Genomic DNA, 258,306 nt, shown 5'->3' on the forward strand with positions numbered 1-258,306 from the left:
CCAAGGAATTTTTAACCTTAGCAATGTACAGTTCACACAGGATGAATTACGAGTGTTGGAATTGGGACTTAAGTATGCACCAGACAAGTCGATAGACAAATTTGAGGCCTTTATCGACCTCCAAAAGTTCCTAAGAAAACTTAATATAAAAAAACACTTCGCCATTAACCCAGGAGAAGTGAGAGAGGATAACTCAGAGTTTGTGCATACTAGCCTGAAAAACAATTCCATATTCAACCCCAAAACACCAAGTAACCAATGTATGAACGCTTTTAAAAAAATGGTAGAGGAAGATATTAGAGCAATGAAAATAAACAATAAGAGAGCACGGAACATCTGGAAAACTATCAAGGATATAGGAAACAAACATGAGGTGGTAATCAGGCCAGCTGATAAAGGGGGGGGGCTGGTCATTTTAAACAAAAAGGATTACCAGGAGGAAATGAACAATCTTTTAAGCATAGAAAATACCTATAAAAAACTAACAGGGAACCCCAAGAGAAAGTATGAAAAGAAGTTGAAAACCTTTGTGGAAAAAGGAAAAACCAAGGGAATCCTGAACCCCAAGGAAGCGGAATATATGATATCGAATTCCACTAAAACACCAGTGGTGTATTACACACCCAAAATTCACAAAAGGCTGGAAAAACCACCAGGGAGACCCATCATAAGTGGGATCAATTCCATCTTCTCCAGACTTGGAGAATACCTTGACCAATTTCTTAAACCCCTAGTTAAAGAAGGTAAATCCTACTTACGAGACAGTATGCAATTGATACAGGAACTTCAGAAGATTAAGGAAGCAGAACACTGGTTGCTTGTGACAATAGACGTTAATTCTCTGTACACAAGTATTGAGCAAAAGGATGGCCTACGGGGAGTCGAAAAAGCACTACACATGAATACAAGCATGAGACAACAGCAAATCAGTTACATCCTAGAAGGGCTGAAACTGGCCATGGAATGTAACTATTTTTGGTACGACAAGAATTATTATGTACAAACAAAGGGTGTAGCAATGGGAGCTCGCTACGCTCCTAGCGTAGCTAATTTATTTATGGACATGTGGGAAGAAAAATACATTTATGGCAAAGATATACCCCAGATCAAAATGTATAAGAGGTACATAGATGACCTCATTATTCTATGGGACGGAATACCAGAAAGCCTCACCGAATTTATGAAGGGCCTCAACACAAATAAATATGGTATCACCTTCACCGGGAAGTGGAGTCATGACACGACTGAATACCTGGACCTGGAGATCTTTAAAGCAGGGAACACACTATCTACCCGCACTTTTTTTAAAGCCACCGACCGTAATGGGTATATTCCCACCTCAAGCTGCCACCATCCACGGTGGAAGTCTAACGTCCCCAAAGGACAATTATTACGTATACGTCGCAATTGTGACACATGGGAAGACTTCAGTTACCAGGCGGATATTTTAATAAAAAGATTTCAGGAAAAAGGGTATGAAAAAGATCGACTCCTGAAGCTAAAAGATGAGATTATGCACATGGACAGAGACGGTCTGTTCCAAAGCAGAAACAAAAACAAGAATAAAGAAGCAGACATTGCCTTTTTCACCGGGTTCAACAGCCAATTTAAGGATCTTGAACACATAATAAAAAAGTATTGGCCAATCCTCAAGGAGGATCTCGTCCTATCAAAAATTCTTCCTGCAAAACCAAAATTAATTTACAGAAAAGCACCCAGTTTAAGGAACTACCTTGTAAGAAACGTTATAGACCCCCCAAAACCAATTAATATTTGCCCTGATCTAAAAGGGTTCTTTAGATGCCAAAGATGCTTGCCATGCAGAGTCACAAAAAAGCAACCTAGAAAAAAGATCCTGTTTAAATCACGCACTGATCATAGAGAATATAGTATCAACAAATTAATCACATGCCGAAGTACACACGTCACATACGTTATAGAATGCCCCTGCCACCTTCAATATGTGGGCAGAACTACCCGCCCCCTGTTTGTCCGTATCAGGGAACATATTAAAAATATCAGAAAGGGGTTCCCCAGTCACAGCCTGTCCAGACATTTTGATGAGGCCCACCAAAGAGACCCTAGTGGGCTCATCTTTTATGGCATTGATTCTGTACAAGAACACTGGAGGGGGGGAAACAGGGAAACCCTTATCTCCAGAAATGAAACTAGTTGGATATACCAGTTGGGAACCCTTGCCCCCAAAGGGTTAAATTTGGACATTGATCTAAACTGTTATATAGCTAACCCTTAGGGCATGGGACACAACTGGCATATATAGGGGCAAGTATATGATGAAGGGATAGTGTACAGTAAGAAAAACTCATATTCAGGATTTAACACATCCCCACGCTTATTGGTGGGGGGGCAGAGATTCTATCTGATTTTACTGTTATTCCTACTTTTAACCTTATTTTATCTTTAAACATAGTAGGGCTTACTACTATATAACATTGCTGAAACTAATCTTTCTAGGTATTTACCATATATCGTACTAGTCTTATTGAGGCCCCCAGATATTCTTAATATCCTATATCCTAGTCCTGATAGCATAGATATACATGCCAGATAAGACCCACTCACATTTAATATTACAGAACCCTTCTATTTTTATTTTTATTTTTATTTTTATTTTCATTTTATTATTTTTTTTTTTTTTTCATTTTATTTTGGTAGTATTTTTATTTATTTTCATCTATTATTAATTTACATTTAGCTTTAGTTTACTCAATCTGGTACTTATCATGAATATCCTTTAGTATGGCTCTCTACCTTTTTAGCTATATATCTCCATTTTTGCTGGAATAATTTTTTAATTCAATTAATTTTTTTAATTTAATTATTTTTTGTTTTTATTCTTAATTTTTCTTAATTTTTCATATATATATATATATATAACTAATAAATTTTCATATATATTATAGTTTTTTCACTCTGCTATAAAAATTATTTTACCTTGCGAACAATTTTAATTAATATAATTATGGTTTTATAATTGATAGATTTTAGGTACAGTGCACTTTATGGATACTGGTTTCGTAACACCAATTATGGAGCTAGGGATATAAATAATGGTTCCAATGTAATGACTACTATGTAACCAATTATCACCCCTGTGTATATGTATATATGGACCCCAGATTTTAGGTTACTTGTTGTGTCCCCCTCATCTGTATATCTGGACGTATCCTGTTTACATTTAGGGGAGATACCACTTAGCTCGTAGGTTCCTCTGTATTATTTGGAATCTCATATACTTGGCCATAAGTTATGCATCCCAACCAAATCTAACAATCTATATATATATATTCCATTATGTACATTTTAATCGCTTATTTTTATTTTAACAAACAGTCACTTTTTAGACTGGTTTAGCGGCCCCGTACTACATAAACATCCCCTTGGTGCACTTTTTGGTTGCGTCCATTATGCAATTGGGGGAGGCACTAGGGAGCCTGCAGGCCTATAATAAGTGTGGAGCGTGAGGCGATGACACCGTCTTTGATAACGTCCTATGACGAAACGCGTAAGTCGGAGTCACGCTCACACGTCACACCCGGAAGCCGTGGTTGGAACGCAAGCTGGGACGCACGCCATCTCTGGCTTCCTGGTCTCGCGTATCGTACAGCCGCGTTGTACCGGGTCAGTTGCTTGCCATTGTAATCTGTAAACGAACGATTTCAAATAAAAGAAGACTTACTTCACTATGCAAGTCCCCTGTTTCTTCTTCTATATGGAGGAAAATACATTAATCTACTAAGAAGGTACGGAGGGGCCATCCTTGAATAAAGCCTGCTGGAGACCCCACACCGAGCCATTGGGATACACCCACGGACAACCGGAGGCAACCAGGAAACACACAGGAATCTTCATTTCAGGAACCCACTCTATGCCTGCTACCCCTGCAGGGGTGACGACTTCTGGTGAGTGGGGATCACATTGGGGGGAACACCTGGAGTCACGAATTTTACTTGTCTCTGAAGAGCACAGAAGTCACCATTGAAATATTCACTCACTGTTTGGATTGCACGCAGTTGGGACGCTTCATAATTTACTTAATATTTTTTTATTTATTTTTTTATATATATTATTTTTTTCAAATGGACTCTGTTCATAGTTGTTTCCACAGCTTTTTTGGTACAATTATAAAGTTGCACATGCAGTTTTGATATATGTATAATTTTCTAAGTAGGTCACAGCACATACGGTTTGAGATACATATAATTTGTTTCTATGCTTTAATCACAAGTAGCTCATGCTTGGCACAGGTTTCCAATATATAGGTGTATTAAGTGGTGGTACCCCACAAACTTTCCACCCTGAAATACTAGTCCTTGTACTGTATTTAATGTATGTACACATTGAGACCCGTTTGAGTTTGCACCGCTAGTGATATATTTTTTAAAGGGATTTTTTACCCCTGGGTGCTACACATTACCACACATTAAGGGCGTTTGCCCAAAGGGACATACTGTCACATTTTAGACACTGGATGCCAATATCACTCAGTATTATTACTTTTACAAACCTAATGCATTTTTCAAGTTCAGTTTGGTAGAAACATTGGGATAGTAATATCCTTGTTTACTTTATGATATATGTAACCATTATAAGACACATAGAGGGTAGCGCCAATTCCCCATCTACTATATCTTAAATCCAGAAGTGCTTTTTTTTACCACTACTATTCCTTTATACTGGCTTTTGAATTTTACAAATGCAGCAATTTAGAAATTGGATGATAAATAATGTATTTTATATACAACTATATAGATCAGACCAAAACGAGGGACAAATGAGGAGGAAAAAAGGGACAGAGGGGCTTTGTTCCAAATCAGGGATAGTTGGGAGCTATGTTGGTGAGATGGGCCTGTGCTTAACGGTGCTGAACAGGAAGGGACTGTGGTTACTGTGCAAGGAGAGACTGAACTGAACAGAGGAATACCACATGGGTTACTGGAAGGCTGTTGCTTGGGACAAAAGCCATGTGGAACCTGAGCTACACCAGCCTAAGATGAGTACTAGGATTTATACAGCACCAGGCTGCAGTGAGTGCAGGGCAGCTGAAAAACCATGCCCATATATAAGATTATTTAGTGAGCTTACATTGTAATCTTTTGAATTTCCTGGTTTTCCAACATCACAGGTGCTTTCCAGCTTTCCCCTGGGAAGGCTACCTCCCCAAAGCCTTCCACGGAGATCCCGTATCTAAAATAAAAACTCTACTGAGATCTTGGAGGACAAGACTTTTTTTGCAAGGGTGTCTCTGCTCATATAACAAATGCACAAGCTCTGATGCTGATGTCATCAGTGGCCTGTCATAGAAAATGTGAAAGAAGAAGCCAACCACTGATGACATCTACTTTTGTAGCACCCTCTAGTGTGTGCTACAAGTATTGGAAAGAGTAGGTAAAGTATATTCTGGCCATGAATAACCTAAACCACTAAATTGGGTCAGGGTTTTTAGAGGCCAGGACTGGATGACTCATCCTGGCAGCTCTTTCTTGTGCCTCCCTCTAGTCTGGAAGGTTGGAGAGCCTTCTAGAACTAGAGGGCAGGGGGTTAGGAGGGGCTGCCTGGAATATTTGTGGGGCCTCAGCCAATTCCCAGAAGTGGGCTGGCAGGGGGCAAAGATTACTCCATAAATAGACATAGGCCAGGCCAGCAGGGGCAGTCGGGTGGAAGATGGAGATGCAGTGTTGAGGAGGCTGCCAGTGGCCCTGAGGGGTACTCCCTAGTCTCAGGGGGGTGTCCTACCATGGGCCAGGGCTCAGGTGCTGGAGAGATCCTGCCAAAGACACAAGGGAGGGATCTTTCATGGAGGCACGGGAACAAAGAGGACAGACTGAGTAATTCAACACTGGTGGGGACCAACAAAGGGGGAGACTGCCACATGTAACCAGTCTCCCTTGAAGACAATGGTGGGCTTAAGTCTTCTGCCTTTCCCCTGAGAGATCTCCAGAGAGTCAGCCGGGTATCCTGGTGAAGAGTCAGTCGGGTGGACTGGTGTAGAGGCAGCTGCAGCCAGGTGGGCTGGTATTGCCTGAAGAGATGGTGCTGGGATTAGTGACCACAAAAAGGAAGCAGAAGGGAAAGTTACATGCTGTGTCACTCCATGTTTGCTACGGTTAAGGGACTGTGAGTTCCTGCCTGTAATGGGCTGCTACCGAACTGACAAGGAGTCAGTCAAGTGTCAAGTTCCCCCAGGAGTGGGCCAGCGGAGGCTGAGCAAGAGGGAGCCAAAGCATGTGCAGGAGGAAGGTTGAAAATGCATATATATATATATATATATATATATGTATGTATGTGAGTACATCCCTCACATTTTTGTAAATATTTTATTATATCTTTTCATGTGACAACACTGAATAAATGACACTTTGCTACAATGTAAAGTAGTGAGTGTACAGCTTGTATAACAGTGTAAATTTTCTGTCCCCTCAAAATAACTCAACACACAGCCATTAGTGTCTAAACCGCTGGCAACAAAAGTGAGTACACCCCTAAGTGAAAATGTCCAAATTGGGCCCAAAGTTTCAATAATTTGTGTGGCCGCCATTATTTTCCAGCACTGCCTTAACCCTCTTGGGCATGGAGTTCACCAGAGCTTCACAGGTTGCCACTGGAGTCCTCTTCCACTCCTCCATGATGACATCACTGAGCTGGTGGATGTTAGAGACCTTGTGCTCCTCCACCTTCCATTTGAGGACTCCCCACAAATGCTCAATAGGGTTTAGGTCTGGAGACATGCTTGGCCAGGCCAATCACCTTTACCTTCAGCTTCTTTAGCAAGGCAGTGGTGATCTTGGAGGTGTATTTGTGGTGGTTAACATGTTGGAATACTGCCCTGCAGCCCAGTCTCTGAAGGGAGGGGATCATGCTCTGCTTCAGTATGTCACAGTACATGTTGGTATTCATGGTTCTCTTAATGAACTGTAGTTCCTCGGTGCCGGCAGCACTCATGCAGCCCCAGAGCATGACACTCCCAACACCATGCTTGACTGTAGGTAAGACACACTTGTCTTTGTACTCCTCACCTGGTTGCCACCACACACGCTTGACACCATCTGAACCAAATATAAAGGAAAAATCTTGCGAGCCACAATAATCCAATGCCTTATGAAGAACCAACTTAAGTTAAAATACCCAGCTGCAAACACAGATCACGTATTCATGGCCGTGCACTAAATATAAATAAAAATTGCGCTGCGCTTAGGTGTGCTTCATAGGTGTCCATTCACCATAGTGATACCATAAATAATAAAAAATATATAAAAATACATATAAATAGTAATTATATTATCTTTTAAAGTGTGATGTGCAAATAATTCAGATACTCTTAATCTATAATGAGCCCTGCATACATAAATAAATACATAAATATATCAAAAAAGTGCAAAAAAATATTAACTCTACATGAGATCAATCGATAATAAATAGAGAAAAACGTGCACTAAAAACAGTATACTGCATAAAGTGATACATGCAAAAGACTCAAATATATCCATATAAGTGATGGGTGATAATTAAATCCACATGATCCTTGTTTGTGAAAAAATCCTCCAACAAAACTTCATATGCCAGTGTTCAAAGAAAAAGTTCCAAAAAAAGGTTTTTATGTGCAAAAAGTGTTCAAAAGATAAACAAACATCCAGTGGCTGAGTCAAGGTGCCATAAACATGCCGTGATGTGCCTCGGTGACCCCTTGACTCTAAGGTGAGCGCAACCACTTTGGGGGTCACCGAGGCACATCACGACATGCCTCTCGGTTTACATTTGATGCCAGACCGACGCTTGCGTTCGCCTTTGCGCGAGAGCAGGGGGGACAGGGGTGCTTTTATTTTTTTTTTCTTTATAATTTTTTTGTTTTTTAATCTTATTTTTAAACTGTTCCTTTCATTTTTTTTTATTCATTTTTATTGTTATCTCAGGGAATGTAAATATCCCCTATGATAGCAATAGGTAGTGACAGGTACTCTTTTTTTTTGAAAAAATTGGGGTCTATTAGACCCTAGATCTCTCCTCTGCCCTCAAAGCATCTGACCACACCAAGATCAGTGTGATAAAATGCTTTCCCAATTTCCCAATGGTGCTGTTTACATCTGGCGAAATCTAAGTCATGAAATGCTCGTAGCTTCCGGTTTCTTAGGCCATAGAGATGTTTGGAGCCACTCTGGTCTCTGATCAGCTCTATGGTCAGCTGGCTGAATCACCGGCTGCATTCTCAGGTTCCCTGTTGAGACAGGAGAGCCAGAGAAAAACACGGAAGACGGTGGGGGAGGGGGGGCATTCCCTCCCACTGCTTGTAAAAGCAGTCTAGAGGCTAATTAGCCGCTAGGATTGCTTTGACATGAAAGCCGACCGCTGGCTGAAAAGAATGATACCAAGATGATACCTAAACCTGCAGGGATCATTCTGGTATAACCACTCAAAGTCGTGAATGGCGTACCTGAAGACAAAAAAATGGTTAACAATAAAACACAGTAAACGGTAAAGTATAAAAAATTGCATACCTGAAAAACAAACATGGTAAAACATAATAACAATAAAACATTGCAGAATAGAATACAGTAAAAAAGAGCAGAACAATAGAGAGCGAATCGAGAGAGAGAATAGAGAGAGAGAACAATAAAATGACAACTATTTTTTTTTATATTATATATATATATATATATATATATATATATATATATATATACACTACCGTTCAAAAGTTTGGGGTCACATTGAAATGTCCTTATTTTTGAAGGAAAAGCACTGTACTTTTAAATGAAGCTAACTTTAAACTAGTCCTAACTTTAAACAAATATACTCTATACATTGCTAATGTGGTAAATGACTATTCTAACTGCAAATGTCTAGTTTTTGGTGCAATATCTACATAGGTGTATAGAGGCCCATTTCCAGCAACTATCACTCCAGTGTTCTAATGGTACAATGTGTTTGCTCATTGGCTCAGAAGGCTAATTGATGATTAGCAAACCCTTGTGCAATCATGTTCACACATCTAAAAACAGTCTAGCTCCTTCCAGAAGCTACAAAACTGACCTTCCTGTGAGCAGATTGAGTTTCTGGAGCATCACATTTGTGGGGTCAATTAAACGCTCAAAATGGCCAGAAAAAGAGAACTTTCATCTGAAACTCGACAGTCTATTCTTGTTCTTAGAAATGAAGGCTATTCCATGCGAGAAATTGCAAAGAAATTGAAGATTTCCTACAACGGTGTGTACTACTCCCTTCAGAGGACAGCACAAACAGGCTCTAACCAGAGTAGAAAAAGAAGTGGGAGGCCGCGTTGCACAACTAAGCAAGAAGATAAGCACATTAGAGTCTCTAGTTTGAGAAACAGACGCCTCACAGGTCCCCAACTGGCATCTTCATTAAATAGTACCCGCAAAACACCAGTGTCAACATCTACAGTGAAGAGGCGGCTGCGGGATTTTGGGCTTCAGGGCAGAGTGGCAAAGAAAAAGCCATATCTGAGACTGGCCAATAAAAGAAAAAGATTAAGATGGGCAAAAGAACACAGACATTGGACAGAGGAAGACTGGAAAAAAGTGTTGTGGACGGATGCCAAAGGTGTGCAATGCTGTAATTGCTGCAAAAGGAGGATTCTTTGATGAAAGCAAAGTTTGATGTAAAAACAATGTTATTTCAAATACAAATCATTATTTCTAACCTTGTCAATGTCTTGACTCTATTTTCTATTCATTTCACAACGTATGGTGGTGAATAAGTGTGACTTTTCATGGAAAACACAAAATTGTTTGGGTGACCCCAAACTTTTGAACGGTAGTGTATATATATATATATATATATATAATTTTTTTTTTTTTTTTACTTTTTTTGTAACTAACTTTTATAACTGTAACCGATTCCAGGTTCGGGTCTCTCAAAATGCGATGGCATCTTGGGAGACCCTGTGAAAGTGTGCCTAGTCTGTGCAATGCTGTACCCTACGCTAATACTCAACTAGTGAATGGTAGTGTTCAAAACATTCACCAATGCAAAGACCAGGATTGTCAGGACAGGAGGGACAATAATAGCGGGTGTCACGCCTATATCCGCGCTTGCTGCAGACACAACATCTTTTTTGGGGGGGTTCGTTGGGTAGGGGTACTCGGGAGGACATAAAGAAAATGCCTCTCATGCAGCCAACTGCATTTGGTTGGGGATGTGAATAGGGGAAGTACGGGCGCTGCAGAAGTGGTGGGTTCCCAATTAGGATTGGCGAATGCAGCAGGAAGGGCACTATGGGCACGACGGGCCTGTTTGTCTTCTTCTTGGTGTCAGCGGGACACTACTTGTGCTTGCCACCTCACCAGCTTGAACTGCACTTATGGGACTCGCCACGTCACCAAGTGTTACTGCAGTGCTGGTTTGACTACGACTGGGGTGTTCTAGGCCGCTGGCGCTTGCTAGTTCACCAAAACGCTACCAAAAAAACTGTTAACGATCGCAGGGATCAGGCCTGACTCTGCGAACGCTGCAGTTATGCGTTTAGTGTTTTGTAAGTGACAGTGATCGATCGATACTGCACTTGGGTGGGCTGGGCTGGGCGCAGGGGCAAAACACAGGTGCTAGCAGGTATCTGGGCTGATCCCACTAACACTGCGTTTTTGGGAACCCTAAACTGCTGGGGACGCTAGTATAGATCTGATCAGATATTGATCAAATACTATACCACTAAGGGAGGTGTACGGTGCGTGCGTGGGTGTTAGCGGTACTGGTGCTAACCTGACGCTGCCTGGGGCTGGTGCTTGCTAGTTCACCAAAATGCTACCAAAAAAACTGTTAGCGATCGCAGGGATCAGGCCTGACTTTGCGAACGCTGCAGTTATGTGTTTAGTGTTTTGTAAGTGACAGTGATCGATCGATACTGCATTTGGGTGGGCTGGGCTGGGCGGAGGGGCAAAACGCAGGTGCTAGCAGGTATCTGGGCTGATCCCGCTAACACTGCGTTTTTGGGAATCCTAAACTGCTGGGGACGCTAGTATAGATCTGATCAGATCAGGTATTGATCCGTACAGATACTATACCACTAAGGGAGGTGTATGCTGTGTGCGTGGGTGTTAGCGGTACTGGCGCTAATCTGACGCTGCCTGGGGCGATGCATATCACCGCCGGGCAATCAGGGGGCTAAACTTTTATTAGGTAATAAACGGCGGGTGCCCTGACGCTATAAAAAATAAACGAACTAACCAGCGTCACCCGTAACGGTTATACGGTGATCAGTGGTGAAAGGGTTAACTAGGGGGCAATCAAGGGGTTAAAGCATTTATTAGATAGTATATGGGGGTCCCTGTGGCTATAAAACGCTGACGGCGAACCTAAATATTTACGTCCCTAACTAGCGTCACCAGCGACACTAATACAGCGATCAGAAAAATGACCGCTTAGCGACACTGGCGACAGGGGGTGATCAAGGGGTTAAATCTTTATTAGGGGGGTTAGGGGGGTACCCTAGACCTAAAGGGGGCTAACACTAACTGTCCTAACACAGTAACTGTCACAAACTGACACCATGCAGTAATCAGAAAAAAAAACCAAAAAAAAAACCTGCTTGGTGTCAGTGTGACAGGGAGGGGGGAGGGGTGATCGGGGGGTGATCGGGGGGCGATCGGGGGTGTTTTGTGTTCCTGGCATGTTCTACTGTGTGTGTAGTGTTTGTGCACTCACATAGATGTCTTCTCTCCTCGGCGCCGGAGCGGAAAATACCGAGCCGAGGAGAGATGACATCATTTCCTTTGCTGCTGTTTAGCATACAGCAGCAAAGGAATGTTCTCATAGGCCGGCGGCGATCGCGAGGAGGGGGGCCACGAATGGATGGCCTCCCCCTCACCTCCGATCGCCGGGGGACAAAAGAGGACCGCCTCGGGCACCGGGGGGGGTCTGATCGGACCCCCCACCCGCGGGAGGCAGATCACGTAGATCTATGTGATTTTGCCTGCCCGTGCCGCCTTGCCGACGTATATCGGCGTGAGGCGGTCCTTAAGTGGTTAAAAGTATACCAACATGCTTCAAACACCGTTGTTAAACCAAGAATATACAAATATATCCCTATTTATACTGTGAGTACCACCTAAAATTGTGCTAATGTGATACAAACCACAATGTTGCAAAAATTGTGACCGGCAACAATGTAGCACCCACTCAACAGATCAAACTCGTGCTAGAGAAACAGTCTATCAGTGAGAACTTATCCTCACTGATTATCCTGTATAAAACTTAAACAAAAAAGTCCGCATAGAAATATATTATGCTGATGATGACTCATAAATCTTCTAATTGGAATAAAATGATGATCCTCCCGCTCAAAGATATGGTAAAAATAACGGTTTACCGGATCAGATGGATCTCAAGTCATAGAGACGCCTGTAAAACTCCGTCTGGGCGATGACTCCACCATCGGACATCCGGCCATTCTTCCCCACGTCCACATACAGGAAGTCGTAATTAGCCGACACCACCGCCAACATCACTATACTATTGAACCCCTTGTAATTATAATAGTACGACCCCGAGTTGGGTGGTGGGACGATGTGGACGTGTTTCCCATCAATTGCCCCTCCGCAGTTAGGAAAGTCCCACCGCTGGGCAAAGTGGGAGGCCACAGTCTGCCATTCCTGTGGCGTGGAAGGAAACTGTTGAGGAAAAAACAATAAACATTACTATTTTTTCACAGAAACATGGCAAGCAGATTAGACACAAACATTATGGGTCAACCTCCAGATAGCATTTATTAAGGGGAATTTAACAAGGCCAAAGTATAAGGTACACCTATCATATTCCCCCTCCCCCCCTCTCATGGGCCATTTCTAACATTATAGGGGGGGGGGGAATCTTGGACAGGTAACCCTCTTCACTTCATTGAGAGCTGAATGCCTAAATAATGTTTATGACTTGGAACAGCCCCTCCTTAGTTACACTATTGGCAGACCACTGGACAGGTAAGAAGTGTCCTAATACAAAGATATAAATACACACTGTACACATTTGAGCACATTTGGACATTCTGCTATTACCTATCAAGATAATAATATAATACAAAAACTTGAAACAGTACCATTGGAAAGTATACAGGCAGGCCCTTGCACTACATGCTTTGGGCAATTCATCCATAAATCTGACCAGTAAAGAGGTGGGTATAGTGTGTATGGGTTTGGCAAAGTCAGCAGATAGATGATTGAGGATACATAGAGAATTGGGATCAGCTGACTTAGCAGTTGGGGGAGGGAGGGTTACAAAAAATTTGGGGACACCAACAAAAAAAAGCCTCTGGCACTCTGCCAGAATTTAAATCAAAAATAACATTTCCAAACATTTTAGGGGGTGTTTGGGGTAAAGCACTATGGAGCTGATAAAATACATTTTTAAGTGACCACATGAGGTGAATATAGGGCAGGAGACACCATGCTGGGGAGGTTATTGAAGGGCAAATATGTATGAAGGACCTAAAATAATAATTACATAAAAATCCAGCATGCATGAGAACAAAGGGGACATTCACAGCATATTACAATCATGGTAATTAGGGAATGAGGAAAGAAATACAATATATTAGCAAACATTAAATACAATAAAATGTGATATAAAAGGATAAAAATCTTACCTTCATATACTCCTTTTGCAGGACCTGTATGATGGCAGAACAGGTCTCTGGGATGATGATCCCCAGAGCCTGGGGGGAGATGCCTGTCGAGAACTTCAAGTCCTGCAGACTTCTCCCTGTCGCCAAATACCGCAGGGTAGCGACGAGCCTCTGCTCCGGAGTGATGGCTTGCCTCATGCAGGTATCCTGCCTGCTGATATAGGGGGTCAGCGAAGCCAACAAACGGTGAAACACAGGGTCCGTCATCCTGAGAAAGTTCCTGAAATCATCAGGATTATTCTCACGGATCTCATGGAGCAAAGGCATATGACAGAACTGGTCACGCTGAAGCAACCAATTCTTGGTCCATGAACTCCTCCCCACCCTGTTCATGGACTGGACTTGTGTCAAGGTCAGGACCCCAACACCAAGCCCCCGCACAGCACGAATTCTACGAGGAGTACGCATACGAAACATGGCTAGAAAACGGTCGGCTGCTCAGAACGAAGTAACAGAACGCACTGAAGAACAGCAAGGCCTGTGAAGAGCGATCTGAAAAACAGCAACGAGCTGGCAAGATCACACAGAAAACTCCGATACGAACTGACTGCACGCACTGAAGAGCAGATACAAACCCACAAGCACAAACTGAACGGCAGAAAACGATCTGAAAGCCACGAGTCTGAAAAAGCGCGAATCGTCTCTCACCAAACTTTTACTAACACGAGATTAGCAAAAGGAGCCCAAAGGGTGCCGCGCTTGGTTCTGAACCGGCCTTTTCTAGTCTCGTCGTACGTGGTGTACGTGACCGTGTGGTTGGCGATCGGAAATTCCGACAACTTTGTGCGACCGTGTGTAGGCAAAAAAAGTTTGAGCCAACATCCGTCGGAAAAAATCCTAGGATTTTGTTGTCGGAATGTCCGAACAAAGTCCGACCGTGTGTACGCCCTATTACTGTACATAAAGATTATCAAAAAATATTTTTAGATCAATAAGATTTTATCAAAATACATAAAATTGAAACTATATGAGGCTGTGACCAACACACAAAATGAACCTTAATGAAAAGCGATACAAATACTGAAAAGCGATTAAATTAAAAACACAGTCCACTTTGCTGCAAAGATAGTCACTGGCTGCCTTCAGGAAGAGACATTATATATCATTGATCAGTATACTCTGTACAGCTCTGCACAGCACAGGAAAATGCATTGTTTCAGTGATGAAAAGTGGAAGAAAAGGTTGGAAATATGCAAAGAGAAGGAAGGGGAGATTGTCCCTGAATATGTGTTCCTGGAAATGAGAGCCATTCTCCCTGCAAAGGGTGATTTTCTACAAGATGTTCTGTATGCTGAGCTGGGGTTAGGAAGAGAGAAGTCGGAGGGGGTCAGTGGAAGTGCACACACTCACTTGGGTGTCCTTTTATGAAAGTGCGGTAAAATACCGCTTTTTAGTTCTCAGGCATTCTCAGAGGAGATCGCTCTCCTCTGAGTGCCTGTTTATGAAAGTGTGTAGATCGCTTCTCATGTTGAGTTGAGGAGCGATCTACAAACGCCGGGAACTCCTGAGAACGGCTCCTCTCACTGTAATCTCGCGTGATATAGCGGGATTACAGTATGAGGAACCATAAAATACAAAGTGTAACACAAATCAGCACACATTATTCCCCAACATATTAATAAAATAATAAAGATAAATTCCCCCTACACAATAAACATTAACCTAATTATAAAAAAAAACATTGTTTTTATCAATATTTAAAGATCATACATGTCCCTATTTAAATGTGAATGGTGTATAGTAAATGAATGTAATCCACATATGTAATGCAGCTATACACCATTCATATAAATGCAAAATACATTTATAATCATTAAAAAAATAATTTTAATAAAGTATACAAGTATAAATATTAATAAATTAAAATAAAATATATTTCATAATTGATAAACATAAAAATTGATAAACTGGTGCAATGCGAGAACACTGCGAATCCACTGTGGGTTCCCGCATCGCACCGACTCGCATGTCAGTTCACACTTCCGTATGCAAATCGCTGGGGAGTGTCAATACATTGTTAACGACACCCCCAGTTCAGCTTGCATATCGCACTGCGAACTGACAGTCCAGACATGAATCGGATCGCATATGTGTGAACACACATGCGATCCGATTCTGGTCCGAACAGAAAAAAGGGTCCTGTGCGTGTTTGCACCGAATGTGGTGCGATATCAGCCATACTATCTGTACAGCTGATATCGCACCGCACAGACATCACATGTAATGTGAATAGCAATGTGCTGCGAATTACATGCGATGCCTGTGCGATGTCCGGCATCGCACAAGTGTGAACTGGGCCTAAAAGTTAACACCCCCAAATCAGTTTGCATATCGCAGTGCGATCTGCAAACTCGGACAGTAATCGAATCGCATGGGTGTGAACACCCATGCGATCCGATTCTGCTGTGGACCAAAAAAAGGGTCCTGTATGAGTTTGGTCCGAGTGCAATGCAAATTCAGCAATACTATCTGTATGGCTGAAATCGCATCGCACAGATCGGTTGTGATTTTGCACTGCAGTGCGGTGCGAATCACATCTGATCTCGGACACCGCAGCAGTGGGAACTGGCCCTAAATCATATTGCATTTGCACCAAAATGGTACAGGACCCTTTATTTGGTCCGCACTGGAATCGGGATCCGATTCCTGCACCATTACATAGTTCGCACTGCGATCTGTGAAATGATCTGGGGGTGTCATTAACTTTACATTGACACCCGCAGTGGTGCGCAGATGTCAATGTAGGTGGCGGTGCGATGTGAAAACCCACACAGGAATCACGCTGGTTCACACATCGCACAAGTGTGAACCCAGCCAGAGACGTGAACATCTAAAAAAAAAAAAAAAAAAAAATATATATATATATATATATATATATATATATATATATATATATATATATATATATATATATTAGATGTATCTCTATATAGATATAGTCTATATATATATATCAATAAATATCTATCTATCTATCTATCTATCTATCTATCTATATATATATATATATATATATACACACACACACTATAAATTCCTATCCTGCTGGTTTTGGGGTGTGTAATGGTGGGGAAGATGTACTATGACTGTTTGGTGAAAGAAAGAATTCAAAAGTTTCATGCTTCTCACTCTGATTCTCCATCTCTGGAATGGTGAATCAGAAAGTGAGAATTCTGTCACAGATCTCCAGTGAGGTGCTGAGATCGCACCTTCATAAACTGTCCGTTTCTGTGACAGTCGGTTACAGATTCTCACTGTGCTGAGAGAACATGTTCTCCACTGATTATCTCAGTTTCATAAAAGGGCACCTTGGAGTCCTCACACTGTGTTCTCCATCAATCTGTTCAAAGGTATCCGCCCCCTCTCCAAGCATAGACTCCTCCCACTCAGCTCATGTTACTGGAGAGTTCTCTCATGAAAGGGACCCGCCCCCTCTACAGGTTCCTGAGGGAAGAACTGGCCATTTCCAATTTACCTCAGCCAGGAAGAAACAAGAAAATGGAACCTATCGATCGCAGAGTGGCAGGCCCAAATTTCATGTTATACATGATATTAATAATAGCCTGTATAATTATTGGCTTTATGGGAATTTATTTCCAAAAAAAAATAAACAATAAAGCTGGGCTATCTGAAGTGAGTGAGCTAAAAAGAAAAATAGCAGAACGAATGGAAGAATTGGAGCAACGTTTGAACCTCCTGGAAGACCCAGAAACATCGGAAGAAATCGACCAACGTTTGAACGTCTTAGAACACCAAGTTGATGAAATCACCTCAAAACGATCAAAAAAGTGAGTCAACAGTTTTTTTTTTAATGTTTTGCTTCCAGTGTTAATTTAGTCGATTAACCACTTCCGGTCCGCCGCACGCCGATGTACGTCCAAACTTTGCCGGTGGATATCATTGTTATGGCAGCAGCTGCCATAACCCCGGTATGCCCGTTTTCGTGTGGCGGCCGGCTTTCTGATAAAAGTGGTCCCTGCGGTGGATTCGCAGCGAGATCACTTTTATCGGTGGTGGGAGAGGGCCCTCCCACTCCCGCCGTGATCTGGTGCCCTCCGCCGCTTACCGGTAGCGGCGGAGGCGATTGCGTCTGTCCTATAGCTGTGCCTGGAGACGAGTGAGGCTAAGATGGCGCCCACTCGTCTCCATGACACTGCTGGGCGGAAGCGACCGCAAAACGTCACTTCCGTCCACGCCTCTTAAAGGTACATTTTTTTCAATGTCATTTTTTTAAATGACTTTTTTTTTTTTTTTTTGCATTTTAGTGTAAATATGAGATCTGAGGTCTTTTTGACCCCAGATCTCATATTTAAGAGGACCTGCCATGCTTTTTTCTATTACAAGGGATGTTTACCTTCCTTGTAATAGGAATAAAAGTGACACATTTTTTTTTTTTAAAACAGTGTAAAAATAAATAAAATAATATAAAATAAATAATACAAATAAATTTATTTTTTTTAAAAACCCCCGTCCCAGCGAGCTCGCGCGCAGAAGCGAACGCATACACGAGTAGTGCCCGCATATGAAAACGGTGGTCAAACCACACATGTGAGGTATCGCCACGACTGGTAGAGCAAGAGCAATAATTCTAGCCCTAGACCTCCTCTGTAACGCAAAACATACAACCTGTAGAATTTTTTAAACCTTGCCTATGGAGATTTTTAAGGGTAAAAGTTTGACGCCATTCCACGAGCGGGCGCAATTTTGAAGCGTGACATGTTGGGTATCAATTTACTTGGCGTAACATTATATTTCACAATATAAAAAAAAAATTGGGCTAACTTTACTGTTGTCTCATTTTTTTATTCAAAAAAGTGAATTTTTTCCAAAAAAAGTGAGCTTATAAGACTGCTGCGCAAATACGGTGCAAAAAAAGTATTGCAATGACTGCCATTTTATTCTCTAGCGTGTTAGAAAAAAAAACATATATAATGTTTGGGGGTCCTAAATAATTTTCTAGCAAAAAAACACGTTTAAAAAAAAAAAAAAAACATTTTAAACATGTAAACACCTAAAATCCAAAACAAGGCTGGTCCTTAACCACTTCGCGCCCGCGCTATAGCCGAAAGACAGCTGCAGCGCGGACGCTACCTGGACGTCCTGCCAGCGCACCGCTCCAGTTTGAAGGCCCTCGGGGCTCTCACACTGGAGAGACAGGAGCAGCACTTTCAGGGCATGTTGCAGGCGCTTTTTTTGCTGTAGCGCCTGCAAAGCGTCCCAGTGTGAAAGGGGTCTAAAGCACATTTGAAGAGTGTATTATATATACAGAAGACGGATATGAAAGCACATAGGGATTTATATACAGTATATATAAAAGCAAATTCTAGTTAAAAGTGGTCAATCATCAAGGGGGAAACCAGGGACTCTGGGAATGTAGGGGGGACTCTGGTGACCAGAGATCACCTTCCGCAGAAAGAATACACTAAGGTAAGGGGGTGGGGTTACTGATATAAGGGGGAAACCTTTATATCAGTGCCCCTTACATTATTGTATTCACTCCCCCCTTACATCAGTGATCCCCCTCAGACTGGCCTGGCGGAGCTGTCACTGACCTCCTCCCAGGTGCACCGTATGGGCTGGTGGAGTGAACTTGCACAGTGTTTAGTCTGGTCTGAAGTTCGCTCTCCGCTGACATCACTGCCATCAGTCGAGGCAGCGCGTCATCCCGACTTCCAAGTCTGTATCTGACAGCTGCCTTGATTGATGGCATTCTCAGCAAGCCACTGAGACATCCGCACCCCGCCCCTCCACTGCTCAGCGCTTTAATGAGCATGGAGAAGTAGAGCAGAAGCGATGCTGACCGATAGTCAGCATCGCTCTGCTCAGGGAGGAGTGAGAACCGAGCCATCGGCGGTGTTCGGTGGCTCGTTTCTCAGTGCAAAGACGCCGGGGGACAGATGCAGCATCAGTCTGATGCTCCATCCACCTAGGTAAGTAAGAATAGAAAAAAAAAAACGTTACTCCTCTTTTAACTTTTGAGGACACAGTGATAAGGCACTGGCGATATGGAAACTCTACAAGCAATCTGTATTGCATGCAAAATATGCCTGATACCAGAAATACCTCTGCTATTAAGAATGGATTAGGGCAGCCCCGGGGCCCATGTGAGTTGCACACTCTGTACACTGGTTGGTTACCAAAGCAGGAGCCACACAGATGAGTGCACCACACATGGTTTCATGGTGCAGACATTCTACTGAGTGACCATGTTTTTAATATTCCTATGGTGTGATGTAGGGATTGTATGTATTTTTGTACTGTGTGACCAAATAGATTCCCACAAATAGAGCTTTCTTTTGGTGGTATTTGATCACCTCTGCGGTTTTTATTTTTCGCGCTATAAACAAAAAAAAGCGACAATTTTGAAAAAAAAACTATATTTCTAACTTTTTGCTATAATAAATATCCCCAAAGTTTTTAAAAAACAAATTTCTTCCTAAGTTTAGGCCAATTTATATTCTTCTACAATATTTTGGTAAAAACTATAGGAAAGATATTTATGGCTTGTTTTTTTTACTAGTAATGGCGGTGATCTGATTTTTAGCGATACTGCAACATTGCGGCAGACAAATCAGACACTTTTGACATATTTTTGGGACCATTGACATTTATACAGCGATCAGTGCTATAAAAATGCACGGATTACTGTATAAATGTCACTGGCAGGGAAGGGGTTAACACTAAGGGGCGATCAGGGGGTTAAATGTGTTCCCTAGTTAGTGTTTCTAACTGTATGGGTATGTGACTGACTGGGGAGGAGACATATCAATTAGGAACAACGCTATGTCTCCTCTCCCCTGACAGAACAGGGATATGTGTGTTTACACACACAAATCCCTGTTCCTGCTCCCGTGCACGCGATCGCGGGTGGCCGGTGGCGATTGCGCCTGTTGGCCACAGGCATCGGGTTCCCTGCCTTGCAGAGTGTGTGCCCACTATCGCCCTTAAAAAGTTACAGACGTACCCAAACAGCGATTTGCGGGAACGAACCACTTTGCCGACGTATATCGGCGTGAGCTGGCCGGCAAATGGTTAATAACCGCCGGGTTGCCTATTGTGGGGGCTTTACCTCAAGGTGGTAACCACCTCTTCTTTTTTGTAGGTCAGTGTAGTGGTCAGTATAGGAATCAGGTAGGTCGGTGTAGTGGACAGGTAGGTCAGTGTAGTGGTCAGTATAGGAATCAGGTAGGTAGGTGTAGTGTACAGGTAGGTCAGTGTAGTGGTCAGTATAGGAATCAGGTAGGTCAGTGTAGTGGACAGGTAGGTCAGTGTAGTGGTCAGTATAGGAATCAAGTCGGTGTAGTGGACAGGTAGGTCAGTGTAGTGGTCAGTATAGGAATCAAGTCGGTGTAGTTGACAGGTAGGTCAGTGTAGTGGTCAGTATAGGAATCGGGTAGGTCGGTGTAGTGGACAGGTAGGTCAGTGTAGTGGTCAGTATAGGAATCAGGTAGGTCGGTGTAGTGGACAGGTAGGTCAGTGCAGTGGTCAGTATAGGAATCAGGTAGGTCGGTGTAGTGGTCAGTATAGGAATCAGGTAGGTCAGTGTAGTGGTCAGTATAGGAATCAGGTAGGTTGGTGTAGAAATCAGGTAGGTCAGTATAGGGGTCAGGTAGGTGGGTGTAGTGGTCAGTGTCGTGGACAGGTAGGTGGGTGTAGTGGACGGTTAGGTCAGTGTATGTCCAATTTTTCTCCAGATCCCTCAGGTCATTTGTATTCCTTTTGTAGTGTAAAGTACGGGGTTTTTATAGATGCAACTTTAGTGCCTTAGATATAAAGAGCTTTTGTTTAATGTATGTTAGCCCGACATTGAAAGAACAATGACACTCTCTGAATTTAAGTGGCTGTCTACAGCTGCAATGTCAGGCTAACACACAATAAACAAATGCTTTATCTATCTAAGGCACTAAGACCCCTTTCACACCGAGGGCGTTTTGCGGGCGTTATAGTGTTAAAAATAGCGCCTGCAATCCGCCCTCAAACAGCTGCTCCATTGTTTCCAGTGTGAAAGCCCGAGGGCTTTCACACCGGAGCGGTGTGCTGGCAGGACGTCAGGCAGGAGCGGTGGGGCAGCGCTGGGATACCGCCGGCAAAACGCCGCTATTGCGGCGCATTGCGGGCGATTTTAACCCTTTCTCGGCAGCTAGCGGGGGGGTAAAAGCACCCCCCCGCTAGCGGCCGAAATGCGCCGCAAATCCAACGGTAAAACGCTGTTAAAAATAGCAGTGTTTTACCGCTGACTCTATAGGCGGCTCGGTGTGAAAGGGGTCTTAAGTTGCGTATCAACCCTGCTCCACTCTCAAGCACGACCCTCCGCTGACACTGGCATTGTAAGCCGAGTGACATTTCTTAAATAGGTAAGGGGCGGGCCACTCAGTGATGACGCCCTCTTGTGACATCACCGACTGGTTTAGAGGGGTGGAGGTGCTGAAGTTTGTGTTATCAGGCTTCAGGGTAATAATAAAAAAAAAAAAAAAAACTGGAAAACGGTAAGGGTGTGTCTAGGGTTTAGAACAGATGGCATGGAGGGCGGTTCATGCGGCAAAAGGCTGGGAAGTATTGGCGATGTTCCAGTTCGTGTGGGTGTCCTGAAAATGCCGCTGGGATGCTAGGTTGGATGGTGCGCTTCACACTCCTTCTGCATCGGGGTGGCTGTGGAAGCTGCCAGATGTGGGTTGGATGAGGCGGTGGTAAGGAGGACTGGTAGTGGGAAGATAGGAGATTCCACACCTACAGATGCCTTCATGTGGTGGTGGTATAAATATATTTAAAAAAAAAAAGAGGGTGTGGTGGGCTGTACGTACAAGCCATGTGGTTTATGGAGCGGGGTACGTTGGTTTACTTTAAAGTTGGTGTCCGGATGTCTTGATTATTTGTATGTTCGTTGAGGGGCCAGATAAGCAGATGCGAGACCGATTGGCAGACAGTTTGGTTTCTAGAGGAGGGAGGCATGTGTTTACTGGCTAGGGATATACAGGTTGAGGTGGAGCAAGGTGATATCGGAAGTGGAACGTTAGGTGCAGCGGGATATTTGGGTTATGCATGCAGGGGTACTGCAGGGGTACTGTTTTAGGGTCCGGACGATCAGGGAGCTGATCTCGGACGGCGAGTCAGATATTTCATAACTAATAACTAACTATTTACTAACCCTCAGGTGTTGGGGAGGTTTGTGGCTCAGAAGGGGTAGCATGGTGATCAGGCAAATGGAGGAGGAAACTAACGTGGGCCTGTAATTGAGGGCGATGGAATACACCTCTTGGTAGTGGGAATAGTTTTCTGGGCGCTGGGGTTGCAAGATGGGATCCAGCGGGCCCTGCGGGTGTGGGGTAGCCCTTAAGGGTAAGGTGTCACCCTTGCGGGCTGTGGCGGTGTCTTGTTGGTCTTTGACGGTGGCAGTAAACATATGTGATGGAAAGGGGTGGGGGGCTAATCGGTAGTATGTGCCCCTCCGGTGTATTCCAGCGAAAGGTTAGCTGGAATACTGTAATGGTTGCACTGCGGGAAGGGGGTTATCTCCGAGCTGATTATCCGCTGGAGGCCTATCATGTGGAAATAAGGTCCCGCAGTGTATTGGTGGAATATGTGTTGGAGTTCGGGGGTGCCGTCAAAGACCAACAGACTGGAGTTAAACAAGTTGTTACGGATGTGATATTTTGGTATATATTTTATATTGGAGTTATTTATATGGTGTGAATAATAAATAGGCTGCTATGGCCATTTATACTCCAAAATGAAGGTGTGGTCTCATCATTTTAGAAGGATAAGAAATGGGGGGTGTTGGAGTACAAGTGGTATAGCAGTAAGAGGCAAGTTGGGTACCTCTTAACTACACTAGTCATGTGATATCCAGAATTACATTTCTTGTTTATATTCTGTTTGCTGACTAATAAGAATTAATGTGTTTGTTTTAGGAGGTGTGGCACTTCTTTTTTTGGCTCATGGAGTACTTAGTCAAGTATTTCTTTCAATCAGGTAAGACAAATTTACATATCAATAATCCGAGTCATGATAATTGATGCCTTTGAAAGTTTTTTTTTTTTTTTTTGGGGACAGGAGGCGGAGCCTAGCGGAGCAGACATGCATTGTTAGAGCTCCACACCGCTGAGGAGAGAAGAGAAGGACAAAGCGGAGCCTGCAGGCTCAAAAGGTATCCATTTGAACCTTTTTGCCCCAGGGAACAAACTGTGAAAGTTTGGGCAGGAAATATGGTACTGGGAGGAAGCCGTGGCAGAAATAAAAATCACCTCAAAAAGAGCTCACAGGCACTCACTGCAACTAAAGCAGCTCCAGTTACCTCACAATATACAGCATCAGGGCGCTCTCACAGACAGAAAATGTCACAGCAAGACTCTCCATTTGAGTCAGATACAGAACAAATCCTCTCACAAACTTCTCCACAAGCCTCCTCAGCATCCCCAGTAATATTATTACAATTTGAAAAGATGCTTCATAAGGCTTTAAAACAAACCTCAGACCAAATAACAAACAGCCTAACCAAAGAAATAAGAGAGCTGGGAAACCGCACCGGAGCCTTAGAAATAAAAATGGATGAAATTGAAATTACAACCCAAGAAAATATAACAGAATTGGAACAATTAAAAGAAGAGAATTTAATACTTCAAACTAAGCTCGAAGATTATGAAAATGGAGCCAGACGTTCAAACTTGCGCATAAGGGGAATACCTGAAACTGTGACAGACCTGCAATCTACTATTACTGCTCTATTACAAGAACTAAAGCCAGATATCCCTATGGAACGTTTAGAACTGGACAGAGTACACAGAGCCCTCACAGCCAAAAAGAAAGACGGACCCCCACGTGATATAATCACAAAATTTCATTATTACAGAACGAAAGAACAAATACTAATTGCTGCAAGAGAAAAAAAGGAACTTAATTTTCAAGGACACAATTATCAAATTTTTGCTGACCTATCCCAACTTACTATTACTAAAAGACGATCCATGAAACCCCAACTAATGGAACTGCAACGCCACAACATTATGTATCAATGGGGCTTCCCCTTTTCAGTCAGATTTAACTACCAAGGTACAATTTACAGAAGCAGATCAGCAGATGAACTACAACAAACCCTTTTTAAAATTAAATCTGACAGAACCCACAAGCAGCAACACCCCCACAAGCAGAAGAATGGCATCATCTTCACCTTCAGGCAGCACCCAGAAAATTTCAGAACAAAATGGGAATCATCATTCTCACAAAAGAGGCCGTTATGCCACATCATCCATGGACCAAGAAGATTCAATGGACTGACATCCTAATTCCTGATATCTCTTCATTTATTATACTAAGAGATGGTTCTCTATAAAAAACCTGTATTTATAACTGAATGTAACTGCATTCTGATAGTGACACACTGTATGGGATCAAGTTACATTCCAGTTATATTTCTTATTACTTCTGATTCATATAGCCTTAGAATTTATAAGTGAAATAAGGAAATTCTTGTTCAGTTATATATTTTCAGGTAATAACAATAGGTTTATTACTTTTTAGGACAAATATGTTCAATAATCCAGAAGTAATGGAAGCTTTTTCTTTCTTTTCTTAAAACAAATATATTAGTACCTAACTAGTTCCTAGAACTATGTTTTTGTTTATTCTAATCTGAAGCAATACAACCTCAATTTTATGAGTTAACATATCTAAACAGTTACGTATGAATAAAATATGTAATTGTTTACTCTAAAAGGGTTAAAATCCCAAAATAATTCAAACTATCTTCATCAATACCAAAGTTATTAACAGTACCTTTCTAACTGAATTATTTAGCCTAGGGCAAGACTAACCATATACAACCACCCTGGAATAAATAATTTCAACAAAAACTATATTCTGCACTCCAATTAATGAATCATCATTTTGATGTCTTTTGACATAGCACTTCTCTCCTGTAAGCGGAAGATCCGTGTACCCCCATTAGCCCTCCTCATTCTCCCAACCATATTATGTGGGAGTGTGACGAAGGCACTTATTCCCCTGAGAGAGATATTTATTCTCTTTCACGGGTAAATTGTGATTACTTGCAAAAAATAATTTATACAATGTATCATCTAATCTCATATGTTTTTTGTTTACTCTTTACTCCAGAATTCACTGGTTTCTTTTCTATCTTTTCATCTCTTCAGTCCACACAGGTTGATCTGCGCAGTCAGCTCTGCATAACAAAAAGTAAGTCAAAACTATTTGATCTGCTGCCATGGCACCACTGAATATACTTTCCCTGAATGTTCAGGGAATAAATGTCCCTCAAAAAAGGACCAAAGCCTTCCGTACTTTCCATAACAAGAAGGCTCACATAGTATGCCTCCAAGAAACACACTTCACCAAAGATTCTACTCCGAAATATATTTCTCCTTTTTATCAACACATTTACACGGCTTCTGCCTGTACCAAACAAAGGGGTACTCTAATTGCTTTTCACCGATCCACACCATTCACCTTATCATCAGAAATTAAAGACCCAGAAGGTAGATACCTGATACTCATGGGTTATATAATGGATACAGCAATCACGGTGATTTCCTACTACGCTCCTAACAAACAACCTACACCATTCCTCTCACATATATTACAAGTGATTAATACACACAAAATAGGAACAGTGATAATGTGTGGGGATTCGAACCAGGTCCTCCTCCCATTTCTAGATAAATCACCTTTTACACCATCCAAAATAACCTCTAGATTACCTTTTTCTCAACTTCTTTCCAAATACAATCTGGTAGATTCGTGGAGAGAAAGTAACCCAATGAAAAAGAAATTCACTTATTTCTCGCACCCTCATCAAACCTTCACCAGAATAGATCATATTTTTCTAACAATAGGAATGATACCAGAAATTATTGCATCAGATATAATTCCGATTCCGTGGTCTGACCATAATGCAGTATACACTACTATAGCCTCAGCCATACCAAAAGCGCATGACCCAACGTGGTACTTACCGGACATAATGCTCAAACACCCACTACATCAGATGGCCATTGAACAAGCTTTAAAGGAATACATATCAATTAATAATACAACAGACATTTCCCCAATAACACTGTGGGAAGCTCATAAGCCTGTCTTGCGTGGTACAATACAAAGACAAATGGCACTATTTAAACGGGAACGCAAAAATCTAGCAAAAAAACTAGAACTCAATTTTAATGCAGCCTACATATCATTCCAAGATAATCCATCTCAGAGTACAAAATCTCATCTGGAAAAATCTAGATTGGAATACGATCTATTTCTCACTGAGTCAGTTGATAAATCCCTCAAACGCTCCAAACACAATTTCTACATGAATACAAACAAACCAGGTACATATTTGGCTCGGGCATTAAATTCAACTAACAAATCTTTCAAACCAATACGTTTGAAATTATCAAAAAATGTTTATACTTGTAATCCAGTTAAAATAGTCCATAAATTTCACTCACATCTCGCAACTTTATACAAGACAAACAATGAATTTAATCCTACAGAGGCTGAATCCTTCTCAAAAATAACCTTACCTGAGTTGTCTCAGAATCAAAAAAGCAGTTTGGATGAGCCTATAACTATAGATGAAGTTGCTAACGCCATAAAAGACCTAAAACTTAACAAAAGACCAGGCCCAGACGGCTACTCGGCTTTATACTATAAAACATTCTCAGAAATACTCTCTCCCATTCTCACTGAAACTTTTAACAAACTTCTAGAAGGACATTCTTTTTGGCAAGAAACACTAATGGCAATTGTTTGATCCCAAAACCCCTTTCTGATGATACTTCCTGTGTGAATTATCGGCCTATCTCTCTGTTAAACCTTGATATTAAATTATTAGCAAAAATAATCGCAAAACGCCTCAATAGCATTATAGGAAAATGAATACATAGAGATCAAGTAGGCTTCATGCCAAATAGACAGGCAGGCGATAATATACGCAGGGCAGTGTTATTGGCACATATTGCTAAAAAACGGAAAATCCCTTTATGTTTTTTATCTCTCGATATTAAGAGGGCATTTGACACAGTATCCTGGCAATATATGCAATATTCATTACAAAAATGGGGTTTTGGACCCCACTTTTTAACGTGGATCAAAGCATTATATAATAAACCCAAAGCCTATATAAAATACGCTGGATACAAATCTGATGCCTTTAATATCGAAAGAGGTACCCGACAGGGTTGCCCATTATCTCCCTTATTATTTGCCCTTATACTCGAACCCATGGCCCAATACATCAGAACAAACCAAACTATAACTGGCATTGAAGTAGGAGGTATTACACACAAATTATGTATATTTGCAGACGATATATTACTTTTTCTATCATCACCACAGGTCTCTGGTCCTAACTTAATACCAGCTCTTGATGGATTTGCAGCCCTATCCGGCCTTATGATTAATCCTAAGAAATGCCTAGTGCTTAATATTTCGCTCACAAACATGGAATTGATCCCGGCTAGGGCTGCACTCCCATTCACATGGGCAGAAAAATCAATCCCATATCTTGGAATTCATTTAACAGCATCTCATTCTGACTTATTCTCAACCAATTATCCTCCTGTATTAAGACAGATCACAAATCTAATAAAACAATGGTCGCAACTTCCTTTATCCTGGATAGGGAAGATTAATGCAATCAAAATGACTATTCTACCCAAATTGCTTTATCTATTCAGATTACAAAAAAGAGCAACTTCATTTATATGGGGCTCTTCTAAACCACGTATACCTATACACACACACTACATCTTCCCAAAAATAAAGGAGGCCTGGGATACCCTAATTTTACTAACTACTACAGAGCAGCACATTTGGCCAGTCTGTCCAAATACCATGCAAAACAGGAAATCCCATTATGGGTATTTATAGAGGCTTCAGAAAATGACCCTCTATTAATATCAAACTTGTTATGGCTTGATCCTAAAGACCGCTTTAAAATTCATAATCCCATAACTAAACACTTCTTATCTCTGGGATAAACTAAAAACCAAATATCAGTTACAATCTCCACACAATCCTCTCCTTTCTTTTATCAGAAATCCGGCCTTTTATCCGGCATGGATCTACCCAAATTCTTTTAAAGCTTGGACAACATCAGGCATTCAGACACTAAATGACTTCATAGCATCTAAATCATTCCTTTCATTCCCATCGCTTAGAGAAAAATATGATCTACCAAACTCTGAGATATTTAGATATCTCCAAATCAAAAATTTCTATACACCATTCCTAAAGGGGGATACACCATTATCCCAATTATCCATTTTTGAATCAATCTGTACAAAAGATCCATTTGCTAAAGGTACAATTTCATCACTTTATAATCAATTATATGGAGTAGTAAATCTTAATAGACCCTCTTACGTTCAGAGGTGGGAGGAGGACCTGGGACGAACTTTAGAAGACACGGACTGGTCTAACATATGGCTCACATCTAAGTCATCCTCACCCAACATCTTAGCACTGGAGACAAATTATAAAGTCCTAACTCGCTGGTACCTTGTACCCGCTAGAGTGGCAAAATATTCACCTAATACCTCAGCTCTTTCTTTTCGAGGATGCCCAGAAATAGGCACACATTTACACATATGGTGGACGTGCCCAGTAATCCAAACCTTCTGGAAGGAAGTCTTCGTGATTGCATCTAAAATATTTAAAAAAATAATACAACCAGATCCATATATAACTTTACTTAATCTAAAACCGGAATGGTTAACACTCTCTCAATTCAAACTTATGATCCAACTAATAACGGCTGCAAAACAAACAGTGTCCAAAGCATGGAAATCTTCTACGTTGGTACTAGCAGAAACAATTCACAGAATGAATAATACAATGTCCCATGCTAAAATGGTAGCCATCGCTCAAAATCAAATTCCAAAATTTGAAAAACTTTGGCATCCTTGGATAAAACAGTTCCTGTCAAATTTCAATGACTCTGTCCTGTTGCCATGGTAACAGATTAAATGACTTACAGAGACACCCATTCTAAGGCTTCAAAGAGAACTAAAAAGAATAATAAACTGACGACCGGGCCAACCTTGTGGACCATACCTCTGCCTTTCTACCCTTTTTCTTCTTTCTCTTTCCTTTTCTCCACCTTACGATTAAAGCTCATTATCAGAATTTATTTGACCTATATACACTCTACTTGTAAACAATATGTATAGTAGGTATAAATCATTTAAATACCTACAAAAGTAACTAAGGAAATGATATATATCTTTAATTTAGGTTTACGTGAACCCAATGTTTAATATTTGAAATTTCATGATATTTACCTATATAATCCCTACTGTAAAACAATGAGCTTACTTTATAGATCCTTGTAAACTTACTTTATGTATCTTTATAACATTGTATACTCAATAAACTTCTTTTGACAAGGAAAGTTTTTTTTTTTTTTTTTTAAAGGGGTTGTAAACCTTCATGTTTTTTCACCTTAATGCATCCTATGCATTAAGGTGAAAAAACTTCTGACACTGACCGGCCCCCTAGCCCCCCGTTTTACTCACCTGAGCCCTTCGTTCCCTTGGCGGAGACGCTCTCTTCCTCTCTGCTCGTTGTCTCGGCTCTTGATTGGATAGATTGATAGCAGCGCAGCCATTGGCTCCCGCTGCTGTCATTCAAATCCAATGACGCGGGGGGCGGGGCCGTATCCTGCATTCTGTGTGAATGTACACAGATGCAGGACTCAGAAGCGCGCCCGCACGGGTGTCCTCCTTAGGAGAGCCTTCTGGACACCCGATGCGGGGAGGAGCTACCTATCGCCGCCGGGGGACCCCAGAAGTCGAGGATCGGGACCACTCTGCAAAACAAACTGCACAGTGGAGGTAAATATGACATGTTTGTTGTTTTAATTTTTAAAAAAGGAAGGTTTACAACCCCTTTATATTAAAGTGGACCTTCACCCTCTATATCAGGTCCTCCGCTCTCCACCCCTCCTCTACATGATTCCGACAGTTTTTTAATTTACCTTTTATTTTTGGCAAACAGCGCGACTCTGGCCTTCAATGCACGTCATGCGACTAGACGAATGACGTACGTAGTGCTCACTGCGCCTACTGGGATATACACAGCACATATTGCAGGAGGCCTTTAGTCATTCAGTGGGGGGGGGCTAGCAGCACGTCATCTCGAGGCCCCGCCAGCTTGTGGTATTTAGGAGATATTTTCAATGGATGCAGCTGGCGACATCACCGGCGCATGCCCTCAGAGCTCCGTACGTCAGCTGAGGCTCCCGCACGCATGCGCAGGAGTGACGTCGTCGCAGTTCCAGGCACTCAGACAGCCAGAGCCCGTGAACCCGGTAGGACGACCAGGTGAAGATAGAAGCCCTGTCAGTGGTGACAGCGCACACTGGAGGGCTTCATTCTAAGGTAAGTATCTCATAATGTGCTAACATGCTAGCATTTTTTTTTTTTTTTAGCCAGCTGCGGTTTACTACCACTTTAGGCATACATAAATGAAAGAGGTTTTCAGCACTTTATCATTATCTTTATGAAGGTAGCACAGCATCCGTGTGTAACCCCAAAGTCACTCATCCATGTCTTTATGGACATTTCTTTGTGCACTAGTGTGCAGCCATGGTGGAACAGGAAGGGGCCATCACCAAATTGTTCCAACAAAGTTGGGAACATGAAATTGTCTAAAATGTCTTGGTATGCTGATGCCTTATAAAGGAACTAAGGGGCCAAGCCCAAACCCTGAAAAACAACACCCCACCATAATCCCCCCTCCACCAAATGATTTGGACCAGTGCACAAAGCAAGGTCCATAAAGACATGGATGAGCGAGTTTAGGGTGGAGGAACTTGACTGGCCTGCACAGAGTCCTGACCTCAACCTGATAGATCATCTTTGGGATGAATTGGAGTGGAGACTGCGAGCCAGGCCTTCTCGTCCAACATCAGTGCCTGACCTCGCAAATGCGCTTCTGGAAGAATGGTCAAACATTCCCAGAGACACACTCCTAAACCTTGTGGACAGCCTTCCCAGAAGAGTTGAAGCTGCAAAGGGTGGGTCAACTCAATATTGAACCCTACAGACTAAGACTGAGATGACATTAAAGTTCATGCAGGCGTCCCAATACTTTTGACTATAGTGTATGTAAAATGAATTTAGGGATTTTTTAGTTTGTATGCTGAATTAAGATGTTATTTTTAGAATGAGAGTTTATCAACACTAACTTGGCAGAACCTCAGTGAAGTCTTTAGTCTGCCCATTGTCTGTGGATCTCCTGCATTACGGGAACATCTGTCACTTCTATAGGAAGAATTTTCCTGTTGATCTGAACACTCACTTCTCACATTTAACGTGGAACTTTAGTCAGACCATTTAGTGATCTGCTAGAACACTTAGTGCTGGCCCGTTTTACAGGTATCTCTATGTAAAAGATTACAAATAAGTGCCTATACGGTTTAAATTCCAGTAATACACAGTCTCACCCTTCTCTGCACATGCTCAGCTGCTCTCCATTTTTCAGTACTGCCTCAAAAACATAGCTGCCGATCTGCTGACAGCCTAAAGATTTACTGCTGTTCTGGGGCTCTGGGCTTCAGCAGAATGGCAGATTCCAGCAAGAAGCAGCAGGAACAATTCTGGAGGCAACATATAGAACACACTACTTTTGGTAGCATAATTATTAATGTGGAATGTGTGTTCCTTGCTAAAGAACTTTATTTTTTATCAAGTTGTTATAGGTGAATTTCAGCTTTAAGCCGGATCTAAATTCGTTATGTTCAGCAGGGACCGTCTGAATTTCGATCCATGTATGGGAATCGTGGCTGTACACAAGTCGATCTATCAATCGACTTGTGTACAACCAGCCTGTTGGGTTTTTCCTGAATGAATAGTGCTGCTGGCTATAGCTGGCATCATTAATCATTGTGTTCTGCTGGCAGGTAAGGCTCCCCACCGGCAGAACACCATAGCACTGCAGGAGGCATTCCCCCATCAACACTGACTGTGGTGATGAGAAATCAAGCAATTTTCTTTCCTTCTACACGTGGTGGCAGGAAAGAAAATTGCATAATCTACGGCCTGTCTTAGGCCGGCCATACACTGAGGGAATTTCTTTCCTGCAATCACGGGTTGCAGACAGTGTTGATGTGAGAATCCCTCCTGCCAAGCCGTTGTCTGCGCTCGGCGGAGCAGCCACTAGAGACAATAACAGGTAAAACTTGGCATGCTGGTTGTACCCAAGTTAATCGATCAACTTGGTACATTCAGCCTGCCCATACACAGTTTGAATCTCGGCAGTCCATCTTACTCTACAGCAAATCTATGTTTTCATAAGAGATCTCCAGTCAATTCAATGAGAATGACAGCTAATAGCATGTTATCTTCAAAGAATCCAAATGTGCCAGAACCAATACTTTCTACTGTATGTGATGTTTAGCAAATTAAACTGCAAGGTGATATCAGATGGAATACAAAGTAGGAAATTATTTGTTGTGAGTAGCCTTGAAACAAACCTCACCCATAACAACAGTAGGAGATGCAAGTGCAAGGCTACAAAAGTCACTCATGCAAGCAACAGCAAACCTGATTTGTTGCTGGTGAGTGAGAGATAACATTATGATCATTGGGTCATTCCTTTAGCTAAACTCTTAGAAAGGAGTACAGAAGCATCGCTTCCTACCCTCCACCAGGGAGGGAAATGTAAAAAGTGGGAGACAGGCTGCGGTAGGAATAGGGGGTATTCGAGGTCCACCTTCTGAGTGGTTTCATGCCACCTATGTATGGTACTTTTTTTTTTTTTTTAAATATGCAAGTCGTCCTTCAGGCGACGTTTGTACCACATCCACAGAGGATGTTTTTTTTCCCAGTGTTACTGTCGTGGTGTTAATTTGAAGAAGCACGTGGATGATTTATTCAGTTGGATGTTCCACACATTCTTTATGGACATCTGTTGTGTCTTGTAGAGTTTTATTCATTTATTTAGGATTTGTAGCCTCTTTATATATTGAAGATAAACGCTTCCAATAAATCTTTAGCTAACACAGAAGACAGTTTGTATAGAAAACTCAACAAATATCTAGTAACAGAAGCAAAACGCTTTATTTTTCTTAGTTGTCCACAAGCAGCAGGTGTGAGGAAGATGAACTGTACTTTACTGATTAAAACAATTGACCATGGCGCTTCCTGAAAGGCTGCCGGTGATGCTGGCACCGGCCAATGCCATGGTACTGGCGGTTTCGCTCAGGTTGTCCCGGATTGCACCAATCCTATCCATGTGACTTCCGCTGGCACTCAAGCTGCCGGTCATTCCTCCTACGCTTCCTTCCCCAATACTGGGATTGTGACGAGCCTTGGCTACAGATGTGGCATCTAAACAAAAAACAGACACAGCGTTACAGCAAAGCATAGGACATCTTAATGCTGCAGACTGACCCTGCCATCCCATCTGCAATGTCCACATGGAACAGAAACTGCCATCAATCATGTGGATGGGTGGCACAGCTTACATGATGTTTTCTTGCTCAACAAAGACATACTGTTAAAGCGTGACCACACAAAGGCCTAACCTTTATTTAAAGCGTATTTCCACCTTTGCATTCAATCCCCCAATAAATGTTTGTGTGTTCCTATTCATGCAGCATACCAAAAACTATTTAACCACTTCAATACCGGGCACTTATACACCTTCCTGCCCAGACCAATTTTCAGCTTTCAGCGCTGTTGCAGTTTGAATGACAATTGCGCGGTCATGCTACACTGCACCCAAACTACATTTTTATCATTTTTTTCCCACAAATAGAGCTTTCTTTTGGTGGTATTTGATCACCTCTGTGGTTTTTATTTGTTGCTAAACAAATAAAAAAAGGCCGAAAATTTTGAAAAAAATAAAAGTTTTGTTTTTGTAAAAATTTTTTGTAAATAAGTACGTTTTTTCTTTCACTGATGGGCACTGATAAGGGGGCACTGATAAGGGGGCACTGATGAGGTGGCACCAATGAGCGGGCACTGACGATGGGCACTGGTAGGCGGCATTGATGGGCACTGGTAGGCGGCACTGATATGCTGCACTGATGGGCATGGATAGGCGGCACTGATGGGCACTCATGGGTGGCACTGGTGGGCTCTTATGTGTGGCACTGATAGGCGGCACTGATATGCGACACTGATAGGCATCCCTGGTGGCACTTGCAGTGGTAGGCATTGGAGTGGGCACTGATTGGCAGCTGCCTGGGTACAGATTGGTATTTCCCTGGGGGTCTAGGGGGCATACCTGGTGGTTCAGTGTGGATGGCCATCCTGGTGGTCCTGGGCGGCTTCCCTGGTGGTCCTGGGTGGGATCCGAGGGGGGCTGTGCTGATAAAAAATCAGCACAGCCCCCCCCCCCCGTCAGGAAAGCAGCCGATCGGCTCTCCTCTACTGGCGTCTGTCAGACACGAGTGAAGAAAAGCCGATCACCGGCTCTTCCTATTTACATCGTGACCAGCCATGATTGGACACGGCTGATCACGTGGTAAAGAGCCTCCGTCAGAGACTCTTTACCTAGATCGGAGTTGCGGTGTGTCAAACTGACACACCGTAACAACGATCGCCGCAGCGGCTTAATATCCTGATCATGTCATATGACTCCCGGTCAGGATATTGAAACCACTTTGCCGCCTTCAATTTGCTATATGGCGGGTGGCAAGTGGTTAAGAAAAATATTTCTGACCTTTCTATGTGTTGTTTTGGAGCAGGTTTATACATACGACTTCAAACTATTCTGAACAATTTCAAGGTGCGATTAGAGGGATAAACTGAGGGAAAATGCATTACCATACAATACGCCACCAAAGCTAGTTTACAACTGATAGAGATCTGCCAGCACAGTACAGAAAGGATTAATTATGGTCTACATAACTCCCAAGCCCCCTACTTAACATTACATAGCAGGGGAAATATAGGCAAAACTTTTAGGCCCCTTTCACACGGGGGGTGGAATGCACTTGCTCAGCGAACCTTTTTGAGCCTGAGTGCCCAAACCGCGACGCAAAACCAACTTATTTCTTTCAAAGTGCCAACACAGAATTAAACCTGCCAGCGTCTCTGTACAGAGGATGGGACTGATCATCCCTCTGAAGGAGCCCTAAGGGACCAAAAAGAATGCACTGTGCAACATACACTGACCTACCCGACCATTGCACTTCGCCTACCTGACCCATGCACTCGCCTACCTGACCATTGCACTCGCCTACCTGACGCATGCTTCCTGCACTACTAACATCCTCCACACACAGTACAATGTAGATCGGAGGATCCATCCTCCTTACCCTTCCATGGTCTCATCGTCCAGCTGCATTTTTAAAGGGCCCTTATATTTCCCAATTTAAACACATGAGGCCATATAGTGCCTGATGGGTTCCTAATTATATTTTAACTTCTACAACTATGAACACATACAATGTCATTGCTGCCTAAAGCAGAAAAAAAAAATGGAGCACAAAAATTCTGAATAAAAAGTAGAGACTATCTGACATAGTTTGGGGGATCCCAGTCAATTTCAGCTCCCAAGCACTGCTGTAAATCAGGATGCAATGACAGGTTCTCCTACATTCTGCCTCCTGTCCACCCTGGAACGTACCTACAATTCTTTAAAAAAAATCTAGTGACCAAATGGAAGCCCTTGTTCACACGAAGGTACTATAGCATACACCCGTGCGAGGGCTGTGCTTGCCCCCAGGTATACCCCATGCAGGTAGTTCCAGTCATGTCAATTGTTATTAACTAGGGGGCAATCAAGGGGTTAAAACATTTATTAGGTAGTATATGGGGGTCCCTGTCGCTATAAAATGCTGACGGCGAACCTAAATATTTACCTCCCTAACTAGCGTCACCAGTGACACTAATACAGCGATCAGAAAAATGATTGCTTAGTGACACTGGTGACGGGGTGATCAAGGGGTTAAAACTTTATATGGGGGGGTATCCTAGACCTAAAGGGGGCTAACACTAACTGCCCTACCACTTATAACTGTCACAAACTGACACCAATGCAGTAATTAGAAAAAAAAAACTGCTTGGTGTCAGTGTGACGGGGGGGGGGGGGGGGGATCGGGGTGTTTTGTGTGCCTGGCATGTTCTACTGAGTGTGTAGTGTTGTGCACTCACAGTGAAGTCTTCTCTCCTCGGCGCCGGAACAGAAAATACCGAGCCGAGGAGAGATGACATCATTTCCTTTGCTGCTGTTTAGCAGCAGAGGAAGAACCTGATTGGCTGGGAGCGATCGCGAGGGGGGGGGGCCACGAATGGATGGTCTCCCCCTCACCTCTCATCGCTCCCAGACACAAGCCGACCGCCTCGGGCACCAGGGGGGGGGTCCAAAAGGACCCCCCGCCCGCGGGAGGCAGATCACGTGCAGGTACGCGATTCTGCCTGCCCGTGCCATTCTGCCGCAGTATATCTGCGTGAGGCGGTCGGCAAGTGGTTAAAAAGGCACCTAAAACAAATTAAGGCACTTTTGTTACCTACAAAAGGTGTGCATTTTTTTTTTTTTAAAGGTTAACTTATCCATTAAGAATTGTTTGTTATTCATACTCAGAGTTAGACCCACCTTGGAAAATGGCAGCTGCCATTTAAATTCTGATTGGCTGGAACAGAATACTACACTTTTGGCCCATACACACGATCCGAATATCGTACGAAAACGATCGTCCGAGGAAGGATTGTACGATATTCGGATCGTGTGTACACTACTTTCGACAGCCGATCACGACCGTTCATCCGATATTATTCAATTGGACATACCCGGAAATTTTCCTCGTACGATTTTCATTTAGTTAGTATAGTTGTCATCCGAAAATACAATACAAATACATTACAACACATGACATCACTTCCGATTTTTTTTTTTTTGTCTGTCGTACGAGAATTTTCATGACTTTATTTACCTATTCAATTTCTACTTGCTAATATTAAGCGAGAACGGTCCTACGATCGGTCGTACGATATTCGGATCGTGTGTATGGGCCATTTGCCTTGGCCAAAGAATCTTCTTCCTCCTACTCCGTGGCTTCTTCCCCCAAAAGGTACATCCTGAAGGGCTGAGGGACACAACAATGACAAGTGTGATTATAGCAGCCAGAAGTAGGGGACTGAAAAAGAAGTACTAGATACTTGTAATCATAATATCTTAGCATGAAAACCATTTTCACTTTAAATACATCAACAACTCTGGAACGATACATAAAATCTTTCATGCTACTGCTAGTACTTTTACACAAAGGTACCATGTTTACCACTTGTGGTCCGGAACGTTTTACCCCCTTCATGACCAGGCCATTTTTTTTCCATTTGGCACTGCACTACTTTAACTGGTAATTGCACAGTCATGCAATACTACCCAAACTAAATTTATATCTTTTTTTTTTTCACACAAATAGAGCTTGTTTTAGTGGTATTTGATCACCACTGGTTTATTTTTTTTCCATTTATAAATGAAAAAAAAATTTAAACTTTTGAAAAAAAAACAAACAAACTTTTTTTTTCTGCAATAAAACATATCCAATGAAAAAGAAAAATCTAATTTCTTCATAAATTTAGGCCAAAATGTATTCTGCTACATGTCTTTGGTAAAAAAAAATCCCAATAATTGTATATTGATTGGTTTGCGTTAAAGTTATAGCATCTACAAACTATGGTAACTATACTGGAAATTTGATAATTTTTTTAAATAATATAAATGGCTGTGATCAGCGACTTATAATGTGACTGCGATTGCCCACCGCATTGACATCATCAGTGACACAAATACAGTGATCAGTGCTAAAAATATGCACTGTTACTGTACTATTGACACTGACTGGGAAGGGGGTTAACATCTTGGGCAATGAAGGCGTTTAAATATGTGCCTATGTGTGCTGATTTTTAATACAGATCTGTTTCTTATCCCTGCTTTGCTCCGGGCTGTGACTGGACAGACTATCAGCAGGTCCCGGCCTTGAATCATTGGGGCTGGAACTGCTCATAGACTCCCATTGTGAACAATCACAGCAGCTGTCAGCAGGGGGGGGGGGGGGGGGGGGGGCAGCAGTACATCGATTTGCCTGTGCAGGACGCCCGTCCACAGTACATTGCAGGCAGGCAGTCCGCAAGTGGTTAATGTAGGTCCTTAAAGCAAATCTTGTGACATATATGGACAGCCAATGCTGATATCCTAAAATGACTAGTTGCCAGGGCTGGACTGTGACAAAAATGTGGCCCTGGACTTCATCCAGACCGGCCCAGGGCACAACACATCAGGGTACAGTGCACATCAGGGCACGGTACAGAGCCCAGCACATCAGGGCACAACACATCAGGGTACAGGGCACAGCACATCAGGGTATAGGACATCAGGGTACAGAGCCCAGCACATCAGAGTACAGGGCATGAGGGCACAGGTCACAGTACATCAGGGCACAGGACATTGAGGCACAGCACACCGGGGCACAGGACATCGGGGCACAACACATCAGGGCACAGGGCACGGGACACATCAGGGCATTGGACATCAGGGCTCGGAGCACATAGCACATTGGGGCACATCAGGGCACATAGCACATGGCACATAGCACATCAGGGCACATAGAACACCGGGGCACATCAGGGCACATAGCACATCAGGGAACGGGACACATCGGGGCAAATAGCACTTTAGGGCATGGGGCACATAGCGCATCAGGGCACAGAGCACATAGAACATCAGTGCACAGGGCACATCAGGGCACATAGCAAATCAGGGAACAGGACACATCAGCGCAAATGGCACATCAGGGAACGGGGCACATCAGGGCACGTAGCACATCAAGGCACGGGGCACATAGCACATCAGGGAACGGGGCGCATCAGGTGACATAGCACATCAGCGCACGGGGCACATCAGGGCACATCAGGGCACATAGCACATCAGGGCACATAGGGCACATTAGGGCACATTATGGGATCGTTTACTAGCCTGGCCAGCATGCAGGAAGAGTCTGTCTGTAGTAAGTTCTCTCTCTCATGTCATGCAGCGCTACTCGCTCCCCGGCGGCCCCTCCTCTCTTCTCGTCTATCCCCATTGGCTTGTGACGACATATGGGATAGAGGACAAGAGAGGGGCCGCCGGGGAGCGAGCAGCACTGCATGACATGAGAGAGAGAACTTACTACAGACAGACGCTTTCTGCGCTACTCTGCATTCTGGCTCTTGATCTACCCGTCAGGCGCCAGCTGTCGACGATTGATGCGTAGATCGCCCCGGACCTCCGAGGCAATAGGAGGCTGCTGAAACTGAGCCATCGGCCCACCGGGAAACTCCCAGTAGTCCCGATGGCCAGTCCATCCCTGCTAGTTGCCCAGCTCTCTGTATTATTATACAGCATTTATATAGCGCCAACAGTTTGCGCAGCGATTTATAACATGGGGCAAACAGTACACTTACAATACAATTCAATACAGGAGGGATCAGAGGACCCTGCTCGTTGGAACTTATATCCGTGTTTCTCAACCAGGAAGCAGTTTGGGTTCCCCTAGGGCGCCATGAGTACAGGACCCAGTTTTCCATGGATCAGCTTCATGAGTTGCCATGGTTCAGGATGCCAGTCACCAGCACCATAACCACCAATGACATTCTAAGGCAGTCATCACTGGGGTGTTGGTGGACGACCTGCCCGCACCATGACAACTCATGATGCTGATCCAGGACAGGTGACATGCAGGGACCTCTGACGTGGCGTATTCTGATGTGAAGTTTTTCAACGGGCAGGTAATTTCATCAAGGTGGCTGTGTGCATTATTGTAGGCTCAGTTTCCCAGCGATAAGTAACATTTAAGTTTCTTACTGTTTTGACCTAAAGATTTTGCATACCTGTAAAGGGTGCCACGACTGAGAAATGTTGAGAAAGACTAATCTATCTATATCTTAAATACTTTTAGTTTTACTGGTCTCAGGCAAGCATGCAGCCAGTAAGGTCAATCTCCTGATCTGAATAACCGTTTGTTGTCAGAGTACTAAAGCTACTGAATCAACATGGCAGCCAAACAACTAGCATTGTTAGGAGAGGTCAGCAATGGCTGCCCAATATTACTCTTGGCAAAAATTCACTCAAGAAGAAAACTGGATAATGGATTGTACACACAGGCCAGGCACAAGTGACTTCTGGCAGCTTTCAAACAGCAATCTGACCTTTTAAAATCTCCTTTGTTCTGCTCAATACAGACATGTTAGTACTTCTACAAATATACCACAGTGAGTACATATGGTCCTGCAACTTCTTATGCCGCGTACACACGACCGGACTTTACGTCATACTTTGCTGGCCAGTAGCTAATAGCTGCCCGAGCGTCGGTTTTTGTCCATCGGACTAGCATACAGACGAGTGGACTTTTTGACAGGACTCGAGTCCATCGGAAAGATTTGAAACATATTTCATTTCTAGGTCCGTCGAACTTTTGGGGCAAAAAAAGTCAGCCGGAGCCCACACACGATCGAATTGTCCGACAGACTCCGGTCCGCTGAACCAAGTATGCCGCAAAGTCCGCTCGTGTGTACGCAGCATTAGAGACTATAGAACTTTATCTACAGGGAGAGAGCATTCAAGCTAAACAATGGAAAACTGGCTGAAGTTTTCCATATGGACAGTCTGAATTCTAAGCATTCCCCTCTAGAATTTTTTTTTTAGATATCTAGAATTCTCAGGAGGTGGTCAGCAATGGCTGCCGACATCATCTTTTCTCAACACAGCTAATCTAAAATGTTTTTTTTTTTTTTTTCAATCTACGGCTTTAGGAAAGGGGAAAAACAAACCACTTGGCCAAAGACAACATGGAGTACCTACGTGCTATTAAAAAAAAAAAAAGGGGGGAAAGTTTTATTAGGGGACGACTGACAAAATTTAAGGATAAGATCCCCTTTGGGAATACGTTACATTTTCCACCTGTACAGACAGTCTTGGCTGCTGACGGCTTGTAGTTCCCAATGAACTAGCAGGGTGCTGGTGAGCACTCTAGATAGTTCATTGATCCTTCCTGTCATTCAGTATATGCCTGTCTGTACATCCGGCAGACAATACAGTACTTAGAAAGTCTCCAGGCTGAAATTTAAAAAAGTAATAAATGCATTGTTTTACCTGCAAAAGTGCATTTATTATTATTTTTATTAAAAAATAAATAAATAAATGTATCCTTTTGGGCCAGTTCCCACCATGCCCACATCTGAATCACACAGGAACCCGCTGTGCATTCCTGTGCGATTCAACCCGCAACCTACATTTGTGATCTGCAGTGGGTGTTAATAAAAAGTTAACGACACCCCAAACGCAGGGCGTTTGCCCACACCGGACTGCGTGGTACATTTGTATTATGCGATCCAGTTAGTGCATGCACTACTTTTGTTGCGGTGCGATTTTAGCCCATTCAAAATGAATAGCCTGAAATCACACCACACCGAACTGCACGTGTGAGATTTCGATGCGGGCGTGGCGTGAACCGGCCATAAATATTGGAACTTCATTGCTGAAATATCGCCCCAAAGAATTTCCGAATTCTTCCCCATTTCTTCAGCTCTTACATTTTAGGACACCTTCATTTCAAAAGAACAGGCAGCAAATATACAAAATTGCATTCTTGCGCTGTCTGAAGATGAAATCTTGGGTGGCTGACTTTGAACTCGTGACAAAACACACAGTCTGAAAATAGTCACCGCATTTTACAATTTCTATTCTGAGCCTCCAAAGCCGCAATTGTCTTACAGGACATAGCAGAGCAAATGCTATAAATAAGAGCTGCCAAGTGTCAGCCCATAAAAGGTGGCTGCCATTATACAGAGAGGACAAGGACTTATTAAAAGGTGACAGCATTGTGAAAAAGAAAAGAAAAAAAAAGTTTTTTCTTTTACCCTGAACAGCCTATAATCACGGTTTTATGCCTCAACTCTAAACGTAAAAGCTCTGCCACACAGCACAGTTCTGCCTAGCAGATTTTTCCTGCAGTTACAAGTCTTGTACCCCCCCCCCCTTTTTTTTTGCTGGCTAGCTTGTAAGTGTGCTGGGAAAAACTGAGCATGCTTACCAGCAGAACTTGTCTGCTCCGTATTCTAAAAGCGTGTTCTAAATCTCCTAGATTGTGATCTCTAATGAGCAGGCCCCTCTGATTCCTCCACTATTGAATTGTATTGTAACTGTACTGTCTGCTCTAACATTGTAAAGCTCTAACCAATCTGTTGGTACTATATAAATCCTGTATAATAATACAGTGGAGTGGTTGCCATTTTTGTTAAGTTTGTCCCTCCCCAGGCTATGACTAGAGAGTGAGAGAATAGGAAGCAAATGAGCTTCTCTCCACTGCTCTGCTCTCTCCTCCTATCAGAATTCAGGATCGACTGATATCGTTTTTTTGGTGCCAATACGATACTGATATTTCGGCCATCTCTCCTGCCGATAGTTGATATTTTTTGCCGATATTTTGTACATGTAAAAAAAATTTTAAACTGTCATTTTACATTTTTTTATTTTACTTATCACTGTCATTGTCGTCACCAGGATTGTAAACATCCCTTGTGACAGTAATAGGCATGTGAGAGGTACTCTTTATGAAGGGATCTGAGGTCTATAAGACCCCAAACCCCTCCACTGCACTTCAAAGTATTCAAACCGTCAAGATCTGCGTTTTTGAATAATTTATTTTTTAAAACTGCGCCTTTAAGATGCCAGTAATCTGGGAAGTGATGTCTTGGATCTAGTAATCCAGAAGCAAACAAACCATCGGCTCTCCCTGTGAGATGGAAGAGCCCGGGCGAGTGACAAAAGGCGGCGGGAGGGGGGGATGTCCCCTCCCACTGCTTGTAACAAAGCCGAGTGGCTGCTGAGCCACATCTGTTGTTGTTACAATAAAGCTGACTGTCCGCTCTAAAGAACGGTACTTGGAAAACCTTGAAGCAATATCGGTCAGTTTTTTTTGACCGATACTCCTTAAAAAGTGAATATCGGCCGCCGATAATTGGTCGATCCCTAATCAGAATTTCCCTTGTTAGCGCGTCAGTACTACGGCATATATGATTAGCACTTTATTTTTTATTCCCCAGTCTGAGCTCTACTCCACAGGACTGCAAGAGACTGATGCAAATTCACATTCTGTTACACTCCTTGGGGAAAAAATGTAATAAATGTAATGATATAATAATGAGCTGCATTACTGGGAAAAATTAAGAGATCATTTTATCGCCTTTGCCTCTCCAATATTTTATGTGGCCTTCCACTTCTGGCCTTAACAAGAACTGTGGCTGTGGTCTTCCATTTCCTCACAGTAAACACCCTACAGCTTATATCTCTGCAATAACTTTTTGTAGCCTCCCCCTAAACCATAATGTAGAACAATCTTTGTTTTCAGGTTATTTGAGAGTTTTTTTGAGGCCCCCATGTTGCCACTCTTCAGAGGAGAGTCAAAGAGAACAACAACTTGCAATTGGTCACCTTAAATACCTTTTCTCATGATTGGATGCACCTGTCTATGAAGTTCAAGGCTTAATGAGCTCACCAAACCAATTGTGTGTTCCAAATAATCAGTGCTAAGTAGTTACAGGTATTCAAATCAACAAAATGACAAGGGTGCCCAAATCTATGCACCTGTCTAATTTCATTTTGATGCATATTGAGCATTTTCTGTTACTCCAATAAACCTCATTTCACTACTGAAATATTACTGTGTCCTTCAGTTATTTGATAGATGAAAATTAAATTGCTGATCCAAACACCCAAAAATTTATAAATGACAATCTTGGAAATTGTCAGGGGTTCCTAAACTTTTGCATACAACTGTATGAGTTAAGTGGTTTGGACAGTAGTGACTAAATATGTGATGGTTATTTATGACTTTTTACTTTTGGATTTTCTTTATACTTTGTTGTAATATATTTGTCATAAATTACATGAATAATATTCTTAATGATTTTTTTTTGTGTGTATGTGCATATATGTGTACGACTGTATAGTTAGATCATTGGTAATTAGTATATTATATTTGAATTATTATTGTATGAATTTATAGCGATGGGACATTGAATAGTTTTTTTTATTAATTATGGAGAAGGGGTTGCATTAGATAAGATGGTACTTCTTCGCACTCCTTTTCGGTTATGTAAAATAAATATATATATTATAATTTTTTTGTGTTCTAGTTGTTTTGCAATTGTCTACTACTGATAAAATTACTTTTTTTTATTTTGTACGTTTTTTTTTTTTGTTTTGTTTTTTTTTTTTTACATGTTCGAAATACACTAAAACTACTTTTTCTGAGATTGGGCAACAGTAATGGTTCTATTTGTTTGTTTTGTAGAAAAGGTTCCATGCAAAAAGAAGATCCCAAGAACATCATCAAGTTTTGTTGGCTGTTGCACTAAAGTTTTAGTAAAGTTTTAAGTAATGTTTTAAGTAATGTTTTTAGTAGGTTTTAGTAATGTTTTTTGCTGACTAATAATAATTAATGTGTTTGTTTTGACTAAATATGTGATGGTTATTTATGACTTTTTACTTTTGGATTTTCTTTATACTTTGTTGTAATATATTTGTCATAAATTACATAAATAATATTCTTATTGATTTTTTTTGTGTGTATGTGCATATATGTGTACAGTTAGATCATTGGTAATTAGTATATTATATTTGAATTATTATTGTATGAATTTATAGCGATGGGACATTGAATAGTTTATTATTTATTATGGAGAAGGGATTGCATTAGATAAGATGGTACGTCTTCATACTCCTTTTCGGATATGTAAACTAAATTTATTTTTTTAGATAGATGATTTTTTTTTTGTCTTCTCTAGTTGTTTTGTGATTGTCTACTACTGAATGATTACTTTTTTTTTATTTTGTAAGTTTTTTTTTGACATGTTCGAAATACACAAACTACTTTTTCTGAGATTAGGCAATAGTAATGGTACTATTTGGCAGAAACGAAGTAGCGTGACTACAGAACCAAATGCTCAGTATCCCGGTTATTTTTCCAAGGGCATACATTTTATTTCCTGCATTGTCGCTTTTAATTGGATTTTAAAGTAGTGCATTTCCCTAAACTTTTTTGATAGCAATTTATTTGGACAAGTTACATTTTTATGCTCAGCCTGAAGACACTTGCCATGAGCATATTTTACCATTTGTCTATCGCTTCAAAATGATGGAATTTCATTTCTGCCAGCAAGGTTAAGTCTTGTCCAATTAATATAAATGCACAAGAAACTGCATTCCTGCTTTAGAATTTACTGGTCCTTTGAAGCTATGCCACACTGCAAAGAAAATCTGAGTTAAAAGTCAGTATAATATAGAATTATATAGGATGTGACACTACAGTGCAAGCATCTACCAGTGTCTAAAACATACCTGATGTCCTCCTCTACGTTCTGGTTGCATTTAATATCAGCACATCTGATAGCTTTGCTCAATCACCCATTGCCTAATGCATGTGCATTGGTTTTACTGGTTAATGGGAATGGGGAGACATGGAGTCTCTGTCTTGCCACTGCTCCCAAGGTGTCAGTATCAGCATCACAGAGACTCTCACACCTATATCTATTACATAGAGCATACAGAACACCGACTAAACTACATAAATGGGGGATTCGTGATACACCACTTTGTCCTAAATGCATGAGGGACCCCGGGGACCTCATGCGCATGTTTTGGAGATGCCCAAAACTTTTTCGATACTGGTCAGAAATTTTGGTCTTAATTTCACAAGTGTTCAATACTACAATTTCAAAAGATCCGGTTGTGTGCCTGCTGGGTGCCCTGGATGAGGAGTTGTTGACCCCTTCTGCTCATACTGCGATTATTCGGCTTCTATATGTAGCACGGAAATTGATAGCTAGATATTGGATTACCTCTAGGGTCCCTACCAGGCAACAATGGATTGACCAAGTTAACAAAATGTTAATACGTGAAAAACTGACCTACCAACACAGAGGTCAAATATAGATTGTTACAGGGATAAACTTCAAATTGTAATAGTTGGCCTTAAATCAAAGGATAATAATGTTTTGAGCAGGGTATGGGGAGAGGGAGAGGGGAAATACTTCCCAAAACTGCTGTTAATGTTGTGATGGGTAGATATACTAAATGAGTAATATTCTCAGTATATAGAAATTGGATATTTAGTAGGTCACATATTATGCAATGAGCTGTAATTACGTTGATGTTTGTTTCTTTTCTCTGTTTTTAGTTTTGTTCCGCTATGTCATCACTAATTTACATAAACATATAAGTGAAATAAGGCTTAGATATGGTACAATTTTGATGGCTTTACAAGTAGGCTAATGTTATAAGATAAATTCACAGCTATTTCATTGTTTTGCATGACTTGTATATGACTATGCAGAAATCAAAATAAAATTTGTTATCTGATTTAAAAAAAAAAAATGTCACTCTTACCAATGTCTGGTTCTTCCTTTCCCGTTCTAACCTTTCTTTGAGTGTCACCGCTGACATCCGACGCTCCATAGGGATACATGTATGTCCGTTTTTCATCCGAAAACGGAAGGATGAAAAACGGACATACGGATCCCCGTCTGAAAGAGCCCTTAAACAAAAGAAGTCTGGTACGTGTAAGCAAAGCTGCTAAGCTGTGTGGTCATCTGTCAGGACACCCAATAGAGAAAAAGAAAAGCCCAAAACAATAGGGTTTACTTAATAAAATACTTTACTTTAATAAAACTTTACTAAAACTTAGAATATGGCTTCTTTTTTTTTTTTTTTTTTTTTTCAAATAAGGTTTTCTTTATTATGTGGTCATACAAAGATGTTGGTTTCCAGTCAAATAATATCTAAAACAGTATTAAGATAACAGGTTACAAGGAAATTCTGACACATTTACTTTTCCATCCGTGAACGGATCGGGTGATGACGGACTCTACAGTCTGTCATCATCCGATCCCCCATAGGGGAGAGCGGCGCTCTGACAGGTCCGTCGCTGCACAGTATGCAGCGACGGACCTGTCATTTTCATGCTCAGCGGGGATCGGCGGAGCGATCCCTACTGAGCAAGCGGGTGTTCACGGGGCGGATCATCACTGATCCGTCCCGTGTGAAAGAGCCCTTAGTGTTGGATAGCACAGGAAAAGGTTATAAAATCTGCCTGATTTTTTACAGATGTCCAAGATTTCCCCTCCATTCCTCTCCTGGTGTCACAGAAGCTAAAGGGGTGGGGAATCTCTCCATTGGAGTCACAAACTGCAATCAAACCTTACCTAAACAAAACTTGTTTATGTTTAAAAAGGAAAAAAGAACAAAGGGCGGAACTTTGAATGAGGTACACGGAAGCAAGTACAAAAATTGGGCAAAAAACAAATTTAATATATTCTAAAAGGTAATACATTTACACATTGTTATTGCACAGAGTCGATATAAATACTTTGTATTTCATCACGATAAACATTCCAACATGGACTTGTTTGCAAATACATAATAAGTTAAATATCTGAGAAAGCACACTGATATAAAATATGACATGCAGAGGTATCAATTATAAAGGGTGTGAGAAAAAAAAAAAAGCACAGATTGAAATGGAACATCCATACATGATTATTGGTTAGGTACACCTATCGGTAGTTGTACGCTCTACGCATTTCAGGACCTTTAAGCCACTCGTCAGGAGCAAGACCTCAAGAGTCACCTATGGATATGAAAAACAGCCATGTTTTGAAAGAATTCAGAAGAAGGGGTGGGCAAATGTAAAACATGTCCCCAACATATATACACTTGACCCACCAACTTACATACATATCTGCGCAATCGTGGCATGGCTACGCAAGTCAGGCCGGCCGAGAGTGCCACGTCCTGGAGCCGAGGGGGCCCTTCCAAAAACCAGCCCAAAACAACACCCCAGGTGGGTCACAGATGGGGGTGATGGTGATGAGATGAAGGAGGGAGTGCAGATGAGACAGGATGCCCCAAAATAGAGAGGACCTGAGGATTATGAAGTGAGTCAAATACTGATGGAATAGCTGAAGTGATAGACCAAAAAAAAAGAAAAAAAAAAGAGGAAAAGGACTAGGTAAAATGGTGAAAAGAGAAATTTACCTGCTAAAAAGGGTGAATGAGGCAGGAATGCCATGTGGTGTGGTGTGTGTTTAACAAGGAGGAGAGTCAACGAGGGAAACCTAAATGTGAAGCCCAAAAACAAGGGGAGGCTCAGGCGGCGAGTGCCGCCGTTCCTAAGCCCCCAACATCATGCACCAGCGAACCATGGGGGCAAGGGGGGTGCCACGGGGAGACCGCCGGTAAAACCAAGCCGCTCACCCGATTGCATTGTGTCAAGCCCCTCGAGCGCTGGAGATGGTGGACAATTCCGCAGGCTAAAGTACGCCACGAGGACGCCAAATAGCCGGCACGGGAGGCAAACTTGTTTATGACAAGTGAAGTAGCTGACTGGAAAAGGTACTAGAGTGTAATGAGGCTGACAAACTGGTATCTGGAAAAAGGCAACACAATGGAAAATACACATTTAATTCTAACAGTATCATAAGGAACTAAAGCCGGCCATAGACAATGCGATTTTCTTTCCTGCAACCAGAGATTGCAGAAGAGAAAATCGCTTGATTTTCCCCATCAATACAGACTGCAAATCCATACCCATGGAGCTATTGTGTTCTGATGAAGGGGAGCCGTCACTGCTGGGAGAACACAGTAATTATTGCTAGCAGCTACAGCCGCTGGCAATAATCGCGTGAAAAATCCAACAGCTTGATTGTACCTGGTTGTAAGACGTACAACAGTCGAATTGGGTACAATCAGACTGCCCATTGACGGTCCCTGCTGAACTTGCCGAGATTTGTATCATCTATGGTCAGCTTGAATGCTGTAACTACTTAACAACCAACCAACTTGACATTAGAGCAGATATTGGCCTCACATCATACACACACAAAAAAATAAAACTAGGTTTCATTGTTCAGAAATTACCGATTAGATTGCAGATCTTCCTTTTACCTAATTAATTAACCCTCTATTCACTGCTATGGCAGAAAGGTGAAGCAGGCAAAGATTCCTGAACAATCCCTTATGATGCCTACTCGGTTCCCATCAACACAATAATTTATGTATTATGCAGGGAAAAATATGTGTAAATGCATGAAAATGTGCATCATTTCTGTTGTATCTACCGTATATACTCGAGTATAAGCCGAGTTTTTCAGCACATTTTTTTGTGCTGAAAATGCCCCCCTCAGCTTATACTCGAGTCAAGCACTTTTCTGCCGCAGAGAATGACATTTTCCGAACCGACTTTGGGGCCCCGTATCTTGGGGTCACTTGGTGCTAGGAACCCCAAATTTGGTGTGCAAACCCAGTGGAACTAGCACTACAACATACAGGGCCCCAAAGTTGGTTCGGAAAATGTCATTCTCTGCTGCAGAAAAGTGCTTTACATTTTCCGAACCGAAATTGGGCCCCTGTATCTTGGGGCTGCTTGATGCTAGGATATATTGTAGTGCTAGCTCCACTGGATTTGCACACCAAATTTGGGGTTCCTAGCACCAAGTGGCCCCGAGATACAGGGCCCCAAAGTCGGTTAACTGTGTCCATCTGCAGCAATGTCATTTAGGAACCCTTAACTACAGAGTTTGAAGTTCGGGGAACCTATGGCTGCAAATGGGCACAGTGAGGCATGCAAATGGGCATCGTGAGGCTGCAAATGGGCATAGTGAGGCTGCAAATGGGCATTGTTGACCTTCTTTTCCACTTACAGTAGCTGCGCATTTCTCAGCCTAGGCTTATACTCGAGTCAATAAGTTTTTCCAGTTTTTTTGTGGTAAAATTAGGTGCCTCGGATTATATTCGGGTCAGCTTATACTCGAGTATATACGGTAATTACTTATGACAATCTATCTCCTGTTGAAGATATAAAAAAAGTTTCTGTTTTTTTTTTTTAAAAATGCAGTAGGTTTTTGTGTTGCTTTGCCTTGCTTTTTTTATGCCAAGAAGCCTTTCTTGTTTCATGAAGAATGAACTGTAATTATTGTTCATCCAACCGACAGTAACACACAACACGTAATATGCAGGGTGCATCGAATGAGCTTCTGCAACCTACGAGTGTCCAAGTAAGTACCATCCAATCACAGTTATCTTATAGAAGGAAGATTGTGCTGGTATTCTGGGCTCTGTACCAGAATGATGTGCAATAACGAGATAACTTTACGCTGCCTGCCACCAACCTGATTATCAGAAACGTTTACATTCACAAGGAAAGCAAAGAATACTGACAAAGCGAGTCATTGCACGAAACTATCCTACATAAAGAACTGATCTCATTTCAGACATTCCTGGAAGAACTGCAATCTTTCAAGGCAATGACTTGGTCATGATTAAAAAAAACCTTTGAGGAGATACCTGCAGCTCCTGATTCTTGACTGTAACTGAGAGATGACGAGCGGATTGTCCTCAGGCGTAAGCTTTGAGCTCGTTCCTCGCGTGCAGCGTCACATGTCTGGTTAGGGTGCCAGATCTGTTTGCAGTGGTAGCAGAACTCTGTTCCACAGCCATCACGACCACATGTCAAATTGGGCAGCTGGCACAGCCAAAAGCGATGACGGCATACCTGGAAAAAAATAGCAGGAGCAACTACTAAAAAAGGTAAAAGTGATGCAAGAATGCATACATCTACATCAGTGGTCTCCAAACTGCAGCCCTTTGCTTACCTTTATCTGACACTTGGGACAACATTCCTCCCAGTAATACGAGACACTATTCTGTCAGCTGCCATCAACAATGGGCCACCATTTCTCCCACCAACACCAACAATGGGCCACCATTTCTTCCACTGACACCAACAAAGGGCCACCATTTCTTCCACTGACACCAACAATGGGCCACCGTTCCTCCCAATGATGGGACACTACTCCACCACTTAATACCAATGTTTACTCCCACTGATGCCAGGAAAATGTCCACTCCCACTGGCCACAGTCCAGCCCCCCTAAAGTATGAAGGACAATAAACTGACCTTTTGTTTAGAAAGTTCGAAGACCCCTGATATACATTAACATCATTACGGTCTTTGTCAATGGGCTTTTGTGTCAGAACTGCTCATCTTCACATAAAGGTCAATGGGCATGCAAATGCAGCTGAGGAGGAAGTCAAATGTAGTTCAGGTCGGGGTCAACGTCTCTTCAGGTTAAATGCACCCATCAATAAAATCTGAATGATCTTCAAAGTCTCCAACAGTTGTCACTCCCAGTGACACCAGGACATTTTCTACTCCTGCTAGCCACATTCCGCCCCCCCCCCAGAGTTTGAAGGATATTAAACTGGCCCTTTGTTTAGAAAGTTTGGAGACCCCTACCTTAAAGGAACATTTCCAACACAGAATTCATGGCAGGAAGAATGCATGGCGTTTTGAGGGCAAAAGATAATCCTACCTGGTACCTGACAGTTCTACTTACAAAAAGTGTATACGTCTATGTTATCCTAAGTTATCTGTGAGTCAAATACTACACCATGCAGGACATGAAGTCTGTCAGGAATTGGGATAAACTGTTCATTAAGCCTATGTAAAAAGATCACTTACACAAATGTGTTTACACTACAGACTAAACCAGGCATGGTCTAAGATATAGAGATTTCCCCACAGGTATGATCTCCCCTGAATGATATGATGGAGGGCCAGTTCTTGGAATGAGACTGACAGCTAATGGGTATGACCAATGCAATTATCAGCATGGATGTGCACTGCGGAGGGATTAAATCTTCCATCAGGTTTTAAATTCTGTCCCAGACTCTACCGGGGAGAGTTCACTTTTGATCTCAATAACATAGGACAAGAAATGAGGGTGATGGGGATCACCAGAACAAGAAGGCACATGGATCCCTCCGCACAACATAGTCTAAGTTAGAGCAAAGCAATGACAAGCTCAGGCTCCCAGCTTAGGACTGAGCTACAGGTGTAAATCAGCAGGGTATGCATCAAACCACTGTAGAGTGACTGCTGCTTCCACACAAAGAAGTAGTCTTTCTCTGTTGTATAGATCAGGCCACAAGATTTTCTCCTCATCCAGGGACTGATTTACAAAGAAAATGTAATGTAAGACAGGGAGAGCTTATGGTCTTGCCAAATTGAAGTGAAGCACTTCTTCTGAAACTCTAACTGGGCTTTAGAATGGCCAATGAATGTCAAACATTCTTCAGACATGGGACTTTGGTATTCACTAAAAATTATAAAATAGGTGCAGTTACTGTAATCCATGTGACAATTTGGGAGCTGCTATTAAATTAAACGACTGCAATTGCTTTATATAATCCATTGCAAGTTTCTTACACTGTGGATCTCTTGTCATGCCAACTGCAGTTGGCTCAGAGAATGTGAGATTGTGTTTTCAAAGGCCCAACTTCAGGACCACCATAAAGATTGAGGTAATGACATCTACAGCAATAGAACTAGAAGGCTTGACAGCGCACAGTTTTAGGTTACTGCATTCCAGTATTACAAATATACTGTTACAAGTTCATGTATCCCTCATCAGGAAGCAAAATGGGTGACAGATTCAGAAAAAAGGAAAGATCTAATGCTGAAATTCTGTGCTCCATTATATGTACAATTTGGTAACTTGTGAATCCATAATGCTCATTGCCCACCTTCATTTTTGGCTTCATGGCTGAAAAAATATAAAAAAATTACCATTTTTAAAAAAAATAGGTCAAATAAGCGGTAATGCAGTTTAGTTCAATATGGGGCAGAGGAATATAGGATATTCTTAAAATGTCAAGTTATACTGCCACATAGAGTTTGGGACACCAACCAAACAAGGTAAAAAAAACTTGACACCAGCCACCGTGTAACCCCTCTACCCATCAGGTCTCAGTTTTGTGAGCAAGTCCAAGAAACAGAGGGGTGGAACTTGTATCCTTTAACGGACTCCAATAAAAATATCTTACAGTAGGAACAAGAATCTTATTTTCTTTTTATTGTTCATTGAGGGACACAGGAATTTAGGATATTCTGAAATGGTTGGGCAAGTCACTGAGAGATCCACTGATCACAGGTGCAATGGTTTGCAGGCTCCTGTGAAAAAACCAAATGCAAATGTAAATATGGGTGCATCTAATATTTTAAAAGGTGAACTTAGACTTTAGAAGTAGAAGGTAGGGCAATTAAAACACCCACACAAGGAAGGGAAGGCAGGGATGATGGTTTATCGAAAACCAAACTCGTACAGACCACCACCAGAACCCCCGGAAAGGACAAGAGAACATACTGTACCCTGCTTTACCAGTTACGCGCCCTCTGTACCCTGCTTTACCAGTTACTGATAATATGATTTTAAAAGACCAAGTAAAAACTACCCCTGAAGGTAGTAACCTGCTCCTCTGGGAAATGAGTAGGAATCCGAATGGTATTATTAGGAAATTCCTTCTCTAGAAGGGAGGAGAGGAGTTCAGGAGAATTTCCTCAGAAAGTTCCAATAAGACCTGTGAATTTTCCCTCAAAGGGGAATTTTGGAACAGGGTCCCAGTGAATCCAACATGTTGACTTCCAGCAATGGATACTTCTCCCTGATAAGGAAAAGAATGGCACTCAAGTGTTTAAAACTCACTCTGTAAATGTAAAGATCATACATTGAGGAGAACTCAAAAAGTCATACCTTGGCTATAGGAAAGATAAAGTAGCCACAAACACACAAAGTGCTATCTAGAGTAGGGGGTAGTCCATCTGACCAGTAACGAGGCATTCTCAAACCTTTCCAGAGGTGAAGGTAGTGCAACACCCAAGGTGATGTCCAGCAAAAGTCAGGTCAAAATGCCATCCCACAAAAGTGTCAACTGACAACTCGGGAGCTATATGAACTGGAAGACCAGATTCAAGGACTAAATGTTTGCGCATACATGTATCAGAGGGGCCCTCCCAGGGAGGTTGGATGAAACCAATACATGTCCCACAAGAGAAAGAATAGTAATAGAAAAAAAATTATGGGTTCCAAGAGACCATCCTGGTGTCTTTCTCCATGTTAGGGATTTGGGTCTCTGGACAAAAGTCCAAAAAGGAGTTGCGAGACCATACCAGAAAGGTATTTCCTAGCAATTTCACAATGCTTGCAGGAGGAAGACTGGAAAGGGTCTGGTACACATATGGAGGAGAATGAGGGTAAACAGGGAGTGCCCTCTCTTACCACACATTAGATCTCTTGCAATTTTTCTCTAAATGACGTTTGCAAATAGGATGTTTCTTCCCTACTTCTCGGTAGGTGAGGATGTCCTGGCACTCCCATGCCCACATGCTCTTAGCTGCATATCTGCAGTGTGAGATAAAGGCACTGTGGTCTCTGATGGCTAGTCTTGTATAATTCTGTGATGTCACTACTGTGCTGCTCACTGAACCAGGCTTGGACATGAGGAAGCAAAGCCCTGCTTCTACCCGGTGCAAAATAAAGCAAGGTACGTTAATAATGAGAAAAGATCAGCTTCAGGGAGACCACAGGCAGTACTGGTGAAAAGTTCTTTGTCTGCCCTTTTTGGGCCCAGCCTGCAGAGTTCATTATCTCTAAAGCAGTGGTCTCCAAACTAGGGCTCTTTGCTTGCTTTTATTTGGCCCTTGGGGTGCCATTTTATCCACTGATACCAACAATGGGGCATAACTGATACACAATTCTTCCCACTGACACCAATGAAGGGGCACAATTCTTCCCAATGACGCCAACGATGGGGCACAATTCCTCCAAATGACACCCATGAAATGGGTGCATGTTCTGAGCTAATGACCAGGCCTCATCTCATCGCATGTGCCAAATAGGTCTTTAATTGGATATAGTGAGCCAGAGACCAAATACTGTAATGGCCGCAGACAGCCAGGATCACAGGCACTGGAATAAATTAAATTTTCTGCTGCAGGGGACGAAATTGCTGGGGTGATACTGATTTTTTTTTTTTTTTTTTTTATAGTTAACCTTCACATATCTTTTAATAAAAACGAAAGTGGAAAAAAATATTTTCCTATTGTGATTTGCATGCGTTTTCTGTCAGAACACAAACATATCAGACTATTCTTTTTTTTAAACTTTCAAGTTGTTGCTTGTTTGCATAATCTTGCTGTTGACAAAACAAGACCGGTTTACATTTAAAACGATTAGTACATCTTGCTGTAAAGTATTTCATGCTGGGAGCCTGGGCTTATCGCCAGCAGGAAGGTATAATATACATTTCTACAGCATCTCACATCAGAGCTGATTAGATCTTAAATGTAATTTATTAAAGTGGTTGTTAGAGCCCTTGCACACTGGGGCGGTTTGCAGGCGCTATTACGCTAATAATAGCGCCTGCAAACCGCCCCGAAAGTGCCGCTACTTTCATTCCAGTGTGCAAGCCCCGAGGGCTTGCACACTGGAGCGATGCGCTGGCAGGACGGTAAAAAAAGTCCTGCTAGCAGCATCTTCGGAGCGGTGAAGGAGCTGTGTGTATACCGCTCCTTTACCGCTCCTGCCCATTGAAATCAATGGGACGGCGCGGCTATACCGCCGGCAAAGCGCCTCTGCAGAGGTGCTTTGCGGTGATATTTAACCCTTTCTCGGCCGCTAGCGGGGGGTAAAACCGCCCTGCTAGCGGCCGCATACCGACGGTAAAACGCCGCTAATAATAGCGGCGTTTTACCGCCGCCGCCGCCCCCCGCCCCAGTGTGCAAGGGCTCTAAAGGTAAAAGGTTTTGTTTTTACCTTAATGCATTCTCTGTATTATGGTAAAAAACTTAATAGTAGCACACCCCCCAGCCCCCCCTAAATACTCTGAGCCTAGTCTGTATCCAGTGCTGTGCACATCTGCAGCAGCTCTTCTCCCCTCTCCCAGCTCTTACAGGCTTAACCGAGAGTAGCAGGAGCCATTGGTTCATGCTGCTGTCAGTTAAAACCTGTGAGCAGGGAGGGGGCAGGCCATGTTGGGCTGTGTGTCTGAATGGATGGGACGAGCCCTGACAGGAAGCAGGAAGAGTGGGGGAGGAGCCAGGAGTACCAGCAGGGGACCCCAGAAGAGGAGAATTGGGGCTGCTCTGTGCAAAACCATTGGTAAGTATAACACGTGTGTTATTTATTAAAAAAAAAAAAAAAAAAGGGAAGCTTTACAATCACCTTAAAGTGGTTCTAAACTGGCTCAAGGTTTTTTTACCTTCATGCATTCTATGCATGAAGGCAAAAAAACTTTTTCTGTGCAGCAGCCTCTCCCAATGTTTACCTGAGCCCAATCTCAATCCAGCGATGTGCATGAGTGCCTCGGCTCTCCGTCCTCATTGGCTGAGACAGCAGCAGGAACCACTGGCTCCTGCTGCTGTCAATCACAGCCACTGAACCAATCAGGAGAGAGAAGGGGGTGGGGCCGAGCCACGGCTGTGTATGTGAATGGACACGCAGAGCCACAGCTTGTGAGCCTGCTTAAGTGCCCCCATTGTAAGCTGCTTGCTCTGGGGGAACTCGGCAGGAGGGAGGGGCCATGTCGCCAGCGAGGGACCTGAGAAGAGGATTGGGGCTGCTCTGTGCAAAGCCACTACACAGAGCAGGTAAGTAAAACATGTGTTATTTTTTTTCTTTTTTTAAAGAGACCTTAATATCACTTTAATGTACTGTATTTCTAAAGCCAATTTTTTCCCCATTTTTATTGCAACTTCGTACCATTACAGGATATCTAAAGCCAAGAACTAAATTGTGGCTTATCAGTCCCTTAGATGTGGTGGCTGCATTAATGTTCATTTTTCAAGCAAGTACAGCAAGTACAGCAATTACAAATTGATCCTGCCAGAAACGCAGTACCTTTATCGCATGGTCAGCTCTCTAGCTGTGCTGGGAACTCAGCATGTTCTTCTCCAATGATCAGACTTGTCCTGGCTTCCCATCCCTGCACAGCCATTTACTAGGGAGACCAGTGCACTGCTGTTTCTCCACCCTCACCTCTCTATGCAGGTGATCGTTTACATATACTTAAAGCGGATTTCCACCCAAAGACAAAACTTCCGCTTTTCGGAATCCTCCCCCCCTCTGGTGTCACATTTGGCATCTTTCAGGGGGGGAGCAGATACCTGTCTAATGCAGGTATTTGCTCCCACTTCCGGGCATAGAACGTCGCAGGTAGGGATGAGCTTCATGTTCGAGTCAAACCCATGTTCGACTCGAACATCGTCTGTTCGCCGAATTGCGAACGGTATGGGCCGTTCGCGCCAAATTCGTGTGGCGCGTCACGGCCCATAATTCACTGCGGCATCGCAGTGCATTACTGGCTGATGATTGGCCAAGCATGCACTATGACCCGCATGCTTGGCCAATCACAGCGCCATCTGAACAGAGAGCCGTAATTGGCCAAAGCCAAGGAGGCTTTGGCCAATTATGGCTCAGGGGATTTAGTACACGCCCCACACTATATAAGGCCGCCTGCACGGCGGCCCTGTGTAGTGTGTTCCGGCGTTCACAGATAGAGAGAGAGAGACAGACAGTGTCGATAGATAGATAGATAGATAGATAGATAGATAGATAGATAGATAGATAGATAGATAGATAGATAGATAGACTGCCCTATACAATGCAATCAAATTCTATCATTATATAGTCGTTTGTAGATATAAAGGAGATGGTACAATCAGATTGTATAGTGTATGTGAATAATAGGTGGTGACAATGACAGATCCTCCTCACCTTGCTCCAGGTTGTGTACCTTCACCTGGATCTCTGTCTGTCCTCCTTGCAGTTTCTGGGTCAGGTACAGCCGACCAGATCCGCTCTCTATCCTCATCGGGGGCTCTGGGGGCCAGCTGATCTCAAACCATTTCCCCCGATACCTCCTATCGGGGACAGTGAAGATGGTCTCCCCTAGGGCGCCCCCTGCTGGTACCCGCACAGTGTAGGAAGAAGATATCCCCAGAGGCTGAATGGATCTGGCCGATCTATATCGGGCAATAAGTGGGGGCAGAGAAGGAAGTGATCGGGCTTTGCTGAGCTGGGATGGGACCGTAGTGGGTGATAATGCTGGTGGGAGATGGTGAGGATGAATATTAGGGAGAGGAGGGTACAGCGGGGAGGTGGTTGGCTCAGGTGTAGAAGGATGAATGGATGGAAAGAAGGATGGATAGATGGACAGAAGAAAGGATGAATGGATGGAAAGAAGGATGGATAGAAGAAAGGATGAATAGATGGAAAGAAGTATGGATGCAAGGAAAGAAGGATGGATAAATGGAAGGATGGATAAATGGATGGCCAAAGCTCTCTTATGGTTCATAGTATACAACTGACATCAAGCAGAAAACACTTTACTTGTATCTAAATACAAGTCACCAAAGGACTTCTGTTCAAAATCTTTTTTTGGGTCCCCCACAATCAACTACTGCCTGAATACAAACACATATTCATGGAAGATAGATAGATAGATAGATAGAAAGATAGATAGATAGATAGATAGATAGATAGATAGATAGATAGATAGATAGATAGATAGATAGATAGATAGATAGATAGATAGATAGATAAATAGATAGATAATGACTTGATGGGTGGTTGGTTGGTTGGTTGGTTAATTGGTTGGTTGGATTGTCAAAGCCCCCTCATGCATCATAATATGCAACTGGCATCAAGCAGAAAACACTTCACTTCCAGCCTTAATACAAGCCATCTACAAAGTGGTGGACAAAGTCCCCATAGGGCTCCCGCCCACATTTTTGGGCCCACCACACTCAACTATTGTCCAGGTAAAAACACTTATTCCTGTGGATAGACAGATGGTTACAAAAGCAACCTTTGTGAAGTTTCTCACGATTCATATTATACAATCAAAGGCAAACACACCCTTTGCTTCCAGTCCAAATGGCATCAAGTAAAAAAAAAAAAAAAAAAAAAAGGGAGATCCGTCCTACATATCTCACGCTGGCCTGACCCACATCTAGTATTAATGGGCCCCTAAGTCCCAGAGAGCCCTGTGCACAGTCTGCACAAATGCCACGCACACCCTTGCTGATACACGCTCTCCAGAATGCGCTCAAAGAGGTATTTTAAAAGTTCGCCCAACCCTACTATCTGTGCCAAACACATGGCTTGTTGCAAAATCTAAAAAAATAAAATAAAAAAAATTCCATCTATCTTCACACATATCGAAGGATTACTCTGTGTCTGTGTTTCCCCACATCTCCTGCTGCACCCAAATGCAACACTAAAATAAAATAATCAACCATATCGGTGGAGGAGAATGAAAAGAATGGATTTTGCTCCCCGGTCTGGTATCCCAGAGTGGCTCCTCTACTGCCGTATTGGTTCATTGTCTGTGCTGTGGCTCCAAAGACCCGTTTAATAGGGTTGTTTATTAACACACCACCTCTGGTAATAAAACAATATTTAGACGAGGGCTAAAGTTTTACGACCAATAGAACCCAACAGAAAAAAATAAATGCTTTCAAGACCAAGCTCCCGTCTTTTGATGTGGCCAAGGCACTACAAGCCCTAGTGTTGGCTCACTGGGGCTTGCAGTTGGCATACCGGAGATTGTAGTTGGCGTAACCGGGCTTGCAGGAGCAATACCAGAGATTGTAGTTGGCATTCCAAGGTTTACAATTGGCATACCGGGGCTTAAGGTTGCTCATCATCTTCAAGAAGATGAGCCTAAGATTAAAACAAATATTTTGCACGAGCTTGGCAGCGTACGGGAAAAATTAGGAGGCAATCGAAAAGCTCACAAAATGCTGGCGTTGAAGAGAAAGCAAACACGAGACAATCTCAAGACTCTTTAAAAAAGAGAGCAATGGAATAATAAGCCCCCCCTCAAAAAAAGAGAGGATCTCTTTTCTAGGCTTGTTCTCTGGAGCTTCTTCTGTATTGACAGGAGGAATAGGGAGAAAAATTGCAAATCACAACCATTTTTTCCCTGACATTTGCTTGCCAATGTGAGCCTTTGCAGTTCCATCTGGTTAAGACAGGGGTTTTTGAGAGCTACTTCACCTCTCCCGGCTTTCATACATTTTCTAATACAATATTATCCGTGGTACATACATCACCGTAGCCAAGAAGACAGCAATTAGATGAAGGATCTAGGCTTGGCGATAGCCGTGCACAAATCCATCTCCTCCATGCAAACCTATTCGGAGGACAGTCTACTTAATTAAGTGCTGTCACTGGGAGAAAAAAGAAGGGGGACTCTGGGATTTTTCGAAGCACGGTTCTGCACCGTGGAAAAGGGGGTTAAGCTGCCTCCTCTCGTCTTCTAGCTCCATGATCCGGTACCTGTAGCTAAACCTAAGAACCTCCACCCTATAAATATTCATTCTTTTAATAACGGTTGGCTCCAACGTGTAGCAAGTTAGCCTTTAAAAACCACTGTACTGGTGGCCTATCTCATTTCTTGTGACCCGAACAAGTCAGGAAAGTACAAATACCCCCCAAACGACCCATTTTTTGAAAGTAGACAATCAAAGGTATTTAGTAAGGTGCATTGTGAGTTTTTTGATGTTGTCATTTTTTACCACAATTCTTTGCAAAATGAAGATTTTTTTTTTCCCCACAAAATTGTCATTGGTTATTTAATGTGGCACTGATGACAGATGGCACTGATGACACTGATTTGGCACTGATGACAGATGGCACTAATATGTGGCACTGATGACAGATGGCACTAATACGTGGCACTGATGACAGATGGCACTAATACGTGGCACTGATGACAGATGGCACTAATATGTGGCACTGATGACAGATGGCACTTATACATGGCACTGATGACAGATGGCACTTATACGTGGCACTGGGGACAGATGGCAGTGGGGACAGATGGCACTGACGTCACTTTTTTTTGTTTTTGTTTTTTTTGCAGCGGTTTGCTCTCCCTCCTCACACACTGTCTCTGTGTGAGGAGGGAGAGCCAGCAATGAGAGATGATCTCATATGTTTACATATGAGACAAGGTCCATAAAGACATAAATGAGCGAGTTTGGGGGTGGAGGAACTTGACTGGCCTGCACAGAGTCCTGACCTCAACCCGATAGAACACCTTTGAGATGAATTAGTGCAGAGACTGCGAGCCAGGCCTTCTCGTCCAACATCAGTATCTGATCTCACAAATTCTAGAAGAATGGTCAAACATTCCCATAGACACACTCCTAAACCTTGTGGATGGCTCTCCCTGAAGAGTTGAAGCTGTTATAGCTGCAAAGGATGGGCCAACTCAATATTGAACCCTACAGACTAATGCCCCGTACACACGGTCGGATTTTCCGATGGACAATGTCCGATCGGAGCGTGTTGTCGGAAATTCCGACCGTGTGTGGGCGCCATCGGACATTTTCCATCGGATTTTCTGACACACAAAGTTGGACAGCAGGAGATAAAATTTTCCGACAACAAAATCCAATCGCGTCAATTCCGACCGTGTGTGGCCTGTTCCGACGCACAAAGTGCCACGCATGCTCAGAAGAAATTCCGACACGGGACAGCTCGTTCTGGTAAACTTAGCGTTCGTAATGGATAAAGCACTTTCGTCACGCTGCAATGTTCAAAATGGTTTAATACAGCGCACTCTCTTCTTCTTTATAATGTGACAAGAATTAAGTCGTTTTGATGCTCATATTCACACACACTTCTCACAAACTTTTTTCGTTACTATTTATCGGGATTCCCTCAATATATTTTGATTTCTCACATCTGACAACATATTTTTTTTTTTTTGTTTTTTTACTTTAATGTAGAATCTTTTTTTGTGTTTCTCTTTTTATTTTTTTTTTTTTGGTGATTTTGATTTGTACTCCCGAAAATGTTTGTGTGTTTTTTGTGACAAGTTTCCACAACACCATTGATATGTTGTTCTATTTATTCTGTAGGAGGAGATTGTTTGGTGTTGTTGTCCCTTGTTAATTTCACATTGTACTTTAGAAATGTACCTGAATCCTCACCAACAAACTGTCCTTTTTGGATGAAAACACACACAGGAGAGTAGAATTTACCGAAAAATATTTTATTAAGGGGTCACAACTATAAACAAAGAGGGAGGCAACGCTGGAGAAACTGCAGAAGTGGGTGAAGCCTTGGACCCCCGGGGCAGACATCAATTATTTAAAAGCAAAATTGGTGGCCTGAGGAGTCCTTATCTAAGGGAGGGCAGTCTGGTCCAGAAGTCCCAGAGATCCGGAAAGCAGCAGATGACATCTGTGTCCCCAGGCTGTGGTCATACGAGAGACTACAGCTTTTGTCAGACCAGACTGAACCCAGGGCCATCACTCTTTGGTCTTCCTTCCACGCTTCCTTACAGGCTTTGGCTGTGGTGGTGGAGTTGTGGCAGCAGGAGGAGGAGGAGGAGGAGGATCGTCCCTCTCCATGACATCCGTCTTGTGTGTCAGTTCCCCACTCTCCCCCTTACGTAGGACTTTATAAATCAGGTCCTCAGAAATCTTGCGTTGGCCCTCCTGCATGCCCTGCAATTTGGTGGCAGCCATGCAGGCAAAGGCCTCTTCAGGACTGGGGAAGGCTCTGAGGGACGCCGAAGCCTCCTGGATCAGCCTGTACGCTGAATCCTGCACAGGACTCGGAGTGGCCTTCCTGGCCCTTTTATATGGAAGGCGGAGGGGAGGGACCTGAGACTCAGTCAGGCTGCGACTGGTCCCTGGCTTCTCTTGGCTGACACTTAGCCCCGCCTCCTCCTGGCTGCCACTAATCCCCGCCTCCTCCTGGCTGACACTAATAATCCCCGCCTCCTCCTGGCTGCCACATTCCACAGCCTCCTCCTGGCTGAGGTCTTCCTGTGTATGAAAAAGGGACATAGTTTTAGTATTGTTTTCATCAATCACACACAATTTTCACCTCCTGACTGCTGCAAATTCAATGTTAACAAATATAACAGACTATCCTTCTGAGCCCAGCATTTTGCATTCTTGTCCCAATTTTGGGTGCCCACTACTGTCTATTGATATGTAAAACACTTTTTTCAAGCAGCAATTAGTGTTCAATAATAACATCTAGTAAACATCATTTATTTATTGACCAGAAATCTGTAGAAGAATGCTATACCTGACTCCAGCTGGGCTCCTCCATTTCTTCCTGGCTGGAAGGCCCAGGTTGGACATCGGAAGCCTCAGCTGGGGTGGAAGGAAGAGTGGAAGGAAGAGTGGAGAGGGATTCCCTGACTTCAGTGTGGTCTGACAGAAATCGCAGTCTCTCGTAGTACCACAGCCTGGGGACATAAATGTCATCTGCTGCAGCTCCGGACCTCTGGGAATCTGTGACCTTCTTGCGCTCCCTAAGATAAGTGCTCCTCAGGCCACCAATTTTAGCTTTCAAATAAGGGATGGTTGCTGTGGGGACCACCGGCTTCACCAACTCCAGCAGTTTCTCCAGCGCTGCCTGCCTCTTCTGTTTGTGATTATAGTGGGGGTGTCTGACCTGCCACAGACAGGGCAGCTCTCTGTACTTGTCAATAAACAGGGGCAGGAAATTGTGGTCGTTGAACCCATCCATTTTCTCTGCAAGACACAACACAAGACAAACCCTAATGTCAGGCCAAACTTCCCTAATCTTGTTACAATATAGGCTTCCATTTCGAAGCAGTATAGGCCCAAGTTTAGATCCTACCTTCGTTAGCACGATCGGCGTCTCCGATGCTCCTTCCTCCGCTCACAGATCGTACGTAAGACGCGCGCGTTACGATTTATACACACTGCGCATGCGTATAACTCCGCCCGCCCCTGACGTTCTTTCTATTCTATTCCCCGCCCCTTTTCGTTCGGCGCAGTGGAGGAAGAGCACATGGCGGATAGACAGCAGGATCGTGCTAAGTACAGCAACGAGGAGGAGGAGGAAAGGTCGGAGCCTGAAACGTCCCGATCCAGAAGGAGATTAAAGGACTCAAATATGTCCTTTGGGGAGATGTTGGAGATGGTGGACATCCTGAAGAAGGCCGACTATGATGGAAAGTATGGGCCTTACCCCAACCCCAATGTCCGAAAGGCCAAGATCATGGCGAAAGTGGTCAGGAGTCTGCACCGGAAATTCGGGGTACGACGATCGAAAGATCAGCTCAGGAAGCGGTGGTCGGACCTGAAATTACGAGAACATGAGCAGTACAGAAAGATCCGGAGAGTGCTGCAAAAAAGTAAGTAGTTGTGCTGTGTTCCTATTGTTCTTGTGTTTATTACGTTCGTGCTGCTCCATGTGCTTTTAGGAACTGTTGTACAGTTTAAAATGGCAACTTTCATGTTCATGGGCACATTATTCGTTCGGATCACACATTTTTTTTTCGGACTATAAAATACCATTGTTTAGCCCATATGCATTTGGCCACCATTTTGAGGCCCTATACTTGTCTTGAAAGAATTGGGGTGTGTAGATGGCTTTGTTACTAGAATGAAATGCAAACTAGATTGTGTGTAAGGAGAGGACACTCAGCAGCTGTTTTCACATCTGGACACTGGAGCACTAGTGTGGGACACAAGAACACCATTTTTATTAGGGGGGCCACACAGGTGCTCCAGTGTATACTATAGGGGGGTCTCCATCTGTGAAGCTTTTACCAAACAGGTAAAGTATTGCAGGTTGACAAAGGACACTAAAAAAGCTACATCTTGGAACTCGGCTAAAATAGACAATTGTACCCCACTTCCAAGCAATGTTTCATCTTTATATAGTTCTGCCATCAAATATCTGTGTGCTAATTATACCATTTTTGTTTTACATAGGGGAGAAAAGACTCGGAGGACACCCCTCATCCCAGGAGACCAGAGACCCCCCACCTCTGGAAGAAGGGGAAATCCACCCAACACAAGATGAGCAGGAGGAAGAAGACGTGGTGGAAGTAGTCACCACAACAGGTGAGTGTCTGCGACCACAGGCTCAGATAAGAGATGGATGGCGGCATTTTTTTTAGACCTAATTTATTTTGGGTTTCCTCTCTTTGTAGGTGATCGTGAGGTTGTGGATGTAGATCCTTTCACATCCGAAAGTGCCCAGATCCTGATCGGGGAGATCATGGGGTGTAATTTACAATTGGAAATCATCAAGCATAACATCAATGATGTTATTCCCAAATATGAAAACATCAATGATGTTTTGGGGCGAGTTTAAAGCCCCTCCAAATCACTTTCTTCTTTTGTCTGCTACAATGTGCGAAATGTTTTTGTGATTTTTCCCAAAGCCAAATTTGGAGGATGCACACAGTGTGCCAACATGTGCTATCTGCCATCACGGGAGATCAATGGACGCGTTTTGGGGGTGCAACCCCTTCCTCAATAATAAAGTAGCGGTGAGGAAGGGCTTTCTCCCCCAAAACATGTCCCTTCATCCCCCATGATGGCAGATAGCACATGTTGACATTGGGAAATTTGTGTGCATCTTCCAAATTTGGCTTTTCCAGGGGTGATTTCCCCCCATCTGAACGCAATATCAAACACAGTTCCTAAATTCTCATGTCTGATATTGCCTTCCAGTTCTACCAAATGTGAACTTTGTAAGATCAAGATTTGTGTCTTTCTTGTGGGTTTTACACAGGCCTGTTTTCTATAAAATGCACATTTTGATTTTGGATAATGACACCACAAAAATTGTTATACAACAAACATGGTTTGTCAGAAAAACCTTTGGTAAATGCACATGTGATTGTGCAGGTATTAAAAAGATTGCTCATCAAGAATGTGTGGATTATTGTCTCAACGCTACAACACTTTTGGGGTGATGTAATTGTTGTTTTATGCGAAAATGGGGGTAATTTCCTAAGGGCAAATCCACTTTGCACTGCAAGTGCAGTTTCAGTGCAGTTGCAAGTGCACTTGTAGTGAAAAGTGTCTTTGCATTTAGTAAATAACAGCCAACAGTGCTTTGTATAAGGTTACACAATCACGACATTTTCTGGACTCCACACATTTCTGTCAGGGTCAGCTCAAACAAACACAAGCAGTAAATGTCCACAAAGAAGAGCCTGGGGGGAGATGCCTGTCGAGAACTTGAGGTCCTGCAGGCTTCTCCCTGTGGCCAAATACCGCAGGGTAGCGACCAACCTCTGCTCCGGAGTGATGGCTTGCCTCATGCAGGTATCCTGCCTGCTGATATAGGGGGTCAGCGAAGCCAACAAACGGTGAAACACGGGGTCCGTCATCCTGAGAAAGTTCCTGAAATCATCAGGATTATTCTCACGGATCTCACGGAGCAAAGGCATGTGACAGAACTGGTCACGCTGAAGCAACCAATTCTTGGTCCATGAACTCCCCCCCACCCTGTTCATGGACTGGACTTGTGTCAAGGTCAGGACCCCAACACCAAGCCCCCGCACAGCACGAACTCTACGAGGAGTACGCATACGAAACATGGCTAGAAAACGGTCGGCTGCTCAGAACGAAGTAACAGAACGCACTGAAGAACAGCAAGGCCTGTGAAGAGCGACCTGAAAAACAGCAACGAGCGGACAAGATCGCACAGAAAACTCCGATACGAACTGACTGCACGCACTGAAGAGCAGATACAAACCCACAAGCACAAACTGAACGTCAGAAAACGATCTGAAAGCCACGAGTCTGAAAAAGCGCGAATCGTCTCTCACCAAACTTTTACTAACACGAGATTAGCAAAAGGAGCCCAAAGGGTGCCGCGCTTGGTTCTGAACCGGCCTTTTCTAGTCTCGTCGTACGTGGTGTACGTGACCGCGTGGTTGTCGATCGGAAATTCCGACAACTTTGTGCGACCGTGTGTAGGCAAAACAAGTTTGAGCCAACATCCGTCGGAAAAAATCCGAGGATTTTGTTGTCGGAATGTCCGAACAAAGTCCGACCATGTGTACGGGGCATAAGACTGGGATGTCATTAAAGTTCATGTGCGAGAAGGGATTTCAGAAGGAGATGGGGATTGGGGTTGGATGCCTTTTACGCCACTGTGGAACAACCCTAGATACCCAGAACTTCGAGAACTACAGGGGTTCTCCCCATGGAGAGAAAGTGGGATCTGGTTCTTCACGCAGCTATACGAAGGGACAGTACTGAAAACCTATGAACATATATGCAGGGAGTTTACTTGACCCCAAGGGGTTGCTACAAATACCTCCAACTTAGACATGCCCTGAGGGCACAGCAGCAGACCCAGTCCTTAACAGTGTCGTTGTCTCCTCTGCTGATGGAGGTCCTCCAGGCTAAGACCCAGAAGGGACTTATATCTAGGATATACGCGGAACTGTTGCCCTCCTTCCAGGATCATACCTCTCACAAGTGTAGGAGTAAGTGGGTAGAGGATATCGGAGACATAGATGGTGATCGGTGGGACATGGCCCTGGAGTCAATGCCCGCGGTATCTGTTTCAGCGTCTCATAAACTGTCACAACTATTTATCCTACATGGAGCCTATAGAACACCAACACAACTCCACAGCTGGGGAAGTAGAGACTCTCCCCCTGTGCCCAAAATGTACATCAGGGGGACTTTATACATTTACTCTGGAGGTGCCCGAAATTCCACCGATATTGGGCGGAGGTGTCACAATGCATATCCAGACTAGCTCAGGTTCCTGTTCCCCTCAACCCCCTGTGTACTTGCTTGGGGCAATAGATGAAGTAAAAAGTCATCAACAGATGGGGGGGGGAGAGCAAGAGAGTGACAGGAAACACAAGTTTGGATAAGTTTAAAGGTTATGCACTAGACTTCGCGTTATCCGTGAATTGAAGAAAAGTATAACATTGGTTAAACTGGTTATACCCCTATCGGATTTTTCTTCTTTGGGGATGGATAGGGCAAAAGAAATGTATTATATGCACTATCTTCTGTTATTGCTCAGAAGCTATGTATACCCACAGAGACATATACTACATGTACTGTTTTTCTTTTCATGTGCGTGTGAAGGCAGGTGTCCCAAAACTTTTGGTAATATAGTGTACATTCATCCTCAGAGATGCAGAGAATTTCTATGCAGTCACTCAAGTGATTTGTAGGAAGTGCATACACTGTACTTCCATCATCAACTGCCCCCTCTGTCCGACTAAATTCTGCGATTGTCAATCACGGTGGCATTTAAATAGGGAGATCTGACTGTAGATGGAATATGGGGGTCGTGGCCAAATCATAATGCTCCGTCATATCTGTTTATTAAAATAGTTTGCTCAGCCGGCAGGAATGTGGAGGTTTTATTTGAAGTAAATCTGTAACCATGCACAGCGATTGGAATGAGATGTGTGCAATTTCTTTAGTTCCAAATTCGTTTTTTAATGAATTTCTACAAATTCGTTCATTCGGAAATATCCGAATTAACGAAAACCCGTTTAACACTTTTTTGCGAATATTAGTAAATTAGAATATTAGAAAATTAGTAAATTCGAAGTTCGAAAATCAGAAAACCCGAAAATAACTTAACTATTACTAATTATTAAATTATAGGTATTGGAATTTCCTTTCAAATTTGGTTTGTTAGTGAGCGTAGCGAATACAAATTTATCCAAAGTTACTAATCCGAAATAACAAATGCTTTAAACGAATGGAACGTAACAAATTAATAATAAAAACTAGAAGACTCTAATATCCCTAAAATCTAGTGGAACTAATTGCCTTCAGAAGTCACCTAATTAGTAAATAGAGTCCACCTGTGTGTCATTTAATCTCAGTATAAATACAGCTGTTCTGTGAAGCCCTCAGAGGTTTGTTAGAGAACCTTAGTGAACAAACGGCATCATGAAGGCCAAGGAACACACCAGACAGGTCAGGAATAAAGTTGTGGAGAAGTTTAAAGCAGGGTTAGGTTATAAAAAAATATCCCAAGCTTTGAACATCTCACGGAGCACTGTTCAATCCATTATCCAAAAATGGAAAGAGTATGGCACAACTGCAAACCTACCAGGACAGGGCCGTCCACCTAAACTGACAGGCCGGGCAAGGAGAGCATTAAAGCGGGGTTCCACCCAAATTTTGAACAATATCTGTATGTATTCTCTTCCTTGCCTAGATGCTGACATGCCGTTTAAAAAAATTTAAATCGCCGTAATTACCTTTTATTTTTCTATTCTTCTTTGCATTTCCTGGTTCTCCTCCCATGGGAGTAGGCATGTTTCTAGCCTCTCCCAGACTCCTGGGAGCTAGTCTCAGGCTTACCAGGATGCCACTGAGCATGTGCGGGAACGAGCGGTGAATGCTGGGAGCACAGCATTCACCACATCCAGGAAATAAATGCTTGTGGGCTTCAAATGCCCACAATGAAGATGGAAACTGCCTGCAGTGAATAATATAAGTTATTCTTTCCGACAAAATCTGACACAGGTGGACATATTACACACAATATATGAGTATGTAATGCTGAGAAGAAAAGTTTGTGAATGAACTCAAAAAAAAAAAAAAACGATAGATAGGTGGACCCCCGCTTTAATCAGAGAAGCAGCCAAGAGGTCCATGGTAAATCTGGAGGAGCTGCAGAGATCCACAGCTCAGGTGGGAGAATCTGTCCACAGGACAACTATTAGTCGTGCTCTCCACAAATCTGGCCTTTATGGAAGAGTAACAAGAAGAAAGATATTGTTGAAAGAAAACCATAAGAAGTCCTGTTTGGAGTTTGTGAGAAGCCATGTGGAGGACACAGCAAACATGTGGAAGAAGATGCTCTGGTCAGCTGAGACTAAAATTGAACTTTTTGGCCTAAAAGCAAAATGCTATGTGTGGGGGAAAACAAACACTGCACATCACCCTGAACACACCATGCTTTTCTTCAACAGGGACCAGTGGCTGCAAACGCAGCCACTGTGCCATCAAACGCAGCCACTGTGCCATCAAACGCAGCCACTGTGCCATCAAACGCAGCCACTGTGCCATCAAACGCAGCCACTGTGCCTTCAAACGCAGCCACTGTGCCTTCAAACGCAGCCACTGTGTCCATCATTTGCCGCCACTGTACCATCAAACGCAGCCACTGTGCCATCAAATGCAGCCACCGTGCCCATCAATTGCCGCCACTGTATCATCAAACGCAGCCACTGTGCCCATCAATTGCCGCCACTGTGCCCATCAAACGCAGACACTGTGCCATATCAAATGCTCGTACTGTGCCATCAAATGCTGCCACTGTGCCCCATTAAATGCTCCCACTGTGCCATATCAAATGCTGCCAGTGTGCCCCCCGCCCTCCGTCTGCACTTACCCTGTCTCGGTGGGACAGCTCCTTGATGTCTTCTCCTGTCCCCTCTTCCCGTCCTCTGCTATGATTGGACGCCTGATAGGTGTCCAATTACAGCGTCTGTCGTTTCAGCCAATCAGGTGACGGGTAACAGATCTGAGCACCTGATTGGCGGAGAGACGGTTTAGTGTTAGGAAAACGAATATTCATTCGCTTTTCTAACACAGCTGAGTGACCTGTGACCCAGCTTGGCGCTTGCAAGTCAGCTTTTTAGATGCCTATTAGAGCCTATGGCTCTAATCAGGTGCTTCAAAAACACCTCCCGCCGCTGTAATTCAGGCGCCCGAGAAGGGGCCGGGCCCCTGAATAAGGGGTGGCAGCGGCAGCCTTAGATAGATTCATGCAATGCATGAATCTATCTATTGGTGCTAGAGGGGGTGGCAGGAGAGAGGGGGCAGCGCCGGTGCACCCTTATGGACGCACCGCCACTGGCAGGGACAAGGAAGCTGGTCAGAGTTGATGGGAAGATGGATGGAGCCAAAGACAGGACAATCTTAGAAGAAAACCTGTTATGCCGTGTACACACGATCGGAAATTCGGCCAGCAAAAGACCGATGAGAGCTTTTGGTCGGAAAATGTGACCGTGTGTATGCTCCTTCTGACTTTTTCAATTTTTCAGTCGGAAAAAGTTCCTATCCAAAAATGCGATCGTCTGTACAAATTCCGATGCATGCTCTGAAGCATTGAACTTCATTTTCTCGGCTCATCGTAGTGTTGTACGTCACCGCGTTCTTGATGGTCGAAAGTTCAGAGAACTTTTGTGTGACCGTGTGTATGCAAGGCAAGCTTGAGCGAATTTCCGTCGGAAAAACCATCCAAGTTTTTTCCAAAGGAAATTCCACTCATGTGTACGGGGCATTAGAGTCTGCAAAAGACTTGAGACTGGGGCGGAGGTTCACCTTCCAGCAGGACAATGACCCTAAACATACAGCCAGAGCTACAATGGAATGGTTTAGAACAAAGCATATTTATGTGTTAGAATGGACCAGTCAAAGTCCAGAACTAAATCCAATTGAGAATCTGTGGCAAGACATGAAAATTGCTGTTCACAGACACTCTCCATCCAATCTGACAGAGCTTGAGATACAGTACTTTGCAAAGAAGAATGGGCAAAAATGTCCCTCTCTAGATGTGCAAAGCTGGTAGAGACATCCCCAAAAAGACTTGCAGCTGTAATTGCAGCGAAAGGTGGTTCTACAAAGTATCTCAGGGGGGAGCCATACAAATGTACCCCACACTTTTCAAATACTTATTGGTAAAACATTTTGAAAAACATTTATCATTTTCCTTCCACTTCACAATTATGTGCCACACTTTGTGTTGGTTTATCACATAAAATCCCAATAAAATACATTTATGTTTTTGGTTGTAACCAGTGGCGGAACTACCGCCATAGCGACCCACGTGGGCGCTATGGGGCCCCGCAGCCGAGTAGGGCCCCGTGAGTCAGCGTGCAAATGAGCGGGCATCGGGTGAGCCGCCGAGCTGCCTGTCCGTTCTGCGCTCGTACAGTCACACTGACTGTGCGAGCGGACGCAGCTGGACGGCTTGGCGGGCGGGTGAGGGAACGTACGGGATGCTGCCAGCTGGGAGGCTCGGTGGGTGGACTGACCAATCAGCGGGTGGCGTAGCAGAGAGATGACATCATCTCTGACTGCCCAGGGGCCCGCCCTGCATTCCAGCAGTTCCGCCCTCACTCACTGTGCACGCAGCAGAGAGATTACATCATCTCTCTGCTGCCTGACTCAGACTGGGATAGAGGAAGTGTCAAGCCCCATTCCCCACCTTAGCAGGAAAGTGACAATCTGCAACTTGTGGCAAGTGGACAATCCGCAATGTGTGGCAGGTGACGTGGCAAGTGGACAATCCGCAATGTGTGGCAGGTGACATGGCAAGTGGATAATTTGCAACGTGTGGCAGGTGACAATCCGCAATGTGTGGCAGGTGACATGGCAAGTGGATAATTTGCAACGTGTGGCAGGTGACGTGGCAAGTGACAATCCGCAATGTGTGGCAGGTGACATGGCAAGTGGATAATTTGCAACGTGTGGCAGGTGACGTGGCAAGTGGACAATCCACAATGTGTGGCAGGTGACGTGGCAAGTGGGCAATTTGCAACGTGTGGCAGGTGACGTGGCAAGTGACAATCCGCAACTTGTGGCAAGTGGACAATCCGCAATGTGTGGCAGGTGACGTGGCAAGTGACAATCCGCAATGTGTGGCAGATGACATGGCAAGTGGACAGTTTGCAACGTGTGGCAGGTGACGTGGCAAGTGGACAACTTGCAACGTGTGGCAGGTGATGTGGCAAGTGGACAATCCGCAATGTGTGGCAGGTGACGTGGCAAGTGGACAATTTGCAACGTGTGGCAGGTGATGTGGCAAGTGACAATCCGCAATGTGTGGCAGGTGACGTGGCAAGTGGACAATCCGCAACATGTGGCAAGTGACAATCCGCCACTTGTGACAGGTGACGTTGGCAAGTGACACGCTCAGGGCTCCCACTGATTCTGCATTATGGTGAGTTGAGCTATTTCATTTTATATAACAATGTAATAATAGAAATAATGTGCAATCATCCTGACACCATACCAACCATGGTGCCGTGATGATTGAAGCGCCAGCATTCATTGTTCATTTTTTTTGTGGGGGGGGCCATACAACATTTTGCTATGGGGCCCTGTGATTTCTAGTTACGCCCCTGGTTGTAACATGACAAAATGTGGAAAATTCAAAGGGGTATAAATACTTTTTCAAGGCACTGTACTGTTGAGGGGAGGGTCTACTGTTGCTGGCTGCTGGGGATCTATTGTTGCTGGTGGAGGTATTTTGTTGCTGATGAGCTCAATTGTTCAAGGGGGTCTAGTGGGGAGGATCAACTGTTGCTGGAGGGTCTATAGTTGCTAGGGGGGGGTCTATTGTTGCTGGGGATGATGTATTGTTATTGGGGGATCTATTGTTGCTGGGGAGAGTCTTTTGTTTACGGGGGGATCTATGATTGCTGGGGAGGATCTATTGTTTCTGGGGGTCTATTGCTGCTGGCACCGCCATCACTAAATGTATGGACTGGCAAAGGGTGCTGGAGGGTCTCATTTTGGTCTAAGGGTCTTATGTTGTTGGAGGTGATCTACTGTTGAGGGGAGGGTCTATTGATGCTGGCTGCTGGGGATCTATTGTTGCTGATGCGGTTTACTGTTGCTGTGGCAGATCTGCTGTTCCTGGTGGGGGGATTTTGTTCCCGATAAGGTCTATTGTTCAAGGGGGGTCTATTGCTGCTGTGGATGATCTGTTGTTGTGGGGAGGATCTATTGTTACTGGGGGGGTCTGCTGTGGCTCAGGATGATCTATTGTTGATGGAGGGTCTATAGTTGCTGGGGAGGATCTATTGTTGCTGGGGAGTAGATATTATTGCTGGGGGGTCTACTGTGGCTGGGGATGAACTATTGTTGCTGGGGAGGTCTACTGTGGCTGGGGATGAACTATTGTTGCTGGAGGGTCTATAGTTGCTGGGGGGGATCTATTGTTGCTGGAGGATTTTCTGCGGCTGGGGAAGATCTATTGTTGCAGGAGGGTCTATAGTTGCTGGGGAGGATCTATTGTTACTGGGGGTTTATTGTTGCTGGGAAAGGTCTATTGTTTCTGGGGGATCTATGGTTGCTGGGAAGGATCTATTGTTTCTGGGGGGGGGGGGGTGTCTATTGCTGCTGGCTGCAGGGGATCTATTTTACTGCCAATCTTGTTATCATCAACAAATTCCATACAGATTGCTAAACACTACAAAATGATACTTGGTTTTGTATTCTCTAAAAAGGGGCGGTAGTGGGAGGTGAATAGGGGGTGGAGACAAGGGATGCTGCTCAGAGGTAGGTAGGGGGCGGACACAAGGGATGCTGCTCAGATGTAGGTAGGGGGCGGAGACAAGGGATGCTGCTCGGATGTAGGTAGGGGGCAGAGACAAGGGATGCTGCTCGGAGGTAGGTAGGGGGCAGAGACAAGGGATGCTGCTCAGAGGTAGGTAGGAGGCAGAGACAAGGGACGCTGCTCGGGGGTAGGTAGGGGCCGGAGACAAGGGATGCTGCTCAGAGGTAGGTACGAGGCAGAGACAAGCGATGCTGCTCTGAGGTAGGTAGGGGGCGGAGACCAGGGATGCTGCTCTGGGGTAGGTAGGGGGTGGAGACAAGGGATGCTGCTCAGAGGTAGGTAGGGGGTGGAGACAAGGGATGCTGCTCAGAGGTAGGTAGGGGGCGGAGACAAGGGATGCTGCTCGGAGGTAGGTAGGGGCGGAGACAAGAGATGCTGCTCGGAGGTAGGTAGGGGTGAAGACAAGGGATGCTGCTCGGAGGTAGGCAGGGGGTGGAAACAAGGGATGCTGCTTGAAGGTAGGTAGGGGGTGGAGACAAGTGATGCTGCTCAGAGGTAGGTAGGGGTTGGAGACAAGGGATGCTGTTCGGAGGTAGGTAGGGGGTGGAGAGAAGCAATGCTGCTTGGAGGTAGGTAAGGGGTGGAGACAAGGGATGCTGCTCGGAGGTAGGTAGGAGGCGGAGACAAGGGATGCTGCTCGGAGGTAGGTAGGGGGTGGAGACAAGGGATGCTGCTCGGAGGTAGGTAGGAGGCGGAGACAAGGGATGCTGCTCGGAGGTAGGTAGGGGGTGGAGACAAGGGATGCTGCTCGGAGGTAGATAGGAGGCGGAGACAAGAGATGCTGCTCTGAGGTAGGTAGGGGGTGGAGACAAGGGATGCTGCTCGGAGGTAGGTAGGAGGTGGAGACAAGAGATGCTGCTCGAAGGTAGGTAGGGGGTGGAGACAAGGGATGCTGCTCGGAGGTAGGTAGGAGGCGGAGACAAGGGATGCTGCTCAGAGGTAGGTAGGGGGTGAGACAAGGGGTACCTTGCAGGAGGGGGGGAGTACCTGCACCTATTCATTAAAAATAAATCCCTGTGTAAAGCACTATGGAAATTGGTAGCACTATAAATACGTGTAATAAATAAATGAATAAATCTGCTGGCGGTGGATCTATCTGTAAGGTATCGCTCGTCTTTGCTGGGGGGGGGGTTCTGTTTTACCAACATTTTATTTCTTGGTTCCCAGTGCGCACCGCTCAGAGGGAACTTTGTTCTGTAATAGTTTTCTAATATAGACAAAAATCATTTCACAGTCAGGACAAAATGATTGATTCATCATTGCTGTATGAGTTCAGCATCAAACGGCGCCCAAGCCCTGCTATTCAAATTACCTTAACCGCTTGTCCAAACACAGACTTTTTCTTTCTTGCACACAATATAAAATTCACACTTTAGGCCTGAAGATTAGTGAAAACCCCCAAACATTATATATTTTCTGAAAGCAGAGACCCTGGAGAATAAAATGGCTGTAGTCATTTTTATCTCATGTGATATTAGTGCACATACAAATTTTTTGTAAAAACAAAAAAGTAATTGAATTAAATTATGAGAAACCATAGTGGTGTGCAATGATACTGCCAACATCCTACAAAATATTAGGAAAAAATTATCTGCAACAGAGTGCGTATAGGGGACGCCCCTTTGGATTTTATAGGCAGAAAAAGTAGAGAAAGTATTAACCATAAAAGGCAACAACAGTGCCAACTTTATTGATATACAAAAGTGGAATAAAAATGTCTAAAAGACAAGACCAACGTATACAGTCAATATAAAGTAGTTTGGAAAAATAATATTAACAAAGACATATAGAGCATACATGAATATTATCACCCAGTGCCAGCAACCCCGAACCATCACCTAAGTAGGGTGGATCTGGTGGGGGTAGGTGGCTGATGCATATTTCCCAACATGTTTCGGAAAGGACCGTAGTCACACTGGTGTATTCCTTCTTCAGGGGAATTGTTTTACATACAAAAGGGTGGAGGATAAATATTTCTTGTCTCTAGAACATAAATGTAAACATCAATGAATAACATAGCAAAGAAACAGAACCATGACAGTGGTCTGTTTTATAGCCAATATTTATGTCACAGAAAATCAACAAAAAAGTAATAATAATAATTATAGTACTTACAAAATAGAGCTCATGTCATAGAAAAAGAACAAGCAGAGAAGTGTCAGCGTGCTGGTTGTAGAGGTCCACGGGTGACAGAAGGGACACCAAAAGATAACACGCAGAGTCGCCAGGGCACCTTCACAAGGTACGCCTGATCCACCCTGTAGCGAACAATGTCAGCGTTAGGGGGAAAAAATTTGCACATAGCGAGAGGCCAGAGAGAACATGTAATTAAAAAAGATCCATAGGTATATATAAGCTGACCCTGTTAGGGTGTCAGTTGGATAAAGGGCACGCAGGATTCATACCTGGATTAGGATGGTGATCAAAGACCATTACTGCTGACAGTCTGATGTCACTCAGGTAGAGAGGCTGAGCTAGGAGCGTCAGCTGCTGACAAAGGTGTTGGATCAAGAGTGTCTGCTATTGACAATCCGCTGTCTGCCACTGTGCTGGCATAGGACATCCTGATATGAGCCAAAACAGCAGCTATATATAGGGAGATGTAGCGCTGGAAGAAATTACAAAGTGCAGCTCAGCTGTGTGAGTGATCAGCTGAGGAAATTAGAAGGTGTGTGGAGACTGGCCAATCACAAGCAACCCCGGGCCGTCCCGGCCGCCGCGTAGTCACGCCTGGTGGGCGGGGACATTTCCCGAGGGGCGTACCTCAGGCACAGGGGCGCGCGGCGCAACCGCGCCCGCTCCTGGCGCGATGGCGTCATGCGTCAACGTGCCACCCGGCAGGAAGGCTTCGCCGTCGTCATGGAGACGGCGGCGGAGGCATAGGAGCGCTCCACCCCCCACAGCCAGTACAGGACGGGAAGGAAGAACCGTTACCGTCCTTGGCTGCGGCAAGGGGAGCCCACCCGCCGGGTGTCAGCGCACAAGCAGCGCCGCGGGAACCACAGGCGCCCATGCTCGCCACCCAGTGGACAGATGTAAAAGCAAACAAGCCAGCTTGTTAAATAGAGAAATAGTAAACGTACATAGTATGGGAGAAAAAAAGAAAAAGGAAGGAAGGGAGAAGAAGAAGGGCAAAAATACATACATGAAAAATGTATAGAGGTGTGGAGTGGGGGGGAAAGAAAAACAAAACAAAACAAAATGCAATAACATTGCATAACATGGGGATAGCAATAGTGCAACATCAAACTTAGATCAATAATCAGAAAAATTACATCAACACTGAATGTCAAAAGATAAAATCGTGTATAATTGGAAAGAAAAATGAAATAAGAATAAAAGTAAATATAAGATAAGATCTAGACTGAGAAGGTGGCCTACATGTTGAGTTCGCATACCCCAGACGAGAAACCTGGGAGGAAGGGCCTGAAGTTAAAGGCCTCATTCAATCCTGGTGGAAACGTGGCTCGTAAACTGTGAATCCACTTGAGTTCACATTGGAGGAGGCTTTTATTAAAAATAACCACCTCGTGAACTGAAGTGGATACGATCTAATCCCAGAAAGTAAACTTTAGGGGTCGAAATAGGGTGTACTTGGGCCATATGTCGGCCAATCGTGACATCAGGGTCACGTTTGGGAATGGTTGAGATATGCTGGTATATCCTCTTCCAGAAGGGATTAATAGTCTTTCCAATGTAATATCTTCCACATTCGCATGTAAGCATGTAAACCACCCCAGGGGTTTTGCAATTGATGAAATGTTTTGGGTGGAATATCTGTCCATTGGGTAGGTGGATGTCCCTACGCCTGTCCATATACTGGCAGTAGGGACATCCACCACACGGAAAGGTGCCCAAGGTTTTACAGATATCACCCCTGTGTGACCGAAATTCACTTTGAACTAGTCGGTCCCCGATGGAGGGGGCCCTCCTGTAAGTTACAGCTGGTGTATCTGGAACAAAGGGTGATAAAAGTGGGTCCATTTTCAATAGGTACCAGTATCTATTGAGAATTTGTTTTAATTTTCGATGTTGCGTAGTGTAAGTGGTAATGATTCTGGTAGTGTTGTCAGTGGAAGACTGTGTCGGTGTATCCAATAAATCATTTCGTGACAAGGCTAGTGTTCTTTTATAGGCCTTTTTGAGGGAAGATCGAGAGTAGCCTCGTTCAAGTAGTCGCGTTCTTAGTTTGTCAGCCTCTATTTTAAATGTGGAGTCATCAGAACAGTTTCTGCGTGTCCTGAGGTATTGTGAGTAAGGTATGGAGGATAGCAGGGGTTTAGGATGGAAGCTGGTTGCGTGTAGCAAGGAGCTTCCCGCTGTAGGCTTCCGATACAGTTGACTTGAGAGACTGCCGTCAAGTTGTTTTTTGACTGACACATCCAGAAAAGTGATCTCAGTATCACTATAAACCATAGTAAAGGCTAAATTTAATTCGTTGCAATTGATTGCAGCCAAAAATTCGTGCAAGAGTTTGTCTGGGCCCTCCCATATGAGGAAGACATCGTCTATATACCTGCGCCACGTGGAGATGTGGCACATGTAGGTAGACAGCGAGTCGTTAGTGATCAAGGAATGTTCACACTCCCCCAGGTACAGATTGGCGTACGACGGGGCACAGCAAGTCCCCATCGTGACACCCTGTACCTGGAGGTAGTGGGAACCATTGAAACAGAAGACGTTGTGAGACAAAATGAATTCGAGAGAGTTCAAAATGAATTCATCGTATTCAGGTTTGGAGTCACTAAGTTGAGAAAGTGCACGACGCACCATAGCGAGACCTAGGTTATGTGGTATACTGCAGTATAAAGACTCCACGTCAATGCTGACTAAGAGGGTACCCACAGGGATATATATATCTCGTAGAGCTTGTAGAAAATGTATGGTATCACGTATGTATGATGTTTGACATTCAACAAGAGGTTTTAAATGATTGTCAACCACCCTACTGAGGTTTTCCGTGAGGTTACCACATCCAGAAATGATTGGTCTGCCTGGTGGTTTATCTAGTTTCTTATGCAGTTTAGGCAATGCATAGAAGGTGGCTTCTTTTGGGTGATCAGTTCTGACAAATTCCCACGTGTCTTTGGTTATAACATTGTGGTAATAGGCTGTATCAACGAGATTGTAAAACTCGTGTGTGAATTTATCTAGGGAGGATCGACCAATCGGGCAGTACCATTCCCTGTTGTTGAGTAGGTCCTGACACATTTCTATGTATTGAGTGTTGTCCATGACCACGACATTGCCACCCTTGTCAGAGGGTTTGATGACATTGCCGTGGTCATGGGCTAAAGCGTCAAGTGCCACGCGTTCATCATGAGTCAAATTGCTCCGGGGCTTATGAAAGAATTTCATGTTGTCAATATCGGCCGTAACGAGCTTCAAAAAAGCAGATGTGTTTTGATTAGCACTTGGGGATGGATAAAGTGTGGATTTCTTTTTAATTATTTTCCGGTGATCAGAGGTCAATGCTGTAAGTGGCATGGCAGAGACCCCTTCAGATGTTAATAGGGTATTTTCAGCTGCATTTTCAACAGATTCAGAAAAATGATCAGAATCTGTTCGGCAAGAAGGGTCCTTGGAGTCAGAGCACTCCGTGGAGTCATTTTCATCAAGTAATGCAATTAAATTTGCCAACGCCAGGTTCTCCTGGTCAGACTGTTGAAGACCAGGGTCAGCCCTTTTGTTGAACATGCTTTTAAGTAAAATTTTGAGGATGAAAAGGTGGATGTCCTTGATGGCGTCGAATTTGTCCAGGCCACGGTCAGGGCAAAAAGTAAGACCACGGCCCAAGGACATTCAACTCTGGTTGGGTAAGGAGGTGTGAGGACAGATTGACTACATTTAGTGACGTTTTTGTTTGTTGGATTTGTGGGTTTTGGATGGGTGTGGCTGTGATTTCTTTTGGTGTGCCTGTGTATGGCTTCTGAGTTGATCTAAAAAAGTACCCGGAGGTACTGATTGTGAACGTGTAATTATTGAGGTAGTGGGTAGATGTATCGAGGATCTAGAACTACTAAGTGAAGCCGATGTATCAGATCTGTCACTGCTTGTGGCAGACCGAGATTGATCGGTGTTACCTGTCCTGGATAACGAGGTATCGGTCTGGGGAGGATCATCGCGTGATCCTGTTCCTCGTTTATGAGATTTATGTCTTCCCCGGCCTCTTTGTTGGGAAGACAGCTGTGGGGGAGAAATAACCTGTGGATATATAGAAAGATCAGAATTGTTAATATTGTGACCATTTTTGCCACGATTAGATTGGGGTCTACCATGATTGGGGTCAGAGTGCCACTTATAGGCTCTTCCCTCCTCAAAGGCCCTTTTGTCTCGTTGTAGTTTCCTGTCTTTTTTGATCAGGATATTTTTGTTGAACTGTTATAAATGAACTTTTTGTTCAGATTCAGAGTAAAGGGGATGTGATTTAAGGTTCATCATTTGCAATTGTATTTTCTCCAGTTTTTCATCAAGATCCACTGATCTTTTTTTGTATTCGTCAATTAATAAAGTCATCATGTTTTTAGAGCATAATTTTAAGTTTTCTTCCCATGCCGCTTTAAAGCTGGAATCGATATTATCGAAGGTAGGGAAGATTTGGATTCCAAGTCCAAATGGATTCAGATTTTGAGTGATATAATTTTGAAAAGATTTAATGTGCCAGTGTAGCAATGATTTTTTCTCTAGGATCTGGTTGAGTGTGGAGAAAGACATTGCAAGTTCAGAATCAAGGGACTCTTTCTGTTCAAATTCAGTATGCAGTCTAGACATAAGATTTGTCCATTGTTCTCCCTGGTAAAATGCCATGTTGAAAAAAAAAAAAAAAAAAAAATGATGTAGTGATAGTGGAAATGGAAAAAAGGGAGACACGAGATAAAGATAAGTACTAAATAATATAGAGAGAGATCGGAAGCACATCAGGTTTCTCAAAGGTTGAGGGGACTTACACGGGTATTTGCTACCGAAGATATATTATTGAATTAAATTATGAGAAACCATAGTGGTGTGCAATGATACTGCCAACATCCTACAAAATATTAGGAAAAAATTATCTGCAACAGAGTGCGTATAGGGGACGCCCCTTTGGATTTTATAGGCAGAAAAAGTAGAGAAAGTATTAACCATAAAGGGCAACAACAGTGCCAACTTTATTGATATACAAAAGTGGAATAAAAATGTCTAAAAGACAAGACCAATGTATACAGTCAATATAAAGTAGTTTGGAAAAATAATATTAACAAAGACATATAGAGCATACATGAATATTATCACCCAGTGCCAGCAACCCCGAACCATCACCTAAGTAGAGTGGATCTGGTGGGGGAAGGTGGCTGATGCATATTTCCCAACATGTTTCGGAAAGGACCGTAGTCACATTGGTGTATTCCTTCTTCAGGGGAATTGTTTTACATACAAAAGGGTGGAGGATAAATATTTCTTGTCTCTAGAACATAAATGTAAACATCAATGAATAACATAGCAAAGAAACAGAACCATGACAGTGGTCTGTTTTATAGCCAATATTTATGTCGCAGAAAATCAACAAAAAAGTAATAATAATAATTATAGTACTTACAAAATAGAGCTCATGTCATAGAAAAAGAACAAGCAGAGAAGTGTCAGCGTGCTGGTTGTAGAGGTCCACGGGTGACAGAAGGGACGCCAAAAGATAACACGCAGAGTCGCCAGGGCACCTTCACAAGGTACGCCTGATCCACCCTGTAGCAAACAATGTCAGCGTTAGGGGGAAAAAATTTGCACATAGCGAGAGGCCAGAGAGAACATGTAATTAAAAAAGATCCATAGGTATATATAAGCTGACCCTGTTAGGGTGTCAGTTGGATAAAGGGCACGCAGGATTCATACCTGGATTAGGATGGTGATCAAAGACCATTACTGCTGACAGTCTGATGTCACTCAGGTAGAGAGGCTGAGCTAGGAGCGTCAGCTGCTGACAAAGGTGTTGGATCAAGAGTGTCTGCTATTGACAATCCGCTGTCTGCCACTGTGCTGGCATAGGACATCCCGATATGAGCCAAAACAGCAGCTATATATAGGGAGATGTAGCGCTGGAAGAAATTACAAAGTGCAGCTCAGCTGTGTGAGTGATCAGCTGAGGAAATTAGAAGGTGTGTGGAGACTGGCCAATCACAAGCAACCCCGGGCCGTCCCGGCCGCCGCGTAGTCACGCCTGGTGGGCGGGGACATTTCCCGAGGGGCGTACCTCAGGCACAGGGGCGCGCGGCGCAACCGCGCCCGCTCCTGGCGCGATGGCGTCACGCGTCAACGTGCCACCGGCGGGAAGGCTTCGCCGTCGTCATGGAGACGGCGGCGGAGGCATAGGAGCGCTCCACCCCCCACAGCCAGTACAGGATGGGAACGAAGAACCGTTACCGTCCTTGGCTGCGGCAAGGGGAGCCCACCCGCCGGGTGTCAGCACACAAGCAGCGCCGCGGGAACCACAGGCGCCCATGCTCGCCACCCAGTGGACAGATGTAAAAGCAAACAAGCCAGCTTGTTAAATAGAGAAATAGTAAATGTACATAGTATGGGAAAAAAAAGAAAAAGGAAGGAAGGGAGAAGAAGAAGGGCAAAAATACATACATGAAAAATGTATAGAGGTGTGGAGTGGGGGGGAAAGAAAAGGGGGGGGGGAAGAAAAACAAAACAAAACAAAATGCAATAACATTGCATAACATGGGGATAGCAATAGTGCAACATCAAACTTAGATCAATGATCAGAAAAATTACATCAACACTGAATGTCAAAAGATAAAATCGTGTATAATTGGAAAGAAAAATGAAATAAGAATAAAAGTAAATATAAGATAAGATCTAGACTGAGAAGGTGGCCTACATGTTGAGTTCGCATACCCCAGACGAGAAACCTGGGAGGAAAGGCCTGAAGTTAAAGGCCTCATTCAATCCTGGTGGAAACGTGGCTCGTAAACTGTGAATCCACTTGAGTTCACATTGGAGGAGTAACATTACCCAATTTCTTGGTAAAATAAAAAGCTGATGAGTAAATAGATACCCAATATTTCAAGCCTGGGCATACCTGTGAAACTGCAGCATATTACTTAGAACCCCCAACCACATTTATTTTCTGATAGCAGAGCCCCTGGAGAATAAAATGGTGGCTGTTGCAATTTTTTTATGTCACACCATATTTGAGCAGTCATTTATCAAACGAAAAAAAGGTTTAGGAAAAAATACACAAAATGAATTCTAGTGCACACAAACACAACATATAAAATTTTAGTGTGTATGTGACACTGGCGCAAAAACCTCTATTCATTCAGTGTCTCTATACACCTTAACAGAATTGCTGCATTCAAAAAGAACCATTCATTAGAATGGGTTAAATTTGAAAGTTAATGCGTGTGAATGCGCTACTCGTATATCTACACCACTCACAATGTTATATTCCTATTTCTAATATTGTGTCATAAAAAATAGTTTACATCATGCGACAATATCCCCTAAATATTCCAATAGCCATCTTCTGTGTAAAAGTCACAAAAAAAATTGCAAAACAACCAAAAACCATATATCAAATTAACTAACATGTGCATTATACATTTCAAAGTCCCAAAAATTAGAATCCAAAATCTTCTATCAATTGCTGTGACTGTATTCTTATCGTGCTCCTGTGTCTCTTCTATTCATATGTGACTTTGTGACACACCGCCACCTTATAGATTGGCCACTCACCAGATACTTGTTAAATGATGCGCCATTGGTTCATTCATGGGATAACCACTCCACCTTAGTATCACTCCACCTTAGTATCACTTCTCACCGGCTATGCTTTAGTTTTCCTCATGTAAGGTATTTAGATAGACGATCATTGCGCAGTGCGTTTAAAACTTTTATCAGATAAAAACCAAAAAATTGTACACTCACATTTAAAAGTGCCTTCAAGCTGGCACTAAGCTAATCCAGCAGATGAGGACGGGTGTTGAACGGTTCCGTGGTCCACCTGTATGTGGTTGTGTGACCTCCGCGTTCGGCTTGCGCTTCACCCCTCGCTCCCGTTCGTGTTTCCACCCGCTACGGACGTTTCCGATCACCTGGTCCGAAAAAACTCCCAGCAGCCTCTGAGCCTCGTTTTTTTTTTTCTGATTACTGCATGGTGTCAGTTTGTGACAGTTAGTGTTGTAGGGCAGTTAGTAGTAGCCCCCTTTAGGTCTAGGGTACCCCCCTAACCCCCCCTAATAAAGTTTTAACCCCTTGATCACCCCCCGTCGCCAGTGTCACTAAGCGATCTTTTTTCTGATCGCTGTATTAGTGTCACTGGTGACGCTAGTTAGGAAGGTAAATATTTAGGTTCGCCGTCAGTGTTCTATAGCGACAGGGACCCCCATATACTACCTAATAAAGGTTTTAACCCCTTGATTGTCCCCTAGTTAACCCTTTCACGAGGGCGTGGCCTGACGCAGCATGTGAGCAGACAACTTTCTCAGCAGCTCTCTGATCCCTCTGCACAATCCTGTGTAATCCTGCTCACCTGCCACACAAACTCGGCTGAAATTTCTCCTGTATGCTTGGGGAAGACTTTGTAACATTCGTGGAGGATTCTGGTGGATGGGAAAACGAAGGAAACAGCCCCCGGCAAGGATGAGTATTACCACACGTTCTGGCCAAGATGGCCGCCGCTCCACCATCCCACACTCGTCCCTAGCATCCACGCCGGATCTTTTTGATGAGGAGCCAGATCCTTTGCTACCACCTTCTCCAGGGACCTCAGCTCCCCCGGTGCTATCGGTCATCCCTCCCCACAGTGATGATGGCCTTGAGGATGGTCCAGAACCGGAACCCACCCTGCTGGATGTCCTCAAACTGATCAAGGTAAATCACTCTGATATCATGGGGAAAGTGAAGGAACTTAAACTGGACATAACAATTATGCGCCAGGACATGCATAAAATGAGGGACCGGGTTTCTGAGACTGAACGCCGTATTAGCGATTTGGAGGATGCTGTCGGCCCAGTCCAAGCTACTCAAAAAACGCATGGCACTAAAATCCTCTCTCTGGAGGACAAAGTCGACGATTTGGAGAACCGTCTGCGCAGAAACAACCTGCGTCTAGTGGGCCTCCCCGAGCGGGTTGAGGGCGCTGACCTGGTCTCCTTCCTGGAAAGTTGGTTTACCCAAGAATTTGGTAAAGACTGCCTTTCCCCATGTTTTGTCCTGGAGCGTGCACATAGAGTGCCTGGCAGGCCACTTCCTGCAGGCAACCCTCCACGCACTATGGTAATCCGTCTCCTCAAATATCGTGATAGGGACGCTATCCTGCAAGCTGCCTGCATAAAAGGGAGCCTAAAGATCAACAACGCATCTGTGTCATTGTTTCCTGATTATTCCCCAGCGGTCCGTGCCTCAAGAGCCAAGTACCAACACATTAAGCTGAAATTGAGGGAGAAGACCATCCAATATTCTATGCTGTTTCCTGCCACACTGCGAGTCGTGCACCAGGGCCAGGTGCATTTTTTCCAAACCCCTGCAAATGCTCTTTCCTGGTTTGAGTCCTTGCATCAACCGGGTCGAATGTCTGGCCGGGCCCTGGACACCTGAACTGGTTACTCTCCTGGAAATTTGTTAAATTTCTCCTTCCCTTTTCTTTTTCCCCAGCCTGTGTGCCTTTATCTGTGGCAGGTGATTCAAGATACCTGTTTTCACATGAGGACAAGATCTCAATCTGGGATCTATGCTGCTAATTGTATGCATATTTGGTTGACATATGATTTTCTTTAAGTTTTGTTTGCTGATGTGCCTGTATTGGCCATGTTTCTAGTATGTACTAGCAGTTTGGGATCTAAGCCTGCTCCTGTTTTTTCTTTTTGGGGTAAGGCAGGGGTTAACTATGTGCTACTGCCAGTTTTCACTGTGTTGTTACTGATCACAGGAATGTTGTGTGAATGGATGATTGTGGTGTGTAAGTGTGTGTGTGATTTTTGTCCTGCCTTGTCCTCCCTCTGGGATTGCAGCCGTGACGATACCCTTGATCTGCTGATTTTCACTAACTTCATATGTCTTTAGTCAAATGTATCTCCTGGAATGTCCAGGGTTTAAATTCCAAATTTAAAAGGGCTTCCCTGTTTGGATTTCTCAAGGCTCATAAGCCTCATATACTGTGCCTGCAGGAGACACACCTTATGGGGTCTAAGGTGCTTGCTTTAAAAAAACACTGGGTCATGCATGGATATCATTCCACATTTTCTAATTACGCCAGGGGTGTGTCCGTCCTCATAAGGAAGGGCCTCCCCTTTTCATGTGATAGAGTGATTTTAGACCCTAATGGGCGGTATATTTTCCTCCAATGTAAGATACATGCCACCCCATTACTTCTGGTGGTTGTGTATGCTCCCCCTCCTGTCATGGCTGCACTCTTTACAGATCTGTGCACAAGGCTCTCGGATCTGCCTACATTAGCCACCCTTATTGTGGGGGATTTTAACTGTTATGGACCCTAATTTGGATAGACTGAAACCCATTCAGTATGAATCTAAGCTGTTTTGTCAGTGGTGTGCTTCTTTTGGATACATTGACCTATGGCGACAACAAAACCCATTGGCTAGGGAATACTCTTGTCAGTCCCGGTCTTATCGTACTCTTTCCAGGCTGGACTACGCCCTTGGGACTTCTGACCTGACCTCATATACCCAGACAATATACTATATATCTCAGACAATTTCTGACCACTCCGCCCTGTGTGTTGAATTAATACTCGGTCACAGACCCTCTTTTCGGTTGTGGAGGCTCAGTCCCCTCTGGGTCTCCACCCCTGAATTTGAAGAGCCAGTCCGGCAAGACATGTCCCTATATTGGGGGGACAACGCTGGATCGGCTTCTTTTGGCCCCACATGGGGCTCATATATCTCAAACATTGCTAAACATAGGAGGTCCTCCCGTGCTGCTCTTCTGGCCTTGGAGTCCTCTCTGGAGGCTGCTAGGGCCCAGTACTCTGCGCTCCCCACCCCGGATTCTCATGGAGTCTTGGTGGGGGCGCACAGGGCCCTGGATCTCCATAGGGTGGACGCAACTCGGACTCAGCAGTTATATCTGGCTGCCAGACTACATGAATATAGTGGGAAGAATAGTAAAATGTTAGCCTTTCTTTCTCACACAGAATACATTGACAGGACCATATCACAGATTCAATTGCCTGACGGCTCAATCACCTCAGACCCATTGACCATAAATCGGACATTCAAGTCCTTCTATGAGACCCTATATGAAGCCCCCCACCCCCCAGATAATTTGGAGACATTGGGGTTTTTTGACTCCCTTCAATTTCCTGTATTGGACGACTCCCACAGCTCCATCTTAGACACTCCCTTGACAATCGAAGAGATCACTGAGGCTATTTGCTCTTGCTCGGTTTGCCTGCAGAATGGTACAAAACCTATGCTGTGGAATTGGCACAGAAACTTTTATCTCTCTTTAATCGGGCAATGGAGGAGGGAGAACTTCCCCCCTCCATGAATGAAGCCCTCATTGTTGTGCTACCCAAGCCTGACAAAAACAAACGGCTGTGTGGGTCATACCGTCCAATCTCGCTACTAAACAGCGATGTTAAAGTACTAGCGAAGGTCCTAGCCTTGAGATTACAAAAGGTCATTCTTCACCTTATTCACAGGGACCAGACAGGGTTCATGCCTCGTAAGAGTACATATGACAACATTCGTCGCCTTTATATACATATTCCTCCATGTACCTGGAGGGACGGTGTGGTGGACTTCATTCCTCCGTTGAGGAATTTGGTAAATATGATGTATAACTATAACAGTTGGCCCCCGCTGGGCTATTGTACTTTCTTTTATATTTTGTAAAAGAGATTTGTTTATGGATGCATTTGTACTATCTGAACCTGTAAACTACTTTCTATCAAAACAAATAAAAAAACAATTTTGTAAAAAAAAAAAAAAAAAAAAACCCTTTCACCACTGATCACCGTATAACTGTTACGGGTGACGCTGGTTAGTTCGTTTATTTTTTATAGTGTCAGGGCACCCGCCGTTTATTACCGAATAAAGGTTTAGCCCCCTGATCGCCCGGCGGTGATATGCGTCGCCCCAGGCAGCGTCAGATTAGCGCCAGTACCGCTAACACCCACGCACGCAGCATACGCCTCCCTTAGTGGTATAGTATCTGAACGGATCAATATCTGATCTGATCAGATCTATACTAGCGTCCCCAGCAGTTTAGGGTTCCCAAAAACGCAGTGTTAGCGGGATCAGCCCAGATACCTGCTAGCACCTGCGTTTTGTCCCTCCGCCCAGCCCAGCCCACCCAAGTGCAGTATCGATCGATCACTGTCACTTACAAAACACTAAACGCATAACTGCAGCGTTCGCAGAGTCAGGCCTGATCCCTGCGATCGCTAACAGTTTTTTTGGTAGCATTTTGGTGAACTGGCAAGCACCAGCCCCAGGCAGCGTCAGGTTAGTGCCAGTAGCGCTAACACCCACGCACGCACCGTACACCTCCCTTAGTGGTATAGTATCTGAACAGATTAATATCTGATCTGATCAGATCTATACTAGCATCCCAAGCAGTTTAGGGTTCCCAAAAACGCAGTGTTAGCGGGATCAGCCCAGATACCTGCTAGCACCTGCGTTTTGCTCCTCCGCCTGGCCCAGCCCAGCCCAGCCCACCCAAATGCAGTATCGATCGATCACTGTCACTTACAAAACACTAAACGCATAACTGCAGCGTTCGCAGAGTCAGGCCTGATACCTGCGATCGCTAACAGTTTTTTTGGTAGCGTTTTGGTGAACTGGCAAGCACCAGCGGCCTAGTACACCCGGGTCGTAGTCAAACCAGCACTGCAGTAACACTTGGTGACGTGGTGAGTCCCATAAGTGCAGTTCAAGCTGGCGAGGTGGCAAGCACAAGTAGTGTCCCGCTGCCACCAAGAAGAAGACAAACACAGGTCCGTCGTGCCCATAATGCCCTTCCTGCTGCATTCGCCAATCCTAATTGGGAACCCACCACTTCTGCAGCACCCGTACTTCCCCCATTCACATCCCCAACCAAATGCAGTCAGCTACATGAGAGGCATTTTCTTTATGTCCTCCCGAGTACCCCTACCCAACGAACCCCCCAAAAAAGATGTCGTGTCTTCAGCAAGCGCGGATATAGGCGTGACACCCGCTATTATTTTCCCTCCTGTCCTGACAATCCTGGTCTTTGCATTGGTGAATGTTTTGAACGCTACCATATACTAGTTGAGTATTAGCGTACAGCATTGCACAGACTAGGCACACTTTCACAGGGTCTCCCAAGATGCCATCGCATTTTGAGAGACCCGAACCTGGAACCGGTTACAGTTATAAACGTTACAGTTACAAAAAAAGTGTAAAAAAAACACAAAAAAAAATATAAAATAAAAAAAATAGTTGTCGTTTTATTGTTCTCTCTCTCTCTCTATTCTCTCTCTATTGTTCTGCTCTTTTTTACTGTATTCTATTCTGCAATGTTTTATTGTTATGTTTTATCATGTTTGCTTTTCAGGTATGCAATTTTTTATACTTTACCATTTACTGTGCTTTATTGTTAACCATTTTTTTGTCTTCAGGTACGCCATTCATGACTTTGAGTGGTTCTACCAGAAGGATGCCTGCTAGTTTAGGTATCATCTTGGTATCATACTTTTCAGCCAGCGGTCGGCTTTCATGTAAAAGCAATCCTAGCGGCTAATTAACCTCTAGACTGCTTTTACAAGCAGTGGGAGGGAATGGCCCCCCCACCGTCTTCCGTGTTTTTCTCTGGCTCTCCTGTCTCAACAGGGAACCTGAAAATGCATTCGGTGATTCAGACAGCTGACCATAGAGCTGATCAGAGACCAGAGTGGCTCCAAACATCTCTATGGCCTAAGAAACCGGAAGCTACAAGCATTTTATGACTTAGATTTCGCCGGATGTAAACAGCACTATTGGGAAATTGGGAAAGCATTTTATCACACCGATCTTGGTGTGGTCAGATGCTTTGAAGGCAGAGGAGAGATCTAGGGTCTAATAGACCCCAATTTTTTCAAAAAAGACCTGTCACTACCTATTGCTATCATAGGGGATATTTACATTCCCTAAGATAACAATAAAAATGATTTAAAAAAAAAAATGAAAGAAACAGTTTAAAAATAAGATAAAAAAGCAAAAAAATAATAATAAAAAAAAAAAAAAAAAAAAAAGCACCCCTGTCCCCCCCTGCTCTCGCGCTAAGGCGAACGCAAGCGTCGGTCTGGCGTCAAATGTAAACAGCAATTGCACCATGCATGTGAGGTATCACCGCGAAGGTCAGATCGAGGGCAGTAATTTTAGCAGTAGACCTCCTCTGTAAATCTAAAGTGGTAATCTGTAAAGGGTTTTAAAGGCTTTTAAAAATGTATTTATTTTGTTGCCACTGCACGTTTGTGCGCAATTTTAAAGCATGTCATGTTTGGTATCCATGTACTTGGCAGAAGATCATCTTTTTTATTTCTTTAAACATTTGGGCAATATAGTGTGTTTTAGTGCATTAAAATGTAAAAAAGTGTGTTTTTTCCCCAAAAAATACGTTTGAAAAATCGCTGCGCAAATACTGTGTGAAAAAAAAATGAAACACCCACCATTTTAATCTGTAGGGCATTTGCTTTAAAAAAATATATAATGTTTGGGGGTTCAAAGTAATTTCCTTGCAAAAAAAATAATTTTTTCATGTAAACAAAAAGTGTCAGAAAGGGCTTTGTCTTCAAGTGGTTAGAAGAGTGGGTGATGTGTGACATAAGCTTCTAAATGTTGTGCATAAAATGCCAGGACAGTTCAAAACCCCCCCAAATGACCCCATTTTGGAAAGTAGACACCCCAAGCTATTTTCTGAGAGGCATGTCGAGTCCATGGAATATTTTATATTGTGACACAAGTTGTGGGAAAGAGACAAATTTTTTTTTTTTTTTTGCACAAAGTTGTCACTAAATGATATATTGCTCAAACATGCCATGTGAATATGTGAAATTACACCCCAAAATACATTCTGTTGCTTCTCCTGAGTACGGGGATGACCCCATTTTGGAAAGTAGACACCCCAAGCTATTTGCTGAGAGGTATAGTGAGTATTTTGCATACCTCGCTTTTTGTCACAAAGTTTTTAAAATGGAAAAAAGAAAAAAAAATGTTTTTCTTGTCTTTCTTTATTTTCAAAAACAAATGAGAGCTGCAAAATACTCACCATGCCTCTCAGCAAATAGTTTGGGGTGTCTACTTTCCAAAATGGGGTCATTTGGGGGGGGGGGGTTGTACCACCTGGGCATTCCATGGCCTCCGAAACTGTGATAGGCAGTGAAGAGTGAAATCAAAAATTTACACCCTTAGAAATCCTGAAGGCGGTGATTGGTTTTCCGGGCCCCGTACGTGGCTAGGCTCCCAAAAAGTCCCAGGAGAAGCAGCTAAATGTATTTTGGGGTGCAATTCCACATATGCCCATGGCCTGTGTGAGCAATATATCATTTAGTGACAACTTTGTGCAAAAAAAAAAATGTGTCACTTTCCCGCAACTTGTGTCAAATATAAAATATTCCATGGACTCAACATGCCTCAAAGCAAATAGCTTGGGGTGTCTACTTTCCAAAATGGGGTCATTTGGGGGGGGTTTTATGCCATCTGGGCATTTTATGGCCTTCAAAACTGTGATAGGTAGTGAGGCGTAAAAACAAAAATTTACGCCCTTAGAAATCCCGAAGGCAGTGATTGGTTTTCGGGGCCCCGTACGCGGCTAGGCTCCCAAAAAGTCCCACACATGTTGTATCCCCGTACTCAGGAGAAGCAGATGAATATATTTTGGGGTGCAATTCCACATATGCCCATAGCCTGTGTGAGCAATATATCATTTAGTGACAACTTTTTGTAATTTTTTTTTTTTTGTCATTATTCAATCACTTGGGACAAAAAAATTAATATTCAATGGGTTCAACATGCCTCTCAGTAATTTCCTTGGGGTGTCTACTTTCCAAAATGGGGTCATTTGGGGGGGGTTTGTACCGCCCTGCCATTTTAGCACCTCAAGAAATGACATAGGCAGTCATAAACTAAAAGCTGTGTAAATTCCAGAAAATGTACCCTAGTTTGTAGACGCTATAACTTTTGCGCAAACCAATAAATATACGCTTATTAACATTTTTTTTTACCAAAGACATGTGGCCGAATACATTATGGCCTAAATGTATGACTAAAATTGAGTTTATTGTATTTTTTTATAACAAAAAGTAGAAAATATAATTTTTTTTCAAAATTTTCAGTCTTTTTCCATTTATAGCGCAAAAAATAAAAACCGCAGAGGTGATCAAATACCATCAAAAGAAAGCTCTATTTGTGGGAAGAAAAGAACGCAAATTTTGTTTGGGTACAGAATTGCATGACCGCGCAATTAGCAGTTAAAGCGACACAGTGCCAAATTGTAAAAAGTGCTCTGGTCAGGAAGGGGGTAAATCCTTCCGGGGCTGAAGTAGTTAAAATCAAGGGCCTTCGCACTACTGTGATGTGTTCAAAAAAATATCTAATATGATAGAATGATAATGACTTAGAATAATAATAAGATAAATTCAAATAAAACCACCACAGAATTGTGGTAAAATAATCAAAGGTGCGTTATGTGCAATTAAAGTGCAATCAAATGCAATAGAAAACTGTCTGCAGCAGGGTCTAATAGCGTTCACATCACACTCACAAAGTAGATAAATCAATAATGATCCCGCGCTACAGCAATAAAGTTATATAAAGTGCAAAACGTGATTAATAAATATATTGTTAATACAATATAAAGAATTAATTAATAAATTAATCCAGGGACATTCGAAGTAAATAATGACAAAAAGTCCATGTGGTGATTAGAAAATCCTCTTCTACTCAGGCATCTCTCTAATTACTGGTTTATCCAAAATGCTCTCATAAATAGGCTAGATTAACCACACATCTTAAGGGTGAGAGGTGTATAATCCAGAAAATGAGCTCACAGAACTCTCATCTTAATTCCTTGAATTATCAGCATGTATTTCTGTTGAAAAATCTGTTCTGCTATTCCGACATCTACCACCAGGGGGTCCTCCGTTCCAGCTTATGTTGTCCTTATATGGATGTTCTATACCCACGTCTTCGTAATGCTCTCACACTCCCAGGGGGGAGGGGGGAGAGAGAGGAGAAGTGGGTGGGAGAAAGAAAGACCTCCAATAGTGTAGTATGTCCAAAATACACAACTAATTTTATTAGGTAAACAGGCTGGTCTCTTACATCGATAATAAATAAAAACAGCTTAAAATCGTAACCGCGTGGCGTTTGTACGCCGTTCTCACGTCACTTCCGGTATTCAATCGACTTCCACTTCCGGCCACTCCCTACGCATTATGTCATCACGTGACTTCATCAGGGGAACCGGATTGGCTGTAGTGGATTTGTTTATAAATGGTGAACCCGGAAATAAAATTGCGTCCATTTTCATGTAGCCCACTGTATCGAACAGCCGCGGCCATTTTCTTATAGCCTACAGAGTATAGTAGATGCGGCCATTTTGCTGGTCATTGAATTAAAAACCTTCTATGGTGACAGTCCTAAACTTGGAACTACATATAATAGTAAAAGTGGAAGATTGAAGCTGAGTTCAATTTAGTGGCATAGTGTGACTCTTTCCAAAGAATATCAACTACTTCCATTGTTTAAGATTAGACTATAGATACTAAAAGATTTTATAAAACAAAATTATATTATAATTGAATCAGATACTGTAGAGGACAAATTTATAAATGATCCAATAAGCTCAAGCTCAAAATGCCTATTTATGAGAGCATTTTGGATAAACCAGTAATGAGAGATGCCTGAGTAGAAGAGGATTTTCTAATCACCACATGGACTTGTCATTATTTACTTCGAATGTCCCTGGATTAATTTATTAATTAATTCTTTATATTGTATTAACAATATATTTATTTATCACATTTTGCACTTTATAAAACGTTATTGCTGTAGCGCGGGATCATTATTGATTTATCTACTTTGTGAGTGTGATGTGAACGCTATTAGAACCTGCTGCAGACAGTTTTCTATTGCATTTGATTGCACTTTAATTGCACATAACACACCTTTGATTATTTTACCACAATTCTGTGGTGGCTTTATTAGAATTTATCTTATTATTCTATCATATTGGATATTTTTTTTAAAACATCACAGTAGCGCGAAGGCCCTTCATTTTAACAATTTTACGCATTCACATATTTTACCTTTGTTGTAACTATGGATTTGTTCATGTTTATGGAAAACAGAAATATTAATTTAGATTAAATATTTAATTCACAAAATAAGGCACGTAACACAGATTTAGAAAGCATGGTTAGACAATTGGGACACCAAATGGAAAAGAAGGTCAATCTATGGTGGGACACCAATACATTTGAACGGTACCTAAGGGAGAATATTGTCCCTAGACGCGGTGGGAATTACCACCCAATGATGGCCTTGTTAATAAGGAATCCATGGATGAGTGGTTTGAATTTTTTAATAGTAAGAGTTTAGACTGTGTAAAATTAGTACTCAAGAGAAAACAAAGAAAAACTCAGGTTGTTGAATTACAGATTGAAGAATTAAGAACTAAACTAGAACCGCATAAAGAATCCGCTGAGTGTGCGCATGCGCGTGGGCACGGGAGCGGACATGTTCTGACCTGCTCCGCACGCCGCCGGCCTTTCCAAGCCACAAAAAGCCAGAAGGGAGCCGCATATTTCGCCATCCATAGAGCGATCCACACTATGAACCGGAGAGGAGGGGGGACAGCCAAAAAGAAACCCCCGACTGCCAACTACTCGTTCCGTTCGGGGAACGCTGCAGCAGAGACTCCCCCATCTAAGATGGCGTCGGGACGGAGGACAGAGGCTGATACAGCTAAGCAGGTGAGCGGGACCCAGAGACACCAAAGCCTCCCTGCACAGAGATTCTCTCCCCACAACACTGGGACAGCAGGCACAGACAGAGCGCGAGACCCCTTCTCCTCCCAGTCACAGGAGGACATTACAGGACTACAGAAAGAGGGATCCCCAAGGTTCTCTCTCTCCCCCTCCCAACCTGATCAGGAGGGGGCACTAGAAGGCGCAGATTCCCCTGCTTCTTCCATGGAGAGGAACATGGCTGAGATAGCAGAGCTAGCACTAAGCCAAAACAGCATGGGCAGTGAACAACAACCTCCACCTCCAGCAGCATATTCTGGGGATTCTGTCCTCCTTGCTCGCTTTTCAGCATTACTACAGCAGGAGCTTACAAAAGCCTGCCAACTGATTACAGCAGAAATGAAGCATGACTTTAATGATATAGGGGACAGACTGGATACCATTGAATCCAAAATGGATGGCACAGTGCGGAAGGTAAATCAAAACTCAAGTATGATAACCTCACTGCAAAATCAATTAGACCAAGCCAACGCCAAAATTGAAGATCAGGAAAATAGATCTAGACGATATAATTTTTGAATCCGCGGTCTGCCAGAAGCAGTTACTGATCTAGAAGATGCAGTACATACTCTCATGCAAGATCTGATTCCAGATATTTCCCCACAGCACATGGAAATTGACAGGGTACACCGGGCTCTGACGGCACCAAGACAAGACGGCCCACCGAGAGATGTCATAGTCAACCCGCACTTCTATAGAATCAAGGAACAAATAATGTCTGCAGCCCGGGCAAAGGGCGAAATAATCCTTTTGGGACACCAAATACAAATCTTTGCGGACATATCACAGATGACTATCCAAAAAAGACGGGCCCTGAAACCATTATTGGCACAGCTCACTAATCACCAAATCAAATATCGGTGGTCATTTCCGTTCCGACTATCCTTTTCCTTCAAGGGAAAAACATACTCCTTTGCAAACTTTCCGGACGGAGAAGATATCCTTTTGGAACTTGGTCTGATATCCAGGGACTCATTGGCCCCCAAAGCACAACAACAGGAAATGGATCGTCCAATCTCGCCCCTTTGGGAACAGCAACGCCAGCGACGTTCCTCTAGAAGGCGACACCTAGCAACCAGACCGGACGGATGAAGTTGAAGAGGAAACCCGCTTGTCTACCCTTCTAATTCTTACCTTATTAGGGGAAGTATCCACTACACCCCAATTTAGAGTACCACAGTACACCCGTACAGGTCCCCCCTGTTCACAGTTTAATAGTTTAGATTTTGCCCTGTTGGCTAACATTAGCTTTCTTTATTTGTCTTCAGGACACTAAAGAGACTGCCTACACCCTGAAGGGGTAAAACCCCCCTTTTCGGTAATGCGAGATTAGCTTAGAACTGTTTCACTCATGTTTATTTGCTCTTTTCTAGAATGTTTCCCTAGATATAACACACCCTGAACCCTCCAATCTAAAGCTAAAAAAAAAATTTTTTTGGATTAACATTGCTTAGCTTGGTTAGAATAGAGGAAACGCTATAGTTTAAACCTTACGGTTCCATCTGATTCCCCTCTACACCACTGCAATGCCTTATACGGAAAGTGCCGAGGCGAAACCGCATGCCACTCCCAGACGAGCTTGTCTTCATCGCTTAGATGGAAACAACCTCGCCATACTTAGTAGAGACTATAGTCTCAAGGACCATTAAGAATATGTTTACGATGTTGGTTCAGTTTTTCATGTACTTTATCTCTGAGGTGAAAGGTGGACATTGGTCCAGTCCATCTTATCCTAACACTAACTCCTTTTTTCTCTTTTCTTCTGTTTTCCCCTTATACCTGAGTGCACCCCTGGGCCAGACAACTGGAGAGGCCAGCCGTAGCTGTTGATCATCTACAACAGGCAAGTACGGTCTGCCAAGACACGATGATAAAGCCACAGGGGTCTTTTTCATACACTAAAGTTTTAACACATAATGTGCAAGGTCTGAATTCCCCTACAAAATGCGCTAAAGCCTTCCTTGATTACCATAAACTAGATGTAGATTTTCTGCTCCTCCAGGAAACGCACTTTTCCCGCACTTCAGCTCCCAAATATCTAAATGCTAGGTTCCCCTTGATCTATTTATCTAATGGAGTGGATAAAAAAAGAGGAGTAGCGATATGCATCGCAAAAAGGGTACCATTTACCCCGTCAACAGTCATTAGAGATAAAGAGGGGAGGTATATCATGGTAGCAGGGAAAGTAAATGATAGTGCTGTCACTCTCATTTCATATTACGCCCCCAACACGGGTCAGGTGACTTTTTTCGACACTATGTTGCGAACATTGATGCCACATGTACAAGGCCAAATGATAATGGGAGGGGATAGTAATGTCTCCTTAGATCAAGCCGCAGACAGGACCAATATACATAAACCTGTCCTGAAACATATTCCCAAACAGGGTGTCAAACTGGCCCGAATCCTACACTCCTATGATCTCATAGATACGTGGCGGGACTCCCACCCCACCACCAGAGACTATACTCATTATTCTCAGGTCCATAAAACGTATTCGCGCATAGACCATTTGTTAACACAATCCTCACTTTTACCCTCAATTGAATCAGTCAAAATAGTACCTAGCTCATGGTCAGATCACTCATCAGTACTGATGGCATTGACTGACCTATGGCAAAAACCAAAACCCTCCATATGGCGACTTAACGCATCGCTACTCAATGACCCTATCATACACACTGAAATCGAGAAGGCCATACAACAATTCTTCACAATCAATCGAGCTAATGACACGTCCCCAAGTATTAATTGGGCGGCACATAAAGCCACCATTCGTGGCACACTGATCCAAGCGGCCTCCAGGAAAAAAAGGGATGATACACAAAAAATCCAACAACAAGAAGATGAATTAAATAAAATAGTTCAGGAACAAAAATCTAACCCCCATCTTGACCTGCGACATAAAATAGACACAGCTAGAACGGCACTAAATCTTAGTTTAACAACCAAAGCTGAGAAATTTCTACGCTGGTCTAGACATCGCTATTACACCAAGGGAGACAAACCTACCACACTTTTAGCTAGAAAACTTACACCGCAACCATTTAACTCTGCCATGCCTAGACTACGTACTCGAGATGGGAAAATCACCCAAAACCCCCAAGCAATACTTCTAGAATTTTCAAAATTCTTTACCGAACTATATAATAAGCCCACCCCATTTCCCAAGGACTGAGCAGAGGAATTTTTCAAAGACATCCCGTTGCCAACATTAGAACAGGAACACACTGAGTTAATGGATGCAGAGTTCACGGAAGGAGAAGTTCTGGCTGCCATTAAGAGCTTGAACCCCTCAAAGGCACCTGGCCCAGATGGCTTTACGGGCCACTACTACAGAAAATTTGCAGCCATACTGACTCCCCACTTGTGTTCCTTTTTTAATGCAATACGGATAGGCAACTCCTTATCTTTACATGAAAATGAGGCCCTCATTCAAGTAATCCCTAAACCAGGAAAGGATCACGGGGATCCCGCAAATTATCGCCCGATATCACTTATTAATGTGGATCTTAAACTAATGACCAAAGTCTTGGCTACCAGAATGAACTCTTTTCTGGCCAAATATATCCACCCTGATCAAGTGGGATTTGTTCCAAACAGACAGGCCCCGGATCAGACCCGACGAGCGATAGACATCATTGCAGCACTTAATTCAAACTGGGACAACTTGGGGCCGCGGAGGGGTATGATTCTGTCGTTAGACCTTTGTAAGGCTTTCGACTCGGTAACGTGGGAGTACATTTACTACGCATTGAGAAGATATGGATTTGGGCCCCATTTCCTGAATATACTACAAGTATTATACAAAACACCCACGGCCAAAATCCAGATCAAAGGCTACAAATCCCACACAATTAACATACACAGGGGAACGAGACAAGGGTGCCTCCTCTCTCCTATTCTATTTATTTTAGCATTAGAACCCCTAGCGATAAAGCTTAGGAATCATCAAGACATAAAAGGCATATGCTGCGGAGACGGGAAGCAGAAATGCTCTCTGTTCGCCGATGATATCCTTATGTTCCTTTCCTCCCCGATCACGTCCCTTCCTAATTTATACCGAGTCTTGAGGCGCTTCACCGCATTCTCGGGTCTCACGATAAACCACTCCAAATCTGAAGCCCTAAATCTGACCCTAGAACCACAGACCGTACAACTTCTCCAAAAATCATTTCAGTTCAGATGGCAACAAAATAAACTCCCATATTTGGGAATCTTTCTAACCAACAATTTGCAGACTCTGTATCAGGCCAATTACCCCCCTCTCTATAAGAAATTATCAGCAGACTTATTGTCATGGGCTAAAAATCCTCCATCGTGGTTTGGCAGACTGTATTCCATCAAGATGAATATCTTACCAAGACTGTTGTATTTGTTCAGAACCCTTCCAATAGCAATTAACAGACACGATCTTAAAGTTTTTCAGAAAAAGATTATGCAGTTCATTTGGGGAAACACAAGACCCAGGGTGAATCAACAAACCCTATACGCCCCCAGAATTAAAGGAGGGTTGGGAGTACCAAATTTGGTCAGGTATTTTGAAGCAGCCCAATTGGCCCAATTAATTCGCACTCACTCTGGACTGCCTCAACCATCTTGGATGAAGCTGGAATCATCTCCATACCCCACAAAACCGATAAGTCACTTGATGTGGCTCCATATGAAAGACAGACCGATCATTTTATGCCCCACATTATCATTCTCATTAAGTTTATGGGATAGATTACAAAAACCTTTTACCTTCCGCTCACCTCATGCTCCCCTAGCACCATTAACGGGCAACCCAGAATTCACCCCGGGTCTTAACCCTCAAAGATTATTATGGTGGACCAATAAGGGCTTGATTCGTATAGCCGACTTATGTGACCATAGAGGTATATTATCGAAGCAATTCCTTATAGAAAAATACCAATTACCTAACACAGAACTCTATCATTACGTCCAAATAGTACATTTCCTGAAAACTCTACAGCGCAAAGCTGACATTATGACGTTCACTCCAATGGAATATTTATGCAGGTCCTTCGATAAACATAAAGGTCACATATCTAATATTTATGGTATTTTTTCCTCCAAGTCAGAAAAATTGTTTTACATGCAAAAGTGGGAACAAGATATAGAGGAAACGATGGAAATGGACACGTGGTATAATACGGCCCAATTGGCCTCAAAAGGTTATATAAATACCTCCCTAATAGAGGCGAATTATAAAGTCTTATTACGGTGGTATATGGTCCCGGCGAGAATCGCTACATACATTCCCGGTGCATCTCCATTGTGCTTTAGGGGGTGTGGAGGGGAGGGCACGATATATCACACTTGGTGGTCCTGTCCAAAGGTTAGAAGGTATTGGATACGCATCTACAATTTTATTTACTCATTGACCCAAGTTAACCTAACCAAATCCCCACAACAAGCTCTACTGGGATGTCCAGTGGAAGGCGTGCCTCGATACACGAAAAAACTCATATCCTTTGTCTTCACAGCAGCTAGAATTGCGATTGCTAGATCCTGGAGAAAACCTCTGATCCCATTTGAACTGGTAAAAGCTAAACTGACATGGATCATGATTAATGAACGCCTGTCGGCGATTCTATTGGATAAACAACGGGTTTTCAACAGGATTTGGGAACCATGGTTAACATACCTATCTGTGGGCTTCGACAGTTAATGGATTTGAGAAAAGATTCCTAGGGGTGCACTCAACCCCAACCTTTCCCCCTATTTCTTCTTTTCTTCTTTTTCTGGTCCCTTGATCCTTAACTCTCCTTTTCCCCACATTCATCAGCTCACGTAGGTTCTCCTGTCTGGTGTTGTTGCCCTCGCAGCATTGGCAAAGCATCAAGAAGCGATAGTAGCATTGCTGCTTGTAAGTGGGGGGGGCTGGGGTGTCGGAAGCCTCTCGTCCGCAGAATTGATCCCATACGGGGTGGACGGGCGGGCTCCTGGCGCCGCAGCCTCTCTACAAAGAATACATAAGTGATAAGGTAATGATTCTAGGGCACTAAAATATAAGGACAGACAGATGTGGAACTGATATACTCACCAATAAAAATGTTGCATCTTGCTATATGTATTGTGTGTAGGCCATGTTGGCCGAGCTTTGTTCTTCTAATCTTTTCTACAATGTTGTTTATATTTGAGAAATATGTATTGCATATTTTTCATACACTATATTCAATAAATATATTGGAAAGAAAGAATCCGCTGAGTTCAAAAAGCTGGCCTTACAATTGAATAAGGATCTAATTGCTAAGGATTTAGAGGTACAGCAACGAAAAATGAAGAAATATCAACGAGACATTACAGATTATAAAGCTGGCCGAGTCTTCAAATGGCAAACTAAAATTGAACAAAATATAAAGAGAAAAAAAACACGCCAGAAAAAATATGTCCTCGAATACAACAATAAAAAAGCAGCATATAAAGAAAAGTGCAGTGCTAACAACTATAAACATAATCAATATCCTGATTCATATCTTGCAATAAATGGTATAAATTATATAATGAACCTTTTAGGTAAAACACATTGAGTCCGTAATGTAAAAAGTGTTGCACAAAGTGTTTGTGATACACTTATAATAAAAAATAAAAAATAAATAAAATAATCCTTGAAAGGTGAAAGTCTTAGGAGGTATATAACACCAAAAAAGTGAAAAGACTGGTACATGTGTTGATAGAAGATCCACCACCACTTTGAATTGGGGGCTTACCGGAAAGATTGGACTCAGATGGGTGTATACCCACTGAGCCAATCTAGCTTGTAACTGTGGGGATCCACGTTGGTGTCTGTGTAACGTAAACTTTAATCCAGGTGACCCAGGTACTTGTGAGTAATTATGTATGGCAAAGGAAACACATCCACTCAGGCATCCAGAGTATATATGGAAAAAACGTGAGAGTACATAGCGTAATACTGTATAAAAGGTTTAAAACTCATTTATTAAAAATAAGAACGATGATGATGATGTCCCCTAGGACGAAACGCATCGGGACCAATTGCTGACACCACCAACACTGCCAGATCTTTATATTTGAAAGCGCTGTTTTTCTTCTGAAATGTGAGTGTTCTTATAGGTACTTTATACTTACTTTATAGGGCGTGTACAGTACTTTACAGTACAGGCGTGTACAGTACTTTATAGGGAGTGGCTGTTGGTGGCTCAGGTGACAGGGGATCCGACACTCACAGAAGTGTTCATTTTCGACATGGTTAATGCAGTATATAAGGCCTCATTCACCATGCAAAATCATGCTTGGAGCAATACCTGCATTCAGGGACAGATTGTCACCCCTGGATGCAAACAGCTTGCATCCAGCGATGATCATCTGTCCCTAACCTGGGGTTTTCAATCAGTGTGCGATTACATCTGAACACCAGTGGTAGGGATGCCACCTCATCCCTTTAAAACCAAACACATATCAATTACACAGGTTCTGTGGATGATTAAAGTGGTAGATAAAATCACTTGGTGCCCTATCGGCATTAAATTAGCCTCAGAACCTGTGTAATTGTGTGTGTAACCTGTGTAATTCATATGTGTTTGGGTTTAAAGGAGAAGTCCAGTCTGAGCTCCTTTGGCTGGGTTTCTCCTATGGGTCACAGGCTTGCATTTTGTTTTGGACTCCTGTGAACTGTTTTCAGCAGAGAGCGGTCTGAAGTCCGCTCTCTGCTGACGTCACTGGAATCAGACCAGGCACCGCGTCATCCCGACAATAAAGTCTGCATCCGCCAGGTGCCTGGACTGATGCCCATGTCAGCGAGCCGCTGAGAGCCTGAGATGGCCCCTCCACAGCTCAGCGCTCCAGTGAACGTGGAGGGGCAGAGAGGAGAGCTGCTGACTGACAGTCAGCAGCTCTCCTCTCAGGGGATCTGAGAGAACCGAGCCATCGGCTATGTTCGATCGCTCGGTTCTCACTGCAGATGCGGCGGGGGACAGATACATCATCGAACCCATGCTGCATCCACCTAGGTACGTATAAAGGGGGGAAAAAAAGCAACCCTTCTCTTTTAAAAGGGATGAGGTGGCAACCTTAACCAGTGGACAGCTGTGGTCGCTGTCAGCCTGACATTGCTTTGTACAGGCTGACTATCAGCATTCACCTGTGAATCAATCCACAGGAATCAATTGGACTCTTGCTGCTGCTGGCACATTTGTTCCCATGTGAAAGAGGCCTAATTCTTGTTAGGATGAAGATAATGCAGCAGAAAAGAGGGCTACTGGAGTAACTATTTTACAAACTGGCCACATGTATGTAGGCAGCTGCAGTCTATATTCTGCACTGCAAGTGGCGCTCGACCACAGCGGCAATGCAGGTGGGGAAGGAAGTTGAGTTACTTTTTTCCTCTATGATGTCCTCACTCACAGGGAGGCAGCTATCCGATTGGATGCTGAGGGCCCATGTGATTCTGGCGAGCATCTTGGGTCAGATTGTGCCAGGCTTGACGCACTTTCTGCAAGTGGCTAGCGTAGGAAGGGGAACCCTGTCTGTCAGGGACAGTACTAGAGTTAAAGAAAGGTTCCTTCCAGGAAGCTTTTGCTTTTGGGTGTGGACCATCCAGGCAGCTAGCATTTTTACATTATGTGAACACCAAGTCTTCTGCTGTGAGTGCAACTTATTGTTTTTATATGTTCTCCAATAAACATTAATGCAATAGGGCGGCCGTGCGCTCTCCTTTCCTCTATATTTTACTAGCATTTTTAAAAGAAGGTCAGCAATAGCAGAAAAACAATTTCCATCATCACAGGTGTACTTTAATGCCGCGTACACACGGTCGGACTTTTCAGCTACAAAAGTCCGACAGCCCGTCCGACAGACTTTTGACAGACTTTCTAACGACCGTACTTGCCTACACACGATCACACCAAAGTCCGACGGATTCGTATGACGTACACCGGACTAAAATAAGGAAGTTGATAGCCAGTAGCCAATAGTTGCCCTAGCGTGGGTTTTTGTCTGTCGGACTAGCATACAGACGAGCGGATTTCTGGGTCTGGCGGATTTACGACGTAAAGATTTGAAACGTGTTCCAAATCTAAAGTCCATCAGATTTGCGACTGGAAAAGTCCGCTGAAGGTCCAGTGAAGCCCACACACGATCGAATTGTCCGCCGGATTTGGTCCGTCGGACAAGTCCGGTTGAAAAGTCCAACCGTGTGTACGCGGCATAAGACTTCATAAACACAAAACCTTTAATGCAGCCTTTCTCAACTTTTTTTACCCTAAAGGAACTCCCAAAAAAAAAAAAAAAAGTTATCAGGACTCAGGGGAACCCTTACTAAAACCAATTCATACTGGGTCATCTGCAAAATTATTTCCTACAATCGTGGTCAGTAGGAAGAATGCAACCCTTACAGTTAAATAAAAAGACACTTGGGTCTTGCTGCTTGCTTTGCCAGGTAGCATTGTCCCTGGAACTATGCAGGCACCATCAGGTCAATAAGCAGCTCAAGGAATCCTTGGAAACCTGTGGAGGAACGTTATGGCTCCATGGAACCCTGGTTGAGAATAGCTGCTTTAATGTAGCAGAATGAGCACATGAGCTTCTTTGAACCATTCACAAAGAATTTAAGTGCCATCTAGTGGCAGTGGTATATAAAATGTGTATAATGTATCATCACTGCATATATGTAACTGCGGCTTTTTATAGTGTGTAGACCCTTTGAAGTAACCATACAGTATGGCCCCTTCATGTGGCCCTTGTCAGATGGCAAAAACCAGCGGTCAAGGCACGTTTCTAATTTGTCTCAGCTGTCTGCCCATACACAAGCCTACGAAGCTAAACTCTTGACAATGCAAATCACCATGAATTGCAAGTTAGCTGCCAAGCCCATGTACAAGAGGCCTATAAGGTGAGTTGGCCCAATGGAACCAAATAACTTTCTCCTACCGAGGCTTCTGTTTGTATTCATAAGCGCCATATATGAGCGCCATAAGGCGGCACCCCCACATTTTCCAAATGATGGCCACAAATGGGGACTGAAATAAGGATTTTTAAAATGAAATCCAATGACACCTTACGGGCCATATTCACTTTTAACTACACCACAAAATCCCTGATTTGAAGCCACACCCACAATATACCGTCCACATTTTTAGCATTCCCTCAAACAATTGTTTGCAGATTTTTGGCAAAAGAGACTACTTCTCCTTTCTCCTAGCAATTTTATTTCAGTACACCTGAGGTGATGTTTTTGTCTGGTTGATGAAGAATAGCTAAGCACACAGCAGCTCACCACTGGTTTGTCACCATTTTAGCAGACACATGGCTGGGGATCAAGTGGGAACAACATTGAGGGCCTGAGGATAACAAGTGTCTTTTGCTACTGGCACCATCTACTCATGTCCCTTGCATGCCCATTGATAACGTATCCATATTCTATCCAGAGCTTGGGACAGCTGTTCCCTTAAAGGAGAAATACAGCCAAAGCTCATTTGGCTTTGCTTCTCTTGTGGATCACAGGAGTGCAGATCGTTCTGCATTCCTGTGACCCGTTTTGAACAGACAGCGGGCTGAAGACTGCTGTCAGCTGACATCACAAAGCCGGTCCAGGCTCAGGAAAGATTGTGACCATGTGGTTGAGATCCGCCCATATGCCTGGACTGTCACCTGGCTCAGCCTCTCAGCAAACCGTTGAGAGCCTAAGCCGGCTGCTTCCGCCCCTTCACAGCTCAGTGCTCCAGTGAGCGTGGGTGGCAGAGCAGAGACTGACAGTCACCAGCCCTCTGCTCACGGAGCTCTGAGAACCAAGCGATTGGCGGTGTTTGATCGCTCGGTTCTCACTCTTAGAGCCTGCGGGGGACAGATGCAGCATCAGACCAATGTTGAATCCACCTAGGTAAGTATGCTTAAAAAAAAAAAAAAAAGTCTCTTTTAAAGCAGCCTGTTCTCTGCCAGTAGCTTGTAGATTAGGACTGAAGCTATCTGTGTGTAAGCAGCGGTCTCTTTGCAGAGGTCTTTCTCTCTGATAGCAGTAACAAGTTAAAAGTTCTTTCAGATTTCTGCATTAACCACAGATGCATAGGTTAAAGTCACATTCTCTGCTTTATAATCAATCACACGGGCATTAGTTAAGAGTTCGAGAGAGGTGCCCATATCTGTTTCCCACTGTTGCATACATGGTCATTTGCAAACGAAGCCGGTTAGCGTGTTAAATAGGATAGAGAAATTACATGCAATTTATGCAAACACTTTTAAATAAAAAAAATAAATAAAAAAAGTAGTTTGTTGCCATCTAGTGGCCACACAGGGGAGTGTGTTTGTTTCAACTACACAGGTATTAAATGGACAGTGTCATGCTATTATTTTTATTGAAGTGTCCTTTGAGAATGCTGGGTACCCTGCTGTCATTGTAATGCTTTAATTTGGATGCTGTCTGAGTCACTGACCTGCAGAAGTATAGAGATAAATAGTTTTGACATTTCCCTGACACTCATATACAGTATACTTGTTCTGGGATTGTTCCTGAAACTTATTAGAGTCAGACACAGCCAGGCATATAGCTTTGTCAGAAGGAGGCCCTAAATGGCACTCCATAATTCTCTTATGAAATAATCACTTTAACTGCATTCTGATTTTTTTCTTTTTCGTTTTTACATGTAAAAGCGATTTTTAAGGGCAATGTAACAGGCCCACTTTGTGAGTGTACGAAGCACATACATACCTCCCATTCACTCCTTTGCCGTTATGTTCATCTGCGGGTGAAAAAAACAGCGTTTCTTGATATAAAGGAACACAGGACTCCTGCCTTCCTAAAGTGATATATTCAGTGGCTCAGTGATCACTTTCCAGGCCCAATACTGTCATATGGATATATCTCCACCTGGTCCAATCAGAGAACACTTTGCATTAGTTGAGAAAATGCAAAGTGTTCTTTAAAGTGTTACTAAACCCACAACAGTAAAATCAGTCTGTATATGCAGTAAAGCATGCTTGTTATACTCACTGTGGAACCTAAGGGGTTAATCCTGCCTATTGTGTAAAAAGGCTGTTTGATCCTGTCTTCTCTGATCTTCCGCTTCTTTTACTGTCCCTAATCCATTTGCTGATAGTACAGAGCCTTGGGGGCACTCTGCACATGCTCAGTTTGGTGTGTATTACTAGAGAATTTTTTTTTTTGTGAGGGTGCATGTGATCAGCACAGGGCCAATCAGCACCGAGAGCTAAGATTAGACCAACGACTACCTTACCCTTTATGTAAGTAGATACAGCATATATCTTTTCTCATAACTCTCTAAGCATAATGGGAATACTGAATGTTCAACACTCCTTTAAAAACAAGAAACATGATATATTATACTGGAATACAACTACTATCTTCCTCCTTTCTTTACCCCTCCCTCACCTCCCCCTCTTTCACTGCTATCCCCCCCCCCCCCCTTCCCTACATTCCTAATTGTCTTTTTCTCTCTCCATTAATACTCTAAAATACCCCCTATTATCCGAATTTATTTCTATATAATATAATAATATATAATATTATATATATATTATATAATACTCAATTGTTTTTGTTCCCAAGTACACATGAACGATTAACCAACTCTAAGACCCCTTTCACACTGGGGTGGTTTGCAGGCGCTATTGCGCTAAAAAATAGCGCCTGCAAACTGACCCAAAACAGCCGCTGCTGTCTCTCCAGTGTGAAAGCCTGGGGGCTTTCACACTGGAGGTGTGCGCTAGCAGGATGGGAAAAAAAGTCCTGCTAGCAGCATCTTCGGAGCGGTGAAGGAGCGGTGTATACACCGCTCCTTCACCGCTCCTTCACCGCTTCTGCCCATTGAAATCAATGGGGCAGCGCGGCTATAACGCTGGCGCGCTTTGCAGTGATTTTTAACCCTTTCTCAGCCGCTAGTGGGGGTAAAACCGCCCTACTAGCGGCCGAATACCGCCGCTAAAACTACGGTAAAGGGCGCTTTACCGCCGACACACCTCCCGCCCCAGTGTGAAAAGGGCCTTAGATATCACAGACAAGACGTCTCTTGTACTTTTTACTAAATGTAAATTACCTGATTATGCCTCTTCATATGTAAGCAATGTATACTTGTATGTTTACTGTTTAATGTTAATAAACTTGAAATGGAAAAAAAAAAAAAAAACGCCAGTAGCTTTGCAGTGAGTTTTTAAGATTGTGTGGGATAAGATTGTGTGGGACTTGGTGTCACCCTTATTCAGAAAGGGGTACCACTTGTATGTGGACAATTATTACACAAGTGTGACACTTTTTAGTCACTTGTTTGATCATCAGATTGGCGCATGTGGCACACTGTGCGATCTAATCGCCGGGGCTTACCCCAGTGGCTGGTGGATTCCCGTCTTAAGCTGGGGGAGAGATCCTGCTTGAGAAGTAATAATTTGCTCACAGTGAAGTGGAGGGATTCACGAAATGTTTTTGTTTTGTCCTCCCTTCACGCAGATACCACAGTCCAAATTCCTATGGCGACTAGTGTTGTGGAGAAACCCCTCTGTGTCCACGAATACAACCTTAATATGGGAGGGGTGGAGTTCAAGGACCAGTTGATGGCGCCGTACTTAATTGCCCGTAAGGCCAGACGCTAGTATAAAAAAAGTGTCTGTATACTTATTTAAATTGGCTCTGCTGAATGCTTATGTGCTATGCAAAGCTTCAGAACAAATTGGATCCTTCCTTAAATTCCAGGAAGAGATCGTCAGAGCCCTTCTGTTTCCAAACGGTGCTGTGCCCCAACTTCAAAATGTAAATGCAGTAAGCCGGCTGCGTGGGAGGCATTTTCCGTATGTCCTCCCTGGTACCCCTACCCAACGATCACCCCAAAAAAGATGTTGTGTCTGTAGTAAGCGCGGATATAGGTGTGACACCCACAATTATTGTTCCTTCTTTGCATTGGTGAGTGTTTCGAACGCTACCACACACTAGTGGAGTATTAGTCTAGGGTACAGCACGGCACAGTCTAGGGTACACTTTCACAGGGTCTCCAAAGATGCCATCGCATTTTGAGAGACCCAAACCTGGAACCGTTACAGTTACAAATAAAAGTGTAAAAAAAAAAAGAAAAAAGTAAAAAACCCCCCCCAAAAATATTTAAAATAAAAAAGCCAAAAATAGTTTTATTGCACTCTCTCTATTGTTCTCTCTCTATTGTTCTGCTCTTTTTTCTATGTTTACTATGTTTTATCATGTTTGCTTTTCCAGTATGTAATTCTTTTAAACTTTACTGTTTATTGTTAACCATTATTTTATTTTCAGGTACGCCATTCAGCTGCAGCACTGATTTATTTATCTTGAAAGCAACTGTGTTTGCTTTCACGATACATAAATCAGCGACTCCATCGCTGTAGGAGGTGATTTCACCACCACAGTTAAAAAAAAAATGGTGCATGTATGCCCATCATTAGAAGTGGGTGGATGCAGGGCGGTATTCAATCCACAGGCTGCATGAAAAAAAAGAACATTACAATATATGTACAACAAGGACCAGCAATGTACTGGTATGTTGCTGGACTTTAAAGCGGAGCGCCGCCGAAAATTTTTTTTTTAAAAGTCAGCAGCTACAAATACTGCAGCTGCTGACTTTTAAAACATGGACACTTACCTGTCCAGGGCGCCCGCGATGTCGGCAACCGAGGCCGAACCGTCTCTCCGTCCTCGGGTGCTGCCGCCTCCATCTTCGGTAAGGGAATCAGGAAGTGAAGCCGTGCGGCTTCACTTCCCGGTTCCCTACTGCGCATGCGCGAGTCGCGCAGCGCAATACGGATGGTCCCTGCTGCCTCTGGGACCCGTGTGTTTCCCAGCAGGCAGCGGGGAGGGAGCAGGAAGTGGCGTAAATAACCGCAGATTCTGCGGCTATCTATGCCGGAAGTGAGTACAGATACCTGTAATATACAGGTATCTGTACTCCCCTCCCCCCTGAAAGGTGCCAACTGTGTCACCGGAGGGGGGGAGGAATCTGATGAGTGGAAGTTCCACTTTTGGGTGGAACTCCACTTTAAGTGGTTATACCAGAATGATACCTGCAGGTTTAGATATCATCTTGGTATCGTTCTTCTCAGCCAGCGGTTGACTTTTATGTAAAAGCAATCCTAGCAGCTAATTAGCTGCTAGATTTCTTTTACAAGCAGTGGGAGGAAACGTCCCCCCGCCGTCTTCCTTGGTTTTCTCGGGCTCTCCTGTCCCACCGGGGAACCTGATAATGCAGCCGGTGGCTCCGCCAGCTGACCATAGAATAGAGCTGATGAAATGGCTCCAATCATCTCTATGGCCTAAGAAACTGGAAGCTATGAGCATTTCATGACTTTGGTTTTGCCAGATATAAACAGCGCCATTGGGAAATTGGGAAAGTATCTTATTACATCGATCTTGGTGTGGTCAAATGCTTTGAGGGCAGTGGAGAGATCTAGAGTCTAATAGGCCCAATTTTTTTTTTTTTAAAGAGTACCTGTCACTATCTATTGCTATCATAGGGGATATTTACATTCTCTGTGATAACATTAAAAGTGATAAAAAAATGAAAGGAGCAGTGTAAAAATAAAATAAAAAAGCAAAATAAATAATTTAAGAAAAAAAAAAGACCCCCTGTACCCCCGTGCTCGCACGATAGGCAAACGCAAGTGTCGGTCTTGTGTCATAGGCAAACGCAAGTATCGGTCTTGTGTCATATGTAAACAGCAATTGCACCATGCAAGTGAGGTATCACTGTGAACGTCAGATCGAGGGCAGTAATTTTAGCAGTAGACCTTCTCTGTAAATCTAAAGTGGTAACCCGTAAAGGCTTTTAAAAATGTATGTAGTTTGTCGCACCTGCACGGTTGTACACAATTTTAAAGCATGTCATGTTTGGTATCTATGTACTCGGCATAAGATCATCTTTTATATTTTATCAAACATTTGGGCAATGTAGTGTGTTTTAGTGCATTAAAATTCAAAAAAGTGTTTTTTTCCCCAAAAAATTGCATTTGAAAAATCACTGTGCAAATACTGTGTGATAAAAACACCCACCATTTTATTCTGTGGGGCCTTTGCTTTAAAAAAATATATAATGTTTGGGGGTTGAGTAATTTTCTAGCAAAAAAAAAAATATTTTTCCATGTAAACAAAAATTGTCAGAAAGGGCTTTGTCTTCAAGTGGTTAGAAGAGTGGGTGATGTGTGGCATAAGCTTCTAATGTTGTGCAAAAAAAAACAGGACAGTTCAAACCCCCCCCAAATGACCCCTTTTTGGAAAGTAGACACCCCAAGCTATTTGCTGATAGGCATGTTGAGTCCATGGAATATTTTATATTTTGCCACAAGTTTCGGGAAAGTGACAATAATTGTATTTATTTTTTTCACAAAGTTGTCACTAAATGATATATTGCTCAAACATGCCATGGGAATATGTGAAATTACACCCCAAAATACATTCTGCTGCTTCTCCTGGGTACGGGGATACCACATGTGTAATGCCCCGTACACACGTTTGGATTTTCCTACAGAAAATGTGTGATCGGATTGTGTTGTCGGAAATTTCGACCGTGTGTGGGCTCCATCTGACTTTTTCCATCGGATTTTCCGACACACAAAGTTTGAGAGCAGGCTACAAAATCCGTGTTTACACAAATCCACAATACAAATACACAAATTACGCATGCTCAGAATAAATAAAGAGATGAAAGCTATTGGCTACTGCCCCGTTTATAGTCCCGACGTACGTGTTTTACGTCACCGCGTTCAGAATGATTGGATTTTCCGACAACTTTGTGTGACCGTGTGTATACAAGACAAGTTTGAGCCAACATCCGTCGGAAAAAATCCTAGGATTTTGCTGTCGGAATGTCCGATCAATGTCCGACCGTATGTACGGGGCATTAGACTTTTTGGGAGCCTAGCCACATACAGGACCCTGAAAACCAATCACCACCTTCAGGCTTTTTAATGGCGTAAAATGGTGATTTCACTCCTCACTACCTATCACAGTTATGGCGATCCTGAAATGTCAAGATAGCACAAAAGCTCCTCGAATTACCCCATTTTGGAAAGTGGACACCCCAAGGTATTTGCTAAGAGGCATGGTGAGTATTTTGCAGCTCGCATTTGTTTGGAAAATGAAGAAAGAAAATAAAAATGTATTTTTTTTCTTTTTTAAATTTTCAGAACTTTGTGACAAAAAGCGAGACCTGCAAAATACTCAACATGTCTCTCAGCAAATAACTTAGGGTGTCTACTATCTAAAATGGGATATTTTTTTTGGGGGGTGTGCTATCTGGGGATTTCATGGCCTCCGAAACTGTGATAGGTAGTGAGGAGTGAAATCAAGAATTTATACCCTTAAGCCTGAATGCGGTGATTGGTTTTCGGGGTCCTGTACGCAGCTAGATTGCCAAAAAGTCCCACACATGTGGTATCCCCGTACTCAGGAGACGCAGCAGAATGTATTTTGGGGTGTAATTTCACACATAACCATGCCATGTTTGAGCAATATATAATTTCAATGACAACTTTGTGTAAAAAAATTTTTTTTTTTACATTTTTCAATCACTTGTGACAAAAAAATAAAATATTCAATGTGGTCAACAAGCCTCTCAGCAAATTTCTTGGGGTGTCTACTTTCCAAAATGGGGTCATTGAGGGGGTTTTGTACTGCCTTGCTATTTATAACTTTTGCGTAAACCAATAAATATACACTTATTGAATTATTTTTTACTCAAGATGTGGCAGAATGCTTTTTTTGGCCTAAAGGTATGACTAAAATTGAGTTTATTGTATTTTTTTATAGCAAAAAGTAGAAAATATAATTGTTTTTTTCCAAATTTTCGGTCTTTTTTTTCGTTTGTATTGCAAAAAATAAAAACCACAGAGGTGATCAAATACCACCAAAAAATGCTCTATTTGTGGGGAAAAAAAAAGGCAAATTTAGTTTGGGTACAGCATTGCATGACTGCGCAATTACCAGTTAAAGCAGCGCAGTGCCAAATTGTAAAAAGTGCTCTGGTCAGAAAGGGGGTAAATCCTTCCGGGGCGGAAGTGGTTAACCTTCCTCCATGTTTACTACCATGCACTTTTCCCCATTCATATATATGTTTCCATGCCACTCACTATTATATAACCTCTTTTTTTCCTCTGTGTATATTATGTTCCCCTCCCGCCCACAGTTGGCACTGTGCTTTCTTTTGACAGACGCTGGGACCTGTTGTCCCACAGCACTGCCATATAAAAGCACATTGCAGACACCTCCCTATTAGGCCTATTGAAGGAGCAGTGGCTCCGAGCGCGTAGCCTTCTCTCAACCTCCCTGCAAGCCCTCCTCCCTGGACGATCCCTCCCCTGGATACCGAACTCGGAAGCAGACGGACGACCTGTGACGTCACACACGCTCCACGTGCGCTCCACGCTGGCCCCTAGTCTCTTCCTGATGGCCACAGAAGGAGCTCCTGGCTGGTAATCCACCTTCTGCAGCCCAGAATCCCTGCAGCGTCACCACCACAGGATCAGAGGGAACACCGAGGACCACATACCTATACAGATGAGCCTTTTATATGTTTTTATCCTGTAAGTGTGTTTTTACCTGGTGTCATTAAACATCATTTGTTAATACTACACTCAGGTGGCGCTTCCTTCTCTACCCCTAGGCTTTAAATCCAGGCTCTTTCTCCCTGAAGCTGGAAGGTTGTTTAGGCACCCTCTTTCCTAGTCCAGAGGGCCTCCACGACCCCCATCTCATAATCCAGGGCCTTCAGACACCCCCTCTCCTAATCTGGGACCTCCAGACACCCCCTCACCTAGTCCAGTATCTCTTGTACCCCCCCCCCCCCCTTATCCAGAGGCCTTTGCCACACCAACCACCATTTCCAAGTCAAAGGCCCTCTCTGCACTCACCCCCCTAGTCCAGGGCCTCCTCTGCACTCCTCTCCTAGTGTCAGAAAACATGATTTAAGACCGAGACAGAAGTACAGTTAAATCACACTTGTTTAATAATAAAAGTAAAAAGAACAAATGTAGTCAAAACATAACCAAAGTTCAGTAACCGGAACGGATAGTCAGCCAAGCCAGAAGTCAGGGATCAACGTAGTGAAACAGCAAGCAGGATCTGAAGCCAGAAGGGATGTCAGCAAAGCAAATCTTTAAACAGGAACGCAGGAGATTGTCTCTGTGATGTTGACCAAGCGAAGGCAGAGATCCTCTGGACTGGACAGCTTAAGTAGGCAGGACTGACTAGCAGGGTATCATCAACAGCTGAGTAATTGTGGAGAGAGATGGGAGCTGGCAATTAGCCAACAGCTGAGTGGCCAGCTCAGAGAAGGAAGGGCTGAGCCCAGCCCTGACAGTACCCCCTCCTCAACGACCCCTCCCCCTCGGAGGACCACCAGGCTTGAGGGGAAATGGCCCAAACATGTTGATTCTTCCCAGGGTGGCCAGCAGCTTTGGGAGAATGGTAAGTCTGGAGCACGGCAGTGCAGAGACTCTCTGGGACAAAGCAGCGGTCACAAGGTTTCTCAGGAGGAGCATGGACCTGAGCAGCAAGAATTTTGTCACTCAAAGGAGAAGTGAGACTGGTGCGAACCATAGCCAGAATATGATCAGGAGGAATCACAGGAACTGGAACCAACTCCAACTTGTCGTGACAAGGCGTCAGCCCTTACATTCTTAGTACCGGGTAAGAATGAGACAATGTAATTGAAACTTGACAACAAAAGAGCCCATCGCGCCCTTCTGGGAGAGAGGGCGTTTAGCCTCAGACAAGAATGTGAGATTCTTATGGTCAGTAAGAATGAATACCGGCACAGTGGTACCTTCAAGGAGATGTCTCCATTCTTTCAGTACTAAAATGATCGCCAACAGCTCTCTGTCACCAATCTCGTTATTGCACTCTGCAGGTGACAATTTCTTGGAAAAGTAGCCACAAGGATGCATAGCGCTCTCAGAGGTAGGACGTTGAGACAGAAGGGCGCAAACACCAGTCTCAGAAGCATCAACCTCAAGGATAAAAGGTAACATAGGATCAGAATGTGCCAACACGGGAGCAGAAACAAAGGCAGCCTTGAGACTCTCAAAGGCCTTAATGGATTCCGGAGACCAACTCTGTGGGTTACCGTCCTTTCTGGTCATATCAGTCAGGGTCTTGACCAGAGATGAGAAGTTACGAATAAACTTCCAATAATAGTTGTCAAAGCCCAGGAAACGCTGCAGAGGACGTAAACCCACAGGTCGGGGCCACTGTACGACTGCCGAAAGTTTCTCTGCCTCCATCGAAAAACCAGCAGTGGAAATTACATAGCCCAGGAATTTAACCTGTTCACGATGGAACTCGTACGTCTCCAGTTACAAAGGCCAAAAGGCATTACGAGGTACTCATAATGGCCTGTTCTGTATTAAATGCAGTTTTCCACTCGTCGCCCTCCTTAAGCCTCACGAGATTGTATGCCCCTTTCAAATCAAGCTTTGTGAAAACCGTTGCTCCCTTGAGGCAGTCAAATAACTCAGTAATCAACAGAATCAGATAGGCATTCTTAATCGTGAAACGATTGAGACCTTGAGACCCCTATAATCAATACAAGGTCTCAGTTCAACACTCTTCTTCTTCACAAAGAAGAAACCAGCACCAGCAGGAGACGAGGAGTTGCGGATGAAACCTTGAGAAAGTGCGTCTGCAACATACTCCTCCATGGCCTTATCCTCCAAGACCGACAAAGGGTAAACCCAGCCACGAGGGGGTATGGCACCAGGTTGAAGGTCAATTGCGCAATCATATGGCCGGTGTGGAGGCAGAGTACCGGCTTGACCTTTGTCAAAGACATCGCTAAAATCGTGGTACTCCTCCGGCAGGGAGGAGTGTGAAGAGGTGCACAGAACCTTGGCTACCTTCTGGAAGCATGTCTCACTGCATTGTGGTGACCAGGAGAGAACCCCAACACGGAGCCAATCAAAAGAGGGGTTGTGCCTCTGTAACCAAGGATAACCAATAACCAGCGGAAATTTAGGTGAGGAAATAACTTGGGATTGGATTATCTTGTGGTGAAGAGCCCCTACGGCCATGGACAACGAAACCGTCTCATGAGTCACATGGGCAGGCTGTAGAGGTCTCCCGTTGTTGTGGAAAATTTTATATTAATGTGTTGTCATAAGTCTCCCAGTGTGTGTTCAACCACAGCCCGCTCTAAAGAGCTGACTGGGGCAGATCGACGCTGGCTGAGACCTGTTAGGTAGTGGAAAACTTCCTGGTGTTTGGAGAGAGGTGTTTGCGGAGAGAGGGCATGTCCGCCAGCAAAAGGGCCCCTGTGCAATGCACAGAACGATCGTCTGGTGGGGATGCGTTCACTCTGCAAAGACATTATCGATTTAGAGGTGTTTTGCTCTTGTCACCCCTGGTATGCCTGATCAACATGTTTGGGGTGCCATGACGTACACCTGCAGATAATCTCCCATGCATAAGGAACTTTAGTCATCGTCATTTAGTATATTGTATCATGTCCTGTAGTAATTGGTTGTTTTGTGTTCTGTTGTTAAATCCTTATATGGTCACTTACATCCTGTGAGGTCATAAGCTTTGTAAGAGGTGTGTTTGGCTGTTGGAAGCCCAAAACTCAAGCTTTGGGACTTGCTATTGATATGCTAATAAAGTGGCTCACGCAGACAGCTGAGACAGGCTGGCTGCAGTGGGTTTTTGGAACCGGAAGCAGGAGGATGTGATTCTATTTGTGAGCATGAGACACACACACACACACCAGAGGATGAGCTACACCAGAGGAGAGACATATGATCAAAAGGTGAGATGGTATTATATCATTAGACGAAATTGTTATTATGATTAGAAACAGGAGATTTGGCTGTGTGCTTTGCGTACAACCAAATTTCGCTAACACCGTCAAGAGCCTCAATGGCAAGTGGGGTGTCACGCAGCTGCAGTGGAATCAAGTGCTTCATCACAAAGGCAGCATCAATGAACAGGCCTGCAGCCCCAGAGTCAATTAGAGCCTGCATCTTGACGGATGACTCAGCCCAAGAAAGGGTAACCGAAACCAGGGGCTTATCCTTCTCGATAACTGGGGATGAAACAACGCCACCTAAGGTCTGGCCTCAAGGTTCGGGTGTTCCCTGGACGGGTAGGACAAGACTTCAAAAAAAGTGACCAGCCTGGCCACAATAAAGGCACAATCTCTCCCTCCTCCTAAGGTTCTTTCATCCGCAGAGGGACGCGTGAAACCCAAGTGCATGGGTTCACCTTCACTGACCGACTCGGTACAAGGAGGCATGGGAGGTGAGGGAGGCACAGGTGGAACTGCAAAGCTCAGAGACAAACATACAAGAGGCTTCCGCAAGCACTCCTTAAGAATCTTTCTCTGAGTCTGGAGTCAATGAGGATGGCAAACGTGATCAACTTCTCCAGCTCAGTGGGTATATTTCGGGCTGCTATCTCATCCTTGATGGTATCTGAGAGACCATGAAAATAAGCAGCCACGAGAGCCTCATTGTTCCCCGCAACCTCTGCTGTCAGAATACGGAATTCAATGGCGTAGTCGGCAACAGTTCTCGTACTCTGTTCAATGGATATGAGGCACTTGGCAGCAGAAGAGGAGCGTGCGGGAATGTCAAATACCCTTTTAAACAAAGCCACAAACTCAGGGTAGCTCAAGACAACAGGTTTTTGCGTCTCCCATAGAGGGTTTGCCCAGGCCAAGGCTCTCTCAGAAAGCAAAGATATCACAAAACCTACTTTGCTTCTGTCCATGGGAGACGCCTGGGGCAGCATCTCAAAGTAAATCTCAACCGGGTTGGGAAACCCTCTGTATTGGACTGGATCGTCCCCAAATTGCCGGGGAAGCGGAGCGGAACCAGACATACCTCTTATAGAGGTAATACTCGAGGCGGGTGCCTGCACAGAGACTGAAGCAGCAGCAGGGTCGGCCTGCAACATAGGTTGTACTGGGGCGGCCACAGTGGGAGATTCCAGGTGAGCCGTGCGACTCAGGAGCATTTCTAATGCCATGGCGAACTGATCCAAAAAAATATTACCAACAAGTGGATTGACTGCATCTTCTGAATTCATGGTCTTCGCCTACTGTCAGAAACCATGAAATCAGACCGAGACAGAAGTACAGTTAAATAACACTTGTTTAATAATAAAAGTAAAAAAAAACAAACGTAGTCAAAACATGGCCAAAGTTCAGTAACCGGAACGGATAGTCAGCCAAGCCAATAGTCAGCTAAGCAGGATCTGGAGCCAGAAGGGATGTCAGCAAAGCAAGTCTTTAAACAGGAATGCAGGATTTCGTCTCTGTGATGTTGACCAAGGCGAAGGCAGAGATCCTCTGGACTGGGCGGCTTAAGTAGGCAGGACTGACAAGTGGGATATCATCAACAGCTGAGTAACTATGGAGAGAGATGGGAGCTGGCAATTAGCCGACAGCTGAGCGGCCAGCTCAGAGAAGGAAGGGCTGAGCACAGCACTGACACCTAGTCCAAGGCCTCCTTTACAGCCCACCCCAAGTTCAGAGCCTCCTCTGCACTCTGCTCTCTGAATCCAGGCCCTTTACCACATCGACCCCACTTTTCAAGTCCAGGGCCTCCGTTGTACTCCCCTCCTAGTCCAGGGCCTAGTCTGCACCCCCCAGTCCAGGACCTCCTGTGTACTCCCCTCCTAGTCCAGGGCTTCCCCTGCACCCCCTCCCTAGTCCAGGGCCTCTTCTGCACCCCCCAGTCCAGAGTCTCCTCTGCATCCCCCCAGCCCAAGGCCTCCTCCGCACCCCCCCTGTTCAGGGCCTTCTTTGAAACCTCCGCTTCTCTGGGATGCCTCATGCAGAAAAGACATAGGCTGTTAGGGCACTGGGCAGGACAAGGAGGGAGACATCACAGCGCTCCACTGGGGGTGCCGCTCACACCAGATGCCTCTGCTCTAGGGTGTCACTGCCACCGGTTTAAGTGTAATGGACAAGTAGCACCCACTGCATAGTTTGCCAAATACTGGAAAATCAAAAAGGAGGGAAACAGCACAAGCGCACTAGTTGAATCACCCCACTCCTCCCGCCCGGCCGTCCTATAGAAAAGCATTACAGAGCAACGCTGCAGCTACTATTGCTTAGCAACATAGCAACAGTAGGTGGAGCGTCACTCTGGAATGCCTTTCTATAGGGTGGGCGGGAGGAGCAGAGTAATTTGTCACTAGTGCACCTGTGCAGTCTCCCTCCTATTTGATTCTTGGGCAACAGTGACACCCTTAGAGCAGCAGTTCCCAGTGCAGGTGGGGGCGGCACCCCGGTGGCGCCCCCCTAGATGCGTCGCCTGGGGCAGGTGTCCCCCTGCCCCCCCATTTCGGCTCGGAGTGTATCTATCTTATCTATCTATACACACACAGTGCAGTCAGTGCAGAGTATATAATACTGTGCATTGAAGTGGTTAGGGGGAACCCTATGACAGAATTAAGAACAAAAACCGGCATGGGGTCCCCCCAAAATCCATACCAGGCCCTTTGGGTCTTTTTTGTTGAATGGGTAGGGGTACAATGTACCCGATACCCATTCACATGGGGGGGGGTCGGGATCTGGGGGCCCCCTTGTTAAAAACCAATGGCCAGGGTTGTCGGGAAGAGGCCCTTGTCCCCATCAGCATGGGGGCAAGGTGCTTTGGGGCGACCCCAAAGCACCCTCCCCATGTTGAGGGAAAGTGGCCTGGTATGGTTCAGGAGGGGGGTGCCCGCTCGACCCCCCCTTTCCTGGCCTGCCAGGCTGCTTGCTAAGGGTCTGGTATAGATTTTGGGGGGCCCCACGCCAATTTTTTTAAATTTTGGCGTGGAGTTCCCCTTAAAATCCATGCCAGACCCAAAGGGATTTTGGAGGGGACCCCACGCTGTTTTTTTTTTTTTTTTTTTTAATGTTGGCATGGAGTTCCCCTTATGATCCATACCAGACCCGAAGGGCCTAGTATGGACTGGGGGGAACCCACACCAATTTTTTCCTTGATTTTTCATCTATATTGCCAGGAGCCGTCAATACATTACAGCCACCAGCAAGTTTAAATTACATTTTTTTCTGGGGCAGGACCCGGGTCCCCATACACTTTTTATGGCAATAATTTGCATATAAGCTTTTAGCACTTTTGATTTTTCATGTTCGTGTCCCATAGAATATAATAGGGTTTGCTAGAACTTTTTGCCTGTTCGCATGTTCTGGTGTGAACCAAACCGGGGGGGTTAAGGTTCATCCCTATTTGGTAGCACACCCCTTGGATTGATAACTGAAATCAATTGCTTCCTGTAAGCATTGATGAGTTTCTTACACCTATCTACTGGAATTTTGGACCACTCTTCTTTCGCCAACTGCTCCAGGTCTCTCACATTGGAAGGGTACCTTTTCCCAACTGCTGTTTTAAGATCTCTCCACAGGTGCTCTATGGGATTTAGATCTGGACTAATTGCGGGCCAGTTCAGTACTCTCAAGCGCTTTGTCTTAAACCATTTCTGGGTGCTTTTGACGTGTGCTTTAGGTCATTGTCCTGCTGTAAGACCCATGACCTCTGACGGAGACCCAATTTTCTGACAATGGGCCCTACATTGCACCCCAGAATTCTTTGGTAGTCTTCAGATTTCATAATGCCATGCACACAGTTAAGACATCCAGTGCCTGAAGCAGCAAAGCAATCCCAAAACATCAGTGAACCTCCACCATGTCTGCCTGTATTCTTTTCTTTAAAGGCCTCATTTCTTTTTCTGATAACAGTAGAATAATAGGCTTTACCAAAAAGCTGTAATTTTGTTTCATCTGTCCACAGCACATTTTCCCAAAAGGATTTTGTCTTCCTCAGAGTTTCAAGTTTCTTCAAGTTTTGGCAATCCGGCTTTTTTATGTTTCTGTGTCAGCAGTGGGGTCCCCCTGGGTCTCCTACCATAGCGTCCCTTTTCATTCAGATGGTGACGTATAGTGCGAGCTGATACAGTTGTACCCTGTGAAGGTCAGCTTGAATTTGTCTGGAAGTTGATCAAAGTTGATCCATGTCCAGGGAGATTAGCTACAGTGCCATGGGCTGTAAACTTCTTGACAATGTTGCACACAGTGGACATAGGAATATCAAGATCTCTGGAGATAGACTTGTAACCTTGAGATTGTTCATGCTTTTCCACAATATTTGTTCTCCAATCCTCAGAAAATTCTTCTTTGTCTTCTCCATGCTCCGTGTGGAACACAGAGACACACAACAGAAAGCGTGAGTAAATTTTTCACCATTTTAACTGGTTGTCGGTGTGATTTCTATATTGTCAGCACTTGTTAATTGATACAGATGAGTTTAATTACAAATTACAGGAGCATCAAACTTGGAAGGCAAATATTTCTAACAATTTTAAGAAGGTACCAATAATTTTGTTTAGTCCATTTTTGGAGTTTTGTGTGGAATGTGTCAGATTCGGCTTTTTGTTTCTCCACTTTTTTGTGTCACAACAATACAAACAAAAGAAATAAACATAAGTTGCAAAAAAAATCGCAATAAGTGTATATTGATTGGTTTGCTCAATAGTTATAGCGTCTACAAACTATGGGAAAGATTTATGGTATTTTTATTGTGTTTTTTATTTATTTTATTTTTTTCCTAGTTATAGCGGTGATCTGCGATTTTTAGTAGTACTGCGACATTGTGGCGGACAGATCGGACACTTTTGACACATTTTTTGGGACCATTGACATTTATACAGCGATCAGTGCTATAAAAATGCACTGTAAATGACACTGGTAGGGGGCTATCAAGGGGTTAAATGTGTTTCCTAGTTAGTGTTTCTTACTGTATGGGGGATGGTACTGACTGGGGGAGGAGACATATCGCTGTTCCTACTTACTAAGAAAAAACAATCTGTCTCCTATCCTCTGACAGAACCGGGATTTTTGTGTTTACACACACAAATCCCTGTTCTGGCTCTCGTGCCTGTGATCACGGGTGGCCGGCGGCAATCGCACCCACCGGCTAAGCGAATTCAGGTCCCCCGCCGTGCAGCGGGTGCGCGCCTCCGGCGGGTCTTAAAAGGAGATGACGTACTCATATGTTGTTTTGCGTACCTGTGCCATTTTGCGGACGTATATTGTGTGAGCCGGTCGGCAAGTGGTTAATAAATGAAAGAAAAACTAAACAGTAAATTTGGCCCAATTTTTTTGTATAATGTGAAAGATGAGGTTACGCTGCGAGAATCGCGAGAGAATCGTGATCTTTATTCTGAGCAAAAAATTCTTGATTTTCATTTTAGCCAAAATCGTGCAGCTCTAATATATATATATATATAATAGATCAGCCATCATAATTCATTATAAACCATCAAGGCATGGACTCCACTAGACCTCTGAAGGTATGCTGTGGTATTTATCAGCAAGCTGTCAGTAGCGGATCCTTTAAAGTAGATGTGAACCCCCTATCTTGTAAAACAACCCATTCATTTTATAATAGAAATGAAAGGCAAAACATTTGTGTACACAGTACACATATAAAAAACATTATAAATACCCTTTTTTCCTTTTTTGTAAGTGATCACATACAGTGTCCTATGTTCTCAGCTTCATAAGGAGCTCTGAGAGCTGGTGGAGGAGAAACAGCAGCAGACTAGTCTTCCCAGTGAATGGCTGTGCGGTGGGGGGAGGGGAGGTTGGCGTGTCAGCACAAGACTGATTATTGAAGGAGAGCAGGCTGAGTTCCCAACACAGCCAGAAAATCGACCATGCTGTGCTCTCGTGCCTAGTTTCACACAAAGGAAGCAATACAAAGAGAACAGGATACTTTTTCATCCAAGTACTTGATACAGCAGGCACATATCAGAAATATGAATTGTTAGAGTAACATATTCTTTAACCACTTGCCGACCGCCGCACGACGATGTACGTCGGCAGAATGGCACGGGCAGGCAAAAGGACTTACAGGTACGTCCTTGCCTGCCCGTGGGCGGGGGGTCCGATCGCCCCCCCCCCCCCCCCCCTGCCTGCGGCAGTCGGATTCAGGTCAGGGGCGATCAAAGATGAGGGTGAGGCCACTCATTCGTGGCTCCCCCCCTCGCGATCGCTCCTGGCCAATGACGGGCTTCCTCGGCTTCTGTAATGTAAACAGAAGCGGAGGAAGTGATGTCACATCTCCTCGAGTCGGTCTTTTCGTTCCAGCGCCGAGGAGAGAAGACATCCAAGTAAGTTTGCACCAACACTACACTTCCAGTAGAACACGCAGGCACGCTTGTCACCCCCCCTTCACCCCCCGATCACCCCCCTGTACCCCCTGTCACACTGACACCAAAAGCAGTTTTTTTTTTCTGATTATTGCATTGGTGTCAGTTTGTGACAATTATAAGTGTTAGGGCAGTTAGGGTTAGCCCCCTTTAGGTCTAGGGTACCCCCCTAACCCCCCCAATAAAGTTTTAACCCCGTGATCACCCCCCGTCGCCAGTGTCACTAAGCGATCGTTTTTCTGATCGCTGTATTAGTGACACAGGTGAAGCTAGTTAGGGAGGTAAGTATATAGGTTCGCCGTCAGTGTTTTATAGCGACAGGGACCCCTATATACTACCTACTAAAGGTTTTAACCCCTTGATTGCCCCCTAGTTAACCCTTTCACCAGTGATCACCATATAATTGTTACGGGTGACGCTGGTTAGTTAGTTTGTTTATTATAGTTTATTATAGTTTATTATAGTTTTAGGGCACCCGCCGTTTATTACCTTAGAAAGGTTTAACCCCCTGATCGCCCGGCGGTGATATAAGTTAAGCTTTTAGGGTCAGATAAGGTCTGCATCGCCCCAGGCAGCGTCAGGTTAGCGCCAGTACCGCTAAAACCCACGCACGCAGCATACACCTCCCTTAGTGCTATAGTATCTGAACGGATCGATATCTGATCCGATCAGATCTATACTCCCCAGCAGTTTAGGGTCCTCAAAAACGCAGTGTTAGCGGGATCAGCCCAGATACCTGCTAGCACCTGCATTTTTCCCCTCGGCCCAGCCCAGCCCAGCCCACCCAAGTGCAGTATCGATCGATCACTGACACTTACAAAACACTAAGCACACATAACTGCAGCGTTCGCAGAGTCAGGCCTGATCCCTGCGATCGCTAACAGTTTTTTGGTAGCGTTTTGATACAGTCGCTGACAGTCAGGAGCTTTTTTGCCTGTGAATCTCACTAGTGTGAGTCCTCCCTTGCCAGAGATTGGAGACCAATTACGGTCTCCGAATTTAAGCTCTTTCTGGGCCTTTCCCTCAACATGGGCATAAATAAAAAGAGTGTGTTGCAGTCATATTGGTCAATTTATCATATGACTGTGTTCTCTGCTTCCATGGCCAGGGCACGATACGAGCAGATTTTGGGGTTCATGCACTTCAACGACAATGAACTCTGTCGTCCTCGTGGAGACCCTGAATACGATCGGCTCTACAAAATTCGGCCCCTCGTAAACCACTTCAACCAGCGTTTTGCAGACCTGTTTACTCCCCATCAAGTTGTCTGCGTTGATGAGTCCCTGATTAAATTTTCTGGCCGCTTGTCATTCAAACACTACCTTCCCAGCAAGCGTGCCAGATACGGGGTCAAGATGTATAAGCTCTGTGACAGGGCCACAGGCTATACATGTAGTTTTATGGTTTACGAGGGCAAAGATAGTCACGTAGAGCCGACAAACTGCCCTGACTACATAGGAAGCGCTGGCAAGATAGTGTGGGACTTGGTGTCACCCTTATTCGGAAAGGGGTACCACTTGTACGTGGACAATTATTACACGAGCGTGCCACTTTTTAGTCACCTTTTTGATCATCAAACTGGAGCATGTGGCACCGTGCGACCTAATCGCCGGGGCTTTCCCCAGCGGCTTGTGGATTCCCGTCTTAGGCTGGGGGAGAGAGCCTGCTTGCAGTGTAATAATTTGCTCGCTATGAAGTGGAGGGACAATAAGAATGTTTTCGTTCTTACCTCCCTTCATGCAGACACGACAGTCCAAATTACTACGGCGACTGGTGTTGTGGAGAAACCCCTCTGTGTCCACGAATATAACCAAAATATGGGAGGGGTGGACCTCAACGACCAGTTGTTGGCGCTGTACCTAATTGCCCGTAAGGCCAGACACTGGTACAAAAAAGTGTCTGTATACTTATTTCAATTGGCTTTGCTAAACGCTCATGTGCTATACAGAGCTTCAGGACGGACTGGATCCTTCCTTAAATTCCAGGAAGAGATCGTCAGAGCCCTTCTGTATCCAGACGGTGCTCCACCTCACCTTGCCCAACCAAATGCAGTAAGCCGGCTGCATGAGAGGCATTTTCCTTATGTCCTCCAGAGTACCCCTACCCAACGAGCCCCCCAAAGAAAATGTCGTGTCTGTAGAAAGCGCGGATTTAGGCGTGACACCCGGTATTATTGTCCCTCCTGTCCTGGCAATCCTGGTCTTTGCATGGGTGAATGTTTTGAGCGCTACCATACACTAGTTGAGTTTTAGCGTAGGTTACAGCATTGCACAGACTAGGACACACTTTCACAGGGTCTCCCAAGATGCCATCGCATCTTGAGAGACCCAAACCTGGAACCGTTACAGTTTTAAAAAAGTTACAGTTATAAAAAAAAAAAAAAATGTAAAAAAAAAAAAAAATACACAAAAAAAATATAAAATAAAAAAAACAAAAATAGTTGTCGTTTTATTGTTCTCTCTCTCCCTATTTTCTCTCTATTGTTCTGCTCTTTTTTACTGTATTCTATACTGCAATGTTTTATTGTTGTTATGTTTTATCATGTTTGCTTTTCAGGTATGTAATTTTTTATAGTTTAGTGTTTTAACCATTTTTTTGTTTTCAGGTACGCCATTCAGCTGCAGCACGGATTTATTTATCTTGACAGCAACAGCGTTTGCTCCCACGATACATAAAGCCATGACTCCAGCGATGTCGGAGGTGATTTCACCACCACAGTTACATACTTCAGCATATATGCCAAAGCGTGGGGGCAGCAGTGGGTGGAGGAGCGATTTGCTCCTGCCTTTTGCGGAAGAATGCCCCCATGCTTCGGCATATATATATTTTAGGCACAGGTTGCGTTAAATGTTTTATTTTTTACTATGTTTTTTTTGTATTTGCTTTTCAGGTATGGTAAGTATTACTGTTATACTGTAATGTTACTTTGTTTTTTTGTTAACCATCATTTGCTTAGCAGGTACGCCATTCAGTTGCAGCGCGGATTTATATATCTTGACAGCAACAGCGTTTGCTCCCACGATACATAAAGCCGTGACTCCAGCGCTGTCGGAGGGGATTTCACCATCACAGTTACATACTTCAGCATATATGCCGAAGCGTGGGGGCAGCAGTGGGTGGAGGAGCGATTTGCTCCTGCCTTTTGCGGGAGGATGCCCCGATGCTTCGGCATATATAAACGGTGCATGTATGCCCATCATTAGAAGTGGGTGGATGAAGGGAGGTATTCTAATGGAGGGCATACCCACCGATCAAGATCTTTTTTTCGTTCAGCCCACAGGCTGCATGAAAAAAAAGTTTATAATATATGCCCAACAAGGACCAGCAACGTACTGGTATGTTGCTGGACTTTGAGTGGTTATACCAGAATGATGCCTGCAGGTTTAGGTATCATCTTGGTAGCATTCTTTTCAGCCAGCGGTCGGCTTTCATGTAAAAGCAATCCTAGCGGCTAATTAGCCTATAGACTGCTTTTACAAGCAGTGGGAGGGAATGCCCCCCCCCCCACCGTCTTCCATGTTTTTCTCTGGCTCTCCTGTCTCAACAGGGAACCTGAAAATGCAGCCGGTGATTCAGCCAGCTGACCATAGAGCTGATCAGAGACCAGAATGGCTCCAAACATCTCTATGGTCTAAGAAACCGGAAGCTACGAGCATTTCATGACTTAGATTTCGCCGGATGTAAACAGCGCCATTGGGAAATTGGGAAAGCATTTTATCACACCGATCTTGGTGTGGTCAGATGCTTTGAGGGCAGAGGAGAGATCTAGGGTCTAATAGACCCCAATTTTTTCAAAAAAAGAGTACCTGTCACTACCTATTGCTATCATAGGGGATATTTACATTCCCTGAGATAACAATAAAAATGATTAAAAAAAAATAAAAATGAAAGGAACAGTTTAAAAATAAAATAAAAAAGCAAAAAAATAATAAAGAAAGAAAAAAAAAAAAAAAGCACCCCTGTCCCCCCCTGCTCTCGCGCAAAGGCGAACGCAAGAATCGGTCTGGCGTCAAATGTAAACAGCAATTGCACCATGCATGTGAGGTATCACCGCGAAGGTCAGATCGAGGGCAGTAATTTTAGCAGTAGACCTCCTCTGTAAATCTAAAGTGGTAACCTGTAAAGGCTTTTAAAGGCTTTTAAAAATGTATTTAGTTTGTCGCCACTGCACGTTTGTGCGCAATTTTAAAGCATGTCATGTTTGGTATCCATGTACTCGGCCTAAGATCATCTTTTTTATTTCATCAAACATTTGGGCAATATAGTGTGTTTTAGTGCATTAAAATTTTAAAAAGTGTGTTTTTTCCCCCAAAAAATGCGTTTGAAAAATCCCTGAGCAAATACTGTGTGAAAAAAAAAAATTAAACACCCACCATTTTAATCTGTAGGGCATTTGCTTTAAAAAAAATATATAATGTTTGGGGGTTCAAAGTAATTTTCTTGCAAAAAAAAATAATTTTTTCATGTAAACAAAAAGTGTCAGAAAGGGCTTTGTCTTCAAGTGGTTAGAAGAGTGGGTGATGTGTGACATAAGCTTCTAAATGTTGTGCATAAAATGCCAGGACAGTTCAACCCCCCCCCCCCCCAAATGACCCCATTTTGGAAATTAGACACCCCAAGCTATTTGCTGAGAGGCATGTCGAGTCCATGGAATATTTTATATTGTGACACAAGTTGCTGGAAAAAGACAAATTTTTTTTTTTTTTTTTGCACAAAGTTGTCACTAAATGATATATTGCTCTTGCTCAAACATGCCATGGGAATATGTGAAATTACACCCCAAAATACATTCTGTTGCTTCTCCTGAGTACGAGGATACCACATGTGTGAGACTTTTTGGGAGCCTAGCCTCGTACGGGACCCTGAAAACCAAGCACCACCTTCAGACTTTCTAAGAGCGTAAATTTTGATTTCACTCTTCACTGCCTATCACAGTTTCGGAGGCCATGGAATGCCCAGATGGCACAACCCCCCCCCCCCCCAAATGACCCCATTTTGTAAAATAGACACCCCAATCTATTTGCTGAGAGGTATAGTGAGTATTTTGCAGACCTCACTTTTTGTCACAAACTTTTGAAAATTGAAAAAAGAAAAAAAAATACATTTTTCTTGTCTTTCTTCATTTTCAAAAACAAATGAGACCTGCAAAATACTCACCATGCCTCTGAGCAAATAGCTTGGGGTGTCTACTTTCCAAAATGGGGCCATTTTGGGGGGTTTTGTGCTATCTTGGCATTTTATGGCCTTTGAAACTTTGATAGGTAGTGAGGAGTGAAATCAAAAATTTACGCCCTTAGAAATCCTGAAGGCGGTGGATTTCGGGGCCCCATATGAAGCTAGGCTCCCAAAAAGTCTCACACATGTGGTATCCCCGTACTCAGGAGAAGCAGCAGAATGTATTTTGGGGTGTAAATCCACATATGCCCATGACATGTTTGAGCAATATATCATTTAGTGACAACTTTGTGCAAAAAAATAAAATAAAAATTTGTCTTTTTCCAGCAACTTGTGTCACAATATAAAATATTCCATGGACTCGACATGCCTCTATATTTGAGCAATATATCATTTAGTGACAACTTTGTGCAAAAAAAAAAAAAAGTTTGTCATTTTCCTGCAACTTGTGGCAAAATATAAAATATTCCGTGGACTCAACATGCCTCTCAGCAAATAGCTTGGGGTGTCTATTTTCCAAAATGGGGTCATTTGGGGGGGGGGGGGAGTTGTGCCATCTTGGCATTTTATGGCCTTCAAAACTGTGATAGGTAGTGAGGAGTGAAATCAAAAATTTACGCCCTTAGAAATCCTGAAGGCGGTGCTTGGTTTTCGGGGCCCTGTACACGGCTAGGCTCCCAAAAAGTCCCACACATGTGGTATCCCCATACCTCAGGAGAAGCAGCAGAATGTATTTTGGGGTGTAATTCCACATATGCCCATGGCCTGTGTGAGCAATATGTCATTTAGTGACAACTTTTTGTATTTTTTTTTTTTTTTTGTCATTATTCAATCACTTGGGACAAAAAAAATAAATATTCAATGTGCTTAACATGCCTCTCAGCAATTTCCTTGGGGTGTCTACTTTCCAAAATGGGGTCATTTGGGGGGGGGGGAGGTTGTACTGCCCTGCCATTTTAGCACCTCAAGAAATGACATAGGCAGTCATAAACTAAAAGCTGTGTAAATTCCAGAAAATGTACCCTAGTTTGTAGACGCTATAACTTTTACGCAAACCAATAAATATACGCTTATTGACTTTTTTTTACCAAAGACATGTGGCCGAATACATTTTGGCCTAAATGTATGACTAAAATTGAGTTTATTGGATTTATTTTTTAACAAAAATTAGAAAATATCATTTTTTTTCAAAATTTTCGGTCTTTTTCCGTTTATAGCGCAAAAAATAAAAACGGCAGAGGTGATCAAATACCATCAAAAGAAAGCTCTATTTGTGGGAAGAAAAGGACGCAAATTTCGTTTGGGTACAGCATTGCATGACCGCGCAATTAGCAGTTAAAGCAACGCAGTGCCGAATTGTAAAAAGTGCTCTGGTCAGGAAGGGGGTAAATCTTTCCGGGGCTAAAGTGGTTAAGTCCTGTAAGTTGTGAGCGGGACCTCCATGGATCAGACTTTTTTTTCCCAGCATTTGCCTCAGTTACTAGATTGGATTGAGACCTGGAAAATTTGAAGGCCAAATCAACACCTCCAACTCATTGAGTTCCTCAAACCTTTCTTGAATTCATGAGACCAGGCCACCTTCTTCTATTGTGGTCCAGTTCTAATGCTCACGTGCCCATTGTAGGCACTTTTGGCCGTGGACATGGCTCAGCATGGGTACCGGTCTGTTGGCTACACAACCCCATATACAGAAAACTGAGATGCACTGTATCTCTTTTATTGGATCGGACTATACTGGCCTGCCTTCTCTTCCTATGTGTATCAATGGTCCATGACCCTATAGCCAGTTTATTGGTTTTGTCTTCCTTGGACCACTTTTGGTAGGACCTGACCACTGCAGATCGGGAACATCCCACAAGAGCTGCAGTGTTGGAGTTTCTCTGACCCAGTCATCTAACCATTACAAATTGGCTCTTATCAAAGCTGCTAAAATCCTTACGCTTGCCCATTTTTTCTGCTTTCAACATGTCAACTTCAGGGACAACATGTTCACTTGTTGCCTAATAATATATATCACCAATTTCCAGATGCCATTGTCACAAGATAATCAATATATATACTGTGCAAAAGTTTTAGGCAGGTGTGAAGAAATGCTGTGAAGTAAGAATGCTTTCAAAAATATATTTTAATTGTTTATTTTTATCAATTTATAATATGTAAATTGAGCTAACAAATTGGCTTCAAACCAGCATCTTAAGCTGGCCATACACCATACAATTTTCCTGTTCAATTTTTTTTAGATTTACCTTCAACTATGTAGTACAAGGGCCTGCCTGATTGCATCCAAATTGAAAGTGTTTAGGTTTGACCTCCTATTATATGGTTTTGGTAAATCTAAAGGAAAGTTGAACAGGAAAATTGAATAGTGTATGGCCAGCCTTACACTTGCACACTTTGTACACTTGCACAGTCAGAGATTTTGTAGGATTAGAGTCAGGTGTATGATTAATCAGTTATTCCAAGCAGGTGCTAATGATCATTAATGTCATATGTAGGTTGAAACACAAGCATTAATTAAAACAGTTGTGTAGAAGGCTTTAAACTGGGTAAGGAACAGCCAAACTCTGCTACTAAAGTGAGTTTGTAGAAGACATATTTCATGTCACAGGTCATATACCATGGCAAGGCTGAGCACAGCAACAATACACAAGGTAGTTATACTGCATCAGCAAGGTCTCTCTCAGGCAAAGATTTCAATGCAGACCGGGGTTTCAAGATGTGCTGTTCAAGCTCTCTTGAAGAAGCACAAAGTAATGGGCAATGTTGAGGAAGGTAGACACAGTGGCCAGCCAAGGAAACTTAATGCAGCAGATGAAAGACACATCATACTTACTTTACTTTGACATTGGAAGGTGTCCAGCAGTGCCATCAGCATAGAACTGGCAGAAACCAGTGGGACCCAGGTACACCCATCTACTGTCCGGAGAAGTCTGGCCAAAGTGGTCTTCAAGGAAGAATTGTGCCAAAAAGAAATACCTCTGACATGGAAACAAGGCTCAACAGTGGCTCAACTATGCATGAAAACATAGGAACTGGGGGTGCAGAAAAATGGCAACAGGTGCTCTGGACTGATGAGTCAAAATGTGAAATATTTGGCTGTAGCAGGAGGCAGTTTATTCACCGAAGGGCTGGAGAGCGGTACAATAATGAAAGTCTGCAGGCAACAGGGAAGCATGGCGGATGTTCCTTGCAAGTTTGGGCCTGCATTTCTGCAAATGGAGTTGGAAGTTTGGTCAGGATCAAAGGTGTCCTCAATGCTGAGAAATAAACGCAGATACTTATCCATCATGTCATACCATCAGGGAGGCATGTGATTGGCCTAAAATTTATTCTGCAGTAGGACAATGACCCCAAACATACAATGAATGTCATGAAGAACTATCTTCAGTGTAAAAAATAGAGAGTCCTGAAAGTAATGGTTTGGCCCCCACAGAGCCCTGATCTCAACATCATGGAGTCTCTCTGGGATTACATAAAGAGACAAAGGGATTGGAGGCAGCCTATATTAACAGAAGATCTGTGGTTAGTTCTCCAAGTTGTTTGGAACAACCTTTTATTTTGTTAAAAATAAACTATTAACACTTCTAGTTGTGAAAGCATTCTTAAAGTACAGCAACTTTTGTACAGTAGTGTGTGTGTACTCACCGGCCACTTTGCATACCTTTTTTGTAATGAGTGGTTATTTGAGTTACTGTTGCCTTTTTATCATCTCGAACCTGTCTGCCTATTTTCCTCTGACAATAACAAGGCATTTTTGTCCACACAACTTCCCAGTAGATCAGCAGTTCTTGAAATACTCAGACCAGCCTGTCTGACACCAACAACCATGCCACGTTCAAAGTCACTTCAAGTGCTTGTAAACCTTTAACAAAAAAAAAAAAAAAAAAATCCGCAAGACAAATGCATAATGAGCTAGTATGCATAGCATACTAGCTCATTATGAAATACTCACCTTAGATGGAAGCACTTGTGGCGGTCCTCGCACACTGCTCCGGCCAGCGACATCGCTTTACTTCCAGGTATCGCAGGCTCCGGTGCTGTGACGTCACTTCTGCGCATGCGCGTGGGAGCCATACTAACTGAAGCAACAGCATTGCTTTAGTGAGAATGTGCCAATGACATCAGCACATGTAGATACAGGGGATATCTCCTAAACCGTGCAAGTTTAGGAGATATCCAGGGTAGCTACAGGTAAACCTTATTATAGGCTTACCTGTAGTAAAAAGTGGTTGTAAAGGGTTTACAACCATTTTAAATCCCCTTTCTTCCCAATTTTGATGCGCAGGTTGAACTTCAGCAAGTCCTCTTCACCACGTCTAGAAGCCTAAATGCATTGCGTTGCTGTCATGTGATTGGCTGATTAGCAATTTGTGTTGCCAAGCCATTGAACAGGCGTACCTAATAAAGTGGTGTGTGTTACTCTGCAAAAGTTTCAGGAAAATGAAATGAAAGTCTTTGATACAATTCCCATTATTGATATCATATACAGGAAGTATAAAAGTCCTACTAATATGTATCTGCTGCATGCAGTTGTGGACAATCGTTTTGGTTACAATTTAATAGAGCTAAATGATGAACAGAGCAGGAAAGCCCCCAACCTGCAGATCTACATTTCTCAGGTTCCTCTTCACAATGATCAGGCTCAGCCTCGGATAGGCACTCGATTGAGGCCGCCTACTTCCTGTGTCTGGGCTCTGTGAATGGCACTCGGCGCTCTGCACTGTGCGGCCAGGTTGGGGGACATTGCAGCTGGTAGGTAACAGTGGCCCGCGGGCCAGAGGGGGGACAGCAATGAGGGAAGGGGTGGGGGAGGGTGTTCTGGAGGCGGGCACTGTAACCCTTTCTCTTCCAGAAGCTCAGCATGGTCTCCTTGCTGACTGTGATAACTTTACTTTGTTTCTTGCCGGGTATGAGTTGTGCAGTGCAGAGGGTGACTGCAGCTCCTATAAGATCTTCTCTACACACCTCTGTATACCTATCATTTGTGTGTATATATACCTCTGTATACCCCTCATTCCTGTGTACACACCTCTGTATACCTATCATTTGTGTGTATATATACCTCTGTATACCCATCATTCCTGTGTACACACCTCTGTATACTCATCATTCCTGCGTACACACTTCTGTATACCCATCATTCCTGCGTACACACCTCTGTATACCCATCATTCCTGTGTACACACCTCTGTATACCCCTCATTCCTGTGTACACACCTCTGTATACCCATCATTCCTGTGTACACACCTCTGTATACCCATCATTCCTGTGTACACACCTCTGTATACTCATCATTCCTGTGTACACACCTCTGTGTATATACCTCTGTATACTCATCATTCCTGTGTACACACTTCTGTATACCCATCATTCCTGTGTACACACCTCTGTATACCCATCATTCCTGTGTACACACCTCTGTATACCCCATCATTCCTGTGTACACACCTCTGTATACCCCTCATTCCTGTGTACACACCTCTGTATACCCATCATTCCTGTGTACACACCTCTGTATACCCCTCATTCCTGTGTACACACCTCTGTATACCCATCATTCCTGTGTACACACCTCTGTATACTCATCATTCCTGTGTACACACCTCTGTATACTCATCATTCCTGTGTACACACCTCTGTATACCCATCATTCCTGTGTACACACCTCTGTATACTCATCATTCCTGTGTACACACCTCTGTATACCCATCATTCCTGTGTACACACCTCTGTATACTCATCATCCCTGTGTACACACCTCTGTATACTCATCATTCCTGTGTACACACCTCTGTATACTCATCATTCCTGTGTACACACCTCTGTATACTCATCATTCCTGTGTACACACTTCTGTATACCCATCATTCCTGTGTACACACCTCTGTATACTCATCATTCCTGTGTATATACCTCTGTATAATCATCATTCCTGTGTACACACCTCTGTATACCCATCATTCCTGTGTACACACTTCTGTATACCCATCATTCCTGTGTACACACCTCCTGTATACCCATCATTCCTGTGTACACACCTCTGTATACTCATCATTCCTGTGTACACACCTCTGTATACCCATCATTCCTGTGTACACACCTCTGTATACCCATCATTCCTGTGTACACACCTCTGTATACCCATCATTCCTGTGTACACACTTCTGTATACTCATCATTCCTGTGTATATACCTCTGTATACTCATCATTCCTGTGTACACACCTCCTGTATACCCATCATTCCTGTGTACACACCTCTGTATACCCATCATTCCTGTGTACACACCTCTGTATACTCATCATTCCTGTGTACACACCTCTGTATACTCATCATTCCTGTGTACACACCTCCTGTATACCCATCATTCCTGTGTACACACCTCTGTATACCCATCATTCCTGTGTACACACCTCTGTATACCCATCATTCCTGTGTATATACCTCTGTATACTCATCATTCCTGTGTATATACCTCTGTATACTCATCATTCCTGTGTATATACCTCTGTATACTCATCATTCCTGTGTACACACCTCCTGTATACCCATCATTCCTGTGTACACACCTCTGTATACCCATCATTCCTGTGTACACACCTCTGTATACTCATCATTCCTGTGTACACACCTCTGTATACTCATCATTCCTGTGTACACACCTCCTGTATACCCATCATTCCTGTGTACACACCTCCTGTATACCCATCATTCCTGTGTACACACCTCCTGTATACCCATCATTCCTGTGTACACACCTCTGTATACCCATCATTCCTGTGTACACACCTCTGTATACCCATCATTCCTGTGTACACACCTCTGTATACCCATCATTCCTGTGTATATACCTCTGTATACTCATCATTCCTGTGTACACACCTCCTGTATACCCATCATTCCTGTGTACACACCTCTGTATACCCATCATTCCTGTGTACACACCTCCTGTATACCCATCATTCCTGTGTACACACCTCTGTATACCCATCATTCCTGTGTACACACCTCTGTATACCCATCATTCCTGTGTACACACCTCTGTATACCCATCATTCCTGTGTATATACCTCTGTATACTCATCATTCCTGTGTACACACCTCCTGTATACCCATCATTCCTGTGTACACACCTCTGTATACCCATCATTCCTGTGTACACACCTCCTGTATACCCATCATTCCTGTGTACACACCTCTGTATACCCATCATTCCTGTGTACACACCTCTGTATACTCATCATTCCTGTGTACACACCTCTGTATACTCATCATTCCTGGGTATACACCTCTGTATACTCATCATTCCTGTGTATACACCTCTGTATACTCATCATTCCTGTGTATACACCTCTGTATACTCATCATTCCTGTGTATACACCTCTGTATACTCATCATTCCTGTGTATATACCTCTGTATAATCATCATTCCTGTGTACACACCTCTGTATACCCATCATTCCCGTATACACACCTCTGTTACTCATCATTCCTGTGTACACACCTCCTGTATACTCATCATTCCCGTGTACACACCTCTATATACCCATCATTTCCGTGTACAAACCTCCTGTATACCCATCATTCCTGTGTACACACCTCTGTTACTCATCATTCCTGTGTACACACCTCTGTATACTCATCATTCCTGTGTACACACCTCCTGTATACCCATCATTCCCGTGTACACACCTCCTGTATACCCATCATTCCTGTGTACACACCTCATGTATACCCATCATTCCCGTGTACACACCTCCTGTATACCCATCATTCCCGTGTACACACCTCCTGTATACCCATCATTCCCGTGTACACACCTCATGTATACCCATCATTCCTGTGTGTTGGGCTCTGATAGGGGACTCTGTCTTCCTCTTCCCCCCTCTGGGGGTGTACACCCCACATCTCACCACAACCCCCGGGTCTATGAGATCGCTTTTACTCCTGTTTGTTTATTGCACTTGCTCTGCGGTAGTTTATGCGTTCGGGTGCAAGTTACCGCAGTGTTCAGTTGCACATTATCGGCATTTATTCTTTCAAATGGACATGAGCTGCAGCACACCACAATGCGCAATTTTGTATCATGGTGCGCTGAGTTATAAAAAATGAGTACATGCACTTTTTTGTTGGTGCAGGAGGCAGCCTGTTCATGGACAGTTAGACTCGGCATGGTAACCTGTAGAAGAACGTGCACTGACACACACGCATGACTGCAGAACAACAGTGTGAACCCGGCCTACAGGTATTTAAAGCTGTAATAAACTCAAAACCAAAAATGTAATCTATTGCAGCTTACAGAGGTGTAACTAGAACTTTCAGTGCCCCCCTGACCCCCCGCCAGGGCCCTTCCCTCTGAGCCCTGAGGTGGAATGCCAGGGCCCGGTTGCAAGTGTGACCTTAGTAGTAGTTCTGCCATTGGTGTCAGTAGTTTATTTTTGTTATATATTTTTTTTTTGCAACTTTATTTTTATTGTTTTTTACAATTTTTTTTTAGAAGCCCTGTTGGGGGGCTTTGGTGAGATATCAGGGGTCTAAACAGTCCTCTGATGTTTCACCTTTGAGACAGAGAGGAGATTGAGGACACAGCCCTCAATCTCCATCTCTGCAGCCTCAGCTGCACAGAATAAATGGAAAGAAATAACTCTTCCCATATATTCACAAACGGAAGCATAGAAAACAGTTTACTATGCTTCAGCTATGAATGAACAGAATTAGTGATCGGTACCTATCACCGACTGTCCATTCAGAAAAGGAAGGGGCCGGTAAATTACCTATTTACCAGCCCCTTCCCCCAGTCTCCATCCAGACACATCCCCGCAGAAGCCAGCAGAAGAGAGGGGAGGGGCAAGAGGGCACACATGGGGCAGCAGGACCTAAATAGGAGTTGTGGTGGGGGCAGCATGTAGAGAAACTGCTCCCCTCCATCTTCCTCCTTCAGCCGCAGGGAGAGGAGGGGAAGCAGGCTTTCAGCAGCTGCAGGAGGTAAATAAGTTTCTCTATATGCCGCCCCTCCTATCCAGGTGTACAGGGGGGCCGGGTTGCAATTGCGATCCCTGAAACCCATGTAGTTATGCCCCTGACAGCTTAACAATCATTAGATGTGGTGGATGCATTTGTTTTCTTTTTTTTTTTTTCTTTTTTTTTAGGCTTTTTTTACCTCTGTTTTCACCAGTTGATCTGGCCAGTAACATACCTCCTGTATTAGGGTGCCTACACTCTGGATGAAGGAGCACAGGGAGCACCTTTTGGACAGCAGTATTGTCAGTCTGGGGGGAGGGTAGTGTAAGACCCCATACACACTATTAGATTTTCTGCAGATTTTTGTCTTCAGATTTACCAAAACCATATAATATGAGGTCAAACCTTAGGAGTTTCAATTTGTATGCAATCAGGCAGGCCCTTGCACTAATGGTTTTGGTAAATCTGAAGACAAAAATCTACAGAAAATCTAATAGTGTGTATGGGGCCTTAGGCTGCATTCCCTCCTGGGTGTATTGAATCGTGGGCAGATTTGCCGTGATTCTTCCCGCAATTTCAAAACACCCAGAATGACAAATCGAACATTTCCGATGCCATTCATTTGAATGGCACCCAAAATAACACGGTTCGGTTCTGCCACGATTTTCATGCGATAAATCATGCTGCAATCGCGGCACACCACATCGTGTAAAGCATGTCACCCAAAAGAAGCTTCTGAACTTTTTGTTGACGACGAGCTTCACGCGATGCGGTTTGCCACGATTGCAATTTATCATGGTGGAACCACACCGTGTTTTTTAGGTGCCCTTTAAATGAATGGCATCTGAAATGTGCGCTTTGTCATTCACACCCGGGCGTTTTGAAATTGTGTGCAGAATCGCGCCAAATCTGCCCGCGATTCAAAACGCCCAGGTGTGAATGCAGCCTTAGAGGGACTAGCTGATTTAAATACAGTAAAAAAATTAAAGACAAACTCCAGCTACCACTTTAGAGGCTGTTACAGCAAACTTTTTGGGATAAAGGTTTTACATAAATGCTAATTATTGTAAGCACCCCTGTCAGTGGTAAATAGTAGGACTTCTTGCCTGTTTTTTTTCGGGTAGAGTAGCCCATTTAAATGAATGGGCTGCCCTACATGCCACGCACAGGAATGCACATAAAACGTATGCACATTATTGTGAACCGAGCCTAAGCGCCATTGCAAATGGAACCTTATACCTATAATATTATCCCTGGGAGTCCTAAATGCACTTGGTGAACATGCTTCATGGGAGGAGGTGTATCTGCTGGAAGTGGAACATAAAAAAAATTGCATTATCCGCAAATAGAGAGAATTCTGTGTTTATGCAATTTGTGAGAAATGTGTAAAGGAGGAATAGCAGTGTGTAGAGGGTTAATAAGCAAATATATTCCTCTATCCACACAAATGAGGTAGATGGAAGAATTGAACCCCCAGGGCATTGTATTCTGATATCGGCGCTGTCCGAATAAACTGATAAGAGGCCGCAGCCCTAGGTGCAAAAATACTCGTACACACGAGCGGACTTTTCGACCAGACTGGTCCGACGGACCGAGTCCGGCGGACAATCCGATCGTGTGTGGGCTTCATAGGACCTTCAGCTGACTTTTTCTGTCGAAATTCTGACGGACTTTAGATTTGGAACTTGCTTCAAATCTTTACGTCGTAACTCCGCCGGACCCAGAAATCCGCTTGTCTGTATGCTAGTCCGACGGACAAAAACCCACGCTAGGGCAGCTATTGGCTACTAGCTATCAACTTCCTTATTTTAGTCCCATGTACGTCATCACGTACGAATCCATCAGACTTTGGTGTGATTGTGTGTAGGCAAGTCCGTTCATTAGAAAGTCCGTTGAAAGTCTGTCGGAAAGTCCGTCAGACTAGTCCGGTCGAAAAGTCCGCCCGTGTGTACGCGGCTATATAGTCAAGGATGTGATGCATTTTCTTCTCTAGTCTGTGTGCAGAGCATGGCTGGTAAACCAGTATAGTTATAGAAGCAGCTCTGTGCATATTTTCCTACACTCATAGGTAATGTATTGTGCTTCTGGCCATAGACAGGCTAGTTTGGATATAACATTTGAATATGAAGGTCTGAGTCATAAAAATTTCTGTTTCTAATTAGCTCACTCACCTGTCGGCAACACAACTTCTGCCTTCCAGATTTCTCTTTTCCCTGTACTGAGTGCTGCCAGAAGAGTCATATTTTTACCTATTCTTTTCCTATGCTTGTGATTGTAAACTGACAAATTGCTTGAAAAATATACAAACATTAAGGCCCCCATTCACACCTGTAAATCGCTGCAATATACAAACATTTAGGCCCCCATTCACACCTGTAAATTGCTGCAATATACAAACATATAGGCCCCCATTCATACCTGTCAATCGCTGCAATATACAAACATTTAGGCCCCCATTCACACCTGTCAATCTATGCAATTCTCCCCGCGATCTCAAAACACACTACAATCAGAAAACACAAGTTCAGGTGCCATGATTTTCAACGGCACCTAAAAAGTGGTGCGGTTTCGCTGCGATTCTCGCACAGCCAATCGCATCGTGTGAAGCTTGTTGCCCCAAAGAAGCTCCTGCTCCTTTTTGTAAACTCAACTATTGAGGTATAGGAGTGTTTGCAGCCATTGTTGCATTTACGTGTTAACCAAAGTACTAAATGTATGATTTTTTTTTTTTTTTTTTTTTGTTCTGTTTTATTTAAGGTCTGCAATGTGATAAATCGACACACTGCTTTTCCCTGTAACAACGGCTGCTCTATGTTATAACTGCACTGCGTGTTAATGGTCTGCTTCACAGCCAGGTTCCCAACATACAGACAGACATAGACTCAGCTCTACATTCCAAGCTTCTCAATATGGAAAATGAAGGTGAGCACAAGATTTGAGGTTTTAGTCATTAGGAAGACTACAAACATGTCTATGAAAGTTTTGAAAACTTTTTTTATTTTATTTTACCTTATTAATACTATGTAGGCTGCCTAAAAAATATAAAATATTACCCCTTTGTATGATTGTAAAGGTGACAGGCTTAACTGGTATTGGCAGCAGTAAACCATGCATGAGACTGGGACACCTGGGGCCAGTCCAAGCAGGTTTACTTTCTTACTTTTCCTGTAAGACAATTAACTAATACAGTTTAATGCAGGGGGGTTTGTACAGCAAGTCTGTAGTGTAACATAGGGCATCTGCATGTCCGAGTCACAACTCAATTCCTGACTAACCGGGTACCCCTGCATTTAAAAGAAAGCTTTCTTTGTCCACACTCCTGTTCTTGGTCACAGAAGAGCACTTATTTCTGTACTCCTGTGACCCAGATGCAGCCGACCAGCTCTCTGCTCAGTGAAGGCAGAGAACTGAGCAATCAGCGGTCATGTGATCACTCGGTTCACGTTCTTAGAATCTGCGGGGGACAGCTGCAGCAAAGGACATATGCTGCAGCCATATAGGTGAATGTGTAGGGGTTGTGTTTTTTTTTTTTTTTTTTTTTTTTTATGCACTTCTCCTTTAACTAAATATAATGCAAAATAAGTCTGACAGGTGTAGTAGCCCTTAATTTTTATTTGGTAACCCTGATGCAGATGGCTAAAATAATTTTCTTTTGATCATACCAGAACATCCGATGCAATTAAGACATGGAAAGGAACCTGTTTTATGCGGACCTAAAAAAAAAGTCTTCTCAAACTAGAGATAGTACTTTACTTCCTTATAGGAAGGGTGTGGAGGATGAATAAATTCTGGAGTATCAAGATAGTTGTTACATAATATTGCCGAAATGCTTTGAAATTTTTGGATACATTTTTTGAGAAAATGGATGATATTGGGTAACAAATGCAGTATGCTTGTTCTTTTCGTTACTCTTGCATTGTATAGCTCAGGGGTAGGCAACCTTTTGAGCAGAGTGACAAAAATATTTTTCGAAGAATCTGAGAGTGCTGGCTACATAAAACAAAATGTCAACTTCACACTCTCAATCACGAAAAATACATTTTATAACGTAATTTCTGAAAACAACTTGAATAATAGTAATATATACTGCGAGGTAAGTCTGGTGAAGTTGAAAGGAATATGCTCAATTCCTGCCCCTTCAACCCTCAGATCAGCCCCAATTCCTGCCCCTTCAACCCTCAGATCAGTCCCAATTCCTGCGGGTGACCCAATGCACGTGGCCGGCGAGCACGTCTGCCACCGGCCACGCACGATCGCATGCACGAGCGCCAGCACGGGGATTTGTGTGTGTAAACACACAAATCCCTGTGCTGTCAGGGAAGAGGAGCCATATCGTTTGTTCCTACTATGTCTCCTCTCCTAGTCAATCCTATCCCCATACAGTGGGAACACACCATTAACCCCTTGATCGCCCCCTAGTGTTAACCCCTTCCCTGTTAGTGACATTTATACAGTTATCAGTACATTTTTATAGCACTGATTTTTTTTTTTTTTTTAACCAAAAATATGTAGAAGAATATATATTGGCCTAAACTGATGAAGAAATTTGTTTTTTTTTTTTTTAATTTTTAAGGATATTTATTATAGCAAAAAGTAAAAAATATAGTTTCTTTTTCAAAATTGTCACTCTTTTTTTGTTTATACTGCAAAAAATAAAAACCGCAGAGGTGATCAAATACCACCAAAAGAAAGCTCTATTTGTGGGAAAAAAAGGACGCAAATTTTGTTTGGGTACAGCGTCGAACGACCGCGCAATTGTCAGTTAAAGCGGCGCAATGGCAAATTGTAAAAAGTGCTCTAGTCAGGAAGGGGGTAAAATCTTCCGGGGCTGAAGTGGGTAATATGTTGTAAAAAATCAGTTGTGATACGAATAAAAGACTTTGTATGTTGTATCAAGGGGTTAAAATCATATCTAAATATCTAGATGCAGGTGCAGTCACAGAATCCATTCCTGCCACAATTGGTCTCTCTAGTTTCAGGGGATCCTTATGTATTTTAGGGAGTACATAAAATACAGGTGTTAACTGGGTATCTAGAAATGAAGAAGGTTTTCTTTCACCATCAATAATACCATTCTTTAATGCCGTATTAGCAACAAATTCTGTCTGTTTGTACAGCAGCTGTTAACACTCACAGGGCAGTATGCAGAACTATCTGACAACTGTCTGAGGTCTTCCCCTTCCTAATTCACAGCAGTTATGAAGAGGAAGCTGTTGGTATCAGCCCTGTTGCAAAAGCAACGATTAACTACACTACTTGTGCAGTCTACCTAAATATTTGAAAGATATATCCACATGCACATAGTAGAGTCCTTATTTTACATCTTGCAGTCTGAAAGAAAAAAATGATATATTGTCAGTGCTGTCCTGGACTACAGAGCATCTTCCTCTCTCATCTTCATGACATAAAATGAAGTTGTTCTATAGGCAGGGCTGACAACACTGCTTGAGATTTTAGTCCAGCAAAAGCAGCATTGTCACCTTTAAAACAGAAGGTGAGTAGCCCATGGAATTTCTGGCAGGGGCATTGTTTTTGTGCTAGTACGTCTGCAGAAAAGCTAGAAGACTATTCAGGAGCCTGACATTGCACCCACAGTCTACTGTACGAGTTACCTAACATTCATTATGTTACTATAACCACTTGTGGACTGCCGTCCGCAATGTACTGCGGACAGGTGGCTTGCATTTGCAAAGCGATGTACCTGTAAATAAATAAATAAAAATTCCAGTATACAGTATATACCATAGTTTGTAGGTGCTATGATTTTCACGCAAACCAGTCGATATATACTTATTGGGATTTTTTTTTCATCAAAGAAATGTAGCAGAATACATTTTGGCCACAATTTATGAAGAAATGTTATTTATTTATTTAAAAAAAAATGGATATGTTTTGTAAAAAAAAATTTATATATATATATATATATATATATATATATATATATATATATATATATATATATATATATATATATATATATATATATTTGTTTTGTTTATATCGCAAAAAAGAAAGAACCCAGTGGTGATCAAATACCAGCAAAAGAAAGCTCTATTTGTGTTAAAAAATTTTTATAAAATTAGTTTTAGTAAAATCTTCTGGGGGCAAGTGGATAATGTAAAACAAATGTACCAGGAAGATCACGTGCAATTAATATTTGGTGAATAAATATACAGCTTTAATTCAATTAAACTACATATCGATAAGTTGTAAAGCACAGCCACTGCTTTGAACCCCTGGGCAGGAAGTACAGCATGAATTGAAATGTTAAAAAAAATAGTGGCTGGTTGCTTATACACACATACAGTATCTCACAAAAGTGAGTACACCCCTCACATTTTTGTAAATATTTTATTATATCTTTTCATGGGACAACACTGAAGAAATTGTACTTTGCTACAATGTAAAGTAGTGAGTGTACAGCTTGTATAACAGTGTAAATTTGCTGTCCCCTCAACATTACTCAACACACAGCCATTAATGTCTAAACCGCTGGCAACAAAAGTGAGTACACCCCTAATTGAAATTGTCCAAATTGGGCCCAAAGTGTCAATATTTTGTGTGGCCACCATTATTTTCCAGCACTGCCTTAACCCTCTTGGGCATGGAGTTCACCAGAGCTTCACAGGTTGCCACTGGAGTCCTCTTCCACTCCTCCATGATACCATCACGGAGCTGGTGAATGTTAGAGACCTTGCGCTCCTCCACCTTCCATTTGAGGATGCCCCACAGATGCTCAATAGGGTTTAGGTCTGGAAACCAGTCCATCACCTTTACCCTCAGCCTCTTTAGCAAGGCAGTGGTCGTCTTGGAGGTGTGTTTGGGGTCATTATGTTGGAATACTGCCACATTAATAGCTGTGTGTTGAGGGGACAGCAAATTTACACTGTTATACAAGCTGTACACTCACTACTTTACATTGTAGCAAAGTGTCATTTCTTCAGTGTTGTCACATGAAAAGATATAATAAAATATTTACAAAAATGTGAGGGGTGTACTTACTTTTGTGAGATACAGTACTGTAATTATCAGCAAAGATTATACTGTTTATTTAATAATGTGTTTTTTTTTTTTTCTTTAAGGTGCACCAGAAGAAGAGCTGAGGCAAAGAAACAAGGCCTCGTCTTCAGAAGAAACAGTAACAAAGGACCCTGAAGTGACCAAAAAACCAAAAGGAAGGTCAAAATTAGGAATATCGGCAAAATGTAAGATCTTCACAAAAAAAAAAATGCATTATTACTTTTTATTGCTGACATGCCCAAAACTAGTGACTTTGGTGATAGTGGAGTGGCTAAATCTATGCTTAATATGCATTGTTGCCCTGTATATCCTGCACAGGTAGTGTGCAATTTAAGGGCGTGCTAATGCAGTTTTCATATCTGCAAATCTTGGCAGAGCTCATGTTTAAAAGTGTCTTGAGTTATCCATCATAATCAATTAAAATCTCACCTTCATAGTTCAAACAGGGTGGTTCAAGTGGCCATCTAAAGATACTATAAAGGTAAATAAAAGCTGTGTGCATTGCAAAATCTCACTGACTAGTTAGGATGTGTCTCTAGAAACAAATCCAATGTTTCATTTTGTTGTATCTATAAATGAAGAAATATACACTTGTAATATGTACCTGACATTGTGTTATTGGGTACAATATCCTGGTGTCTTGTGTTACTTGGGGCATCAGCAGTCATCTCATCTTTCCTGTAATCCTGGTGAAGACACAACCCTGCACTGCTTGCCATATACAGACCTGCCATTGTATGTGGCTGTAGAATTGTTCATGGCAGAGTATATCCAGCCTGATCCGCTCCAGCAGTTCTCAGGAGCATGAAGCTTGAAAGAAGTTTTCATTATTTCACACAGAGGCCACTTCAACTCTATAGGAGGGTCTGTTATCCTGGACAACTGCAGGAAGCTCAGTGTTCATTACACGGGGTCCAGCCATTTGGAGCTGTGTCTCACAATACAATTATTGTACCAAGCATGTGGGTGCAGTAAGTTCAGTGATGGTTACTTTTTTAAAAATGCCTGTCCTTGTCGAAGAGTACCTGCCAAAATCCACAATGGATGAACCTGGAGTTGACAAAACTGAGCAACATTATCCACTGGACAACCAGGGACATACCGGTACGTTGCTGGAATTCCGGTGGTTATACTCGGATGATGCGATGCCTGCAGCTTCAGACATCATCCCGGTGCTGTTTTTTTTGTTTTTTTTTTTTGAGCCAACGGTCGGCTCTCTTCTGAAAGCAATCCTAGCAACTTACTAGCCACGCAGATTACTGTTACAAGCAGCGGGAGGAGACATCCCCCCCCCTCAATCCACCTTCCATGGCTTTCACGGATTGTCCCGTCCCACTTATTAAGGGTATGACTTCAACCACCAACCCCCCCCCCCCCGCCACCATCCACAGCTTTATGTGGATGGTCTTCAAGTGGTTATACTAAATAGTGTTCACTTGGAGTGTTGATTTGAGTATGTGCATCCGGCGTGTGGGCAGAACCATTTTCCCGGTGACATCATTAAAGTTGGCATCTTTTATCTGTACAGGGAATATTGGAATATCTGTTTACTGTTACAGCTACAAAAAATTGGGATGCACCGATACCATTGTTTTTACAAGTACTGATACTTTTTTTTTTTTTTTTTTTTAGTACTCCCTGATACCAACTACCGATAACTGCCGCAGCTGTTTTGCCTGCACTTCAGCTGTCAGCAATGGCACAAAGCATTGAAAAGTTATTTACAAATAACAAATACTTTTTTTTAATTTTTACATTTTTCAATGTGAAACGTGTAAATATGTTAAAGGTGTAAAAATATTAACGAACAAGAAAAGTTGTAATTATTAATAGTTTATAAAATAGAAATGAACCAAGAAAAGAAATCAGCAGGAAAATAATGAAATGGAGAATAAGGAATTAATTGAAGATGATTCGAGTAAATTAAGGGTTAATAAGGGGTTAAACATTTAATTAACTTTTAATTAAAAAAAAAACAAAATCTGTAGAGGAAGAAACAAAAAGATGCAATGTTTCTTTTTATCTTAGTGTTTCAGGCCGGGTTCACACTGGCACGACATGGAAGTTGGACGACTTCCGCTCCGACTTTGCCCTACGACTTCGCCCTACGACTTCATGTCCGACTTCCATGCGAGTTCAATGAACGGGATCCGACTTTGATCTGACAATAAAAGGCCCAAAGGGCCTGGTATGAATCTTGAGGAGGGGACTCCACGCCAAAATTTAAAAAAAAGAAAAACTACGTGGGGCCCCCCCAAGACCATACCAGGGTCTGGTATGGATTTTAAGTAGAACCCTCGTGCCAAAATAAAAAATGGCGTGGGGTCCCCCTCCAAAATCCATACCAGACCGTTATCTGAGCACGCAGCCTGGCAGGTCAGGAAAGGGGGGTGGCAAGCGAGCGCCCCCTCCCCCCCCAGACCATACCAGGCCCCCAGACCACATGCCCTCAACATGTGGGGGGTGGGTGCTTTAGGGCGGGGGGGCTCTGTGCCCCCACCCCAAAGCATCTTGTCACCATGTTGATGGTGGGGACTTGGGCCTCTTTCCGACAACCCTGGGCGGTGGTTGTCGGGGTCTGTGGGCGGGGGGCTTATCAGAATCTGGAGGCCCCTCTTTAACAAGAGGGCCCCCAGATCCCGGCCCCCCCCACCCTAAGTGAATGAGTATGGGGTACATTGTAACTTGTACAAAAGTTTTTGACATTCTTTTTACTAAAGCAGCTCCAGCGTGTCTTCTTCCTCCGGATATTCTCGTTGCGCTGATGTCTTCTTCCTCTCGTTCTTCCTCCCGGTTCTTCTCGCTGTGCACATGCCTTTTACCTCTGCCAGTTCTTCTGTCTCCGCTGCCTTCTTCCTCTGACGGTTCTTCCTCCAGTTGTTCTCCCGATGCTAGCTCTCACTGTTGTGCTAGCTTCCTGGCATGTGCCATTAGTTATATAGTCATGGGGCGTGGCCATCTGGTGACATCTTCCGCAGACCCCACTGCTTGTGATGTCACCACCCGGGCAGTGAGGGAATCCCGCTGACAGCTGAAAGAACCAGGCCTGAAAGTATCGGTTTCAGGTATTGATGCATTTTACCGATACTCATGAAAATGCTTAGTATCAGTATCACCGGTATCGGTGCAACCCTAACTAAAAATATTCTTTATGACACCAGGAAAGTGCTTCTCCTGTATTGGCATTCTGCTTCTCCTAGAACTCTAAACAGAGGCTGCAGTCAGTTTTGCGGTGAGCCAGTTGCAATTGCATTCCTGGAACATCTCTGGGTTTACTGTACTTCATTTCTGTACATCTAAAGGTATGCTAGGACACAACATTTCTTATTACAACATTGGGACTGATAATGCATCAGTACTTTCAGAGTCACTGACCCGAAATAAGCGTGTAAATTTAGGACTCCCGGTCTTCATAATGGTTCCAGATCAGTAATTCAAAAAAGTCAGAGGGTTGGCAGGGCAGGCATTTAGTACTTTTGCTAGCGACTTCAGTACATCTTGAAGCGACTTTAAAGCAATGCCTGAGTGATCTTCCTGTAATTTCAGATCCAAATCACATCAATATAGATGAGGATCCGACTTGGCGGCAACTTCCATCAAGGTCTATGGGCACAAGTCGAATAGAAGTCTTGAAGTAGTACAGGAACTTTTTTTAAGTCGGCGTGACTTCAGTAGTGCTAATTAAGACAGCTCTCTTTGACTAGCATGGGATTTCACATGTCATGTGACTTGGTCTCACAAATCGGATTCCAAGTCACAACAGTGTGAACCGAGCCTTATTTCTCCATGGAAAATCTTTATCCCAAAAGGAAAAACTGTTTACTGTAGCTTCTTGTGAAATTTTAGCTGGAGTTCTGCTTCAATTTGTTAGGGTATCTAAATCTGCTAGTACATTGAATTACCCCCCACATTAACAATGCAGCTGTCCAAAGGTGCCCCCTGTGCTCCTTCATCCAGAGTGTAGGCGCTCTAATACAGAAGGTACACAGGTGAAAAAACTGGTGAAAAACTCTAAAAAATGAAAATGAATGCAGTCAACAAATCTAAGTTTTGATAAATCAGCAATATGTTAAATTTTTGGTTTTGGGTTTAATACCGCTTTAAACTGGAACATAGACAAGGATTAATAGATAAACAATCTGCATATTCAGTGAGTTATTGAATCAGCTGCAAAAAGTGAGTGCACCCCCAAGTGAAAATGGACCCAATTAGCCATTTTCCCTCCCAGGTGTCTTGTTGCTCTACATAAAGATGGCCTAGGCTTTAAGAAGATTGCCAAGGCCCTGAAACTGAGCTGCAGCACGATGACATCGACCATACAGCGGTTTAACAGGACAAGTTCCACTCAGAACAGGCCTCGCCATGGTCAACCAAAGAAGTTAAGTGCATCTGCTTAGCATCATATCCAGAGATTGTCTTTGGGAAATAGACATATGAGTGCTGCTAGCATTGCTGCAGAGGTTGAAGGGGTGGGGGGGGTCAGCCTGTCAGTGCTCAGACCATATGCCTCACTCTGCATCAAATTGGTCTGCATTGCTGTTGTCTCAGAAGGAAGCCTCTTCTAAAGATGATGCACAAGAAAGTCCGCAAGCAGTTTACTGAAGACAAGCAGACTAAGGACATGGATTACTGGAACCATGTCCTGTGGTCTGATGAGACCAAGATAAACTCATTTGGTTCAGATGGTGTCAAGCATGTGTGGCGGCAATCGGGTGAGGAGTACAAAGACAAGTGTCTTGCCTACAGTCAAGCATGGTTTAGACCAGGGGTTGTGAATTAAAATTCAAGGAGGTCCGGTCACTAGAAAAATTTCCGGCCGAGGTCCGAATCACAAGTCTGTGCCATGAAAGATTGTATATACATCTTCTTTCCTTTTTTTGGGTGCAAGCCGTGCTCTGTGATGCTTTTCTTACTGTTTCCTCCGCACACTCTGGTAATACTCTGTAAATGTAAATGTCCCCAATAGTGTTCCCCCTTACATCAGGAGTCCCTACCAGAGTAATTCAATACATTGGGTGCCCCCATCAGACTACCCCCATAAATCAGTTGACACCGTCAGAGTACCCCCTTATATCAGGTGTCCCCATCAGAGTGACCACTTACAGCGGGTTTCTTCATCAGAAGGTCCCCTTACATTAGGTGCCGTCATCAGGGTGCCTCTTTACATGAGGTTTGCCCATCAGAGTGATCACTTACATTAGGTATGCCTCCTTACATCAGGTGTCCCATTAGTGTGCCCCCTTAACATAAAATGTGCCCATCAGCATGCCCCTATTTTATGTTAAGGGGCATGCTGATGGGCACATTTTGTTGTGCCCAATAGAGTGCCCCTTAACAAAAATGTGCTCATCAGAGTGCCCCTTTACAAAATATGCCCATCAGAGTGCCCCTTTACAAAATATGCCCATCAGAGTGCCCCTTTACAAAATATGCCCATCAGAGTGCCCCTTTACAAAATATGCCCATCAGAGTGCCCCTTTACAAAATATGCCCATCAGAGTGCCCCTTTACAAAATATGCCCATCAGAGTGCCCCTTTACAAAATATGCCCATCAGAGTGCCCCTTTACAAAATATGCCCATCAGAGTGCCCCTTAACAAAAAAAGTGCCGCACATAATACTAGGGAGTCTGCACATGTGGCAAGCTGCAGGGTGTTTGAAACTGTGAGGTATCATACCTTGCAAGGAGTGAGAGGATAGCTGCGAGCAGCAGAGGGGCGGGGCGCGCACGTGATATCACGTCCCAACCTGCAGCCCAGCTGGGAGAAAGACCTGGGAGCGAGAGCCGCAGGAGAGGGCGGGGCGCACACGCTACGGTGTCTCAGAAACTAGAAGCGGGGTGCACACGCAACGTCGCTGTCCCTACAAATAACTGCTGAAATAAGGCAACACACTGGCGGCCTGACGAACCGGGTGCCACCATTTAATGGCTGTGTGTTGAGTTATTTTGAGGGGACAGCAAATTTACACTGTTAAACAAGCTGTACACTTACTACTTTACATTGTAGCAAAGTGTCTTTTCTTCAGTGTTGTCACATTAAGATATATAATAAAATATTTACAAAAATGTGAGGGGGTGTACTCACTTTTCTGAGATACTGTATGTCACTAGAGAGAGAAAAATAGTGGACAGATGACATGGCAATCCCACAAAGGTTGGTTTACAGTACTAGCAAGGCTGTCCGGGTCCTGGACAAATGTGACTCGCTAGGCTTCCTGTGAAGAACGGCTTTTTGGGTGAAGTTGTTGTCAAAGATGTTTTTCCAAAAGAATAAATAGACATTCATGTACTTTTTTTTTTTCCATCTTTTCAGGTGTGCAGTGGTTTGCAAAGCTGTTTGTTGGATGCCTGTTAATGGTCACAAGTGGCATGATGTATGCAATTTACCTATCCACCTATCATGAGCGCAAGTTCTGGTTTTCTAGTCGGAGGGTAAGAATTCTATAGAATATTGTTAGTTGCTGAAGTTCTGCAAGGTTTATCTGTCACTGTGATCAGCACTATGAGGCAGCAAGTAACATGTCAGGAAGTCAAAATTATAAGAGATAGCAGTACAGTGGTGGAAGTGGTGAGATCCTGCATCTCTTGTGACATTCTAAAGAACTTTAATTAAAAGGGTTAGTTCACATTTTCACAAAAAAAAAATAAAATGAAAAGGTGAACTAACATCCTACATCCTCTTTACACCCCTGGTCCCCACTGTACTTACCTCTGTTGGTGATGAGTTGTCAGTGCCCACATAGCTGATGTAGCAATCTGGGAATTTGATTTTCCTCGTTCTTCTTTCTGCAGGGCTTCCAGGATAGATCAGGGCAGTTCTCTGTGCTGGCTCTGACCAATCAGAATTGCTCTTATTTGTCCCAGAAGCCCTGCAGGGAGAAGGGGGAAAAGAGAGGGGTTTTCAGATCCCGCAGACCACTACACCTTCTGCCTGGGCACTGCCAGTTCATTAACCATGGAGGTAAGTACAGAGAGGCCTGGGGGAGGGGGGGGATTGATGTGGGGAGGGTGTAGGGCAGGGGTGCTCCACAACCTCATGCTCTGGTATGGCAGGTTGGCAAGCCCAGATCTTGATCAGCAGGTTGCTGACCCGCCATCAAAGAGCGTCAGAGTGCATTAAACCAGGGGGGCACGGAGAGTGCAGGAGCCACATAAGCCGATACTTCCTCTGTAGCGCCGGCTCCTGTCCCAGGCGGAGTGATACTAAGTGCACATCACCTGGGACCTTTCATGCAGCCTGGAGAACAATGCCAGCAGAAGCTGGAAGAAATAAAGGTCAGTCTATTAACCATTTCAGCCCCGGAGGGTTTTATCCCCTTAATGAAAAAACACAGAACACTTGGAGAGCTGCGAGTCTAGGGGCCAAGTAGAGTGCTCTGATGAGGAGTAATCAGATAAGTGGATCAGACCCAGTGCAGCCAGCACAGCATGGAAAGAGATGCGACAGTCAAAGAAAAAACACAAAAGGCAGCGCTCTGAAAGAATGATCAAATAAATTCCAACGTAGTACTGTATGCATAAACAATGCTATTTATTCCATAAAGTAAAAAAATGGTTGAACAGTCAAAGTTTAAAATAAATGTTAGTGAACGTTACCAGTGACCTTGGAGTGGATAAGGGGGAAACAATCATCCGGGAGGCTTTTCTGGAGATGGTTTGAACCTCAATCACCATCCAAGGAAATGGAGAGGAGAAAATTCAGTTCCCAGAGGGGGAGTGTACTGGCTGCTGGAAAAGCCTGCCAGCTCAGTTGTCTAAGCCAGTGTTTCTCAACTCCAGTCCTCAAGGCGCCCCAACATGTCATGTTTTCAGGCTTTCCTTATTTTGCACAGGTGATTTGATCAGTTTCACTGCCTTAGTAATTACCACAGCCATTTCATCTGAGGGAAATCCTGAAAACATGACCTGTTGGGGCGCCTTGAGGACTGGAGTTGAGAAACACTGGTCTAAGCGTCCACTGTTCTGTTGCCGTGACTTACATGTTTCGCGCGCATGAGTACTTGTGCAAATGCTCGGTATTGGCACCAATACTAGTATTGGTAACGGTGCAACCCTAGTTGTTCACAATGGAAGGTTTTGATGTCATTCATTATGTACTATTGTGATGAGCTCTATGATTGGTCACAGTGATCACATGGTACAGAAAGGACCAATCACAGCCACCTATAGGTGAATGGACACTGGCAAACCAAAAAGACAGGAAGTCCTCCCCCATATAACCCCTCCTACACAGGAAGTACCTCAGTTTTTGTCTTGTAAGGTGATGGTCATGGTTGGAGAAGCTCTCCATGCTCTAGCTAAGATAATGGTCCTGGAACAGATCCTGAAGGATTTAAGGGACTATATAATATGATTCATCCGGACGGTGATGCACTAAAATGGATGGTACCCAAACCTCATCTACATAAGAAGATTACGAGGTATTGCCTGTAATTTGACCCTTTGGCCACTGGACCCTGGGATCCGGACCCTTGGTAAGAAAAGACCTAAAGACCCAAAGGAGATCTGGCAGGGTGCTTTACAGGTCCAAGGGAGTGGCCCCATATTTAGGGGAACCCGGTCCTTGAAGGTCCAAGAGACAGAACCCGCCGTGATGGGGGAAGATTTTAATCTAGCTTTTAAGCAGAATCCTGCGGCGGGACTGGTAAGTGTTTTAAAAACTTTTTTGCACTTGCTTAAACCGGAAAATATATTGCACAGTCTCTTACTTTTTATAGGACCAGGTGTCATATTTTGTTCTGTCCACTGGGGGCAGTGATGTCACGGTGCGACGGCGCTTGCTCTGTGGAGGCTTCCAGCCTGGATAATCCCAAGGAGGCGGGTGGCTCTTCAGATTCCCTCGCCCTGTACACCTAGCTTCTACTCCAGTGCCTTTGTGGCCCTTTCCAGCCGCTATTTATGCTATAGGGGTGCTTGCGTGCGCGGGAATGATGCGACAAGCGTGGACGATGGATGTGCACATAGGAGGGACGTGACAGGTGTGCGGGATGCCACGAGCGTGCACGTGGCAAATGTGCACGCCAGGCATGAGCAGTAGGAGCGGAAGCGGCCATATTAGGAGCTGTTTCAGATCTCGGCTTCAACAGATCTAGGTTCAACAGGAAACTAGACCTTTTGTGTCCAGAACCAGGGACCCGCTTTCATTAGGGGCAGATGCCTTGATTATTCCATGGGATCAGTTTTTCCCTGATCTATGCCTTCCCTCCAATCCAGCTGTTGCCAAGGCTACTATGCAGGATCCAGGAAGAGAGAGAGCCTGTGATCCTAGTGGCTCCAGCCTGGCCCAGAAGGACTTGGTACGCACAGATTGTAAGACTGGCGGTGGGAAACCCATGGGTTCTTCCACTCCGTCCGGATCTGCTCTCGCAGGGTCCAATATTTCACCCTGCTTTACGGCCTCCTAAATGTAAGGGTTTGGCTGTTCAAACCAGGATCTTAAAAGACCGGGGCATTTCTGGGTCAGTATTGTCTACCATGTTGAATGCTCTAAAGCCAATCTCTAGGAATATCTACTATAGAGTCTGAAGAAAAAAGGGTATATAACCATATACCAGGAATGTGGGACTTTGTGTACTTAAGTCCAGATTCATATCCAGTACTTTTTGCAGAAAAGCCTCAACTCTCCCGATGACATATTTACAGGGGTGCCACCTCCTGGCCTCACACCAGGCAATATAGGATTTCCAGACTCTATAGTATACAAGGCAATTGGGGAAAAAAGGGGGGGGGGAATTAGGGACTTTTAGGAAGCCATGATCTGGTAAGATCAAGTATTTCCATCCCTAGGGACTTTATATGATGTCATGACCTGGTAAGGACATACACATCCATCCCATCTATATTTAAAGAAAAAAGGGTATATAACCATATACCAGGAATGTGGGACTTTGTGTGAAGCATATGACAGCCAAAAGAGTAATAGGGTGAATTGAAGGAATTTTATTACACATTGCATAGTACATACATAATCAAAAATAGCAAAGGTAAATTAACATATATAGGTAGTAAGACTGTTGAACACAGTTCAAGGTATATATGCTGGTAGCAATCAAAATATGCATGAATCACATTAAATTGGTAAAAGAATGTTAACAGCATGGTAAAAAATATTTGTATAGAAACATTTAAAATTCCCAGGTTCACCACAGAATAAAGGTGTGTACTATTGATAAAAAAGAATATAACCTGCAGGACCTATGGCCTCATTGGCCTGAAAAAGTACAGAACACATCATGACTTGAAGTACTAATGACATTCGTGGAGACACGGCACATCAAGAGCTCTACGCGTTTCGTGGCTGAAGCCACTCATCAGGAGCAGGCACGTGTGATATCTATAGATTAGGAAAAAATTGAAAAATGAAAAACAAGAAGAATTGCAGGGACACGGTTAGGGGTAAGGTATCAAACCACCGTAACCGAGACTTACTTGCTCAAATTGGGCATGCTGAAGGTACAATGGCAAGGCCCCACAGACAGTCCGGGAAATAACCTTCCTCCTTCCCCCTCTCCTTGCTTTCCCCCCCCCCTTTTCTCTTTTCTCTTTTCTTTTTCCTCTCCTGTGTTTGTCACATATCCTTGTTTACCATTGTCCCTTCACTCTCAGAATGTCCTCGGCCGCCGTGCCTACCGTGAGTGTCGCCCTCCCCATATCCGTGGGGCTGCCCACCTCAGCTCCCGGTGTGGAGTTATTTCCCGGACTGTCTGTGGGGCCTTGCCATTGTACCTTCAGCATGCCCAATTTGAGCAAGTAAGTCTCGGTTACGGTGGTTTGATACCTTACCCCTAACCGTGTCCCTGCAATTCTTCTTGTTTTTCATTTTTCAATTTTTTCCTAATCTATAGATATCACACGTGCCTGCTCCTGATGAGTGGCTTCAGCCACGAAACGCGTAGAGCTCTTGATGTGCCGTGTCTCCACGAATGTCATTAGTACTTCAAGTCATGATGTGTTCTGTACTTTTTCAGGCCAATGAGGCCATAGGTCCTGCAGGTTATATTCTTTTTTATCAATAGTACACACCTTTATTCTGTGGTGAACCTGGGAATTTTAAATGTTTCTATACAAATATTTTTTACCATGCTGTTAACATTCTTTTACCAATTTAATGTGATTCATGCATATTTTGATTGCTACCAGCATATATACCTTGAACTGTGTTCAACAGTCTTACTACCTATATATGTTAATTTACCTTTGCTATTTTTGATTATGTATGTACTATGCAATGTGTAATAAAATTCCTTCAATTCACCCTATTACTCTTTTGGCTGTCATATGCTTCACACAAAGTCCCACATTCCTGGTATATGGTTATATACCCTTTTTTCTTTAAATATAGATGGGATGGATGTGTATGTCCTTACCAGGTCATGACATCATATAAAGTCCCTAGGGATGGAAATACTTGATCTTACCAGATCATGGCTTCCTAAAAGTCCCTAATTCCCCCCCCCCTTTTTTCCCCAATTGCCTTGTATACTATAGAGTCTGGAAATCCTATATTGCCTGGTGTGAGGCCAGGAGGTGGCACCCCTGTAAATATGTCATCGGGAGAGTTGAGGCTTTTCTGCAAAAAGTACTGGATATGAATCTGGACTTAAGTACAATTAAGGGTCAAATTTCGTCCTTAGCAATCTTTTTTCAGAGGCCTATTGCTTCTCACTCCTTAGTACAAACATTTGTACAGGGCGTGATTTGTGTGCTTCCACCGGTCATACTGCCTCTGTGCCCTTTGGATTTAAATTTAGTCCTGGGGGTTTTACAGAAGCAGCCCTTTGAGCCTATCCAGCAGGCTCCTCTGGTCTTCTTGACAAGAAAATTTGTTTTCGTGACGTTGGCCAAGAGGGTGTCGGCTCTGTCCTGTAAAGAACCATATTTGATCTTGCACCAGAAAAGGGTGGTTTTGTGGCCACAACCAGAATTTTTGCCCAAGGTAGTGTCCAGTTATCATCTAAATCAGGATATCATTCTGCCTACCTTTTTTTCCGAATCCACAGTCTGCAGAGGAGAAATTATTTCATTCTCTTGATGTAGTATGAGCTATCGGGGTCTATCTCAGAATGTCGGCTCAGATGCGAAAGACTGATGTTCTGTTTGTATTGCCAGAAGGTCCCAAGATGGGACAGGCAGCATCTAAGTGGACTTCCCAATGGATCCGCCAAGTGATTGTTCACGCGTATGGATTAAGGGAAGGGCAGACTCTACCAGGAGAGTGAGCGCTTCGTGGGCAGTTCATCATCAAGAATCGATGGCTCAGATTTGCAAGGCTGCTACCTGGTCTTTGGTGCATACATTCACTAAGTTTTATCAGGTGAATGTTAGGACTCAGGGCGATGTTGCATTTGGACGCAGTGTACTGCAGGCAGCAATATAGATTCTAAGATTCTAATGGTGTTTCTTTGGTCATAATGGATTCCCTCCCCTCAAAAGCATTGCTTGGGGACATCCCAGTTAGTTATTATGGCTGCTCTGTGTCCCGTAATGTACGATAAAGAAATTAAGATTTTTTTCTACAGCTTACCTGTAAAATACTTTTCTTGGAGTACATCATGGGACACAGAGATCCCTTCCCTCTTGTCTGGGAAGTTTATTGCTTGCTACAAAACTGAGGTACTTCCTGTGTAGGAGGGGTTATATAGGGGAGGACTTCCTGTCTTTTTTTGGTTTGCCAGTGTCCATTCACCTATAGGTGGTGCATAACCCAATTAGTTATTATGGCTGCTCTGTGTCCCTATCTTGTCTCCACCTAACAACTGTACTTTCATTTTCTTCATCAGCTCACCCCCCACAGTTATTATCTTTTTGTATCACTTGACCCTCCCTTTTAAATTGTAAGCTCTATCGAGCAGGGCCCTCTGATTCCTCCTGTATTGAATTGTATTGTAACTGTACTGTTTGCCCTAACGAAAAGCATTGCACAAACTGTTGGCGCTATATAAATCCTGTAAAATAATTATAATAGTAGTTTTGTGTAGGGTCACTCACCCCAAGGCTAGCTCTATGTGACTCAAATTTCAGCTGATTCAGCCAAAATTTGAGTCGTTGGTGGCCATTCCACCTGGCTTGTTAACTTCAGATGTGGAAAATTTCAGACAAACAGCCACTGCATTCAATCAGATGCAGTTACTGTTCGGTACTCACCCCGCCATGGGTGCTGCGATGTAGACACCTCCATCTATGCTGTTTAGCATGCACAGGGAAATCTGCAAGTTTATGGCTAGCATAAGTGCCTCAAAAGCATTAGATTTTATTTGAGTTGACTAGAAGCATGCTTTATGCTGCAGAGGTCTGCAGGCCAGATAAACGCTGTGTAAGGATCCACTTAGAGCTGGCGACCTTCTGACCTCAGGACACCAACAGTGAACAAGGCTTGTGGCACACTAGGTCAGGCATTTAATCCACCATGTTTTATCTGTGTTACCAGAGGTCAGCAAAGGCCAGAGCAAAGCTGTTTTTAAATAGAAGAAAAAAAGATTTGAGCTATCTTTTATCTTTATTTAAACTTGCCTTACCCTAATTACCCAAGATTCTAGTGGAATCATTTGGCAGGAAATGCTTCTGATGTAATAAGAGTGAGTTTCATTATTGAAAGTATGTTTTCCGCAGCAGGTAATTATTAGATTCTCCCTTTTATCTACTAACTGCTTAAAACATAAAAGAGAAGTGTAATATACAGCTATGCTTTCACATGCTTCTGACCACGGCCTTGGGATGTCTTATGAATTCTTTCATTCAAGTTACTTTGATGTAAAAATAGTGCAAAATTAAGTGATTTTATTGTCCATAGCAGTCTGTCAGAATGTATCCATAGTATCCATTTCTTGAAAGGAATGAAGGAATTTAAAAGCCAAAAACTTTGCTAGTGGTTTTATTACAACAACATGATGTTATGCACAGCACAGTATACAGAGTGGAGTGGTAAGGTGTGTATATATATAACCAACAGATTGGAGTGGTAAGGTATATAACCAACAAAGTGGAGCAGTGGTGAGTTTATAACATGAAGTATTGGCCGTGTGGTGGTCCAAAGTATTTAAGATATGGCGCAGAGTATGGTTTGTTGTAGTCTGGAGTATGCAACATACAGCACAATGTATAGAGCAGCCTTTTTCAACCAGGGTGCCCAGGCAAAATGCCTAAAAATTGCCCCAAAATTGTTTACAAGCAGGTGGGTGGATGAAATCTGCCTTTTTAGTTACACAGTCACAGGTTTTCATTGTACACCATTACAACCTTCTAGCTGCCAACCTCCTAACGACCAATGACATCATCAGTTGATAAGGAGTATGTCAGTTGCCTGCATATCATCCTTGTTTGACCCTACCTTGCCTCTTTCTATCAGCTTTGGTGTCTCATTAGCGTGATGGTGAAATACTGAAATACTAGTCAGTACCAGTGTGCAAAAGTGTATTTGGATGCCAAGCCCAGTAATAATGGCATTCTGATGTCCCTCATTGTGCTTTCTCTCATCATCAAGCTATAGAAATAGGGTTCCTGGAATAAGTGTTGTACAAACCTAACCACCAGTTAGTGGGTATCTCCTCTCTTGTTGAGATCTGATCAGAGAAGCCAAGAGTCCCTTGATCACCACAATCTAGGGTAAATAGTTTGAATTGTAGTTTATGTGGTGCGCCAGTCACAGTTAGGAGAGGTCCATTGGTTTAGCCTAGTTGTGGCAGAAGTGTGTGACCCAGCTTCCAGTGGTAATGATCGGCAGTAATGACTTCATGATTGTAAATCAAAAGGGGAAAAAATTGATTCATGATTGTAAAGGTGGGGCACATCTCTTGTTTGATATATGTCTAGATTAGAATTAAAAGTAAGAATTATTTACTCTTAAAGAGGAATTTAATCATTTATACATCGTTATTTTGAACTAGCTTGGGCCAGTGCAACTATGTACATACCACCATCCTTTCTGCTGCATGCCCCTGGAAGCTGGAAATCACTGAAGTGATGTCACCACCCCACCTCTCTACCTCATCCAATCAGAGGATTCACTCTGCAAATGCAAAGCATTCTCTCAATGTTGCCTGTGCAGAGCGACTGACCTCCTGTGATCAGAATTCAGCTGCTCAGCGTGGGACCCGGAAACTAATGGAGATCACTGGGGGGAGCAGTGTCTACTTCATTAATTTCTGGCTTCCAGGAACATTGGCCAGGTATAGTATATACATAGTTACACTGGTCCAAGCTGGATCGATATAACTATGTATAAAATATTTGTATCTGGGATTCTTCTTTAAAGGAGAAGTACAACCAAAGCTTGTTTGGCTGTAACTCTCCCATGAATTAAAGGAGTGCAGTTCGTTCTTCACTCCTGTGACCCAGGAAGCTGAAGCCCACTGTCGTCGCAGAGCCAGTCCAGGCTGTGGAAAGATCACGCTCATATGAATGGAATCTACCAGATGCATGGACCGGCACCTGGCTCAGCCTTTCAATGAGCCTTTGATAGACTGAGCCAGCTGCTCTCCCAACCCCTACACAACCCAGTGCTCCAGTGAGCGCAGGGGCGGGGTGGGAAGAGCAGAGAGACGGTGACTGACAGTCACGGCTCTCTGGTCACGGATCACTGAGAACTGAGCGATCAGTGGTGTTTGATCACCCAGCTCTCAGTCTTAAAGCTGACAGGGGTCAGCTGCAGCATTAGATCAATAATCAATAGCAAACTAGATCTTAATTCTAGTAGTACCTATTTAAAATGGGTATATAGTTAACACTGTGTTGCACTTATCTCCTCTCTAGGATCTTGAACGAGAAATCACTTTTCAGGGAGATGGAGCCGTCTACTATTCATTTTATAAAGACATGCTGCGAGCCCCGTCATTTGAAAGAGGTATAGTGATCTAAAACTCTTAGCTAACTATCAAACACATGATACTTAATATTTGTTTTGGACCATTCTTGTTTGTCTCTAAATTTTAATTGATGTGCTTTTTATTTCAGGTGTATTTGAATTGGCCTATAACAATAGGACTGTGCCCATGAAGACTATCAATGCTGTCCAGCAGATGACCCTGTACCCGGAGCTCATAGCCAGTGCCCTGTATCACATGTCTGGTAGTAAGGTAAATTCTACAAATTTTAGAGTCGCTTCCCTAGAAATGTCATTAAAGGAGAGCTAAAGTTAAAGTGCTTGTAAAAGCTGAAGGTTTTTTACCTTCATGCATTATAAGCATGAAGGTAAAAAACCTTCTGTGTACTGCTCCCCCCCACAGCCCCTTCTAATACTCATATGAGCCCTCTCTCAATCCAGCGATGTGTATGAGTTCTTTGGCTGTCCCAGGACTCCCTCTCCTTATTGGCTGAGACAGCAGTGGGCGCCAATAGCAATCACAGCCAGTGAGCCAATGAGGAGAGAGCGGGGGCAGGTCCGAGTTGTGGCTGCATAGAGCAGGGCTCTGGAGCAAGCACGCACCAGTGCACCAGCAATAGCAAGTGGCTTGCTATTGCACTGGTCAAGGGGGGGAGCCAGAAGTGCTGTCGAGAAGAGGAGAATCAAGGCTGCTCTGTGCAAAACCACTGCACAGAGCAGGTAAGTATAACAATAAATATAAATATATATATATATATATATATATATATATATATATATATATATATATATATATTATATATGTGTGTGTGTGTTTATAAGTCGAACCTCTAATACCACTTTAAAATCACTCCTCTCCCTTGAAGTGGTAACAGTAGCCCTGAAATAAACTAAAAAAAGGTAGCTGTGGGATTCCTATGGAGGCCTTTCATGTGATCAAACACCTAGACCAAATGCTCTAGGGAAGGAGTCAGAGTTTGGTTTGGCTAGCCCTCCTCTTAAGCAGGGGTTCCCTGGAATCGATCACAGAGACAGAACTGAGATTGTTTCTTCTCCTGTACAAAGTGCAGATATTCTTACCGCTGTCTCTGGTCTCTTCACAGGGTGCAGTGGACCCCGTATATTTCTACATCGGAATCATATTTGGCCTACAAGGAATATATATTGGTGCCTTGTTTGTCACCAGCTGGATGATGAGTGGCACCTGGCTGGCTGGGATTTTGACAGCTGCCTGGTTTATTATTAACAGGTACAAACTGGAATTCATTTAGAGCTGACTTTTTACTCTGTTTAAGAAATAAAAAAGATTGATTATTCACTATAAAGCTATTCAATATTAAATTCTAGCTGTAAAACCCCTGAAAAGTGGGCATTTCTCAGACATTAGCTATGTACCACACTAATAACATTGTCAGGTTTAAACCGCCAACCAGTATATGGAGGTTCACACCACCCACAGTGGTTTATATTAGCGTTAAACTGTATGCATAGCCAAAACTTTTTTTTATAGAATAGGGAAGGATTGGAACCCCGCTAGATTTTTTTTCTTGTTCGAACATTTTTATTGAAAAGTATTAACATGTACACACCAAATACATACAGGAACCAAGTTGGGAAAAACAAAACTCCACACACGAAGAAATAGAAATGGGACTACCTCTTAAACAATTACAAATAGCTCACATATATTTTTTTTTTATTTATGGTTTTGTTACTTTTTTATTTTCTTGGTGTGTTTTCTTTTTTTGAGTGAGGTCACTGGTTGGAGATTAAGGGGTGTGTAGGGTCCCCTGCCCCTTTTTTTTTTTTTTAAAGGGAATATTTTTATTGAACTCGAATGCCAAAATTGGGCTGCAATCGATTAATAGGTGGTTGAGAGGGGTGGGGGGGGGGGGGAGAGCACGGAATGGGTACGTAGGGTCTAGTCTGAGAGGTTAGATGGACTCTAGACCACAGTCGGGAGGAAGACCGGAAAAGGTATCCATTCTTTTTAAAGAGTAGGGTTTGTCTCATAGCTCCTTTTTTTTTCCTTTCTATGTGATGTAAGCTCGCAGTTATATGCATACAGTGGGGTACATGAAATCACCTGGGATTTTTAATGTGTTTTTTTGTGCTTATTTTAGGGAATACTACTAGTGTTTTTTGATTGTTTTGTACCTGTGTTTTTGATTGTTTTGTGTTATATTTTTTCTAAAATTTAATAAAAAAGAGTTTAAAACCTAATTGGGCTAAATAAAATTCCACATAGGGAGAAATAGAAAATGGCCTGGTTCTCTAACAAGTGGTGAATACCATGTAATCAGTGAATACAGAGGGTCAAGAATGGGGGAAAAAAAATAACTTAAGAATCAAACAAGTAACAATGAAGAGATTCAGGTTAAAGTAATGCCCCTCCCCAGCCATAGCTTGGGGCTCGGCCATGGCAAATAGATACCAGATAATTCTGGAGTAAAGAATAGGAAAAGATAGGAGGGGGGAGAGGGTGTTAGGGTGAGAGGGGAGGGCATCTGGGGATTGGCCCGACAAGTGTCTCTGCACTAAAAAAATACATCCCTGACCACTCGGCCCCTAACAGGGTACTGTCAGGGGGTAAGAATTTGTCTGCTCAGGGTTGCCAAATTTTTAAGCATGGGCGGATTCTATCTTGCACTGTGGCCTCAATTTTGGTATGTATCATTTCTTGGGTGCTAAGATTGAGTAAAAAAGAGTTTAAAACCAAAAAAGGCCAAAATGTAGAGAGCAGGTGTTTTCCAGGACCTAGCAATAGTTTGCTTGGCTGCCGTTGTAACTTTGCTCAGGCACGGGGCATTGTGATCAGCAGAGCCACCAGAGGCTTGGGTTGTAGGGCTGTATCAAATAAGCTACTGAAAATTTGAAAGATCTCTAGCAGCCTCCGCACGCCTCACAGCCTTGGAAGCAAAGAGCAGATAGACACCCATTACTTCAGTGATCTCCACTTGCTTCAGGGGTCCCATGCTGAGAGGCTGCTCTTCTGCATTGTAAATACAGGAGGTCGGCTGCATCACGTGGGCACCATTCAGAGAATACTTTGCTTTTTCTGTATGAATGCAAAGCATTCTCAGAAGGTCGGCCGCTCGGCATAGGTGACATTCAGTGTTCACAATGCAGGAGAGCAGCTGCTTGGCATAAAACCCAGAAGCAAGTAGAGATCACTGAAGTAGCGTTGTCTGCTTCATTGATTTCTTGCTTCCAGGAGCATTGGCAAGGTATGTCATATACATAGTTATAGTGAGCCAAGCTGTAACGATTAAACTATGTGTAACATGTTGATGCCTAGAATTTAATATAATTATAATTAGTAATATAATTAAATACAGTATTATTAATATACCATTGAAAGTATTTTGTTATCTCTGTTAAATAATCACAAAAAATACATGGTGATTGTGTCACAAATTCAAAATTGCTGAAACAAACTGAAATTGAGCAAAAAAGAGAAGTTTGTTGCTAGGGTTTACATACACTTTTTCAGTGTAATGTCTATGAGAAATAGATGGCTCATCACTGAAGCCTATTATATACACAAAGATGAATTTCTAATCTAGCAAGGGATGCTTTAGATCAATAAATGCACTTTTTTTTCAGGACAGATACCACCCGAATGGAAGACTCCATTCCTCTGAGAGAAAACTGGGCTCTCCCATACTTCGCATGTCAGGTTGCAGCACTCACAGGCTTTTTAAGAAACAGCAGCAATGTATATGCAGAGGTGAGTTGCCTGAACAAAATGCCTTTCTCTGGATGGTCACTAGGGGACACAGCAGGCCTCTGAGGTATTATCTCTCTTCTAAAGGGGAAAGAAAGTTAAGAAAGTTTCTCCTTCCATTGTGCAAACCCCTGGACAGGACGCTGAAGCTTCAGCTTCTACTGAGCGCACTGGGAGGCTATATTTTGTAGACATTTGGTCCTTCGTCCTATTAAATGTATTATAAAATGTATTAAAAAATTACAGAAGAAGATGTAAGAACATCTATCTGCTGCCTCTCTGCGAGCCTTAGACCCCTTTCACACTGGGGCGTTTTTCAGGCGCTTTAGTGCTAAAAAAAGCGCCTGAAAGAAGCCTCATCTGCAATCCCAATGTGAAAGCCCAAGTGCTTTCACACCGAGACCCTTTTCACACTGGGGCGTTCTTCAGGCGCTTTAGCGCTAAAAAAAGCGCCTGAAAGAAGCCTTATCTGCAATCCCAATGTGAAAGCCCAAGTGCTTTCACACTGTGGCGCTGCGCTGGCAGGGCGTCAAAAAAAGTCCTGCAAGCAGCTTCTTTGCAGCGCTTTTGTGTTTTTGCCACCGGGCTGGGTGGGCCGATGGTCCGAGCTCTTTCAAACTGCCAGCGCCTGAAAAACGCCCCAGTGTGAAAAGGGTCTTAAGCAGCGCTTTACCAGCGTTTATCGGGTGCTGGCAGTGTGAAAGGGCTCGGGTTTTCACATTGGGTTTGCAGATGAGGCTTCTTTCAGGTGCTTTACAGGCGATTTTTTTAACGCTAAAGCGCCTGAAAAACGCCCCAGTGTGAAAGGGGTCTTAAAGTGGATGTAAACCCACCACTCACCCAGTATAAACTAATGGGCCAGTATTAATGTAGATATACATGCAAGCCTTCTGCATGTATCCCTACCTTGCACATGTCACCCCCTTCAGCAGTAGGAGCCCTGCAAAACTCTGGAATAGGTGGGTGGATGTCTTTGCCGGAGCTTGTGCGCAGAGTTGTAATGTCACAAGACTCCCGGCCCACCCTTATGCTCTCCTACACTTCAGTCACACTGATCATGCCCCATGTTGAGTAACATCCAGTCAAAACTCAGAAAAGGCACCACATGACTTCAGCATGCCCAGTCATGCTGAGGTGTGGAGCAGCCAATCCTTGGAGAGCTGGAGAAGAAAGGAGGAGGGATGTGAAGCTGGAATCGTAACACACACTCTGCTCTCTGTTTGTTCCTGAGATAAAGAAATCAGATGTCAGTCACAGCAGTGGGGGGATGTGGCGACACAAACCTATCTGTGTGTCCTTTTTTATCTTACTAAAAAAAGACAAGAGGATTGCTCAGAGCTGGATTAACTCTTCTTGACAAGACTGGGCACAGATGACTTGACATCCTGGACTGTACCAGGTAGAAGTCTTCATTAAATTTTTTTCAGGTTTACATCCACTTTAAGTGTATTTCCCCTTTGGCTCCCTGTAGTGTGACATTAGACTACCTGGCCTGGAAAATCACTGTGGGGAATATGCTGGCCAGCTGTGTTCCCCTTGCTCTGGTTAATCTACACAGTATGTGCATATCTGTATTGTCATTTTATCATGCCAAACAATCCTCTGTGTTACTCACACTCCACTGCTAGTTCTTGCTAGTTTTCGTTCCGGGGATTCTCTTGCCTCCCTGCTACTTCTGTCGGCCAGACCAATCCTATACTATCAGTCTGCTTCTGGTAGATCACCAATCTCTCTAGTGGTTCCCGATTATTGGGATTTTCTTTAACCAAATATATGTAGCAGAATACATATTGGCCTACATTTTATGAAGAAATTAGACTTTTTAATTTTTTTTATTGGATGTTTTATAGCAGAAATCAAAAATGTAGCTCTATTTGTGGGGAAAAATTGCACAAATTTTATATTGGTACAGCGTTGCATGACCGTGAAATTGTCAGTTAAAGTAAAGCAGTGCCGTAAGGCAAAAAGTGGCCTGGCCGTGCAGGGGGGTAAATCTTCCTGAGGTCAAATGGTTAACCACTTCAGCTCCAGATGGTTTTACCCCCTTCATAACCAGGCCAGTTTTTTGCTATGCGGCACTTTGCTACTTTAACTCATAATTGCACGGTCGTGCAACGCTGTACCCAAATAATTTAATTTTATTCCCACAAACAGAGCTTTCTTTTGGTGGTATTTGATCATCTCTGGGTTTATTTTTTATTATATAAAGGAAAAAAAAAAAGACCGACAATTTTGAAAAAAAAAAAAAAAAACAATATTTTTTACTTTCCGCTATAAAACATATTCCGTAAAAAAAAAAAATCAAATCTCCTAATGAATTTAGGCCAAAAAAGTATTTTGATAAATGTCTTTGGTTAAAAACAATTCCAGTAAGTGTATATTTATTGGTTTGCATTAAAGTTATAGCATCTACAAACTATGGGATATACTGTATACTGGAATTTTTTATTTGTTTAATTTTTTTTTTTAGTAATAATGGTGATCAGCGACTTGTATAGCGGGACTAACACTTTGTATGAACTAACTGCCACTGACATTATTACAATGATTAGTGCTAATACTATGCACTGTCACTGTACTAATGACACTGGGCAGGAAGGGATTAACATCTAGGGAAATCAAGGGGTTAAATATGTGCCTAACAAGTATTTATGTGCATACTGTGTGCTACTTTTAATAAGGGATCTAGTTGTTTTCAATCCCTGTTTAGCAGGGAATAAAAAAAACAACTAGATTCCCTGTCACTGAACACAGCTCTGTGCTGTTTACACTCACAGAGCTATGTTCTGTGAAACTTAGAGCCGATCGCCGGATGCCTACTGTCAGTCACTGGATGGCACCCGATATTCAGCATGTGCTGTAATGATTCACAGCACAGGCAGGCGTGCGCACGCACCCCCTTCCCGGAAATGCAGAATCACACAAACACACACATACATACATATATATAATTCTGTGCAGCTGGCCCACACTGTTGCAGTAAATGTACAGTACTCGGTCAGCAAATGGTTAAACAGTATAGACATTTATTTTTAATGTTTTATGTAGCTGTACCTGTAAGAGGGGACAGCCTGAAGTGATCTAGCAGGACTTAATTTTCTGACTAAAATTCCACTTTAACTTTTAACGGAAGAGTCAAGATTTTCATATATATTCAGTTGTCTATATTCCTGAATCTACAGGTTGTTTTGACATAAACAAAAGCAACCCTTGCATAAGCAATTTTCTTTCTCGTACATCACGGGACACAGAGCCTCAGTAATTACTGATGGGTTATAGGGTATCACTAGGTGATTGGACACTGGTCACACCCTAGACAGGAAGTTCAACCCCCTATATAACCCCTCCCCTTACTGGGAATACCTCAGTTTTTTCGCCAGTGTCTTAGGTGTTGGTCACGTGTAAAGATGTGCTGTGCTGAGCTCCAAAGGGAATATCCTATATCCTATACTGGGGCAAGCCATGTGAACCGGATCCATTTCAAGGTGTCCTTTCTAGGCCGAATTAGATGGTACCCGGGCCTCGTGTCCGAAGAAACGAGGTCTTACCTGTAACGCTTCTCTTTTTAGAGAGCTGGACCCCGGGATCCAGTATTTGGTTTTTCTAGCCATATCCCTGGCGGGGTGCTTTATGGGCCCAGAACTGCGGATCCTCCTTTTCTAGGGGGCCTCTGTCTCTGAAGGTTTTCCAAATGGAGCCCACCGTGAGAGGTGAAGATTGGGTCTGTATAACAGAACTCTGCAGCTGGATAAGGTAAGGGAGATTCCTCAGAATTTTTTAATTCTAGTAGGTTTCTCCTTTAAGTAAATGTATGCTATGCCTATTGTCGCCACCGAGGGCTGCCAAGAGCACATACCTTCTCATGCTTGATCTGTCTGTCTCAGTGTCCACGCTGTACAGCTCCTCCAGCTGAGCTCCAGGTAGGATGGGATGGGGGGCTCTTTCCTCAGGGATATTCCCCCCGAGGTTTAGGGGGCTGGGGTGGCCTGAAAAGCGGTAGTATATTTTGCTACCGCCGCCGCCACTACTATTGGCAGGTTCCTCATCTGCCAGCTTGTCCTGGAGGATCGGCTCGCGCGGGAAAGCGCACATTTTTGTAAAAAACCGAGGAGGGGGCGGAAGGGGTGGTCGGAGGAGGGGGGACGGAGCATTAGCGCGACGTCCGGCGTGCTTAGATGCCCACATCGCCGGTTGCACAGGCTATAAAGAGCACACTTTTCCAGATGCACGCAGCCTATGGAGGGACACAGAGCTGAGGTCGCATGTAAGGTGGGACACAGGCATTCTCCCAGGCAACATTTACTTAGAAACACTAGACTGGGCATTGGTAGCAGCAGCAGTTGCTGTACTACATCGCTCAGCAGTCAGTGTTTCATTTGTGTGATACCTCCACCTTGTTGCTTTGCACTATGGGTAGAAGAGGTACAAATACCCCAAAAACCAGAGGCTCTAGGGGATCTCCCTCAGGTTCTGAGGACCCCCCTTCTGCAGCACCTTCCCCCCTGAAGGACCTGGGATGGCTGGCAAGGGAGAGCCGTCGGGGTCAGGGGCTGCATCTGCTTCTGGCACTTCAGCCCCTGTATACATTACGCAGGAGGTTTTTTCCTCAACCATTAATGGATTAGAGGAAAGTCTAAATGGCCTTAATCGCATCTTCACTCAGTGGAAGAAAACGCAGTAGGTCCTCCTCTGTTACCCAGGACCCTCAAGTTGAGGAACTCTGGGAGAAAGGAGAGGAATCCCTCTCAGAGGATCGGGATGGGACTGATAATTCCTCTTCTGAGGAATCAAGTGGAGAAGGGCCCTTTTCAGCTTCTCAGGATGAGAAGGTGTTAGAATTTTGGCTGGATTGGTCCGCTCCACATTTAAGTTGCCCATATCTGAGTCAGTTAAAGAACCCTCCTATTGGTTTGGGTTCACTGAAGCCTCCTCAAACTACACATGCTTTTCTGTTTATGGTTACTGAAAAAGCTTATTTATTCTGAGTGGGATCACCCAGATAAACATTTTTTTCTGCATAAAAAAGTTTTGCAACACTTTATCCTATGGAGGAAAAATTTACTAAGATGGGGGGTATACCGGTAGTTGACGCCGCCATTCCTCCGTAAATAAGTCTGACTTGTGTTGTCGACAACGCTCAGATACCTAGGGATCCAACTGATAAATAATAGTAATTCCTGTTGAAAGGTGTTCTCTCTTGGCAAGGTCCTAATAGCTCGACCTGCAGTGGCAGCAATCAGTCTGTCAATACTTAAGAGACCATGTTGAACAGGTCCTCAAAGTTTTACCTGAGCAGCAAGCCCGGGGGTTTGCCAACCTACCAATGGTTTTGTGTTTGCTGTTGACAAAATCAGAGATGCTATCATCCAAACCTTTCGCTTTGCACTTGGGTTGGTACATATGCGTAGAATCTTATGGTTGAAAAATTTCAGCCCAATCACCATGTCAGGAGCTTCTGGCTGGGATTCCCCTTCTGGGTGCAAGGCTGTTCGGTGAGGATTTGGTATACGTCCCTCTTTTAAACAGGCTCTGTTTCCAGTGCCAGGAGCATCAGCCTCCAGGCAGTTGCGACGACCTCCTCCGTCAGGCTCGAGAAATAAATCTCAGAGTCGACCCAAGGACAAAAGAAGTCCTGTGGGAGGAAGCCTACTAGACAAGACGCTAAAGCCTCTTTATGAAGGAGTGCCCCCGCTCGCTCGGGTGGGGGGGGAGGACTGCTACAGTTCTCAAGGCTCTGGTAGGAGGATTTCCAGGACAGATGGGTGATGTCCACATTAACTGTAGGTTAAACTAGAGTTCCGAGTATTCCCCTCTCCTCGTTTCCTCAAGTCTCTCTTCCAGCAGTGGAGCGACTATTGTCGCAAAAAAGGTTATCGTGGTTGTTTCCCACGCAAAAGCAGGGATTGGGGTTTTATTCAACCTTTTCAGGGTTCCAAAAACCAAATGGAGATGTCAGACCCATTTTAGATCTCAAGGATCTAAACCGATTCCTAAAGATACGATCCTTTTGCATGGAATCGATCCAATCGGTAGTCTCCATTCTACAAGAAGGAGAATTTCTGGCGTCAATAGATATCAAGGACACATACCTGCATGTACCTTTCCTGCTCATCAAAAGTACCTGCATTTCAAAGTAGAAAAACGCCACTTTCAGTTTATAGCTCTGCCTCTCGGGCTAGCTACTGCACCTTGGGTGCTTACAAAAATCTTGGCCCCTCCGCTGTCCAGATTAAGGGCCTAGGTATAATGGTAATAGCATACCTAGACGACTGACTCTTGATAGACCGCTCGGTAGCCCGCTTGGACCAAAGCTTGGTCACCACAGTCAACTACCTGCAATACCTAGGTTGGCTCCTTAACTCAGAGAAGTCTTCTTTGAAACCAGTGAGAAGACTAGAGTCATTTGGTCTGGTCATAGATACAGCCCAGAAGAGGGTATTTTACCCCAGGCAAAGATCAGTACCATAAAGGAACTGATTCAGGTAGTCAGGGCAAAGAAAGATCCTCCTATTCGCCTTTGTATAAGGCTACTGGGGAACATGGTGGCTTCATTCGAAGCAGTTCCCTATGTTCAGTTTCATTCGAGACTGCTGCAAAACAGTATCCTGTCTGCCTGGAACAAGGAGGTTCAGGCATTGGATTCCTGATGCGTCTGTCTACTACAGTGCGTCAGAGCCTCAGTTTGTGGTTGATACCCGAAAATCTGCAAAAGGGAAAATCCTTTTTTCCAGTTGCCTGGACAGTGGTAACAACAAATGCCAGTCTTTCGGGTTGAGGAAAAGTCCTGGAACAGTCAACTGTCCAGGGGAGATGGCCCAAGACAGAAAGGACCTTACACATCAACATTCTAGAGATCCGTGCAGCGTATCTAGCCCTAAGGGCCTGGACACTCAGGTTACAGGGTTGCCCTGTCAGGATCCAGTCCGAATGCCACAGCAGTGGCTTATATCAATCACCAGGGAGGCACCAGGAGTCGTGCAGCCCAAGGAGAAGTAAACCAGATCTTAATCTGGGCAGAAGCATGTGCCGTGCATATCGGCAATCTTCATTCCGGAAGTAGAGGACTGGCAGGCAGACTACTTGAAGTCGCCGACAGTTAATCCCAGAGGAATGGGCTCTTCACCCCAACGTCTTCTTGGCCATATGCCAGAGATAGGGGGTTATGGATGTAGACCTCTTTGCATCCAGGTTCAACTACAAGATTGATAACTTGGTGTCAAGAATAAGGGATCCTCTTGCATGCGGGACAGATGCGTTGGTGACTCCATGGCATAATTTCTCCCAGATTTATACATTTCCTCCTATTCTGCTACTGCCACGACTTCTTCGCAGGATCAGGCAGGAAAGGAAGTCAGTACTTCTGGTGGCCCAGCGTGGTCCAGAAGAGCTTGGTATGCAGAAATAGTAAGATGGCAGTAGGTCCCCCGTGGACCCTACCGTCACGTCCAGACCTGCTTATCCCAAGAGCCAGTGTTCCATCCTGTCTTACAAACGCTAAATTTGAAGGTCTGGCTATTGAAATCCACGTTCTGTAGAATTGTGGGCTTTCAGTTCCTGTGATTTGTATCTTAATCAATGCAAGAAAGCCAGCTTCCAGAATGATTTATCATAAGAGTCTGGAAAGCTTAGATCTCCTAGTGTGTATCCAGGGCTTGGCATTCCAGAAAATATGTCATAAGTAGAATTCTTGACTTTCTACAAATGGGATTAGAAATGAAGCTGGCCTTGAGTAATCGCCTTTGGGCGTATTGCCATCAAGGGCCAGGTCTCGGCCTTGTCAGTATTATTTCAACGGCTGCTTGCTTCCCATTCTTTAGCTTGAAGCTTTATACAGGGGGTAACGCGTCTTAATCCTCCGGTTAGGGAGCCCCTAAACCCCTGGGACTTGAATTTGGTTCTGTCAGTTTTACAGAAACAGCCTTTTGAACCAATACGTCAAATTCCCTTGGTCTTGTTGACAAGGAAGTTAATTTTTTCAGGTAGCCATTTTTTCTACTAGAAAAGTATCAAAGCAGCTCTTGCCTGTAAAGAGCCTTATTTAATCATACACAAGGATAGAGTGGTATTGTCCCCTCATCCCAGCTTTCTACCGAAAGTGGTTTCAGATTTTCATCTAAACCAAGATATTGTTCTACCTTCCTTTTTTCCAGATCCCTGTTCTACGGAAGAAAGGTCACTACATTCTTTGGATGTAGTAGGAGCAGTGAAGGCCTATCTGGAAGCAACTGCTCAAATTCGCAAAACGGATGTTTTGTTCGTACTGCCAGAAGGTCCCAATAGAGGACAGGCAGCATCAAAGTCTACTATTTCAAAATGGATTCGACAAATAATTATTTAAGCTTACGGTTTGAAACCAAAAAATCCACCTTTTCAAATCAAGGCACTCTCTACAAGGACTATTAGTGCTTCTTGGGTGGTGCAACACCGGGCCTCTATGGCTCAAATCTGCAAGGCCACAACCTGGTCTTCAGTCCATACATTCATCAGATTTTATCAGGTGGATGTGGGAAGGCATGAGGATATCGCCTTTGGGCGTAGTGTGCTGCAGGCAGCAGTACGAGGTCCTCAGGTCTGATTACACCCTACTTGTGTGGTCCCCTTCCCTCAAATAGCATTGCTCTGGGACATCCCATCAGTAATGTCCCGTGATGTACGAGAAAGAAAATAGGATTTTTTATAATAGCTTACCCGTAAAATCCTTTTCTTTTGATGTACATCACGGGACACAGAGGTCCCGCCCCTCTTCTAATACACTTATATTGCTTTGCTTCAAAACTGAGGTATCCCCAGTAAGGGGAGGGGTTATATAGGGGGTTGAACTTCCTGTCTAGGGTGTGACCAGTGTCCAATCACCTAGTCATACCCTATAATCCATCAGTAATTACTGAGGCTCTGTGTCCCGTGATGTACATCAAAAGAAAAGGATTTTACAGGTAAACTGTTATAAAAAATCCTATTTTTGTAATATGTTCATTTTGAATAGCTCAAGTTTGTGACAGCATTTTTAAAATAATGTGTTTCCTTATAGCAACATTTTTATTTTTGTGGCTGCAATAAGTAGAAGGATTCTCATGTTCTTTTTTGGAGCCTGTGGTAGCTAAGGACCTCTCTGTTACCTTAGAAGAGGCTGAAAACAAATTAGGAGATGTCCATTTTTTTGTGTAAACCTTCACAAATAAAATATAGGGGAAAGGTGAGGAAACTAAAAAAATCTAAAAAACGAAGCCGTCTGTTCTAAAGCAGATAAAGTGAATTTCACCAAACATTCTCGGAATCGAACATTGCCATTTCAAACATATGGACCTGAAAGATTCTCCTCCAGAGCATGTTTTGTGAAAGTCACATTCTATACTTTGTAAATAGACCCCTAAGAATTTGGACCAGTAACACAGATGCTTCTTAGGCACCTTCAGCCATTGTAAAGGCTGCAGGCAGATCCAAAATTCTACTCCAAGATAGGAAGGCGCTCTCCCGACGTATGTCCCTGCTAAAACATAGCTTTTGTTAGCATAAATGAGTAAAATTGCAGCAAGAGAAGCTTACATGTTTCAACCAACAGCCTTAAAGTGGTTGTAAACTCTCCCCGACAACTTTGTCCCATGTAAATCAGCATAAAAAACCCTAATGAACACTGCTTGTAGATATCTCCTTACTTGCTTAGTATTGTTGTAATCCTTTTTGTTCTTTAGAATGACTTCACTGAGCATGCCCAGATCTCCCCTGATTTACGGCACACTCTGTGTACTTGTCTGTCTATTATCAGATCTTCCTATGGCACAACTCTGAAATCCCACGAGACTGCATAATCACTCAGAGCTTCCTACTACACCCCATGTGACCATGTGACATCACATGCAGTGTAAACTTGGGCATCGGACAGGATTACTGCAGCCTTATCAGCTGAAGCTGATGAGATTGACACAGGCAAACACTAGATTATAGGCACAAATAAATACTATGAAAAAAAAACAAATCAGCTATGAGCAGTGAAACAGGGTTGCCATAGAAACGTTGGATTGAGAAGGAGGCTTGGTTAACAGTACAGGAAGTGCTCAATGTAAGGGCGGAAATACACTCTACTGTGGACTCAGAAAACAATACTTAAGATGGCGCTGCCTAACCCCTGGAAACAAGTTTTTTAAAGTTTCTTTAAACAGTAAGTAATATGCGATTTGGGCTGGATTACAGTGGCTATAGTTTGATAATTACTTATTATAATGGACTAAATGAAAAGCAGGATCAGAGTGGGAGAGTTTACTTCCTCTTTAATCCTAGCATCCAAAATTCCAGTGAATCAAATATTATTCTCAGTTGGAAATCTGTTATACTCAGGCCCAGTCTGTGGCATAGGGAACTGGAGTCTGATGCTGTGATTACAAAAAGGACCATTTAATATCATGATGTTAATGTATATGCTCTGTTCTCTTTCCAGAGATTCTGTTACCTGTTGATGAGTGCATCTACCTACACATTTATAATGATGTGGGAGTACAGCCACTACTTGCTTTTCATACAGGCCTTGTCGCTGTGTCTGCTTGATGGCCTCTCCATGATCAGGAAAGAGAAGGTAAAGACTGAATTTGAGCAAATATTTAATATTAGTAATGTGTTCTGATCCTACATCGCATCTCAGTTGCATAAATCTTAATGCTGTTAAGATGCATAACATAACACTAATCTTGTCTTGGTCAGGACACTATCTGCATGGAGTTTGCATTTCCTCTCTCTGCTAGCATGGATTTCCTATGGGTACTCCAGTTTCCTCCCACACTGCAAGACACAATGGGGGTTATTTACTAAAGGCAAAGTCACCGTAGATCCGAGGGGGACATGCAAGGAAAATAAAAAACAGCATTTTAGCTTGCACATGATTGGATGATAAAATCAGCAGAGCTTCCACTCATTTCAGAGCTACCCCTTAGATTTAGAGCGACTGCACTTCCAAGTGCACTTTCAAGTGTACTTGCAGTGCAAAGTGGATTTGCCTTTTGTAAATAACCCCCAATATGTAAAGCGCTGCAAAAATGATTGATACTGTATAAATACAGTACCTGTAATAAATAAATATCGACTGATCTAAAGCAATCTGTTACCTGTGAAGGAGGAAGATATACTGCAGCCCCAGAAGATTTGGCTGCTCAATGACCAGGCCATTTTTTGTGATACGGCACTGCGTTGCTTTAACTGACAGTAGCCCGGTCGTGCGACGTTGTACCCAAACGAATTTGACATCCTTTTTTCCCACAAATAGAACTTTCTTTTGGTGGTATTTGTTCATCTCCTTGGTTTTTATTTTTTAAACAAAAAAAAGAGCGACAATTTTGAAAAAAAACACAATATTTTGTACTTTTTGCTGTAATAAATATCCCCAATTTTTTTTAAAAAAAGCTAATTTTTTCCTCAGTTCAGGTCGATATGTATTCTTCTACATATTTTTGGTAATAAAAATCACAATAAGCGTATATTGATTGCTTTGTACAAAAGTTATAGCGTCTGCAAAATAGGGGATAGATTTATGGCATTTTTATTATTATTTTTTTTATTTATTTATTTATTTATTTTACTAGTAATGGCGGCGATCTGCGATATTGCGGCGGACAAATTTGACACTTTTGACACATTTTTGGGACTAATGTCAATTATACAGCTATCGGTGCTATAAAAATGCACTGATTACTGTATAAATGTCACTGACAGGGATGGTGTTAACTGTGTTCCCTCACTATGTTTTAACTGTGGGGGGGATGGGACTGTCTAGGAGGAGAGACAGATCGGTGTTCATACTTAGTATGTGTAGGCAATTTCGGCTTCTAAGACCACCCAGATAGGTTCAGGTAATGCAGGAAGACCTCCGTTGACCCCCAGGCCTGGAGATATCAATAAAGTGACACAGGAGACAGGTTTGCTTAGCCACTTTATGACATCTAATTTGAGTTTCAGAAATACAGCATTTATGTCATTTGAGGGATGGGAGGAGTTTTACTAACCTTATACATGTCATTGAAATGAAAATAGGTTCAGTTAATATTTAACTATTAGCTGGTGTTATAAGACAAAATCTTGCATCATTTTTACTTAAAGAATATTCTTTAACAGGTGAAGGACACACTAATCTTATCAAGAACAAACATGAGCTAGGCCAAACTCCATATTCTAGCTAAAATGTATAGGCAACCTTGAGAAGGTTTTCTATAGATAACAACTTAAAGATAATGTGGATTTCAGTTAAAACTCATATTTGAGTTTTCTCAATTTTCCTGTGAAACATAAAATGGTTCCCTAGAACTAAAATGGAGTCCCTCATGATATGTGCTATGTTCTTTACAATCCCCTCTTTGAGACATTATTTATATGGCTCACTATCTTTCACAGTTATGTAAATTTTCTTCTATCATAATACATACTCAGATAAATTCTATTCGCAGCAGCAGGATCAGGGGTTCGGGATGCCTTAACAATTATGCACATTATAAGCTTATAACAGGCATATAGGAACAAAACAAAAAGAGCAATCATAATTATAGTTATGGCAGCACTCTTTATCCATGTCAAAATTCCTATCCCAGAACTTAGGTTTGCAAAAGGATCCCATGTCTTAGCAATGTTTCTAGCTTCATCTTGTAATTTGCTTACTTCTTTCCGGTGTTGTGCAATTATATCATAATAATCTGGTACCTCCATACTTGTGTTATGAAACCAGGTACAACACTCATAATCTTCTGTGTTTTCACATAACCCAGTTAAAGCAGCACTCATGCTTTCTATGGCTAACTCGTGTAGTTCTAATTGTTTTCTAATTGCCCTAGTTTCTATATTTAATTTAGTAATATCATCAGAATTCTTTTCCATTATTTCATCAATGATTCCAGTGTAATTATTCAACCTTTTCATTAAGTCTATTCCCCACCCAGTCCATGAGGGGAACCAAGCCCATGCCTTATCCTTTGTAAGAAATAACTCCCTTTTATTGCGGTGTTTGAGGGGGTACCTAGGATGCATGCTAGCTTCAAGGAGGTGTCCTCCCTTGCTATCTCCTACTACGCCCATGATGGGGACTAGGGATGCAAGATAACACCATCCTTGGGGTTCGGTGGGGATCCAAGGGTGACAGATTTTTCCACAACAAATATAAATACTGTTTCCTAGAGCTAAGGATCGTTTGTTGAATATTGTCATCATTTCATCAGAAAAACTGGAAAAAGTTAAACTCGACAATAATTGTCCTACTGTGGAAGTGGAACTGGAGTTAAGAAAGTTTATTAGAGTGGTGTTTAGGGCAGGTTCTGAAGTATGAAAGAAAGGGCTTTCAATTGAAGTCATTGAAAAATTAATATTAGCTTGTTGGCAAACTTCAGCTCCATTTGTGGAGTTTCCCAGCCTAAAACACCAGTCTGGGGAATGACTTCTACCAGTGATTTGGAAAGTAAGGGTATTATTTGAAAGTGTTCTTATGACTTCTGTGAGGACGACAGGAGGTGTGCCATTAAGGAGTGGGGTGAAGTTTAGAGGTACTGCCATTAAGGGGATTCTAGCAGTGCTAGGATGGAGTTTACTACATATCCAACATTTTTCAAATCCAGATTTCTGGGCGTAGCTATATTTAAACTTCAATAATAACATTTTATCTGTAAAACTTTCTGAGTTTTCATTTCTCTTGTGTCTGTCATGTGTATTATTCTGTTGTAGAGTGTTAGAGGCCCCACAAATACCCTTTATGAGTCCCAAATCTTCAGAATAATAAATACAGTTAGTTATCAGCCAAGTTGGCAGGAACACAATCAGGGCAGCCCAGCATAGGAGGCACAAGGCCTTCCCAGAAGTCCGTGATGAAATAAGCGACGTCATCTTGTTCAGAGTCTTGACCACCTGCTTCACTCAGTGTTCGAGGATTTATATCACCTGCTTCACCTCTCTGTGCTTTATCTTTGCCTTGCTTCTTAGGGTCCTGGTTGACCTTCTTTACGCGACTTGCATGAATCCAGGCCTGTTGTCCTTCTACCAAAATAGCTGTGCGGGTGACTGCGATCACTGTGGTTGGGGGTCCGAAGGGAAACTCTTGTTTCTTGGTGCGGTTCAATCTCTGGACCACCACGGTGTCACCCACCTGGAAAGGGTGTGTAGGTTCCTGTGAAGAAGAAGGAGAGGTGCGAGCAACATTCCTTTCAACTTTATCCAAAGTTTCAATAAGTTTTTTTACATATTCTTCCTGAATAAGATCTAGGTCCCCTCTTTCTAACATAAGTGGCTGTCTGGCCCATGGGGTGGGGAATGGCCTACCCATTAAGACTTCAAAAGGAGAGTATCCTGTCTTTTTAGAGGGTGTCATTCTTACCTCGGCTAGTACAGCTGGTAGGACCTTCTTCCAATTTGCATACGTACCTCCAGTGGCCTTCCTGATCTTATCTTTAATGGTTCTGTTCATCCTTTCCACTATACCTGAACTCTGGGGGTGGTAAGGAATATGAAACTTCCATTCTATTTTCAGTGTTTTTACCAGGTCTTGACAAACTTTGGCCACAAATGCAGGACCATTGTCAGAGTTGATCTGCAGTGGGCAACCCCACCTTGGGATAATTTCTTGTATCAGAATCCTCACTACTGTTTGTGCATCTTCCTTTGTAGTTACAAACAATTCTATCCATCTTGAAAACATGTCCACTATTATTAGCAAATATTCCTGTCTTTTACCTAGTTTGGGCATGTGTGTAAAATCTATCTGCAGATGAGTGAATGGTGTAGATGGATATATCAGATGTTCGTGTTTTGCTTTGTGAGGGTTGCTAGGGTTATTCCGAATGCATGTGATGCATCTGGAAACATATGCCTTAACGAGAGAGGGAAGACCTGGAATGTAAAAATCCTTATCCAAAAGTTCACATGTGACTTTCCACCCTCTGTGACCTATCCCATGGTATTGTGAAATAAAAATGGGTGCACTGGCTACAGGGATACATGGTCTCCCCTCTTGGCAGACAAGGTCAGTTTCTGGGTTTGTCTGCACACCTATTGAGTTCCATTGCTGGATGTCTTGGTCTGTGGCATATGCTTGGAGATCACGCAATGTTTGATCCAAAAGAGGAATTTCTGGTGAGAGTAATGGCATTTGTATGTTTGCAGGCTGTGTGGATGCTGCTTCTCTTGCTGCTTTGTCAGCTAAGGCGTTGCCTTTGGCTATGTCATCCTGTTGCCCTGTATGTGCCCTACAGTGTAGTATAGCTATGGACCTTGGTAATTGTATAGCTTCTAACAGACTTGTGACAAGCGTGGAATGTGAGATGGATTTACCGTCTGCTGCTATGTAGCCCCGCCTTTTCCATATGACTCCAAAATCATGCGCGACACCGTACGCGTACTTGGAGTCTGTGTAAATGTTTACATCCTGCCCTTCAAAAAGCTGACAAGCTCGAGTAAGGGCTATAAGTTCTGCAGCTTGTGCTGATTGGAATGGGACAGGGTTTGCTTCCAGTATTTTATCAGGCAGCTGAACAACAGCATACCCTGCATGGTATGTGTTATCATTTGGTCTTGAACAAGACCCATCCACAAAGACATTCTGTGCTCCAGGGAGAGCAGTTGAAGACATGTCTGGTCTCGGGGATGTGTCTTGGTGGATGAGGTCCATGCATTCATGTTGAGGCACTACCTCATCTTCTTCACCTTTCAAGCCTAGCAAGGCATTCAGGATTGGAGCTGGGCCAGAAGTGGGAGAGGCATATTTGATCTCAAGTTTTGGGTTAGAAAGTAAAATTACTTCATAACCGCTCAGCCTCTGGGCTGACATGTGCTGGGTATGGATGTTCTTTAGTAGAATGGATACATTGTGAGTGGTGTGTAGTGTGGTGGCATGCCCTAGAGTGAATGATGTAGCCATTTCCACCACCATCGCACAGGATGCCAGAGCTCTGAGACACGCCGGCATGCCCTGTACTGGCATCGGCACAACTTTTGAAAAAAACGCAATTGGGCGGAGTTTCCCCCCATGCTCCTGAGCCAGGACCCCCGCCATTGTTTTACAGTTGTCCCTTGCAAACAAGTGAAACATTTTACCATATTCAGGTAGTCCAAGTCCAGGAGATGTGACCATTGCAGTTTTAAGATACACAAAAGCATTGTACATTTCATCATTCCATTTCACACAATCTGGCATGTCAGTACCTGTGGCTTGCCTCAGGAGATTATCATAGTAGGAACAATCAGGTATCCATTGGCGGCAGTAACCAATCATTCCAAGAAAGGATAGCATGTCCTTCTTAGTAAGTGGGCGGGGCAGACCCACGAGAGCCGCAGCTCTCTTGTGACTGATTTTCCTTTCTCCTTTGGAGAGTACAAAACCAAGGTATTCAACAGTTTCCTGACACCATTGTAGCTTTTTCTTAGAAACCTTGTGACCATTGTCTGCTAACCAATGTAACAGATCTAAACCATCATTTTTACATGCTTTCTGGCTTGGACTACACAACAACAAATCATCAACATATTGGAGTAGGACAGAACCATGGCGGGGTGTCCAAGACCGCAGGGTTGCCTGGAGGGCCACTGTGTACACTACAGGGGAGTCTACATAGCCCTGAGGTAGTCTACACCACGTCATCTGTCGGTTTCTGAAATTGAATGCAAAGATAGGCTGTGTCTCTTCGTCAACAGAAACTGAAAAAAATGCATTACAAAGGTCAATGACCGAAAAATACTCTGCATCGGATGGTATGGAAGTTAAGAGTGATGGCACATCAGGCACTATGGGAGCAATGGGTATTACTAGGTTGTTTATAGCTCTGAGGTCTTGTACAAACCTGTAAGAGCCGTCTGGCTTCATTACTGGGTTAATGGGGGTGTTGTAGGGTGACAGTGTCTCTTTAAGAATTCCTAGCTGCAGGAACCTTTCCACCATTGGGGCCACTCCTTCCTCTTTTTCTTTTGAAATGGGGTATTGTTTGTGATAAACCGGCTGTGCCCATGATTTTAAAGCTGCCTTGTATGGGGTACAAGAAATAAGACCTACATCCAAGGAGCTTTTTGACCATACCGGATCATCTGGTGGAGGGAGATCACTATCCTCAGTGTAATATATTGGTATTACCTTGGAGTGTACGAAGACCCCTCCTTCAGTAGTCATTTTCAGTGTTATACCCAATTTTCCCATCAAATCTCTACCCAAGAGATTCACAGGACAATTTGGTATAATCCTGAAACAATGATGCAAGACTGTTGCACCTCCCCTTTCAACATCACTTACTGGTAAAGGTGGTGTTTTGTATGTTTTGGTAAGTATCCCATTAATTCCCATAGAAGGTTCAGCAATTTTAGTCTCACCTCTGTAGTAGTCCTCACTGAGGGTGCTCCGAGTTGCCCCTGAATCGGTTAAAAACGGAACAGGCCTATTTTTGACATATAGGGTCACAATTGGTTGTTCATTGTAAGAGTGTGAGATCAAAGGAAATGCTGGGATACTACCTTCCGGGCAGCTTCATTTCAGTTGCTGTTGATTCCACTGTATAGGGAATCGGGGACCCTGTTGCTTTGGGGCAACTTGATTCGGTTGGCTAGATTGGGGTCCCTGTGTACGCATTTGATCTTGATCTTGAGTATTTGGGTTATTCCATTCATAAGGACATTGATTTCTCCAGTGACCCTCTTGTCCACAGTTAAAACAACATGTGCGGGACTGCTGGGGTGGTCTGGAAAAACCATGCCCTCTCCCTTTTGTTCTTCCTCTTCCTCTGCCTCTGTTTCCGCTGCTCCATTGTCCACCATTATCTTGGGGAGGCTGAGTTCGCACTCCACCCTGATAAAGGCTACTCACTGCTTTCTCTTTTATTACATCAAAACACCCTGCTGCTTCTTTCTGTATTAAAGTTTCCTGAAATTGGTCAATCGTCTGTGTGGTCCATTCAGATATCATCTGTTTCACCACCAAGGCGAACTGGGGTTTTAGATTATTCATAAAAGTTTGAATAAACAAAGCTCCCACATCAGTAGTTGTAGCTAATCCAGCTTCTGTTGTCCAATTTTCATGAAACCTTTTCCAGAATTCAACTACAGTTTCTCCTGACTTTTGTTTGCATGCTATGGCAGTAGGGAGGGAACTTTTATTTTTAAATACTCTCATCATTTCAGTCTCTAATTCTGTCCACATGGTGTTCCTACCTGGTACTGTGTTTAGCCCATATGCTCCCGCGTTTCCAGTGTCAATAGTGTTTATACTTGGAACATTTGCCCAGCTCCAGGAACTGGTGTGTCCTATGATACCATCAATGATAAGACGCATGTCTTCCTGTGTGTAATTTCTACCCTTACATGCCTTTTTTAAGTAAGTTAAAGTGCCACCTGCAGAGGCGGTGGGTTTGGGGCAATGTTTTACTATCCTGTCAATGTCCTCAATGTCTATTACCTTTTTTAATAATTCATTTCCAATGGTCATGAAAGGTGCTTGAAGGTTAATGTTACTATATACAGTTCCACTCTTTGTTTTAGGGGGACTAAGTATTCTATCCCCTTTAACGTCTTCTTCCTCCTGCTCTTGGCCAGGTGGTGAAACTACCCCTCCTATAGCTCCCTGTTCATCTTCTGGTTCACCTACCTCGACTCGGGCCCTCTGTGGGTGCTGTCTATCTTGTTGTGGAGCGGGAGGCATCTGCTGTTGTGGTTGTGGAGCGAGGGGGACCTGCCGTTGTCTGGTTGCATAATGTCCAGCCAGAAGATCAATATCTTCTTTTCTTAAACTCGGATAGACATGTACATATGCAGGTGGAGGATGACTGACTATTGGCAGGGGTGGGGCTATTGGGTCAGGGACAAATCTCTTTTCATCGGCTTCTTCTCTATGTTTCTGGTCATAATCTTCCTTACTTAAACATTTGGTGGGCTTTTTCTGTTTCTTATTATCCCTCTGAAACCAATATGGGGCGTATTTTAACCAGTTCTCTCCTCCCTTTTCCATATAATCCATATCCCATTGAGGATCCCCGGGGTACCAAGGGAAAGCTCTCTTATCTCCTAAACACAATCCTTTTATCATATCTATGTGAAATTCATCATTAGCGCCATCCCGGGGAAAAGGATCTACACTGTGTATGGCTTCGGTCCATCCCGCTAAATTTGAAACCCATGGGACTATGAATTCATAATTAGTACCACAAATTCTGGCTACAAAATCCTTACACGTTTCTCCTGGATTGGGAAGAGGGGGAGGATCTTCTTTACCTTGTTTCTGACCCATATTGACAGTGGGAGCCGACTGTTCTTACCACCCAGTCTTCTGACCCACACACACACAACAGATTATCTTATAACTTCTAATGCGATAGATAAGAAAAAGCAAAGGATTTTGGGGTCACCGGAGTCTATTTCCTCATTAACCACTTCATATCCCTTCCCAAAAGGAATGTCTCTATATATGTGTATGCAGTACTGCTTATCTTTGTGGGTTTCCCAAAAACCCTCTAATATTAACCTCTGGCGTGGTTCTTATCCCCTACTAATTTACGGGTCTAAAAAGCTTTAATCAGAGCTGAGGCAAGAAATATTTCGTCAATAAAGACAAAATGAAGACTTACCTTCAGATATGATTTTATTTGGCTTTTTATCCCGGCGAGCCCCCAGATTGTAGGCAATTTCGGCTTCTAAGACCACCCAGATAGGTTCAGGTAATGCAGGAAGACCTCCGTTGACCCCCAGGCCTGGAGATATCAATAAAGTGACACAGGAGACAGGTTTGCTTAGCCACTTTATGACATCTAATTTGAGTTTCAGAAATACAGCATTTATGTCATTTGAGGGATGGGAGGAGTTTTACTAACCTTATACATGTCATTGAAATGAAAATAGGTTCAGTTAATATTTAACTATTAGCTGGTGTTATAAGACAAAATCTTGCATCATTTTTACTTAAAGAATATTCTTTAACAGGTGAAGGACACACTAATCTTATCAAGAACAAACATGAGCTAGGCCAAACTCCATATTCTAGCTAAAATGTATAGGCAACCTTGAGAAGGTTTTCTATAGATAACAACTTAAAGATAATGTGGATTTCAGTTAAAACTCATATTTGAGTTTTCTCAATTGTCCTGTGAAACATAAAATGGTTCCCTAGAACTAAAATGGAGTCCCTCATGATATGTGCTATGTTCTTTACAGTATGGACACACAATCTGTCTCTACTCCCCTGAAAGAACCAGGATTTGTGTGTTTACACACACAGGTGCCAGTTCTCGCTCTGTCACGAGCGATTGCCCAGCGGTCATCGTGCCAGCCGGGGACTCGAATTGGCTCCAGGCACACGCCCGCCCCTAGTGGGCAAAAGGCGAAGTGACGTAAGGTAACGTCGTTTCGCCCAGCCATGCCATTCGGTTGGTCGGCAAGCAGTTAAAGCAGAACTCCGGGCACAAATGGTTTTTAAGTATAAAGGTGCTTTCTTATGTTCAAAGAATGTGTTCTTGCTTAAATGATTACCAGTGTTGCAAATGAGAAAATCACATTAGTTGTCTTGACGTCCAGTACTCCTTTATATCCGGATTATTAGACCAGTGGCTGCTGTGCCCTCTTTTCCCACAGCCACCGGTCTTGTAACCTCTCTGCTGTAGTTCTCTGTGAATAAGTGGAGACGTAATTACTCATTGTAGTGGGCAGTCAGGAGATACTCAGATTGCCGGTCTGAACCACCCACTGGTAAACGTCACTGCCCAGCCCTGCCTGCAGCTTAAGCTTAACTCCGCCCACTTCACACTGAATCTCCATGTGAAGTCTAGCCCCAGCTCCGCCCACCTGCCTGCCCATTACTTCCTGCATTTCCCATTGCATGAAGGGAAATGTAGTTCTTTATGCCCGCACAGATGTGACGTGCAGTAGGGCAGAAAGTCTGTCTCCTGGTGCACAGAAATGGAGATATGAAGCTACGGCAAGATGATCTCACAGGGGGTGGAACATAAGGATTACAAGAAAAGTAAGACCTCTTAATTTTAAACCTTATGAGATTTTTGTTATTAGAGCCTGGGGAGAGAATCTGAAAAAGCTAAACTTGCAGAATCCCAGAGTTCTGCTTTAGGCATTGACCACAACCGCATTGATCATTACCATAAGGCCTTTTCTTCAACCTCTTACCTGGTCTCTTCATTGAACTGAATGGCTCCTGAAGGGATTGGCATAGGCAATAGGTATTTTAAATGTTGATTGTTGGTGTAGTGTCAGTATACAGGAGTCCTGGTAGGTGTAGACGGCATTTTTACTGATCTTGAAAACACAGAAGGATAGTCTAGCATGCTGTAAGACAAGCAAAGCCAAAGGAAACTTCTCATTAGGTAAATAGGTAGGCTACCATTTCAGACCTCTCATTTTAAAAATGCTAGTTGCCTGGTGATAATGCTGATTCAGTGGCTTCAGTATTTTCTCATCTATAACAAATGTGCACATTAGATGTAATAACCTTTTTTGGTTGCATGCTTGTTCTGGGTAATTAACTCTGAAAGTTCTGAATCCACAGACAGCCAGGCAGGAAGTTATGGTGTCCCACATGTTTCTCTTAAGAGTGGTTTTCTGTAACAGTGTTAGTGAATTGGTGAGCTAGAGGGCTTACACACCTTTGGCCGTTATGTTTGAATCCTTGACTTCACTTGAAGCCAATGATGCACATTACAGTCTGATTGTACAGTTTCCTTTAAATTTACTAAAACTGTGTATTATGAGTGCCTTCCCAAAAATGTGATTGTGTGCATCCTATTGTAAAATGTATGGCCAGATTTTCCTTTTCTGCCAGTCTGTTAAATTCTATCATTACTGACAGCAAGCCTGACAGGATGTGAACCCATGTATGTACACTAGAAAAGGGGTGCACCATAAAACACACATAGCTGAATATAGATTGGGCTACATTCAAACTCCTTTTTTTTTTTTTTTTTATTGTGGTGTGTTTTACATGAGTTATTATTTCTCTTAATGAAAGGTGTTTTTTGCTGGAAACACCACCCATTATGTAGTAGACAGGGTTTTTTTTTTTTTTACACACTGCAACAACACAGCGGTGTAAATGCACCCTTACAGTGGATGTACACCCGATTCATGAAATTTGAGCTGGGCACATATATCTGTAATGTTTTATCTCTCTCCAAAGCACTAAGTCCTGTTTCTGCTGTTTCGTTGCCCTGTTATCAGCATGATAACTTCTGACAATTTCTCCAAGACGGGAGATAAAAGCACCTGAAAATGTGTGTTGTGGGAGGTTGCTATAAATAGATTAGCAGAGAGCTTGTCTTGTCACAACACAGCTCTGCAAGTCTCTGCCTATGTGGAGGGGAAGGGGGTGCCTTTCCTCCAATCAGCTGTCTCCCAGTGTAAGCCAAGAATACACTCCTACAGCTGACTGAGGAAGTGAAAATTCTAACCCAATATAAGAATTCTAAAGGATATAGAAAGGGAAAGACAGCAGAAATACATGTGAAACTTATGTAGAGAGATTTGTTTCATCTCTGTGTATCATCTGAGGCTGTTCACCTCACTGGGTATATGTGAGGGTTTACATCCACTTTAAAGCCTAGTACACATGGGCCGAATGTTGGGTGACATTGTGTATGTGTGTATGGCAGCTGGTCCGACAGAAGCCAGCCATTTGGCTGGCTTATGTCGAAGGCTCATGACCAAAAAAGGTCTGCTGACCAGCTTCCAATCAGCATTCTAAGCCAATGGCTGAGAGCGCTGACTGGAGTGTTCTGGGGGGGCTTCCCCCTGTCAGAACACAATAGCCCAGCAGGGGAGATCACTGTACTAACATCGGATTGTTATTACAGCGGCTCTGACCTGAGCTGTGAGGTTTTTTTCGTTCAACCTGCACGGAACATTAGGCCTGTGTTTACTAGGCTTTAAGGTAGCCCTGCCACAGTTTTGTATTTTGACATTTGATTTTTTTTTTATTGTGTCTTTTTTCAGGTTTATGAAGTCCATAAGATGTACCTGTTCTCTGTGTTCCTGGGATATTTACTACAGTTTGAGAACTCGGCTCTGCTGACATCCCCTCTTCTAAGCCTTGTTGTGGGTTGTATGATTGCCAAAAGCCTTCAGGTACTGCATGATGGAATTCAAATTATATGAGTACCTCTTGTATTGTATAATTTTTTTTTTTTTTTATGAATGTGTTAAAGAAATCAACTTGATCTTATCAATCTGTGGTGATGTTTAAAAACCTCATCAGATCAGCCTGTAACTTTTGTACCAGTGCTCTTTCCAGCCTTAGGTTGTTTAAAACGTCTAAAGCTTCAAAGACCCTCGCTTTGCACCTGCTTTTCCAACTGTTTCTCTATAGAGATTGTAGGCACCCCATCAAGCTGTTTGCTTCCTTTAAAGGATAAGTTAATCTTTGGGAACAAACAATAAAACTAGTGCGCAAAGACCACACTCTCTCTTTTTTAAATAGTGACAGCGAGCGGGAGAAAAAGGATCTGCTTGCTGCCACTAGAGGCAGAAGAGCAGGCAAAGGCTGCAGGAGTGGGAACATGCTACACGCTCCACCCTAAAAACAGGTGGAACATGTAATATGTTCCCAAAGATTAAATAAAAAATATATGTGGCGCTACCTCATCTAAAATACGTGAGCTGATGAAAAGAGTAAATACTCAATAATAATGATATAATAAAAAATCCTCAATGTAACGCGCAATAATCAGTTAAGCAGCAATGGCGTAATTAATGTGCAAAAAGATGATATATAATAAAGTGACCTCACTGATCAAAGTGCATAGTGCATAAAATAAACAATAAAATATGCCAAAAAATGTGGATTCATAGTAATATAACCATAAAATCAAAAGAATATTTCAGAAGAAGACTCCATATAGTGCAACTCTTGCATAAAGAGCAATAACACACACTAAATATACAAAATGTGTGAACCCCTAATAATATTACCATACATATAAAATAAAAAAATATACAATTCAGAAAAAAACTCCATATGGTGCAACTCTAAATAGCGACCCGAGAAAATCTAACAACAAGTGATATAAAAGTGCAAGTGCAATATCCAGTAAAAATATAAATGTGCAAAAAATGCTAGTGAACTAATAATATATATTATAAATAATAAGACTGAAAAATGTCCAAACAAATGCAAAGTATAGTTCAAAAATGATAACGTGCAACTCCCGATAACAGCACGGTACAGATCTTCTAAAGATGATAAAAAAAGTGCAGGTACAGAACTTCTAAAGATGATGAAGAAAGTGCAAGTGCAGTGAACAGAGCTCTGTGATGGCCAGTGTCCGATAGTAAGTATGTCAATCCAATCAGGTTCCGGGGTGCACTGATCGTTTCCCCCAGCCTCTCACCTGTAGTTGCGGCCCCCGATGGGCCGAATCGAGCATGTGCCCACAAGCAGTAGAGCAGTATAACGGGGACGAGCTTCCGGTCATTGTCACAACCTCCAGGGTCACAAATACACTGGCCACAGTACAACAATCTCCCGCACTCAGTGGGTATCCTCAAAAGCCCTCAGATTGATGATGGGAAAAGAAAGGATGGCTCCATAGTGTAGTATATTAGAAGTTTTATTCATAAAAAATAGCAGCAACTTACATCAAAGGGTGGACCCTTTGATAAAGTCACATGTGGTGTGACGCAACGCGTCAGGGAGAAGCCAGGTGCCGCTGCTTCCGGGTACGGCCGAACCCGGAAGCTCCTGTATTTACTGTGGAACGCATGATTCTTTGATGTAAGTTGCTGCTATTTTTTATGAATAAAACTTCTAATATACTACACTATGGAGCCATCCTTTCTTTTCCCCATCATCCATCTGAGGGCTTTCGAGGATACCCACTAAGTGCGGGAGTTTGCTGTACTGTGGCCAGTGTATCTGTGTCCCTGGAGGTTGTGACAATGACTGGAAGCTCGTCCCCATTATACTGCTCTACTGCTTGTGGGCACATGCTCGATTCGGCCCATTGGGGGCCGCAACTACAGGTGAGAGGCTGGGGGAAACGATCAGTGCACCCCGGAACCTGATTGGATTGACATACTTACTATTGGACACTGGCCATCACAGAGCTCTGTTCACTGCACTTGCACTTTCTTCATCATCTTTAGAAGTTCTGTACCTGCACTTTTTTTATCATCTTTAGAAGATCTGTACCGTGCTGTTATCGGGAGTTGCACGTTATCATTTTTGAACTATACTTTGCGTTTGTTTGGACATTTTTCAGTCTTATTATGTATAATATATATTATTAGTTCACTAGCATTTTTTGCACATTTATATTTTTACTAGATATTGCACTTGCACTTTTATATCACTTGTTGTTAGATTTTCTCGGGTCGCTATTTAGAGTTGCACCATATGGAGTTTTTTTCTGAATTGTATATTTTTTGATTTTATATGTATGGTAATATTATTAGGAGTTCACACATTTTGTATATTAAGTGTGTGTTAGTGCTCTTTATGCAAGAGTTGCACTGTATGGAGTCTTCTTCTGAAATATTCTTTTGATGTTATGGTTATATTACTATGAATCCACATTTCTTTCTCGAACATCACGGGACATAGAGCCACAGTAATTACTGATGGGTTATGTAGGTATCACTGATGATTGGACACTGGCACACCCTATCAGGAAGTTCAACCCCCTATATAATCCCTCCCCCTTGCAGGGATACCTCAGTTTTTACGCCAGTGTCTTAGGTGATGGACGTGTAAAGATGTCCTGTGCTGAGCTCCAAAGGGAATATCCTAAGATCCTATACTGGGGCAAGCCAGGCGAACCGGATCCATTCAAAGTGTCTTTTCATGGCCGAATTGAATGGTACCCGGGCCTCGTGTCCGAAGAAACGAGGTTTTACCCGTAATGCTTCTCTTTTTAGAGAGCTGGACCCCGCAGATCAGAAAATGGCTTTAAACTTCCTAATTTCTGGCGAGGTGCTTTACGGTCCCAGAACTGTTGGATCCCCCTACTGATGGGGGCCCCAGTCTCTGACGGTTTTTTCAAACGGAGCCCACCGTGAGAGGTGAAGATTGGGTCTGTGTAAACAGCACCCTGCGGCTGGATAAGGTAAGAGGAGATTCCACAGAATTTTTGAGTTCTAGTGGCTTTTCTCCTTTAAGGTAAATGCATGCTATGCCTATTGTGACCACCGGGGGCTGCCAAGAGCACAAACCTACACATGCTGACTCTGTCTCAGGTGTTGTAATCGCTGTTATGTCCCAGCGTCTCAAGCAGGCTGCAAGCAGGTAAGGTGGAAAGGGGGATTTCTCATGTTTGAATGTTCCCCCCCAGGCTAGAGAGGGGCCACAGGGGTCTAGAAAGTGGTTATACCACCCGGGCTCTGCGGCCTAATGGCCACCATCTCTCAAGATAGCCGTTCAGGCAGATCTTGTTACCAGCCTCGCCACCCCCCCCCCCCCCCCCCATCCCCAGCCTTTCTCCGGAAGCATGACAGGAGAGTCGGCAGCGCGGGAAGCGCTCGTTTTTTTCAAAACTCGAGGGGGGGGGGGCGGTAGAGGAGGGGGCGGGATGTCAGCACAGAGTGCTTAGACTCCCACTCAGGCCAGCTGCAGGCTATTAAAGGCACTCTGTACAGGTGCACTCAGCCTTCTGAGAGACACAGAGCTGACGGTCGCATGTAAGGTGGGACACAGGCATTCTCCTAGGCAGCATTTACTGAAGTAACACCAGACTGAGCATTGGGTAGCAAGGCTTTTAGCCAGACTACATCGCTCAGCGGGCAGTGTTCATTTGTATACCTCACACCTTGTTGCTTTGCACTATGGGTAGAAGAGGTTCAAGCACCCCAGGAACCAGAGACACTAGGGGATCTCGTTCAGGTTCTGAGGGCCCCCTGTCGGCAGCATCCTCCCCCCCCTAAAGATGGGCCAGGGACGGCTAGCCAGGGAGAGCCATCGTTGTCAGGGGCTACACCTGCTTCTGGCACTTCAGCCCCTGTATATATTACACAAGAGGTTTTTTCCTCAACCATTAATGGTCTAGAGGAAAGATTAATGGCCTTGATTACGTCTTCACTCAGTGGAAGAAAACGCACTAGGCTTTCCTCTGTTCCCCAAGACCCTCAGACAGAGGAGCTCTGGGATAAAGGAGATGAATCCCTTTCAGAGGATCGGGATGGGACAGATGATTCCTCTTCGGAGGATTCAGGTGGAGAGGGACCCTCTGCGACTTCCCAAGAGGAGAAAGTCTTAGTGCAGATCCTCACTGGATTGGTCCGCTCCACATTTAGGTTGCCCATACCTGAAACTGCTAAAGAATCCTCTTCTGCTTTGGGGTCACTGAAACCTTTCCAAGCAGCACATGCTTTTCCTGTTCATACTTTACTTGAAAAGCTTATTTATTCTGAGTGGGATCACCCAGACAAACGTTTTTTTCCGCCGAGAAAGTTTTCAACACTTTATCCGATGGAAGAAAAGTTTATTAAAATGTGGGGAATACCGGCTATTGATGCCGCCATTTCCTACGTAAATAATAGCCTGACTTGTCCTGTAGACAATGCTCAGATGCTCAGGGATCCTGTAGATAAAAGGATGGAATCCCTATTGAAGGATGTTTTCTCCTTAGCAGGATCAGTGGCCCAACCTGCAGTAGCAGCGATTGGAGTCTGTCAATACTTAAGAGACCATGTTAAGCAGGTCATCAAAGTATTACCTGAACAGCAGGCCCAGGGGTTTACTAACCTTCCAGCGGCCTTATGCTTTGTGGTTGACGCCATTAGAGATTCTATCGTGCAAACCTCCTGTCTTTCACTGGGGTTGGTGCATATACGTAGAATCCTATGGTTGAAAAATTGGTCAGTGGAAGCACCATGTAAGAAGCTACTGGCTGGGTTTCCATTTCGTGGTGCAAGGTTGTTTGGAGAGGACTTGGATAACTATATCAAGAGAATCTCTTGTGGGAAAAGCACTCTCTTACCTGTCAAGAAGAAGAGTAAGCATCCCTCTTTCAAACTGACTCTTTCCCCAGCGCCGGGGGCTTCAGCCTCCAGGCAGTCTCGACGGCCGCCTCCATCGGGGTCCAGAGACAAGAGTCAACCCCAGGGACAAAAGAAGTCCTGGGGAAAGAAGCCTACTAGGCAAAACACTAAGACCTCTGCATGAGGGGGCGCCCCCGCTCACTCGAGTGGGGGGAAGACTGCAACAGTTCTCAGAGCTCTGGCACGAGGACTTCCAGGACAGATGGGTAGTCTCCACGGTAACCTTAGGGTACAAGCTGGAGTTTCAGGAATTCCCTTCTCCTCGGTTCCTCAGATCAAATGTTCCCAGAGACCCAGAGAAGAAGCAGTCGTTCCTTCTAGCGTTAGAGCGACTTTTGTCGCAGGAGGTCATTATGATAGTTCCCGCAAAGGACCAGGGATTGGGCTTCTATTCCAAACTTTTTACGGTCCAAAAGCCAAATGGGGATGTCAGGCCCATTTTGGACTTAAGGGATCTGAACCGATTCCTAAGGATTCAGTCCTTCCGCATGGAATCAATTCGAACAGTAGTTCCCACCCTGCAGGGAGGAGAATTTCTGGCATCAATAGACATCAGAGATGCATATCTGCATGTGCCCATTTTTCCTGCTCATCAGAAGTTTCTGCGCTTCGAGGTAGGAGGGCGCCATTTCCAGTTTGTGGCTCTGCCTTTCGGGATAGCCACTGCACCTCGAGTGTTCATAAAGATCTTGGCTCCTCCTCTGGCCAGATTAAGGGCTCAGGGTATAGCTGTCATAGCATACCTAGACGACGTGCTCTTGACAGACCGGTCGGTAGCCTCTTTGAATGGAAACTTGAGGACCACGGTCAGGTATCTAGAACACCTGGGTTGTATCCTCAACTTAGAAAAGTCTTTCCTAAAACCAGTAAGAAGACTGGAGTATTTAGGTCTGATTATAGATACAAGCCAGGAGAAAATATTTCTACCCCAGGCAAAAATCACTGCTTTGAGAGAGCTGATTCTGACAGTAAGGACCAAGAAGGGTCCCTCAGTCCGCCTTTGTATGAGGCTACTAGAGAAGATGGTGTCTTCATTCGAAGCAGTTCCCTATGCTCAGTTTCACTCAAGAATGCTGCAACACAGTATTCTGTCGACCTGGAACAAGAAGGTTCAGGCATTAGACTTTCCGATGCACCTGTCGCATGCGGTGCGTCAGAGCCTCAATTGGTGGCTCATACCCGAAAACCTGCAGAAGGGGAAATCCTTTCTACCGGTTACCTGGATGGTGGTAACAACAGATGCCAGTCTGTCAGGTTGGGGAGCAGTTCTGGAACAGGCTGCGGTCCAGGGGGTATGGTCCAAAACAGAGAGGACCTTACCCATCAACATTCTGGAGATCCGGGCGATACATCTAGCTCTAAAAGCCTGGACTATCAGGCTACAGGGTTGTCCAGTCAGGATCCAGTCCGACAATGCCACAGCAGTGGCTTATGTCAATCATCAGGGAGGCACCCGGAGCAGAGCTGCTCAAAAAGAGGTGAACCAGATCTTAGTCTGGGCAGAGATGCATGTGCCATGCATATCGGCAGTTTTCATCCCGGGAATAGAAAATTGGCAGGCGGACTATCTAAGTCGCCAGCAGTTACTTCCAGGGGAATGGTCTCTGCATCCCGACGTCTTTTGGGCCATATGCCAAAGATGGGGGGTTCCAGATGTAGATCTCTTTGCATCCCGATTCAACAAAAAGATAGACAGATTTGTGGCAAGGACAAAAGATCCTCTTGCATGCGGGACGGATGCGTTGGTGATTCCGTGGAATCGGTTCTCACTGATTTACGCATTCCCGCCTATTCTGCTACTACCACGACTCCTTCGCAGGATCAGGCAGGAAAGGAAGTCGGTACTTCTGGTGGCCCCCGCTTGGCCCAGAAGGACTTGGTATGCAGAAATAGTAAGGATGACGGTAGGTTCCCCGTGGACACTACCGGAACGCCCAGACCTGTTATCTCAAGGTCCAGTGTTCCATCCTGCCTTACAAACGCTAAATTTGACGGTTTGGCTATTGAGAACCACGTTCTGAAGAGTCGTGGGCTCTCAGGTCCTGTCATATCTACCTTGATTAATGCAAGGAAGCCAGCTTCCAGGATGATTTATCATAGAGTCTGGAAGGCTTATATAACCTGGTGTGAATCCAGAGGTTGGCATCCCAGGAAATATGTCATAGGTAGAATCCTTGATTTTCTACAGATGGGATTAGAGATGAAGCTGGCCTTGAGTACCATCAAGGGCCAGGTTTCTGCTTTATCAGTATTATTTCAGCGGCCACTTGCTTCGCATTCTTTGGTCCGAAACTTTATGCAGGGGGTGATGCGTCTTAATCCTCCGGTTAAAGCGCCCCTAAACCCCTGGGACTTGAATTTGGTCCTGGCTGTGTTACAGAAACGGCCTTTTGAACCAATAAGTCAGATTCCTTTGGTCTTGTTGACAAGGAAATTAATTTTTCTGGTGGCCATCTCTTCTGCTAGAAGAGTATCAGAATTAGCAGCTCTTTCCTGTAAGGAGCCTTATTTGATTATACACAAGGATAGAGTGGTACTACGCCCTCATCCTAGTTTTTTTACCGAAGGTGGTTTCTGATTTTCATTTAAACCAAGACATTGTTCTACCTTCCTTTTTTCCAGATCCCTGTTCTCCGGAAGAGAGATCTCTACATTCGTTGGATGTAGTAAGAGCAGTTAAGGCCTATCTAGGGGCAACTACTCAGATCCGCAAGACGGATGTTTTGTTTGTGCTGCCAGAGGGTCCCAATAGAGGACAGGCAGCGTCAAAAGCTACCATTTCTAAATGGATTCGACAGTTGATCATTCAAGCTTACGGTTTGAAACAGAAGATTCCTCCGTTTCAGATCAGGGCACATTCCACAAGGGCTATTGGTGCTTCTTGGGCAGTGCATCACCGGGCCTCTATGGCTCAAATCTGCAAGGCCGCAACCTGGTCTTCAGTTCATACATTCACCAGATTCTATCAGGTGGATGTGAGAAGGCATGAGGATATCGCCTTTGGGCGTAGTGTGCTGCAGGCAGCGGTACAGGGTCCTCAGGTCTGATTGCACCCTACTTGGTCGTGGTTCCCCCCCCTCAGGTAGCATTGCTCTGGGACATCCCATCAGTAATTACTGTGGCTCTGTGTCCCGTGATGTTCGAGAAAGAAAATAGGATTTTTTAAAACAGCTTACCTGTAAAATCCTTTTCTTTCGAAGGACATCACGGGACACAGAGGTCCCGCCCCTCTTCTAATACACTATATTGCTTGGCTACAAAACTGAGGTATCCCTGCAAGGGGGAGGGATTATATAGGGGGTTGAACTTCCTGATAGGGTGTGCCAGTGTCCAATCACCAGTGATACCTATATAACCCATCAGTAATTACTGTGGCTCTGTGTCCCGTGATGTCCTTCGAAAGAAAAGGATTTTACAGGTAAGCTGTTTTAAAAAATCCTATTTTTTTGGCATATTTTATGGTTTATTTTATGCACTATGCACTTTGATCAGTGAGGTCACTTTATTATATATCATCTTTTTGCACATTAATTACACCATTGCTGCTTACCTGATTATTGCACGTTACATTGAGGATTTCTTATTATATCATTATTATTGAGTATTTACTCTTTTCATCAGCTCACATATTTTAGATGAGGTAGCGCCACATATATTTTTATTTAATCTTTGGGAACATATTACATGTTCCACCTGTTTTTAGGGTGGAGCGTGTAGCATGTTCCCACTCCTGCAGCCTTTGCCTGCTCTTCTGCCTCTAGTGACAGCAAGCAGGGGATCCTTTTTCTCCCGCTCGCTGTCACTATTTAAAAAAATAAAATGTTGCCGTGCGGGGTTCCGGCTGCGTCATTCACTCACAAAGTTCTGTGAATGGGAACTATAAATACCAAAGTCTTTGCAGCTGTCGGCTTTTTCTTGATGAACTACCATGGCGCTGTTGTATTTGCCTTGAATGCATTTAGTGAGGAATTTGTGCAAAAGTGGTCTATTGCCGCTGTGAATCCGACAGGGCCCTGCATTAACACGGCACTTACTTTTGTAGTAGAGGACATGGCTGTCCTAAAGGACCAGTTGGAGCTCTGTTTTCGCTGGAGGGCTCTGCCCTTCGCCTGAAACTAGCTGTGACATTACAATGTCAGATTGGTCAAAAGTCCCTTAAAGTGGATGTAAACCTCACATATACCCAGTGAAGTGAACAGCCTCAGATGATACACAGAGATGAAACAAATCTCCCTATATAAGTTTTACGTGTATATCTGCTGTCTTCAACTTTATATACTGTTTAGAAAGTGCACGTCCTGTTAGAATTTTCTCTTCCTTATTTATTTATGGTTGTGGATACTTGCCATACCCTGTGAGACAGCGGACTGGAGGAAAGGCACACACACCCCTCCACATAGGCAGAGACTTGCAGAGCTGTGCTGTGAATAGACCAGCTCTCTGCTAATCTATTTATAGCACTCACCCTGACACACATTTCAGCCTGGTTTTATCACAGTTGACTGAGAACTTGTCAGGAGTTATCAGGCTGATAACAGAAGAACAGAGAAGGAGAAAGCCACTGGACTTAGGGCTTTGGGAAGAGATAAGAAAACACTGCAGCTATATGTGCCCAGCTTAAATTTCATGAATCAGGTTTACATCCACTTTAAAGGAGATCTTCCTTCTGCTGAGGATGGCCCATCACTAGAAGCCTTCCCTCTCATTTCTTGCATGTCAGTTAACTTATACTTTCACTATTTTTTAGGTTGGAGTTAAAAAGGGCACATTCAGAGCGAAAGTGATGAAGATAATGTACTTTTACTTGGCATTTACTATTTCTGTATCACTGCATTATTTAATAAGGGTAAGTAGTCTTGTACTGAGAATAGCACTTGTATGACATTTTACTTACACAGATAATTAAAGCACAGCTACACAAATTAACACATGATCAAAAATGCTACTTTTCCTATTTCTGAAGCAGTTGTGCGATAATCTGTGGAGTGATTATGATTACGAAACATCGTTTCTAAGCACCAGTGGGTTATTCAAACCTCTGGTATCCACACAAAACACTACCATTGATTTTGGGTGGACTAAGCCTAGCTTCACTAAGTTTCCTTTACATTGGCCCTTGCTCCGCTGGCAGCTGGGACTTTCCTCTTCTCTTTGCCACGTAGGGGGTATGGGTGGGCCCTCCGTGTCCTCACTTGCAATGCAGAGTCAGCAATTTTGCCTTGTACATAACAGTGTCCGAGTGCCTGTTACCAATGGAGTGATGAATAGAAGTAGCATTGGGGGACTGCTTGCAGAGAGAGGAGGAAGCCTGCAGGAGTGAGGAATAAGGTAAGTAAAACTGCTTTTTAATAGTACCCTAAACAAAAATTAACATTTAACACTTGCAGTGATAGCAAAGCCCCACTGGAAGGTTAAAGTGGTTGTAAAAACTGAAGGTTTTTTTTTACCTTCATGCATTCTATGCATGAAGGTAAAAATCCTTCTGTGTGCTGCTCCCCGCAGAGATGCTCCCTTATACTCACCTGAGCCCCTTCTGGATCCAGCGATATGCACAAGAGGCTCAGATGTCAATGAACTCCCTCTCCTCATTGGCTGAGACAGCAGTGGGAGCCATCAATCACAGCCAGTGAGCCAATGAGGAGGGGGCGGGGTCGAGCTGCAGCTCTATGTGTCTTATGGACACATAGAGCAGGGCTCGGGAGCGAGCACCTACTAGTGCCCCCATAGCAAGCAGCTTGCTTTGGGGGCATTGGTCAAGGGGGAAGAGCCAGGAGCGCTGGCTACTCTGTGCAAAACCATTATAACATGTTGTTTTTTTTGTTTTTTTGTTTTTTAAAAGCCAAACCTTTAATACGACTTTAGATTTTTCCCATAGTTCAGCTTCAAGAAACCAGTCATGACACCTGGTACTTGTCCAAAGTCAGTTACATGCCAAGCAGTGAATAAAGAATAGGAATGGTGGTTCTGGCGCATTCACCTAAAAAAAAAAATCAGTAATAAGAGCTTCTTTATTTCTGTCCTTACTGGTTAAATGTTTTCTAGTATGTTTATATCAACACCAGGCTGATTTCACAATTCTTCCACCATTGGGTAGTAATTTTATATGCACTGATGGATAATGGGTCCATTTTAGCTAATTCAAAATTGTAAAGTTCAGGATCACAAGGAGTTATCTACCCAACTTCTGAATTATTCCTCTTTGCCTAACATAAGTCTGAAAATCTAAAGATTTATATTTTTTTTAATTTTAAGACTGTAATTCCTCATAAAGAAAACCGGCAGCTTTTGAAATCTCTTGAAGTAAAGTTTGGACTGAACATGACTAAGTAAGTAGAACAGCATTTTATTTATGTTAAACATAAAGCCAAACAAGGCCAAAATCTTTTTGATAAAAACTTTTTTTTTTCTCAGATTTTTTTTTCAACTATTTGGGTAGAGTAGACAAAGTACTTTAGCTCTTGTAACTATATACCCTTTATGGACCACAGCAATGTTTACATTCCCCCCAGGGGCCTGTTTATTTGGATGATAACTTTGTCATTTACATAGGATAATAAAGTAATATATACAGTATCTCAATAAAGTAAGTACACCCCTCACATTTTTGTAAACATTTTATTATATCTTTTTATGTGACAACACTGAAGAAATGACACTTTGTACAATGTAAAGTAGTGAGTGTACAGCTTGTTATAACAGTGTAAATGTGCTGCCCCCTCAAAATAACTAAACACAGCCATTAATGTCTAAACCGCTGGCAACAAAAGTGAGTACACCCCTACGTGAAGATGTCCAAATTGGGCCCAATTAGCCATTTTCCCTCCCCGGTATCATGTGACTTGTTAGTGTTACAAGGTCTCAGGTGTGAATGGGGAGCAGGTGTGTAAAATTTGGTGTTATCGCTCTCACTCTCTCATACTGATCACTGGAAGTTTAACATGGTACCTCATGACGAAGAACTCTGAGGATCTGAACAAAAAGAATTGTTGCTCTACATAAAGATGGCCTAGGCTATAAGAAGATTGCCAAGACCCTGAAACTGAGCTGCAGCATGGTGGCCAAGACCATACAGCGGTTTAACAGAACAGCGGTTTAGACATTAATGGCTGTGAGTTGAGTTATTTTGAGGAGACAGCAAATTTACACTGTTATACAAGCTGTACACTCACTACCTTACATTGTAGCAAAGTGTCATTTCTTCAGTGTTGTCACATGAAAAGATCTAATAAAATATTTACAAAAATGTGAGGGGTGTACTCACTTTTGTGAGATACTGTATACATAGTTTTGGGGACAAACTAGGCTTTTTTTGTAATATTGACTTTCCCCCCAAAAAATGTTATCTTCTGTCTATCAACAAAAGATATACAAAAATACAAAAAAAATGCCCTTTGTTTCCCTGGCGTTGGTTTTATTAATGTACCTTTTACTATAAATTGTAAATAGTATATATTTGAATATATTTAAAATTATGTTTCTGGCTCAAACCATAGCAAAGTTGTTTGTAAATGGGAAAAAAAGGCATTTTTTTCAATTTTGCTATTTTTTTTCTTATGTACTGAAAAAATAGCAAACAAAACAAATAAAAACAAAAAATTAACAATAAAATATTAATGGTATAAAAATAGAACAATACATCAGCAGAAAAATAATTGCTAAAGGGAGTAGGGGAGGAAGGTGTTATTATTGAATATTGATTAACTTTAACTATTGGTTAATAAGGGGTTAAATAGGAATACATTTAAAAAATGTGTATCTATTCTTTTACTTGTATGGTTCCTTTAAGTGCTGTCACATACAGATCAAAGGTCAAACCTTTGATCTACATGTAAATGAAATAATTGAAATATATTGTATTGAAACAATGTTACGTCCAAGAAACTTTGTTGAAGTTAGAGCCGGTTCACACAGGGGCAGCATAACTTGCAGCACGACTCACAGAGGCGACCTGTACACAACTTCAGCGGCGACTTGCAAAATGACTTCTGTATAGAAGTCAATGCAAGTCACCTGAAGTCGCCCCAAAACTAGTACAGGAACCTTTTTCTAAGTCGGAGCGACTTGGGTCACTCCTATTAGAATGGTTTCATTGTACAGAACGGAACACGACTTGTCAGGTGGCTAAGTCGCCTGACAAGTAGTCCCTGTGTGAACCGGGTCTTACATTCAAAATACTCACTTAGTCAAAACCTTTGTCAAATTTTTATGGCTGCCAGTGTTGTTGTTTTGATTGCTAAAAAGAAAGCATGGTCGGCCTAATGTTTGCAGTGGGAACACAGAAATATTAAACACTTCCCCCGGGTTGATGTCATATGATGTGGGGGACTTAGAGTGGAGATATCTGAATGATGCCTGCAGCTACAGGCAGATATATCCTTTTTTTTTTTTTTTTCAACGAGGCGATTGACTCCCTGCAATGTAAAAGCCATGATTGCTTTTACAGGGGGAGGGGGGACGTCCTCCCACCGCCCTCTGTTGCTTCTCCGGACTCTCCCGTGCGATTGGGGAGCTGGAGAACTAATCTGCCTCTGGCAGGGGTTTGCCATAGAGCTGGCCGGGGATCACATGGTTGGCCTCCCAGGTTTATGACCTTCGGAGGCTGGAAGCAACGTCCTGATGTCACTTCCAGCTCTGGCAGATGTAAGGCAGATGTAAACACTGCTGTTTTTTTGCTGGAAAGCCTGAGATTTTTTTTTTTTTTTTTTTAATTTCAGGCTTTCCAGCATAGAAGAGAGATGTGGGGACTTATAGACCCCATATCTCTCCATAAAGAGGACCTGTCATGCCCTATTCCTATAACAAGGGATGTTTACATAACAAAAAATAAGACATTAAAAAGAAAGTGTAAAAAAATAAAATAAACTGTAAAAAAAAAAAAAAAAAAAAAAAAAAAGTTTTAAAGCACCCCTGTCTCCTTGTGCTCGCACGCAAAAGCAAACACATATGTAGGTTGCACCCGCATATGTAAACGGCATTCAAACCACATGTGGTATCGATCGTTAGTGCGAGAGCAATATTTCTAGCACAAGACCTCTGTAAATCTAAACTGGTAACGTGTTAAAAAAAAGTGTCACCTATGGAGATTTTTAAGTACTGCAGTTTAAAGCGTGACATGTTTGGTATCTATTTACTCAGCGTAACATTATCTTTAACATTATACTAAAAAATTGGGGTAAATATCGTGTTTTGTTTTTCTTAAAATCATGAAAGTGTTCTTTTTCCAAAAATCACATTTGAAAAATTGCTGCGCAAATCCCGTGTGACATAAAAAATTGTAATGACTGCCAATTTATACCCTAGGGTCTCTGCTAAAAAAAAATATATATATATATATATATATATATATATATATATATATATATATATATTATAATATTTGAGGGTTCTGGGTGATTTGACCTTGACCGTCTTGACATTTTTTGTACCATAGAAACTTCACAGTGAATTGGCTGCTTTGCCAGGAGTCCTTCCAGCCACCATCTCAGGATTACCTTATACGGCTCACTCAGTCTTCCTTGTTGCCTTTCTACATCCTTGTTTTGCTCATCTGCCTATGCTCCATATGCCAGGGAATATTTAAAAGAATTTGGTAAGAAATTCCCTGCTTCAGAAAAAAAGCATTAAAGTAGTTGTAAACCGTTACATATACCCAGTGAAGTGACTGGCCTCAGGTGATACACAGAGATGAAAAAATCCTGCATACGTTGTACCTGTTTATCTGCAGTATTCTCTTCTCTACATCTGTTCAAAGCCCAGAATATAAAAAGCTTTAATGAGAGTTCAGAAAAAAGGGGGTGTAGAGCTGAAGTTACTCTCTGCAGAGCTCTGTGAGGAGAGCTCTGAGAGCTGATTGGAGGGATGGAACACACCCCCCTTCACACAGCTCACATGACCTGTACAAGCTCTTCTACATTGCTTTAAAGTGCAACAGTGGCCAGACTATTACATGTTTATAATTTGTAAATAGGCTTCATAACAAGCCCCCCGCTGACCTCTGTAGCTGCTTGCACTGTGGAGCAATTCATACTCAAATTTATCACAGAAACACACAGCTTATCTTATTTTCCTACTCTCTATCAGCCTGACAGCCTTTTAATCACTAAAAAACAACAGAGCAGGTACACAGAAAGCAAAGGAGAACACTGAGAGCGAGAGCATGCTGAGACACAATGCTACTTCACTGATCTCTTATGAATTTTGAGGGTGAATTTCTCCACAGTGCCTCCAGCAGGTAAGGGCTTCTTTAAGGCCTCATGCACACTGAACGTTAAAATAACGTTATAAAAACGTCAGTTGCTTTGCAGTGAGTTTTTCAACTTTTTTCAACGTTTTTGCAATAGCAATTTTTAGCGTTTATTAGCAGTTTCTAGTGGTTTTCTGCGTTAGCGTTTTAGCGGGGGTTTTTTTGAAGAAAACATTTTTTTTATCTTTCAATGGATCAAAAACGTTAAAAAATGCTGGTGAGCGATGTTTTTGAGCGTTTATCTACGTTTATCAGCATTAGAGCGTTTTTACAGCTGAAAAACGTCTTTCAGAACCCAATAGTTTTGTTTTGTTTTTTTACTGCTCAAAAACGCAACTGCCCAAAACTGCTGACAACAGCCTATGTGCGCATGGACACATAGGATAACATGATAGAGAGTTTAATGACTGTAGAAAAAATTGCCTACAGCCAAAAACAGTTGCTGTAAAAAAGTCAAAAAACGTCCAGTGTGCATGAGGCCTAAAGCTTATTTTATTTACTTAGGAATATGTAAATTCTTAAATGTTCATAGTCAGACCACAAATCTCTCTTAAAGAAGCCAGAAAAAACTTGTAGGCTCCTACAGTAGCTCTCAGATCTGATCACATCTGAATTGCAATTGCAACAATACGTTGATAAACTGTCCTTCAGTGACAGATACATGGTCTGATTTGCCGTGATTTATCATACTTATCGAGGCAAGACTTAAGTTGGCCATACATTGATCAAAATTTGTCTGGTTTAGCAGGGACTGGCTAAGATTCGATCCATGTATGGCCAGGCTGATTGTACCCAAGTCAATCCATCATCATTGTGTTCTGCTGCCCCATCCCCACTCCACCACTGTCATAACACAAATAGCGCTGTGGGAGGCTTCCCGCCCATCAACACTGACTGTGTTGATATGGGGAATCAAGCAAATTTTCTGTCCTGCCAACTGTGGCGGAAGGAACGCAAATCGAGTCATCTGTGGGCTGCTTAAAGCGGACCTTGAGTAATTTTTTCGTCTTTCCATCTATTAAATCTTCTGCCTTTGTTTTTTAACTTTGGATAGTGAAACAACAGTAAATACCTTTATACAGTCCGCTTCCTGCTTCTTGTCTGAAAAAAAGCTTAAGCTTATGACACCATGCACAGCTATCTCTCTAACTCTTGTGAGAGTTTGCCAGGAAGGGAGGGGGATGAGTCATAAGAGGACCAATGAGAGCTGCAGAACTGAAGATGTGTGTCTGTGTAAATCCAGGAAGTGAACAGGCAGCAGCTTCAGCTGCCCACATTTAAAATGATTGCAGCCAGACTTAGTGGAGGGAGATTTCTGCAGCATATTTGGATCACAGTATATATAAAATAATATGCAAAGTGGTTGGAGGGAAGCTTCAGAATAGCAAAGATGTTTTTTATTACAAATTATGTGAGCAGACTGCAGTTCCTCTTTAAGTCTTTTGTGTACTGTTGCTATGAACTCATCCCAGAGGATTCCAAGTGCATCCAAGGCCATTATATAAAAATATATTTAGTGGGCTTTTCCCAGTCACAGAGGAGAATCTACTAATACCGGAGCAACCAGGATCTGGAGCAGCTGTACATGGAAACCAGCTTTCAGTTTATCTAAACAAGCTGATTGGTTACTATACACAGCTGCTCCAGTTTTGGTAAATTCCTCTGCACAGTGTGTACTGGATAATATTAGTAGTTCACTGGTTATATATACAAAATGATTCTGCGCTGCCCTACACAGAAAGAATAGCAGCTAACACAACCAACAAGGCCTAGACAAGAAAAAAACAAAACAGGTGTAGCGCTAAAGGATGGAATGTCCAATATGTAGAAACGTATTGGGTTAATCCTCCCAAAAAGGAACCAAAAAGTACATTTATGTATATTGTATAAGAAGTCCTTCAAGAAAATGGATACTTCAAGAAGACATCCCTGGTGAAGATAAACACAACACCACCTGAAGAAGGAGAGGCTTACCAGATGGGATGGACCCAAAGGGCGTACAATATACATAAATGTACTTTTTGGTTCCTTTTTGGTTCCTTTTTGGGAGGATTAACCCAATACGTTTCTACATATTGGACATTCCATCCTTTAGCGCTACACCTGTTTTGTTTTTTTCTAGTAGTTCACTGGTTGCCTGGAGTCGCTGTACTTTTTTCTATGATATGCTTTATGTCTTAAGTTCAATATTCTTCTTACAGTGGTGTGCCTGTAAGTGCTCATATCCTCGCTAGGGAAGGACGGATAGGAGAAAGGCCAGAGGTCATCTACCATGTCATCCAAAGTCTTCTCCTGGGCTCCCTTGCTATGACCTTTGAGGGGTAAGAGCCTCTGAATTTTTGTGTTTGTATTCTGGATGTTATATAGACTGACTGCCTTCACTGTGTATAGGTTCAAAATAAAAAATATCAGGTTACATTCAACAGACTTGGGCAACCTGTACTGCTAAAGACTCTGTGGAACTTAGGGCCCGCTGTTACAGAGACATGCATCATTATATTGTCATGATTTATAGCAATAGTTAGTTTTACCATGTAATGCTTGGGGTGATACGTGAAGATTTGTACTTTCAGAGTGAAGTACTTGTGGACGCCTTATGTCTGTGTCCTTGCTGCCTTCGGTGTTTGCTCCCCCGAGATGTGGATTACACTGCTCAGGTGGATCCGTGTGAAAACTGTCCATCCAGTCCTCATGGTAAGAAATCCACATTAGTCCTAAATTGTACTAGTGTCATGAAAGACAGCCTCCCTACAGTGCTACATTATTTTATATAATGCTTTATTAGATTAATCCATAAGGGGTACATCTATAAAATATCCTACCCGTTTACATTACTGATCAATTTATTGGGGTTGATTTACTAAAACTGGAGAGTTCAAAATCTGGTGCAGCTGTGCATGGTAGCCAATCCAGCTTCTAACTTCAGCTTGTTCAATTAAGCTTTGACAAAACAAACTTGGAAGCTGATTGGTTTCTATGCAGAGCTGCACCAGATTTTGCACTCTCCAGTTTCAGTAAATCAACCCCATTGTGTCACATAGGTTTACCTATTACCAGGGCTTTTTTTCTCAGAGAATAGGTGCAGGAACTCAACCATGCCCGCCACACACACATACCTGCCAAATGGCATCAACTAGTAGCTCTTCCCTCTGCATACAACCCCCTCCCTCCACTGCCCTCATCCCCCCTGCCTTAAAAGCTCCACCATCTGTCATATATCTTACCTTTGTTGCAATATTAAGCTGAAACACCTATCCAGCTGTAGTACCTCCTAGCATACCATACTATACTACAGTCACTTGCAAGGGAGATTATGCAGTAGGAGCATCAACAACTGGTCACCAGGGAAAAAATGGAAACCACAGAGGGTGCAGTCTACCATGCACCCTCTCCTGCCCATGACTGCACTAAACCCTGGGCACCTGTTCTGTATCTCCCTTGTCCCTGTCTGGCACTCAGTGGGATCTGGGCAGGAGATCTGACCTATGGGAGCTACTGGGAGATAAGCTATCACTTGTAAACGCAGAAGCTGGACTTCAATGTTACCAAGTGATAGTGGTGAGCAGGGAGCAGAAGACCTGAGCCAAAGGTGGTGGAACTGAGTTCCCCCTAGTTCCTGCTGAAAAAAAGCCCTGCCTATTACATTTACAGATATGTACACTAGATCTCCGCTTTGACACATCAACTCTTCCTATCTTGTTTTATAGGCTTTCATCTTAAGTGCAGCTGTCCCCACAGTGATTGGCTTCAGCTTATGGAGAGAGGTAAGGTCATTCATAGGCCCAAATGTTACTATAACATCCTGACTTCTAGTGTCAGTGAATTATTTTATTTTTATTTATTTAATGTTTAAGGAATCAGACATTATAATAGAAAACACAATGGAAAGAATATATGACAACTCCATATGAGGAAATAAGACGAGGCATTACAGAACACCACTAATAAGGCAGAGCATATACAAAGGCAGGCTAGGCAGCCCGTATAAATGTCGCTAATAATGACCAGGAGCTGGGAACAATCATCAATTGGGGTGGAATTTCGAGACCATATTAGTGGATTTGACTGTTGCAGTATTGTACATTGATACCTCCTCACATTTTCAAATACATTGGCCTTTGGGAAGACAAGCCAAGGCAAGATAGAAGTTTAAAAGTAGAAAATATACAGAAGGCATTTCAATACAATGTATTTGCTGTGTTCTATATTATAAATATTATGACATGTTTCAGGGTTTTTCAATTAAAATGTAATTCCATTGACATAACTAAACCCCAGATATGTGTATTACTGCAACTTTTTCTTAACTGTCTTAATTACCTTAATTCTTTTCTGTTGCATGTACACACACACACACACACACACACACACACATATATATATATATAGCCTATATAATATAGCCTCACTGAAGTGGGTTATATTCCGTGGGGCCACATATATGTGCACATGTGTTTTTGCTGGGAGCGTACACAAGGACCTGCCTTTCACCAAGAGCCCCGCGTCCCGTACTACTGATCGGGAACTGAGAAATCTGATCACTGTGATAGCCTCTGATTGGCTATCACAGTGGTCAGTCACTGTGCAGCCCACCCCTGTGTTTGTTTTCTCTTCTTGAAATATTGGGGTTCATTTACTAAACCTGGAGAGTTCAAAATCTGGTGTAGCTCTGCATAGAAACCAATCAGCTTCTAGGTTTTTTTTTGTTTGTTTTTTTGTCAAAGCTTAACTACTTGCCGCCCGCCATATAGCGGCAAAGTGGTTTCAATACCCTGACCAGATGTCTATTCAGGCTATTGAGCCGCTGCGAACCCCAGGGGGCGCACAACGCGGCGATCGTTGTTGAGGGGTGTCAGTCTGACACCACGCAACACCGATCTAGGTAAAGAGTCTCTGACGGAGACTCTTTACCACGTGATCAGCCGTGTCCAATCACGGCTGATCACAATGTAAACAGGAAGAGCCAGTGATCGGCTTTTCCTCACTCGCGTCTGTCAGACGTGAGTAGAGGAGAGCCGATTGGCTGCTCCTCTGACAGGGGGGGTCTGTGCTGATCGATTATCAGCGCAGCCCGCCCAAGGATGCCCACACTGGACCACCAGGGATACCACTAGGACCACCAGGGACGCCACTAGGACCACCAGGGATATCACCACCAGATATGTCACCCTAGACCACCAGGGATGCCAATCAGTGCCCACAATGGTTGCTAATCAGTGCCCACAATGGGCATCACTGATTGGCAGGCATTATTGTTTGGCACTGATTGGCATCCATCAGTGACATACATTACAGTACATCAGTGCCCATCCGTGCCACCTATCAGTGCCCATTGGTGTCACCTCATCGGTGCCCATCAGTGCCGCCTTATCAGTGCCCATCAGTACAGCCCCATCAGTGAAGGAGAAAACATACTTATTTACAAAGTTTTGTAAATGAAACACACAAAAAAACGTCTTTTTTTTCAAAATTTTCTGTCTTTTTTTTTTTATTTGTTTAGCAGAAAATAAAAATCCCAGAGGTGATCAAATACCACTAAAAGAATGCTCTGTTTGTGGGAACAAAATGATAAAAATTTAGCTTGGGTACAGTGTAGCATGACCGCGCATTCAAAGTGCGACAGCGATGAAAGGTGAAAATTGGTCTGCGCAGGAAGGTGTATAAGTGCCTGATATTGAAGTGGTTAATTAAACAAGCTGATTGGCTACCATTCACAGCTGTATCAGATTTTGCACTCTCAACAACGTTGCATCTTTTTCTCCTGCTAGAGGAGAAAAATGTAAAATCGGTAGATCACAGTTTGACTTAGGTCAGGGTCAGTGTATTTTAGGTAGGATTAAAAAATTAAATGTAATTTAGTATCAGTGTCATTTAGTGTCAGTTTCAGGATGTTTTAGGTAGGATAAAAAAAGTTTTTGTGCCCAGAGTTCAGCGATTTAAATTGTGCTTTAAGCTGTAACTATCACAGGTACAGGTACAAATTAGACACATTTAACTGCACATGAACCACATAGTCACTGATGACTTTGGAAGGATGTATTGGGCAGGTTTGTTTTCACAATGACAACGGGCTGGCACTTTACACTATTAACAGGGAAGGAGACTCCATTTATAACAAGAAAACTAGTCATCAGGTAAAATCATCTGTAATAACTGGCAGATATTTTGTAGGTTAGGTGGACAGTTAGCATGTATATATAAGATTTGGAACAACCATTTTATTAAATATAGCTCCTTATTACACATACAGGTTAGTAGAATGTAATAAACATGCTCTTATCTCATAGTTTGTGTTTTGCTTTCAATAACAGTTCATACCCAGAATTGTCAATGAGTTATCAGAACTGGAGGAACACTATGAGTCTGACACCGTGGAGCTCATGAACTGGATAAAGTAAGAAATGATATGATGTTTCCCACAAAAGGCAATAGTAAAAGCAACACAAAAAAGGAATGTATTATTAATTCTATAGCACTGTTATCTTTTCTCGCACACTGTACAGTCAGCGCTAACTAATACAGATGTATAATGCATGTCCATAGAAGTGTGCAGCATAGTTATAGCTGTACATGAAAAGCCTACTACACTGGGTTCATTAAAAAAACTTCAGAATGCTCTATTACAGTAAAACGTATAGAGGGAGGTAGTACACCAGCGAAGGTGTACCTCTGCAGCATTCTTTCCAAGATGTGGAGCTTTAAATTAGACCTCGGCTTCAAAAAGTGTAAATTCACTATATTCTAGGGAACATCTAGAAATGTTAATTGTGCCTAAGTAGTCTCGTGCAAAATCTACTTTTTTTCTGAAAGTCCTCCAAAAAAAAAATAGCAGTTCACTTCCTGGTATGTGTGTCTGCCTTGGCCAGGGGTGCTCGACCTTTTGAAGAGTGTGGGCCACTTAATGTAGAACTATAGGCAAAAGTTTTTTTTTCACCATCTTTGTCCCATTGTGGAGATTTTTCTTCACTTTCTGTCCCATAGCCAACAAGGAAGTGAGGGAAATCCCTGAAAACTGAGGAAATTTCTTGAGGATCCCCAGGTCACCAGAATTAGTGTCCCCTCTATTGCTTTTCTGGGGACAACCCAAAATTTGGGATTTTCTTTTACTTTTACTTGCAATGATAATGGTAAGCAGGATAAATAAAGAGGGTGAATCTCCCACACAGACCGCAACAAAAACCTGACAAGCGTTCTAATCCCTCTGCACTTAATACAAAAATAAAATAAAAATTTTGCCTTTAGTTATACTATTTGGTAACAGGTCACAGGCCACAATTAACTATGGGGTTTTACCATGCCCAAAGCACAAATATAAACAAGCCCTTACTGTCTGAACCCCCTATAAAGCTGCTTTCACAATGATGTGTTGCGATCACGGGGTTGTCGGACCCGGGCATGGGCCGACATGGGCTTTCTCAGTTTGAGGTCGCTGGCCACATCAGAGGGCTCAGTGGGTCACGGGTTGAGCACCCCTAGCCTAGGTACTCCTGTGCCTAGAGTTTCATAGCTGTATGTTTGCAGTGTGGTATCTAAGATATTACTGCCTCTGGCTGCTAGCCTCCAGAGATTTAGAATGAGGCATTGCTCATAGTTCTCTATGCTGGAGGTTCTGACATGGGGATGCAAAGCTCTGCTTCTACCAAGATGGCCACCTCCACACAGATGCACAGAGCAGAACAAGGCTTGGTAGGTCAGTAATGGGGAACGATCAGCTACAGGGAAACAATGGGTAATACTGGTGACTTTTTCTTTGCCCTATGGCTGTCTCTTTTAGGGCACAGCTTGCAGAGTTTAGTTTCTCTTGGAAAAAAACAAAAATTAAAAACACATTTGTGTCATAACTCAAAGAGTTCCAGTGTATGCCTGTTGATTGAATAGAACTAGCTTCCCCGTGGATTCATTTCAGAGGTAATGCATGACCCTGCATTCACACTTTTATGTTGTGGGAACAAGCTTTCCTGCTTACGATTTTAGTTGAGTGATTTGCATGTCACACATGGCCAGCCCATTCAGTTGAATGGGTTGCCCTATGCATGTTTGTCATCCGAAAAGAAGCGCCTACTCCTTTTTGGGTGACAATCTTCACACAATTTTTTAAGGCGCAGTTTGGCACGTGATCCTGTCATGTGACATTTCGGCAGAATCACATCTCTCTTGGGGTGCTATTAAAGAATAATGGCACACAAACATGCGTCACATGTTGTGCGGCGATTGTCACGCAATTTGGAATTGCAGGCAAAATAACAGCCGTTTTGCCTGAAATTCCAAATCAGGAAGTGTGAATGGAGCCTAAAACCCTAGAAGTAACAGTTAGGCTACTTTCACACTGAAGGCATTTTTCAGGCGTAATAGCGCCTGTAAAGTGTCTCAGAACCGCCTCCCATGCCTAAAGCCGGAGTGCTTTCACACTGGGGCAGTGCGCTTGTGGGACGGGGAAAAAAGTCCTGCAAGCAGCATCTTTGGGGCGGTTTGGGAGCGCTGTATACACCGCTCCTAAACCTCCCCTGCCCATTGGAATGCATGAACAGCGCTTCTGAAGCACCTGAAAAGCGTTTCGAAAGCGCCGCAACACGGGCGGTTTTAACCCTTTCTTTGGCCGTTGGCGGGAGTTAAAATCACCCGTAAAAGGAGCAGCGCTTTACCGATAATGCGGTGCGGGCCCAGTGTGAAAGTAGCCTAATGGCGGAGCTGACGGCAACACCTTTTTTTTTTTTTGTTTTGTTTTGTTTTTAGAGCTTGCGGTATCGTGTAAACCAGTGGTTCTCAACCAGTCCTCAAGTACCCCCAACGGGCCATGTTTTCAGGTTTTCCTTTACTTTGCACAGCTGCTTTAAATCAATATCAGTGACATGGTATCTAGAAGAGCTATTTTATCTAAGGGAAGTTCCCAAAACATGGCCTGTTGGGGGTACCTGAGGACTGAGATTGAGAACCACTGGTAATAAAGGGCACCACAGAGCTTAGCAGATTTTTAAATGCATTCTTCCTTTCTTTAATTACTGTGTTCCTTTCTGTATAATTAAAAGTTAATTACACCCTACGCTGACAGTATAGTTTTAATGGGATTTGTTAAACACATATTACATTTCTTGAGATCTTCTGATTGTGAAAGGCCCACTCTGTCCTTTCTGTTTTTTTTTTTTTAGACTTAATTCTATTTTGAGCAAAACATAAAAGCCACAACCCCACCCTCTGTTTGTCTCCCATCAGCTTTAACACCCTAATAACCCCTCCAACGCTGAATGATCTTTTTTTTGTATAATCTTTAGTACACCTAACCTTTTACAAATAAGTAAGATGTTTCTTTTGGACATTTCCATAATTATTTTGCAGGACATTTATCCTTATATTGAGTTTAATTATAGGTCTTTAAGCCAAACTTGTACGTTTTAAACATTTATATCTACACATACCATAGGTCTGAAAGAAGTTTTGTAGAATGTGCCTTGTGTACTAAACATTAATTATTCAATGTTTAGTACACAATGCTTAGTCACCAGCAGCTGTGTTGATCTTTGTTCCCTAAATAATACAGGTTTTACTGCATTAAACTGAGTCAGAGTAGCAGTGAATGTCTGCTTAACCAGGGCTAAAGCTTGTTTACTGAAAGTTTTTTTTCAAAGTGTAATGTGTTATAATATTGTTAAAGGCTAAGTTGACCTTTAAAAAAAAACATTTGCAGGGAAGAAGTGTATTTATTCTTTTTCCCATAGGAGCCTGCAGAGCAATGCATCCATAATCAGTGGATCGCAGGTGCATTGCCTGGCTCCTGCAGACTCTTCCTCCAGCTCTCTGTCCATACTGAGGTACGGGCTTTCAGTTGGAGAGCTAAAGAAAATGTCAATGGACGAGTTTGGTGATTACAGCACTCTTGTGCCATGAAGAAATGCCACGGAGGCGGACGGGATTTGTAGTTTATTCCTTCACGGATCTTTGTGAATGGGACAATGTGCCGATTTCAAAAGTGACAGCTGATGGAGGAGAAGAAGCCCTGCACGCCATCACAAAGGGGGAATAGTTTGGGGGTGTAACATGGTGCAAAGTGTGGGGCTAGCCTCTAGAAGGAAGTAAAACCACCACAATAAAATATTTTGGGACCCCAGGAGCTAGCTAGTAAGCATATCATAGTATGGCAGACTTTCCATGCAAGTGATCCCTTCCAGCACTACAATGTTGGCACTTCCCTCCGTCGACAGCGCTTACATTTTCTCTCAGCATTCTTCCAAGTTCGTAGCCTTCGGCCTTTTGATTGGCCAGGCTGGATTGATGAAATTCCTGCACATGGAAGTTACTTTGTCCTAGCACATGACTGTGCTGAAGCTGTTAGCTGAGCTCTGCATGGGCCTATAGACACTGATAGGCAGGGAGAAGTCTTTATAACAAAGGAGACATGCAGAGTCTATTCTAGCATAAAAATTCTACCTGCCAACATTTTTTTTTTATTTGACTCTACTTCTGACTCTACTTCTGCTTTTATCACCTTGTTAGATGCCACATTGGGCTTTTCAGCTTTGAATCTTGTCTCTAAAGCACCATCTTAAGATGTATGTAAACCATAACAAAAATGCTATTTCCCTTTTGATCTGTTAAATATATCATTGAAAATGTTTTATTGAATCTGTTTGATAAGGGTCAAAAAATGATCCATCCGGAAATCCGGTATTGTCCTATTTAGTCTGGTGCCTTATCTAAAGCCAGGTGGCCAGTTCACCTCTGTGAACTGCAGAACACCCCCATATGTTATGGAGAGGAGGAGGTGCGGTGTTCTGTAGTCTTTAGGCCTCATGCACACTGGATATTTTCAGCTGCTCATGGGGGCGCCTGCTGTTTTTTTTCCTGCCTCTAAACTCCCGTTCATGTTAGCCTATGTGTCAATGTACAGATTGGCGTTTAGAGGCAGGAAAGAAAACTCAATGCCAGTCCAGGAATAGCATAGTTTTGGCAGAAAAAATGCTAGATGCTTCTAAACACTTGCAAACGCTAGGCGTGTTTAGCGCTTGAGCGTTAATTAATTTCAGTGACCAGATTAAATTATTTTTCTGGCTAATGAAATTAATTAATGCCCAAACACTTGACACAGCTAGACATGCCTAAACACGTTACACACTTTTACAAGCGTTTTTTCTTCCAAAACACCCCTGCCAGGAGATAAGATTTCTAGGAGGATAGAAAATCATCCAGTGTGCATGAGGGCTTACACACTCCATGTCTGAGGGTGACGGAGCTGCTCCCCCATAGATACAGAATAATGAGTGAACATTGTCACCCTAGAGAAAAAAACAATGCAGCTACCACATCTAAGCCCTTGTTCACACTGCTGCGGCTTCAAAGTCACGTGACTTTGAATCTGACATCCCTGCGCGACTTCATCGCAGCATGCATACGACTTCATTAACAGAGGTCAATGCAAGTCGTATTGAAGTCGCACCAGAGTAGTGCACCGATTAGATCGGTTTCATTGCGGCTATCATGCAACTTTGACTCTTAACTTGCATGACGAGTCGCGGCAGTGTGAGCTGGGGCTAAAGACTGATAAGCTGCAATATATTATATTTTTGTTTCAGGGGTTTAGATACACTGTAAGACAAACGAAGAATAGCCTAATAATAGGATACATACGTTATCCTGCTGCAGGCCCACCTATGAAAGATATCTAAAACTAAATGTTCAGATTCTAGCTTAAACCCTTTTGTGACTGGTTCTCTGTAAAGTTGACCTGACAAAGAAATATATAGGCTGCCATTACTGATCTCACCTTTGGGAACATTTTAGTGGACTGGCTGTGGTGCTGATGCAGTGGCTTAGTGCTTCAGTCGCTAACCCAGAACAAATCTAGACATGAGAAATTTACAGTAGCTACATGCTTGGTCCAGGTCAAAGGCTTATAAAGTACTGAAGTCAGACATTAAACGATGGAGCAAGGGCACTGACAGAGTGAAGAGGTGGGTGTGGGAGCATGGCTGTGTCTCCATTAGCTTTTTATGTCTTTTTTTCACTGTATCACAGCAAGTGCAATAGGATTTCCTGTTTGTACATTTATTTTTTTCTATTTTTCTATAAGGTGATGCTACTGACAAATAATGCCACACTAATAAGAGGATTCTGTCATGTATATAATAATGTAATTTTGCTTGCAGAAGCCAGGCTCCTTTGGCTGCAGTGTTTGCTGGGAGTCCTCAGCTGATGGGTGCCATAAAACTCTGTACCGGATGGATGGTGACAAGTTTACCTGTATACAATGACGAAGAACTGATGAAGAGGAATGAACATGTAATGTATACAATTTCTATACTACAGGCATACCCCGCTTTAAGTACACTTACGGGTACAGACATCCCCGCAAGTGTACATAAAGTACCTCGCAAGTACAGACATTCCGCGCCACGCAGCTGCAGTATGGCCTGGAAGAGGCGGAGCTGTCGCCCGGAGTTGTCGCCAGTGAAGAGGCAAAGTGCCCGCCAGCCAACCCAGAGTTGCCCACCAGCCATGCTGCCAGCCATCCCAGAGTTGCCTGCCAGCCATGCCCACCATCCCAGAGTTGCCTGCCAGCCATGCCAGCCTGCACAGAGTTTCCCGCCAGCCAGCCCAGAGTTTCCCGCCAGCCAGCCCAGAGTTTCCCGCCAGCCAGCCCAGAGTTTCCCGCCAGCCAGCCCAGAGTTTCCCGCCAGCCGCCAGCCAGCCCAGAGTTGCTGCCTTAACGCAAATGGATTACTGTACAGTACTATAAACTTCACTCCCTGACCCCCTCACTACAGCCCATGGCTCTCCACTATATGCCCTGATCCCCCCCCCTACAGCCCCTGACCCCCCAAAAGTGAAAAAAGGTATTGCTTCACTTTAAGTACATTTTAGTTTTACATACATGCTCTGGTCCCAAAAAAGTGAGGTATACCTGTATACTGTTTAGGAATTGAGCAGCTGCAAACCTGTAAGAGCTTGCAGTGGTGAACACTGAGGCTGGGTTGAGCCTGAGATTTTATCCCTGTAGTCAGAAATTTGGAGCACTCTGCTCGTTGTTGTGCTTTTGACTGTTAAAGTGCATTTAACAGTCTAAAACAGACAGCAGAGATACAAGTTAATAGCACTAACATAAGGAACAGAAAGGGTCATATAAAGTAATAAGCAGATCAGACATAAAAAATCAAACATATCAAATGTATCAAACATATCAAATATATCTAAGACTCTGGCAGTACACAATGAGGAAGGCGCAATAAGAAAGCACAGTTGAAAGACAAACGGTGTGCGAAGCTGGGGTGGCATCCAAACAATCACTAGCGCGACCCAGAACATTATAATAACAAATGCTGAGTTATATCTAACAGAAAATTCGCACAGCTGCTTGGGAGGCAGGGCATCCCAAAGACCAGCTGGGTCCAGACATGGGATACATGACTTGGGTTATGGACATTATGATATTGACAATATCTGATCAAAACAGCCCATGACTGGATAGATACTATGGGGACAGGATACATACAGAGGGGGAGAGAGGGTGATAGGTAAGGCAACTCTCGGGAGGAGAGGGGGGTAAGGTCCAGGGGTGGGTGAAGGGGAGGGGGAAGATAAAGGGGAGTATAGAAAGAAAGACAAGTAGGGAGGTGAGGCAGAGCAGAGTAGTGCAGTGTAGAGTAGCGCCCCCGGCAAGAGAGCAAAGCAGACCCAATGGATCAATCAGACTGTGCAACCTCACGGAGGTAGTCGTACGTTTATATAAAGTGTTGCCAAGTTCTCCCGAAAGGCCTCCTCCCTGTTGTGCAAGGTGGTGGTGAGATCTTCCATATCTCTCAAGTCGTTCACTTTAGAAAAAAACCACATGGATTTTGACGGCGGATTCTCCGATCTCCAGCAGAGGGGAATGCAAGCCTTGGCAGCATTTAACAGCTGGATGGTGAGGGAGACTTTGTATTTCTTGATGGGTCGCCCTGTAAGGTGAAGTAGACAGGCCGCGGGGTTCCCCTCCAGAGAAACGTTAGTCAGATGCTTGATCGTGCAGGTCACCTCGAGCCAAAAGGGTCAGAGTTTGGGACAGTCCCAGAAAATGTGTAGCATTGTACCCTCTGCGGTACCACAGCGCCAACATAGACTTGGGATTTGCGGAAAGAAATGGTACAGAGTAGTGGGTACCCTATACCAACGGGTCATGATTTTGTAACAAGTCTCTTGGACTCTCGTGGCTATGGAGGACTTCTGGGCGAAGTGGAGAATCTTCTCCTTCTGACCGCAGGCACCTGCGAAGAAAGTTTCGCAGCTGCAGGTCGTTCCAAAAGTCCAGAGGTCTGTAGCAGACACCCCAGCTGCAGAGGAGAGTTGACCGTCGGGCCCCAAAAAGTCACACAGGCGAAGCTGATTGACCGTGGCCAGCTGCTTGAAATGGGCATTCTGGAGACCAGGTATGAATTCTGGATTTCCCAGAACCGGTACCATCGGAGAGGGAAGCGAGGAGACCGAGGAGTGCCTCTGACTATCGATAACGTGCTGGCTAATGTAGGGTGTTCAACAAGGTCCCTCGGCAAAGGTGCGTTGAACCAGGGCCAGCTTTAAGCCGTGTCTCTGGAATCCTCAATTTCCATGACCACCCAGTGCTTTGCCTCTGCATAGCAATGCCAGTCCTCTAACCTGTTGAGGTGAGCCGCTCTATATAGGATTTTAGATTCGGGAGGCCAACCCCGCCCCTATGTTTCGCGAGATGGAGAAGTTGAAGCCTGATGCGTGGCTTACGGTAAGACCAGACGAAGTCGCAGAACATAGATTCAATCCGTTTGAAAAATACCAGGGGGGGGTGAATTGGAAGTGCCTGCAACAGATATAAAACCCTTGGCAACAGGGTCATCTTGAGGGCATTGCAATGACCAAACCATGTCAACGTCCATGTCAACGTGAGAGAGTGCCACTGGACGAGGTCTGCCTTAAGGCAGAGAAGTAGGGGGGGAAATTTGCCGAATACAGATCCGAAGGGTCAGAGGTAACATTGACTCCCAGATAACGGATAAGGTTAGTTGCCCATCTCAGAGGAAACTCTGATCGTAGGCGATGAACAATATCTCTACCCACTGTTATGTTGAGAATGGAGGATTTGGATAGATCGATTTGGAATCAGGAGAGGGCTCCATATTCCTGAAGGGATTGCAGAGGAGAGGAGACAGGGGGCAGCCCTGCCGTGTGCCATTGCTGATGTTGAAGAAGTTGGACCTCGTCTCATTGACTTTGACTGCTGCAGTGGGTTGGGAGTAAAGGGATAGTATCCAACTCGGCATAGAGGAACGGAGGCCAATGTGTTCTAAAGTGGCCCGAATGAAGGTCCAGTCCACTCGGTCGAAGGCCTTCTCCGCATCAATAAACAGCAGGCGAAGGGCCCGCTTAGATTTCCTAGCTGCGTGGATCAAGTTCACCACCCGGACGGTGTTGTCTCCCGGTTCCCGTTGTGGCACAAAGCCCGCCTGATCTCTGTGGATGAGACTTGGTATATGGGAGAGCAGTCTGTTGGCCAATATTTTGGCAAACAATTTCAAGTCTGTGTTCAAGAGCGCTATCGGGCGATAGTTCCCGCATCACAGTGGGTCTTTCCCCTCTTTTGGGATAAGGGAAATCTAGGCTCTGAGTGTCTACTGGGAAAGATTTACCTTCTCTGATGGAGTCGAGGGCAGAGACCAGGGACTGGGAAGGCGTGTCAAAGAAGACCTTCTAGTACGTTGGTTTAAGGCCATCAGGGCCAGGGGCCTTCTTCGGTTTGGAATTGGTCAGGGCCACTCCCAGCTCTGCTGCCGTGATGGGCTCTTCCAGCTCTTCCTGGACAGCAATAGGAAGTGATGGCATACCAGACGTGGCTAGATACGACCGAGGGGTGAAACCACCCGTAGTGGAGGGTTCATCAGTGGAGGGTCTGTCCAGGTTGTAAAGTCCTTCGTAGAAGGACCTAAACTTTGTCGCCATGTCAGATGACATGGTCAGCTTCCGACCAGAGTAGGCCAGGATATGAGAGATGTATGTCGCGGGCCTCTCAGTGCTCTCGCCAGCAGTGCACCAGGTTTGTTTGAGAATTCGTACATGGTACGGTGCGCCCATGCCAATTTTTGTTTTGTCTTGTGGAATAACAGCGAGCGAAGTTCTGCACGTGCTTTAAGAAGGTCCTGAAAGGGTGCGCGTGCGAGACTAGCCTTTGCGTGCACTCCAGGCTACGGATCAAAGCTAGGAGTTCTTCCGTGCGACGAGTCCTCTCCCGCTTGAGACGGGCTCCTATCCTGATCAGAGCCTCCCTGACAACCGTCTTATGAGCCTCCCAGACCACCAAAGGGTTGGATACTGACTCCCCATTGATAGAGAAGTACTCCCAAATGGTGGACAGTAACTCGGAACGGATTTCCTCTGATTGAAGCAAAGCTTCGTTCAGTCTCCAAGATGGGGGGATCTGGGTCATCGGTCCCGATTGGAGTGTCAGGTGAACCGGTGAATGGTCCAAAAAGGCCATGTAGTCAATAGAGGTGGACGTTACCCTGGATAAGTCTTTATGTGACAGCAAGAGCAAGGGGTCCACCAGGAGTCCACCAGACGTAGGGTGTGTAGATCTGCCCTCATGCGCTTAAGACGCAAATAGGAAAGATGGGAGGCGCCACGAGAAACGTCATCCATACTGAAATTTAGGTTCCCCCCCCCCAAAAAACAAGCATTCCCTCAGAAAATTCCAGGGGCTCAGGGAGAAATTTCCGCAGGAATTGTGGATGGTCCACATTGGGGAAGTATACGTTGGCAAAGGTGACCCGCACGTCAAACACTGTCCCCTTCAGAAGAAGAAAACGGCCCTGTGCGTCCGCTCATAGAGCTTCGAACGTCCACGGCACTGATTTAGCTACCAGGAGGCTAACCCCCTTAGATTTGGAGATTGGAGGGACACTGTGGTATGCCGTTGGGAAGGCCCCCGTTAGTTTAGGAATATTATCACTTCGAAAGTGCGTTTCCTACAAAAAAGCTACTTGACTTTTGCCTTTGCGCAGATCAGCTAGGAACTGAGAGCGCTTTTCTGGTACGTTTAGACGACGCACATTAAGGGAGGTGACCTTGAAGAGACCTATACTTGCGGGTGGCAATAGTGGGATGTGCGAGAGGTCCCCCAGCGGGGAGTCCCCCCCGGTCGGGGGGCAGTAGGCAAGGTGATAGAAAAAGTAGAGAGAGAGGAGAGAGAGCAAGGGAGGAAAGAAGAGGGAGGATGGGAAGGGAAGGGAGGAAATAATCGTTTTCTAACGTAGGTATGTTGTGGTCCCCCACTAAGCACTTAAGGTGCCTACACAGGGGTCCACCCTAATGGGGGGTGGTTGGAGTGTTAGGGCCTGCTCAAGTTGAGCAGCAATAAATCAATAAAGAAAGCAAACAATATAATTGGAGAGAACATTGAGAACCATATTATAAGCAGCGTAAGAACCAACAAAGCAATATAACAACATTACAAACAGTAAACCGCGATCGAAGCTGGAGGGCTGTGTACCAGCAACTGGGACCATACAGTAATGGTGCGCTGGGTGGGGTGAGTAAATCAGAGGGGCTCTGAGCAGGCGACAGATATGAAAGAATAGAACACATATAGGGACACCGCACAGTATCACAGAGCACCAGAACCGAGGATCCACAAAGATACATGTAAGGAAGCTGCATTAAAAAATAACAAAATACAGTAGGGGAGACAGAGGCAGTGTTAGCAGCTTAGACATCACCTACATTTACTATAACCTATGGAGAGCCACCAGGCAGGCCCCAGTAAGCGCTCCCTAATCGGAGAGCAGCAGCATAGGCATGCTGGTGGAGAAAGGGGGGGGGGATCCAGCGGCTGTGGAAGTCACATAGGAGATAGAGTCGCCTAGGGACCATACCAGGGGGGCCAGTGTAACCATGGCCAGTGATAGTTGGGAGGGGCCCGGACAATTGGGACTTGGTGCCTGCCCGTAGGTCTCCAACTTTAGCACCCCTCTCCCCTACCACCCACCCAAGGGCAGAGGAGCAGGAGAGAGCGGTGCACCAAACCGAGCAGTTCCATCCATGGCCTAATGCCATAGTCAATAACAGACAGATAAGTTCCCCCTAATGTAGTAAAGGAATCCCCTCCATGTACAATAGTCTGAGTGATGTATTATGCACTAGGGTTGTCAGGGGCTGATGGAAGTGCCTATCAAGGCAGCCCCAAAGGATCAAAGAAGTCGGGATCCAGATATTTCGGGAGCCCAGAAAACTGGTGGAACAGCCCAGGAAAGGTCCACAGAAACAACTGCCGTAATGTCTTACCAATCACCAGGGTAGATGGATGAGTTTTCCAGACTCACGACTAGGGGCACGAGAGCAGGGTAGTCTGTCCCGTTGCGGCCTAGGCAAAGGTGGGCCAAGCGCCTCCAGGGATAGAAGGTAGTCAAACCAATTGGGGACACTCACAGCAGGCTTATTGATGGAGCTGAACAGGTCTTGGAGTTGGTCTGGTGAGCGGAGATGGAACTCTGTACCCTGCTTCCGCACAGGTGGAAAGGGTGACCCCAGCGGTATGTAGCTTCAGCTTCACGTACCACCTCGAGGAGGGGTCACAAGAGCCCTTTCATGGCTCGTGTTTGCCTGGAGATGTCAGGGTAGATCCGGATAAGGGCTCCATCAAAGTCAATCGGCCTTTCACCCAGGCCAAATGAAGGATCTCCAACTTTATGGTGACGAAGTGCACTCTGCAAAGGCCGTCCCGTGAAAGGTCCGTGGTGGCAGGGCCCTGAGATGGGGCCCAGGGCCCCGGTATACGGTGGACCCTATCCATCTCTAACTCCAAGGTCGGTGGCTTACCCAGGATCTGGTTCAGGATGGCCACCACAGTGGCACGTAGATCTGGCCCCATGGTGGCTTCCAGGATGCCGAGCAGACGCAGGTTGTTCCGCCTGCTCCTATTTTCCCCATCATCCAGCCACAAATGAACCTCAACAAGATGGCGGTGGAAGGCCAGTTGCTCCGTCTCCAAGGAGGCTATGTGTGCATCAGTAGTGGAGGTGGAGGATTCCAGAACCATGACCCTCTCCTCTACCGTATCCACCTGCTGGCGTAGATCGTGCAGATCCCTCGAGAGAGCGTTCACAATAGAGGCTGCCATTTCTTGCAGGTCCTGTTTAGAGGGCAGGCCCGCCACTATGTCCTGGAGGGAGCCCTCTGCAGTGTAGCCCGTCCCCCCGGCATGAACAGAGCCAGGCTGCGGGTCTAAGTGTGGGATAGCCGGGGACAGTATGGGAGAGAGCGGTCTGTCAGACTGTGGAGACAGATCACTGGCTGCAGCAGCCCCCACCTGTGTGCCCTCCTTGCTGTTAGCGGCGGCTACCGCTGGGTGTACTCGCGGTGGCACCATCTTGGCCAGAGCAGTGGGGGAGGAGACGGTATTCTGTCGTAAAATATAGTGGGTAATTTCGGGACCCCTCTGCTCCCCCGTGACCAGCGAATGCTTACGGTCCCCTGGCATGTAATTGCGGCTTTCTCCAACAGTTCAGCAGCCGGTTCTCAGGTCTCCCCCATACAGAGCTCCAGAAAGAACGATCTCACGCTGCCATCGCCAAACCACACCCCCGCCTTTCTAAATTTTAATACAATCTGGAATACAGTACATTATCAAAATGGCCTGGCCTGTACTAGATGTTATTACTGGAGTCATTCAGCAAGAATTCTGGAGGCATTGTTGTAGATATACAATTGATAGATTATATCGTTATATATAGTTACATTAAATAATGGGAGATTTGGCACTTGGTATAAAACATGTATAAGATAATATTCCTCTTGATCGTTGAATAAACACAAGTTGCATTCATGTTAGTGTCTCTTTAAAAATGTTCCTTTGATGGGCCACTAGAGGGAGCCAGATCAACAGTTGGATGAATTAAGAACTAATTTATTAGGCATTTTGCTCTCACAGCTGTTTGTATCATATGTACTTTCCTTTTTGTCTTGCAGGTTTATCAGATCTATAGCATGAGATCAGCAGAAGATATCTACAAGATCTTAACCTCTTATAAAGCAAACTATGTGGTGATCGAAGATTCAATCTGTAATGAGGTAGCTGGAATGAAGGGCTGCAGAGTAAAAGATTTGCTTGATGTTGCAAATGATCATGTAAGTTTACCTTTCAAAAAAACAGTTTCACCAATATAATGTAGCAGGGGAACTGCAAAGGTTCCCAAAAGACTCAGCGTAAGTGTTGCTTTGATTTAAACCCGTTTTATTTTCTGGCTGCACTCCCTGTAAAAGTCAAACTGGTCATCATGGATTCAAATGTCTAATGATCAGCTGGGATTACCAGCCCTGTTTAATGACCTCACTGGCTTATCAAGCAAATTACTGATGACTCCTTGCAATTGTTCAGTGATTCATTCCTCACTGCATGTTGGTACTGGCAGTGGGGCTTCCATGATTGTAGTTAAAGACCAGATGGACTTTGCAACAGTCACATGCATAGTTTGATTGGCTTGTGCTCTCAGGGGCAGCATAGCATTTGTTTGATGTTCGTGATTTCCAAAACTTCCCTGCTTTCAGAGGTGACCCACAGACTTCAGTTGTCTGACACTTGATAAAGGAAAAGCTACAAGCATTCAAGACCAGTAAGTGGTTAATGTCTGACATAAACCTGCTGGTCATCCCAAACCTGAAGTTTTAAGTTTTAAATTGGGATGAGTGGGACAGAATAATAGCCAGGTAACTAGCATTTTCAGAAGGTCAGCCATGACTGCCACCGTATTTATCATCACTGCCTTTCTTTGAAATCTTTCCACTTACCCAGAGAGAGGAACTGTTCAGTGATTCAAGCTACCCATAGATATTAGAGAGCATTTGGATGTTAAGGTACCATCCAGTGGTCAAAAGCAGATACCCTGAACATGCATATTTATAGACATGGTACATCCAACGCTAGATCACCTCAGTGCGAAAGTAATAATAATCATCCAGAATGATCCGGCACAGCCAGTTGCTGCGGCGGTAAATTCCTGGCTTGGGGTTTTTGGCGTGCTTTGCTTGTTCATATGGACAGTCCTGTTAACTTAATCAAAGGTCTGATAGAGAATTAAAGGCTTTATTCGAACAGGTGCACAGACATATCTAACGGTAAAAATATCCCTTAGATGCCTGTTCAGTCCTACACAAAAATATGGCAGCACATCCAGGATCAGTGGTCAGTTGGAATCACAGATGCCCCTATGTTGGTGATCTGTGGAAGTAAAAAAAAGCCCCCGCCCCAGTATGGTGTGTAAATCCCTCCCCCCCAGCATTGAAATCCAGGAGAGTAGCCTCCCTAGCACCCTGGCAGTGGTGTCAGTGAGAGCAGTTACATCCCCCCAGCATTAGTATCAGTGGGAATAGTAAAATCCTCCAGTATTGGTATCAGTGGGAATAGTAAAAGCACCCCCCCCCCCCTATCAAGTTCTGGTGTCTGTAGGAGAAGCAAAAAGCTGAGTTAGACTTTCTGGTAACTCCTTTTCTGAGAGTCTTCCAGGACAGCCCATGAGACCTTGGGCTCCTCCTACCAGGACAGGAAACACGTTACCCCCACCAGATAAAAGGGCGGTCCTCCAGGCCCCATGTCAGTTTTCTCAAGAACCGTAGGACGTCCCTGCAAAACATATGCATAATACACATAACTTCAGACAAAACCGGGTGGGAATCTGGCTGTCCTGGAAGACTCTCAGAAAAGGAGTTACCGGTAAGTCTAACTTAGCTTTTCTCCAAGCGTCTTCCAGGACAGCCCATGAGACGATGAGCCAGAACTTACCAGTCTAGGAAGGGACAACTGCCTGAAGAACCTTACGACCAAACGCCTGCTCCTGAGCTGATAGGAGATCCAGGCAATAATGTTTAATGAAGGTTGAGTAACTGGACCATGTGGCAGCCCTGCAAATTTGTTCCGGTGAGGCACCAGCCCTCTCAGCCCAAGACGTAGACAAGGCTCTAGTTGAGTGCGCAGTAACAAAAGGTGGAGGAACTTCCCTAATTTTGTAAGTTTCAGAGATAGCTTGCTTTATTCATCTAGCCAGAGTGGCTTTAGATGCACTATTTCCCCTGTGAACTCCAGAAAAGAGAACAAACAAGGCATCAGTTTTTCTAAAGGTCTTGGTGACCTCAAGATAGAGTAGGAGAATCCTTCTCGCGTCTAAAAAACTAAACTTTCTTTCTAGGTCGCCTTGTGGCGAACTACAAAAGGTTGGCAGTACAATGTCCTGAGATCGGTGGAATGTACTGGCCACCTTGGGCAAAAAACCTGGATCGGTTCCTAAAACAACTCAATCCTCAAAAATCGTGAGGAAAGGCTCCCTCACTGATAGGGCCTGCAACACACTTACCCTACGAGCTTAGGTAACGGCTACAAGAAAAACAGTTTTTAATGTGAGTAACTTAACTGAGATATCTTCAAGAGGCTCAAAAGGAAATTCAACCAGAGTTTGAAGTACTAGGGACAGGTTCCAAGTTGGGCAACTTCTCACCACTACTGGTCTGGCCCTAGAGATTGATTTGAAAAATCTGGCTATAGTGGGATTTTCCAGGAGAGAAAACTGGAGGAACACACTGATAGCTGCCACCTGTAATTTAAGGTACTAACAGAAAGACCTTTGTTGACACCCTCTTGAAAAAATTCCAAAATTGAAGGAAAATCATGAGTTAATCTTTGATTTTCAGATAACAACTTTGGAATATATGGCTCTAGTGACTGGTTTTCTGCAATTTACTAGAGTTAACTACCTTGTCAGAGAACCCCTGGGCGCTCAGTATCTTTTCTTCAGATACCAAGCCCTCAAGTTTAAGGAAACCACGTGTGGGCGTGACACTGGACCCTGTGATAGTAAGTCTTTTCTCTTCGGAAGAGTCAGTGAAGGCTCCGAAACCAGAGTCTGAATCAGGGAAAACCATGGCCTCTTGGGCCAGAAAGGGGCGATTAGGATGAGATCCGTTTCTTCTAGAAGAAACTTCCGGAGGACTTCCGGAATAAGTCTGATTGGCGAGAAGTCGTAACAGAGGGCGAATGGCCAAGGATTTGCCAGAGCATCGATCCCCAATGATTGATCCGCTGGGTTCAAGGAAAAGAACCCCTCTGTCTTGTGGTTGTTCTGATTTGCGAACAGGTCCACTTCGGGACATCCCCATCTGTTGGTGAGATCCGCAAAAACTTTGGGATGAAGGGACCAGTTGTCCCGATCTACCCGGAAGCTGCTGAGATAATCTGCCAGACAATTTTGCATCCCCTTCAGGTGCACGGCTGAAATTGAAGCCAGGTTCCCTTCTGCCCAAGATAAAATCTCCTGGGCAATAGATTGAAGTATCCAGCATCTTGTGCCTCCCTGTTTGTTGAGGAACGTGACTGTCGCGATATTGTCGGAAAGAATTTGGAGATTGTGACCCTTGATTTCCGTGTGAAATGCCTGCAGGGCTCTCATAACTGCAAGCAGCTCTCTCTGATTGGATGAAGCACTTGCTTCCCTCGAGGTCCATTCTCCTTGTGCTACTGCATTGCTGAAGTGAGCTCCCCATCCCCAGGCACTCGCATCCGTAGTGATTCTCTGGGATATAGGAATGGACCATGGGAGACCTCTTGTTAGGTGCAGGATTGTCCTCCACCACCACAAGCTTCTCTTTACCCTGGCAGGTAACTAGACCCTTGACTCCAGGGACCCTGCGTCTCCGTCCCAGTTTTTTAATAGAAACAGTTGCAATGGACGTTGGTGAAATCTCGCCCATGGTACTGCAGGAAAGCATGAGGTCATCAGACCCACTGCTCTCCAAATCTGTCTCAGCGAGACCGACTGGTTGGTCTGCAGGCCCGGATTTACTCCCTTTGCCTCCCCAAGGCCTGGTCCTTCAATGCCGCCCCCCCATCAGTGCCCCCTGCCCCTAAAGACCCACATTAGACTGCCTTACCGAGAGCCATTTAGAGCCAGGAAATGTGCAAGCCGGAGTTTGGGGGCGGAGCGAAGCTGCACTACTGTAGTGCTATTTTCCTTCTTTCCTTCCATTGTGTGGGGGGTTTGGAGAGAAGGCAAAGTAGAGGCAGGTGCTGCATCGCTGTGCCCAGTGTGTCAGCAGGACACAGGAATCAAAACACATCCAAACTTGTGCACTCACTCACAGGGCCGCTGTTAGGAATCATAGGGCCCTCGCCCCCTGAGGGGGGAGAAGAGGTGGGGGAGGGAGGTGAGAAAGGGTGAGTGGAGGAGGTAAGGGGGTGAGGAGGCAGAAGAAAGAGGGGGTGAGAAAGAGAGAGGGGGAGGGGATTTGGGCTGTGAGGGGGAGTGGGGTGAGAGAGAGAGGAGGGGTGGGAGAGAAAGTTAGTAAGAGAGGAGGTGGCCTGACAGAGAGAGGGGGGAGTAGCTGACAGAGAGGGGGAGTAGCTGACAGAGGGGGGGAATAGCTGACAGGGGGGGGGGGGAGTAGCTGACGGGGGGGTTAGCTGACAGAGGGGGGGAGTAGCTGACAGAGGGGGGGAGTAGCTGACAGAGGGGGGGAGTAGCTGACAGAGAGGGGGAGTAGCTGACAGAGAGGGGGAGTAGCTGACAGAGGGGGGAGTAGCTGACAGAGGGGAGAGTAGCTGACAGAGGGGGGGGGTAGCTGACAGAGGGGGAGAGGAGTAGCTGACAGAGGGTGGGAGTAGCTGACAGAGGGTGGGAGTAGCTGACAGAGGGTGGGAGTAGCTGACAGAGGGGAGGGAGTAGCTGACAGAGGGGGAGAGTACCTGACAGAGAGGCTAACTGACAGAGGGGGGGGGGTAACTGAAAGGGGTGGGGAGCTGACAGAGGGGGAGTGGCTTACAGAGAGCGGGATGCTGACAGAGGGGGGGCGAGAGGGCAGATGAGAAAGATACCTTAGTGAGGACTCCAGGAGACACAGCAGAGCACATGCCAGGCAAGGAGGCGGGACTCCGGGCGGCCGTGATCACCCACAGTCCAGCCCCGCCTCCACATATGAGCAATCACAGACTCTCGTGTCCGCCTCCCGCACGTGACCTATTCAGCCAATCATAGGCTAAATAGGTATGCCCGCTGCCCATCGCTGAGCTTGGTTCGGATGCGGAGCGCACAGGCAGTAATAAATGCGTAACAGTGATGGCGGGCGCGGGAATCGGGATGCTGAACTGCTGCTATATGTGCCCGGGTTTCAGGCGGCTTGAAAACCCGACAGGTGACAATCCTAGCGGTGCCGCCCCTGCACCATTGCCGCCCCGAGGCCTAGCCTCGATGGCCTTCTGGGAAATCCGGCCCCGTTGGTCTGTAATGCTGACATAGTTTGGATTATTTTTGTAATTTTCTCCTGCGGAAGATAAACTTTTTGGTCTACCGAGCAAAAATCGTATCCCAGATATGTCACTTGCTGGGCCGGAACTAAGGACGACTTCTCTGTTTATCAACCAGCCTAGGGACTGTAGGAAGTCTTGCACCGTCTGGAGATCCGCTAACAATCTCTGGTACAATCCTGCCACTACAAGGAGGTCGTCCAGGTAAGGGATAATAGTTATCGCCTTTAACCTTAGCAGAGCCAGCGCCTCCCCCAACACCTTTGTAAAAATGCGTGGGGCTGAGGACAGACCGAAGGGGAGGGCTTGAAACTGAAAGTGCCGAGTCTCTGTTCCCATCTTGACTGCTAATCTCAAGAATCTTTGGCAGGATGGATGGATAGGGATGTGAAGGTAAGCATCCCTCAAATCCAAAGTGGCCATGAAGCAGTTTGGGTAAAGCAGATTTTTGATCATGAATACCGTCTCCATACGGAAATGCTTGTACCTGATTGAACGGTTTAAAGACCGGAGGTTCGGGATAAGCTGATACTTCCCTGATGGCTTTTTGATGACAAATATATGGAAGTAAAACCCCTTGCCCTGGTCTGGCCGGGGAACGGGGATCAGGACTTTTTGATCTAGTAAGTCTCCAATTTGGAGACCCAGAGCCTTTGCTTTCTCTCGATCTCAGGGAGGAAAGGTGACCAAAAAACGCTCCGGTGGTTGGCAAGAAAACTCCAGCCTGTACCCATTGGTCACTAGGTCCAGGATGAAGGGACTTGAGGTGACTGCCGCCCATTGTGGGAGAAAGGACCTCAGTCTTCCTCCCACTGGGGGACCCGAGTCACTGTGGCTTGGCGGGTTGTTGAGGAGGATTAAACAAAACTCTCCCTTTACCCCTGCCTTTGTGCCCCGTCCAATGGTTTTTGGGCCTGTTGTCCTTTTGTTTAGGACCTTGCTGCCTACCTTGGCCACAAAAAAACTTTCTGGCTGTCTGTTTTTTCTTTTTCTCTGGAAACGCCTTTTTCCTATCAGCTGTGCGTTCCAGTGCCTCCTGCAGTCCTGGGCCAAAAAGATGATCACCCATAAGGGGAAGACCACAAAGGGGCAACTTGGAGGCCGAATCACCTGACCAGGTTTTAAGCCATAGGCTTCTTCTGGCCGAATTTACTAAGGCCGAAGTCCTGGCTGTCATTCTTACCGACTCAGCGGAAGAATCTGCCAAAAATCCTGCTGCCTTAAAAAGGAGAGGGAAGGACTTCAAAATCTGCTCTCTAGAAGTACCAGCCGACAAATGTGTTTGAATTTGAGTCAACCATACCTCCAGATTTCTGGCTACACATGTGGAGGCCAGAGCGGGTTTGAGATTCCCAATAGCAGAATCCCAGGCTCTGTGGAGAAGGATATCCCCTCTTTTGTCCATCGGATCCCTAAGCGCGCCCATGTCATCAAACGCTAGGTCCCAGTTTTTTGAAACCTTTGAAAGAGGTGCGTCCAACTTAGGATTCTTGTTCCACGGCTGCGCTGAGTCCTCCTCAAAAGGAAACCTCTTTTTTAGGTTACCAGAAGAGAAAGGTTTTCTCTCTGGATTCTCCTACTCCAGTTTGATAGTATCAATCGGGGAACTATGTACTGGGAAAACTCTAGACTTCTTCTTATGCAAACCCTTATACATAAGATCATGTTTAGATAATTGAACCTCCTCTTTTAATTCAAGAGTAGTATAGATAGCCTTTAATTAGTCATCCACATCCTCTAAAGATAACTTAAACCTTGAGCCCCTTGTGGATTCTCTATCCCTGGGCTCCCTATCTGACCCTGATTCTTCCGGAGAAGAACGGGTAGATCTGATCTCAGCTTCAGAGTTTTCATTCTCCACCTGCTGTGGGGTGCTACTGACTGAAGCTCTAATTGAAGACGGACCCTTAGCTGGTGTCTGAAGCTTGTCAATTAGTGTTTAAAATGAGCTGAAGGTAGACGTAAGCTCATCTCTGACTGCAGACAACATTTTCTGACAGGAGGTTACTGGGTCATCTTTTACTAGGCCTTCTATACAGGTGCGACAAACTGCTTTGCTCCATGAGGAATTCAATTTGTTTGCGCAAACCGCACATTTCCTTTTTTGTGGCTGCGCTTGGGCCTTGTCCTGATTCTTGGTCTGCAAGACAAAATAAATGACCCACAATGTAATTAAAAGCCACCCAATCACTCCGTAATACTAAGTGCAGGAGGGAGGAAATGTGTCCCCTTACACCCACCACTACAGAGGGGGGATGGGGAGAGAACACTCACAGGGATAGCAAGCTGGTGACAAAACACCCCAGGCTTACCTGTGAGGTGCTGGTGTTGGGAACCGCATCCGCTGCCTGTGCAGGTATTGCTGAAGGATCCATCCTGCCCCTCTAGGTCGTCCACAGTCTGGCTACTTTACACCAAGAGAACACCAGCAGCCAGCTTTCCCTGTTTGCACAGTTTATGGAGACTGGAACCGTGTCTCCGGCACCCGATGACGTCATATGCCCCGGAAATATCCCTCTCCAGGCACTTCCTGTGGGCCAGCTTGGAGCGCAGTAGCTCCGCCCCCTCAAGCGCTGTGGCTTCCTCTATTCCCTGCACTGATCAGCCACGCTGTCGGCAGGGAAAGGACACTGTCACTCAGCTGAGCTTTTAGTGCAATGCACCGCGCTTGGGGCCCGATACCGTCGTCAGTACCAGCCTCCCCCCGGAGAGGGAGGGCTGCATGCCGTGGGCCGGAGGTGGGCGGTCGTCCGCCTCATGGGGGGGGGGGGATGGCCCACTGGAGGTGGCAGGGCCCGGGGCTGCCACGGAAGTAACCCGGTCCTGGCCCTCTCCAGGCAATAAGGACAGGGAACAGCAGCACAGCCAACTTCCCCAGCGGTGATGCTGCTTCTGGCAGAGGAAAAAGGTTAGTAATATGCCCCCAAAGTAGCCATACAGAGCCCCTGCTCATGAGACCTATGGGAGCAGGTTCCAGGAACATGTTACCCCCCGTCCGGAGGAAACACAAATAACTGACATGGGGCCTGGAGGTCCGCCCTTTTATCTGGTGGGGGTAACGTGTTTCCTGTCCTGGTAGGAAGAGCCCAAGGTCTCATGGGCTGTCCTGGTAGACGCTTGGAGAAATATTCCCTAAGGTGGGTGTCAGTGGGAGTAGGAAAAGGATTGGTGATAGTAAAAACCTCCCAGCACTGGTGCCAGTGGGAGTAGTAAAAGCCCCCTAGCATTGAAGTAATTGTACAAGCTGATTTACATCAAGCTGCAACCAGCCACTGGGCTATAGTTTGCAAGATGCAGCTTACCACCTGGTACTATATGATACAGATACACATTTTCCTACTATACAGCCAGGTCTTTTAATCTTTATGGATGTACAGAGATGACATTCATATACAGCACATTTAAAAGTACAAATGCTGAATTAAGGCTTTCTCATGGATGTAGTAACGCACATACCAGTGTGAAATGAGAAGCTGTATCTGAATGATGTAGCTCATCGTCCCTCTAAATGAGACTGAGAAAAAAAACCTTCAATAATATGTTGAAGTACCTTGTTATGTGTACACCATAAAATGTATAATAAGTTTTTTTTTTTTTTTTTTTTTAGTAGATGTGAATTCCAAGGGAATGAAATTTTGTTTGTTAAAGCACTATGGGGTTTATTTACTAAAGCTGGAGAGTGCAAAATGAGTCTCACTTCTGCATAGAAATCAATCGGCTTCCAGATTTTATTCCCAACCCTAATTGAACAAGCTGAGGAAAGAGGGAGAAGTGCCTGGAGCTGCTCCAAACATACTCTATGGCAATAAAAAGTAATGGACACGTAGGTCCTAATACAAGGAAACTTGGATGTATATCCTGACGGAGTCCTCTGCATGTTTCGCGGTATCCATCGCTTCTTGAGGAGGGTCAGTCAAAAACATCTACAAGAGTGGATAAAGTTTCATAATTGAACAGATACAAATTTCAAGATTGGTAAGTTTAGGTGTAACAGACACATGAGTAACAATACATAATAGATTAGTCTTGGAGAATCTATAAAATTGTAGCTAGCTTACCAAAGACGGCCCTGGAGGCACCACGCAGTACCAAAAGAGGCACCCGATGAGGGGTAGTCCCCCGGGGGGGACACGGGAGACGCTATGTGCACAAAAGACCATAGTTGAGAAACGGGAAGGTGACAATGGGTCTGTGTTAATAACTATGGACACAACAACAGGTGGGAAAGTGCAGTCCTTGTGTCTTCCCTCTCTTTCAGTCCACCCCCCCCCCCCCCAGACCCATTGTCACCTTACCATTTCTCAATCATGGTCTTTTGTGCTTGTTTGTATGTATTGTTTCTCAAGTGTCTGTTGCACTCAAATTTACCAATCTTGAAATTTGTAGAACTGTTCAATTATGAAACTTACACTCTTTTAGATGTTTTTGACTGACCCCTCCTGAAGAAGCGGTGGATTCTGCGAAACATGTAGAGCACTCCGTCAGGATATACATTCAAGTTTCCTTGTATTAGGACCTATTTGTCCATTACCTGTTTTCATCACCATGCACGGTATTATGTGCACAGTGTATATACCTCTGTACCAACTGTTTTTAATCATGTCTATTTTCTAATAAATTGTGTAATTTTCCCTTTTAACTGGTTTAATCCCTGGGTACCGAGATAGTCCTTGACTTTTTAGTGCCATAGAGTATGTTTGGAGCAGCTCCAGGCACTTCGCCCTCTTTCCAATATCCATAAATAAGGATGATGGTACCCACCCCTATCCCCATATCACTTTGAATTAGGCTTCATTTACTAAGCTGAGGTCTGCAGAAGCTAGACTTATTTTGCACTCTCTAGCTTTGGTAAATAAACCCAATGTATCAAACATGCAATCCAGTGTGATAGCTTCATGGCAATTCTCAGGATGAGTTTCCTGTTTGTGATGACAGTGTGTCATGTCTGTATAACGTGTGTTAAAATGGCCACTTGTATTCTTCATCAGAAGAATTGATGACAATGCAGGAACACGATTGGGTGATATAGATAAAGCACTGTCACCTAAGAAAAGCCCTTCGAGCAAGATCACAAGGTTTAATTTAAATGGATATTGTAATTAAAAAAAATATTGAAAATATTTGTAAAGAAACATTAACATGTTAAAGGGGTTTTAAACCCTCGTGTTTTTTTACCTTAATGCATCGTATGCATTAAGGTGAAAAAACACCTAGCAGTGACCAGCCCCCACAACACCCACAAACCCCCCCCCCCCCCCCCCCCCCCGGTTTTTCTTACCTGAGCTCTGGAATTTTACACGCCGGAGACATGCTCTTCCTCTGCCCGGGGTTCTTGGCTCTTGATTGGATAGATTAATAGCAGTTCAGCCATTGGCTCCCTCTGCTGTCAATCAAATCCAATGATGCGGGGGGCGGGGTTGAGTCCGGCATTCGTGTCTATGGACGCAAATGCTGGACTCGGGAGCACACCTGCAAGGTAACCCCCCCAGGAGAGTGCTTCTCCTAGGGGGTTATCTGATGCGGGGAGGAGCCGCAAGAGCAGGCCGAGGGACCCCAGAAGAGGATGTTCGGGGCCACTCTGTGCAAAATGAGCTGCACAGTGGAGGTAAGTATGACATGTTATTTAAAAAAATAAAAAAACAAGCTTTTACAATCACTTTAAAGCTTTTGTGATATTTTAATGATTGAGATTACTGTAAATCTACATTAATTTCTGCCTGCATATGGGCAGTTCTGGCTTCCTTGTGGTGTTACACAATTAAGCAAATGTTGTCCATTTGCATATTTATAGATGTCTAATTATTCTGCTTTATGTACCTGCATGAATAATTCTGACCGCCTGTTCTCCCTGCTGACAGGTGGTGAACGAGGATGGGGATATGTATGCCTACTCAAAATATGGACGCTTCTGCCATGAAATAAAAATGAATTATTCTCCATATGTGAATTACTTCACCAGAGTGTTCTGGAACAGGTCCTATTTTGTATATAAAATCAACACTCTTATATCTTTCCAGTACTGACAATCATGAGGATTTATGATATTGGTGACCATCGTTTGAGACTTTGTAATACATCACGGTTCTTCTTCCAAGGCCCTCATGGGTGTGTGTCTAATCAAAGCATGGGGTCTTGTTATCATGGCTCCATCTAATGTGTGTAGTATTGGTTGTTTGTACTGTGGGCTTGAGGGTAAAGATCAAGAGCATTCTGATGAGACAGTGTGAATGTTATATCATTGAGTTGTATGTATCCTGTGCTTTGAAATATGCAAACTGATAAATATTTTATTTTGTTTTAATATGTGTATTGTATAAAACTGTTTAAAATGTTAACATATTTTGGCTCTCCTGAGAGATGGTATATTACTGGGTGCACCAAAAGAGATTAACCAGTCAAGCCCACTTTACATTTGGTTCCATATCATGATGCCTTCTTTATTGTTTGGAAATTATCTGTGCCAGCTCTACAACCCCCCCTCCCCTACAGTGGAGTTTTATATACCTACTGTTGCAGGAAGTCTCGATGCATATGCTGCAAAAAAAAAGAAGAAAAATGACAGCATGTAATGGTTGCTGCAGTCGGGCATAGCTGGAAACTCAAACAGAGATAGCCCATGAACTGTAAAATAGGCTGGTGTGTATGGTTTGATTATCTAGCTCTAAAGACCCCCCCCCCCCCCATTCCTCTATAATCAACTTTGATGCCCTCCCCTTTGTTCTGTTGCTTCATCATAGTCCCCGGCTAATGCCTAGTGCCTTTGAATATAAGGGAGCATGTGACTTCTTCTTTGAATGCAGTGCTTGGGCCCGAGTGGCCAATCACCAGGTCCACATACTGTTAAGTGGGTCAAGAGTTTACACAGGGTTTGGACTAGCTCTGCCAGGTAAGCAGAGAAACGGAGCAAAGGTTATTATGGGGGACGGTGTTTTTTTTTTTTTTTAAGAAAAGCTGACCGAATTGATTTAAACAATATGTTTCCCAAAACCATTAAAGCAAAGACTCCACAAGAATAAGACCAGCGGCCTATGGTGGGCTGCTTACACATCTGTTCTATTCTGCTGGTCAGATACATAACATTACCAGAAATCTTTTGGGCTGCTCTGATCTGCACCTCTTTTTTTTTTTTTTTTTTTTTCTTTTCCGCCCCTCTACTAGGTGTCAGGTTTTAAGGATAGTAACATTGTGATACTCAGGGAATTGAAGGCACAGGCTGTAATCTTCCAAAAAGAACTCAAGCCAAGACTTTTCAATGGAGGTTCAGGAGCACAAAGATCAGCTTACAAACACGCCTTTCCCCACTTACCTGACCTTTTCTTTAATTCCATTCTGAGAATTTGGGACAGGCACACTGTATAAGTGTGCTCAAAGTATAACGCCAAAGTTGTATAATTTGGGGAACGTTTAAAGGTTTTTCATTGCTGTCTGTGTCCTTGTTGGGGAGGTCCACTCTCATTATTTGTCATGTTGGCCATTATAACCAGGACAACAAAGTAGGTGAAATCCAGCATCTTTTTACTGTTATAACCAAAAGGTAGTAGTGGGAATATTTCCCCATGGAGTCATCTGTTCTGGTGACAATTCCTAAAGGTGGGATTTTCCCTCATTTTTGGGAGGATGCCTCTCACTTCCTATCATGTCACCACTACAGGAAGTGAAAGAAAATCTCTCAAACTGAAAAGTTTTTTGGAGGTTTACTTTAAACCTGCAGCCTTGCCTTTTAATTCAATACTCCGCTGGTCATCTCCTCCCCTACTGTTCTTGTCTACCAGGTTATGAGAAGATGCCTGATTGAAGGGATTGAGGACACATGGGGTTATTTACTAAAACTGAAGAGTGCAAAATCTGGTGCAGCTCTGCATAGAAACCAGTCAGCTTCCATGTATTATTGTCAAAGCTTAACTGAACAAGCTGAAGTTAGATGATTGGCCACCATGAACAGCTGCACCAGATTCTGAGTGCACCAGGATTAGTAAATTATTATTATTATTATTATGTCAGGTAACCTATATAGAGCTGTCAATTTACGCAGTGCTTTACATATACATTGTACATTCACATCAGTCCCTACCCTCAAGGAGCTTACAATCTAAGGTCCCTAACTCACATACTAGGGCCAATTAACCTACCAGCATGTCTTTGGAGTGTGGGAGGAAACCACGCAGGCACATGGAGAACATACAAACTCCAGGCAGGTAGTGCCGGGTTTGGGATTCGAACCAGTGACCCTTTTTACTGCTAGGTGAAAGTTCTACCCACTACACCACTGTGCCCCGCCCTAAATTCTTTTTTTTTTTTTGCAAATTCTTTATTTAAAGTATCCAGCATACACAGAGCAGTAAAACACATTAGAAGAATATATACATGAAGTGACCCCAGTAACAGCCCTGGACCATCATGAAATACAGCATCAGTTATACCGTAAGGTGCAGGAGTGACCTGTTCAGAATTGGTACTGGAATTCTTATCCAACATTGTGCAAGTGGACAACAAACTAGCTTTGTTGTCTAGCTATAACTAAATGCATGTGTGTTATATTTTTTCCTTAGTGATTTACTGCCCTACTTTTCCTGTACCAAGTTGTACAAAACCTGCATTAGTGGCATACATTTCACATGGGTCTATGAATCAAAGAGAGCTTCCAGATTGCTTAAAAATCCCCCAGCTGCCTCATTGAACTATCTTGTAATTAACTGAAAGTTCCCAATACCACATGCATACTGTTTATGCGTTGGTGGTAGGACTCACGTCGGACTATTAAGATACAGTGGGGCCCTACAGCACCTACTGTATGTGATTGGTTGGCCTGCAGTCCTGAATTTTCACCAGCGATGGTATCTGCAAGCTCATGAGTCATTACAGTCCTCGTGAATTCTAATACATCACATTTGGAATTTCCATTTAAAGCACAAATTACCTTTAAGATTTGTAGCCTGAAGAATTGTTTGAGACCTTGCTGGTACCGAACCAAGTATTTCCATATTGGCCAAATGCTTGTGCTTAGCCAGCAAGTAATCAAGTGATAAAGGAAGGATCAGGATGCTACCTCAAAGCCTTCCTCTTCATAAACTGAAGTCGCAGCTTGCATATTGCTCTTCTCACACATTTCCTTTCACTTGAAATTAAGGAGGTTTACACTTTTTAATACCACCTAAGTACCAGAGCTATGCACACCGGCACTTGTTGCCACCATTGCCTGTACAGAACATGCTTGTTGTCCTAAAGTGTTAGGTACTGGTTGTGTGACCAAGCTCTTGCTTTGGGGCTTTCAAATATTGCTTTACACAAAAAATTTTCAAGAATGTATACAAATTAATCACAATCTAGTCTATGCAATTCTGTATGCATTGTGTAAAAATGCTTATACATATTATTATAAAGAACCTCTAAAGGGAGGCAAATAGCCTTAAAGTAGCTCTAGCACTAGATTAAAAACTTGTAAAGAGGTCTACCTACAAAGAAAAGAACCTGCAGCACCCAACACACCTCTTGTAGTGATGGATGTCTGGTCCCCCCGCTATGTGCTGTGGTTATTTCTGCCAGGCTCTATTTCACTAGTGTCCTGTAGTGACATATGGGTTGTGGGGAATTGGAGAGCACATTTTGTGGATATTTGGATTTATTCAATAAATGAATGCAAAGGGCAGTAGTGTAAAATGTAGTGGCCCAAAAATAAAATCAGCCTTCAGTTTACTAAACTCGGATCGGTAAAAGGTGATCTCTGGTTGCTATGAGTTGCTGCACTTTGCACACATCTTCTCTCCAAAATGAATACAAGTGTAAATGTTATAAATCCTATCCAGAATTAATTGCTTTTAAATGTTAAAGTGTAGATTTAGTGCTACTAAATCTGCTTTGACTTTGTAAAGAAATTGCATTGCTAAAACGTGTATATAGGTCACTAAATTCTATTTTGATTATGTTGAGATACAATTTATCTCTCCACGTTTAACTTAAAGCAGAATTCCAGGCAACCAAACCTTTAGTAAGGTTAAAAAATTATTTAAAATATTTTGTTCATTTAGTACTATATAACTGCCTAAGATCAGTTTTTATATTCTCATCTTATGCACAACAGAGTTCAGACAGAGAGTGATAAGTTGGGCACTGTGACCAAAATCAAGCCCTACTACATCATTCTTCTAGTATACCAGGCTGTTGGTCATCGGGGAAGGGGGGGGGACAGTTAAGGCGGCTTATACATGCAGGAGTGTGATCATTCTCTTTGCAGTTCAGTGGGATCGCCATCCTACATATTCTGTGGAGCAGGAAATTAAATCCTTGGTAAAGAGATTGAGATTTATTCATCTTAGCTAGAATTTAGTACTTTAGCTAGAGTTCCTCTGTAGCCATGGGTGTGTGAGCCAGCAGGTGGAGGTCTGCGCTCCCATTTACCTGTTTGCAAAAACTAAGCTGGGTGATCAAGAACATCTGGGATTATTTACAGGGTGGAATAGCTAGAGTGAACCACCCCCCTTGCTATGTTAATACTGCTCTGTATGGGGTTTCAATTGAGAAAGACTGTTAAAAAGGGAGCAGCTAGTGCTAGGCTTTCTGAAAGCCCCAATTGCTCTGCAAAACCAGTGCCAAGGGTGTATCCTGTATTGACTTTTTTAGTGTAAAAACAAGTTTTTATTTGTATATAAAAAAAACAATGTATCATAGGCGGCCATTGCTGATCTCCTTTTAAAGCTGGGTCACAGTGTCCAAAAATCAGCAGATTCAGTAGAAACCGGCCAACTTTTGGTCAGTGTGTACAGCACTGTCGGACAGAAGCTAGTCTAATGACCAGTTTTTGTCAAAGGGACATGCTGGAAAAGCAGCATCTGATCAGTGCTTGCAGACAATGACTGCAAGTACTAATAAGTGTATTCTGGCAAGGCGGAGTTCCCCTGTCAGAATACAAGAGCACAACAGGGAAGATCTCTGCACCAACATTGCTTGTGTTGGTACAGCAATCTGCCTGTTTTTTTTTGCGTTCTACCCTCTGGGTTGAACCAAAAAAACTTGCAGTGTCTGTCGGGCTTAAAACCATGGTTTTCTGGCTTGACTCAAGTATTAGCTGCAGCCAGTGAATTCAGAACAGCTGACCTGTATTATTGTTCCGGGTCAGTGACTTGCAAAGCATTGAAGTAATTGGATTAGCTTAACAGCCAGGCAAGTCGTTTTTTTCAGTATTTTTTTTTTTTAAGGTGGAATTGCTCAGCTTTGGATTTGCTGGAGTACCAGTTGCTAAAAACAGGGTACAAATATAAGGCTTCCTGTAGGCTTAAAGTGGAGGTCCGTACATATTGCAGCTGCTGACTTTTAATAATCGGACACTTACCTGTCCTAGAGTCCAGCAATGTCGGCACCGCAGCTGATGTTTCCTTGCATGCCGCCTCCATTTCGAGTAAGGGAACCCGGCAGTGAAGCCTTACGGCTTCACGCCGGGAACCCTACTGTGCATGCGTGAGGCTCCGCTCCTCTCTCCTACTAATCCATCAGTGATGGCGAACCATAGCACCCCAGATGTTTTGGAACTACATTTCCCATGATGCTCATGCACTCTGCAGTGTAGTGGAGCATCATGGGAAATGTAGTTCCAAAACATCTGGGGTGCCAAGTTCGCCATCACTGGCCTAGAGTTTTCCTTCTAAAGTATTTCCACCTTAAGGCTAGTAGGTGGAAAGCCCCCCAAATCTGCATGCAATTTAGGAGTCATGGCATTCAGACACCGTATGCCCTGTCACTGGTGTCAGTGAAAGGAATGATGCCCCACTGTTGGCGTCCATGAAAGGAGTGGTGCCTCATTATTGGTGCCAGTGGGAGGAATAGTGCTTCAAATTGAGGGCTGGTTGAAGGCTAGCAAAGGGCCTCATCCAGCTTATGGCCTACAGTTTGAAGGCCACTGCTTTAGACCAATGTCCAAGGGATCAAAGTGGAATGTTGTCTAACTCAGAAGTAACCTAAGAAACACTGCTTTAATCTCCACTAGTCAGCTGGCTCAGAAAACCATTTTCTGCTAGACCTGACGATTTACTTGCTAAACAAAAATCCAGATGGCTGCACACTCGACTGAAGAGATCACCACATACTGTATAAAAGCAACACAGATGTACGAAACGGGAGGGAAGAGGTTAACTCGTTACACACTATAGCAGTGCTTTATCAAAACCAAGTTTTTGATAAAGCACTGCTATAGTGTGAAACGCGTTAACCCCTTCCCTCCCCTGTCTGTACATCTGTGTTGCTTTTGTTCAGTATGTAGTGATTAATAAAGGCTATTTTCGGATTCTTCATTCGAGTGTACAACCATCTTGAATTTTGTTTAGTATACTTCCGCTACAACTGGGCTTGCACCGCAGACCTTACAGACCACATAGCCAGGTGCAGGCTCACCTGGAGCAGTGGAAGCATGCATGATGATTTACCTGGTCGGTCACTCAGGTGAATAGCTCAGACCCCAAAGTAACTGTCTCACAAGCGTCCATTCAACGCAAAACACTTTAAAGCCTTTGACCTGCCTATTTCAAACAAAAGTAATTTATGTTTTGTTAAGAATATATTTATATCCTAAATCTCAGTACCTCCCTAGTTAAACCTGATGAAGAATTTTAAGGAAGTACCTTAGACAGGTCACTAATTTCCTGCAAATTGTATACTGGCCTTTCAGACAAAATTGTACGCACTTTAAAACTTGATGCATGAGCTTATTTAGAAGGGACGTGCCAAGTGTACTCATGATGTGGGAAGTACAGGATCCACCTCCTAAAGTGTTCTCTTAAGTGATTTGACTGTTCTGGTGATACTCTGCATATAACCTATCCTCTCTGTGCTGCTTTACTGAAAAAAAAGTGTAGTTTTTCGACCATCACACCAGCTGATTTCTGCACTGAGACAATATTTCTGTTCGGTGTTAAACGTTTTTCTGTGTATTATGATGAACTGAATTATTCTGCCTTGTTATACAAGCACTGAATCATTGTCCATCAGGTCATATTGGTGGTCTTGATGTTTTGTGTATGGGTTATCATGTGTATGCGTGGATGGTTGCTGTATGTTTTAATAACAAGTGTACTTATTGTATTTTGGTCTGTAAGCCAAAGTTCACTGCCAAAGTGAAGTCGGAGTCTTGTATGTTACACAATTAAAAGAGGAGGATTGTGGGAAATGCTGCTGGCCATAAAGTTTATGTCATTGAATTTTGCTCTCCAGAATTTTGAAATCTGTAGAAGTGATGTCAATAAAACTGTCTTTTAATTACTCGACCTAAGTTGTTTTGTAATGTTGATGAAGATGCCATTGAGCGGTGGCTTCATAGCTTTTGCTTGTGACCAAAAAAACAAATATAACATGCAATAGAGAGCAAACACAAGGTAGGTAACTGCACGGTGGCTTAACATTGGGGGTTGATTTAATAATACTGAAGAGTGCAAAATCTGGTGCAGCTCTACAGAGAAACCAATCAGCTTCGAGGTTTTCTTGTCAAAACTTAACCAGATGTCGACCGTCCCACGTACTTTTACTGCGGCAGGGCAGCCGCTCTGGGCAGAATTGTGTACCTGTACGTAAAACTGGACTTCCAGGTCTGGGGCGCGCCCTCAGCGACCTGCTCCCACTGTGATTGGTTACAGCAGGAGACAATCAGCGGGTCTGGCTGACACAATACCCGCCGATCGTTCAGGAGATGTAAACAAGGCAGATTGCCGTTCTGTGAGAAGAAGAGGAAGAGATCCCGTATTTCTGCTAAGCAGGAACACGCATCTCTGTCTTCCCACAGTACAAGCACCTCCCCTACACAGTTAGCAAGCGCTCCCTAGGAACACATTTAACCCTTAGATCGCCACTGATGTTAACCACTTGGCACAATGTAAAGTATAAGCCAAAAGGATGATAGCACAGCTTTGTTACCGTAACCAAAACCTCATGCATTAAACAAATCCAGGTGTAGCACCAGGAACAATGGGGTTACTGTAGTAACAATTGGATCATACTAGAGTGTATCTAAAAAATCAGAATTTATTTATAGACAAAATATGGCACAATGTAAAATTATAAGCCAAAATGATGATAGCACAGCTTTACAGCAACACAGGTTTCTATACTGCAGTGAGTACGTGGGGTGTGGACCACAAAATAAGAAATAAAAGTGGGAAATCCCTGTGAAAAAAAAAACATCATGTCTGAGTGTGGCGCCAGAGAGGGGGAACCAGCTGGTAATTGCTAGTAGCAATGGCAAAGATTGGCTGAGATTGGGACAGTGATGTAAGGGAGGTGAAATACAAAATGGGCTATATGGCTGGGGAACCAACGTGTCTTTCTGTTTTGGAAGGCAAGTAAGTACATATGGTGTGACAGCCCCATAGTATCAGCACTGTTGTTGAGTAATCTGGGAGTATGTAGTCTGTTAATTCAGATCCGGTAGCTCAGATATGCTATGCTGCGTGCTGTACTTAACGGCTGAAGATACAGTTCCTCTGAGAGAGAAAAAGGCCTGCTAACTGTACTGGGGTATATGTCCTAGATAAACAAGGGCCCCTGTGATGTAATACAGGCAGGTGAAAGTACATGTGACCTAGGTGGTAGAAGTTCTAGGAATTCAGATGAAATCAGACCAGTGCAGGGAGCGTCCAGTCACTAATGACTATAGATGTACTTGTGGGGGGTGTACTTTACTGTTCCTGTACTGCAGACGCATGCTGATAGCGGTCTCCCTGTTTCCTGATACAAGAGTAGCGCTTGGCGATGTCACTGAGTGACCACTGGTAGATATATGACCCGAATCACCATCTCGAGGGTGCCGTACAGCGCCTCCCGTCCATCACATACTAGCACACGTTGAAAGACCGGGCTTCCATCTTCACCCAGTCTTCCTTCCAGGTTTGCAGGCTCCAGCCGTTTGAATGGCAGAAGTAGTGAATATCTCCTAAACGGTGCACGTTTAGGAGATATGCACTGTACCTTCAAGTAAGCCTTATTATTGGCTTACCTGTAGGTATAAATAAACAAGCGGACTTTACTACCGCTTCTAGGTAAATGAACTGCTTGACGACTGAATAACAATCATATTTGGTGGCAAGGCAGATCTCCTGCTCTGGATCACATACTAGATACGTGATCCAGTACTTCCAGGTAAGGGGCATGCCGCTTCTGCTGTGATTAGTCACAGCAGAAACCGATTAGCGGGTTTCTGGCCTATGGATGACTGCCGGCACCTGCTGATCAGCGAGGAGACAGAACATGTGCTCTGCATATGTAAACAATGCAGAGCTCTGTCCTGTCAGTGAGAATGTGCTGGACTTTGTTTCCCTGCAAAGCAAGGGGAAAAGTTCAGCACATCCCTTAGTAAAAGTACCACATAGTAAACACAAAAACACTGGTTAGGCACACATTTAACCCTTTGATCACCCTAGATGTTTAACCCCTTCCCAACCAGTGTCATTAGTACACTTAGTGTCACCAGTTTAAACAAAATGTCAGATTGTCCGCTACAATATCGCAGTCCCGCTATAAGTCACTGATCGCCGCCATTACTAGTATAAGAAAAAAAATGCAGTATATACACCAGGGATATGCAATTAGTGTACCTCCAGCTGTTGCAGAACTACAAGTCCCATGAGGCATAGCGAGACTCTGACAGCCACAAGCATGACACCCAGAGGCATGATGGGACTTGTAGTTCTGCAACAGCTGGAGGTCTGCTAATTGCATATCCCTGATATACACTATAGTTTGTAGACACTATAACTTTTGTGCAAACCAATCAATATTTGCTTATTGGTATTTTTTTTTTTTTTACCAAAAATATGTAGCAGAATACGTATGGGCCTAAATTTTTGAAGACATTAGATTTTTTTTTACATTTTTTTTAATGAATACATTTTAAAGCAGAAAGTAAAATGTAAAATGTAAAATATATATATATATATATATACACACACAGGCAATCCCCAAGTTACGAACGGGTTAGGGACTGCCAGTTTGTTCTTAAGTCGAATATGTTCGTAAGTCCGAATTGCATGCGCAGAACGGCAGAGACGTTGTTTTCCAATGTCTTCTGATGCTCTGTCAAGTAGCCGCGCGTGCGCAGACGTCGTTTTCTGATGTTTTCCGATGTGCCTGACGTCGAAAAGTGGCTGCGCATGCGCAGAACGGCAGAGACGCCCCGTTCGTAAGTAGGAGTCGTTCGCAAGTCGGATGTTCGTAACTCGGGGACTGCGTGTGTGTGTGTGTGTGTGTGTGTGTGTGTGTGTGTATATATATATATATATATATATATATATATATATATATATATATATATATATATATATATATATATATATATGATATAATTTTTTTTTATTGTCAGTATTTTTATGTTCATTGCGCAAAAAATAAAAAACCCAGTGGTGATAAAATAGCACCAAAAGAAAGTTCTATTTTTGGGGAAAAAAAGATGTAAATTTTATTTGAGTACAGCGTTGCATGACCGCGCAATTGTCAGTTAAAAATAACGCAGTGTCGTATTGCAAAAAATGGCCTGGTCATGAAGGGGGATAAATCTTCGAGAGGGCAAGTAGATAAGTGAATTTTTTTTTTTTTTTGCACAACTGCAGTGTTATCAACTCTTGATTGTTTTACCCTTGCTGCTGCTCTTTAACAGTAACTATATGCATTAATGTTATTTTCAGTTTTTTACTACGATTGGCTGTACAATTGCATCTTCTCTCTGACTTTGTAAGTCACCTGTACTTTTTGCAAAAACATTGAATTTTTTTCTATAAAATGTCACTTTAAATATCCGCTTTCTATAATTTGGTTGTAGAGAGCAGCAATTTAAACACATTTTACCCTAATCACTAACCGCTCTCCAGCTAAATGTGACACAGTGACGTATTGTAGATAATCATCAGATCGCGGTTCCCATGTGCTCATTCTGGCCTCTATTTCCCTATGTCCGGTAATGTGTCTTTATCATTATGGCCTTTCTGACATTACTAAACTTCATATAATCCTATTTGTCAGCAATGAGCTCTTTGCATTTCTCTGTATGTCTGAAATAATAAGCGTATTTTTGGTAACTGAGAATTTAATTTCGATTTAATAAGATATATCGAATTCTCCCTAATGGAAGAAAATTGAGCAGTGGGTTATTATGTACATTCTGGAAGAATAGACCCGTATTATTTTCTGTTATTAGTAACTCATTCAGCTCAGTCCTGGAATTCTTCTCGACACTTTTCTGCCTATACACTTTTCAACATCTGCATGTAATGTGAACAGTTGGAGCAACAGTTACATAGTGTAGAGCATACCAACATACCCACTGCAAGTTTTTGCAGACTTTCTATTGCACAGGCTTCACAGATATATACAGTTGTGTTCAAAATAATAGCCAGCCCAGCATCACTAACCAGATCAATCACTGTTTTTTGGTATAAATTATATTTATACATGGCAAATAATTTACTAGTGAGTGCCGGTTCACACAGGGGCGGCACGACTTGCAGGTCGCCTCACCGAGACAACCTGCACACGACTTCGGCGGCGACTTGCAAAACAACTTCTGTATAGAAGTCAATGCAAGTCGCCTGAAGTCGCCCCAAAAATACTACAGGAACCTTTTTCTAAGTCGGAGCGACCTGCGTCGCTCCTATTAGAACGGTTCCGTAGTGCAGAACGGGAGGCAACTTGTCAGGCGGCTAGGTCGCCTGACAAGTCGCCCCTGTGTGAACCGGCACTAAGTGTAGTAGAGTAATAGAAAATGAACAGACCCAACACTCCTGACATGCATGCTGCTGATTCTGTGTAATTGAATCATTAATTGAAAGGGGCGTGTTCAAAATAATAGCAGTCTGGAGTTCAATTAGTGAGGTCATTCAGTCTGTGAAAAAACAGGCCCTTGAATTTGGACACCCTGACTGGGTATCTCTGCCAAGAAGCTGCTTCCTAGGCTCTGGAACACAAGACCAGTGAATCTGGCTATAGTTACCTCAAGAACTAGGCAACACCAGTTTTGGAGTAAACCAGAATAGGAACTGTTTATTTGAACAAGAATAAAGGCTTGTATACACTTGAGAAGAAAGTCACTCGCCACAATAACAATGACCCAAATAATTACCCAAAACATCACATAGCAAGGTACAGCTGGCTAAACCCATCACAGAGGATCCTTAATTAGCCACCTGGGTAAGTGCCCACCCAGACTATTACTATTCAGAGATTTCATGCCAGATCAGGCATGCCGTCACCGAGCTCCTGAGTACAATACACATTATCATAAGTATAAACACAACAAACCTTCAGACAATACCAGGAGACCTACTTGCAATAAATATTATGGCCAGGGGCCCCAGACAGATCTTTTAGTCCCACAGTGTGAAGCAGTCACTATTTTTAACGAGGCAGCTAAGCTTTAATTAGGGGCCCGGTCCTAGAGTCAGGGCCGTCCTAAATATTGATTGGACCCTGGGCAAACATTTTCTTTAACCCCCCCCCCATGCAATTTTGCTCTTCACCTGCTTTGAAACATACAGTAAATAGCAGCTAAACTCCAAATGGTTGCCAGAGGTTAAACCATAACATTACTGCTCACTGATTAGTTGCTAGAGGTTACTGCACATCATTACCGCTCACCCATTGGTTGCTGGGGCTAGGGGGGTGTGGGCAGTGGTGGGGGTGAGGGGTGGATTGGTATCAGTGGCACTTTGAGGGGGAGATTGGAGGGTGTGATCAGTGTAAGTGGGGGTTAGAGAGAGACAAAAAGAGGGTGAGCTAGGGTGGTGAGAGAGAGAAGTGGGTGAAAGAGAGAGGGGGCGAAAGAGGGGGGTGAGAGAGAAGAGGGGGTGAGAGAGATGCAAGAGATAGGGTTGCTGAGTTGAGCTGGGGATTTTCTCTGGTTTTGTCTTTCAGAGAGGGGAAGAGTGAAAGAGAGAGGGTGTGAGAGAGGGGGGGTGGATGAAAGCAAGAGGGGGTGGATGAAAGAGTGAGGGGGGATTGGGGATGAGAGAGAGAGGGGGTTGGGGATGAGAGAGAGGGGGGGTTGGGGATGAGAGAGCGAGGGGGGTTGGGGGATGAGAGAGAGAGGGGGGTTGGGGGATGAGAGAGAGAGGGGAGTTGGGGGATGAGAGAGAGAGGGGGGTTGGGGGATGAGAGAGACGGGGGGGTTGGGGGATGAGAGAGGGGGGATTGGGGATGAGAGAGATAGGGGAGTTGGGGATGAGAGAGATAGGGGGATTGGGGATGAGAGAGAAATAGAGGGGTGATTGAGGTTGAGGGAGAAAGAGAGGGTATTGGGGATGAGAGAGAGAGGGGGGTTGGGGGATGAGAGAGAGAGAGGGGGGGGTTGGGGGATGAGTGAGAGAGAAGGGGGTTGGGGGATGAAAGAGAGGGGGGTTGAGGGATGAGAGAGGGGGGGTTGAGGGATGAGAGAGGGGGTTGAGGAATGAGAGAAGGGGGTTGAGGGATGAAAGAGGGCGGTTGGGGATGAGAGAGAGAGGGGGGGTTGGGGTTGAGAGAGAGAGAGGGTTTGGGGATGAGAGAGATTGGATTGGGAATGAGAGAGAGGGGTGATTGAGGTTGAGAAGAGAAAATGAGGGGATTGGGGATATGAGAGAGGGGATTGGGGATGAGAGAGAGGGGGGTTGGGGGATGAGAGAGAGGGGGGGTTGGGGGATATGAGAGAGGGGGGGTTGGGGGATATGAGAGAGAGGGGGGTTGGGGATGAGAGAGAGAGGGGGGGTTGGGGGATGAGAGAGAGAGGGGGGTTGAGGGATGAGAGAAAGAGGGGGGGTTGGGGGATGAGAGAGAGAGGGGTTGGGGGATGAGAGAGGGGGTTGGGGGATGAGAGAGGGGGTTGGGGGATGAGAGAAGGGGGTTGAGGGATGAAAGAGGGCGGTTGGGGATGAGAGAGGGCGGTTGGGGATGAGAGAGGGGGGATTGGGGATGAGAGAGGGGGGATTGGGGTTGAGAGAGAAAGAGAGGGGATTGGGGATTAGAGAGGGGGGATTGGGGATGAGAAAGGGGGGATTGGGGATGAGAGAGAGAGGAGGATTGGGGATGAGAGAGATTGGGGGATAAGAGAGAGAGGTGGGGGATAAGAGAGAGATGGGGGGATTGGGGATGAGAATGATAGGGGGTTGGGGGATGAGAGAGATGGGGGATGAGAGAGAGGGGGATGGGGGATGAGAGAGATGGGGGGATTGGGGGTGAGTGAGATGGGGGATTGGGGATGAGAGAGATAGGGGGTTGAGGATGAGAGAGATGGGATTGGGAATGAGAGAGAAAGAGAGGAGATTGGGGATATGAGAGAGGGGTGTTGGGGATGAGAGAGGGGGATTGGGGTTATGAAAGGGGGGATTGGGGATGAGAGAGATGGGGGATTGGGGATGAGAGAGAGAGGGGGGGTTGGGGATGAGAAAGATGGGATTGGGGATGAGAGAGAGAGAGAGAGGCGATTGGGGTTGAGAGAGAAAGAGAGGAGATTGGGGATGAGAGAGAAAGAGAGAGGATTGGGGATAAGAGAGAGGGGGATGAGAGAGGGGATTGGGGATATGAGAGAGGGGATTGGGGATTAGAGAGGAGGATTGGGGATGAGAGAGGGGGGATTGGAGGATGAGGGAGGGGGGATTGGGGATAAGAGAGATGGGGGGATTGGGGATGAGAGAGAGAGGGGGGGTTGGGGATGATAAAGATGGGATTGGGGATGAGAGAGAGAGAGGGGCGATTGGGGTTGAGAGAGAAAGAGAGGAGATTGGGGATGAGAGAGAAAGAGAGAGGATTGGGGATAAGAAAGAGGGGGATGAGAGGGGGGATTGAGGATGAGAAAGGGGGGATTGGGGATAAGAGAGAGAGGGGGGGAATTGAGAATGTGAGAAGAAAGGATGAGAGAGAGAGATTGGCCCTTAGCCCTGGCTGCAGTCCCTTCTGTGCACCCCCTGTCAAAGTCTGTGTATTGGTGTGTATGATGCCTGGTACCTCCTACCATAGGACGTTCATGCTGGCCAGCAGCGGGCAGGGCCCTTCTCCTTCAGGGTGGTGAGGATGGGGGTGTGCTGCTCCTTCCAGCGGATACTTCCTAGACTGCAGCCCGTCTTGGTAGCACTAGCAGTCCCTGGCTGCATGCACCCCCCGCCGGTCCTCGGGGGGCGATCTGCCTGTCCTCCGTGCAGCTGTCGGAGCTTGGAAAGGAGGGGAGAGCAGGGTAGCAGTCCCTGGCTGCATGCACCTCCTGCCGGTTCCCGGGGGGCCCGATCCACCTGTCCTCTGGGCCGCTGTCGGAGCTTGGAGATGAGGGTAGAGCAGGGTAGCAGTCCCTGGCTGCATGCACCTCCCGCCGGTCCCCAGGGGGCCCGATCCACCTGTCCTTTGGGCCGCTGTAGGAGCTTGGAGAGGAGGGAAGAGCAGGGTAGCAGTCCCTGTCTGCATGCCCCATCCCACCAGTTCCCAGGTGGGGGGGCCCGATCTGCCTGTCCTCCGGGCCACTGTCGTAGCTTGGAAAGGAGGTTGGAGGAATCCAGCCTCTGGGTGGCGCCGCCGCATCGGTGTTGCGTCTGCCGCTCCTCACCTTCTGGTGGTCACATTGCTCTTTTCCCTCCTGGGCTCTCGCTTCTCCTTGCGCCCGGTCCAGGACTACCCATGCCATGGGGCAGCTGCTTTGGACCCTTCAACAATGACAGGGCCCTGGGCAGCTGCCCCTTTTGCCCCACGTTAAAGACGGTTCTGCCTAGAGTCCCCTCCAAAAGCCTCCCAAGTCCATGACAATATTCCCCCCCCACCCCGTTCTATAGTCCGGCATACCCAGCTTTATCCAATACGGGTCAGCTTAGGGATGTCCGGAAGCTATCGTACAATCAAAGTTCAGTTTGCCAGGAAAGTCCATCTGCGTGTAAGCAACTGTGTGCAGGGCAGCCTAGCTGGTTGCAGGAGGTAGTGGGTTAACAAGTGTATATTCTCACTTCCAGCCTCTTTGATATGTTTATTATGTGTACATAGGTTCAGAGCTGTTTGGCCTCTATATTGTCTCCAGCACCATTTTGGAGAAGTCTGGTTTCCTGATAGGACAAGCAAATCTCGAGAGATTTGGTCGGCCATTTTTGGGTGGATATCTTATATAGGAAAGCTCAGCCACGTTTAGTTGAGTTGACGTGTGTACACAGAAAGGGTGGGTGAACTTGTTTGTCAGGGAGAGTTAGGAGAAGTTAGGGAGAGTGTTCCGGCCTGTGAGGAATAGCTTAGGGTTCCTCCGGAGTCCTGTATCAACAATCCTGGTCGGATGAAAGACTCCCCATTGAGGATAATAAATCCGGTGTCCTCGCTCTGAGGGAGGGACAAGTGTATCAGATGCCTATATCCATCTGCTGAAGGAATACCGCTGTTACCGGGTAACATGTGTGAATATCAGCCTCTACAGATACGCATTGTGTGCTTGGGTTTATACTGTGTCAGTCAGTGAGAAGTGACTATTGTGCTGACGAATACAACTACTGCTAACATCAGAAGTGACTGTGCTGTCTATCTATGCCTCCATGTCTGGAGTGAAGCTACTTGCATTACTGCTGTAAATACTCTTTCTACCACCATCTCTCCGGTAATAAACGTTGCCTGGTTATAAAGTCAATACGTGTGATTCCCTCTGTGAAGCCGCTACACCCTACACCCGCTTACATGCGTTGCCGTTTTGTTGTGCCAGACTGTACTGCACAGAAAAGTTGTAGGGGTGCAGGGCAAGACTCCATCTCAATAAGCATTCATTGTCTCCAGATACTTGATTCAGCCAGATCAAAGGGTATGGTCAGTGAGCACCATGAAGGATCATCCTTAGAGGTACGGCTGAAGTTTTTTCAGAGCCCACACCAGCGCCAAACATTCTTTTTCCACTGCGGCATACTCCACCTCCCAAGGGAGTAACTTGCGCGACTGATGTAGGCAACAGGGTGCTCACTGCCGTCGGCTCCCACTTGGCGTAGCACTGCTCCCACTTGGCTTAGCACTGCTCCCAACACAAAGGTAGAGGCATCTGTATAGACACAAAAACGTTTGGCTGGGTAAGGAGCAGCTAAAACTGGGGCAGAAATCAAAGCATTTTTCAGGAGCTGCATTTTCGCACTCTGGGGACCACAGGACCTGGCGAGGAAGATTCTTTCTGGTCAAGTCAGTCAGGGGTTTAGATATCGTGCTATAGTCAGGTAAAAACCTCCTGTAGTACTCTGCAGTGCCTAGAAATGCTAATACCTGGGTTTTCGTCCTGGGGGGTGGGCCAGTTGGCAACGGCCTCTACTTTAGCTGATTCGGGACGCTGTTGCCCACGGCCCACCCGATGCCTGTGATACTGAACCTCGGACAACCCTATGCTACATTTCTCTGGCTTTAATGTAAGTCCCGCAGCCCTGATGCAGTCTAACACATTACCCAGGTGGAGTAAATGTTCCTCCCAGGTATCACTGTAGATCACAGTGTCATCCAGGTATGCACAGGCATAATCCTGGAGGCCACCGAGGAGTCAATCTACCATCTTCGTTTAGTAAGCGGTAATCTACGCAGAAGCTGGTAGTACCATCCCGCTTCAGCACTAGCACTACTGGGGATGCCAAGGGCTGTTGAAGGGCTCAATGACTCCTAAATCGAGCATGTCCTTTATCTCCTGCCTCATACCTTCTCTCACTCACTTGGATACCCGGTAAGCCGCCTGCCGGATAGGTGGCTGTCCTGGTGCAATGCCATAGTAGTGTATACAGGCTTGGTGAAAAATATGTCCTGGCACTGCCTAAGGACCAGCCTGGTCTGGTCCTGCTGCTCCAGCCCTAGCTGTCTGTCTAACCTCACTGTCTCTAGACCTTCTCTGTCTCTATCTCTCACCAGTAGCTCGGGCAAAAGAAGGTTCTCTGAATCTTCCCTGGCTGGAGCACATATGGCAGCTATCTCCTCGGGCCTCTCTATGCTTTGAGCATGTTCATCTGATCACTTACCTACCAAGTAGATAGTGTCACATATTTGCTGCACTACCTTGTAGAGTCCCTGCCAAGAGGCCTGTAATTTGTCCGACTTGGTAGGCTTGAGAGCAAGAACTTTCTGCCCTACAGCCAAGGTGCGATTCTGGGCAGTACGATCATACGGCCGCTTCTGCCGCCCCTGCGTGGTCTGAAGTTTCTCCCGCATGGTGTCCGTGAGTTCCTTCAGCCCATCCCAAAGCACTAGTACATATCCCACCACCGAGGTCTCCTCAGCCCCTACACCTCCTTCCCAATGGGCTTTAAGTAGATCTCGTAGCCCCCTCACCCGTCTCCCATACAATAACTCAAATGGGGAGAACCCTGTAGATTCCTGTGGCACTTCCCTGTAGGCAAACAGAAATTTCTCCCCATCCGGGTGAGAAGTCGCAAACATCCGCAGTAATTGCTTCAGCTTTCCATTGAACCGCTCACATAGTCCGTTAGTCTGGGGGTGGTAGGGAGAGCTCTTTATAGGCTTAATTCCACAGAGCTTCAACAACTGCCAGGTTAGGTCTGCAGTAAACTGAGCCCCTTGGTCCGAGATAATCTCCTGAGGGAAACCCACCCTGGCAAAGATCCGGAGCAGGGCCTCCACCACTGTCCCTGCATGTATGTTTGTCAGGGGAATTGCCTCCGGGTAACGAGTAGCATAATCTACCACCATCAAGATATATCTGTTCCCGGAGGGACTGGGTCGGGGTAACAAACTTACCAGGTCTTCGGCTATCTGGCTAAAGGACTCAGCTATGATCGGTAGGGGGTACAAAGCTTTAGATCGTCGCTGTTCTTTCCCACCCACTGACAAGTATCGCAGGTACGGCAATACTGTTTAATGTCCCCAGTTATCCCTGGCCAGAACAATAACTGAGTCAAATGGTAATAGGTATTGGTCACTCTGAAGTGACCAGCTAGGGGAATGTCATGTCCGATTTCAAGCAGGTCACACCGATATTTCTGCGACATGACCAGCTGTCGCTTGGGCACTGGATGAAGATCCCTTCCCTTTGGTCACCCGATAAAAGTAATTGCCGATCCCATTCTATCTGTTCCCTTTCTAATGCCCCGGGGTCCATCCCTGCCCTTTTCCGGTAACTAGCTAATGTCGGGTCAGATAGTAGTTCCCGGGTAAAGTCAGTCGGGGTAACCCAGGTAAAGGGTGGTACAGGGGGTTACCCATTGGTCAGGCTGAGGGGGGAAGTGGTTATTTAGGCCTCCCTCCACCAGCATGGGAAATTGCGACTCTCCTGGTGGCTGTTTACACCACAGACTATGGATACTGTCAAGGTAAACCTATTAGTAAATTGATCTCAGCACCTAATCCCACTTTTTTTTTTACAATTCACACCATTGGTTCACCTCCATAATTGATATGTTTCATTTTCACTCTATTTCATTATTTTCACTAGTTCTTTGGTTTTTCACTTTTTTTTATCAATTTCTTCTCAACACTTTCTCTCTTACCTCGTTATGAGGAACTTACAGTGGGGACAGAAAGTATTCAGACCCCCTTAAATTTTTCACTATTTGTTATATTGCAGCCATTTGCTAAAATCATTTAAGTTAATTTTTTTCCTCATTAATGTACACACAGCACCCCATATTGACAGAAAAACACAGAATTGTTGACATTTTTGCAGATTTATTAAAAAAGAAAAACTGAAATATCACATGGTCCCAAGTATTCAGACCCTTTGCTGTGACACTCATATATTTAACTCAGGTGCTGTCCATTTCTTCTGATGATCCTTGAGATGGTTCTACACCTTCATTTGAGTCCAGCTGTGTTTGATTATACTGACTGGACTTGATTAGGAAAGCAACACACCTGTCTATATAAGATCTTACAGCTCACAGTGCATGTCAGAGCAAATGAGAATCATGAGGTCAAAGGAACTGCCTAAAGAGCTCAGAGACAGAATTGTGGCAAGGCACAGATCTGGCAAAGGTTGCAAAAAAATCCTGCTGCACTTAAGGTTCCTAAGAGCACAGTGGCCTCCATAATCCTTAAATGGAAGACGTTTGGGATGACCAGAACCCTTCCTAGAGCTGGCCGTCCGGCCAAACTGAGCTATCAGGGGAGAAGAGCCATGGTGAGAGAGGTAAAGAAGAACCCAAACATCACTGTGGCTGAGCTCCAGAGATGCAGTCGGTAGATGGGAGACCATTGTAGAAAGTCAACCATCACTGCAGCCCTCCACCCGTCGGGGGTTTATGGCAGAGTGGCCCGACAGAAGGCTCTCCTCAGTGCAAGACACATGAAAGCCTGCATTGAGTTTGCTAAAAAACACCTGAAGGACTCCAAGATGGTGTGAAATAAGATTCTTTGGTCTGATGAGACCAAGATAGAACTTTTTGGCCTTAATTCTAAGCGGTATGTGTGGAGAAAACCAGGCACTGCTCATCACCTGTCCAATACAGTCCCAACAGTGAAGCATGGTGGTGGCAGCATCATGCTGTGGGGGTGTTTTTCAGCTGCAGGGACAGGACGACTGGTTGCAATCGAGGGAAAGATGAGGGCGGCCAAGTACAGGAATATCCTGGACGAAAACCTTCTCCAGAGTGCTCAGGACCTCAGACTGGGCCGAAGGTTTACCTTCCAACAAGACAATGACCCTAAGCACACAGCTAAAATAACGAAGGAGTGGCTTCACAACAACTCCATGACTGTTCTTGAATGGCCCAGCCAGAGCCCTGACTTAAACCCAATTGAGCATCTCTGGAGAGACCTAAAAATGGCTGTCCACCAACGTTTACCATCCAGCCTGACAGAAATAGAGAGGATCTGCAAGGAGGAATGGCAGAGGATCCCCAAATCCAGGTGTGAAAAACTTGTTGCATCTTTCCCAAAAAGACTCATGGCTGTATTAGATCAAAAGGGTGCTTCTACTAAATACTGAGCAAAGGGTCTGAATACTTAGGACCATGTGATATTTCAGTTTTTCTTTTTTAATAAATCTGCAAAAATGTCAACAATTCTGTGTTTTTCTGTCAATATGGGGTGCTGTGTGCACATTAATGAGGAAAGAAAATTAACTTAAATGATTTTAGCAAATGGCTGCATTATAACAAAGCAGTGGCGGAATTACCAGGGTCGCAACAGTCGCACTTGCGACTGGGCCCTGGAATTCTGCCAGTGTGGGGGGGCCCCAAGACGCCGCACCTCCCCTGGCTGGCATATAACTATACAGGAGAGGGGGGCGGGAGGGGGCGATCGGCAGCTATGTGATGTCTGCGCTCTGTGGGATGTCCCTTCAGGCAGCACACAGTTCACTTTCCGAATATCAGTGAGTACAATGGAGAGGGGAGGGGCCTCTGACCCAAGCAGACACCAGATTCAGTGCACAAGTTTGTCCCTCTGCTTGTACACTCTGAGTCTTGCTGATACACGCTCGGGTCAGTGGCCCCTCCCCTCTCCATTGGATACAATGACACTCGGGAAGTGAACTGTGCTGCCTGGAGGGACATCCTGCAGACATCACAAGGAAGCATGCTGCTTCTTCCATATGTGCTTCTCATGTAAGTTAAGCACAACACTGGTCCCCACCTGTCCCCTCTCACACTGCCCCCCCCACCTGTCCCCTCTCACACTGGCCCCCACCTGTCCCCTCTCACACTGCCCCCCCACCTGTCCCCTCTCACACTGGCCCCCCACCTGTCCCCTCTCACACTGGCCCCCACCTGTCCCCTCTCACACTGCCCCCCCACCTGTCCCCTCTCACACTGGCCCCCCACCTGTCCCCTCTCACACTGGCCCCCACCTGTCCCCTCTTACACTGGCCCCCACCTGTCCCCTCTCACACTGGCCCCCACCTGTCCCCTCTCACACTGCCCCCCCACCTGTCCCCTCTCACACTGCCTCCCCACCTGTCCCCTCTCACACTGCCTCCCCACCTGTCCCCTCTCACACTGGCCCCCCACCTGTCCCCTCTCACACTGGCCCCCACCTGTCCGCTCTCACACTGGCCCCCCACCTGTCCTCTCTCACACTGGCCCCTCACCTGTCCCCTCTCACACTGGCCCCCCACCTGTCCCCTCTTACACTGGCCCCCCACCCGTCCCCTCTCACACTGGCCCCCACCTGTCCCCTCTCACACTGCCCCCCACCTGTCACCTCTCACACTGCCCCCCCACCTGTCCCCTCTCACACTGCCCCCCCACCTGTCCCCTCTCACACTGCCCCCCCACCTGTCCCCTCTCACACTGCCCCCCCACCTGTCCCCTCTCACACTGGCCCCCACCTGTCCCCTCTCACACTGCCCCCCACCTGTCCCCTCTCACACTGGCCCCCCACCTGCCACATAGCCCCTCTTTTATCACACTGCCCACGTCATACTATTTCCCCATCATACTGCCCCCACCTGTCTCACTGTCCCCTGTCACACTGCCCCCTTGGCACAATACATTCCTGTCATACTGCCCCATCCTGTAACACTGCCCCTCCATCATTCTGCCCCCTCGTCACACTGCCCCCTTCTGTCATATTTACCCCCCTCCTGTCACAACCCCCCTCTTGTTAAACAGTCCACCTCCTTTTACAGTGCTCCCTCATTACACTGCCCCCCTCTTGTAATACTTCCCAGGTATCCTTTTCCTGTCACACTGCCCCCCTCTTGTCACAATATCCCCCTGTCACACTGCTCCCCTGTCATACTGCCCCCTCCTGTCACACTGCCCCCATCGTACTGCCACTTCTTGTCACACTGCCCCCCTTCTTTCACAGTGCCCCCTCTTATCACACTCCCCCCTCTGGTCACACTTTCCAGATACCCTTCTTTGGTCACACTGCCCCCTCCTGTCAAAATACCCCGTCATACTGCCCCTCATCCTTTCACAATACCCCCCCCCCCCCCATCATACTGCGGGTCAGGGGCCCTTCATGGTTTCTTGCACCGGGGCCCTGAAGGTTATAGTTATGCCTCTGTAACAAAGAGTGAAAAATTTAAGGGGATCTGAATACTTTCCATCCCCACTGTATATTCCCACTTTATACTAGCATTCACTGCACATGCTTTTGGCTGTCTTTTTATTATACTATTACTTGTATCACAGTCACTCTCAGTGTCTCTTTCTCTTGGTTTTGGCAGCCTGCTGTTCACCATCTGACCTACATGGGTATAGCCCCCTCAGTTCCCAGACGGGACATTCTTAGTCTACCCCTGGCTATTCACACCATGTGTCTACAGTCTTAATTGATTAGTAAGTAAACTTCTGAAGGTTACCGATTTTTGTCTGTTTTTCCAAGCAATATATACTCTTTATTGCTAATTGGTGACCACTTAGCTATAATGCTGCTTATACATCTACATCTCTTATAGATATACAAGTTGCACCCGCTCCTGAGGAAGTGGTTTTTTTTTCACGAAACGCACAAAGCATTAGGATGCAATCTTGACCGCTTCTATCATGAATTCATTCAACTACCAACTACCATTGGTCATCAATTTAAATATGTTGAATAACTACCACTATTTGGTTTTATTTTGTGTCTGTAAAGTTTCTACTAGTACACAACCTATTAATGTTATGGTTTCAATGCTATGCTGCTATGTGCAACTATTTGACCTATGCTTTTAATAATGTACCATTTTTGGCTGGAATGTATCTAAATAAACATTTGTTCTTATGTACTTTTTGTTACTTATGGTTATACAAGAGAGATATATATGTACCCTCTATGTAAAGGGTGGTACAGTCTGGTCGGGGTAAGGTAAGTTAGGCCTTACCTTAGTCCCAACATTGAGTGCCTCCTCCACTCGCCTTGCTTGCTGCCGGGTGGTCACAGGGAAGGCTCCTGGGAATAAATCCACATGGAAAGATGAAACTTTACTTTTCCAAGTAAAATATCTGCTGGTATATCTCTCATAAAGCCAACTTCCACGTCTCTGGATCCCAAGCCCCAATCCATATGCACTTGGGCGGTAGGGATGCGTAAAACTTTGCCTCCAGACACTCCCACAGCTATGGACCTCCTGGTTTTCCCGGTCGATGTAACCATCCTGGGTTGCACCAAAGTAATAGCTCCACTGTCACCGAGTCCGTGGGCGGGTCACCCATTCACCCAAACAGCCTGTCGTGATGCCTGTGGTTGTCATCAACAGCAGCTTGTATTGAGTTCACCTCATGGAGTAGCCCAAATTCCTCTTCACTGCAGCCAGTTGAGGTAGATGGTGAGGCGGCCTCCAGGCAATGAGTGGTCAGACCATTGCAGGGAGAGTGACTGCCAGGCGGATGGCTGGATATGGGCAGGTGCTGGCGGTGGTCTGGAGAAGCTGCGGGGCTCCTGTTGTTGGGATCTCCGGGTATGCATATACTGGTCAGCAAGTTCCACTGCTTTTTCCACTGTCAAGGGCTTTTGGTCTTGGACCCATTGGCGCACTTCAATGGGGGATTTTTTGTAAAAATGTTCCAGTAGGATCAGTTGAGCATCATCTGCTAAGGTTGCCTGA

General features: G+C 44.0%; 1 protein-coding gene and 1 long non-coding RNA gene across 3 annotated transcripts; both read left to right on the top strand.

Annotated features, from left to right (window-relative positions):
* Positions 1-133,542: 133,542 nt before the first annotated feature.
* DPY19L4 (dpy-19 like 4) lies at positions 133,543-234,847 on the top strand. 2 transcript variants are annotated; one of them, XM_073631988.1, is made up of 21 exons: positions 133,589-133,664; positions 137,052-137,158; positions 140,632-140,796; positions 144,957-145,079; positions 151,209-151,327; positions 160,643-160,733; positions 160,844-160,965; positions 161,816-161,961; positions 164,319-164,442; positions 174,872-175,006; positions 187,357-187,488; positions 197,141-197,239; positions 198,646-198,719; positions 201,824-201,982; positions 204,838-204,957; positions 205,210-205,330; positions 206,344-206,400; positions 208,948-209,030; positions 214,774-214,906; positions 222,590-222,748; positions 233,765-234,847. In XM_073631988.1, exons 3-21 carry the CDS (start codon positions 140,784-140,786, stop codon positions 233,927-233,929), a joined length of 2,175 nt encoding a protein of 724 aa, XP_073488089.1. In that variant the 5' UTR covers positions 133,589-133,664; positions 137,052-137,158; positions 140,632-140,783; the 3' UTR covers positions 233,930-234,847. The 2 variants fall into 2 exon arrangements, with proteins under 2 accessions (XP_073488088.1, XP_073488089.1); XM_073631987.1 differs by lacking the exon at positions 137,052-137,158 and having other exon boundaries at positions 133,543-133,664.
* A 20,393-nt stretch (positions 234,848-255,240) lies between these two features.
* Positions 255,241-257,452, top strand: LOC141146143 (uncharacterized). Its single transcript, XR_012244727.1, has 3 exons — positions 255,241-255,376; positions 256,945-257,056; positions 257,176-257,452. It is a non-coding gene; the product is annotated as an uncharacterized lncRNA (long non-coding RNA).
* The last annotated feature ends 854 nt before the right edge of the window (positions 257,453-258,306 follow it).

Source organism: Aquarana catesbeiana, linkage group LG05 (assembly GCF_042186555.1).
Source record: "Aquarana catesbeiana isolate 2022-GZ linkage group LG05, ASM4218655v1, whole genome shotgun sequence".
Taxonomy (NCBI): Eukaryota; Metazoa; Chordata; class Amphibia; order Anura; family Ranidae; genus Aquarana; species Aquarana catesbeiana.

Coding starts and splice junctions, on each gene's coding strand:
- DPY19L4 (XM_073631987.1), top strand. Junction 160,734..160,843: donor AGCCCCGTCATTTGAAAGAG/GTATAGTGATCT, acceptor TTTTTATTTCAG/GTGTATTTGAATTGGCCTAT. Junction 197,240..198,645: donor CACTGCATTATTTAATAAGG/GTAAGTAGTCTT, acceptor TTTAATTTTAAG/ACTGTAATTCCTCATAAAGA.